At 39.4% G+C, this 227,882-nt stretch overlaps 7 protein-coding genes across 17 annotated transcripts; 1 reads left to right on the plus strand and 6 right to left on the minus strand.

The window, feature by feature from the left end:
- Positions 1-40,021: 40,021 nt before the first annotated feature.
- Positions 40,022-72,505, minus strand: TC2N (tandem C2 domains, nuclear). Of its 6 annotated transcripts, XM_041401216.1 has the most exons (13): positions 72,145-72,505; positions 70,447-70,636; positions 58,752-58,878; positions 57,846-58,079; positions 54,377-54,541; positions 52,430-52,521; positions 51,748-51,823; positions 50,512-50,612; positions 49,694-49,810; positions 48,661-48,852; positions 46,716-46,830; positions 46,043-46,242; positions 40,022-43,748 (listed from the first exon to the last, which is right to left on the minus strand). In XM_041401216.1, exons 3-13 carry the CDS (start codon positions 58,816-58,818, stop codon positions 43,638-43,640), a joined length of 1,470 nt encoding a protein of 489 aa, XP_041257150.1. In that variant the 5' UTR covers positions 58,819-58,878; positions 70,447-70,636; positions 72,145-72,505; the 3' UTR covers positions 40,022-43,637. The 6 variants fall into 6 exon arrangements, with proteins under 6 accessions (XP_041257150.1, XP_041257166.1, XP_041257183.1 ...); XM_041401232.1 differs by lacking the exon at positions 70,447-70,636 and having other exon boundaries at positions 72,201-72,505; XM_041401249.1 differs by lacking the exon at positions 70,447-70,636 and having other exon boundaries at positions 57,846-58,076.
- Positions 72,506-83,565: 11,060 nt separating this feature from the next.
- On the minus strand, positions 83,566-135,017 carry FBLN5 (fibulin 5). 2 transcript variants are annotated; one of them, XM_041398887.1, is made up of 11 exons: positions 134,530-135,017; positions 132,380-132,434; positions 129,912-129,960; positions 128,505-128,747; positions 102,411-102,533; positions 99,521-99,637; positions 98,470-98,589; positions 95,596-95,718; positions 94,899-95,025; positions 91,817-92,012; positions 83,566-89,966 (listed from the first exon to the last, which is right to left on the minus strand). In XM_041398887.1, the coding sequence occupies exons 1-11, from the start codon at positions 134,619-134,621 to the stop codon at positions 89,805-89,807; spliced, it is 1,407 nt and encodes a 468-aa protein (XP_041254821.1). In that variant the 5' UTR covers positions 134,622-135,017; the 3' UTR covers positions 83,566-89,804. The 2 variants fall into 2 exon arrangements, with proteins under 2 accessions (XP_041254821.1, XP_041254830.1); XM_041398896.1 differs by having other exon boundaries at positions 129,912-129,963; positions 134,530-135,016.
- Positions 135,018-146,612: 11,595 nt separating this feature from the next.
- On the minus strand, positions 146,613-174,940 carry TRIP11 (thyroid hormone receptor interactor 11). The gene is made up of 20 exons (XM_041398746.1): positions 174,167-174,940; positions 171,662-171,738; positions 170,589-170,699; positions 169,239-169,514; positions 168,348-168,416; positions 167,492-167,657; positions 165,266-165,628; positions 164,536-164,576; positions 163,455-163,658; positions 159,425-162,454; positions 159,074-159,214; positions 158,665-158,858; positions 157,592-157,755; positions 157,160-157,263; positions 156,826-156,925; positions 153,099-153,180; positions 152,190-152,304; positions 151,490-151,612; positions 150,071-150,218; positions 146,613-148,708 (listed from the first exon to the last, which is right to left on the minus strand). Exons 1-20 carry the CDS (start codon positions 174,303-174,305, stop codon positions 148,500-148,502), a joined length of 5,856 nt encoding a protein of 1,951 aa, XP_041254680.1. The 5' UTR covers positions 174,306-174,940; the 3' UTR covers positions 146,613-148,499.
- A 2,414-nt stretch (positions 174,941-177,354) lies between these two features.
- Positions 177,355-193,334, minus strand: ATXN3 (ataxin 3). Of its 4 annotated transcripts, XM_041398762.1 has the most exons (11): positions 193,217-193,334; positions 190,250-190,414; positions 189,694-189,738; positions 188,320-188,405; positions 187,841-187,907; positions 185,258-185,345; positions 184,885-185,017; positions 183,651-183,826; positions 183,122-183,245; positions 182,249-182,337; positions 177,355-181,693 (listed from the first exon to the last, which is right to left on the minus strand). In XM_041398762.1, the coding sequence occupies exons 1-11, from the start codon at positions 193,238-193,240 to the stop codon at positions 181,599-181,601; spliced, it is 1,092 nt and encodes a 363-aa protein (XP_041254696.1). In that variant the 5' UTR covers positions 193,241-193,334; the 3' UTR covers positions 177,355-181,598. The 4 variants fall into 4 exon arrangements, with proteins under 4 accessions (XP_041254696.1, XP_041254703.1, XP_041254719.1 ...); XM_041398769.1 differs by lacking the exon at positions 187,841-187,907 and having other exon boundaries at positions 188,320-188,421; XM_041398785.1 differs by lacking the exon at positions 193,217-193,334 and having other exon boundaries at positions 188,320-188,421; positions 190,250-190,387.
- Positions 193,335-193,657: 323 nt separating this feature from the next.
- On the minus strand, positions 193,658-196,678 carry NDUFB1 (NADH:ubiquinone oxidoreductase subunit B1). 2 transcript variants are annotated; one of them, XM_041396250.1, is made up of 3 exons: positions 196,525-196,678; positions 195,148-195,292; positions 193,658-193,974 (listed from the first exon to the last, which is right to left on the minus strand). In XM_041396250.1, the coding sequence occupies exons 2-3, from the start codon at positions 195,285-195,287 to the stop codon at positions 193,938-193,940; spliced, it is 177 nt and encodes a 58-aa protein (XP_041252184.1). In that variant the 5' UTR covers positions 195,288-195,292; positions 196,525-196,678; the 3' UTR covers positions 193,658-193,937. The 2 variants fall into 2 exon arrangements, with proteins under 2 accessions (XP_041252184.1, XP_041252192.1); XM_041396258.1 differs by having other exon boundaries at positions 195,148-195,289; positions 196,525-196,651.
- Positions 195,303-196,611, minus strand: LOC121331632 (translation initiation factor IF-2-like). Its single transcript, XM_041396237.1, has 2 exons — positions 196,501-196,611; positions 195,303-196,464 (listed from the first exon to the last, which is right to left on the minus strand). Exons 1-2 carry the CDS (start codon positions 196,519-196,521, stop codon positions 196,153-196,155), a joined length of 333 nt encoding a protein of 110 aa, XP_041252171.1. The 5' UTR covers positions 196,522-196,611; the 3' UTR covers positions 195,303-196,152.
- On the plus strand, positions 196,674-209,576 carry CPSF2 (cleavage and polyadenylation specific factor 2). Its single transcript, XM_041396226.1, has 15 exons — positions 196,674-196,748; positions 197,265-197,450; positions 198,891-199,050; positions 199,135-199,240; positions 200,716-200,845; positions 201,174-201,289; positions 201,858-202,045; positions 202,456-202,746; positions 203,791-203,891; positions 204,228-204,428; positions 205,000-205,152; positions 205,699-205,924; positions 207,605-207,904; positions 208,830-208,964; positions 209,112-209,576. The coding sequence occupies exons 2-15, from the start codon at positions 197,302-197,304 to the stop codon at positions 209,202-209,204; spliced, it is 2,349 nt and encodes a 782-aa protein (XP_041252160.1). The 5' UTR covers positions 196,674-196,748; positions 197,265-197,301; the 3' UTR covers positions 209,205-209,576.
- The last annotated feature ends 18,306 nt before the right edge of the window (positions 209,577-227,882 follow it).

Here is a 227,882-nt window from a genome sequence, read left to right on the forward strand (position 1 = left end):
TGTTTTTTTTTTTTTTTTTTTTTTTTTTCTTTTTTTTTTTTTCTCTTCCTGTCACACCTTGCCGAGTGATCCCAAAGTTAAACAGCTTTTGGTTGGATATCTGTTGGATCTCCGCAGTTATAGATGGGATCAAAGAATTCCCATATCAGAAGCTGTGTGCTTCTGCCGCTGCTGCCAATGGCTGAGCATAGGTTTGACAGATTTCCCTAAAACACGTGAAAACACTGGGGCGTTTGGGACCCCGGCAGCACCACTGCAGAAGAGAGTCCATTTCACAGTACATTCTAGATACACAGTGTACACGGGAGCTCACTGCAATATGCACTCTTATTTTATGCTTTCGAACAAGTCCCGGTACTCGTTTATCAAAGTGAATTGTATTGAGGGTGGTTTGAGCCAGCAGCTTTCACCAGGATTAATTAATATCACAAGGAAGCCTCTAGTCAAGCCCTGTTTTCCTTTGTCCATCTTCTATTTTGTTTGCCCTGTGGAAAGCCAGTGGTTGCAGGATTGATCCGCAGCTTCCTGAAGAAGCTCCCAGGGTCACAGCAGCAGCCTGCCAGAGTTCAGGAGGTGTCAGGACAATGCTCTCAGGCACATGCTGTGCCTCTAGAGGAGTCCTGTGCGGGGCCAGGAGTTCGATTCCATGATCCTGATGGGTCCTTTCCAAATCAGAATATTCTGGTGTTCCTGATCTGCCCAGACAAAGCCATTTGGCCTTTGCTCTGATGCCCAAGGGCTGGTTAAGAACACAAGAGCCTTTGGTAGTGTTGTTTGGGCGCCTAGGACACAGCTGAGAGCTTGTTGTGCTTGTTGTTCTCAGCGCGGTGCTCTTGGCTAAAGCGGAGAGCCGTTGGAAGAGATTCCGATGTCGGGAGCTGTGGATGCGGGCCTGGCTGGAGGGGAGCCGCCACACAGCACCCGCACAGAAGGTGCTCCTTACCTTCACTTGGTGGCCTGGGCAGCTCTCGAGGGGCTGTTCCTCTGCCAAAACTTCCCTCAGGCCAGCCCGGAGATGACTTCAGAAAAGATTGATGTCAATTAGAGAAAACTCTGTAAGACCGTATATTCACGTACCATTTACAAATTGTACCCTCTTGTGGCCATCAGATTAAGTAGACCACACCGCTCACTGCAGTTTGGTTTTTTTGGGTGGGTTTGTTTGTTTGTTTGTTTGTTTGTTTTGGTTCATTGGTTGGTTTTGTTTTTGTGAATTAAAAACAAGAACTTGATCAGATTTCAGTTTGCATAATTTGCTTTATGAAAATTTTCAGCTCCGCTTCTTTTAATGGACCTTGTGTTATTTTGAACAAACCTCAATCCAACAGCAGTGCCCACTTGTCAGTTTTAACCCAATTCTCATGTTTGGCAAGGGGATTTTATTTTTTCAAACACTTCTACTGCAGTCATTCCAGAAAAAAAGGTTGGGCATTGAGAGCAAATTCCCATGCTAGAAAGTAGTTGGGAAAGAAAGAAACATTCTGTTTATTTTTCTTGGAGTAATGAGTTAGACAGCAAGTCTGTCAGGTCACACCTCAATTCCTTCTCTCCATTTCTACCAGTCTGAGAGTTTGTGTCCAGAAGGAAATATTTTCAGGCATCAGAAGAGGTTGTTGTTATTAACTGAGTTAAAAGGTTTAGACCCCATTAGTTCCTGTAAATTATAAAGGACCGAGCCCTGACAGAAACTTTTGCTCACCAGGAATTGAGTAATAAATGATGAGATAGAGTGTTGAATACAGTTTTAAACTTTCATATTCCTAAGAAAGTAACTACACATAGATCAATGCAATAGGAATAAGCCTAAACTGGGTTTACCATAGAGAACTACTTTCTTGCACAGCAGTCAAGATTAAAGAACAAGATAAGTTTTTCTTTCAGTGCCTAATAATAATTTTGGGAAAGAAAATTGCATTGTTATTGTGAAGAACTTCAGGTCACACATATAAATTTGGTTCCGTGTACTAAGGCATTATTAGAGCTCATAAAACTCCTAGCTATTTCTGAACAAAAAAAAAAAAAAAAACATATAAATTTGGTTCCGTGTACTAAGGCATTATTAGAGCTCCTAAAACTCCTAGCTATTTCTGAACAACAAAAAAAAAAGTTAGGGAAACTAACAACTTCAGACTTTATCGTGGTGAAGATTATTGCTGGAATTAAAGTCTGTGCTTGCCTGAGTATATAGATATGGCTACACTCAGTATGTGCAAACCAGGTTTCAATCCATACTACACACACATGGACACTCTCTATGTCTTCCTGTTCCCAAGGCATGTATTCTGACTTGCACCCCAAAAACCTGTGGAAAATGAATGACTGAGTGCAAAGAAAATATTAAATAGAAAAATTATCATAATGGGGGAGACTATAAAGAAGATGTCTGTAAAGGAGTCAGAATATTGTGATCAAGAAGAGGGGGGATTCAGAAAAAAGTATGAAGTATTCTAGTGTAGTGGGGAAGCAAACACAGCAGTATGAAATAAATACATACGGTAGACAAAAAACAAACCTAGCAATCATTACAAGTTATGAAGCACAGAAAAAATGGATAAGGATGTCAAGAAATGTGCATGGTTGGTAGTTTTAGGAACAGCTCATGTTTCCTAAATATTAACATTATTATAAGCCTTTTACATCAAAATTTTTTAAAAAATAGTGATAGTGATAGTGATAGTGATACAAAAAAAATACATTACATCAAAAATTTAAAAAAAATAGTGATAGTGATAGTGATACAAAAAAAAATATAATTGTTTAATAAACAAATTTGTTTTATACTTGAAAGATCATATGATGATGACTAAGTGCTTTCCTGGTCACTATTTAGAAGAATACTAAACAAATTTTCTTAGAGAGAAAGATATTCAAGTATGCAGGTCCTAAAAATCGTGAATTTGAGAGTCCCAAAGAGGCTTGCATGTGTGATCCCAGGCAGCATGAAACCTTATTAACTTTTAATAAAGCTTAAATTATTGCAGAAATTCTGGAAGACATGAAAACTGACTATAAGTATTCAAATTGGACAAGTGAGAACCCAGATAACAGTAGACTGGTTTATCTGACATCAGACAGAGACAATAAATGCTCACACAGAATGCAATAAAGAATTACAAGATGGCCTTATAGCAGTAGCAGCCGATGTGGCTTTAGGAAGAAAAATGTTTAATTTATTGTTAAATTACAAAGTTGTTCATAAGGGTAATGGTGCAGATATACATGGATAGTTCTCAGGTATTTGTCTGGAAAGTTAAAATTTTATTCTGTGAAGAAAGCTCACATTGCATGGGTCAAATTTGAGGTGACTGGTATTATTAGGAATTATTGATCTGTGGAGGTGATCCTAGATGATTGTGAGAAATCAAGAGTAGGACTGATGCTGTTTAGGATTTTTTGTAATGTTTAGAAAGTTAATGTAAAATCTCTGTGCATAAAAGCTGTGTAGGACTCAGAGAGCCTGGAAGAATGACAAGAAATGGATAAGGCCATAAGGGTCAGAAACAGAAAGGTTCACTTCCTGAAGGTGCTGATGTAGAAAGAATGGCTTAGCCTGGGGCAGCTGGGAAGGTTACTGGCAGCTGCTTCTGGCTTATTCCAGCTTCACAAATGTCTGTGAGCTCATTAGTGCTTACCAGTAATTTAAGGCAAGCAATGACACTTTCACTTAAAATTTTGAGCTGTAAACAGTATTTTTTCAAGACCTGATGGATGAGCAGCTCAGGCAGGTTGTGGCCTGACTGTGCTCTAACCTACACCTTCTAACAGGACCCTTCAGATACAGCCAAATATAGGGTCACATCTGTGGGAATAAATAGTAAGGCAGCTCTGAAAGAAGCAAGGCTGCATAGTAAACAAGCAACCCAACACAAACTTCTGATACTGCTCTGTGTCTGTAAGAGCCTATAATATGCCTTTTGGACAGATTGTAAACTAGCACACTCTGGAAAATGTAACATCAGGAATAAAAGTAGCTTTAATACCACATTCTATAATTCTCATGTCCTCATGGTTAACAAATTTTAAGAAATTGAAACAGATCTGAAAGGACTGCTCTGAAGAGCTTTATTTTTTTTGCAGATCCATTTGTCACACTCCAAAATCTGATTCCTGCAGCGTGCACTTTTTTGCAGCCACACCCTCTGAATCACGTCTCAGATGCTGCCACTCAACTTTCACATCCTGCCACAGATCCCTGAGAAGCAGTAGCTCAGTTCTTGTACCTGAACCACAAACATGAACCTGTGAAGGTCAGCAGTTAAGATTCTGGGACTCTTCCTCCTACATAATGTGCATATGAATTCTCTCAACAGAAATGTCATCTCTTTTCTTTCAGCCCCTATTGTCATCTTAATTTTCACAGTACTGAAGAGACCCTTGTCTTCCAAGCAGAGCTGCCTTTTAAGAGTTCTCTGCAACTGCACAGTCATGCAAAGTCAGTATTTGTTTTGAATCCCTGTATGCCTCTCTGGAAATGCTACTCTTTATCTAAATATGTAGACCTCATTATCAACAGACTGAAGAATTTCAAAGCACTGCAGATGAAGAGAACATGCCTGCATCATTTATTAATCCAGCAGTGAAAATTCCCCTCCTTCTGCGAGGGGAACTCCAAGACATCTGTATTGTGCTGGCTGTCCCTATGCAGTACATATTTATGTTTTTACTTGTATTATTTTGTCTGTTGACTGTATTTGTAAAGTTTTAGTAAGCTTTATTGAGTCCTTTTTTCCTTTTTCTGTGGTAGACTTCCTTTTCCTAATTTTTGCTCCCATGTATTTTTTTTAAATACAGTTTCCAGTGCTTCATTCGTAGCTCAGACTACAACAGGCTTCTCTTAAACCCATACATTTGATGGTCTTTTGAGAAAGCAATGGGCAGAGAGGCAGGAAGTATGAGATCCACATCATAACTTTGCTTCCAGGAAGTTTTGAAAGTCCATCAGGAACTCATAAGAGTAAAAATGACCTCCATTTTTCTATTATATCTCTACCTAATCACCTAAAAAATTACTACCATAAGAGTAAAAACTACCTCCTTTTTTTCTATTATATCTCTACCTAATCACCTAAAAAATTACTATATGCTGCAATACTCTCATTCAAATAAATTCCTCATCACCTTAGGCACATGCTGAGGTGAGTGTGGGAACTGAAGGTGTTTCCAGTTTGTAAAAATAAGAACTATATAGGTGGATTTAGAGTAAAAAGAGAGAAAGGCCAAAAGGGATGGAGAAGGGACATTGTCAGAGCCAGAAGAAGACAGCAGCACATGGACACAGGTAGGTGGACACTCATCCTTACACACACACAAAGTCTCAGCAGCTTGGTATTTCAATTGGAGCAGTCATCTGTTTTGACTGGACTAGACCTATGTAAATTTAGGATCAGGTTTCTGGACAAAAGCTAGTGAAAAGTGACAATATGTCTGTATGTAATAAAGTGTAATAAATGAAAAAATAGGTCAGAAACCTGAAAAAATGTCCTGAAAAAAAAAAAGGATGCAGGTAAGTGTTTTTAAGAAAGCAATTTAGAATCAGCCATTGTACTGTCAGCAATTCAAATATAAGTTTGGTTTTTCCAATTTTAAAATATATGAGTCACTTCAATGTTTGTGACAATGATGGTCTTAGAGATGCAAATAATTCAAGACTTGCACAGAACAGGAATGATTGTGATGCAAGTTGCAACTAAGTAATATAAATAGATTGAGAGCACATCCAACAACTCGAGAGATTACTTTACTAATTACCTTAGCTGGTTCTGGTGTCTTCCATTTTGCATATGAAGCCAACAAAGCAGAGGTGAGAACCTGACACCAGGCTCTGTGGATGAGCTCTGCAGTAACAGACGCCAAGCATTTAGGGAGGGAAATGTGCACTGTCCTCACTTTCCACCCCTGCTCTATCTAAAAGCACAGCTAAGTAGACCAAATAGAAAACTAGAACTTTTGCTATTATTTTTACCTAGAAAAATAACCTAAATTGTTATGGAATGGGTTTGCCTCAGTAGCAACACAGAAGTTCCTCTGATCCTACATTCTCAGCCTAGCCTCCTCTTTTCCTGTATAAGTTACCTCTCTTCTGGTTGACACCAGAGATAGGATTTGGGCTCAAGCTAAGTAGACCAAATATAAAACTAGAATTTTGCTATTATTTTTACCTAGAAAAACAACCTAAATTGTTATGGAATGGGTTTGCCTCAGTAGCAACACAGAAGTTCCTCTGATCCTACATTCTCAGCCTAGCCTCCTCTTTTCCTGTATAAGTTACCTCTCTTCTGGTTGACACCAGAGATAGGATTTGGGCTCACACCCGAGACAGGATTTGGCAAATATCTGTAAGATCTTGAAAAGCATGAAGAAAGTTAGCAAGGGTCAGTTGTTTAATGTCCCCTCCAATATGAGAACTGAGCAGCAAGAAGTCCAGCAAGTAGGTGGGATGGTTAAAACAAGAATAATTTTTATTTTTTCACAGCTCATTGAAGAAAGTGACAGAAGGCTCTGCTGCAAGGAAACTGATGCTGAAGTCAAACTTAGTAGCCCAATGTACTAATCTACTAGGAGTGTCTCTTGCAGAGCACGGGTGGCCTTGAAGCAGAGCTCTCAAGTCAGACACTTCTGACTAATGGGCAAAGGCATTAGAGGCATGTGGGGATTATCAGCGGATGTGCAGGAGGAAGGAGGTTGGGAATGGCGTGTGTGCCAGGAGGGGCTGGAGCAGTGAAGTGCAAAGGGGGTCTGGCAGTTTCACACCCCAGGGTGTTGAAGTGTGGGGTGATGGCCGTGACATGGCTCTGCTGTGCACTGGCTGGTGCAGGACCGTGGGGCTAAATCCACAGGGAGAATGAATAGTCCTAAATAAATACAACTAGGACCACACTTGGACATTACTACCAAAGGCAGTGTAAGTGCATACCATTTCATTAATCATCATTGCAGTCACTATATAGAAATTAGTCACTATATGTCACAATATGTCACTATATAGAAATTAGTTAATATATTATATTATTAGAATTGTAGATATTAAATATTCACTAACAATTGTCTAAACTAATTAACATGCAGGATTTATTTGTGATGTTTATGGCTTTCATTAGTGACAGAACCTGAGAAAATAATAATGAGAGAACATATAATCTGTAAGAATACAGATTTATGTGTTTATTTGTGTTTAATACTGACTAAAAGAGTATGGTGAGAATTCTTTAAATTGTCTGAAATCTTCTGCATAAAAAAATCTTGTAAACACCTATTCTCTGGTAGGTAGGTGTTTGAGGTTCCCTGATGTCAAGACATTCCCTACAATTTCATATATATGGTATAATATAGCCATTCAATTTAATGTACTTGTATGGGGACAACAGGGTTGCCAGCTGGCATTTGCTGAGGTCCCCTGAAACAGCCACCCTAGAGCCTTGATCACCTAAAGATCTTACAGTGCTTTGCAGCCATGAGAGTATTCTGGGCAACTAGAGATAAAGGAAAACAAGACTAATTCCAGTCAGTAAAGCTGAAACCTTGATCCCTTCCTGCTTTCCTCTGTGCTTCTCACTTCTTATAATCCCAAATCATAGGGATTATGATTGATACTTTCCTGTTACCTTTTATATATGACATGGACCAGCCCTAAATCCCCTCCCTGACCTTCTCACCGAGGAAACCATAGATCCAGTCAAGCTCATCTCCCTCCTTTACTCATATAGCTGCCCTCTTTATGTCTCTACTGTGTTCCTGCCAATTCCTTTCAGCACACCCAAATGAGTTGTGCTTAGGTTGTGTTCTCACCTGCCGTCCTGCTCATAGCTATCACTTGTTTGAAATCTCTGCTGTACCATGTTCCCTGCTGTAGGACTAATCTCTGTGCTGGCAAGGTCCTGCACAACTTGGTTCCCCCTCAAGTCAAAGACATTTTCAGAGGTTTTTTCCTATTCTTCTCCTTCCTGTTTTATGCTTGCCTTGAAAGCCTTCCCCTATCAATTGGCATGTATCAGTCTCTGGTTTATCCCATGTATGGTGCTTTTCTTCTTCACATTACAAATATTGTTCTCAGTTTTCCCAGGAACTTTCCCAATCACATTTTGGTGATTCCAGCACACAAGCTTGTCATTTAGTTCAGTATAGCTTCTTTGTAGGCATGAGGAGTGGCAAGTGGGAAAGAAGATCCCTGACAATATTGCAAAATAATTGTATAGAGAATCCCCTGTAGCCACAAACTATGATGATGGCATAAGGATCGGAAAAGTAACAGTATGGGGTAAAATCAGAAATTTGAGTTTAATAGGAGATACAAGTTTTGTTAACCAATTCCATTTTAAGCACAGCATAAATTATGCAATTTTATAGAAGTTTTAACTAAAATCCATGCATTTCACAAAATGAAACAAAAAACTTGTTAGTAAACCAAGACTTCAGCCATTTAAAGAGGAGATGTTTTTGGAATGGCAATGAAATGGCACTTTTCTAATAGTAGTACACTGAATGGTATCAGAATTGGGAATTATGCTGTTTCTTGCCTCCAGCTATCTCAGTTCAGATCTTTCATAGCAGAAGAACTTAGAGATCCTGAGGGATTTTTTTTTTCCCCTCTAAAACACTGTACTGAAAATAACCCCCTAGGAGGTCATAGGGTTACTTGGAAAATAGTAGTTTAATTTATTCATCCTAAATAGCAAAAGGCATATTTTAGCATGTATTAAAAATAGACTAATTTTATGCACTTTTTCAGTCTAGTGTCTGATTTTGCTGTTGATTTATTTCTGCACAGTGCATTCTCCTTGAAGACATTTGTAGGCTGTTGTTGACAATTTCTTCAGATAAACGTGCACAGAAGAATAGACAGGCTCATGGTTTTTTTGGAAAAATGAATGTGCAAGGAAGTGCTTCTCTTTCTGCATCAATCCCTAGGCACCACCTAATGGTATTTTAGCTTTTTTAACCGCATTTCTTTGAGGAGAGGAAAACCATTTTCATCTTCTGTATCTTTCTGTAGCCACAGTTCAGCAGTCAGTGGAACTGGAGGAATACAATTAATTGATTTCCTACATATGCTGCCACTCTTCTGTGTTATAATATATGCTACCATATCCCAAATATACAAGGTTTTTGGGATAATCACAATTGTTATAAATTTACCCAATAGATAGCTGTGTTGTGAAAATAAATTAGTAACTTCCAAAACAAAGATAGTAATTTAAAAGAATGCAATAAATACCATGATTGCACTGACAGATACATCTGCATTACAAAATTTGCTCCTCCTGGCTATTAATCTAGTGCAAAGGTATAAAGGGACTTGTTTGAATTTATCTCGGAACCACTCATTTCAGTACTGGCTTTTTCCTTCTGTAATGCTCCTACAGTAATGATCACAAGACCATTTCATTGATTCCTCTGTCTTTGAAGAGTTCATAGTTCTACATTTAATGTGAAAAGTTTGTTTTCAGTGTATGTGGCAAGGCCATACTTTTACCAGTGTACTTGGGAGGAGCAGTTGCCAATTATGAATTGGTAAAAGTGGTAACAGAAATGACGTGGACAAGTATGATACAGGCAGATCACAGCCACATGATAGGCGCTGATGTTATTTATGTGCTTGCATATTTTTAGCTATTGGCAATGCCTGTCACAGTAGAGAGGGGTGGTGGATACAAATGGAAAGAATACTTTGAAAAGGATGTTATTTTTATACTGAGCTTCTCATATTGCTCAACTGATGTTGCCTCAACACGACACTGAACACAGTCAGAGAAAAAGTGTCAGTCACGAGACAGTAAGACCTGCCACACTGGTCAGATCAAAGGTCCATCTGTCTCAGCATTCTGTACAACTAAGTGATGTTTAAAAGAAAGTGTTTCCTTTTGTTTGATTTCAATTACTACACAGCTTTTCTGCTTCTAAGAAACAATGAATCAGTTATAGGACTGATTTTATGTTCCCTCCACCTTTAATCATCTTTTTTCCATGAAGAAATGTGCTATTTGGTTTCCCTTGTATACAACCTATTCCTTATTTCTGATCCATACTGCTTAACTTACCTGTATCTTATCTAGTGCTACTATACTGGTCTTGGAGATCAATAAGCAGAAGTGTGTATTTGAGATTCAAGATTGGTACAACAGCATCATAATGTTTTCTGGTTCGTTCTCTATTATTTTCATAAGGAAATAATTGCAATGCTCAGTTTGTCTTTTCTTGCCACAGGGCATGGTGTTGCTTATTCAATCCCCTTTCATGAATAGCTACAGCTAAGAGGTCTCTGTTTTGTATTTTTCTTTCAAGTGCCTGTGTTTGAATTTGATAAGCATACATTACATGAGAGGTTTTACTGTCTTGTTGCTCGGCATTGGTTAAAATTTTCTTCAACTCCTTGCTGTCTGCTTTAGTTGTGACTTTGATCCACAACCTGTTATCTTTGCAAACTTCCCTGCTTCAGTATTCAGCTCCATGTTGTCATTTGTGAATAGCTTGTACAGCAGGATCTGGACAGCTGTAGATCCAGTGGAACCCTATTTTCTTTGTTATTTGTGAATTTTTTTGGATCTCCCATCCAGTTGTTTGCCCATGGATTATCTTTGCTCCCATTCTATGAGAAGTTAATTTCTTCGACAGTTCTTAGTGAGGTGTCTTTCTTAAAGAAGCATTTTACAAATCCAAATACATAAAAATCACCAGCTCAGCCTCATGATTATATCTGCTATAAAAATTCCATTCTCAAACACCATATTGATTGTTCCTTCATATTTTAATTTACTCAAATTTCTACTTGTTCTATTTTACAATAATTTCAATTAATTTGCCACCCACGAAAGTCAGACTTGGATATTGTTGTTCCTCAGACAACCCCTGAGATTAGTAGTTTTTAAAAACTGTGATATGTCTATCATCTTCTGTTGTCATGGTTGATTGAAATGTTGGGTTAAACACCACAGTTTTCAAGTGGGGAATTTCATGGTTGAAATTCTTGAATGACCTTTCCATGCTCTGGCAGTAACTTACTATTTCTTTAACTGATTAAACTGACAATCTTTCCTTATGATGAATCAGCATAAGAGAGTTCTCAGATTACTTTTCAGTTCTTGAAATGTCCCACTACCCATCTAAGATTTCCCTTTTGTATCAAAGTAGTTCCATTCCATCAGAAGGCATACTTAAAAAGACTGATCTCACTCAATGCCTACAGTTTGATTTCCTTCAGTCCTTCTGAACTACATCTCATTAGATGTTTGTAATTAAATGCATGTCTCCATGGAATCAAACAGAAAGACCAGAAAGAAATGGACTATTTGGAGGATGATATGAAGGATTTTAAGAAATCAGGAGGATGATATGAAGGAATATAAGAAATAATAACAAAGTAACAAGATTGAACCAAAACGAGAAGAGGGACATTTCCTTTACCTGAAGTTTCATAAAGAATAACATTTTTGGAACAATTTTCATTATGCAGAGGAATGCTTTGTTGACATATATTAATATACTATCCAAGGACTGAGAAAAGATGACCGGGGAATTTCAGTAAAATTTTATATAACTATCTTTTACACTACATAAAATAAATAATTACTTTTTTTGACTCAGTCTAAACTAACTCTCCCATTTCCCAAAACTATTCATAATAAAATTTGTATTTGAACAACCATTCAGAATAAAAAAATGTGGAAGCAAAGCTATTGATCAGAATTAATTTTTTTCTCGGTTAACGGCTTATAATGGATGCATTTTGTATATGTAATGACTTTGCTACAAACAGAGAATTCCAGTATGTAGCTATCCATTTAATCCCAGTCCTCTTTTGCATTCACTTCCAGTAGTAATTGATTGCCAACAACAAGGTTTATTAAACACACTTGAAGCATTAGATAAGCTGTGAAATTGAGCAAGAAAGCAAAGATATGTATTTAGTACTCTGTAGTTTAAGCAAATCCCAAGGAAAGAAAAAAAAATAATTCACACTTTAGAACTTCTATTCAAAGCTATGTGAATGGAATATGGAAAATTTCTTCATCATAACTGTGCCTTCTCCTTCCACAACACCAGTTATTGATTCTTTGCCAGTTTGGCTGACTGACTAACTAGGAACTGTAGCCAAGGAAATGAAAGTAACTGTGGAAGGATATTTAACTATTTTTTTTTGTCTGTAGCCCTTCCATCTCCACTTATTTCACGCTTTAAAATCTGTTCAAAGTGTAGATTTGAAAGTTTCCTTTCTGACTTGAATTGCTCTGAGCTTTCCAGCCCTTGGGTTTTATTCTTTCTTACAAAGCAGCTCCCTCCCTCTTTTTGTTGTTTCTTTTTTAACACACACATACACACACACACCCATCCACCCACACACCCATCCACCCCCACACCACACGCATTTCTTTTTAAGTTTAACCATGTTAATACATGAAAGAAAATACATGCAAGTGTAAAGGAAATTCTCACAGCTGGTTTTTTTGCTTTGATCTCAGTGACGATTTGGGTACTAAAAATAGGATTTATCTGAGTTTCAAGAACAGAAAGCTGGGTCTAGGGTCAGAGTTTGCCTTTCTGTTTGGCCTTCAAATTCTCAGTGTTCTCAGTAACACAGAATAATTGAAGTTGGAAGGGACTTCTGGAGACTGCCTGGTCTAAATCCCCTGCACAAAACAGAATCCACTAGAAAGGGCTGCTCTGGATCTTGTCCAGTTAGCTCCAAGGATGGAGAGTCCCCAAGTGGTATTTAAGCATCCTCAGAGTGAAGTAGTTTCTTCTTATGTTTAAATGGAATTTCCTGTGCTTCCTTTTGTGACCATTTCCTTTGCCATTGTGTTTTTTCAACCCTTGTCTGAGCATTACCAAGCCTGCTGTGGCCTATACAAGGAACCTCCCAGCTCCCACAGAAGTTAAGAAGGCTCTAAATGTAAGTGAAGTGGCACATCAATTTCCTAAGGAGATCTGTTTTGTTGGCACATGGAGTTAGGTAAAAGGAATCCTAGGTGCCCCACTTCAGTTTTAAAATGTGTGTGCAGCTATTTTAGTTTTCCAAAACCAGCTGTTGCTGGGTATGCTGGTTGTTGGCAGTACAACTGTACTAGTCAGAGCACTCACCCAGAAAGTTCAAGCCCTATGTTCAACTTTCTTCACAGCCTGAGTCCAAACCCTTTTCTCAAGAGACAATCCTGACTGTTAGCTTATAAAGCTGAGTGAAGATGTTACTGTCTCCATCTTTCCTAGTGCAAAAATACTTCCTCATGGGCATTTACACAGGGAAATGAAGCCAGAAATAGAGCGTGTGAGGAAACTTGGTGGTTCAACCTGTAACACTGCAGCAGGAAGAGTGTCCTAAGTTCCTCGCTGATGGCTGGAACTGGTTTTGATTTCCTACTCCAGTGACTAATAACAATAGTCTCAAGACCAGTTCAATGATTAGGCTGCAAAGTCACTGCAAAGTGCAGTCAGTGATAATCCAGAATGAAGGGCTCATACACAGAGGATGGACTCATCCTCTATGGATGGGAGGTAACAATTTCAGCCAGAATTCCAGCCAAAGCAAACAATGCAAGACAATCAGTATATTTGTGGAGTAGACAAGCATCAGTGGCAACAGCACAATTGTTTGTTTTTCCTTTAAGAGGCAGAAAGGTCAGACAGGTATTACTGAAACTAAAACTTGAGCCTGAAACTAACAAACTGACTATCAAGATTTTGGCATTCTTGAAAGGTATGCGTGCTATATAAACATCTTGATAGTTCACCTACTCCCATCATGATCAGCTGTAAATCCTGGTGTTACTGTGATCAGCAGCAGGGTGCTTTCTCAGCATAGGATAAAGGACTGCTGTGTCAAGAACACCTTGAATTCCTTCCTGCCTCCCGCAATGGGTTAAGTGTAGCTCACATCACATCAGATGCATGGGACAAGAGGATTTTGTCTCTGAGAGCTGGGATTTTCAAAGGTGTTCTTTGGGATCTAAGTGCATAAATTTTGCAAATTTCCTAAAGGGACCTGCATTCATAAGTGCTGTAATCTTTAAGAAATATGTCTTTGAAGTATTTTTTCCTCCTGATTTAGAATGTTAAGTTCTAGCATCAAGACACTGGTTTCCGTAGTGATTTGAACACTGCTAATACCATGTGCTTTGTCTTTTAACAAATGGTCAGTCAGGGTAAACTCCAACTTTAACTAGTGAAGACCAATTACTGCAAAATTACCCTTCTCTAGTCTGGGTGAGAGATGTTTATCTTAGTAACTAAGACAATCTCCTCCTAAGCAATTTATTGTGCAAACTTTTACCAACAGAAATAACTTTCTTTACAATACATACCCCACCAAAATCCACATATTTTTTTTTCACACAATAAATATCAAACCATACACATTTTTTTCTTAGAGTAAGATTCTATTTATGTACTGACCTCTGTTATTTACATTCACTTGGCTTCCATTCTATTAATTTGACCTATTCAGTGATCTGCTAAGCACACATACCCCACCAAAATCCACATTTTTTTTCCCCACACAATAAATATCAAACCATACACAATTTTTTTCTTAGAGTAAGATTCTATTTATGTACTGACCTCTGTTATTTACATTCACTTGGCTTCCATTCTATTAATTTGACCTATTCAGTGATCTGCTAAGCACCCGCTACTTAAGAAGTTGTGTACTTGAGTGAGGGGCAGTAACTGTGTCCACGTGGAATAGGAACTGTTGCCTTGCTGGAAAGGGTTGTTTACAACAAGGTTCTCTTAAACTTCACCAGGACTATGAGTTGACAGAAGATAAAAATGTTACAAATTTACTAGACTTGTAGTATTGGTAGGTATGGAAATCACCGGTCAGTAAGAGCAATATAAAAAGAGTCAGCTTCTTTCTGAAAGAGACAAAATCTGAGGGGCCTCTGCCTTAAACAAAGTTGTGGGGAAAAGCGGAGTACAAGCTATGCCAGAAGAGTAGAAACTGGCTGAAAGGGAGTGTTGCCTCAGGGAAAGTGAACTAAAAGGAATAAGCAAAAACTCAGAGAAAAAGGAGCAACTAGCCAAGAATTAGCAGAATAAGCACTAAAGAAAATGAGGTATTGAAATGCCAAGCCTACTCATCACTTGAATGCCTCTGGTGTTGGTGACTCTGTCATCTCCCTGGGCAGTAAATTGTGACTTGTGAGCTCACAGAAGATTTTAAAGTGCTAATAATCCTCTTGTAGTTGGCAACATGTTAATATATTATAGAATCACAGAATTTTCAAGGTTGGAAGAAACCTCTGAGATCATGAAGTTCAATTGTAAACCCAGCACTATCCCTAAACCACTAAACCATATCACCCAGCACCAGATCCACATGCCTCTGTAGTGACCACTAATTACTATAGTGATTTCTCAAATGATTATACAACAATGTTAAAAGCATATCACAAATAAGAGAAAAAGAAACAGTTTAGGGCCTATTTGTTTATAGACAGCTATAACCACATTTATAGGCATGCTTGAAATAAATGGGAAATGCTTATACATTTAAATTGAAATTGTCACGAGTTTAAAAGCTTAGGTTACAAGCTCAGCAGAAATGTGAGGCAGGAGCTGCTGCTCACAGAGCAGTAGCTGCTGATATCCCTTCATATTCCCAACAAGATCAGGCTGCTTGTGGCATCCTGAGCCATGTGGTGGCATGATTCAGCAAGGACTTCTGTTAGTCTGTTACTGTTGCTCAAGGAAGCAAAGCCATGCATGATACCAACACGCACTGACTGCTGGACTCAGTAGGGGTTTTGGCAGTTCAGCTGTGCAACCAACCCACACATGCCTGCAATGGAGGAGAGGTCAAAGAAGGGCAAACCCCAGTGAGGTCAGGGAATAATGTAATATAAAGGAAGCTGAACTTACTTTGGTATCAGGTAAACTGGATGGTAACCTTGCTTTTAGTTACAGATAGTTGCATCAGTGAATGATCAAGTTCCAAAACCATTAATAAAGAGCAATGCCTTTGTGAGCCAGCCAGACCCACACTGGGAGATGGGGGTGGGGGTGGTGGGGCAGTGCACAGGTAGCTTGGCACAACATAAAGCATAAAAATTGGACAAATGATACATTTTGAAGAGAGCAACAAGCTTGATCTGGCTTTCATCCATTTATTCTTTCCAGGTCACTGGGGATGCCCAAAGTCATGACAGTGAGCATAGAGGGACTGGTAATGACAATCACACTACAACAGAGATTTAACTACAGCTGAATATCACAACTGCTAATTATGCTGGTGCTGTGATTTCAACTGATTTCTGTATCACTCTGCTAAATTGAACTGCCATGTAATGCCAACTATACCAAATGTAACTTTTCAAATACAATATTGTCTGCCTATGCAGCAACACTAATGTGTTCCAAGGGTGAGGTGAACACCCAAAGCCCTCTGCATCAGGCAAGGGTAACCTGGCCACGCAGGCTGGATGAAGCAGCCTTTTCAGGCACACTCAGTTTGGAGGGGACTGAAGAGGGGCTCTAAATACAAAGGTCAAATCATTGTCTTTGTGGTAGAATGGGGACTGGCACCCAGTCCTTCATAACTATGAAAGGATTCATAGTTATCTCTTAGCTGAATTTTACTCTGACTGCATTACTGTTGTCACACACTCCAGCTTATACATTTAAAATTTACATACATTGCTCTATATATGCAATGGCCTGGCATTTCTTCATACAATACGGATTTTGAATCAATAATTGAAAACAATAATTTTGAATCAATTCCTTGAAGAAATCAAATCTTCTTGAAGTTGTGTACAATGACAAGCAAACTGCTCCTTGCAGATTTAAAGGATATTTTACAACACTTACTTGAATTTTTTTGGCAGCTGACCTCCACTGATTTAAAAACATTTACCTTATTTCCAGCCTATCAGATTTTGACTTACTTAACATAGTTAGATGCAAAGCTCCCAAATGATCGCAGTACAAATTGACAACACTTGCTGTTAGTCTCAGATCTGGCAAATGTTTCCAAACATACAAAACTGAAATACAGGCAACAAATTAGAAATAAATAATCACACGAAGAGAAGCAAAAGTTGTTCTGCTTAATATGATACAGAGTAGAATTGAGGTTCAGTACTTCAATCACATTCTTGCTTTGGCATACACCTAAAGAAACAATTTCAGAGCAAATTGGCAAGGGGAAGTAAAGAATCTTTTCAGAGCAAATAGAGAAGTTAACAAAGTAGAATTTTTTTGCTAACATACTTGAAAAGACACCACGTACATTATCATGCAGTGGTGACTGGAGTGGATACTTACATGTAATAAATTCAAGAAGGTTCTACAAGAATAAAGGGCTTTGGATCTGTATACTTATCTATAGGCTGGAAAACACAGGGCTCAACTCAAAGCACAGCAAAAATAATGGCAAAATTCCCATTGATTTCAATAATCTTTTATACACAATTTCCTTCTTCCTAAAGCATCAGTACACACCTCCCTCAGTGAAATTTATGTATGTACATTGAACTTGATAGGTTTCTTAGTATAGCAGAGGAGCAGTGGATTTTGTTCTTACAGAACTTCCACCACACAAAAATAATGACACATTTTATTCTCCTTCATGGTAAAATATAGTACAAAACCAGTCAATTAAAATCAGCTCTTGGATTGGTGAATCACTGTGCTGTCACAGAAAGTGACTTCTAAAGCATTCTCTCCTTACACAGGCTATTTTTCGTGAAGTGAAGAGATTAAAATACAGCTGAATTAAATCTATATTTTCCTGATGTCATCTATATAAGCCAATGTTATGCTAATATATTATACTTAGCACACTACAACAAGTGGAAGGGGAAAAGGGACAGTCTCTCTGTCAAGATTCAATTCATACAGTGACAATACATGAGTTATTTAATTACAGCCATCTGCATTATGTAGCAGATGAACAAGGAATATATGGTATATGACTGATGAGCTTGCTATGTCTTTGATGACCTCTCAGCAAGTAATGAAGCATGACTGCTCATGTTAGCACAGTCAGAGACTGCACTTTCCTTGTTTGTGTATTGGTATCACTGTAACATTTTGGAGCCTACTGCTCTTCAACTAGGTGAAGGATTGTGCTTGATTCTGCCAGCTACACAACTAATTAAGAACATTACTACTGCTTTCTACAAATCTTGTCTCTTCATCAAGTATTCTAACCTGGAACTTCATTCAGAAGTTACTAACAGGAAGAATTAATGTTTCTGCAGAGAACACGTTTATGGTAAAACAGTATTAACAAAATATGTGTAAAGACTGCCTAATGCAGGAGCTTTTTTGTGTAGCTGTCATGCCACACTTCATACAAAAGTAGGTTTAAATTCTGCACCTGCATTAGGGAAAAAAAAGGCTTCCCTTATCGCTCGTGAAGGTGACTGTACACACGTATTTGCTTTTACAATTTTTTCATCTTCAAGATTTAATAATTGAAAATAATTGCCTATATCACTAGATAGTCACACCTGTTTAATAAATAGCACTCTGAATTATGACATATACTTAGAGGCAGAGCCACTGCAGAGACTGCTTTTTAGTTACTTAATATTTTCTGGAAAGAGTACCTGTCTACTTCATCAAGTGTAAAAGTGCCATTTATTTTCATAATTGTCTGTAAACTAATGTGCATAAACTAAACTGACTGAACACAGAACCTAATTTATAAAGAAATCTCTCCCTGTTGAGATTTCTTTGTAACAAAAACTGATTTACAGACAGCTTCTTCAATAGTCTCTACAAGAGCCTAAAATGAAGGATTTCCACACTAAAGATCAATTTCCACTGATGGTACTGATGATGAATAATTAATACTTTAGGAAGTTTCACAATTTAAATGAGACCACTGATAGAAATAGTACAAACCCTGCAAAATAGTGAAAATGCATTAAATTAATAATTTTGAGCTTGTTTCCTCTGTAAGTTCCTCTGAAACTTTGCCAAAACAGTTATAACAGCAGATTTGATCCACTTGCATCTTCACTACTAAGGGGAAAAAAAGGGAAAAAGCTTACGTTACACTTAAAGTTACTTTCTTTGTCTATATACTTCATTTCCATAAACAGAGAGAAATTACTATGTGAAAAAGCAATCCATGTGGTAAAAATCTGGTGTTTGTTTGGAAATACAAACCTTGGAAATGTGGAGTTCCAGTTTGTGGCCTCCTATATTGCAAACAGCAACATGGGCCTGTGCTGAAAAAAAAGCCCCACATTAAGCATCAATAGGTAGTAGCATAATGGCCCCGTAGATGTTATACAGACTACCAAGAAAGTAAGAGTAGACTATACTTAAGCTAGGAATGAATTTGAAGCCAGAAAAAGGCAAATACTACACATGTGTTGGAGAAGGAAAGCTGGAAATAAAAAAGCTTCTTTTTCTCAAGGTGTCAGTAAGGTTGTTTGAGCTGTCTGGGAAAGGCTCCTCATCCCTCCCGGCCGTGCCGAGTGTCGCAGCTGTCCCTGGATGCAGCAGCAGCTCTGTGCACTAGGCGGCGCTGCACAGCCGAACGCTCGTTCTCTGAAAAATAAAAAGACATCAGTAGTGATAGAACCTCTTTGACATAAAAATAAATCTATAAATCAAGCTAACTTTCAGGAAAATTAATACTAGGAAAAACGAACGGTTAATTGTATTTGGGTATAGCTACATCACTTAAAAGCTTCCCAAGGCAAAAAAAGATGGAATCTGGTCAGCATTCTGAAAAACATCCAAGGGAATAGCACATGAATTATTCTCCTAGTCAGGAAACTGAAATGTCTGAACATAAACAAACAGCAGCACCACCCCCCGCTGGAGATCTAATTATTCTGATTATACAGAAGATCAAAGCTTTGTTCATTCTGTTTAAAAACATCCCTTTGCATTCTTAGAATATTCAGTGGTAACATCCTAGTCAAATTCAAGTAGCTGCAATAAGCTCCAGAGTTACAATTCAAAGTTGTTTGGCCTACCCTAAAATGTGCACTCATCCTTTTCTGGGCCACCCATGTTCAGGATATCCATGTGTCTGGAAATTTCAGCTTCTAGCTTCCCATTCCCTACTTTTTCTATTCTGCAACTCACCTCTTTGAAACAAACAGGTGCCACCTGCCACTATTCACCTCACCTTCAGTTAGCTATCATCAAGATGCTTAGCACTGAACTTCAAAATACTGTATCAAGAATGAAGGCATGGGAGTGAATGAAGCCTTATTTAAATATGTAAATTCTCTTATAATGGTCTCTAATTTTGAGAGACTTGCAAAGAGGCCAGTCAGACAAGACAAAGAATAAATGATAAGTAGGGTATCTAAATAGTCCCACAAGACCTGTGGTAACACAGAGAATTAGTGACACCAGTGTGTCAGCACTGTCATTAAAACTAATTTCTATTTCATGCAAATCACATATGCACTGGGAAAAACGGGGTGTCACCTGTCCTGTGTCGTTTTCAAATGGAAGATGCAAGAATGGCTGTTGCTCACGATCTCTTTGTTGGGAACAAGCCCTCCAGAGTTATACATCAGTAAAAGCTTCTTTCTCATTTCCATATTATTCTCCTCATTTATATAAGTAATAGCTGGTTTTCTTAGAAAAATACATGTTTTACCTTGAGAAGTCTTCGACTATTCTTTCTTTGCAATTAAATTGGTCAAATACTTCACAGACTTCACAGATTACTAACTGATTGAATTGGTTAAATTCAATTTTTTCCTTGAAAGCAGATGTACTGTAGGGACCAGCGAGGCCATTATCCTGGTGAAAACAACCTCATATACATCATTACCTTCAGTCTGAAGTTACATATGCAAGTTATGTGTTTTATGCAAAAAGACAAATTTATGAGTGGAGAATATAGAGGACCAAATTGAAAGTCATAGGTTGCATTTAATCAAAGGTGACAAGTATGTATTTTCAAGGTGGAAATTTAAGTTTCATAACCAATATCAGACTGCAAGACTGATAGCTGCTGAGCTTGCTGCTGTGATGTAGTCAGTGCCATGGCAGGCTGAACTCACACTCGAAATACACACAAAGACTTCTGACTACAGAATCACAGAATGGCTGGAGTTGGAAGAGACTGCTGAAGGGCATCTGGTCCAACACCCCTGTTCAAGCAGGACCACCTTGAGTTTATTGCCCAGGACCATGCTGGGATGCCAAGTCCAACAGCAAGTGCATGTTTCCAGTTATATTTTTCATAGAAAAACTGTGTGACAAGTATATGAGTGAGCATAAATTTTTAGATCACTCACTACCAGTCACATGTAATTCAGTAATTCTGCTCAGTTCACTGAATCGCATGCTTCAGTTCAAAAATTTTGTAAATCACATACCACAAACTGGTTTGTGTGATAACTTCTCTCAATAGACTAAACAGATATTTAATAATACTATTACTTCAATAAAGAATGGGCGTATAAAAGAAAATCCATTATTCTATGCCTAAGAAAATCTACTTTTTAAATGACATGTGGTCATCACCAAAACCAAAACAATAGTTTGTCTCTCAAATGTGCATTTATGTACATTAAGGTAACTAGCACAGAAAAAAATACACTACATTTTAAATTTGCTACTGGTAATGATTTCCTGATATCCAGATCCCCCTGAGAGTAAAGGCCATGGACTCTGTCTCCTTTCACCCCTTGGACTAGCAGTTTGCCTCAATGGCTTCAATCTCTACAGAGCTGGAATTCACCTGCATTTCGCTTCTGACCCTGTGAAGACCAGCAGCAGCAGTTTAAAAATGTTGACAACCAGAGCTGCCTGCTGCCAATCTCTCCTCCTGGAGAGTTAACACATCTCATTTCACCTTGGAAACAATAATATGTGTGCTCACAGCCAGCTGAATGGAGGGGTCAGCAGCATCTGAAGCAGCCCTCACACATCTGCTTGCAATCATCTGCTCATACTGTTAATTGGTATGAGGTACGTTATTCCCTCTGAAGGACTTATGGCAGGTTTTGTACACTCCAGGCCAGATGCAGAAAAGAACAAAATCAAAAGAAAATAACTAACAGCCCTATTTTTTTAAAGATGTAATTTCTTTTAGAAGTATCCATATTTATCCTTCTATAGACGGTGAGTAAAGATCACAGCATCAGTCAGCTCTGAATGCTCAGCATTTTCTCCTTCTTACAGAACAGGGAGCCAATTGTGGACAAGCAGGTGCCTGTACCATGAACAGCTGTGTAGCAATGCACTGCTGACATGACTGCAGCTCTACCAGCTGGCCAAACACAAACTCACAGGAAAGCCTTATCCACGGGTTTGCAAAGGAAACAGCTTCAAATACAGGGTAATAAAACCAGGAAATAATTGGTCATCTGTTGCAAATATCCTGGAACAAAGTGCAAAACGAGGAAGTTCAACAGGTGGAAGCAGAAACTGAAGGAATACAACCAGCAGTGACACTACTGCCCTGCACAGGCAATATATGTGCTGTACATATTAATGCATATGTACACATACATACAAAACCAGATGTTTACAAAACATCAGAACAGCCCCTTAAGCCAAGAGAACTGTGAAAGTCACAACAGCAGTAAGTCTTCCACAGTTCCCACAACACACACTTTAGAACACCTTAACATCTCCATATTACAATGCTCAGCTCATAGAGTTATTAGAGTAGTAATTGCAAGTCACACTTGCAAATATGTTAAAGTATTTTAAAAATGTCAGTAAGCTGATTTCCAATGTGCCTGAGAACCAGACAGGTTCAGTGTGATGGTGAAAATGAGATAATATGGCGAAAACTATTGTCTCTAATTTACCAAAAATGTCTCTGACATAGCCAGGAAAAGACTTTTAATCTCAGAATTTCAATTTCTGACATCAAACACTGGCGCAAAGCACAATGGTAGTCTTTTATGTATCACAGAGCGTGTTGACTCACTCTCTCAAAAATAAGATCATGTTGTCATCATGACAGTGGTATATTATCAGTGTAGGAGAACAATGCTTGCCAAACATAGTGTTGCAAAAGCAATTATAAGCCAGTAAAACATGACAACTAAAACAAGCAGTGGTAAGTTGTACTTAGTAAGGAAAATTGCCACTTAAAACAGCAGAAAAGAATATTTGAAGAGGAAAAATAGAAATAAAGGAAACTTTTATATTAAAGAGAATCCTAACTCAAGTGAAAGCAGTCAGTGGGAAGTATAAAGAAGGTCACAGCACAGTCCATATTGCCAAACCAATTTCTCAGTCTCAAGGAAGCTGAGAGAGCTTTCCAAGTACTTCCTGTAAATAGCACACTCCTTCCCTGTCACAGAAATCTAAAGGTCAGTGGTGTCCACTGCTCTAATCTCCATAAGTTTTCATAAAATAGTTCTGGCTGACTTCTTATTTTCTAAATTTCTTGCCATTACTGGGTGTTCTCTTTGCATCCTGAGGCCTGAACTGCTTAGCAGCCGCAGAAGCGCAGCTTCAGAACAATACAGGCTTCTCTCCCAAACCTAATCTAAAGGATCTGATGCTGAAAGAAAAAAGGGTTTGTATAAGTTGATATTTGTGATAATGAGTTCTTATATTACTGCAGGTTTTTAAGAAGTGCAGATTTGTTCACTGTGAAATGGGTCATGGCCAGCAAGCATGCTTCATAGAATCAAATACAAACTGGTAATTGGTAATTCTCACTGTTCTGTGCTTCTTTAGGACCAGGGGTCTCACAGTGAAAGGTTGACCACTCATGGTCAATCCATCAGCATCCATATTTGCTAAACATGGATGACATCTGGAAAATTTAAGACATCTGTGTTTTAAGAAGAATTTGGCTTTCTTTCTACATTTGCATCATACTTGACCCTGCAGTAAAACTGTAGCAGCAAAGCTCACTTTGCAAACATGGAACACAGGATCACTGTGGGCTCAGCCAAATGAGAAAACAAAGGTTAAGGAGATGCATTTCTCTTCAAATACACTTAGCTCCAGAATTAGCAAAGGCAGCACGGGAAGTGCTTGGCTGAGTGCATCCATTTAAAAAGGAATATTTTTAAAGTTCATCCTAGTGCTAATAAGTGTTTCTCAGCTAATGCTGGAATCATCACTAAATGCGGGAGAGAATGTCCTAGGTGAACTTCATCAGCCCAGTAATGTTCCAACCATTCTATAATTCTGTGTTAAATGGCAGTAATTTTTTTTTTTTGCAGTGAAGTCTTTGAAATTTATGAACCCTCAAATTGTTTGTTGGGAACATTGGGAAATGACAGATTACTGTTACCGCTTATCTTAGATTCTAAGCTCTCTGGGAGAGGTATTGCCTCTTTATTGTGTGTCTTTAGCTGAAATTGGCAGAACAGAGGCCTGCTTCCTGCCTGGCCCTCATATGTGACCACTGGTCAGTCAAAGGAAAATGTGCCAATGGTAATAAATGAGACTCCTCAGTAATACAGAATATGATCTTTAGGGAGTAATATCTGAAAAGAGGGTCTCAACAGTTCTAAGTGTTTATTTCAAGGATAAAAATGACTGAAAGTGTTTCTCTTGTCAATCTGGACACTAGAAAGAAGGAGAAGTCAACCAAGAAACCATCTGTTTTGCACATGTGTATTTGAATTGTTGGAAGCACAGGGCCATCAGTCTTCCTTTTCAAGTAGCATGGAAACTCATTTTTTTCAGCAAATGAAATGGCATTACTAAGCCATATTTTTAAACTGTACTTTTCTTGGACATATAAATTAAAATTAATACCATCCCGACTGTACACTTTGTGACCTTAAATGGAGAGAATTCGTTTTCAAGGAAGAGCAGGAATGCATTCTGCCAAGTAGTATTAGAAATGCAATGGAAGGCAAGACACTGGCTTAAAAGCCTTCCTGAACAATGGGGTAAATTTGAACTAGCCTAATGTAGTCTCTCCGTTTATCTTCTTTAGGTAAGAGAAGGTGGGCTGGTAAAGAGAAATATTTCCCAATTGATGGCTCTTGTGAGGTAGGTCAATATAGTGATTAAGTTTGGGTGTTTCCAGCTCATCACACAAATGCATCAGATGGCTCCTTACCAAAGACTCTGTGGGCACCATAAATCCACTTCTGTGAATTACAGATCAAAAGAGACTCCTCCTTCATACCCTCTGCAACAAGGGAAGCAGCGGGTTCCCTCACATGACTGACATATGCTGAAATTGCCAAACCAATTTGAGAAGGCTTAATTGCCTTTGAATCATCTATAAGAGGATATAGGGCTATTTACTTACCTATAGGAATTGCTTTTCTTGGTCGACGACTCCCTGATAGCCGTTGTTTCTGCTTTCAAATGTGGCAGTCCCTAGAGCGGGGTCGGTGCCATGCAACGCCATTTCTCATTTAGGACTGGAGCTCACAAGCACTGCTAAGGCCGCAAGCCCAGTGCTGCTCAGCGCACCGCGAGGCGGGCGCACGGCCCCTGAGGGAGCGGAGGTGGGCTTGGCAGCCCTGATGTGCGCGGTGTCCTTGGCAGCCCTGATGTGTGCGCGTTGCCCTTGGCAGCCCTGATGTGTGCGGGGTCCTTGGCAGCCCTGATGTGCGCGGTGCCCTTGGCAGCCCTGATGTGAGCGGTGTCCTTGGCAGCCCTGATGTGCGCGGTGCCCTTGGCAGCCCTGATATGCGCGGTGCCCTGGGGGCCACCCCGGTCCCGCCGCCTCAGACAGCACCAGCCGCTCCTGGCTTCCACTGCGGCTCCAGCCCCGTGCTCAGTTTAACAGATAGTAACGGTGTTGGAATAAATCAAACTCATCACTCTTAGTGCTTATCTCCTCCCGAAAAGAAAAGAACAGCCGAGGAGCTTGGGAACAACCTGTGAGCTGGCTCCGCACTGTGTCAGCCTGCGAGCCTGGATGGAGATGGGGCTGAGAAAGTGGGGGGGGTGAGGGGTGAGTTTGTACTTCGAACTAACCACAACAGGGCGGGAAACTTAATCGGCCCTCCAACCTTCCGATTTATCCGAGGCCTGACACACGGTCTTCCGACAGTTCTCCACAGCAGCCACTGCGTGGCAGGAGAGATCAAGAGGATGGTTTATATTGTGTGGCAGGCGGCCCGGCAGCAGCGCGGAACGCGGCCGCCGGCGTGGGACGGGCGCCATCTTGTCTCCCTGCGGGCGGGGCGTGGGGACTCGCGGGTCGGGCACCGGCACCTGCGGGGAGCGAGGCACGGCCCGGGGCCCGGCTGTGCCGCTGGCTGCTGGTGGTTAGCATTAGCGGGGGAAGGACCCGGGAGCAGGCAGCTGGTAGGGTTCGGGCAGGGGCAGAGGCTGGCATTGCCCAGGGCGGTGGCCCCGCATCGCTGCCCGCCCTGGTGACGGGGCAGTCGCGGCCGGGGCAGCTCCGCTGTGGCCGCTGCGGGTCCGGGCGAAGCTGGTGCTGAGCAGGAGCTGCCGGGATGCGCCGGACGGCTGAATATAAAATTAATCCCCTCATCAGAAGAAAATGAATAAAACTCCAGGGAGTTCCTCTTTGGCACAGGGAGAAAAATTAAATGGCTTTCCCCTTCTTACAATCTAGCAGACTGGGGAGCTGTATTCGTAGCAAGTAGTAGATTTCCTTAAAAACATACTCACAGAACATAGTAATTATTAACAAAGTCATTTGCCACTTCATAAGAAATGCTTTCTGGATACCTGAAAACAATATGGAAAAGGACTGTGCATGTTGTTGCTGCAAAACTGGGAAAAACTATAGTTGTGAAGCAACATTTCCATTTAAAAGTTGATTTTTTCAGGTGATGCATAAAAAGAAATAAAAAGAAACTCTTTTGTTTTGGGTTGACTAAAATGTTTTCCGTTCTACCCAAACCAGAACTATTTTCCATTTGTTTAGTTTGGCCACTGAAATGAGAAGCTAGTATGTCATTATCCCCACACAACAGCAGGAAAGACATCTGAAGGATAGACAGGGTTTCAATTAGCTGCACTTCAGTATTTAAGATTGATGCTGAAAGGTATTACAGTTACAATATATATGTCCTGGCTAGGCATTAAATAAAAAATCTTTTTTTTTTCATGTTAATTTTGAATTAGATGCTAAAAGCTTCAGGAGTGAGTCAGTGCCTCTTTGAATTAATGACATACATATAGAGAAAAGATGGCACCGGCTCAGTGTGCTTGTAGACAACAGATGTAAACATAGAGTTGGGTAATAAAACATAAAAGAGAAATATGATTGTTTATGATGTAGTGTAATAAGCTACAGTCTCAGCCATTTGCTTAAGCATTGACATACTAAAAGACAAAACCATACCAAAACAATCCAAACCTACATCACTTAAAAGAAGTCATTGTGCCAAAACACACTTGAGGCGATACCAGACTGTGTTTAGACAACGGTGTTGAACATTACCATGGGAACAATTGATGTTGAAATCCAAGACTACAAAAAAGCAAAAGCACAAAAACACCCATATGGATTTGCAAAAGTTTCAAGAAACATGATCCAAATTTTAAGCAATTGTTTTTTTTTATATAAACCCATGGAAATTAAAAAAATTAAGGAATTCAAATACAATTATTCACTCCTTATTTGCTTGTGTGGGAAATGTTTAGTAATTCTGTAATGGATCTGTGCCTTATACCTCGTTTGAGAGGAACTATGTCTTGCAAACCAGTGCAACATTTCAATGGCCGAAATGTTTGTTTCCCCCCATTTCTCCTGGCAGAGAACTACCAGAACTATGATACTAGTTTTGAAAGGCAATATGCAGATAGCCTGGCTTTTATAAAACATGTAGAATGTACGTCCATGAACGTGGGCATTAATCTCAGTGGGGACGTTTCCTAAAAACTTTGATTGAGCTGGCCTGCATAAGACTCTTAAGTCCCTCACTTCTACAAGCAACACCTTTGCACTTTGCACAGGCTAAACAGGTTTGCAACGGAACAGGAAAGAACTGTGAGAAAGTTTAATGTTGTTCAACTGAAGACACTGTTGCTGCAAGAAATTACTATGACAAGACTGATCCTACTTCTTGGACACATGACTCCCTGGCTAAACTTGAAGTGTACATGGAATGAGGAAGCAAAATCCATGTCAGAAATGGCCAAATGGAACAAACAGAAGATATACGGGAAAAAAATCAAATTTACTGAATTCACAAGGAGCTATTCATTCATTATACGTAGGCCTCTTAGATTGGTACTCTTTTGAGACTGGTTTTCATTGTGCACTGCAAAGTGAAAAGCAGAGAAGCACTTAATACACAGGCCTCAGTCTGTATCCAATTTCCACTTGACTATTCAGCTACAGGCTGATTTTGAAACTGTAGAATTTGACAGTGAATCTAGATTTTTCCAGGTACCCTGCCTTCCCAAGCTTATGTGGCAGTTTGTCAGCCTAAAGCATGATACCAGCTTGGTATACTTTTGTCAAGAAGTTGAAGGAGAAACTGTTCATTCCATCATATCTGGATGCCCAAATGTCTCCAATATTGGCTGGTAAAGCTTTGATTTGGGGACACAGAAGAAAAAGCCTTTCAGTGCTTGTATGGTCCGATGATAAAAAAACGTGCAAGAATGACAATTACCTGGAGAATTGTTTCTTTCCCAAGAGGCTGGAACCCCCCCAAATGTAATTTCTTTGGCATATCCCTTCAGAAGCAGCATTTATATCGTGACCTCATTCACCTGAGGGTGTTACAAAATGTATCTTAGTGTTATTGTAGTAATTATGTATTTATTAGATATTGTATCATATTATGCTATATTATCTTATAGTTATTATATTATATTTACTATATTTATTATAGTATATTTATTATATTTAGTATATCTTTATTTTATTATATTATCTTAGTGTTATCATATTTAATAAAGTGATAAGATTCATGAAAATCTTGGTTAGGGTTTGGCTCTTTCATTTGCCAAATGATCCAGGACTTGCTATCCAGGGACATAGGTTTGCATCCAACAGCAGAGGTGGGCTGATGATTTCTGCCAGACTTGGAATCCTGTACCCCTTTGGGAAGGGATGCCTGGTTTTCTAGTCCCATCATCTCCTGCCTTGCCTCTGTTTCATCTTCAGAATCTGTCTTTGCCAGCTGCTCTGTGTGAGCAGAACCTGGAAATTTCTGGCTCCAGGCACTACTGGTGACTTCTTTGTATGTTTTTCTGATGAGCGCAAGTTTGCATTTTAAACAGGATGATTGACTTAGTCATAAACCTCCCACGTCAGCGTGTTGATAGAACCTTAATCCTTTTCCATGTTTACAGGTCATGGCAGTACATCATCAGGCATACTCCAAGCCCTACATGTGCTCAGTCTTCATACCACTCTAAATATGACTTACCTGAGCACTTTTCTGGGAGCATTTCTTTGCAGACTCTTGTCTATCAGAAAAAAGAACTGAGCATAGACCTATACTAGCCTTGTTATTTCAAAGAAATCTATGGTTTATCTCTTTTGGGAGCTGTGTAGATACATCCATAATTACCACAGAGAAATAGTCTCACCACAGCGACCTATTTCACTGCCTAGGCAAAAGGCACTGATGGTTCAAGTGGAAACTGCATGTGTTCTGGTGATGTCACAAAAAGAAGAAAGTCACAAGGAACCTCAGAAACCTCAAGGATTTTTGTCACCTCTGCGCCTCATCTGGCCTCCAAGCAAAATGTTTCATACAGGCTGGCCCAAGTCTTCATCTGGGTCAGTAGGTTTTCAGGAACCTTGCAGCACCCAGTGTAGGACCTAGTGATTCCACTACATTTGCACTGTGAAATGTAAATTCCACTATTCAGAACTTTTGATGTGCCACATTACAAGAGCAGCAAGCCCAGGGCCATTGAGGTAGAGTTAATATTCCATTTGTCTTTAAGTGCAAAGGATCTTGAGGTTAGCATCTCTGTTAAGTATTCAAACACCAAGCATGTACGTGTAAAATAAATGAGAAACTAAAATTGTTGGAGAGATGGGCAAGAACCATAATTTCTTTTCCTATATACAGTACTCAGTGCCTAAACATACAGCAAAAGTTAATACTTTAGAAAGCAATTAAACATTGACTAGGCATGGGAAATCTTCCTCAAACAGATGTTGTGTTACAAATTACAGCATTTATCAGCCTACTGATGATACCATTTATTGTAAGTCTGCTCTTTCAAAGTGAAACCATATGTGGAATGGAAAAGAGTGGAAGCCTAAGGTAAGATAAGACTGTTTATTAGACTGTGCTGATGGATGAACTTTCTTTAGAATATAGTTTAGGGTTATATAAATTCTAATTGGCATATGCAAACAAATGTGCAGACACCAGGTATAACATGATTTAAGTTAGCTGTCAGATGACACTTCTGGAAGATAGTGGGACCAGTACTGCTGGTGCCGAACTCCCACAATATCAAAACCCTGTGTAGTTCCCGTGTTCCAGTGTGGGAATAATGCTAGTTTCAAAGCAGCAAGGAGAAAGACAAGTTGATAGTAATTTTTATACCATTGCTCTTGGAAATTTTATGTTGCAGGAAAAGGTGTAGAACCTTGGAATACAAGAGGAAGCCACATTTCCAGCTATTCCCTAAGAGTTCCAAAAGCTAGAGTCTAGAAAACGTCACCCTGCTGGTTCCTTGGAGCTGTATGCGAGGTTTCAGGCTTGGCTTGTGGCTATGTCTGTCAGTCTCCTGTCATGCTGATTGCCTGCAGTGCTTCCTTGGAGTTGCAGACTCCTTACAGAGAGCAGCTCCTAACAGCGACAATGAATCATTTGAGCTACAGCTCCCATAGGAAGATATGGGAGTATTACCAAAGTGAGGCTTTTCAGTTTTTGGCTAAGAGACTATTTCTGAGTATTTAATTAGTTAATTTAAAAGAAAACAAGATTTTCCCCAGAAATCAGTCTTTTTGTTTAAAAATGTGTATCTAATTTTCCGCAAAAGCTGTTTCAACCAATGCTTGGAATTAGTCACTGACAAAACTACTTGAAAATGGATTTCATAATGTAGAGTAAAATCCAGACAATTTTTTCCAGATGACTTTAGAGAGATGTCATTATTACTCCTAAACTAAAAATGATAAACCAAGAAAATGTGTAATTAAGGTTAATGAAAAAGTAGCATATTAAAGATACAAAAAATACATCATTTGAGCATGAAAAATTACTTCAATCTCTGCTTTCTCATGCTTTAACTTGATAGCTATGAAAAAAAGGTTCATTTGGTTTGATTTACTCTGGAGCATTTTAAAGCAGCCAGAGCACACTGAATAATTAAATAGTCTTCAGAAACAGTTGGTATTGCCAGAGTTAGTAAAGTGTCTAGACAAGCTCAGCTCTACTGCTCGTGTGTCAGCTGCCTGCTACCTTTTGGGCTTCTCTGTTCTTCTGGGGGCCTTCATCTGCACACATCTATCTTGTGGTCCTTCTGCCAGTTTCTCCTACAGTTCCTTCTGCAGGTTCCTCTGTAGATAGACACAAACCAGATGCATGAATTCACACAGAGAAGCTCACATAATTTTTCTACTACCCTGTAGTCATTTGGGCATGGCTTGTTCTTAAGTCTTCTGCTTCTTTCTTATTCCATCTTTGTGGAATATTCCTGAGGCAATGAAGAGTCTAACAAGAAAATGAATAAAATTTATGGTGATTCTGTCATTTCTTATTAACAGACATACTCTTCTTAGGAAAAGAACAGCATTAGAAATCACTTTTCAAAAGTAACTCCATTGGTTTCTAAGGGTGTATGACCTTTCCTTGAGACCTAAACTTTTTACAAAAAATTAGCAGCTAAATAATAATATTTTGAGCTAAATTTAAGCTGTTAGCTTAATTAGAGCTAAATAATAATAATAATATTTTGTTTTGACTGTTCCACAAGAAAACATCTTATTACGAGAACATGACAATAAGTACTCAGTTAAGTCACTTATGTCTGCTCCATTTTTCATGCAGAGCTTTGCATACAAATCTTGGAACCATTTATGGCCACTGTTTTTTAATTTAAATTAATACTCATTCCAAGGAAGAAGGTCTAAGTAATTAGAAAATAAGATAAATCATCTGCATATTCATTTTCATCTGTAAAAATATCTCTTAATGATTTCTGTTGTGATGTTTTTATTGCTATAATACAAGATATGCATTTTAAAAGCTTTCTGTGCCCAGAGGAAAACTCACAAAATCAGCTGAGCAGAGGTTGTATCACAGGTGTTATAAGAGCACCTAGCAACACTGCATAACAAATGGAAATGGGAAATTGATAACCACATTAAACAGCTTTGAAAATTAATTTGACACTTACTAAGGCCCAGTATGGTTATCATAGTTGGCCTTTGTCCAGAGCATATATTTATAGTAGTTAGGTATTTGGTATGAGCTAAAATTTGTTTATGAACAAGAACAAAAGTTTTACTTAAGCTGGAAACTAAAGACAGAAAGGATTTTATAGCAGAATTCTTACTGAAATTGATTTAAAAAGATTCTATTCTACTTTCTATCTCTGAGAGTATCTGGGGTTGTGCTTGAGGCAGGTACTCAAATGATGTCACAAGTAATGCTTAGCATCATTTTCTCATAGAACCAAATCCTTTCACACCCTTTTTAAACAAAAACTTGGCATTAGACCACACGATACTGCAAAAGGAGTCAAGACTATATGCTGTTCACACAGTGGCATGTTGCCAACAGGAAGCTCTGTAGAAAAAAAAAAAAAGAAATGGTTTCAATGCATAAATGAAGTGTAATAAAGTATCATAATCAGAAAATCAACATGAGACATGGTAGGCACAGTCCTGTTATACCTGAACTTGTTCGGGAATCAGCAAAGCTGCTTGTGCGTCAAACTCTTAACAAATATGACTGGAAATTCAGGATGTGCTTATTCAACTCAATTCAATTTCATCTGGATTATGATACAGCCTATACTATAAATGTGGATAGGTTGGGACTGAAATGCAAATAAATTAATTTTAAAAGTCTCTGGTGGTGCTGCTCAGGTTTCCAACTGTGCATTACAGATATGTAAGCAAAAGCTACCCACTTGAACTTTTCCTTATGCACATGTCCCATTAATAGAGAATGTGGGAGTTTTTAAATTACCTTTTACTTGTTACCAAGTTAAAACATATTCAAGTTCAAAGCTGCCAACAGTTCACCAAGTTAAGGCAAATTCAGCTTAGAACCAAGAACAGACTATATTTTCTTGCTGCCACTGTTCTGTTCCAAACTATTAGCATAGGTGTTCTCTCTAATGAAATCCTTGCCATCCCCACGGACAGAAACATTGTATTCCAGATTCTAAGTGAAAAAGAAACTGATGGTACCATGGGATGACACTTACAAAGAAAAAAAACCTCAAATTTAAAGCGTTTTTACTGATTTCAATATAGTCCCATTTGTTTCAGGAGTGGTAACTGGAACAAATTCCACGCTGGTCATATACCATCGTGATTTGATTACATCTTGTTTCATTTAAAGTCACTGTTAGTAACTACACTGATTAAAGTGGGCTTGGGAAGTGAAAATCACTAGAAGAGCTTCCAAAACAAGATCAGGAAACAACACTTATAGCACTTTTTCAATAGTACTTTATAAACTCATATTTCTGGCTGATGGCCTGACAAGGAACCCCCTGTGTACTTGACACACCCCTTGCAATGAAAGGTGCCCATGGAAGGTGTGATGAGGCCCCTGGCTGAGGAAGTCAATGAACCTTTGTTCTAGCTTTTTGTTCATACCTGATGTAATGGAAAGCTTTTACAGAACAATGTTTGTGGGACAGAAGAGACAGTAGGAAATTAGTGGATTGAACAAAAGTGGAGAAGCTGTGTTTGCTGAAAGTTGTCCTTTATGATAATACTACCATTATATTTACCATGTGGACCATTACTGTATCAGAAATAAATACCTACCCAGTGTGTGAATTGCATAAAGTTATTTCCTCATCAGCGGTGACATGAGTGCATCACACTCCCTTTGCAAAATTAAATTTTGGTCAGTCTTATTTCTGAATACTGCCAAACTGCCATGAAAGGATTAAAAAGCCAGTCAAAAAGAGATTTAATTTTGATGTCACTAAAACTTCTCATATATAATTTTTGAACTGCTGGTAAGAACTGTTTTTAAAAGTCCATTCTGCAGGACAGCAGACTAAAGAAGTAAAGAAAACTACCTTCTCATTCATGTTAAGTAATAATCAAACTTTTAAGTATCTGAGAACATTCTTTTTGCTTCAGTATTTTATAGAGATGGTAAAATATTGGTGGGCCACTTAAAAAATCAAAGCAGATATTTTCTAGCTGAAACTTCTTAGTAATCTGTGATGACATGAGTATTCAGTTCATCCCTAGTGACTTGGAGAACAGTCAATCTTTGTCTTCCTTTTCCACAAATGTGCATATTAGAATATTAGAATTTTATATACTTTCTCTTTTCCATCTTCAACTACCCAGTACCTTACTCCTTATTCACAGGTCAGATTTTCTTGTTCTTGATATCATGATTTCCTTTAAACTTGCTCTGTTTTGTTCTATATCTGTCTTGAAAGAGGATGACTACAGCTCAACACTGTTTTGCAGCTGGGGTTTTCCCAGTAGAATGCATAACTGTGTCATCTGTGCAGAACTCTTTACTATGGTCTCAGGATGGTACTTTTTTTTTTTTTAACATTAATATATTGCCAGTTCAAGAATCTTCATTCTGAAGCACAAAATACCAGTTTCACCCTCTGAAAATGTGTGCTGTGCACATTTGTGCTTTCAGTATCAACCTCCAGAAATTACTGTGCTGTAGTTTTGTCCTTACCGTCTCCTTGTAAATTACAACAGCAGGCTGATTTATTACAGCTGTCAGGAGATGTTTCAATATTTTAGGGTTGTATGTAATTTGGGAGATCTGCAATCAGCTTGGATAAACACAAATTAAGCAATTAACCTCAGCACACTGGAATGTTATCCCTGCCATGACTGCACACTCAAAATTGAATAGACTACAAACAATCAGTGTGGTCATATCGTACCCCAATGGCTGTGTGGTACCAAAATGTGCCTTTCTTTCTGTCTGATGGTTGGCTGAATCTGTAGTGTCTCCATACAAATGTAATATTGTGCTCCCTTTGCACTTCAGATTGTTTTGCACCTCCTGCCTACACTTACAAAAAGGCCTGCTGTCAAAGTGCTAAACAGCCTTTTCCTGTGGAAATTCTCAGCATAGGCTTGTGAGGACTGTATGTCTGGGAGTAAATGACTGCCTGCTGTAGAGAAGGATGCCAACTTCACTGGGGGAGATCATAGAAATTCTTTCTCCCTAAGCAAAATGTGCTCTTTGGCGGTGTGGCATTTGAAGAAAGTTGGATTTTTTTTTTTTTTTTTGGCTGGTTTACTTCTATTCACAGTAACAAACTCACTTGACAGCAGGACCACCTCCAGTGAGGCTTCTGCCTAAACCATTTGTACCTCAGTCTATCTATGGGTGTGTGCATATGTGTGTGTGTGTGTTGACAGGCCCCAGAACTCCAGAATATCAGTATTTTTTTCTATGTCATCTCTGGCTCTATCTGACACCAAGGCAGTTGGATGCCAGTTTCCAACATAAACACAGTCCCATTAGTTTCTTAGCTTTCACTCTGTGACCCTGTCTAATAGCAGTCAGTAGCTTGTGTGCTTTCATGAGTACTGTGTATTTTACCTGTCACAATATGGTCCCCTGACCCTTCCACCATGAAGAATTCCTTTGGTGTAGCAGTGCCACTGCTTCATCTGTGCCCAGGTTACTGGCATGAGCAATCTCCTGAGTGGCTGTCCAGTCTGCTGCAGGTTTTGTGTCTTTATCAAAATGCTCAACATTGTCTTAGGTTGTGCCATTTGATGCAGCATGGAGAAGCAGTGTGGGCTTTTCTCCTGTAGCCTCTTCATTAGCGTTACCTGCCTTTGTTCTGCCGTTGTCCTTTAACCTTCTTCTAATATTTTGGTTCACCTATGTAATCATAGCCATAGTAAACCTATAGGAGCTGGATGCCACTGCTGTGCACAGTCCAGTGGGATTTTCACAAATTTATTTTATGGTTTCCAGTGTCACAGTCTCTTATCTCATTTTCCAGGTGTGTTCTGGTCTCCTCTTGGGGCCTCAATGAACTTCTCCAAATTCAAAGATTATAACACACTTCACTCTGTCTTTCTAAAAATGTGAATGTAGTAATTTTCTTGTTTTCATGTAATGCAGTCCGTGTATTTCTGTAAGACACTTTCATACATGGTCTAAGTTAGTCTCACTAACTAGAAAATAGATCTCTGCTCAGAAGTGATAAAAGTCTCACCACCACATTGTCAGGTGTGCTCTCAGGAGACCAGACTCAAATGTCAAATTCCCCCCTTTCCTATTTTTCTAGGCATGCCTTGAAATTACTGAGATCTTTATTTGTTGTAGGTTCAGAACATTTCAGATTCTTGTTAGGGAAATATTTTTTAATGTCCCCAGTTCTCTAATTTTATCCTTAGAACTAAGATTTGTTGCATAGCTCTACTTGGCTGTGGCCTGTAAGACATTAGTTACCTGTAAGACTGAGCACCATGGAACTCAGACCCTAGGGTGAGGATTGCTGGGCTCGTGGTTTAGCAGAGGCATTCTCCAGCGTGTGTGTTGGCTCCTCTGTAAAAGACTGAGTCACAGAAATGAGAAAACTGTGCACAAGCACTTCACTGGAACATTTCTGGTCTTTCCTGTTTTGTAACAGCTGCAGACACCTTCTGAGAGGAGATATCCTTGGAGTGAAAGCATTGCATTATTTTGCAGGCTGTTGAACAGAATCAAACACTACTTCCAGGGATAATCAGCTAGAGTCTTATTTGCACTTGGTGGAATTGTAAGTTAGTAGTCAGTTCTGCATCCCTCATGACCTACCCTTCCTGTAGATGCTTTGCCATGCTTGCTTCCAACAATCTACATAATTTTCATTTCACATACTGCATACTGATAAAAAGGTAATGTAATTTAAAAATTAAACCAAAATTCTGATTTTAGATCCAATTAATTAAAACAAGTTATTAAATATTCTCTACAGATAGACAGTTATTGAATGAGTATTGCATGAGAGAAGTTCAGTCTCACTCAGAGATAATATGGCAAATTTATTTGCATTGCTCAAAGTCAGAAATGCAGGAGTTCAAATGAAGAAAAAGCAAATGTCTGAAAAAAAGAATTGCTGGTTTAACTGAGTTATTTAATAACATAGATATGAATATATAATACTATATTTTAATGAATAAGCAAAATATTTGATATTGCTATATTATAATTAATAAACACTGCATTTTATGTAATTATTGATTTAAGTCTCTTCTGTAAGGCAAGAAAGAATTGTCTTTGTTGCATCACATGAAGAAACAGATTTGGTGCCAGTGCCAAAGAATTAGTTTGTTGGTTTTGTGGGGTTTTTTTTTTCAGTATCTTAATATTTTCTGTTAAAGTGGCTTCCCACTTGCAGCTCAGAAAACTAGTGCAGAGAAATATTCAAACAGATTATAGGAGTTCTCCACCTTCTTCTTCCCTGCCATATCAAGAAATTCTGTTTAGTAAGACGGATACAAATGGACAAGCTTCATGTTGATCATGAAGCTGTATTTCAATCAGGAAGCACTAAAACTGAGAATGTAAATCATGGCTCTCTAGAGTAACTCTGCATCAGCCCAGACTATAGGTGAGGGTTCTTTTTTCCATTTTCCTGTGAACTGCTGAAAACATACTTCCAGCCCTGAACACTTACTTCTACTACTACTTGATACACCCTACAGAAGCTTTCCAAGAGACGAACAGAACACTCACAATCTTCTTACTTTTTCAGCAGAAGACTGTAGTTTCTGTGGCTGGCATGTCCAGACCCCCAGATAAGATGAGCTGGCTTGGATCTACCAATGCACAGTCCAGTTCACATTGCACCACCTGAGGATCTACACCTGAATACTGGACTCATGGCTTGTACTGCCCAAATTCATGCTGAAATGTTGATGCAGCTGGCATGGCTCATATGCTTTGATCTGTTCATACACAGGGACACGCTTCAAGAAAATGTTCATGCTTTAAGAAATGTACCTTCAGAGAAACTTCTTGAGCTGCCTTGAGAATTAGTATTGCTGGAATCATGATCAGCACTGATCAGAAAAGCTTCTCTGGCCTGTGGCAGAACAGAGGAAAACACAGCTGAGCCCTAGGGTCCTGAAGCAGCAGAGCTTGCTTTCACTCATTTCTCTTCTAAGGTCCACAATAATTTTTGAGCTCATTATTTATGACAGCCAAATTTGACTGATGGCAGGGATATCACAGGTAATTCTGTCTTCAAAGGATTTAAGAAAACACAAGAACACTCAGGAAGAAAAGGGACAGCCAGTTCCCAGTTTCCCAGGTGAAAGAATAACTGCCATAGGCTCACCTCTTATTAGAAATGAGAGAATCCATCAGTGACAGAAGTTCTGTAATTATGTGATGTGTAGCAAAAAGATGGCAGAAGTCTACACACATCTTTTGACACACCAAAGTCAATCAACCACGAGAGACGGATTCATAGGAAATCAGGCATAATTAGGTCTAGAGCTCAAAGGTCAGTGAACACAGCAGAATGAAGCCTTAAATAAATAGAGAGGATGAACCCAGTCTCATGCCAGGAAGTATTGGTAGAACCTAAGCAAATACTTAAATGCGTAAGCATCTATCTTCAGCTATGTCAAATAAAAGCTTTGTCAATAGTTACAGGCATGCTACATTGCTTTGAAAAGCAATGTTTTCAAAACAAAAGCACTGCTTTTATTTTACCTCCTTCACTACCTCTCTTTCAACAATTCCCAACCCAACTTGCCCTTACTGCAGGAGACAGCTAAGCATATTTAGTTCCACCTCCGTGTTGAAAGGACTAATGATACCAACGCAGAGGAAAGCCAGCCCTGTTTTGGGGTGTATGCGGCCTTTTCTTCTGCTGTGTTTCACAAAGTAAGAATCCACTCCTCTCCTACGACAAGTGACAAAGCTTGGCTATATTAAAACTAATAAGGACATTCCTATGACTGTTTTTTAAAAGACCTCCAAGATCTTTTAGTCAGTTCTCTGCTTCACAGAAATATGTGAACCATATCATTCCTCCTATGGAAAATGTCTTTATTTAGCCACTCCATAGGTCCAGAAAGTTTTGCAAGACAAGGGTAAAAAATACAATATGCATCTGACAAGGGATTCCAGTCCCCAGGCTAATGAGGGTTTCCCAGATCATGCATGAAGGGGGTACAGGCTTCCCTCCACCTGGAGGTGCAGGTTTTTATGACTCTTCCTTGAGCCTTCCTCTGTCTCAAAGCACTGCTAAGGCAGTCAACACTACTGTCCTCAAAGGCTGGAAGCACAAACAGTTTGCTCCTTCTCATCACACAAAATTATTTCCTAAGGTAATTTTTGGAGAAGGAAAAAGGCAAATGAAGATACCCAGGTACACATGAAAAATTACAATTAATTTGTTGCATTGTTGTATTCAATGGAGGTAGACAACACAGAAATTTGGGAAGCACCAAAAGAACCATAACATTGAAGCTGTGAACAAAGGTAGCTCAGACATGAAGAGCATCAGACAGAAGCCATGCCCTAGGATGAAAGCCTTCTGCTTATAGCTAGTTCTTTAAACAGCAAATTACACATGTATAATGCTGGTCCCCATACTAGGTAAAGAAGGGGGGAGCATTACTAGAAATGCAGAAAGTTAATTGCAAAAAGCAGACTTGTTTGTGCTGAGGGAGAAGAGCAGCCTACAGTCAAATGAAAGGAAGTAAAAAACTGCACACTCAAATATGGGGGAAGAATAAGCACAGAGGATTTATTTTAAAGACTCTGAAATCTATGGGAAGAATTGCTTTATATTAAGATATGCAGATCCACTTTCATGAAATTAGTTTTCTACAGAAACATCAGTGTGAAGAGATTTTCATTGATTTTAAAAAGATTTTTAAAAAAGCTGTGCGTAACCTTTTGTTAGATAAATCATACCATCACTAAAGTAGCTTTGAAGACTGGTTGCTTCTGCTGAGCACAGCAGGAGTGCTGCCATGGACTGAGAGCCAAGGGCCTGTTCCTCAGTGCAAGCTGGAGAAAAGAACGTACATGTGCTGGAGCAGTGCTTGTGAAACATGGTGCTGATTTTAGTGATGGCTTTTTCCATGCACCAAGCATGAGATCATGTACAGGGCTGTATTTACATGGTGATGTAATTTTGCAGCAGAAGCTGGAAAAACAAGGAGGGTATATTCCACAACTATGCAGCCATGTCATATATATGTTGGCAAGAGGAAAATAAGATGTGGGACAACCCTGCCCCAAACTTCTAGACAAGCTTATGTTTTGGCTGCAAAATCAACTCATAACTCTAAAGGGAACTTTCATCAGGCAAACAATTTTGGAGTCAAACGGCATATGTACTTAATTGAATGCTTACAAAATCACCTTTATTTTTATTCAGATGTTCTGCCAACAAAAGGAAAAACCATGGATGCCTAATGGATTTAACAACATGGCTCTATTTATGTTGTAATCACATAAGATCAGATGCTCAAATAAAATTATTTTTCACATAATATTGTATGATAATGTGGTTTACAAACTGTTACACCCACTCATCTTCTGAGATAGAATCTCACATTTTTTTCCTTAAAAAGGATGCCACGGTGTGTCACTGAGACATAAAAACTTGAAAAATAAACCTTTGTTAACCTTGTTTACAAACAGAATGCTATTAGTTATAAATAAATAAAAAGCATTTTTTGCTTAACCAGTGAAATTATACACACACTTTTTGGAAAATCTGATCAAGCTTAGTCTGTGGTTGGTTTTTAACTATGCAGGCACAGACCTCTGTATGAATATTTAATATAAGACCATAACTGTTCTTCCAGTTCATCCACATCCATTTTGGAGCTGAGCAAAATAAAACTGGTGCATCTCTGAACCTCTGCTGCTTTAATAAGAATTGCTTTAGGTTAGGAAACTGGGTGAGTCACTGACTAGAAGCAAGAGCAAATCCCACTATAAACCATGTGTGCCTTTTATCTACAAATAAAGTGAACTGGCAAAATAGCTTTAACAGTATTTTCAATGACAGTAAACTTGGATGTAACAATCAAAATTCTGGCTGAGGATGCTTTAGAGGGACAACATACAGCTGTGACCAATAGAAGAGAGTCCCAGGACACCTCTTTTTTCCTTCTTCTTGCATGTCAGTTGTTAATTCATTGAATCCTTAGATGAACACACACAAATGCAGAACATGCCAAAGGTTGGGAATGAGCACAGGATGAGGCAGTGCCTCAGAGCAGCTCTTCAGGGTGCTGCAGTACCTGTGTGCACCTTGCATGGAGAACCTTTAGGGATCTCCTCCATGTGTCAGCAGTGAACTCCCCTGCAGACAGCGCTACACAGAACAGTGTTTGTTAGCTGGAATTTTCTCAGAGAAAAAAGTAGGAATTGAACTTCGAGATGCTGCTAAACATTAGTATAAACAATTAAACAATTGGGGGAAAAGGAATAATTGCTGTTCATAGATTTTATTATAAACATATAGATTACATATTAACATAGAAAAAAAAAATGAAAAAAAAAAAAAAAAAAGAAGAGACTAGTTAGGCCTTTAGAAGGGCAAGTGTCCCAAAAATCCATTTTATGCAGCATCCACTGAGTTGGCAAACGCTGTAGAACCACTGCTGTGGTAATTGAAATCTACAAAACACTGGGATATTCCTTGTTCTCTCTTTTAAACAGAACAGCATTCAGCATCAGGAAACCGTTAGTTTGCACTTTTGTTTATTGCCACAATGAATAAAATGTTCAGCCACAATGAATGAAAAAGATCCCTGTATTCAAATAAAGATACTCCAAAAATATCAGTTCAGCCCACTTCCTTTTTTTTATTTTTCCCAGCCAGCCAGGCTCCTCCCGACTGATTTAACTGGCTGAAATTATCAGTGTCAGTCAAGATTCTCTGGGCCTACTGGGAGGTTTGCAAAGAGTAAGAGCTAGAACCAATGTTTGTTCTCCAAGTAACATGCATAATCTTTTTTCAGTTCTTTCATAATGACTGGTTGAAAAGCAGAGTATGTACAAGTCTGTAAAAATCCTTCTGCTTTCAAAATATTAAATTTCAACAACAACAAACTGGATGGTTGAAGTTTCGAAAGCTGCAATTATCAATTGATGGAAAAAAAAAAAATTCTATGCGATTCCATTTTTCCTGACACTCAAAGACAAAAAACTTGAAGTAAAGATGCTCTGAGCTGTATGCTTGAAGAGGATGTGCTTTCCTGGTACAGCATTTTCTCTGCTCCCCATGTTCCTTTGCCTTCCAGCAGTGAGTGCTCTCACTGCCACTCTAGTTCCTGTCAGTTGGTGGAATCAGATCCAAGTTATGAAGAAAGGTAGATTTTTTCAGCATCTATACCAACATACATATTTGTACAGTCCAGACAGCTAGTAGTACACATGTAAGCAGCCGAGTTATATGAAATATGTATGTATTTTTTAATCAGGTAGTTGAAGTAGTGCTAAGAGGTCTGTGCTTTTAGATTTATACATTATCAATTATATACTTGGTGTCTTCCCCCCTTAAAAATAACTGTGAATAAACACCTGAAAATATGGCAACAAATAGAAAATATGATCTTAGCATTTTGTTGGAAAAATACAGTTTGCAATAAAAAATGTTAATTTCTTCTTACTAGAAACAAGTAATAAAAATATACTCCCACATATAATTTTTTAGCATCCTAGAGATGTAACAAATACTTCTGCAGTAGCAGCCCGTCCTTTAAAAAAGTCTGAATCCCTTACAGTGCTGCATTTTAATTATCAAAAAATTAATTAGTCAAAAAGCACATAAGTCAGTAAATCTTTGCTTACTCCTTTGTACATGTTACCCTGTGTTTTGGCAATGTAAGAAAATGCTAGAGCGTGTTGACTAGATAGGAAGTGGTTTACATATAAGTATTCTATATAAGAAAGCAATCTACAAACACTGGCTCTGATCCTAGGCAGGGTCATTGCCTCTTTGTACTGTTCCATTGATTCCAGCCAGAATTTACCCAAACAGAGGAAGTCTGGAGGGCCCCTCTTGTAAAGATCACAAAGTCAAAGGAACTTTTATCTTTCCATCTCTCTGTTTTGAGAAAAGGATGGGGGCAAGCTCAAGCTACAGCCTTCTGAACAACCATTCATCCAAAATGGAGATTAGAAAAGCCTACAGGTACTGCCTTATTGTCTACTTCCCTTTATGCCTTCCCCTGCCTGCCACAGCTTCCCCACTTGCTCAGGCACATGTTATCCTGATCAAATGGTGTCAACAATCCCAGATGCTCACAGGTACCCAGAACCAAGCCACTGACACAACCCATTCCCTGGACTTTGGAGACTGCCAAAGACACAACAGAAGAGCATGATGCCAGTGGCTAGTGAAACAGAGTTGATTCAAGCTGCTTCTCTCCAAAATCGAATTTCTGTGCTTTTATGAAATCCAAGAGGGGCAAACATCTTTTTTTCAAGACGGGTTTTGTGAAATCAAATGAGCACTTTTTCCAGTTTCCAAGTCTTCTTTTTAGTAGTATTGAGCCAGTATTTCTCTTGGTGAAACTGAATTTTCCGTTTCCACAGAGGCATGATGCAGTGGGGAACTTCTGAAGAACTTGCACAGACAATATCTTTATTTTTAATTTATACTATTTTAGATAGCATATGAATTTCTGTAGAAAAATCAGTTCTGAATTTCATCTCCAGTCTTCAAGATGGACCAATGCTGTACCATTTAACAACAACTTTTTCAGGATTTGCAATGGTATCTTTCCACTGCTCTACTGCTTCACTGTTGCTGCTATCAGAACTTAACCAGATCTGCATTAAAGGAAAAAAAATAAATTAGTTTACCTGATATGATTACAAAACCCAGCACTTACTAGTTCCAAATAAATACCAAGGAAGTGTAGAACAAGATACAATGTGTAGACTGTGACCAAAGGATAACAGCAACAAATACAGTTCTGCTAGTGCTAACATTTTGGCTTTCAGCTGGAGTCTGTGTTTAAATTTAACCTCTAAAATAGTTTAGAGAACCCAGTACATAATAATGTTTCAGTACTTAATAAGATGTTTTAAGTGAAGCATTCCTTGCTGTATTCAAATGCACAAGCTGGGGTCAGGGGCTCCCCAGGCCAGTGGCGGCTCTCAATCGGATGTTCGGATGCAACTGGCTCCAAGCCATGCAGCATCCGGCACGAGCTGTCCAGCACTTTCATGAGCATTTAAAATTGCACACTCCCACAGCCAGGGCCAAACCTGCATTCCACAGAGGTTACTAACATGCCCATACCACACATAGTCACGTAGTAAGAGCCCGTTCCTTCTCAATATTCAGTTAGTGGAGAGTGGCCATTAAATGAGGAAATGAAGTACAAGTAGGAAAATTTCCCCCTTAACATTATCACCAGCCTCGACTGCCAAAAGAATTCTGCTTATGTAAGTAGGTAGCGTTATTTACAGGACTCTATTTCCTCAAGTCTTCCAAGAATGAGTCCTTTTAAGACTTCTCAGAAACCTTGACCATGAAGTACATTTAGCCTATACTGCTGGGGCATGAGTCCTCAAGAAGTGAGAATAATATCTTCCAGAATACCATAAACAGCTGATGTTTCATCCACAGAGATTCAATGTACATCTTGCTTATGATTAAAGACATGCCTGTAAAAGCAGGCTAATCTAAGTATTGTCTGCTTAGAACAGCATCCAATTAAACACCGTTCTCTGAAGAACAAAGTTAATAGATCCAGCTATATTCATTTTTTTCCAGCTACCCAGCCAATTGCTCAAAGTACATTTTTCCCTGAGCCATATTTTATGTCTTCATGTGTTATGTGGCAATGTCTGCCTTCATGAGCTGAAACAACCTTTTCCAATAAACCTCTGAGGAGCACAAGTTTTCCTCCCCCTAAAAATAAGATACACAATAAAATGTAACTAATCAGATTGAGATTACCTCACATATTGCTAGATGACTGCAAAATCATACTCAGTTATTTCCCCCCCTGCCCAAGGCAGTACAGCTAAGAAGAAAAGTTTTTTTTCTTTTCCTATTTCAAATCTGATTCCACCAACAGGAAGATGGGACATGTGCAACATGAGGCTACAAAAAATGGAGGAACTTCACATAACTCTTGCTGGCACATAATTTCTACATCTTCTAGCACATGAGCATCTCCTGTAGCTGCATGTCTTCAGCAGGCACAAAAAACATCACCCGAATAGGACAGTACCATTTTTTGTACCTAATGACAGCACAGTCTTCCATCTGACATGGGATGTTACAGTTGGGGTCTCAAAATCTAGTCTACATTATTAATTTATGCATTTATTAAAATTCTGCTACTGCATTTAACTGGGTCAGGAAAAGCACAGAGCATTAAGAACAGCTATGGCTCACTATATCAAGAAGAAGAGAGACAGAAAGGACAGATGATGGTAAATTAGAACAAGCAGGGGAGAAGAATGGAGAGAATAATGAGACCCGACTACTAAGTTTTATGGTGGTTAAATAAATATGATCACACAAATGCTTTCAAAGAGATACTACTGAAATCGTGTCTGTTAACTAAAAAGCAAGCTAAAAATATTTTGGGTTTGGACACCTGTACTATTACTTGATTATACATAGAGTATTGTATGGCTTTCAGCATTGTTTTACCCTGGAAAGGAGTCTCATTGTAGCTGTTGATAGGTCCTTTTACACACCTCTGTTGTGAGAATATTGGTACAGTAAACCAACACCCCCTTGCTGTACAGGACCTTGTAGGTGATGGAGCTCCTGTGGGTGCTATGGTTTTTTTTTAGAAAGCTAAAGGCAACCAGGAAATCCTGTATCTCTTGTAAGGAATCTGTCATATAGTAATATTCCACACAAAACTGACTTTAGGATTTCTTTTTGAAAGAAAAATCAAGTGTCAACTTCCATTTTCATGCTAGTGCATGTTTAAGAGCCCAGTACCATTTTTGCTTGGATTACATACAGAAGAGTTTACTAGAATTTACTATTTTGTTATATGTCACCTCATTTAAAGTATTTTAAAATTCATACCAAGAAACCTGTGGAACTGGATTTTAAGTAAAGGGTATCATGCTGTTTAGCAGAAACCAACCTGTCCTAGGAAGTGTTTTCTTCTCACTGAGCTTTTGCTGTAGAGCTTGATGAGAAAGCTAATTCCTTGTTCTGCTTGGCTAACTGGAAAAACCATCATTTCTCCCCACTTCACTTGGCCATTAGTGGACTTCAGAAGGCGAGTCTTCTTTTTATAGATGATCCCTTCTGTACTAAACATTCCAACTTTCACAAAGAAATCTAGCAGAAATGGGAAGGAAAAAGACATAGCACACAAAGGGTTACTCACAACACGCCCAAAAAGGAACCAACAAGATCCATATGTATGCTTCAAATTGCATCAATTTCTCAAAAGTCTGGCCAAAATAACTCTACAATGGCTTTCCTGACCAGTCGCATAAACAGAACATGTTCGGTAATATTGGACTGATTAACACAGTATCCAAACAGCAAGTGCAAGCTAATGCTCTTGTATGTCAGGATTAATACTGGGATAAAAATCTTCCAAAATACATAAACACACATCTTCAAACCAAACAGAATGTAAACAAGTAAGACATCTGGGGAAACAAGCCTTGGCAATGGAAATCTACCACACAATGTGCTAGTCTGAGGTTCGTAAAGAATGTTATGGATTGCCAACCCATTTGAGCAGCAATTTACCTGTTACAAGTGCTTTCAGAGAGGAGGCATGAAACAGCTGACTGACTTACTTGAAGACAGTGGTGTAGATGAAACAGGAAGGTTTTGTGCTTCAAGAATCTGTAACTGTATCCTCCTGTTTATTGCTTGAAAACAAGTCCCTATTTGAAGTTCTGCACGGCACACCTACAAGCAGAAGAATGTTGCCATAACATCTGGATTAAGTTGCTTATAAGCTCAGGAAACACAGGAATTTTGTCATATGTTGGGCTCCCACATTTCTATCTGGGATTTCCTGGACAGAAATATAAGAATGTGCTGTACACAGAACTTGCAGATGCACAGTAAGTGCATCTTGCACTTGTCATAGCTGCAGTACCTGTGCTCCACTACGAGCTGCCCATGTGTGGTGCACACATAGCCCTCGTGGGCTGCAGCCAGGGATACTGGCCAAATCACCTAGTCCTCAGTTTTTACCTGGTACAGATTCTGCAGTGGTAAGAGCAGACACATACAGAGGAAACCAGACGTGCCACTGCAACTTTACTAAATCTGGATGTGGAAGTAAGAGAGCAGTAAGCTCCACTGACACAAAAACCTTCAGAGTTGCCCTCCCACACTTTTGAGTTTTGCCATATGGAGATATAAGCAATGGTTTCCATTGATACAAGGCCCTGTCACTCAATGTCATGAGTGCTTAGGGTGACTGTGTAGTTTCCCGTGTTGTGAAGGTACTCGTGTTTTACATGCCCACACATATACAGCACTGCCACACACACAGTGTATGCATCAAGATCTCCAGTCTGAATCTTGGGGCCCTTTTTAGAATTTGTGCCAGTGGCAAAGTTGCACTGAGTCATCCTCTTTGCTCTCCTGTCACACACTAATGTCCTCAGAACATCATGAGAGCAGCAGGAAGAGGCCAGTGGAGACCCACATTTCCTGACAGCCTTCACTTAAATGGACTCTGCTAGTCTTTGTTCCCTTCAAGTTTTAACATACTTCAATGAACCAAAATGCAGTAAGCAAGAGAGCAACAGGTTAGATAAAGAAAAGTCAGGCCCCAGTTCATCAAAGCAACCCAAATTCTCTTTGCAGCTCAGCCACAAAATTGCTGTGTAACCCTGTGAGGAAGCCACTTTGTCGACTCTGAGCTTTGGCTTTCCATTGGCAGAGAGGTTAAGGTTTGCGGTCTCAGAGGTTATTACAGGGATGAATCCCAGAGTGTCTGGAGGGCTATTGGATACCAGCTTCCTCTGTCACTTTATCTTACTGCTTTTGAAGCAATATGGGTATTTATGTTAGAACTAAAAAATGTCAAGTGTAACTTATGTTAGAAATCAAGAGTATCATTCATATTACTCAGACACACTTAAATAAAATTTGCTTTTGAATTGCTAATTCAAGTTTAATTTGTTGAAAATTCAAATGTCTAGACACAATCTATAAAAGAAACAAACAAAGTGAGGGTAGGGGGAAAGGAAATCCCACTGTGAAAACCACCTGCTTCTTATTACACTAATGGAAATGAACTGTCTGAATTATTACTTCACAGCATGCAATCTGAACATTAAATATATGGCTGTCTGTGCAGTTTCAGGCCACTGAAGATCTTAGCAATTTTCTTCCATAACAAAAGCAGATTCCATTTTCTCTGAGCTCTTGCTGTGAATCCTAAGGATCTTCTGATGCTTTTTTGGTCAGAAAAGACAATTACCCGGTGTTCTCTGCTGAACATTTCCCCAGAATGTCCCTCCCTCAAGCTGTGAGCCATGGTGTGGAAGAGCTTGCTCTAGCTCTTTTCCTAGAAACATCTGCAGTTTATGACCAGAACAGCTATGTGCAGAGTTCAAAAGTCTGCATTTTTTCTCCATCAAAATGCCTTTCTCCAAGGAAGTAGGGTAAAGGGGAAAAAAGAGAACCCCTCTAGTTTTTACTACTGAATTATTTTTCTTTCATTTCCAGCAACCCCTTCTAGGAGAGATAAGAACATACTTTCACAGTATTGGCACTTACAGGTGCTTTGGAAGGAGGAGATATATCCAGCCAATGATTCGACTCCTGTGAGCTCAGCTCCCGCAGTGCCAAGGAACATTCTCCAATAGTTTTTTTCCTGGGAGTCTGTGTCTGGATTTTAAATACCAATCTGACAGCCTGCAGGCTTTGCAGTTTAATGGCAAAAACAAAAGTTTCCATAAATTCAATGTCCTAGAAAGAAAAACAGATGAGTAACATTATCATTTTAAGAGAATCCCACTGAGCCCAAAACCTCGAAACCAAGGCATCCTGGCTCTATAGCCACTGCTCCCAACTACCACTTTAGGTTGCCATGAAAAAGTGTGCTTCTACAGTGCAAAGTCCACACACACTCACCCTGTGTTGTCACACCCTGGCAGGGCTGAAGTTTGTAATTATTTTTCACTACCATAACAAGTTGTGGCATCTCTTCTGGAGCTTTACAACAGCACACACACATTGTGATAACAGATTCTCAAACCTTTTGTTACAGTCTCTCCAGCTAATTTTATTTTCTTTCACCTTTGGCTCACATTATGGGAGATTTATGTTGCTTTACTTTCCACTCCCTTAATATTCCTTTACTGCCACTATCAGGAATCTTGTCCCATGTGACCAATTTTTACTATTTTCTGTAGAGACAAAGTATGAAAATTGTCTCCTGCCAAATGAGAGGCAGTACCTCAGCTACCTTCCCTGGGATGATGTGCACCTACAGGTATGCCCAGCTCTGGCCCCCCACCACAGCCACAGCCTGCAGCTCACGGTTCAGTCCCTATGAGCATATCTGTCTTGCCAGCTTGTGAGAGAAGGAGGGCAGGAGTACAATGCAAGGCAGGATATAGGGGGAGGAAGTGGAAAGGCTTTTAACAGGATTTTGAGAAGTTGGGAGAAGTAAAACACACCTGGGCAGTTACCACAGCAAATATGGCACCACAGTGGATGTTCGGTCTATTTTAAAAATCCATTTATCTGTCACATTTATTTTTTGTGGGGAAAAATATTTCTTGGTATTTTGCATGCCTCTACTTACATTGCAGCCCTCCTTGGCAGAAGATTTGAAATGCACTGGTTTGGGCAGTGTCAGAATTCCCTTGACACAGATACGAGGATTTTCCCCACAGCTAGAAGGCCAGCTCAGGTCTTTGCACTGCAACATTGAAAAAAGTCGGTTTAGACAATGCAACACTTACCATTTGACGTGCTTACAAGTTTTCTGTCTACTCAAAGTTCCCTTGTCTGAAAATTATTCACAGTTCTGGAAGGATATAAAACCACCAAAACAGTACCACATTTACTGACCAAAAACCCTCAAGAAGTGACGTGTCCTCAAAGTTCTGTTAGGGTTCTGCCCTGAAGGAACTGTTAGATTTAAAATCAAAGAATCACAGAAGTCACTTAAATGGTGCCTCCACAGCTGCTCCCATTTACTGCCTTCACATTTCCACAGGAAAATGTCCACAGCAGGACCAGCCTGTGACCAGCCTGGCTTTCTAATATCTGTTGAGTAGTTCCTCACTTCACAACTTGAACCTATGTTAACATATGTGTAGTAACATAAGGAGATATATACTCATTCTTATTAAATTCTTCTTAATCTCAGCAGAAAAGAGATTGCAAACGAAAAAAATTAAAGGGGAGGAAGACGCTTTGAAGCCTAGTATTACATTTTTTATTACATATAGACTTTGTTTATATTAACACTTATAAATAATTGTTTTCCTAAAAGTATTTATTGAAGTAACATAGAGACAAATTTTATGACGATTACCACTAAGTATAGTAGAAGAGTCATTGGCTATTGAATAGTCATTATTTGAATAAATAACTGACCTATTAATATTTGCTTACATGTAAAACTGTGATCCAAATCTGTTCTACAGAAGAAACGTAACACAACTTCACATTCAGTCTTCCAAAGTCTCGTTCATCACCTGATAATGTGATAGTATCTATGGAAGAAAGCCAATTAATATTTTTACAAGTAAAGCAGGATCTTAAAAGTTCACTCCAGAAATAAGGGACCTCATTAGTAAGTGAACTGCTTATCTTCGCCAACCTCTCTCAAAATAAGTTTGAAATATTTTAACACCTACATTTCAAGGACAAAATATCCACCAAGTCCAGTGACCTGACCTTCTGCATGGCTAAAAGAATAATGTAATCATAGAATATCCTGAGTTGGAAGGGACCTTTAAGGATCACAGAAGTCCAACTTGTGGCCCTGCACAAGAGACCACACCAAGAATCACACCACGTGCCTGGGTTATCTCTACTGAATTGAATAACTTGTGTTATACTCAAACAACTTCAAGAAAGAAAAAAAAGCATGTTCCTGAGATACCCAGAACACATTTATATCCTTTCACTTCCCCTAATCTCTTTCACTGTTAAGTTTATAAATTGGTCTCTTTCTCAGATTTCAATTCCAGTCTAGTAAACATTTTACTATTATGCTGTCTCCAAGTCAGAAGAGCCATTTAATACCCAGCGTTTCTCTGTCATGACTGGAACCAGGTCATGGCTTCAGTCTTCTTTTAGAAGGAGACTGGATCAAACTTTGACTTATAGCAGGGTGACTTTTGTGAGGACTTGATTAATTTTTGTGGGTTTATTTTGCCATATATCCACATCTTCAGCTTTCTTTCATAATTAAGGATACTGGGTTTCCATGCAATATCCTTGCCTAATTACCAGCGTAATATGGGTATTGGATTTCAGGCACCTCACACAGAAAAATACTGATACATGAAAAAGGACTAGATCTGGGACCTAGTGCTGCATTCTATCCTAACAATGTATCTGTAATTTCTTAGTTCACTTGGGCAGTAAATCCAAGAAAAAATTTCTCAGAAGCATGAGAACTGTTCAAAGTCTCATCTGCTAATCTCCAAACAACAGGACAGTGCAAGTCCAAAACTCTTCATTTCAAATGGCCAAGTCACCTCCAGCTGACCTGCTAGTCAGATTCATCTCAAAAAAAACCCCCCAAACCAAACAAAAACATCAACAGCAGAGTAGAAACAGTTTAATGTTTCGTGTGCAAAGGGAAATATTTCATTACAAGGTAAACAAACAATACATTACCCAGACTCCTGTTACTGCCTTGTGAATCCTTCCTGGAAGAAGAACTGCTAGGTACACTGGAGACTGAATCGTATCTCTGGGGACAGGAAAAAAGGAATCAATTCAGAGCAACACATGCAAAACCCAGAGATTATACCATCAGACACGACATGATGAAAACCAAATGCTCCATTTCAAATAATTGCCTCATTCCTTACTAGTTTCTTGATCCAGCAGCATGCAATTACTATTTTGATGCAATGAGCTAATAGAGGACCCTTTGATCAGCAGACTTTTTTTTTTTTTTTTGCTCATGAATATACACACAAGTCCACTGCTATGTAAGACATGATTACTATAGAAGAAATAAACATAGTTTTGTGTCAGTGGAAACTTCCACTGTTCCACTGCTCAGCTGACGGGAGAAACCACCAGATGATGAACCATGACATGCTGTCTGTCCTGTCCTGCCTAACAGCCTACTTGGGTTTCTCAACAGCCCCGCTGGGCCAGAGCAGCAAATGTCAGAGAGACACCAGGAAAAAGCCTCTTGAAGCTGGTCAAGATGTTGAAATTTTCCCTCCAGTCCTCCCAGTGTACAGTGCAATGCCCTCCAGTGTTTACTTTGGAAACAATGCAGCGGGGACAGATACACTGGGTAAGCTGAGTTTTCAGGGCACCCTTGGCTCCAAGGGGAACTCACCTTCATGAATCGGTGAGGTGGGCTCCTGAGATCAAACATGGAACGACTTACATCGAGGGATCCAGGCAAAGCACTGGGTCTTAAATCACTAACTAATAAGACAAAGAGAATAAAAAAATTCACATTATCACCTTTTTTAGGAAAAAAACCTAACTGAGAATAACTTTCACAAGATGCTGGAAATTATCTGTTCAATCCTATAGATTACAAATGACCAAAATGGTTTAAAGACAGTATGAGCTGCTGTTATCTAGTAATGTTTTCCAGGAACATGGGGATGGGGCAGGGGTAAAGAGATGGTGTCTTTCAAAAAATTAAAATTTTAATGAAAAAAAGGTTAATTTTTATATAGAAAACTCTCTATAAAATATAAAAAAGCAGAAACATTTTAATCATAAAAATATGTTGTTTACCGATAATAACTAGAATTTCAGAAAATCATTACTGAATTTACTTTTCAGTTTGTTTGTGTGGAGTTTTTTTTTTTTTTTTCTTTTAAGATGAAGAGAAGGGGCTTCACATTATAATTCAAGAATTTAATTTTGTAACTTCCAAATAAACATATTCTGTAGTTCTAAACCCAAACACATGAAAAATATCACAGCAGTCACTGCAACAAACTAGGTTTAGAGTTTTGTTTTAATAGTTTACAGGTGTATCAAGCTCTGAGTTCTGAAACACTGCACAAAAAAAATCACAGTCACTGCAACAAACAAACTAGGTTTAGAGTTTTGTTTTAATAGTTTACAGGCGTATGAAGCTCTAATTTCTGAAACAACTGTCAAAAAGCTCTGGAGGAAAAATTTTAGAACTGTACTCTAGACACACTAGAATAACCTTTCTTGTGTTTAAACTTACTAAGACAAAACTAGTAAAGTGCTCACTTTGCTTGAGGAAAGATGGAAAAAGAGATTATGAACTGAAGGGAAGATGTTCAAGACAGTTTAATAAAACCCATTTGGCTCCCACCACAGGTGCTTACAAAGCCTGGTAAAACCATATGTGTTAAAAGTTGCTAAAATTCTACATGTGTTCTGTTCTCTTAAAAAAAATGTATGGAATAGTCTTTTCATGTAGTCTCTATGGTGATTCAGAATTCTTTTAAAACAGAACACAGACTGAGACATCTTCCCCCAGCTGAAAATAAGAATGCTATACCATTCTAAATAAAACATCTTTAAAAATGTGAGCTGTTGCCAGCTTCTGATTTCATGGAGAGCATGTACCTTTCCTGGAGTGTTGGAGGTTTCTGAATGCATTTGCCTTGGCAATCACAAACCAGCTAGTCATTTACTTCAGTCTGAACAGCATTCACTACAGGACACATACACCAATGAACAGCACAGAAGACAATTTTTACCTAGGCAGTCAAACACTTTCTATCTAAACTTTCACCATCTCGCAGATCTCCCTCATTCTTACACACTGAGAAGTGGGACACTGCTGTAGCTTCAAAAGCAAATGACAACAATGTTGGCATATAGTATCATGCCCCACTTTGCACCTGTCCTTATCATCTGCTCCTGAATGTTTTTTGGTGCTTGCTCCTCTCCCCATATATGCACTCTTCCTACTCAACATACTGCCTGGCTTCCTTTTTCCAGCCCCCTCACTCCTCTTACTGGTAGCTGAAATCCCCAGTACTGCATCCTGGTCTGGATCAGAGGGAACTGTGGTATCTTACTTTGCTAATTTCTCTACCTTTGTGTGATGCATGCAAGCCTTGTTAAGCCCCTAAAAGACAAAAAGTAAAAGTGAAGCTGAAAATTAAGCAGAGCTGGCTCTGCAGATTGATTCACCAGCCAAGGAATGTGTGTAGCACACCGACCAGGTTGAGAACTGCTGTAACCAAACAAGTCTTCTGTAGACTAATGGCTTTTATTCCTCTTACCTATAACCCCTGAAAAGGGGAGGAAGACAGAGAAGCAAAGGTGTGGTCCTTCTCACCTGATCCGTACAATTTCCTGCTATCTGCTTTTGTCTGGAAGCGCCTGATGAGATCTGGGGAAACGCGATGCTCCAGATAGAAGGGGTTGTACACGTCACAGCCGGGCCACTGGTGCACGCCGTGCAGCTCTGCCTTCCGCTCACCGAACGAGGCTCTGGCTGACTCTGTGGAGCAAACATCAAATGCAAGAGTTCCAGACATAACACATGCTGCCTGGCTTCATAAGGCAGGCAGAGTGCCTTCAGGGGAAAGGACAAAATATTTCAGTATTATCTACCCTGGGTAAAGGGAAAAAAAAATTAAAACACACACTCACATTATGTCAGGTTTCCACAGTGTGTGAGCAAACATTGGAATTAAATTGGCCATAAAAAACTATGCATACCCTCTCTTGGGGTTTTGCAGTAAATGCCTAAGTAGTTAAATACAGAAGGTTCCAAAGACAGACAGCAAGACAGAAGTTAACAGGAAAAGTAGCACTCTGTGTATAGAAAACCTCCAAATTATTTAGTTACCTACCCCCAGCATATTCTTACTGAATGAACAGACCCCCAGACCTTCAGGAAGATCTTGTATGCAAAGATAATGCAGCTTGTGACTGCAGTCTCCTTATCTACTTTCCATAGCAAGTCTGTCCATGGTAAAATCGCTGGTCCAAAATTACTTGAATTGTGGGTTGTAAGTAGACATATCTGAGACTGCTTGAATCCCACCCCTTTATTCAGCTCATAACAATTTCAGAAAAAACATGTATGCCTCGGTCAGCAGAACAGTGAAGAACACTGCTGTAGTGTTCTTTACTGTCTGGACTGAAAAGAAGCCACATGTAACAGCACATTAGCGAATGGGATGACCTGGATTCTGCCAAACTCTGATATTTGCTTCCTTCTCTTCACCTCCCTGGACTTCAACCTATCTCTTAAAAAGTTCTTTACCCCACAATAAAGTGCCTTCAGTTCTGCAGGTGTCTTGCACCATAAGAGGAAAACTACCACTGCTCAAGAGTCCTCTCCTGCATGTGTTAGCAAAGTAAAAAACTTAAACACTGAGATGGAACATGGGCAGTGATAAAGCAAGAACTCAAGCAAAATGGGCTTGATCATGACATAAATCAGGATGAGCACTAAAGTGAGGCCACAAAGAATTGCTACACAACAGATGATGGAAAATCCAGTGTTCCAGACCAGGAGCACTCCTTCCTGCTAGCTTACTTCTGTGAGAGCATGGGACACACTGCAGTGAGCGCTGAAGAGAAAGGCTGCCAGAACTTAATTGCTTTCAGAAGAGTTGCCAAGAGCTAACACTGAGCATGTCCTGTTTCACTAAAGGAAAATGGTCAGACATGCACAGAAAATGGTGAGGAACTGAGAGCAGGACTTGGACTTCTATGGTTATTTAACAACGATCTAAGAAAAAAGTACTCTGAATACATTTTTTGAGTATGCTGGTGCTTTGGCTAATGTGAAAAAAGAACAACAGCACACTTCACTCTATTTAGTAAATCTCCCTAAAAAGTAAACACTGCATTTTTAAGCACAACTTTATGCAGCATAAAGCTGTACTTAAAAAAAATAGTATTTATATTTGGAAAGAGAAATGAAAGTTGCCTACTTGACGTAAGAGTCACTTTTCAAATATTTGTTCAAAAATTTAAAATATTTGCTCAAGAGACTCAATTATGAAGAGTCAGGTCATCCTGCCAGAAGATCTAACAGCTTGCAGCCTAAAGGACCACTCTGCACATCATGTCCCTCTGAAATTATCAGGAAGCAGAATTCTCAATGTAGACAAGTCACTGACTGTTAAGAATGTGTAAGAACAGCATGAACAAGGAAAACATTCAGCTAAAGGCTGTTAGACATCTTCCTTCTCGCTGGAGAACATCCATGCCTCAGAGTCCTTGATGAACTTCTCTGTACTGTATCTTGAGGATGAGATTAGACTAAACAAGGCAGAGACTAAACCTAGACCCGGTAAGACAGGGGATAATCAGGAGCATGTCCTGCTTTTCCACAGCATATCCAACTATGGACTTACAAGAACTAGCTACTGAAACAGCAGGCAACTGGGGAGATCAGGCTCAGAGATGAGAGGGCCTCACATGTTCTACCTCCAGCTCTCCAGCTGCCTGTTAATGGCTGCTGGCATGCCAAAGGAAGCCCACTAGCAGATGGGGCACAGAATGGCCAGTCCATATTGAACAGCTCTGCTGGGCTGCTTAGCTTGGCCATGTGCCAGTGGCACATGCAGCAGTGGGTCGGAAGAAGTTTGGTAATAGATCTGCAGGAGCAGGAAGGAAGCAGCAGCAGGGACCTAGGGAAAAGAAGAGGGAAGGATGGGAATAAAACCCCACAAACACAAAACAGTTAAGTAGTACTGCACTAGTTGTAATGCAATGCATGATTGTTTTCTTTCAGTTATTAGGCTTTTCACCTTCAGAAAGGAAATAAAGTCACATGGGACTAAGAACATACTACCAGCTTATCATGTCCTTGAGGCAAAGCAATCCTAGAGAAAACAACTGTTCAGGTATGTCTCTGTGCCAAAATTTTCCCTTACCTAATTCTATGCATCATCTGGCAGAACTAAAAGCCTAACAGTAGCATATGCTCTGTAACTCACATTAGTGGGACAGAATCCTATTCTTTTTAAATGCCACTGTGTCTAAATTGCACGTACCTCATTTTGGCAGTTTGAGTATGGGAGTAACAGAGGATGAAACACAAGATTGTTGTGAAGCAGAAAAGAAACAGTATCACATGGAACCTTGTAACAGGGGATCTCTGCCCCCTGGCCTCACAAAAAACAGCAAAAGGATCGGGAAATAATAGGGACGAAAATTCTGCCAGATACTAGCACCTACCATCTATTGGCAAAATTTGAAAAGGAAGCTGTGTTAATATGTTAAAACATACCAGAATATTAACCATGAAAATGATCTCTCCTTTTACTTGAGAGATACGGATACTGGATATGTTAGGTGTTTCCTTGTCTCCACTAAATTCAATAAATCTTTCTAAAGATTCCACTTCCTTTAAGCATCTCCCATTACTTTTGAATACGAGCACTGGTGTGCAATCGTCCCATTCAGTTTTATTCATACAACGTCACAGAGATTCATAGCTGGATGACATACTTCCCAAAACCTCTCTGGGTGTCCAGAGAGAAAAGAAACAAGTTTCCCATTCTCCCCAGGGACGTGGTCCCAGCAGCAGCCTGACAGAGTTCAGGTGTTCGGACAATGCTCTCAGGCACCTGGCATGACTCACGGGGTGCCCTGTGCAGGGCCACGAGCTGGACTTGATGATCCTTGTGTGCCCTTTCCAATTCAGCACAATCTATGATTCTTTGAAACAAGACCAGGCTTCTAGCAAAGTTCTGCAAACGTGTTTTCAGTAGGAATATTGACAATATTCAAGGTGCAGCAGAAGCTAAACAACAATTTCAGCAGTACTGTCTGTATTTTACCTTTAATCCCTCCAGCATGTGAGACACTGGGAAGGTTCTTTGGCTGTACATAAGCCAGTTTGAATGGAGGGACCACAAATGGCACCTCCTGACCGTCCAGGGGCAGTTTAGAAAGCAAATAATCCTCAGAACAGCCAACTTGACGCTTCACTGACACAGAAGACAATGGAGGCTGCTCTACAATAGTTGGCTTGCTTGCAGCTACTGCTTCAGATTCCTGCACCATGGAAACTGCTAAAAATAAAGAGCAAGACAGACAGTACACATGAGCATTAATTTTTGAACAATGCTATGAACAGATCTCTTTTATTTAATAGTATCTCTGCTTGATACTTTACTTAACAGCTGCTAGTATTCAGTTTTACAGCATTCAGGAGCAGCACCAGGAAAAGATATTAATCCTCCTGACACCTGTATGGATCCAAACTATTTGTTGCCCAAGCTTCTATATTTATAGTTACCTTCTTCTCAAGTGAATTTGCACAAGAGCTACACTTGTGTCATAGACAAGTTCTTCAAACAAATAAGACACCAAAGAAAATCCTAACAGAGTTAAAAATACCAGAGTTTAAAAAAAAAGAAAAAAAAAAAAAAAAAAGCAGCAGCATTCAAATTCTTAGAGTTTGAAAGATATAAGACCTTTAAAAAACCTTGGGTAAAAAAGCCAGCTTTTTTGGACAGTGTTCCAGACTGCAAAGAGCAGACTTCAGACAACTGTTATTTCTCAGTTCCAATTCATAATACTAACAAGCAGGGGTTCAATCTCTAAGCGGGGGTATGGCAAGAATTTTGGATGTTGTAAGAGAAATCAAGTTTATCAGGGATAACACAGTCATTCTATTAATGGGAAATCTCATCACTAATGCAGCAAAACTTTTATTAAACCCTCATTATGTCAGAACTCACAATCACTTTTTTCCTTGTCCATGCAGAAACACAATTTACAGCAGGTTTTTATACATTCTGTTGCCATTGTTTTCAGTGTTGTAATTTAGAGGGGACCTCAATCAGCGATCCAGTGCAGCTATCAGACCTGAAAAACACAATAAAACAAACCATAGTAGATGAGAGAAAGTATCATCAGAATGCAGTATTATCAGCTATTTAATATGCAGTTGCTTTCTGTACACAGTCCCAGGATCAATCAGAAAGTTACTTCAGCCATAAAAGGATCAGAGCCATCAGATTTCTCTCACTGAGAAAAAACACTTTTATATAAAAGCACAAGGAAAGAGCTAGTTTTAACAAATGGCATTCAAATACTTTCAGTGATCCACCCAGACAGGTCCCTGTCTTTTGGGAACACTAAAATTCTCCTCATATTTGTGTGTGCCACTGGGCTTTGGAGTTTACTCAGCTTTACAACTGTTTTGACATGGTATTGTCAAGCCATTTGCAAGATGTGTTTTTAATTCTGTTTCCCTTGTTCATGTTTCCCCTATCCTCTTTCACTCCCCTACTATTTTCACATACATCTATACATGTTTACATTTTTCACTTGACATACTCCATACTTTTAACTTGAAAACAGGCTTTATGAATGATGCCAAAATTGCCTTCTTTGAGAAGCTACTGCTTTCTCATAATTGTACACACATGAAACTGAAGACCTGGTTTATTATATAATTGTTTGCTGTGCACACAGAAACAAAGCACGCTGACTTTCAGCAAAATAAGAGGCATGTAATCTACAAAAGAATGAGAACAAGTCTCTAACAGCTGGTTAACATTATAAGAACTTTATGACAATGCTAACTGGCCTCATTTAAATGTCTTTATTCATATCCTTATGTTCTCTTTTCAGAGAGACACAGACAGCTGTGCTGCCTCCTGTCCAAAACTTCAGCTAAGTCTAGTCCTTTCACATCCACCTAATGTACGCAAGGTTCTTAGGAGAACATACCCAAGACACAACTCTAACTCAATGAAGATTAGAAGACACCAAACAGAACATGAACATAGGCTGAAGGGATGAGGAAGACAATGAGTAAGATAGAGGGGGAAAGCATGGAGAAAATATGCAGTTTTACCAAAAAATGAGAAATGGACATGTTTGCTTAGTTATTTCAATTGCAAGAAATTTCTGAAAGCATCTGTGCACCAACACAGAAACCGTTCATTCCCACTGCAGCTTCAACAATGCCATAATATTCTTTGTATAGTCAAAGACAGCTAGAGAATCACACAAAGCCTATGGAAACAACTGTAATATCCCCCCAAATTTTTCTTGCATTAAAAGCCCCTCGAATTCTGTACATGTCAGGTGGACGCAGTAAGCTATGGACCCTTCCTCTAACTCAAAGACCATTACTTTGCACAGAATCCCTCTCTCTGTACTTGCTTTCATCTTAAAATTGCCCACGAGTGTGAGTACAGCAAGAGACCTGCATCAAAAATCTTCAGAGGCAATGCCACCAGCTCCAGAACCTGCTCTGTGTCTTTACAGAAGCATGAAAGGAGGCATGAGAATTTCTCATTAAACTCTCCATGGTTCTAATGATCAGACTTTCACTGCTGCTCCTCCCTTGGAGGCATACTCATGGTGGCCAAGGCTGCTAATTTACTTTGGGTTCCCCTGCAGTGATTTTCCTTCCCAGCTGTTATCAGTATACAGCTGGAGTTAATATGCTTCGCTCTTGTTCACCGTGTTTAAACTGGACTGAAACAGCTGCTCTGTTTGCTCTAAGCTTTGCAACAATGCTATCTAAGCCTCAATGGCAGTTTGCATAGGCAAAACAGACTTTTATCTCAAAATGTCCAGATAGAATTTATTCGCTACTGCTAGTGAAGAAACCAAAATGTTAGTACTGCCCTACTTTCTAGCTACATAAAATAGAAAAATTCATTTTTCTGCAACAGAGAAAATTCAGTTCATGGTAGGGAATTGTTTAGCTGGAACAGTTAATGTGAGCAAATAAACAAATGGAAATCATCAGTCACAAGCAGCTGCCTTTCCTTCACAGTGCCTTACCTAGAAAGAAAGGGCTTCCTATGGGTATTGAGGATTTAACAGTGATAATGCAGTTCTACACCTCCTGTTCTTCTATCATTAAAAAAGACCATGTTTTTCACAGTAATGCCAACTCAGCTGTGATAGTGTTTAACTATTACATTTTTATCAATATGCAAACTTTCATACATTTTTCTTCTATCTAAAGACAAATATAAAGCAATTCATTACTGCCTACTGCAAAGAAGAGCTAGGATTACAGATTGCTCTTTAGCAGTAGGCAAGGCAATATCAATAGTGAATGCCAAAGTATATAGACACACATCTTAAAGCCTCCATTTCAGTTTTAGCTTAACTGAGAAGAAAGTTCCATGACTAAGAGACTAGAACACTGTTTACACTTCTTTAAGCTTACAAATGTAATGGTTTCAGTGACAAACCTTGCACTTGGGTCTCTAGACTTACACCACAGCCACATTACAAAAAGAGACTGCATTTGCTGAGGGACAGGCCATTTAGACACAGCACTCCCTCATTCTGCTTAGAGCACTTAATGGAATCAATAACATGCATGGTCTCAATTACTTTAAAAAGTTTTAATTCACTTAATTAAACTACTATGATAAATATTGTTGGGTGGTTTTTTTTTTGTTTTATTTTGTTTGAGCAATCCTGGCAGTAAATTAGATGGCTTGGCTCCCACTTAATATATTTTCTTGTATCTGTATTTTCCAAGCTGCCTACAGTTATTTATACAACTTTCACTGCTTGCAAAAGTTTTCTCTTAACCATGTGGGAGAGAAAGAAATTTAGCAGGTTCTGTTGTATATTTTATTAACTGAAAAGAAACAAAAACATTATAGAAGACTAAGGAAGTATTTAATGATCTTGACAGAAGTTGACATTTCTATCAAAGGTTAAACTTATCCCATATGCCAGATCCTTTTGCTGGTGTTTGCTACCCAAAAATCATCACTATATAATTTAACAGTTGTTAAAAGGTTGTACTAACATGAATTTATCTGGGAATATATTTATGAAATACACCAGAACTGTAGAGACATTTGTTAGGTGCACCACCAAATCCCAAAGAATTACTGACTTCCCAGCAATGTCATCCATTTTAACAAGAAGACTCCGTGACACTATCTCTACTTTTTGGGGTCAGTTTTTGTTAGGCAATATGCATATAACAAGGACATCCTCAATTTTTCGGATTCTAGACTGACAAAAGGATGGAGAAAAAGAGAATTTGCCCTCATTTTCAGAAAAATAGAAAGCAGTTGGCAGAAGAGGGAACTGAACCCACATCTTGTCACTTGTGTGTCAAATTTTCTCATTCTTGGTGTTCTTCACCAAATTCAGTAACGCTTTTCATTTCTCTCTTCCCAGTATCAAGCCAAAGTCAGATAAGCAAATGAAACTCAACAAGAGTACTTCCACACTAAGGCAAAAAGAGAGCCAACCTTATTAGAACATCCTGGAAACAGCAGTTTAAAACCTAACCACACACATACACTGAGCCTAGAGAATTATAATAACTATTATTTTAATGGGTTTAGATGGAAAACATAAATTATCTTAATGATTTCCAGATTCCTCTGATAGAAATTTTGACTGAGCTAAAATCAGATAAACAGAGTATCAAAGACTTTAGTTCCAAATGCCTCCAGAACGATTACAAGACAGAGATGTTTGGAGAAGAAAGTAAATATTTTCAACAACTCATTAAATAAAAAGAACATGATAGAAAACGGATGATCACAATATTAAATACTAAAAGCTGAAAGCAGTCTGAAAAGAAATGTCAAGTCTTTACTGCCTTACGAGGAAAGGGTGTTTTGCAGCTAGACTGCAGGTTGCCAATGGATTTTACTGCATTTAGTCACAGCTCTGCTCCACAGGAGTTGAACAGGTAACACATTTACAACTACACAATAGAAACAGAGGTGAAATAGCTGTTCTCAAATAGGGAAAGCTGGCAAAGCCAGTGGTTTCAAACGTTTTGAGATTTATTGCCAGTCATAAATATATATAATGCATTCTCAGATCTGCATTTTAGAAACATGCCACAGCAAAATTCTAGTAGCAGTACACTCTCACACAGCAGGATGTGTAAAACAAAATACCCGGAAAAAAGGGATTATCAGTTGTTAGAAAGCATTTGGGACAGATCTTCGAATGATGTAAGTGTCTACAGCTCCAGGAACCCCAGAAGAGCCAGGACACTGCAACAGGAGGATCTGCCCTCTGGAGAAAGTGAGCTCAAGCCTGCTAGTTCACACCTCAGCCAAACACCTCATTTCTGATACCTCTTGTGCTACCTGTTCATGCTGCCCTATGACTTTCTGCCTTTTGGATCCAGAAGATGCAGTCAGTCCCAGTCATATAAACCCTTCAGAGAGCATAAGAGCACCAGCTCAGGTCTCCAGATGTTTTACAGAAGCACAGCACAGCAGAAGCTGCTTCTGACGCAGGTCAGATGGATTATCTTTTGATGGTGCAGATGCTGCTCAAGGCTTAACTTCCACAGCCAGCTGTTTTGTGGTTTTGCTTCTGGTAGAGAGTGTCTGGGAGCTGTGCACCCCTCTCAGCACAGCTCTTCAACTGAAGAGGGGTGGCTGGTGGCCACCACGTCTCAAAACCAGCCAACCCTAGTAAAACAGCCTCAATGGTTTTGAGATATTTGCCTCCAGGTACTTTGCTACTACAGCAGCAAGGGCAGCACATGTGCTCACACACATTTACCAAAAACATAAAGCCCACAGTTTAAAAAAAAAAAAAAAAAAACAACAAAAAACAACAACTGTTTTTTTGGGGACTCTAGGCAGGTCTGACTTGTACTGCCCACACAGGAGAGACAGGTACTTCAAGTGGACCTGAGCATGTGAAAAGAGAGGATACAGCTTTCATTCCTATTCATTATAAACCTCAGCAGCAGGAGGATGGCTGCAGGAATTACAAAAAAAGGAAACAAAAAATGTCATGCCAACACACACCTACCAGGTGCATGATAAGGAGCTCCTTTCTATACCTATTTCTGGAAGAAGCCCCCAACAGTGATATATGCAGTAATTAGTGGGTTGGTGTGTGCATACATACACCCTCCTTCTCTGCTTGCAGCCACAACTCTTGGAAAAGCATGACAACTCTGGAAATTTGGATGCAGGGATTATTCTGCTTCTTCTGCCTTCCAATGAAATTAAGATAATGGGAGGCTTTCTCTTTTTTTTGTGACTGGAAGAAAAGGGATTTCACCCTGAAAGCAGTGGATCACAAAGAAGATGCTGAAGTAACACAACAGAAAAATAGAAGTGATGAGGCTTTTGAAGGACACAACCAGAAAGACATCCTTGTGAGAGACATGTTACAAACAGCTCAAAAGAAACATAATGAAGAGATGCAAAACTCTCCCAGTCCAGCAAATGAAAAAAAGAATGCAATTACATATTTAAAACTGAAGAGAAGGCCATGCATCATTAACCTAGTTTAGTTGATGGAGATTTTATGGCAGACCATTGCACAGCCTGCCTTGGGCAAAGAGGTTCCCAGTGTTGTTTAAGCAGTTATGCAGTTGAATCAGGTAACAGAAATAGATGGTAAAGTCACACTCCATGATGCAAACAAACCACCAACTGCCTGAGCTCAGGAAGCATCGTCCCACACTGGTAAATGATGACACAGCAGCACATCAGGGGAAGTTTTAAATGTTCCTCTCAGTGATCACAAAAACAGGAAACTGAACGGAACAGATCATGGGCCTGAACCGTCACAGTCCTGTGCTGCAACCTCCTCTCATTCACTTACAGTTTGCTAAAGCAGAATTTTTCTTTTGAAGACAAGAAGGCCCATTATGAGCCCATGTCCCACTCCCCTCAGCTTCTGACACCAGTGAATTTCAACAAGTTATGCCTGCACGACACTCAGCAACTTTAGCAGAAAGACATGTTTTTATTTCAGAAAATATTACAATAACTAATTTCCTTCACTACTAATATTTTACCTATCTCCAGGAACTATCCACCTCAGCCTCAACAACATCACAAGATAATCTAAGGTGAGAAAATATTTCATTTAATAACACTTGTAAAGACAAGCTTGCTCTCACTCTCATAGCACTGTATTGACATTCCAAACTGTTAATTACCAGTCCATTATTGGCTCTGCATCCTTCTGACTGTATTTTGAGCAAGTGAAAAAGATGAGGAAGGTGCAGACAGCACCTCCACACTCCCTTTGGTGACTGCCAGAGCATTCAGGTAGGATACTGTTTGCTGGGCTCTCCTACAGCTAACAGTTGCAGGCAAAGTTTAAAACTCTTGTAATCAGCAGGAGTGCTTAGTATGTCACTGCTATCAGTCAGGATGTGACAACTGTACAAAAATATTTAACTTCAGCAAGCTTCTTTTGAGGGAAAGCAATATCAGATATCAGTTGTTAGATTAGGTGCTGTTGTAGCAGTAAAAGCAGAACTCACTGTGAGCCCATGAGCTGCTCTGCATCTCCTCCTGCCAAGGAGGTCTAGTTCTAATTGTGCCAGGGCAGAAACTTCTCTGGAGCAGCCACATCTTCCCACATGCGTTTTGAGGGAACATACCGTGTCCCACTCCAGCTTTGCCTTCTCTTTCCAGCTTCTCTGCCCAGACAAAGATGATCTAATGTATGTCTCTCTTTGTGCGGGCCCTGAGCTGAACCCTAAAGATCACTTGTGCAATCTAGCTGTGGTCTCACTGAGCTCAGCAGCTGCTTCTTCCCAGGGCTCCAGCCTGGAGGAGGCCAAATGGCTTTCAGCACATCTGCACAGGCAGCACAGGCACAGAGCACCAGAGTACCTCACAAAGAACTAATTGCTGCTGCTTACTTCCCCGAAGAAAAATAAAGCTGAGCAGGTGTGTGTGCTCGAGCTATTGTGCTACAGGAACAACGGCTTCTGCTTTTCAGGCACCCCTTGGAGAAGGGGAACAAACCCTGGCACCAGTACAGGATCCAAAGTTGTCCTTCTGACAGGGGCCCCAGGGACACCCTGCCTCTGGTTTAGCACTACAGCCTTGCACCTGCAGCCCTTAAATGTAGACCTAATCCAATCCTACCCCAGCATGCAAAATATTAATAATATAATTTACAAGTGCCAAAAGAAAAATTTCCGTAAATCTGAACCAGTTTTTCTTGTGTGAGATTTATATTTGAATTAAGAAAGAAACATTATAAATCTATCCCCTGACAAAGTTTAAAACTTGGGATTTTAATATGCTGAATCCCTTGTGCTCTGGGCTGTAAAAGTTGATATAATGTTTCTTCCTAATGTTGCATTAGGCAAGTAACCAATTCATCCAATTACTAATCTGACAACACTGTTCCTGTGAACTGAAGATAAATTCACTAACTTGGACAAGAATGTACAATATTGTATGTATTGGGGCAGTAAACAAAAGAATAAATCCATTCTGTTGGACTGCAGACCGTTCTGGATTCAGATGGAAAACGGCAAAGCAAGAGTTGAAGTCAGGACACCAGAAAAGAAAGCTGAAGAGACTAAAATATCTGTAAAAAAAGAACTTGGCTTTTGATGAGAACATGGAAAGAATTCAACATAAGATAAGTCCTTTGCTCTAAGCAGATTAGGAACAAATCACAACAATCACCAATTGTTACTTTATAATCTAACTTAAGACTTTCTTTAGGTATTCTGTGTCAGGTTTTAATCAAATTTTTTCTCTTTCTGCCGTTAATGCCAAGAAACCATGAAAATAGAACTGTCAGCAGTCCTTGTATAGCTCTGATACCAAACAAAACTGGAAACATCTGGATTTATTTTTCAACAAGACAGCCAAGAAGAAGGTATTTTAGGCAAGAGCATCTGCCTGTGGAGTTCCCTAACATGGCTAAATGTGTCTAGTTTTGAAAAGATGGCCCTTGGAAACCAACTCAATGCAACACTAAAAAAGAGCATTAAATGGCATTCAGGATTCCTCAGCTGCTGCCATGACCACAGAGCCATACAGAAAACACATGGATACACATATACCATCCAGCTAAAGCAAACAGCTCTGCTGTATATTTGGGGAAAAAAAAGAAAAAAAAAAAGAAAAGAAAGAAGGAAACCCAAGCAATTCTGCATGGAAAAATAGTTTCATTACCATTAAAACAAGAATGAAGATGGATAATTTCTTTACATATACTTGGGCACACACTGCTTTGTTTTAGGTGGATCAGTTTTTTAATAGTTATTTTGCACATAATTGTTATCCCGTTTCATGATGAAAACAGAAAACCCATCAGTTATGGAGTTTCCAATAGGTGAGGACTCCCAGTTCAGCAGTTCTGCCCCATACTGTCATTGTAGAACCAGTTACACAGTGGTGAGAGGAAGCAAACATCTAGGTTGTAGAGATGAAAGCTGAAAGACTATGTCTGAGATTAGGAAGGAAAGGTGACTCAAGTACATTTCATATATGAAAACAGGTTAGATGAATGAATCAAGAACAGGAAATGGGAACTGATCTTAAATAATTCAAATCCAAACCAGACGGGGAGTATGGCTCTGCAGGGCATGTGTACTGAGCTCAGGAAGCTGCCTAAACACACACTGAAATAAAAGTCCAGAAGGATACTGTCCTTATAAAGTACAACTATTTATTACATTTTGAATGAAATCTACCCAGTCCAGGAACCCAGAACCACTATAACAGCCCCAGCAGTGCCTCTCAGAGAGCTGCACTGGCTGGAGTTGTTGGCAGCCACCCAGCCAGATGAGTGGTAAGCAGGCATTGTGTAACAGGCATTTTTCAAGGAGTTTGCACAGACACAGGGAGCAACAGCAGAAATCAAAACTGTCTCATTTTAATGGCAGTATCTAAGATCCCAAACATTATTGGCCAAATGCTGCTACAGCTCTGGGACATGGTGGTGGGGCTCTGCTCCCTTCTGAGAAGGCAGAGGTCATGAGAGCAGAAGTTGGCAGCATGAAGCTACCATTCCCTGTTTTCCCTTAGGACAGACCTGTTTAACAGCACAGTGAACAATTGCTACACCATAAATGTATGGGTTTTTCTTTTAAAAAATCTTATTGAGTTTAAATTAACACTCTTCCTAAGAGATTTTGGACCCATGATTTCACACACTGGTGAAAAACTACATCTGGAAGTACATATACCACTGAACAGAATGAAAACCAGACTAATTTAGGCAGATGTTCTGTGTTTTATTAAGACTTCATGGAAGAATTTTTTTTGCAGCTCTGGTCACTGCTGAGAAGATGGAGAACCTGAATGGGAAAGTCAGAGAAAGCTCCCAATCTAGAGGCCAACAACTCCCTTTTGCAAAAGTAAATCATGGAGAAAGAAAACTCAACAAAACCAATGCAGAATTAAAAGTTTTAGAATTTCCCCCTACTGCAAAATTCAACTGGTCTTGAGAACTTTTTGTTGTCACTTAGGAGTGCTAAACAAGAGAATTTCTCTCAGAAACAAGATACAACTTGCTTTTGTATCAATTCACCACAAACCACAACGGCACTGCTCAAGTGACTTTTAAACCTTATCTTGACTAACCCACCTCTCTGCATGGCAGGCACTTTCCTTATTGGAAGATGTACAAACACAGTGGACTGACTGCAGGCCTGAACTTTATGAGGGAATTCTGCCACAGCCTCGCATTACTCTGCCCTCTCCAGCCCCTGCCAAGCCCTGGTCAAGGGCTGGGCCATCCCTGGCCACATGGAGCACCTGAGGCAGCTTCAACCAGCAGGATGGGCAAAGCCAGCTCCAGCCCCCTCTGCCCAGAGGCATGAGAACTCTGTGGGACAGAGGGGCTGCATTCCTTCAGGGAGAAGGAAACCAGCTCTGATGATGAGGCTGTCCCAAAAGCCAGGCAGCCTCAGGCTCTCCGTGCTGCAGCCAGAGCTGAGGCACCAGCGGTGTGCATCCCAGCAGCCCAGCACGCTCTGCTGACGAGCCACAGGCACTGGGGCCAGAGCCAGGCACCCTGCCCAGGCTGCAGCACCCTGCCCAGAGCCAGGCTCCAGCCTCCAAAGTACAGGTGCTAGATTAATGGAGTCCCATGGAGGTTTCAAAGGCATTGGGGCACGGCCCTTCTAGACTGCTTTTTTTTAAAGCTGGTTTAATTGCCAAAGGAGTATCTCCAGAACTCGCTCTTCAGGCCATTGCAGTGACCACGAGGACCCCCCAAACATCAACACCCTACATTTGGGACCTAATTATCTGTTCTCTCCAGTTTGTCTGGCTATTAGATCACTGAAAAACAAAGATTCCAAACAAAATCACCAGGGTACAATTTACAGGAAAGATAAGCACCAGATTGACGACATAATTTATTTTTGGCACTGAATTAGTGCAAACTTCAACTGCAATGACAGGCAAACAAGTACTCATACTAAGCTTAAGACTAGTATCCTCACCAATTCTGCATGGTTTGATGCACTCAGATTATAAAAAAAATATAACGGAACGCAAAGAAGCTCAAGCAAACCCAGGTTCTGAACCTCTTCCCACATGAGGCTTCTCAGTTTAGATGTGAAGATCCATCCTGGCTGCAAAAGGCTATCAGCCTAACTTCCCTGTGCACAAGCAATCCTTCTGATGGAGCCTGAGCAGCATTACTAAATAGAATGACAACATGGCTTAACTCAGAGACTGCTCTGCCTCAAGTCAGAGCTTGCTCTGCCTTTCACTTTAAAGAGATGAGATCTTAAGTTCTCTGCTGACAGAGATTGGGTGTTGTCCTACTTAGATTAGAGAGAATATTTACCAGATTTAAGGTATCTGGGGAGATAGCAATTCAGAGTAAACAAAGCCATTGTCCTATAAAATTAAATAAGAGTCCAAAGAGGGGAGAAAGAGGTCAGGATATGCATCACATAAAATTCACTAAATTAAGTAAATAGCACCTTAATCAAGCAAAAAAGTTCAATAAATGTTTTACCAAAGTGGCATAAGCCACAGCAGACAGGAGAGACACAAAGACAGGAGGCCTAAGCCAGCCAAAGTCTGGCTTCCCAGCTGAGGCTGTCCTGGCAAGGCAGGTCCTCTGGCTCTGCCCACCCCACATGGGGGCTGCACCTGCCTGTCCCAAACTTGCTGAAAGGGCTGCTGCTGCTGGGGGGGCTGTTCAGCTCTGCCTTGCCAACAGCCACTCCTGCAGGACCCAGTAAACATGCAGCTGCACAGTGAGCTGGCCCAGCTCACTGATTAGATTCAAAATCAAATGACCAAAATAAACAACTTTTTTTTTTTTTTTTTTCCTTTTAGAAAATAAGTAGTTTTTCAACTCTCCCTGTGGCTGACTGCACAAGGTGGGGTCATGCAGTGGGGAAAATGGGGGGCCAGAGCAGGACTGCCTGTTTCACAGCCAAGCCACAGCCCTGGGGAGTGCATTTAGAGTAACTTACAACTGGAACAAAACCACCCACCAGTAGGATGAATGGAGGCTGAGTGAAAAGCAAACCAGCAGATACCAAACAAGTGACAGAACAAACAAGGTAAACAACTAAGCCTGAGGTTTAGGACAAAGAAAAAGAGACTAGTGCCTAAACTTTTTCTCCAGCATTGTAAATTAACAGCCTACACATATGACTGAACAATATCGCCCACATTCATTCTTTCCACAGCATAGGAAGAAAGAGGAATTATTCACCTGGGGATCCACCATCTAAATTAAATGCAGGGGAGGGCAGTGGAATTCATGTGACATCTGTGAAGTCCAACATATCCTCTGGGTGCAACGTTTTTGGTAGGTGTCATTTTTATAAGTATTGGCAAGAATCAAGGGACACTTCAGTAATAAATGTATTCTCTTGAAATTAAGTATTGCTCAACCACGTGTTCTGCAAATATATATTTTAATATTTAGCATACAGCTGGAAAAAGGATGAAAAATTAAACTTCCCCACTCCTGGATTTATGCCCCAGCCAGAGTTGTAAGATCACAGCTCACCTAATGAATATTTGTGTACTGAAAGCAAGGTGAAACAGTTTCATAAGTAAGAAGCCAGAGACCACCAGCCCAGAACAGCACAAAGGTTTATGGGTCTAGCACTCTCTTGAGAAATGAAAGATGCAAAATCAGAACTTGATTCTTCACATGTGTCCAACAGCTATAGAAACAACCAGGAAGGAACAGGAAGGGGGAGAAAAAAGGCATGACAGTGTATTCCCTTGCATGGTTTTTAAGTAGTCCTGATTCCCTGATAGGGACTTGGACTCTCGAAGAAGAACTCGTCAAGGTACACCTGACTTCTGAATGCCGGACAGCTTGGACACCCAGCTAATGACCACTGTAAAAACTAAAGGCACATAGAACAGCAAACCTCAATGCATTCAGCAAGTGTCACCGGGAAAAACCTGAGCCTGCACAGATCAGAGACTGAGGGTCAGGACTGCAAGGGTCCAGCTCCAAGGTGCGGGTGCTCACAGGATCTTTTAGATGGGAAGGCACTCGACAGCTGTGGCCCCGTGAACATCCTGGGATCTTGTTATTTTCCTGCACAATTCCAGCAGGATCACTGGAAGTGCGCATTGTAGGAACAGTCACAATATCGACCTTGTCATTCTTATCTAGAGAAATCAAATCCACATCTAAGGAGAGTTACAAGACCAGCTTAATTAATGATGGTATTTATTTCAGATTGCTGTTTAACAACCAGAGTGATCCAAACCACCCAGGAATCCAGCTTCATGGTATGGACTCAACAACTTTGAAGAGGACAACTTGAAACACCTTACAATTATACCTGCTGCTTTAGCAGTGCTCTTGGATACAGCAGGACATAACTTCAGTAAATATGTGTTTTCTGATGCTAATTTCATCCCACGCAGAGGGAAACTGTCTAGATATATTCACAACTTCCTTTGGAGTTTTGGCTAAACCACATCTCGAATTACTTGAAGCGTAGATGAAGATGATCTAATTAGCTATTGCTGGCCTGTGACAACACTTAGCTACTAATTCACACAGAATATTTGAATTTTAGAAGGCCATTTTCATACAGCAATACCGCATCGAAACTGTTCGAAGTACAACTGAACCTCGGACCTAATTTGTATGAAGACTCAATTCCCCAGTACTTCAAAATAGTTACTCCTTTCCTACCTGCCTACCTCTCCCAAAGTCGATAGGAATCACAGAGACTCGGCCGCCTCCGCCGGGGCAGCTCCTGCTGCCCGCACCTCTGTGCCCGCACCTGCCCTTCCCGCGGCCCCCGGGCGGGGATCCTGCCCTGGCCCCGCTGCCCGGCCCGGTACCTGCTGGGATGGCGCTGCCGGCCCCGCTGGCCGCCCGCGCTCCGCAGCCGGGCCCCGCCGCCGCCAGGTGCGCCCCGCAGCGCTTACTCACCGATCGCTATCGCGGAGGGGGAGTTTCCCCGGCACCTCGGGACTCTCCCGCCTCACCTGAGCTGCTCGCTGGGGCAAACTTGCCTCCAAATGGCTGCCCGTGACTCTTCTTTGGCTCTTGCTGGACCGTGACACCTGCAAAGTCGGTCCAGAGCTGCCCCTCGCTTTGCTAGAAGCACAACCACGCTTCTGTTTGAGAGAGAAAAAGCGATTTTTTCATGTTTTACAATGTTCTTAGAAAACGGCGTGTCCAGTCGGAATACGGATCCGTGTTAGGCTTCACATGGACACAGAATGAGCGTGAGAAAGCCCCTGCCACTAGAGTGCATAGTTCGCAGGGTAATTTAGGGACTGCACGCAGCTGATTGGTTTAGAATTTTCAGCAGGAAGTTCTGGTTTGGAAATTTCTTTGCAGGAAACAGAAAGTTCTGTAAGTCTCAAGGTGGTTTCTCCTTTACTCTAGCTGGAAGTGCTACAATACCCCAAGAGGCAAATATGAGGAAAAGGTGGGACTGGATTAGAAGAGGAAAGTGTTTACTTCCCCCAAAAAATGCTGTTTACACTCTGAGAGCATTTAAATTTCCAGTCATTGAAGTTTTACACAGTTGTCCTCATAGGTCTTGATTTGCAGTCTTTAGCGGCTTCCCCATTCACCAAGACTGTATTTTTTCCTGTTACAATATTTTTCATTTTAAATTTAATAACACCACAGATCTGCTGCTAACTAGGAATTTCATGCCTGTCATCATGCAGTGTAACACAGCTACTTCAAGCTCCAGAGACGTTGTAAGGGGAGAGAGACCCTCTGCCAACAGCACAGATGTATAAATTTTGAGCTGACAAAGCATCTCTGTTCATCTCTGCACAGAGCCAGTTGCAAGTACTGGTATCACATAGCAGAGAGGCTCTGCCTCCTGTTAATGGAACTCATGAGATTATGCATGGTCACTGTTTTAAAGAAATACCAGTAACCTGGTATTCTTCCAGAATTATCTGAGTCCTCCTGAGGTGCACATTAATCACACATTTCAAGGCATCTCACTGGATTAATTTACAGGACCAAACAGCTTTCTTTTCACTGTTCACAGAAGTGTGTTGTTTAACTGCTGATAAGGCCCCTGTGTGCAGCTTGCTGCTATCAAGTTACCTCGGCATTGTCATGCTCCAGGGTTTTTCTGCCTCTCAAGGACTTCCAGTCCTGCCTGAACGGCTCTCCAGGGGCTGGAGTTGCAGTGCAACAGCAGTCGTCCATTGGGATTGCAGGTGGCCTCTCTGATGAAGGAAAAGTCATTAAAACCAGTGTTCTTGACAAGGCAGTTAAAGGACAAAAACAGTTTGCAATATGACCTTCCTTCTTCATCCAGGCAAGACTGTGCCCTGTAATTTGAGAGGGGCTATTAACACATCTCTGTGGCTCTTCTGATGGCTTGGGACAACTTTCAGTCTTTTCAGCTGCTTGAAAATTGGGACGTTTGTTTCAATAAGCACACAATTCAGCTGTGCATGGTAAGAGATGTGGACAACCTGATCTTATGTGCATGGGGAGAGCATTACTGTCCTGTGATGTTTTTAGCTGGGATGGGAGACAAACCTCCCTCCTTCCTTGAAAGAGTTTTGTTCCAAACAAATCTAGTCTGAAGATCAGCAGTGAAACCAATTTACCTCTTTTCTTGTCAGCTGCAAATATGATCTTCCTTCTCTGCCAGCCTCCTGGTAGCGCCCAGAGTGCTCCATGCTCTGCTGTGTCTTTCTGTAACTAAACCTTCAGAAAGCTGGTGATGTTGCCCTGCCTTACTGACTCCTGCTGTTGGCTACCCTCTCCTCTGGTGACCATTCCATTCCAGGCTGTCATTGCAGCCACCAATCCTCACTCATTCCCGGTTCCCTGCAGCTGCTCTTGCTCCTCCACTCCAGGCACCCCCAGTACTAAGAGCAAGCTAATAAACTGGGCTGCTTTTGGCTGGCTCTGCCAAACCACAGCACTCTCAGCTCCAGAAATGCAGGGCTGAAATACTTGAGCAGACCCATGCAGGGCCAATAGAAGAGAATTTATTAGTCTGGGCTATGCTTCACCTCTCATATTCCCCAGCGAGGCCTGTCTCATCTGTTTTGAACCTCTGCACCACAGACTTTTTCACTTGCTGCTGAGCCTGTTTATGCTATTGGATTACAACTTCCCAGTGTTTTTCTTGTTGAAAGAGAAGTAGCCAGAAGACTATAGAAAGTAGCTACAAGCAGGAGTCCATATTATCATCTCTGGGCCTCAAACCTTGAGAAACTGGACCTGAAATAATAAAAACCCCATGTATAAATACTGACACAAATCTTGAGTAATTATTTACATCTGCAAACACTTTCAAACAGATTAAGACCCTTTTTCTTCACTCTCTGCAAATGCCCCAGTGAACAAAGTTTTCAGCAGGAATGCTCATTGAGGCTGCAGCTTTGAATAAATTTGGCCTGAATTCTCCCACGTGATCCTTTGCATCAGAAACCTGATCCCAACACCTGTGCACACTTACTGACATGCCAACTTCCATGTTAAAAATCAAGAAGTTCAGAGGTTGAATCAATGTTTGCACAGAGCACACTGAAGTCTTTTAAGCACAAAAGTGGAAGACATAATTGCTTATAAGTTCTTGCCTAGATTATGAAGAATTACATGAAATTAAGCAGCTGATGATTCCAAATAGCTTTCCCAGCTCTCTCCCAGCTGAGAATCCTTCAGAGCAAGGAAGCATTTAACACTACTACTTATGAAATATTTTAGTTGCAGAAACTAACATCAAGTGATGTACTTATGGTCAGAGTTAAATTCCAGTGTATATTGCAGTAGCCAAGTGATGAGCTCAGCCATCAGGACCTAAAAGCAGGGCGTTATCAGAACAAGTCCAGCACACAGCCTACAACATCTCATAGCCAAACTCCATGTGTAGCCACTAAAGTAGGTTTCCTGAGGCAGAGACTTTTTGAGAGAAAAAAAATGATTTCGCAACTCAGATTTCAGTGAAATGGCAGAGTAGTTTTCAGCTAAGGTCTGAAAGAAGTTAATACACCTTTGTTACAAACAACTTCTGCAGCCAGAGGATTTTACTACCTTTAAAGTTTTTGCAGCAGTAATCTTTGTCCCCTGAGGGTTTTTTGGGAGCAACATGGAACTGTTTCCTCATCCTCCTTGTCCTGCTCTCAGCTGGAGCCTGGTTTCTTTCCATTTCCATCATAACCTTTGGGTTTAGCTGACACCTTCCCTCCTCTGCCACAGATGCTGGGTGTGGTCCACACACTTCATTAGAGAAAGCTGCTATAATTCAGTCCATAACTATTATTTTTTATTTTCTCCTTTTATCAAATGTATGTTTAACATCATACTTTCTTGACATTACCTGTTGTAATTCTGTCCACAATCTGAGATTGCAGCCAGTTGCCTTATCTCACAGAGCTGCAGAAGGACAGCTTTATTGCACAATGACCAGTACCATTCGAAATTGTTGCTACAGTGCCTAGACAAGCAATTACATGGAGATACTCTGCTCTTCAAATTAGACACTCTCTTTATCTCATTCAGATTTGATGTACTGTGAATTTGAAAATAGATTTTCTGGCTTGTTATGTTTTACCTTATGCTGTAAGGCAGATTTTCTTTGCACACACACATCATTAATACATTCTGATAAGAAATCCAAGGAGGGGCTCATCCTTTGTGCACCAGAACACTTTGGTCCTGCCTCTCCACAGCCAGTCCCACATCTGTGTGAGCTGCAGCAGTTGTTCTGCACTCCACAGTGGCCTTTAACACTGTCAGTGGCTGCCAGCCCCAAACTGTCCGCAGGTGAGGAAAGGTTCCAGGGTGGATAATCACTGAGGCACAGGGTGCTGCTCTGGACAGGCCATCAGCTTCAGCCCAGAGTGATGAACAGGAGTAACTGTGGGTGCAGGAGCAAACAGTTCTGTTTCCTCCTCAGAAGAGGAGTTGCTAGCTGTTGCTGCTGCCTAGTGTCTAGGGATACAAGATGATAAATCAAATAAACTCAGGAGGCATTATACACCTTTATATGAAAAGGATGTAACAAGAGCCAAGGCATGCTCTTTGCAGTGTTTTCTAATTTTATCCTTTTCTTGCCTGACTTCATTAAGATGCTCTTAATCTGGCACAGGTTTGGGAGGACATTGTTATGTCTACTGAAAATAGACAAGACTGAATGATATCAACGTATTGACACCTTCAGATATTTTCTGTAGGTCTTATATCTGGAAGATTGCGGGTAGGTGGTTCTAGACCAGCTTTAAAATGAGCTTACTACATCAAAAATCAGTTGGCATATCAAATGTATCATTTAGATCCAAACAATTCCAGTAGTTTCCTCTTTGATTTGATGCTTTAAGACAATATACAGTCTGCAGTTTAAAAATTAAATTTTTCAGGGTTCAAGATAAAAGAGAAAGTTAGAACCTTATCTGCTGCTGATATCAGGAAAGATATGAAAGATGAATTATCTGAAAAGTTCCTGTCTACCTTTCAGTGCAGTAGCTGGACTTGGTTCAATAACAGGGTTTCAAAATGTTTTCAAACCTTCATTGTTGGGGGAAGAAAACCCCTACAACAAAACAGGAAAGACCTGTTTCAGGAAAGGCTGTTGTATCACTGAAAAAGGGCCCATGGAACACCTGACTCTGAAATATGCTTATTTATTATAAACAATTTCCATGGCGTCACATTAACAAACATAAAAGGTCACGAACTCCTGTATTTGAAGAAAATGTGTTTGACATCTGGGATCTGGCAGAAGTGCCTCCTGTGGGATAGATTGTTTGCGCAGAGCTTTATTGAAGAATAATATTAAGAATGAATTACGAAATATTAGTGTAACCTAGTAAGAAATTATTGTGTTTTACAAGCCAGAGACATAAGAGATCTTACAGAACTATTTCGGTTCATCTGATGTAAAAGCACATCAAGGAATGCTAGCTGTGACCAGTTAGCAGTGAAGATCTGTGGGGCTTAAATGCTGCAGTTAGAAATGGACTGAAGGGAGAAGCCCAAATGCAGGCAATGGCTCAAATGTTTGTCTGTGTTTTCAGACGCCCCTGCTCTATGGAGTGGGGAGGGAATTGGCAGGGGAGTCTGGGGAAGCAGAGGGCTGAGTGGGAAGCCAGGCCACCCCTGTGCACCCCCAGGCAGCGAGCTGGGCAGCATCCCCAGCCCAAGGCATCAGACACCTTCCTGGGGCTGGAGGGACATATGGCCGTGGGGAACTGGAGACTGTCACTCCTGCACTTTATCCTCTCTCCCCTCTCTTACCCATGCCCGTGAAAATCACAGGCACAGCCCTTTCCCTGCCTGGGGAGTGCTCCCTGGGCTGTTTGTGAATCCCAAGAACATGCTCTCCCACTAGGGGAGAGAGAGGCTGGGGTCATGCCATCTCGTGGGGTACTTCTGGGATGTCTTCCCCATCACTGTTACAGTCCCACCTGTTTGTGGTACTGCCAGAAATGCCTCTTGCAATGTGGAAGAGGGGACAGGGGCAGCTCACCCTGTCCCAGCCTGCTCAGGGCCTGCGTCCTGCCTGTCCAAGCAAAGGGCAAGCACCTGCCTGGGCCCTTTCCTCCCCTCTCTCTTTTTGAGACCTCGGGGCCAGGTGCTGCTGCCCTGCCCTGTATTTTCACACCACCATCTCTCCAGAGCCTGCTCAGAGCCTCAGGGCTGGCCTGTCTCCCAAAAGCAGACACAGGGCTGCCCGAGGAGGAGCAGATGTTCCTATCCCCAGGAAGAAGAGGCCAGCCAGGTGTCACCCGCGCACAGAGCAAGGGCAGCACACAAAAGATCCTTTCTGAAAGGGACTGAGTCAAGAAAAAGGCCCAAAAGCACAAAAATAATTCAGTGTTTCCAGTTGTAAAAAACTTCTTTTGTCTCCTATTTTCAGGTGAAAGCTAACCTCATTTCTCTTTCTGAGAGGGGGTGATGACAAAAAGCCATTACAGAAATCACTGCAGTTTAAAGCCTCCTGGCCCCATTGAAGTGAGAAAGCTCAGAAGAAGATCCATGGAGGCCAGTTGCTCACAGAAGCTGAAATGCTGTCCTTCCATCAAAAATTGCTTGGTTCAAAAGGAGAACACACACTGACCTCCAAACTGGGAGCTTTGGGCACATCCCCTTGGGAAAGGCAAGGTACTTAAAGCCATTCAAGAAATGACATAACTAGAAACAGAAGTTACCAGCCCACTCTACCCTAATTTTAATACTTTAACCCAGCTGCAGGTTGTTCTGCTCCATTCCCAGGCAAACACACCAGAATAGAGCACTCTTAAGGTACAGGAAATAAGGAGAACACACCTGCTGCCCACGTTCCCAGCCTTCCCTGTGCTGCTCCTCAGCCTTGCACCCAGAATCACTGGGAGGTAAATGTGCCACAACCCTTGTTGATATCACTAGGGGCTGTAGGGCAGGAGCAAGGATGAACTCTCACTGCAAAGGCCAGGATTTGCATGTTTAACCTCTGTTTGGTTATATGCAAAAATATTCAGAGAGGTTAGAACATACAGTTCTTGAGAGACTGCTCTGCCAAACAGGCTGAAATGGGTCACACCTTGGTGCAACTCTATGATACATCTGCGTGGAGGGGTGCAGGTGTCACAAACCAATGTTTTACCAGGAAGTTTAACAGCTGAAAACTGCAGGTTATATATTATTGGCAGTTTTTTCTTCAGCGATTATTTTCAAGAATCCTGAGTCAGCACCAATAACTGTAGGTACAAATATTTGTTGGTGGGATACAGTATCTTTGCTATGCTATTTACCTGTACTCCCCCAGCCCAAAAGTTTATATATGTATGACTAAGGCTGGCTTTCCATGGTGACCAAATACCCACTTGCCTCAAGTATTTTCAGTTGTCATTATTGTTTTAACTCTTAGCTCAATAAAAATTAGATTGTATGGTAGCAAGGAATTCAAGGGCAAAAGGCTAATTATTTCACTGCAGCTCAAGGATTTAACTTCACGTTAAAACCATTTATATGGTTTGCATCCAAGTGACAATGAAAAGCGTGGTAGAAGATGGAAGGTGCAGTCATACAAGCAAGCAAGAGGTATTAAATTAGTTCTTCAAGATCTTAGAAAACATGACCAAACACTTCTCAGCCAAAGCTGTGGCTGTTCCTTTGCTTAAGCTGACATGGTGATCCCATGAGTGACAAGGATTTTCATTAGCAGGCAGACGGAGGATGTATTTCAGTACTGGATTTTGGGAGGCCTTGATGATGATTTTGGGATGGTGTGCTGACTGAACCTTGCCAGAGCACAAAAAAAGGAGGAATAAAACAGGCTAGAAAGAGAAAAATGGGAGTGCAGAAGTGCTGTTAAAGATCAGCAGCCAGCTGCCATTCAGAACAGTCCTTACAAACAGCGGCACAGACTATAAACATCATTGTGAAAGAGCTGAGATCACACTTGCTGTCCTAATGAGTTACTGGCGTGAGAAAGTGTTCACCTGTATGAGCCAGGGAGCTGCTGTCTGACTTCCTGGAAAAAACCACGTAGGCTCATTTTTTCCATCACTGATTTGGTTATGTGCAGGCTGACACCAAGGACAGGTTAACAACATTCAGCAGTACTTGCAGGCCTGAGGAGGAACTGGTGCCACCAAAAACAGAGAGGGAGGAGAAAGCAGGAGTTCTGGTACACAGACTACAGCCCATGGGATTTCTCAAGGAAGTACAGTTCAGAGTTTACCCTTAAGGAAGTGCAGCAAGAGGTTAAAGCCCTGCAGGGTGTCAGTTTTATAGTCCAGCAAAACCCCATCTCTCCAGCAGTGCAGTGTCCTTTACCAGCTGTCTGGATAGCACTGACAGAAGATTAAGTACAACCTGTTTCAGGTTTGTCCACATTTGTGAGTCAGCTTTGGAGAGACAATTTCCTTATCCACAGAGCTCTACCCCCTTAGCTGGGAGGACTGTCAGGACAGATTGGTCTTGCATAGTGAAAAGAGCAACAAAGGGGAGGGGATCACACTATTCAGTCCTGTGTGCAATCCCATGTCAGACAGACATGGTGACAAGTGTAATAACAACCTAAAATACAAATTCTAAACAACTAGAGAAAGAAGGATAAAGTGACTCAGGTGTGGAAAACCCGTATTGGGCTACTTCAGCTGTATGTCAGCAGCAAAGTCAGAGCAGCTGTGTTTTGTGAAGTGTCCATTCTCTACCACATTCAGTGGAAAACCAGCCCCTTGTTACCTTCACTCATCAGGCCACTTCAACCAGAGTGGACTGTAGAACCGTAAGTCTTTGATCAAGGGTCACGCCTGCTTTCTCATTTTCTTCAAGTAGTTCTAGAGAGGAGTTGTTTTCTTCTCTTGAAGAGAAATTTTGTAGCTCAGCATTCCTGCACTTGGCCTCTCCTCTTTCAGTTTGCATGTGTGCTCATTTCAGTGTAATTTCTCTGGAGCATGTGATTCAGAATGGATGTGTTTGCAGTGTAGTGGAGGGAAATGACGCGTTCTCGTGATACTGGGAATGAGCGGCGGCGCTTCCTTTGAGTGCATACCAGCTTTCGGAGTGCTTGTAAATCATCACAAGGCCAGTCAATGGCGTATTACCTACCTCACTTTGCAGCGACTTATTTGAGTGATAAGAATGTGAGAGAGCAACTGTGTGACATAAATTCCTTCACTTTCCACAAAGCAAACCAGAGCCAGTTTTGGCTCTCCTTGCAAATTGCTGAAATAAGAGCATTCCACCTGCAAAACACCAACCTAACCAACAAACTCAAACCTCATTAGGCATGGGTCATTGAGTGTCATGTGGCTGGAAAAGCCTTTGTTGTACTGAAGTCATAAGAAACGTAGTGTAGGTGGGAGTGAGATCTAGCCACTGGTTAATGATTTATATATGAGGAAACCAGTTCAGTCTAAGTTATATTGTATTAACACTACTTGTTATGGAGATGAGTTTATTCTGCCAGTTGGAAGCCAAATTCTGGCCATAGCTTCATGGTCACTGTACAAACCCCTGCCTTCATTGCCTCCAAAGACCCAGGACAACTGGGAGAGGGGTAGGGCACCATGTCAGCCTGGGAGGAGAGCTCATCTCCTGGGGTTCTCTGGGAATACTTCCAAGGCATGCAGCCTTTACACCCTCCTGTGCACTCTCCAAATGTGGTGGATAAAACATGGCTGGTGCTTGAGGGGGAACTGGGCAAGGGAGCCATCCTCACCCTCAGAAGCAGTGACCTTCTCCATCCTTCAGTGAACTTGCAGGGGAAAGAAATGCCTCACATACATCAAGCTCCTAGTACAGATAAAGTAGTATTACACAAAATGTTAATTTGAGCTTTGTCACACATAAACCCATCAGGAAATGAAGGTAAAATACACACAGGTACCTCCAAGTGTAAGCAACTGTACAACATAAAAACTGTGAAAGAAAATTAGCTTCTGGAAAATTAATTGTATTTTGCTTTGAAGTTTTCTCTGCTATTGCCCATATGTTACTAGTGTTTATGACCAGTACTAGTTACTAGTGTTACTGGTGTTTATGACCAGTAGGTGTACCAGTACCACTGATCCTCATTCACCTTGCTTTCCAAACAGTTTACATAATTATGTCATGCATGCTTGCAGTGATCTTGTATGAACACCATTAAACCAGTTAATGATCAAAATAAACTAGAATTCAATTATAATTTTTGTTAACAACATATTTATTTTTTAAAAAACCCATTAAAATAGTCCCTACTGTTGTATTCAATGCAAATTATTAATGAGCTGTAGAACAACGCAAGCCTTAAAACCTCATTTTCTGCTAGAAATGAAGTAATGGTTATAGGCTAAAGGGACAGGATGAGGGATATTGAAACTATCTTTTTAAAATTACAGTACAAAATTATTCTTAAAAAAAAAAAAAAAAAAAAAAAAAAAAAAAAAAAAGACTTCAAAATATAACATGTTTATTAATCCAAGCTGCAAGTAAGAGTTAGGGAAATTACTGTTTCAGCAGCAACACTAAGGAGCATCCTTTGAGCTGGGCAGTGAGTCCTCCTCTTTCCGCTTCTACTGGCTGCAGGATAAATGTGGGTGTAAGGTGATACTAAATGTGCTATACCCAAAATTGTACTTGGATGTTTCTGGTGTCCAGTGCTTCTCATTAGGTGACAGATGATGGCCAGGGCATCACCTTTTTAATCAACTGATTCTGCATTCAAACACATGAATGCTGCCATCCTCCCCCACGCCCTGCCACCCCTTTTTATTGAAGTGATTGTTCGTATTTCCCAAGCAGAGCTAAAGTGCTTCATACAGCAAGTGAGATCTGTCTCAGAGATCCTGCACACTGAGAGCATTCTTTAGGACTTTTACATTATCTTAGTGTGTCTCCCCCTTGCCTCTGGCCATGCCTGCCTCTTTCTTGGCTCGACCATCAAACAGCCATTGTGTCTGTATCCTGATATGGATCAACTGTGCTTGATCCTGCTGTGGGAGACAAGGATGCTAGAGGTCAGGGAGTGAATTCTTCCTTTTACAGATGTTGTCTGGGATGTCTTAATGTCAGTGCTATTTATAGGCTACAGGGTACTTATGTTTCTAAGGAGATAATCCCCTTTTTAATATTTTGTGTTTCTGGTTTAATATTTTTGTCCATGTCAATGACATCATAACCAAAGCACTGAAGGTTAACTAATCAGCAAGCTCTTTTTTATTAACTTTCTGGTTCAATTGTAATTGTGCCCCTCTGTAATTCTCTTGCATCCATGGGTATGACTGCACTGCTGTGAACCAAATGCTGTCACTTACACCATTGTTAACCAAATCAGGCTGGGTAATTCCAAGTGAGCACAACCCTGAGGAAAGGCAGAGGGATACACTAAAGCTTTCTGCATGTATTTTGTGTATGTAGGTAACAGCTTGGTCCTTTTAATTTTGGTAATTTTAAATTTTGCATTTATACAGATATATAAATGCAGTGAGAAATTTTATAGATATTATGATGTAAATCTGCCCTTGATATCATTCAGAAGTCAGTGAAATTACCTCTCCTTCAGTTCTATGTCTCTATGAGCTTTGTTTGTTCCTCACTGACCTGGTGTGTAGACTTGGGCTTGCAGGTGTTTCTGGTCACTGTAGGAGCCCAGGGATCTCTGTTGAGCAGCTGCTGTTGTTTTGGAAGCAGTCAGTTTTTCTGTCCCCCTGTTCTACTTGAATGGCATCAGATGTCAGGGTCCAAAGGAATATTTTTAAATGATAAATTATATTCCACTATTCTTGGGGATACGTATTTGAATAACAAATCTGTGTAATCTTGGCAGGCCTTCTTCCTCTTTGTTTGCATTTCACATAATCTACAAAGCAAGTTTACTGACCAAAATGTTTCTGAAAAACGGGAATTTCTCATGAAGACTGGGGAACTCTGGTCCTGGATTTTGGAATTGTGTTTGCATTATGTGTAGGCAGCCAAGAAACACCATGCTTTGAAGATTTTTGTTGAAAACTAACCTTTGGAGCTATGGTTTCACATGTTGGTTGGAGAACACGTGCAGAAAGTTGCTGATGAGCAATCTCCAGACTAAGGTCCCAGTCTGGACAAACACATGCATACAGAACTGCAGAGTCTCAAGGAAGTCAACATAATCAGTCATAGGTTACAGAGACAAACAATTCCTGTCAATAATGTGACTATGCAGAGGCTTGGGTGTAGCTTCATGTTTTAACAAAACAGAATCTAGTGCCTGGGCTGGCCTTTGAAGAGCAGGAGTGAGGAATCATTCATGGAAATGCATCAATGAATGTCTTGAAATGCCAGAAGAAAATTTGAAATGTTGAAGGTTATCTCAGGAAATGGCAAAGAACCCAAAGATAGCACCCACAAAGAAAGAGATACTGCAATCATGCTGCTATTTATTCAAAAGAAAGAAGCTTTCAGCTCTATTCTAAAAATAATACATATCTGCTTACCTTTATACAACTGAGATTTGAGACTTAAAATAAAACTGGGCTAAATCCAGACCTGAGGTGAGGTGTTTAGTGATCACAGACTTCAGTGCAGTGTTGATCACATTGAACTCTCTCTGACTTGGGCCACACACTCTGTCTGCAAATTGGAAAAACCTCATCCAAGGTTTGTAAAGCCCAAGGCTATATTGCATAAGCATGTCCTTATCAGACTTCTTAAAATGCCTTGAGACTATCAAGCCAACACAATAACAGATGCAATTTCCAGAGAAAATCTGTACTTAGCATCTTTCACCTTCAAAACTGAGGAGTTGAGGGGTTTTAAAAATCCTGTTCATAAAACCAGGCTCTACCAGCGGGCTGGGCAATCCCTTCAGCCATTCCCAGCTAACACTTTGCTGTAAGAGTGCTTAGAACATGGCAGTGTCTGCATCTCCAGTGAAACACATGAAAAGCTTGAACAGGTGGTGGCTACAGAATAACGTGGTGGGAAAATAATGGATCTTCCCTGGGTATGAGAAGAGCAATTGGGGTCAGTCAGGCCCTAGAAAACACAAATAGCCTACAACTGATCTCCAAAAAGCAATGTTAAGCACCAGAGAAGAAGTGGAGTTTGCTCAGCATGTGCTTGCAGTGCATGAGCATGATGAAATCATTTGTCCAGGACAAACCTGAAAGGGAAAATGAGTAACCTCAGGGGTATGGGAAAGGGAATTGGAAGAGACTGAATATTTCAGGAATTAGTAATGGCTGTAGTGTTTCCTACAGATCCCTTCACTTCTTGATTCTTACAATGAGGTTACTGCATCATTATTTACTTCCTGGTGTAAAAGCTGTACCCAAATTCTCCCTGTATGGCTTCAACAGTGTTTATTGAGTTAGCCAGAAGGGTCAGTTTGCAAACCACTAGAGGGATCTCAGAAGTTTGAGCTAAGAATGGGAATAGGTGAGATTTCCACAGCTGATGTGCACAGTTAAAAACTTCAGACTGACACAGGTGAGGGAAGGGGCAGGTGCAGAGAGCAGTCAGCTATCACTGACATCCCCACACAAATGCTTCTGGACCATTGCACTCCCTGCGGCACTGACCCTTTGACACACGTCACCTTTCTGAGGCAGGCTTTCTGCAGAGTCTCCAAAAGTCTGGTTATGGCCATTGTACTCAGTCTTCATGCATGGCACCTGCTTTGGGGTTGAGCTATTCAAAATTGGTTCAAAGACTTACAACAACAAAATGTAACAGGTGTAAAATGCTTGTCTGGACTTGCGTCAGATGAGGAAACAGAATTTGCTTGCGTCATGTTGCCTTACAGCTCTTTGCCTTCCAAATGCAGAGCCACACCACCACTTCTGTAGCTTCTGTAAATTCTCCTGTATACAGATACTTGTGCAGTGCTTTACACAAACATAGAAGATTCTAAGGACACTTGTTATCTTTTCATTGAAAAGCGTCAGTCATGCAGATTAACACCGCCTGAGGGGTTTGTCCATAGAGGATAGAGATTTATTTTCATAATAATGCCTGTCAGGATTGAATAACATTAGGACATAGTTTTATTCCTTTTTTTTTTTTTTAAACATCTTTATGTTATGATATTTTCCTTGTGCTCTAATACAGCTACATACTGTGGAAGACATTCAGTAGCATATTCTGTGAATAAGCCAGACTGGAGAGCTTGCATGACCACAAATTGTGCTGATTGTATTGTTCTGCCAGCTCTAGACAGAGAAAAATTATTATACAAGTTCTGCTGATGCTGATACCATGTTTATGAGACAATAAAAGTTGGCTCTTCTGAAGGCTAAGTCAAAAAAAAAAAAAGGTACATATGAATACAGGACTCCAGCTGAAGAGGAGAGAGCTCGTATGAATGGCCCTGGACACTACACTCAGTGATGGTGGGTGACCAGGTTCTCAAAAGAAGTTGAGTTTTTTTAACAAGTTATTGTAGTCAGTGAAAATCACTAGTTGAAAATTGATTGTGTGGGATCAGGAAACTCTTGGGTGAAATAACATTCTGTTGTCTGTGTCAAAAAGGTCAATTCCCTAAAAATATCTCAGAGTCAAATAAGCCACATGGTAGGATTCGTTCTACTCCCTCTGGCACCTAACCTAACTAGCACAAACCAATTTTTTCATTTATGAAAACAGCTTCTCCTTCCCAATTATTGTGATCTGTATCAAAGATTACTGCCATGTCTGCTTTCTTTTACCTTTATTCCAGTTATTGCATTGGCAATAGGTGCTGTACAAACACACAGTGGAGGGCAGTTTTTCTGCTGAGAACCTGTGTTCAAACAGACATGACAGCTGACAGGCAGGAGAGGCAAAGAGCTGTCCCTTCCCTGCTTGGCAAGGGAACAGCTCTGCCAGCCTGAGCAAGCAGAGCCAAAAGGAAGCCCCACACACTCAGGGTCTGTGCTCTCCCTTGGTGCTGGTCACAATACTGGCCATTAACCACATGGCAAAACTCTTCACGTTAGAAAATCGTCAGCAGTGGATTAGAATAAAGATTCATTTTCTGAGCAGACCTGGAATTCTGTCTGATTTTGAGGAGTCCTGGCCTCAAAGGAGGACATGAATATATGAAACAGTTGCATGTTTACATTTTTAGCTTTCATGCTGGTAAAAACCTGACATGCGTAGTCTGCTTTTTTTATTTGGTGAGAATTGCTGTAATATCTGAGTCTGCAATGGTCTATTGAAAACAGACCTCTGACTAGGAAATAGAGAGTTTAGATGTTATAAACTGCTAGTAATTTATTATTTTGAGATTGGCATATATTTTGGCAAAGTTTAAGTTGGCTGGAGTGATAGTGAGTGATGAAAGATGTTATGGCGGTTGAAAAGTGGCTGAATTCCTTTGTTTCCAGACTTTTCACTTTTTTTTTAAGGCGCAGAATGTTTATATAGAAAGTGTAATATTGTTTTATGAGTATTTGCTGGACCCTGCTAAAACCAAGCACTCAAGCTTTACTCTTTTAACAAAGTGTTTTGTTATGGAATTCCTCTGGGTTTTGATGTTTCTAAATTAGGGTTAAATCAGGTTGGTATGTGGGGGCCATGGGAGAACAGGCCAGAAGTGACAAACTGTCTGATGTCTAGCAGGGTGTGCTTCCACTCCAGGACGTGATGTGGTGGCAGGAAGAGAAGACTCCTCAACTGGGCATGAAGGAACCATAACACAAGGGCACAAAAAGTGGGGAAGAAGGGATTTTAAGCACTGGGAAAGCTGGCAGCATTTTAAGAGGTGGACATTTTCAGCGCAAGACCCTGCCTGCCCCACGGCTGCTCTCTGGTCCACCACAGCCTGCATGCTTCCCATTTTTTATTTCCATCATCTGGAGCAGGAGCACTTTTAGTCCCATGGTTATAAATTATCATTCTTCCTTCCCAATCATCTCTATTTTTCCCTCCAAGACTGTGATACTTGGTGAGCCACGATATACTCAGGAAACAAATTCTTGTTTCTGATATTTCTCTGCCCATTTCCTCTGCATTTATCTCCTCCAAGTCGGCTGCTCATAAAACTCATTGGCTTTCTGCCTTCAGCTTGGCTCACTAAACCCTGGAGTCAGTTTCCAGCCTTTTTGTTTTTACAAAAAAGGACAGAGCTCTGAGCCACAGCATCCTGGGATGTTGTAGCAGCAGAGAGAAAGCCTTTAAACCATTAAGAAACGGAAGCTGCTAAACTCAGTGTTTCATTGATGAGAGCATCAGGGCTTCCTTCAAGCTGAGTACAAGGAAAAAGAGCAGAATTTCTACTAATTCACAAATCTTACTAGGAACAAGAGGCAGTTTTCTGATTGTATCATGCAGTCTATATTGTAATAACTTTCCAAGTCTGTATTCTCCCATTTAATACTCCGCTTTAATGACCTCACATTGCTACTCTGCTCCTACTTGCTCACATCATAGTCTTTGCAAACCTCTCCCAAGTAGCACTCAAAAGTTCTCAAAAGACAAGCAAAGGTTATCCTTCCTGTCCTAGCAATGCTAGAGACCCAAAAAGCCAGTAAGGAAAAACAAAGTAAAAGAGCTTGTTTCAAACAGATTTAAGAACAAGGCATGTAAATCCTCATCCCTATTAAAATAAAGACCAAAGTGCCAGTGGCTTTAACACGCATTATACCTTCCAACTATACAATTTTAAAATTTTTTTTCAAACTATTAAACATATGTATAGATTTAGCTTAGCACTGAGAGGCCTCAGCTGGAATACTTTTCACAGTTTTGGGCACTGTGCTTCAAAAAAGATGTGAACCAACTGGAGAGAATCCAGATGAGAGCAACAAGAATGATCAAAGGTCCAGAAAATGTGATGTATGAGGAAAGACCAAAAGAATTGGGTTTGTTTAGACTAGAGAAGAACAGTCTGAGGGGAGACATGACAACAGTCTTCAGACACGTTAGACTGCTGCAAAGGGGAAGAAAAACTGTTCTCAATTTCTACTGGAAGTAGGCTAAAAAGCAACAGATTACAATGGAGATTCAGATTAGACTTTAGAAGAAACTCTTTTTTTGGTTACAGCAGTTATACCTGAGAAGACAATGCCCATGAAAACTGTGGGATCCCACTACTTGAGATTGGGGTGCTGATATAGGCTGGACTGCTTTGTGGTAGAAGCATGAATAAGACTGCTCCTAGTCCTTTTCAGCTATTTCCCTCCATGTTAGAAGTGTAGGAGAGAGATTGCAAGTGAAAAAAAAAAAAACAAACCAAAAAAAAAACCAACTAAAAACCAATTAATATTTTCTGAAGGAATTTGGACAGATCGGACCTCAGTGGTCTTTGAACAGGAGATTAATTGCAGCCATACCTGCAGAGTTAGTATTACTACCTTGTAGCCATTAGAAACTGTTTGCAACTATCACACTGAGGAAAACAGGGAAAAATAGAATTCTGATTCTTATCTGCTCTAAAGTCCTTACTTATGATGGACAATATTCTGGCAGTGGAGGCCTGTCAAAAATCTTGAGTGTAAATAAGCATAAAATCCTCAATGTTGTAAAACACACCATCCAGTGATAGATTTCTATGAACTCTGTTATATAGAAAGATTTAATACAGAAAGGAACCCAAATATGTGACACTTTGTCAGAAAGCAAAAGATTACATAGTACAACACATTTTTTTGGAATAAATTTACAATGAATTTTAACTATAAAATAGAGTGAAAAAAACCAGGTGAAACTAAAACAAATGCAGGGTGAATTGAAACAAAGTGCCTGACTGATAATTCCAGAGACAATTGGGAATGCAAATTAGGACTCCTGAGGTCCCTTGTTTCAATAGGTGCGTTTTTTGTTTCTGTTTCTGCTTGTTTGTCTGCTTTTCATTTATAATGAAAAAAAAAGTTAAAAAAGGCAAGATTGCAAAAGCCAGCTTTTTCCTCAGTTTTTTTGGTGCTTTCTGCTAAGCAGCCTTGGAGCTACAAAGGTTCACAGTCTTTCACATAGACTCATGCCCTAGAAGTGCTTACAGTGAGAAGAAGAATCCTTAAAATACATGACCACACAGACAATCATATGGGATCTTCAGATGTTTGCATCCTGGTCGGGACTGTGCATGAAGAGGCCTCTAGACAGGCATAGGTCACCGGCTCTGTGGAAAGAGCGGTCTGGAGCTGCTATGGGTACTGGCTTTTGAGGAGAGAGTTCTGCAGAGGAGGAACTGTCTCTTTTGGCTGAATGTTTCCAGGGCACAAACTGGAGGTTTAGAAGGAGTACTGTGATACAAATATCCTCAGCCGGATGACGGAGCTTCCTCTGAAGTTGATGACGGTGTTAACAGTGATCATTTCCAAGTCCAACTCGACAGTGCGGGGCCCCTTCACGGGCCGGGTCATCACCAGGGTAGCACTGATGGGTCCCGTTTGCTGTGCAAGAAACAAGAGAAAGCAAGTGAGATTGCCAAATTAGTTCTTCAAAACTACTGTCTCACTAGTCTTCAAGCAGCCAAAATAGGTGTTTTCTGTTTCATTCTTTGAAACCACTGCAACTGATAGGACAGAGTTTCATTTCAGCTTTCGGCTTCTTTTCAGTGTGAACTGTCACCTTCTACAGTTTGTAAAGCCTTTGGGAGCCCTGCACATTAAAGTACCTATTGAATATAGATACTTGCTATTGCCCAAAGAAAAAAAAAGGTGAAAACATGGATTTAGGGTATAAACAAGTAATGATAGATTTTTGTTTGTTTGTTTGTTTATTTGAAGTACTCTTTAGTTTGATGTAAAGTTATTGTGAAGAAGCAGACACCCAGAAGGCCTTGTGTTAAAGAACCTGGAGAACAGGTGTTCCATGTGAATGGGGTCTGGGTTTGTGGTACATTGTGTATGTTAACGGTACAAACCTTACACTCCAAATAGAACTTTGAATATGCAGTGGCACTTCAGAAAACCAGTCCTTTATTAAATGGAAGCAGACCTTTGCAATATCTGACCAGAACAGTGGATTACGTGCATTTAAAAATCAGAGCTGCTGATGTTAAAACCAACTGCAATTTGTTTTCTGTTAGGAGCTTACATAGCCACAGTGGGTCCTGTTTTACCTGTCCAGTTCTACCTCAAAATGGGTGTTTGTTACCTTTGATCAGGGAAGGCTGACAGAGCCATGAGGAGGTGCTAGGCACGTTGCCTGGTCCATGCTAGGCCGGGCCCCAGCGCCTCAGCAAGGGCACAGTGTCCCTCCCTGCTGGCCATGCCCAGGGAACGGCTGCATGGTGAGCCCCTGGAACAGCAGGCTCGGGCATGGGGGTGGGGGCTGGGGCCTCAGACTGCTAGATCGGCCCAGATGGGGGGAAAAGGTCAGTGGGATCAGTGATGGCTTTGCAGCAGGAAAGCTCTTGTGAGATGTTAATGATTGTAACAAGTCCGCTTGTCGGTTCAGGATTTTGGAACATTTTTCTTTTCTTACAGTGGGAATCTGAGGTTCTTGTGAGAAATATATCCTGGAATCTATCCCACTACCCATGTCTGTGATGGATGGGAGCCTTCAGCAGGCACAGAACAGGACTCAATGTGAATGTCAGAGCCAGGTTTTGCCTGGGGCTGAAAATCAACCTCCCGAGAGTCACTGACCCTTGTGGATGTGCCCCATTCTCTGCAGACACCCCTGTAATCTCTGCATTGTGGTGTTGTGGCAAAGATGACTGGGGAACACAGAGATCTTCTGAGGAAAACAAATTTAAAACCTCAGGTAATTACATTTTCTCTAACAGTGTCTACAAAAAAAATGTGTGTTCTCAGTGGAAAAAAAATCATAACAAATGAAAGCAAAGAACCCAGAAAGTAAATTGTTGGCATAAAGGAGTAGGTTTTTTTTCTTACTTTTTTGCTTTTCACATTTTTCAATTTCCAATGAAAAGGTTTAATAAAACAGATAAGAAACACTGAGTCTTTTGGTGACAGTTGTTGATTGCCCATCAAATAAAAACCAGTTTGGCACAATGGTTTCTCTTGAGCTTGGGAAACCTGAGCTATTCTTAGACATGGGTACAGCTCTGGGCTTTCCTAAACCTACTGTCTCATAGGAGAGGCATGTTTGCTTTGGGTAGGTTTCTCTCCTGAGAGATCCAGCAATTCCTGCAGATCAGCACACTGCTCTGCGCGTCTGTGTGTAAAAAAAAAAGCCTCATACTGAAGGTTCAAGTGATAGACACGAGAAGGTCAGTTGTGCCATCAGGACATACAAGATACTTCATGTTTTCTCCAGAGAGTACTGGACTTACCCGCATGTAGAATTCCCTGCCCTCGTTCCCTGATTTGATTTGGAAGATGTAATAGGCTCCAGGGTAGCGAGTTGTAGCTTGCATCTGGAAAATATCCGAAGGCACGGATCTCCCAGACACCATATCCATCACTCTGTACAGGATGGTGAACGGCTGATCTCTGCACCCAGGGTTTTCAGCGGGACACATGCAGCGGCTGGTTGTCAGAGATAGGATTGTCAGAGATAGAATTGTCAGCAGGGGTTACAAACTGCTGTAATATTTGATTCTTTATATGCTAATAGAGGTGCATAAATAAATAAACAAATAATGTTGTTGACCAGCTAAAAGAATCAATGAAACTTGTAATGCATTTTCTGACTTTTAGCATTTTCTGTGTTGCTGTTCTGGCCTATATCCTGCCTCCTTTTTCTTGTCTTCTCAGCCAAAATACCTTGGCATTCTCCTTAGATCACTCAAAAATGTGAACTTTCTTTGAAGCAGCCCTGCAGGTGTAGACTACTCGGTACATGTTTGTTCTGATAGTAATTTAAACTGAACTGTCCCCAGAATATTATTAGATCATTTCACTGATAGTACTACATAAACAGTAGTGATTTTTTACTATATTTTGTACTTTACATGAAAACATACAGTAGACATCCTGGATCACACCAAAGCTCTAACATCAAAAGCAGAGCCTTAAGGAAGAAGAGGATATGACAAGCACATGACACTTCCACCAACAGTCTCCAATTGTTTGTGACTCAGGGAATCCTTGAAACAAAATTTTCTTATTTCTATTCGTCAGCTATTAATGCATTTCTTATCCATCAGCTTTTCCAGCTTCCCACTTGAATGTTTGGCATCCACAGCCCCCTGTGGCCAGGAGCCCCACAGCCCCTTTTCATCTCTCTTTGCATGGCCTCTTTCTGACTTTGTCTGGTGCTCCCAGCTGTTCTACTGAAAGGAGAGCAGCCAGTCAATCCCTGCCCATCCTAGTCACCCATCTCAGGGCTTCATACTTGACCCTGTTCATGGCTTAAGTGCTCTAATTTGGCTTTTATTCACAAGGAAGCTATTCCGTACTTTTGATCTTCCTCATTGCTTCTTATGAACCTTTATCCAATTGTATTTCTTTTGACAGGAGGGGAAGGAACTGCACAGTCTTAAAGATGTGGTACACAATACCATGTGCTCCAAGGATATTCTCTACCTATTAACAATTGAAATTCAGATTGCTTTTCTGACCTCTAGTGAGTACTGCAGATCATGGAACTAGAACACTCAAATCTAAGTTTGCATGGATTATGATCAGATCATATTTAATTTGTGAATTTGGAATTTTCTTTTTACTTTAAATTCATCTACACTGAATTTCATCTGCCATTTTTATTGCACAGTCATTGAGGCTTATTCTGTAATATTTTTCTACCCACTCTTTTATCTGTCTTCAGATATTTTTGCAGACTTTACCCATCCCATTTATTGTTTGTCCATCCCAGGTTGTTTGTGATGGACCAAGTAGGTCCAGCTCAGACCTCTGCAGAAATTCAGCATGAAAGTTGGCAATTTAATACTATCCTCTGTTTAATTTTTATATTTCAGCTTCTTATTCTTGTGTTCCAGGGACTTTTCTCTGTTACTTATGACTGCTTAATTTCCATAATAACTATGTGAGGGGCTTTTCAGAAGCCTTTGGAAATGCAAACAGACTGCATCAGTCCATGTGCCCTAGCCACATGCGCTGATTTCTTCAGAGAACTCTAAGGAAGTTGTAAAGCAGGATATCCCTTTATAAAAGCCATGTTGGGGGAATTTACTGGGCAAGGGTCTTTTTGACTATTTTTTCTATAACCTCCACCGCTGACATCAATTTCAGACAGTCCATCTGGCATGTCCCCCATCAAGAGACTCCTGGCATTATGAACACCCAATTTCTTCCACAGAAAACACAGATGCAAGGAATTCACTTGGCTTTTATACTGACCACTTCTAGACATATGTCGCTAATTAAGTGCAGTCCCATCTAGACATGAGCCAAAGCCACCAAACACAAAGCTCAGAGATCATGTTCTGATGCAAGCTGCTCTGCAAGGACTCTGTAGCTGGTCTCTGGGGAATTTAGATGCAGAGGATTCAGTTATGTCAAATTCCAGTTTAAGACTCTGTCAACAGGTAGGAAAACCCAGAACTAGACAGAAAATATGTGTCCACTCTTCAGCTGCCCTAATTCAGAAAACAATGTAAATATACTAACAAATTCTAAAGGAAAGAAGCGAATTACTAATCTCTTGACTTTCTGTAAAATATATTAGGCTACTAAGCAATTCCAGGTTATTGGGTTTAGTACAAACACTGTGGATGAAATAATGTGGGCTGCAGTATATTGAGATCTGTCTGGAACTGAAATATTTTGAGCCCCAGAAAATGCATACAAATGTAAAAGAAGCAGGCTATTTTTAGAAATGTAGTGTTTATTGTTTGCCTGCTCAAATGATTCCCAGTTGAGACAGTAACAGTACTAACAGCTCCATCCAGACATACCCAATGTCTGGGCAAGGTGGATCAGTCTGTGAACTATTCAGAACTTTTAACCTTTAAGCAATAAGAAACAATTTACATCCTGCTCTAACTAATATTTTAAAGTACTTTTCAGGCATAAACTAGTTACCATTTGCAGGAAATAGTCCTACTAATAAACAGGTTGCATTTGAGCATATATGAAGTCAGTAATGTGTCTCTTATTACATCACAAGCCTTGCTGTTTTGTCAACTGATAGCTGTTTTTCCAGTCTGATACAGTAATTTTCCAGTATGATACATATATCATATCATATCATATCACGTCATATCATATATCATATACCTGGTGACCTGATAAACAATTGCATTTTCTTATCTTTATAAAGCTTACCAGTGGTAAATTTAGCAATGTATGTAAATTTAGCAGTGATGTAGCAATGTAGTAAGTTTAGTATGTATGTATAGCTGTTTAGACAGACTTCATGGTTGTAGTGTAAAATTGCAGCTTCTTTGGTTTACCTTAGATACAACTTTCACAGAGAGAATTTGCTTTTGTGGCTGTGGGTATGCTACTCACTTCTCATTAATCTGGAGATAAGGCTCCTCACATCGTACTGGGTCTAAACATTTATATTCTCCTGGGATATTGAAACATGTTTGCTGTGAAGTGCAGGTGAAATTTCTGATTTCACATTCATTGATATCTAAAACACAAGGAATGAGAGAATGGCTGAAGCAGGGAAATATGTACAAAATACCACTCCTACAAACTGGTTTCTGTCTTAAAGAATTACCCCAAAATTCATAAAACTCTTGCACTGTGAGACGTGGCCGTTTTATAACTGTTCCCTCTTTTAAGATCAGTTTTTACTCCATTCACTTCTGCTAATTAGAGTGCTCCCACATGCTAAACACTGGGGAAAATAAAAAAAAAGGGAAAGGAATTGGCTGCTCAAACCCTCTGACCTTAGAGAATAGGAAAAGTAGAGATGTACAGCAGAGGAGAGAGCATTTGAGGTCTTTCCTGTGTAGCTGTTTTCTAGCCAATAAAGTCTTACTTAAAACAACACACCAATTCACCTCAGCAGGAATATTCATGTGCTGACATTCTTACGTGCCTACATTGCTGCAATTCTTAGAATTGCATAATTGGCCCCTACGAGTATTTCACTGTGCAATGCCAAGACCAAGCATCTCAATTCTTGAAAACCTCTTTCTAGACACAGGATCTACTTTCTGGTCCCCATGGGTTTAAATCAGTGCAGAAATGTTACCTTGGCAGCTTCTACTGTCGTCAAGCAAGTTATAGCCCGAAGGACAGGTACAGTAGTAAGAGCCAGGCCCGTTCACACATTCGTGCTGGCAGAGGAACTCTGAGAAGCTGCATTCATCCATGTCTGCAGGGGTAAAACAAAAACCAAAGTTTAGTGCCTTTGGCTTTACTGTCAAAAGAGCAGGCAGGCGGCCACCCAGACTAGCTGCCCATTACCTCCGCTGGAGGCTGGCTCTCTCCAGCTCCCTAGAGCTCTGCAGTAACCTGACAAAATGCTATACAACAAGTTCTTCATTAAACACTTTTTTCCTAAGGAAACCAAAGCTGCTGCTGAACACAATGTATGGCTTTTAATTATTTATTTTTCTTTTCTAATACCTGTCACCAGTTGGCCATGTTTTCATTCCTGTTTTACGTCAGAGATAGAGATACTCTGACAACAAAGCTGCAACTGTAATTTAAAAGGAAAGACTTGGCAGCAGTTTTATTTTCTTTTTTCCCCCCTCTTTTGGAGAGCAAGCTTCATGTTCCCAGGGCCACATGGGCTCCAGCAGAACTCCTGCAGCCAGCCCTGTCTGTTTCACGTTTTTTAGCCTCTAGTCAGTTACTTCCAAGTCATTCCAGCAAGACTACAAGATCACATCCCAGCCTGGGTCAGACGCACTGGAAGGCCCAGCCCTCTCCCAGATACCCGGGGAGCCAGGCAGTCTGTCAAATACCTGACTGAAAGGAGAAACTGTGCTCTTTCCCCCTTGCTCTCATGAATTGTCCAGTCTTTGTGTTCTGCAGAGCTGTGCTCAAGTGAGAAAGACGAACTTGAGAGCTGCACATGGAGGCATGGCTGACTGAGGGGAAAACACATGCAAAGGCACTAGGCCGAGGGAGGCTGCCACTAATCATTTCCTTATTTCCACGTTCAGAGGAAGAAAGAAACAAAGGCCAGAGCCCCAGCCAGGAACTCCCAAGTTCTTATTCCCAGCTCTGACATGTTGACTCTCCCAGGCAAATCACTTTTACTCTTCAGACTGAATTTCCCTTTCTTCTAAATTGGGCTCAGTCCATTTATTCACTTCTGGTGTTTTGTGCAAATGGATTGGAAAATATTTGAAGTCCAAATATATCCAAGTGGCTTTAGGGCTGAAATCAGATTCTCAAAAGGGAGATGAAAGGAACTCTACACCTACATAGTCCTGTTACCGTGTGAGCTTCCCCCATGAGTTCACTGAAACAAACACCTTCCTGAAGCTACACGGACTGAGGGCTGACTCCATAAAGTGGCTGAGATATCAGCCACCCTGTGGCATCCTAGCACAGACCTCCAGCATATTGGACTCGTGTAACTGATGCTTGCTGCTGTCAGGTGCTGAGGGACTTAGAGCCCTGAGGGCCCTACATTCCTGCTGTTGGGCCCACAGTGTTCCTAAACACTCCTGACATTCTCCTGGCTGACTGTGTGCAGACAACAGGGTGGCTGTCATTTCAGAGCACATCTAATGCATTTGGAAGACCTCTGTGATTAGAAAATAATGATGATGTTGGGAAGGCCAGGTTGAAATCTCTGCCTCTCTCCTTGAACTGGGGCAAGAATGCCTCCCAGTTTCAAGGTAAGTTGGCTGCTAGGCCATGGACTAACTCCGCTCCTATTGAAATAAATCTGAATCCTGGGTGTCTCTTAAGAGTGTCCTCCTAACCAGGCATTCCCTTTGTGAGCCTCAGGTGTCCAGTGATTGCTGTGGAGTGGAAGAAGATCATGCAGAGAAACTTGATCTGCTTTGTCAAACATCTCTTGCACAAGATTGTCAGGAAGAGATTTTCTGCTCTGTGTCTGGCTGGTGGAAAAACCTTTTGGCTGGCTGAGCTCTCAGACATGGATGCGGCTCAAGCACCCTTATTGGGCATTGCAATTGAACTTATCTGGTTCAGACCCCCAGCTAGCTCAGGAGGTGAACACATAAAAAACATTCAGGAGTCTAATTTAGAAGAAGAAAATCCATCAGGATGCAGAACATTAGGTGTTTAATTGTTAAGACCCTTTAGCTATTTAATATTAGTTCTTCCCCTTATAACAAGGAGATTTGCAGGGAAAATATCTTGGGAAACACTAATCATGTACACTGAATCTCACGTCTTCTCTCTCAGAAACAGCATATTACATCTGTTTACTGTAAATGAAAACTCAAGTATTTTCCAGTGCATTTTTTCTTCCAGGACATATTGGCTGAATTTTCTAATTGTATCAGGCTGATTGTACAATAAGCAAAGAAATAAGTTTTGCTTTCAACTAAAATAAAATAATAAAATAAAAACAAAAACCAGAAAGGAAAAGTTACAGTGACATAAGCATAATTTATTCTGCTGTGTGCTGAACAGGTCAGCAATAACTATACTAAGAAATCATATATCGTTTCTAAAGTGAAGCCAGAGCCAAACAGGAGAAACTGGGGAAAGTTTCACTGGGAAAGAAGTGAGCAGTCATGAAAAGCAAGGGAAATATATGCATTCAACAGACAAATGGAAAAGTGCTTTTTATAAACTATTTCTTTAATCATGGAAGAATGTCCTCAGACTATCTCTACTTGCTCTAATAAAGCTTCCTGTTCGGCATTACAAAGTGCTTTCTTATGTTTTGCTGTTACCTTGGAGATTTTGAATATTTAGGTTATTTCTTTAAAACCATTTGTGGCCCTCCTCCATGGAGCTTTCCTGGGTATTTGCTGAGTGCTTTAGCTGGAAAGAAGATCATATGAGTTGCAGCTATCCTGATGCTACTATGGACCAAGGCGAAAAACTTTTTAGAAAGTATGTAAAACCAATATCTTTGAAAAAGTACACGTAATAGAATTAAAGAAACCAAAACAGTAAATAAGACAGTTACCACTGCAGTTAACTCCATCAGCTTCCAGTTCATAGCCAGGTTCACAGCGGCAGAGAAAAGAGCCATAGGTGTTGACACAAGTCTGAGTGCAAGGGTTTTCACTTGTACATTCATTCACATCTATGGGAAACCAATGCCAAATTAATCAGTGACTTCTCCCCAAACTCCATTTTTATTTTTTTTTTCTGCAGAGCATTTCAAAGAGATTAACTGTACAGTCAGAATGATTTGTTCTGAAAAATATAACCAAGTCAGCCCTGTTTATTTGGATTCAGGTTGATGCCTGGGAATAGTATGTTGGAAACACAACATGTATGGAAGTGAAGCATTTTGGGAAAGACTTCAATTAAAAAAATAACGTGGAAGATGGGGATGAAATTTTTATTACAAATGTTTCATTCCTTTTCCTGCAATTTGAAAACCATTGAAACAATATTATCATAACAGATCTGAGAAAAAATGCAGCAGGATTTTCCTGAGAAAGATGATGTAATGATGAGGGGTCCTTATGGAAACCTCGGGCTAAGGCAAAAGCAATATTTTTTTCCTTGTAGGACATTAACAACTTCTGGGCATCATGAGCACAGACCTTCTCCTGCAGCATGTGGAAAGATATTCTGCTTTGCTAGGGGAAGGGGTTGTGCTTACTTTGAGCTAGCACATCACAGCAAAAGATGGTCTAATGCTTAGGACTCCAGTCTGGATCTTGGGAGACTCTGATTTACTGATCTGACAAAGTTTTCCTGTCTCAGTTGGGTCACACAACCTCAGATTTTAATAATAAATTCAGTGCCTGAACAATTGGTAATTCCACTGAATTGAGTGAATTGAGGTTTGGGCCTCTGTGCATATCGCTCCTGATACACCAGTCCTGTTGCACCTGAAGCCCTTCGAGGTACTGTGGCACTCCAGAGAGATCTGTCTGACAAACCTGTGAACATTTTCAAAAGCAGTGCTGGGAAGGTTAATTGTGTTCTAAAAACCAAGCAAGTTTTAAGGGTGTGGCTGAGGGGGGACCAAAGATTTCAGGCGTGGTTCCCCATACTCATACCTTGGCAGGATCTCCCATCGTCATTGAGGGTGAAGCCCGGGTTGCAGGTGCAGGAGTAGGAGCCGGGCACGTTGGCACACAGCTGCTGGCAGTAGCCGTAGCGGCATTCGTCTATGTCTGCGGGTGGGAAGGATGGAAAGTGGAGTGGTCTGCATTTTCTCACGGGATACAAAGCAGCCAGCACACTGAGCCAACAGTACTGATAACACAGAAGTACCCCAGCACACTGGTCATGGATGTCACAGCCAAACTTCCAGGCATTCAGACATGGAGTTAGTTAAAATATACCTCTCCCCAGTAGAATGTGGTAATGTGGTTTTATCCACATCTGGCATCTACCAGTGTGTCTGATTAATTGATTGGCAGTGCTGTAACCTTCAGTTTAAATCAGGCAGCCCAGTTTGTTCCTTTAAGCAGCTCCCTCAAAGGATACCTGACAGCTGGCACAGGCTGCCAGCACAACCACAGCCAACATTGCAGCAAAATTTTGGCAGAATCAAAATAGAAACCTTCTTTGCCTCCATATATACCTAAGCCTCTCACTGCAACAGCAGTGCTTGTTACTACAGGCTTCTTTTTTGAGTGAGGATATTTTTGAAAGATTTTTTTCCAAGTAGTCACATTCTTTTTTTAATAGGAATTTTTAACTGACAAATTACAGACTGTATAAACAGTTTATTTAATGCCAAAATAGCAGTTTGGGCTAAATTGCAGCATTGGCAATGCATGCAACTGAGTGCTATAAGCACAAGAAAATGCTCTAAGATATGTAAGATAGTAAGTACTAGAAGATTTTTGCCTCAGAACTAAAAATTAAACTGAAGCACCTGGAATAGCTGTCTTTTCAAAGCCTTAACATTTTCTTGTTATCAGTCAGCTTTTGATTTATGGACATTTTTAAAAATGTCTGTGTTAATGCTTTGAAGCTAAATTTATGCAATAGAAAACCCAGTATACTATATGCAGTCAGCCAGATAACCTAAAGGTCAGGTCAGTGGTTATGCATACACCAGCAGCAGGCTTCACCAAATCCTGCAAAAATAACACGGGTTTTAAGTAAATTAATACCTCATTTACTGACACAGTGCATTACATTAAGTACATGCTTTGTCTTTTTGGGACTGTTATCTGAAGAGTGCTACATTTTGAGGATAAGGACCTCTACAGGGCTGCTTCTTGTGGGTGGGCCATGTGGATACTGCTGCACTGGCTTCTCTGTGTAAACTTTATAGGATTACTGCAACAGATAGAAGTGTAGATTTTTGTAATGGTGATTTACTAACAGTAATTGGTACTTCCACTGAATTCCACTGCACTATTAACAGTGCACCGAAAAAAATTGTCTCTAAACCCCAACTTGGCCTTCTGATTAAAGTATTACTTTACTGCTTTATGGCAGCAAAAATCACATCTCCAAAGCCAGTATAAAGTATGGAAAACTGAGACTTCTTTGAAATTTAGGGGAAAATATAGCAATTCCAACCACAATATGCTTTTTCTTTTTCACATAATCCACCCCATGATTACTTAAATAGGGCATTACTAGGATGTTATTCCCTATTTTAGATAGCATAAGCAGGTACTCAAATCAATTCATCAATGCAGCCATTTCAGTTCTCTGCTATAACCATCAAGCAGGAGAGTATTTTAGATCTGTGTTCAAATCCTGAATGCTGGATACAACCTTTTCAATTGGCCTATAACTGGGAGAAGGAAATGGGTAACAGAACAGGTGATGCAGAGCAGAATCTGCCTTCCTTCTCTGCTTCATCCCCGCCCTATCACATATTCCTGTACATTCTCCAGCACAAGCTTTGAGAAGTTGTTTTATCATAGATTAATGAGCAGGGGCCTTGGAGACTTCTTATCCCAGGGGAACTGCAAGACAGTGACTCCCTGAAGTGGCTATGACTGCACAGGCCCCAGATTGGACAGGGCTCAGCCTGGTGCCTGCCAGGTGAATTACACAGCAGCTGTCAGCAGCAGTTAGGAAAGCAGCCATGAATTCACGGAATTGGTACTTGGGAGGAGAAAGCTGGAAAATAACTGGAGATGCTACAGGGACAAATGGGCAGGGAAAGCCCATTCTCCTTCTACGGGAGATGTGACAGGATGGTCCAGCTCTGCAGAGCTGGCACCAAACAGCCTGCATTGCAGGGAAAAAACTAATAATGGGCAAATTTTCTTAAAAAAAAGTTGTATGCTGATTCCTAGGTCCTACCTGTGTACCTAAAATTAATATCTACATCGTCATCCCATGAGCACGTCAAGTGAAGGGAAAGGTCTGGAGGAAAGAAGAGATGGAAGGTTTGTTTTCCTGTGCTGTTTGTTGAGCAATGTTTTTTTAACAAGACTGAGCTAAAAGGATGAACAGGACATTGCTGCAAGGAAAATAATAAAATTGAAATAAAACTGCAGGGAAGATAGTGAAATGGCACCCAGTTCAGAGGTATTTTTTTTCCTCACCCCCAAACAAAAGAATTGTTTGACCTAGGATTTACTGTTAGTCCCATTTCTTGGTATCAAATACAGATTCCTTCAGGTCCACACTGTCACAGTAACGAAAGCACAAGTCTGTTTGGGCAAAAATCTTTATGCACACATGCTTGCAATTGATCTTACATGAAAGGGAATCCTTCAGACTGGCAATATGAAAAGCCCAGTTATTACACTATTATGATGCTAGTCATATGGGATTTACAGCTTACAATTTTCTGTGAGGGAATCTCTCTGCCAAACACCTCATTGGCACTTCCAGAGACAAAAGACAGTTTTCACATAGCTGAAGGTTTAACCGTGTCCTTGGCAAAAGTGCTTGGTGACTTTGATTCAGGGAGTCGCAGGTACACATACACAGACACTCAGATACTGTAGCAATTGAGGATTTTACCTAAACACTGGCCTTCTAACAGCCAGTAGCCTTCAGTGCAGGAACAGGTATAGCCCCCCTCAGTATTTATGCAGATCTGGGTGGGGTTACACTGGTGAGAATCTGAAGCACATTCATCCACATCTGCAACACAGAAATACAGAAAGAAAATGTTAGAAATAGCAACATCAAAAGATTTTTCATATTGTACAGTGTGTACACTGCCTCTGTGCAAGGAATCAGAATTTGCAGCAGTAGAGAGAATGACCATAACCTGAAGGAAAATCACAATAATAAATGTTTGAGGGCAGTGGCAACTGAGGATGCACATCAAATCTCAGTTTTGCAGGTGACCCAGTGTTTCAGTTTTTCTCCTCTAGGAAAGTCTCTCATTGTCTCGAACTTTTTGTAACTTCCACATTTGCTATGTCACTGAGCTGGGATTTCCATGCTATAGAGCAGTGTTCAGTCCTAGGGAGCGGCTGCTGAAAGGGTTGTGCTACCCCACTGAAAAGTAAGAGATGGAGGGGAGTTTGAGAGATGCACAAACACAACTCAGAGACATAAAAAAAAAACTTCCTACCCCCACCAATGCAGACCATCTCACTGTGATTTTTCAGACAGAAAGTTCAACCAAAAATCAATCTTTACCTGACCAAAAAAATGTATACTTCCCTGGAATCAATTTCCTGACAATAATAGTATTTTCTTTTAATTTCCACACCCCCCCCCCCCCCCCCTTTTTTTTTTAATTTCCCCCCCCCCCCCCCCCTTGTCATCTTTACTGGGTTTAATGTATTTGGGTTTTTATTGCAATCCCTTAGGGTGTTTTTGTTGTGGGCTTTTTTTTTCCCTTCTTTTTTTTTTTTTTTTTTTTTTTTTTTTTTTTTTTTTTTTTTTAGAGGGGGGAAAATATTTTTTTTTTTTTTTTTTTTTTTTTTTGCAAAGGAGGTGAATAGCATTCTTACATTTATATAAGCCAGGACTCTGGAACCTAACTGATTAAAAATGCCTTTGCCTTTCAGAGTCAGAAATTCATTTTGAATCACGCCTTGCTCAATATCTTTCCTGATGTTTCAGGTGTCAGGTTTGCCTCTAGATGTCAGAAATGGAAATGCCAAAAGATAAATTGTGTCATTTTCCTAGCCAACCTAAATTTTTATGTTTTACTTATTGATACCTAGACTATTTTTCATTCCAGCATACTGTGCACTGGCCTTTGCTGAAGCACTATGTCATCCTAGCAATGCTACTCCCTTGATCCTCCCCTGGTTCTTATTAACCCAGACTTTGTCAGGTCATGACTGAAACTATCTCACCAATGCCCTGGGCTGGAGCAGGCAGCAGAGGGCAGGAATTCCTCTCTGTATCTGCCCCCAGGCAGCCAGCACAGCCAGTCAGCTGTACAGTCCTAGCAGTCGTGAAATAACTGATCCAGTCTACCACAGCAGCATATCTAACATGTTCAGATACATAAATAAATACATACATATTATACATATGGAGGGAGTCTAGGGTTCTTATCTTGCCAGCATCTGTACCGGATAAATTTATGGTGAGTCAAAGCTGGTAAGATAACAAGTGGGGCACAATTAGAGGTAATTAACTCTGTCAGAATTCGGTTCCCATGTATTTATTGGCCAGATGAAGACTGGCGAAATGGGAAGTGGGAAACGGGTAAGATAACAAGTCTAGACTATATAGGTCCACAAATATGTTGTTCTGTTCAGCTAGTGCTTCTGCGATTGAGCTAAAAAATTTGGATCCTCCCTTCATAGCATATCACACATAATTGGTAGTATCTGAACAGAGATTTTATCTGACCATAAATTTAATAAAAATGACATTAATGTTTTCTAAATGAAAAAGCTTTCTATTTGTCATGCTTGCTTATTGTTTTAGGAGTGGTACCTTGGGATCTGGCCAATTCTGCTTTTTCTAGTCTGCACTCAGCTTAAAAAGGAGATTTTCATTTTCCATGTTCCCTGCTTCCAGTAATATTAATAGGTGAAGCAAAGTGAAAACAAAATGAGGGTCATAGTCTCACCACAAATGGTAGCAAGACAGTTTGAAGACATCAGATCCTCTACTCTTTTGAGGGGCATTTTTCTTGCAGGGGTTACAACCTCTTTCACTTAAAGCAACAGGTGGCTATGGGGTTGGTTTTGTTCCTAAATCATCCTTTTGGCAGCTGCTTGAGCTCCACTCTAGAGACATAAAACATTGATCCTCTTCCATTTGCTTTATAACAAGCATATTTATTTGCTTACCCCCAGTGTTCACCTTTTGTGGTGGTATTTGGAAGCATATTTCCATTTGAATGCAACATTTTTTTACGATGGAGGCCTCCTGTGGAGTTTCTGCCACAAACTCTGGCAGAATCTGATCTGATCTGATCTTCTATGCAGAAGTTGAAGCCAAGTACCTTGGCTCCTCACATTTTGCACTGAACAGCACCTTAGTGATGTCACTAAAGAAGTTTTATGCAATTAACAGTTGTAAATAGCTTTACTGGTAGCAGCAAATCTTTTTGATTGGGCCTGAGCATGCACACCCAGTTCTGTATTTCGTGTCTGGCGTTCTCTAAGATTGTCCCTACCATGAGGTGCCATTAAATTCTTACTGACATAGCCAATACAATCAAATAAAGTATATTTGGCAATCAGCCTTCACAGTTGAAATAGGTAGTATAATCCCAGGCTGTCTGCCCTGTATTATCCACATTATATGGGCTCACTAAGCAGGAGCAGATATTTGTGCACTGAAAAAACTATTGGTGCACCAATTGGCCAGACATTAGGTATCTTCTTCAAGGATATCAGACCTGGGAGACATAGGGTATCTTACCCAGCCCATTTGCACGGTGAAGCCTACAGTAAGAGCAGATGTGGTTGGTAAAGTCAAAACTAGACATTTGGCAGGGAAAACAAAAAAAACCAAACCAAACAATCCCAGATTATTTCCACTGGATAGAAAACTAGCCATAGAACTTCAAGAGATTATCTATAATGGATAGACATAGAAGTTATATTAAAATACTTCCAGGGCATTTTTGTTTGAATGGAAAATTGCAAGAGATTGCAAGTGGAACATGACAATCCATCAATAAGGCATGAATAATTTCTTTGTCTGGTTGCACAGCTTATTCTGTCCCATTCAAGCATAAATCTTAGGTGTCTTCATGCTGTGGGAGTTCAAAGCCCATTTGTACTACCTCTGCCTCTGTGATGGGTCATAAACAATAACTCGGCAAGCTAATTGCATATGATAAAAGATTTTCAATAGTTTTGTAGGTTCAAAGCAGATAAGACAAATTCAGAGAATAAAAAACTGTAAGCCCTACTCAATGCAAGGAAAGCACATGTGGCTCAGAAATCCCTGAGGAGTATTTTCCTGAAGTTTGGAAGAGTGTGTCTGACACAGCACAATTTATGTCACAGTCTTCACCATGGACAGAAATATTGCAATGAGTTGTTATCTGGGCCCCAAAGTAAAGTCTAATCAGTTGGAGAGCAGAAGAGTTATTAAAGGGGGGCATGAAACCCGAGAAACCCCACTGCCCTCCATTCAAGATGTTAACAAATTGTGATATTTGATGATCCCAGAAACAATGCCATGAAAGCATCAAATGCTGTCACCCATCACTGATAATCCAATGATGGTTTTTATTATACCAAGCATGCTTTTAGTATCTTTCATCACCAAGATCCTTAGAAAATCTTATCTGCATCCAAACAACAAGTCTAGTCTTTCATTATAGCTACTGTTAAGGGATACCTCATGTGATTTTGGCTAGATGACTCAGTATGTGGCAACAAAGAAGAATTGCCTTGAGGTGGACTGGGAAGGAAATACAAATTAGATTGTCCTCAGTGAAGATAGACTAAAGTAGCTGGTGGTTACTGTGCAGGACAAGGAGCCAACACAGGTACACTGACCACACTGTAGCTCATGGGCTGAGAATTTATCTTTTGGGAACTCTTCCTTGCTTTTCATCTTCCATCACCCGGCTTCCTATTTGAAAAGCAGGGATTACAAAATGCATAAAAATCCATTATCCCTGCCATAGTCCAGTCTCCCTCGCTGTTTAGTACTTAAAACTCTTCAGGATAGGGCTTGCCCTCTTATGTACAAAACCTGTTCACAGTGAGTCTGTTTGTATTTGATGCCTTCCAAAACTAATACAAATCAAAGTGGACTACAAAACCCTGCAATATCCCACTTGGTGATAAACACCAGTGCACAGGGATTTTAACGAGGAAATTCAAGATTAAGGAATTAAAGGACAAGCCTGTGTCCATTTAACAAAACAGAAACAGGAGCAGGTGACAGACCTTTCTGCCTTGTAGTCTCTCATGTACAACCTGCCCCTGTTATATGAACAATTCAAGATACCACTTTTTCAGAAATTTTATGCAGACTCTACATTGGCTAGTGAGACCTAAAATAAAATATTAACCATCATTCTGAAAGCATTATGTTCTACTATAGGACCTCAGAAGCATCAAAGTTTCTTTCAGTTAAATTCTACGGTACTCAGAATGTTGTTGTTCTACCCTAATGTTGCATGGAACCTCAAAAATTCCAGTAGTTACTGAAGCAGGAAGAGAATTATTGATGTAGTCTATGGCAAGTTAAAAGGGTTATCTGCCTTTCATACCTCTTCTTACCCTGACAGACAGGACTGTGAGTGTTGCTGTGAAATTACATATGAAAAAAGTGAGGATGTCAAAGGTTGTCATACCTAATAATTTCAAACAAATTCAGATTTTTCTAAATGACTAGTGACTCTGGGTGACTCCTTTGAGAGAGCAGTTGTTCAGCACTTTGTAAGCACATTAGAGAACCAAGGCAGGATAGATGGATCACTGTTCAAAACTTCTCTTGCTTGGCCAAAGGTGGTCCTAGTTGTTTCAGCTCTTGAGTATCCTGCTGTGTGCTATTAAATTAGTGGTCATCTATATTCTCTCACCCATCCTTCTAGTTGCTGTATTCACTTCTCTTATCCATCTTTCCAGTTGCTGTATTCTCATTACTGCTCTCACAGCTAATTCCAAAGGCAGAAGTTCAGGCAGGATTCCAGACAAATTAAAATCTGACTTGAAGTGGGAACAATTTACTTTGTTACTTCCCAGATGAATACAGAGAACAACCACATGGCCGGTCCAGAACATTGCTCTCTGCCTGCTAAGAAATACCACCTACAATGAACAGAGCCTCATGGCTCCGAGCCATGAGATTTAAACATCTCTGGGCTACTGGCAGAAAGAGAGAATAGGTAGATGGCATCTCCATATCCCTTTGTAAGGAAACATGGGCTGAAAGAGCTGAAGCCTGAACACTTCAAAATTAACCACATCTCCCTCTCTTTAGATCAGTATGTCTGCCTTAAAAAATTATGGCTGTGGTGGTTTGGTTTAGCAGCTCTGGGGTGAGATGTTTTCTTTACTTGACATTTTGACAAGAGGTGAGGTGGCTGGGGCAATGGGATTTCATCTGGGGATTGCAAGGGTGGAGAAAGTTTTTTTAAATTTCTGGCTGGCTGCCTGCCTTTTGTAGGATGTGATGTGCTGATGCTTTGTTTTTATTGGTACAAATTGTATTTTTAATGGATGGCAGAATGCCTGGTGACTGGATAGATATCATTTACAATGTCAAAATAAACATGTGAACTAATAGTGTTTAGCATGCAAATTACTGCCTTAATGTTTTATTATCTGTAAAAGCTAATATTAATAGATATTAGTAGATTCTTCAGAATTTAGCCACATCATAGAACAATGAATGAAATTTTTAAATCACGGCTCATAAATTAAAGAAAAAAGAAATAATTTAAAAGCCATGCATGCGCAAAAAATGGAGCAACATACTAATATAGAAAGGAAAACTAGATGTGAAACTGCAGCACAACACTGCATCTCACCAGGGAGGAAATTCTTATCAGGAGGTCTTTTTATGGTACTGACTCATGTTCACCAGAAATGCAGGACTGAGACCACTCTTATTTGTATTAATAATACTGCAAGAAATCACAGCATAAAAAGAAAACCAACACTCTAACCCTTTGAATTAAGACCAGATATATTCAGTACTTTTTAAACCAAAGAGACTAGGAGTTCAATAATCTCAAGAGAGAATCATAAATGGAGAGTACTGAGGATCTGGTTTTGCCCCACTGTTTTCCACATTTGTGGTAAAATGCAGAGGATCACAAACTGGTTCAGTAAAGAACTACAATGTGAAATGAATTCTTATATGAAAGTATTTCGCTAGGTATGGTGGGCACATTTGGAAGTGCTTTTCAAGACAGACAAATGCAAGATCATGTATCAACAGTAAAAAATGTAGGTCAAAAAAATAACTCTGGGGTTGTTACAGGTAGTCACTTGAGCATGAACTATTCCTGACATCATGTTTCTGAAAAGACAAGCATTACTATGAGAACACTGAGTAGACACAGGAAATTGTTCTTACCACTGTACATTGCATTAGTGCAATAATTACTGAAATACATTTCTGGTGTCAACACTTCAAAAAATGGTATTGCAAAGAGATACTAAAAGATTTCAAAGAGTTGTTCCAAGCCACAAAAATTTATCTTAGAGCAAGATAATGCTCCATTTAGTAATCTATTTAAGCAAAGGTTCAAGATATATTTGCCTGTAAGCACCTTCATGGAAACTATGTTCTCATCTGGAGATGGTCACTAAAGCAAAAGACAAAGAGATATAATTCAGTGTTTAGAAGACAAATTCAAAATAAAAATAAGACACATGCTTTAGTGCTTCTGATTAAGCATCTGAAAAATAAAACACATGCTAGATGGTGCATGGAACCTCAAATTTTCCAGTAGTTACTGAAACAGAAAGAGAATTATTGATGCAGTCACTAGCAAATTGAAATAATTATCTGGCTTTCACACCTCTTCTTACCCTTACAGATGGGACTGTGAGTATTGCTATGAAATTACATATGAAAAAAACTAGAATGCTAAAGATTGTTCCTGTCCTGTAGGGTCTTATACCTCAACGGTATTTATTCTTTCAAACAAGCTGTAGCAAAAAACTGTGTCTTCAAAACACCATTTGATGGGTAAGGTTCTGTGTCCTGGGTCACAAAAAAGAGAGATTATGTGGTCAAAGTGGTGTCTTAAAGTATTCACTGAATAATTTAACACCTTTCAATTTTTAGTTATTTTTGTCTGTATCCATAACCATCATACCTGAGATTTTCTGTTTGCCTTACCTCATTTTCCATTTCCTCATTTCCTAGGCCATTAGAAAATCTAACTGGGCCAGTGAAAGTACTGAAAATGAGAATAGGAATTTGAAAAGTTCTTCCAAATGATTTTTCCATTGCAAATATTTAAATGTATGCATACGCTTAAAATTTTTTTTTTTATTTGTAGTTTAATCAATAAAAATGATTTTTAGTGAGATAAATTGTACCTCTAATACTTTTAGGAACTTCAGAAATATGTGGAAAACATAGAAATGTTAATAACATTTTTTGTGGTAGAAGATGTTAAATCATCAGCCTAAATAGGTTGGGCATGCCAACCACCTTCCTTTCAGTACACACAGAGTGATTGCTCCAGGTTATTACCACAGACAATTCATCGAATCAAAGAGCCTCAAGAGGACTAAACCGCAGGTTAGAGGATGTGCTCTTGCAGGAAGTAGTAGATTTTTCAGCAATCTAAGTAACTTTATGAGGTGGACAACAGAAGAAGGAGCAGAGGTATTTAGGAACTGGGAGCACCTGCTCTCTGGAAGGTGTGGTTCAAACACTGTAAGCAAAGACACTTCCTTTCTTCTGCTCAGAGAAAAAGAGGATTGTGCATAAACAGGAGTTCATGCACTAAAGAATACAGAAGGAAACAAAGTCCTTAAGATCAAGTCATCAGTTCAGAGACCTTTCAGAGCTCTTCAGGCAGGAAAATATTTTCTTGACAAAAAGCTACTTTTAAAGGACAAAAAAAACCTTGGTACTTTATGGGCATGTGGTTAAATATCGCACGACAGAATAAATGCAGAGTGGAAAGTTTACCACGGGAGCTCCATCCCAAGGAGATGATTTGCTCCTGCCCCAACAGGAACAAGGGAGGCTATTGTCCTTCAGTCCATCCAGTGGTGTTGAGTGGTGGGACCTGTGCTCATCCGTCCACAGGCATGGTCTGTGCTTGGGGCACTGTGACCATCCACTCCCTCACGGCAGCTCCTCTCCCAGCAGGCTGACAGTGGAATAACACCATTAGCAGAGAGCTGTCACGGAAGGATGTGGGCTTATCCTCTCTGAGATAGGACCACGCTCTTGGACACTATGACAATTAGAAGTGAAACTTTGCTTGGACTCTGTGATGAAGGGGGAAGCCAACGTGGACAGCAGATTTCCAAGACAATATGCTTTTGGCAATGTGTGCTGTTTCACAGATGGACTGTTACATTTTGTTCTCTTTGGAACATATTTAGCATGCATGACTTCCTTTCTTAAGTAATGAATTCTGATAATCATGCTATGAATTTCTGTGGGTCACAGTAGTAGCTAAGGCTGCTTTTCCTTCTTTTGGTCAGCCATTGACAAAAGTGGATATGCTTTTGCCATCATGATTATTTGAGAGCCGCTAGCATCATGGGGTTCAACACAGTAATACTGGAGATTAATTTGACAGTTGTGAGAGCACAGGTCTTGCAGACTGGAAAACATTTACCATGGAAAATCTTCTTGCCCCTTTTGCAAGGAGGTGTGGGTGATTTTGGGGCCCTATGTCTTTATTTTATTCTGTCTGTCTTCTAGTCCCACTGTTTTACTGTCACAACCCCAGGAGCTAACCCAGCTCTTAAGATGCAATGATCTGGAAGAGAGGCTCAAAGCTGACAGCTCGTTCCAGAATCTCTGTCTGCTCAAACACTAAAGCTCATTCAGTCATTTATAACCCTCAGGGCTCCATTTTAAAATAATACAAAGATTGGATGTCTGTTTTTTATAGGCATAATTGCAGGCCAGGACTAAACATCCGAGCTCAGTAACATGGGTATCAGGTCCAAGATTACTTGGAACAGAGTGCTTTCCCCAAACTTCTCCCCCACTCCTTATTTGGACACTGAAAAATAATTTCCTCAGTAGTAGATTTTTACTCAGTGAAATCACATGTTTTCTCAATACTTTTTTTTTTTCTCAAGATAATTACATTTGATAAGAAAAGGGAAGAAATAACAATGCCACATTCCTAAAGTGCAGACTGAAGCCAAATTCAAACTGCTGCTGTGTGGGGTCAGTGTTTTTTCCAAGGACAACTGACCCCGCTGAGCTTGGACACAATCCAAGATCAACTCCCTAAACACCTGTTTAATTGCATATTTCACTGTCTGAGGACTGGCCATTGATTGCTGAATTAATTTTCTATCTGCATCCCATATGCATTAGGTTATTGGCGGATGGCTAAACAAGGATTAAAGTGAGTTTTTTCACACAGAGGGTCAGTCTGGAAATGATACTAAATAAGTGTGAGGCATGAATCTGTAATTCTGCTCCCTCTGCCTGGTATGAAAATTGCACAACATGTGTCACAGGTTCTAGGTCTCCTGCCAGCTATCTGAGCCTTTCCTTAGCAAGCGCACTTTTCACATTACTCAAAGATGATAAACAACAGCTAAACTGTGAAAGACTTTGCTCTTTGAACACTGTTCTAGTCCTGCTTTTGTGGCTGAGATTTACAGGACAGCCATGCAAAGAAGTGCATAGCAAGGGGACTAAAAGGCCAGCAGCCTCTCCCCTCTCTGCTCAGAGCAGACCTGTGCGTGGTTCATACACTTGGCATCACCTGCATGACCACAGATCCTCACTCCCACCAAATCCCAGGGCTCTCTCTTGATACAAGATCACAGCCACTTGTGTGGACTATTTCTGGTGTCCCATGAGAGCTTCTGCACAAATGCACTGTCAGTCAAATGCTGACTCTGGGATCAAAAAAAAAAAAAAAAAAAGCTACTAATTTCAACCAAGAGCTTTGCTTAAAGATGGAAACTCCATGGGCTGGAACATAACCGTATTCTCTTGATTCATGATTTCCTGCTGCAGATTCTGCACATGCATGATCAGTGCATGTGATTTGGGAATCTCACTTATTCTCTGTTAAATAGCTGCAGTATAGCAGAACAAGAGTGACCCAAGTACCCTGCAGAAGTGACACAGACACATTGCCATTCCACTGATGACACTGAACCTGCTGAATTAGGAGGCACAAAGGAGTTTTGCTCAATATGGTTTTATCTTCATCATCAGGAAATATATTTTTCAGCTGAATAAATGAAGTGTTATTGTGGTTTCTCAAAAGTACTTATTTTGTATGACCATGTGCTACACTGTGATCTGCTGGTAGAGTGGTAAGAGGAGCCAGTGAGCTTTTATTAAGAATGCTCCCAGCTGCTGGGAGGTTATCTAAGTAGCACTTTCTATTGCAATGGAAACAAAAAATGTGCAGTCAGAGCCAGGAAATGCACACTCAGAAATAATAAAAAAGATCCTTACAATCATCAGTTTGTTGCATGATGTGAAGTAGTCTCATGCAAGAATCTCTAAAAAAGGCTTATAAAATTTTGCAGAAGAAGTGTAGAACTATTAATAGTGAAGAAATGAGTTTTCTATAGCTGAATTGTATATTTTCTCTGCATTACTATGGGTTAGTTAAAAAAGACCCTGAAAGAAAGACTATATTAAAAATATAGGTGTTTAAAGCATTATTTATAAAGCTTTTAAACACGTCGGTCAAATGCTATTGGCTTCTCCTCCAACAAATTTTTTCAAAGACTTTTCTGTTAGGGTACAGAACATGAGAGAACTAAAAGCAGAGAACTGCTATTCCCACTTTTGTTCCCTGGGGAGCTTTGAGAAATCTCAAGCACAAATAGTCCAGCCAGCTGGTTTAGCCAATTGGTGGTCAGTTTACATTTCCTCTAATAAGTGAACTTCTTGACCGTACATTTTAACTGAGTCATTAAGAGCTCCTTTTCCAAGTGTTTTGGCAGGCTAGAGAGGTCTGGGACTGTGAATAAACCATAATAACTAGTAAAGAAGAGAACAGTCTGACTTTTAATATGGCAGAAGAAATTGATCCAAATAGATCCAGAAATTAAAGCCACAATGAAAACAATGGGATGCAAATATCCACCTGCAGGTTATAACAGAAACTTTTATTGGAAGGGCTGCTTCTTCCACTAAAATGCAGCCACTTTGGATGTGCAACATCAAGCGTGGTGTGCAAACAACTCAAAAAACAAGTGAGATTCTAGGTGAGCAATATGTACATATATGAAAAGAAGACAACAAGGGATCTCTGTCATGGGATGTTATGATAGAGATCCCTTGTATGGGATTTGTCACTAACTGATCTCTCACAAAAGCTACAGCAATAATCACCAGCATCTCATTCAGCAAAGGACTGGATTCAAAACTGCTTGGCTTGAGCACACAAGGAGTTACCAACTGGATGTGGCATGGCTGTAGATAGCCTCATGTCACATGAAGCTGCGTGAGTCAAACACACATATAATGGGCACTTTGACTTTCTCCAAGAGGGTAACACCTTACTCCCTTAACATAGCCATTAAACCGGGGAAAAGAGCCTGGCTTGCAGAATGTGTGTCTCAAAGTTCCTATAGTGAAGTAGAAACAGTTAGCAGAAATGTAGGATTTTTTTTTTTTCTCAGTTTTTCAGTGAAATTAATCTTCAGTCTCATGGAGAGAAAATTCAGTCAAGACCATCCAGATCAAGACTTCTGTTTTATGACAGGATCAATACAGAGGAAGAAGATCTGCCCTTATCTCAATTGATTTATTGATTGTCATGTGGGGGACAGGACTCCTGCAAATGTTAGGTAACTTTTATTAGAAATTTTCTTTGATGCAGTTTCAGCCTTACATCTTGTCCTGCTTGGGAGTTTTGCAACCATCTAGAACCTGGTCATGGTCCTGCTCAAAACTGGCAGTTCTTGGGGCTAAACAAAACACAATTTTCTGCCTCTAAAGGCTCAGCACATCCCCTTTGAGATCTTGCTATATCAGAATTTCCCAAACCTAGAAATTTTCTGTCTTAATTTAAGCTCTACAAGTAACTGAAAGGGGCTACTGAGAGAGAGAGAGAGAGAGAGAGAGAGAGAGAGAGAGAGTGAAAAAGCCCTCTGAGATGAAACACCTCTTTTTCCAGGGAGCCATGAACTCAGAGTAAGGAGAGCAGGAAAACTGCCAGTAGACATTCACATCACACACTAATTGGAACAAAGTAAACCTCCCATATCCACACAGTTTTCATTTATCCAGGACAGTTTGCAACTCAGTTGGCTGGCGGCAATTTTTGGAACATTGCAAGAAAATGTGGTTCAAGCATTATAAAGCAATGAATGCCAAATCTGAGTTAAAGCCAGTTATTTGAGCAGGGCTTATAGGCATTTTCCAATGATCACCACCACTGAAATAAATAAATAGATGGCTTGCTATGTATACACTCAGGGGGGAATGTTGCCCAACATTCATAGCTCTTTGCTATTAAGAGTAATGAGGACACAGCTGTCTGAGTCTGGAAGCCAGTATTTGCAGAGATTTTTCTTCTCCACTGGCTTTATTCCACTACCCATTCTTTGCTTATAAAAGAACCCAAAAGGTCCTAACATTTATACAAGAATTACCTTAGCTTTGTGGCACTTTTGAGATTGTTATAAAACATGCTGACACATGGACAGATTTGAAGCTCAGATGAAATATGAAAAACAATTTTCTCCCCTGATAAGGTCCCCAATGCCCTTAGTGCCAAGTCTAACACTCTCTTTAGTCAATCATGACAGCTTCTGGAGCAGTCAGCAGGAGCTGCTGCCGTGGGCAGATCTGAAGGTCTCCCTTCTTAAAAAGGACCTCTAATTCTCACTGCAGACCCTGGGGTTGTGATGTGAGTTTTGAGTCACTTAACTGGTCAGCTCTACAGAGCCTCCAAAGCAAATATAAAAGCACCCCACTCCCTTCAAAGATCTTACAGCACTTTAAAATCAGTGCTAAAACTCATAATCCATATGACAGAGAGACTATCACTTTCATTTTATGGAAGCCTTCAAGATATTACAGGCTTGAACCAGTATCAGACACAGGCTACTGCACCTCAGGCACTGCAGTTTCAGAGCCATGGAACAAGGCATGTTGAAGTTGGCTTCTGTAAGTCATCTGGTCTCAGCCCCTACTCAAAGCAGGGACAATTCAGTCAAGCTGCTCAGGACCTTTTCCAGTTGAGGTTTGAGTTTCTCCAAGGGTCCAACCTTTAGCTGCAAAGTTTTTGAACCCCTGTTCCAGTGTTTGACCACCTTCACTGTGATAACATTTCTCCTGATAGCTAATAAGGATTTCCCATGTTGCAAGTTTTGCCCATTCCTGTCCATATCATCTCTGAGATAGATCTGGCTTCATCTTCTCTACACACTCACATTAGACAGTGGAAGGCAGCAAGCAGTACAATTCCATCATAAGCCTCATGTCCTTAAGGCAGGTTAAGTCCAGTTCTCTCAGCCTCTTCTTGTATGACATGTGCTGCCACCCTCTAACCACCACAGAGGTCTTTTGCTCCCTATCTTCAGTGTGCCCAGATCTTTTTTATGCCAGGAAATCAGAATGATTGGGAGAACTGGGTGCCTGTGAAGGCAACAGAAATTGACCGCACTTTGAATTCTCCCCTGGAGGTAGTTAAGAGAAAATAACTAAAATGTGAATCTCTGCTTAATTTAGTAGCAACTGTTGAGGTTGGTGAACCATTTCATTGGATGCTGAACAAACACAGAAGCAGACTGCACTACTCACACATACAGACCTGCACACATTTGTCCCCAGATCTCCAAGGTAAGCCTACCTTCCTTATACCAGAACTCAGAAATTCCTGACTAGTGCTACAAGCTGACCAGACTGGCCACATGAGCAGTGTCACAGGCAGACCCACCAGCTCTCACATTATCCCTGAAAGCTCAGAAAGACACATGTTCACACTGAACATTCCCAAGCCAAACAGTTCATTTTCAAGTGGCCTGGCCTGAAAAAAACCCTCTATGTTCTCTTTGGGTAATTAAAAAAATGAAAAGTAAATAAATAAACAAAGAGAAGAGACAATGTTCCCAACCAGCAGGAACATTTAATCTCTGTGATTATTCCTGGAGCAAAACTCCTGCTTTTACTCTCTAGAAGGTACATCCCAGTGAATTTTCCATCATGTGGGCCTGCTGTAGTGGAAAGTTAATTTACATTTTTTTTTTTTATAGTACATTCTTTTATTAACCCTTATTGCCACAAGGTCTCAGGTCATACTGAGTCATGCAAGGGAGCAGTTCCGTTTCAGAACGCACAGTCTGCAGGATAGAAGAGGGCCTAGCAAATTCTTAGCATGATTAGCATTCTACAATTCGTAGTCTTTCAAATCATCTCCAATCAGATACTGAAGACAGTGCTCAGTTTAGCATTTCATGTCCCTCCCCAGGTCAAAGGGAATGGATCATGTATTTTTGAAACAGTTTCATGTCCCAAGCTTCTAGATGTCAGCTTGTGATTTTGTGGAGCAGAATATGATAGTATTTTGCATTTTTAGATGATGAGCATCACTTACCAGCTCCAGAATGCATGTGACTTGCTGGGCCTTTAATGGATACACTGCAAATTGTCAGCCACTCATTATCTTTAGAGGCATTCTCTAGTCTGTGTAGGGCACACCTACGCCATAGTTCTCTGGACTCAAGTCTATATCTGGACTTATTGCCTGAGAAACATGGAGATAAACGTTTTATTTCTTTCCATTTCTTTCCATTTATTTCTTTCCATTCATGAGCAGTGTTTGAAGTCTTATGTGCAACCCTGTAAAATTCTCTATATGCAACCCTGTAAAGTTCTCTTATACCACTTTTTATCTATGACTAGTTAAACCTCTTGAAAATGTTAATGAGAAAAAATTTTGTCCCAAAATGCAATGTACCACCTGAAAAACACAATACAGGTTTTACAGAACTGTATCTTCAAACAGTACTGATTTCAGAAAGGAGGGCAAAAGCACCTCCTTTCTGAAGTTGGCATGCTACAGTCTTTTCAGATGAGTGCATGAAATCAACTGATAGCTGTCAATGCACAGGTCTGGGCTATTCCATCACAAAGTCAGTCCTGCTTTTAATTAAAATAATTTCAATCTGCTTCTGAAATAAAGCTCCAGATGCAGTGCTTAGTGAATTGCTGGCAATGAGTGTTGTATATATTGCTGCAGTCTACCTCTGAAGAACAGGAGCCTGATCCAAGGCTGTTCCAGCCTATGCTGGGTTTGGGATTCCCCACAGGGTTTGCAATAGCAGGAAATTAGCAGCATGCTATGGCTTTCAGATCACATCTCCTCTCCCTGGCCTGGTTCCTGCTCCAGGATTAAGGAGTGGCAGTCTGGCAAACAGACTCTGCACTGCTCCAAGATTCCTCCTTTGGAAAGGGGATGTCAGGCTACCCGTTCAAGCTATCGCAGCTCTGCGTTGCTCAGCCGCAGTGACAATAAACGTTGTTTAATGGGTGGAGGCACTTACCCATGCTATGAGCTTTTCTCTGCAGAGTTAGATGAAGCATACTGGGGGGTTTTTTGTGCCTCTGTGCACACTGGAACCAGGAAATATATCAAAAGACTCAAAAGTACAGCAAACAGCACCTGACAATATCTATTTCACCTCCAACTTGTGTGACTCTTTCTTGCTAAAAATTGTTCCAGGCAGCTTTTAAATGATTCTACTGTTACATTTTGTACTATTCCTCCACTATAACATACCTTGTGTGTTCTTGTATAACCTGATACATTGCAGTGCCATAAAAGGTTTTATTATGTTCAGTCTAAAAGTAATTTTCCTTCCTTTCAGCAAATTTTACCCTATTCAGCAATAATCATTCTTTTGTACCACCCATCATACAAACTTCTACTTCTGTCATTTACAGTTCCAATTACTGTCATCTTACCCTAAGTTTTATAACACACTTTACTAATTTAATCAAAGTCAGCCTCAGTAATGGCCCCAACTTGCTGCTGCTCTATACTGAGATTTCCATAAATTTGTCTACATTTATCTGGTAGTAAAGTACTTGCACCTAATGTGAGTAGGTTGGAGCCATTCTCAACAGAGCATTCTGAAGTACTATTTGCTCTCTGTTCTGGAATGAGAAGTCTTAGTAACACTGCCAGAAACTGCCTAATGCTACACTGCTCTTGATATCAATGCTTTCTATTGATCATCTTCCACCAGATGACATGTGTTAGGTTATCCTTTCACCTACTGCTGTGTTCCAGTCCCTTAATTTCCTGATCATAATTGTAGCTTTCCTAGACTTTTGTGTATTACTATTTATACAATCTTCTCAATCAGTGTTACCTACAGATATGCTGGTTGTGCTACAAAGCCAATCAATGCCTTTAATCCAACCATCAATTTACTGACTCACAAGTTAATGCTTCATTTACGTAGGGGGCAGAATGGAAAATAAGAATTTTACTTAAAATAAATTAGAAAAAAAAATCAAGCTCAAAATATTATAGAAAAGCAGAAGTTAAAGTTATTTTGTGGAAAAAACCAAAAGGAAACCAAAAACAAGCAACACAGTTTCAGACCAAGCAGTAGATTATGGATTCTTTCAGACCCTGCAAGTTTATAGTGCATTCCTCTCCCTCTCCTCCTAGACTCTCCCTGTTTAGCTGATCACTTCTTTTATTTTCAGTATCTGAATGCTTCATGAATATAAACAGATTTATTCTCACTGTAGCAGCATGTTACTGACATAGAGCTAATATATAGAAAAACAAGAAAATTTTCCAGACGGACTTATGAGTTTGTATGTTCAAACTTGCAGATGCCCAAAAGACACCGTTCACACCCCAACTTTCAGTAAATGCTAAAGGTCTCTTCCTGAAAATCCAGACCCCTCAAAGGTTTCCAGATTATTGCTTGGATATTGAGATTCCTCAGAGAAGTAGTGAGTTCTGGAAGCAATACTGAGCGAAGAGGTCTGAGGTTGTACTGTCAGCCCATGACAAAGGCTGCAGACCAGACCAATGGGCATTTATACACTAAACTCCCATGGAGGGTGTAGGTCAGTGACAGCAGGGGACTTAACCAAGCTTTGGGGACCTGGGCCTGCATTTCAGCTGTCCTGACACCTATACTACTGCCTGTCCTCTGCACCTTCCTTCTCCTCACACTGCAGTGTGGTCTTATACCACAGAGCACCTGCAACCATGAGTTACAGTTGAAAGAAGAGAAGGTTTTGCTGGTGTTAAAAAAGAAGAAGATGGATTTCAGTACATCTTGTCATCCCCAAGGGGCAGAACATCCCAGAAATGAGGCAGAATGCTGAAAAAACGGCCATGAACTGGGCTGGTTGTAACTCACATTTATCTTCTAGCAGCTTTATTTTCTTTGAAAAATTCTCTCATGTCATTGAAGTAGTAAAATGGGAAGGCAGAGAACTGGCAGATTAAGGGGTCAGAGCATGTTAAACTCCATGCAACATCTTACTCCAGGCAGCTCTTCTATTTCTGTGTGGCAGCTCTGTCATGGGTCTGGTGTTTTAGGGACAGGACAAAGGAACAGTGCCAGCACATTATCACTTTCTATAGAGTCTGGCAAAACATATGGTCCATTTGGCTGATTTATACTGGCAAAGAAAAGAATTCATATTTTCTATATATTTTGGCTTAACATCTATATTGTGACATATAACCATGGCCAATTTCAGGCTGGAACCAAATGAAAAGAAGCAAGACTGACCCAAAACATATAAGGGAGAGGCCAAGAAAAATAGTGACTTTTAAGTCATTGAGAACACTGCCATCTCTAGGCATTGTGGGTGATGCAAATATATGCAAAAATTGACATAGGCCTGAGTAGAGTGCTGGTGCTATGAAGGGCACTGAAACAAATCAGTCTTCCAGGTGAGGAGAGACTATCACGTACTGAGCTCTGCACATTATGCCACAGGAAGGTAGAGAAAGTGTCATTCATAGGAAAATGAGAGAAAAACAGGCCAAAGAGCTGACAGACTGGGGCAGGGTACTCATGACATCTGTCAGTTTCCCAGCACTGTTAAGTGACCTGATTTTCTTTTAAGCCCTGAATGGTCTAGTTGGTGGGACTGTCTTGCATGACAGCTATTTCATAAAGGAAAGCTCATGAAATCTACCCCAGAGCAGACAGAGCTAATCGGTACATTGTGGCCTTAACTGATTTGGCACTGTTGAAATCCCTGGAAGTAAGACATAATAAAGGCAAGGCGGCAACAGAGCCCCATGTATCAAACCACTGCTGGCAGTGAGTCTAAGGAATCACTCTGAGATTAATGGCAGGGGTGCGAGCCCTGCCCTGGCCAGCACATGCCAGAGGATATGGCAGGCTGGGCATGATTACTGCTCCTCTGAATTGAGTCAGATGTAACCTCCTGCCAAGCAGCTCTGGGTGACAGCTGAAGTCTGTGTATTGTTTGGCTCAGAGCCCAGTGACCAATAACCCCCAATTCAGAGACCAAGCATAATGGAGGCCATTAAAACAGAGTATCTGTTGAACTTCTTTTCCTTGCATACCCTTTCCCTCTGTAGTCTACAGATGTCAAGGGAGATGAGATTCCTGGGTTCTTGCCACTTTGTATACCAAAGTATCATACAGTTCCAAGAAAGAGGGAAAATTGAAACACATCATGAGAGAGAGGTCACAGTCTAGACAAATTTCAGCTTTCCTGTGTCTGCACTGTAGCCTGCACATCTAACAAGACATGGACACTGTCCCTTCTGTACTTATGCCTCTTCTCTGCACACAAACCCATTATGTTATAACATGACCCATTCTCATTCAGCTGTTCCCCTCAGTATGGTACTGTGCTTCCCTCCTGGCTCACAGCTCAGTAAAAAAGAAACTAGAAAACTTTCAATCACTCCCAAATAGCAGATGAACACTTCCACAGACAGATTCAGTTTAGTTCAAGGTAAAGTTGAAACCAAATTCAAACACTCCTGCTGGTCCCAATTTTTAATCATGAGATGATGTTCTGACCGCCTGTCTATCCTACCTCAAAATGTCAAGGAATGCCACAAATCCTTATTGTAGTATCAGTATTTTAGAAGGAGAAAAATATGGTACCTGACTGCCTGACCATAAGATACTTAAGCTTACGTTCAAGACAGCTTAACTTCACTGCAAGAACTTCTGCTTTAAGAGTTTCACCAAAGTCAGTAGGGACTATAATCATAGGTCTAAGTGATTTTGTCTCCAGCTGTTGTCCAGCTACCTACCCAGTATGACTGTAGTTCATTCAAGTTCAGTTGTGTCTATACTGTAGTTGTATTTATTCTGTTTTCACTTTTCACATCATCACATATAAATACAGTCAGAGTGGTGCTTGAAAGGCACTGACATGCAGAATAATGGGTTTGCTCCTACTGTTACACTTTGGATACTCAGGAGCCTGCTAGTTTTCATTCCAGTGAAGAGTGCCCGTTTCCTTAATAACATGCCAGCATTATTGGCTTGCATGTTATATTTCTTGGTTCAATTCTACTCATTTCTTTGTTAGTAGTAGAAGTTAAAGTGAAGCACTTGCCTGTGCTTTAACCACCAGACTGTGTTCCTCCCACACTGCACTTAAGGAGGAATGAAAGCAGGAACAAGCCAAGCCACAGAAGGTTTAGTTTACCATGCTACAGATTGATACGTACAGCAGCTTTTTCTGTCAAGCTCACTTCTCTACAAATGGATTAACTTCCATGAAAAACAGCATTTTGACCCTCATTTCCCATGCTAAGCTGGACAGGACACTTTACTGATGGTCATATTTCTGAAGGAATGACTCTGTATATCATTCTGTAGGAATGATATAGAGTCATTCTGAAGTGGCTGGATGAGTCTTGCCTTTCCTCAGGCCCTGCCCATTCTCTGTGCTGGTGCAATGGTTTCCTGACAGAGGAAGGAGCTCTGACTGTTTTCAGATGTACCTTTCAACCCATGATTATTTTACAGTTAACTTGTAATTACCTTTAAGAAGATTGTTGGGATTGTGAATAGATCAGGCCATCAGATCAGAAGCACAGAACCTGGATCTAAAAGATTTATAGTTATGTTTGTCTGGAGCTGTATAATGTGGGTTTATCCAATGGGACAGGATTATGTTAACTATGTCTGTACTCCAGGATGTGAATGATCCTTCTTTCATTACTGTCCTGACATATGATCTTGAACCTTAATGTACACAGTTTGTATTTTCCACGTGTTTATTTTACCTGGCTTGTCTAGTCTCATTACATTAAATAATCAAGGGGAAACCATCTTGAGTTGTGCTAAAACATGAAACAAATACAGCATAAGTAGAAGATGACTGAAAAACTCCAGGATCAAATAGCTGCTGAAAGCTTTTGTAGCTCAGCTATTCCTTGAAGCAAATTTGAGATACAGGTAAAGGGCTTAGACTTCCCCTCTTCTCTGATCTATGCAGAAACATAGACAAAAGTGGCCACTGAATTCCAGCCAGGTAAGTGCACTGCTGTAGTGGCTTAGGAATGGTACTTTCCAATTTAGTACTGCCACTAAAAAAACCACAAGCTGCTCTCCCTCCCCATCTCCTACTAGAGGCACAAAAGGCATCACAGGTTGAGATAAGAACAATTTCCTGAAAACAGCAAGGAGATAAGAAAATGAACAATAATAGCAATAATATTAATAAAAAAGTGTACAGAAGAGAGTGATTCACACGCAAAAATGCTCATTGCAGCCTGGACAATAAACAGCCCTAGATGAATTTTCTCAGCTGGAAGGAACCCCTTCTTCCTGGAAGACACAGTCCCTTTGCCTGCTCCTGGCAATGACATGAAGGGGTACAGAATAACCTCCGGGTCCTGGCCATGTCCCCTCCCAGCTACTGCAAAAAATGAACCCTGTCCTGGCTGGAACCAGGACAGCTGGGGAAGCAACTGAGTGCCACATGTCTCACCTTGAGCTTCACTGCTGTAGAATTATTAAACTGGACCTTTTTCCCCTGTCTGTGTATCTTTACATGATACTTGCCTGGAAGTCACCTCCACACCTATCATCCCCTTGTGAAATTAATCTTGGTATCATCCTGAAAATGAATATTATTTCATTTTAGCCCCAAAATATCAAGCACAGAATCACAGAATCAGTCAGACCGAAAAGGATCTCCGAGACCATTGAGTCCAACCTTTGACTGCGTTGTCCCCTAGACCACGGTACTGAGTGCCATGTGCAGGTGTTTCTTGATCACTTCCAGGGATGGTGACTGCAGGAATGGCATGCTTTATGGCAAAGCTGGGAACTGAACACAAACTCCTCCAACCCAAGCCTTAGCCACCAGCTATAAACTCTTGAGATGCTTGAGAGGAAACTTTCCCATTGCTATGGCAGCATGAGGTCTCAATTCATGTTTCCTCATACATCAGGAAAACCATACTACAAGTAAAAGCTACATATCATGGCCCTTAATTTAATCAGGAGCTGTCAACAATTACCTATACTTTCAGAAGTCTGAGCTCAGCCTCTCACAGAATCTGTTGTCATGTAATCTTTCCCTTTTTTTTCTGGTTAATTTGAACATGATGGCAGTCATTCCCTACCAGGGATCATGCATGACCTTCAGGAACTGGCCCTCTGGAGCAGCAAAAGAGATTGTCTCACAGACCAAGAGGAAAAGGGAAAGACACAGAGCTGAACCAAATAGGGTTAAAAAAGGAAACGGCGGGAGTGGATTCCATTTTGATTCCATTCCATTTTATTCCATTTATACAAACCCTTGTAACGCATAATCTCCTTGCTGCATTTCCCTGCTTTTCTTCCTCCTGTTTCTATATGCACAGAGAGGTCACTAGGAAAGTCATTAGGAGGAGGCAGCCTGGCTTGATGGCTAAGCCATGGGATAAGGAACTCTGGGCTCTATCCCAGCACAGCCATGAGCCTGATGCAAGACCTGGGCACCTCCTTTCAGTTCTCTGTCTCTTAATTTCCCTCCCCTTTCCCCACACAGGAACATCTGGTTCCTTCATTTTGCTTGAAAACTCATCTAGACATAGGCTGCTCTTAATGAGGTTGGGCACAAGGCAGGGCAGTGCAATTGCAGGCTTGGATGTGGGGTTTAGGTGTGCTTGCAGTATAAATTATAATGATCTAAAACCCATCTGTGCAAAGGTAATCTTTTGAAGGAAGGAGTTTCACTCCACAAACGCAGAACTGGGGACCCATTGGTGGGGAATGTAGGAGGTCCTGCCGATCTCTGAGAAATAAGGAAAGCTGAAGCAATGACTACTGCACAAATGGGGCACGAAAACCAATTCTCTCTTGCACTTGGAGACAGCATCCTTCCATTTCCTTCTTCCTTTTACCTTTTGCTTTAAAAATTAAAGCAAAAAAAATATTATGTTTTGTTGTTTTGTTTTGTTTTGTTTTGTTTTTTGTTTTTTGTTTTTTTTTTTTTTTTAAATTAGCTCCTCTGCCCTCCTCCCTTCCCTCTCTATCTAGGTCATACTTATCGGACCTTATGCTCGTACTTTTCCTGACATTTGCCGCTCTGTCTTTGACGTCTGCTTTCTCTGAGCTCTCTGTTCAACCTCTCCAACCCCACCATGTCCTCACATTGTGAGTTTGCATTAATTGGAGAGAAAGCAATAATAAGAGCCCACCCAGTACAGTTCTTTCTACAATGCCCAGAAGGATCTGTGTTTGAGGCATGTTTTGAAGATCATTGTAAATCAGGAAACAGCAAGGTGGAGTGAAAGGAAACTGGAAAGAGCTCTCAGCTTACGAATGTATAATGCAAGAACACAGGCCCTCACTCCAGTAATCTGAAGCCAACAGTTACTAGACAAAGTTCCTTGTGCAAAAAGTCATTATTATGACTAACTCATTCTGTATTTATAGAGAAGTAATGTTAGAAGACAAACAGTTCAAACAGTGCTCTTGCACTAGATGTTCTTTGCTTTTTTCTGTATGTGGTCTTTTATTCCAACATTAATTGTGGTTATAAATCATTCCCAACCTGCTTTGGAATGATTTACAAAAACTCTGTGCTGTTGAAAACACAGACCACTTACATATACAAAATATAAAGCACTCAGCAACTCCAAAGGTCAAAAATACCACATATTAGGAATCAAACCCACAGAAGAGTTTAGAAGTAATTATCATTAAAACATTTCTCTGTCTGCTACCACAAATGGCTACAGGTACTTCTGCAGCGCACAGAGGACACTGGAATGAGCAAAGCCATCACAGACAGGTGTCTTTGAGAGGGACTTGAGCCAGGAAAAGTTTTGTTTTCATAAAGGACAAGATCTGGAGATGAAAGAATCTTGGCAAGACTGAGTGGTGACCAGGATAGGGAAGGATTGTGGACACTTAACCACTGTCTAAGACCATCCAGGCCAGAAAGGATGAGGCCAAAAAGCTCGAAAGGGAGAAGAATGGATAATATATCTTCTTTCGCTGCATGGAAACAGATCAGCTCCACGAGGGGGAATGTTATGTGAACAGCAAGGGGTGCACATTCCCTTGAGAGCCAAGGAATGTGGGGTCATGGCAGGCAGGCCAGGTGCCAGACTGGGACAGAGTAACCTTCTTACAGCCTCCCTACATTTTGTGGAGTGGTAGGAAAAAAAAAAAAGAAAGAGCTTGTTAAAACTCACAAAACTTTCAGATCAAATTTTTGTCCTGTTTCACTTTGGAAGTATCTTGAACAACCTCAGTGCTTCAAAGCTGAGGCTGCAAATCTCCCAACTCCCAGAAAATGCTCCTGTATTCAATAAGCTGTTTTGACTGACATTCAAAGTGAAAGTAAAGATTTCTGTTGTTCTAGTAGTAGATCTGTAACCCCATATCTGACCAGACAAAAATGTGTACTCTGTTAAAATCTGCAGATTGCTCAGACACATTGGCACAAGAATAACTCTAGTTCCCCTGCAGTCAGTAGCAAAAAATCTCATTATCTCTAGTGGAAATACCTTTGACTAATTTTATTTGGAAAGAAGGTGCTAGAACACCAACATAACAAACCTGTTACACAGTGACCCAGCTACTGGGCAAAATTACTTCTAGTTCGTTCTTTTCAACCATTCCACCACAAAATTAGCCATTGGAGTGCTTTGTATCCTAAGAACATGCTGAATATGGACAAGGAGGTAACACAGAGCAACTGAAATACCATTAACATGAGTGATGCTTATAATTGGCTTATGGATGCCATGATCCTGTGGGTCAGACTTTCTTGAATGACCTGGGTAAAATTTTGGTTGCTCCTGAGGACCCTGTCAAGGTTCCCTGATATTTTGCCTCCAAGGATCAAGTGACTTGAAGCATGGCACTGCACATAACCCTGTTAACTGCTCCAGGAATCCTGGAAACAGGGGATCAGGCCTTTCTACCATCACCACAGTGAGACATGGACCAAATCACTCCCTTTGGTGACCACACTTTCCATCCTGGGGCACATAGGTACAAAACACACACAGATACAACAATAAATACTGCATCAAGATAGTGAATGTTTCAAGAGAATCTAACTAAATAAAAAAATCTAACCCAGCAGAGACCCCTGACAGGTCTTATTTTCTTTTAGTTTTGTTTTTCTTCCTTTAGCACATCATCTACCCAAATTCAAATCTGATGTAGACTTACAAAAACTGCTCCCAGCTTGCTGTGGTGCTCAAATGGCAGCCTGTCCTTTCCCATGCATTTTCATTAATGTCTCTCATCACTAAACTTTCTTTACAATTAAATCCCAAATATTTGAAAGTTAAAATGACAGAAGTGAACAGCCCTGACTGAAAGAAGTATTAGTCCTCCCATTTCTGCCAGCATAGATAGGAACATGTGTGCTCTTTGGAGGCAGTAAAGTTCACTGTAAAAGTTTCCTAAATCTTCCTGTTTTGATTATTCTGGTTTGCATGGAGCAGACCAGACAGTATAATTCAGAGGTTTCATTTCCACTTTCATTTCAGCACTTCTTTTCTACTAACTAGCCTACTTCCTGAATCATCTAAGGCAAAGTGAGCAAAATGAAAACACTCCTGGAAATCTACAAATCAGTAGATAAAATAACAGGTTGATCAATTTGCTAAGATGAAATGGACTATAGCTCATTTTCAAAGAATCAGATAGTAAAAATGCTTATTTTTACAGTAAACTCTTCAGTGATCCTAGGATTTAAACAGTCCTCAAAAAAAAAAAAAAACAAAAACAAAAACAAAAAAAAAAAAAACCCAAACCAAAACAAAACAAAACAAAAAAAACCAAAAAACCAAAAAAAAAACACAAAAAAACCCCAAAAAAACCCAGGGTTTAGGATTTTAGTTTTCTTCTTTGTTGATTAGAAAATATGTTTTTCCCACCTTGGAAAGGACAAATACAAAAAATGTGTCCCTAATGTTAGCTGAATTTAACTCTAGACTTCCAAAGCTCCTGTGAAGCTCTTGTGGTCTCCTCAGCAGGGCAACAAAGACAGTGCACCATTTGCAACCAAGTCCTGCCAGAAATTTCAGACAACAGGGCAGAATAAGCCCAAAAGACAAGTCAGTTTTAGCTCTTGTGTTTTTCTGCAGCAGTTTTGAAGAAAGTGCTGTTCCTTACTCTAAAGAGAGGTAAAATTCTCTGTTGAAAGCTCATGGCTTCTCAGGTTTAGGCTTTTTTTTCTTGTCAAAGACCAGTTCACATACAGCCAAGAGATGAATGGAGTTTTCCCAGGCCCCATCTAACACTTCAAATGAAGGCCACCTTCTCTCTCATGGACAGAATCATAAGCATAAAAGGCATGCTTTTGATGCACTGACAAATCACCTGCCTTCAGATGGCTGTTTATTTCATAAAAACATTACTTCTTTCATGAAAATAGCTTTCCTGCTTAAATAATAGGACTGAGTCATATCTTAGTTTGCACTGAATACTGATGATATGAAACATACAGCTTGTATCCTTAAAAAATTTCGACTTCAAAATACTGGGCTTGATACTTCAAAATAGTGCTGCATTAACTGAAGGACAACTGCAGGACAAGCTTTAATGTAAATGAAAATCTAGAAGAACGATTTCTGCTACTCACCAGCACACTGATTGTTTTCATCCAGCTGGAAGCCGAAGCGGCAGATGAGAGGTCGGGTGGCAGTGGGGTAGTTGGGGCCGGGGCCGGGGGCGGGGGGCGGGGGATACACGTTGGAGTAAGGACTCAGGTAGGGCGAGCGGTACACCGGGTTTGTTCGGGGCACGCATAGGTAGCCGCCGTTCTGGTTGACACACACCATGTCTCCTCTGCAGGCCTCAGGAATAGTCCGACATTCATCAATATCTGGAATGAAATTGCAAAGGTTGAAAGAGAGATTGCTCCTTAATGGCACCTATCAAAGAGTAGTTAAATTTTTTTTTTTTTTTAAAACTTTGCAAAAAAAGAAATATGTTCTCCATCAAGTGGCTAATCCTTCCTTGTGGTGTCTCACTTTGAAGTTAGATTGTACTAAAACAGGAAACTTCCCTTATATGCAACATATCCTGTGATCTGCCTGTTTTACTCCACTATTAGAGGATAGAGGGAGAGGACAAGACCTGCTTTGCTATTCCATAGAAGCTTGGTTTAAACTCTGGTTTACACATGGCTGCAGCATGCTACTGCCTGTTCCTGCTGGAGGATCTGTCCAAACCACAACATACAGATCAGGATTTCAGAAACTGATGGTTTGGTCTGCCCAGCTGTGAAATTTGGATCCTGCTTTGGAAGTCTCGAGTTCCTTCCCTCCAAATTAGGGATGCTCAGATCTGGGGACACAGTTCAGGCGTCTTTCTTGCTTTCACTGAGATTGTGGCTGAATTAAATTTAGAAAGATACAACTGGTTTAGCCAAATTGAGCATTCCCCTGGCTCTTGGGCCACAGAAACAGTAGGCTATGGCAGGACAATCTGCTGCAGGTGTTTCCCTTTGTGTTTGGGGGACTCTATGGATGCAGAAAATGCTGCCCTGGAGACTGATTGCCAATGACAAAAAGATGCTACTGGGCAAAATGCAGATTTCCTTACACTACCTCAACTCAGTTTACTTGGAGTTTCAGTTTCTGAGAATGGAAGACTTTATTTGAACCTGCAGGTGGAGACAGGCAACATAGACAATAAATCCTGAATTTGAAGGAGAAATAGAAGGAGGGTGAACAGCCCTTGTCCTTTGGCAGCCACATTGAGCTCCTACCAAAATGCATCACTGTTGTTTTAGTAGCCCTGACATCCTGTCAGTATCACAACAATGTCAAAGATCAGTGCTATGTAAAGGCGCACACACACACACACACACACACACATTTATATATACTCATATTTTTTGTATATACATGTATACAAACACACATATCTGTCACAAAGTAAGAACTTTTCATCTAAAACATAGTAAGAGCAACACAATGTTAACTCAATAAATTCAGGATTTCTGAACCCAAATGTAAATGTATTGATTTAATTAAAGTCCTACCTAAGCATTGCCCAGAGGCACGGTCCAGGTCAAACCCATTAGTGCATTGCTGCTAAAATGAGAGAAAAAAGGACACTCAGTGATGGTGAAATAAGAGGTTTGCAGAGTCAAATGTTCATCTGGATTGTTACGATTAGTACAACTGTTCAGCATGATACAGTACATGAAAATAAAGCTCCTTCCCCAGGGGACAGTCAGCAAGCCATGAACCTGAGGCCTCAGCACAGGTTCCAGCCCCTTAGCTCAGGAGTGGCACCCTCAGGTGATGGCAGTGTCAGGCTGCTCCTCTGCCCAGGGGTCACCAATGTGTTATGAGTACAGGGGTACAATGTGTTATGAGTTGTTAGCACAGAATTACCGTCTTCTAGTTTAGGGTCTTGGTTTTGCCAGAACAGGGGGGTTCATCTCGAAGGTCCTTGTTAAATCTCCCACAGGCTCTAAATCTCCCCAGACAGCCCATTCAGCACACAACACGTCAGACATTGACTCATCCAGAGCCGCAGTTGAAACATAACAAGCTTAAAAAATAAGGCTTTTCCTGTCCACCAAACCTTGTGATTTTTAGAGAAGAAATCTTTATAGAACACATTATAGGTATTCAAGGTTACTGGAAGCCTTGTTTCTTCCTGCTCTGCTGGTCATCATCAGGGCTGCAGCCTTGAGTCTTCAGTACCTCCTCAGTGACCTCAGCATCTCTAAATTGGTGAAAGTCCTAGTTTCACCAGGTTTGAAAGCCTTCTAAAATTATTCCCTGCTCTTCCTAATTTTTGACTGGGCCTCCAGCTATTTAGCAAGGGGCCAAGCAATTGACATAAGCACAGGATCTTCCAGTAAATAGGTTGTATTAGGCAATGTAAGCAAGAGATATCCAGGAAACAGGAACCACTGAAGCAACCAGTGGACAGAGGGATGGAGTGTGTTCAAGATTCTTCCTTTTTTGTTGTTTCTTAATGATAAAGACACTTATTTTTGGACTTTATGGAAGAAATGAGTGGAAGAGTAAAGGACTTAATTGATGTTAGGAAAAGTAGTAAGTTGTAGATGGAAGACAAAGGGTTAGAGGGGTGGGTCATTGCAGGAACCAGGGACAGGACATGAGGTGAAACACTGTTTGGACTGCACCTGACACTGACACATATGAATACACAAAACCACTGCTAGAAGTGTCAGACAAGTATGGAGGAATTCTGCCTTCATTTGCTTTGGCATTCCAAGATGTTTTAGTATCACGTTGTGGAAAGCCAAGATATTCTAATGGGAGAATGTATAATCACCCTCATGTTTTAAAGAATATATGTACTCCACCTTTTGTTCTCCTTTTTGAGTACATATCCTATACCTAGGTTAGCTGGAAAAGCTCAAATAGTTGTTAACAAAATTATTTTGTTTTGGTCAAAAAATGATGATTCAAAACCCCTGAAACTACTGTAGAACTGGTTTCCACAACTTTCTAGAACTTTAGTCTAGAAAAGATTCCAATATTGTCAAAATTACCAGTTTCAGTATCTTCAGAAAGAACTCATTGCTGTCATTTCAGCTTCAAGTTTCTTTTTCAAAGCAACTTCAAAAATCAATTGATGTCACAAGATGTTTTTATAAAAAATGCAATGTAAACAATATTTTTTAAATTATAAAAACAAACCCTTAAAGACATCTCAAAAATTCTCCAGAGGCATGAAGAGAATTTCCCGTACAGATCCAATGATCACAAAAATATCAATAAGCATGTCCTGTGCAGGAAATTTTCAATGTAATAGAAGAAAAACAACTACATTTCAGAGACTTTTGGCAAAGGTATTTAGAAACACAGCTCTGGATACCAAATATATCTGGACTATCAGCTAGAGATCCAAGCAACATGCCTGTAGGAACACTTTTTCCTGATTTAAAATTACTTGGAGGCTGAGCACACAAAGAACTAATGATTCTGCTGTTTCAAGAACTGGACTGCTTTTCTTCTATCCACCCTCTTGAACGGAAATGGGTTTGGGCATAAGTGAAAATGAAAACTGGGATACAGTCATTCAGGATCACAGTCCAAAATTTAACAGTCTTAAGACTTGATCCTGCTGTACACAGAAAATATGTATTTCTATGAATGAATTTTCCAAATATGGATGTTTCTCACAATAGAACTGAGCAGTCTCTGGTTTCATAGCACGGTTTTTCTTATTTCCTGTTCCAGAAGTGTTCAGTTTAGAGGCAGAATCAGATTTTCAGTGAGGTCCAGGTTTCTACAGGGATATTTTGCTGAGCTGGCAAGGATGAGTCAATAAGCTCAATCCATGTTCAGCTCCAGAATCCTGCTGGCTCCAAGTTCTCCCTTCTAAACCCTTAGACCACACAACTTCCTTTCCATGTAAACCCCAGACCACAGAGCTTCCTATCCACCTGCTAGCCAGTTAAGTTTCATGCCATATAGCACTTCAGTACAAACCAGTACACACATCTCTGCATGCACCTCTCACCTGTGCTTTTCCAGGGCTTGAAAGGCAGACAGCCAGTGTGAAAGCAGTCAGTATCCTGTAATGCGCATAGAAAATAGGCTGAAAACCTTCTGATATCCAGGCTTATTACATAGAATTACATACACATGGACAAATTAATTTCTAGTGACACTCCAGTGTGTTCCACAGTTTTGCTAACACGAATTTGGCCCTTGTAGAAGGAGTAATATAACTGTGGGCTAGATTCAGGTCTCAGAGCCAGTGACTCAGATGGTCCTATGGTTTTACGCAACTGGGATTGAAACCAGACTGTACATGTCTATGGACTAATCTGATTTTTATGACACCCCATGCAGCAGCAGTTAAATGAACAAGTGTGCAATATTCAATAAAGCGGTTTTTCCCCTCTCTGACACCTTTCTTTTGCAAAAATGAAAGCTTTTCTTGCACACTGTGCATGTTTTACAGATGGGTAAACCCAAGCAAGGCCCTGCCTAAGCTCACAGCGTAAAGTGTTGGCAGGGCTGCAGACATGTCACGCAGGAGGTCCTGAATCCAAGCCAGCTGCTCCAACCGCTAAACCGCATTTCATCCCCAGGAGGCTCTATCTGAGATGAATCCATTTTCTTGGGCCAGATTCTGTCCCTTTACTCAGTCTTGAGAAGACACACTGTGCCAGGTCACCAGCTACCAGAAGCTGTTATCGTCAATGGAGCCTTCCCCAGGTATACCATCTTCACATCTAGTGCTCCCTACTGGGTCTCTCTCTACTGCAACTGAAAGACGAGGCTCCCTCACTAAAAGAGCCCTACCCCTACTTTTGGAGCTCCTTACCTGGAGCATAAAAATTATGGGCAAGTAAACTTCCACCTCCAAATATTTACTAATGGATAGAAAACCATGAAAGCACAGTCAGCAACTACTTTTTTCTAGGTCCTGTGGATTTCAGTGTTTTGCTGCTGATTTATATAAAACTTCCTAGTATCATTAGACCCACACCTTGCTTATCTTGGATTGTAATTCTAAATGACAACTGGATACAATACATTCCCACAAAACCAGTACAGGAAACGGGATATTTTAGGTAGCCTTAGTTCTGCTACCCATGTGAGCTGCCAACTTTCTCTCTTAGAGCTGTCCCTGATTTCCAGAGTGCAAACTGAGCTGCTGAGCAAGACCTACAAATGCATCAGACAAAACCACACACAATGACCGACACATTACAACAAATTGGACAAGCTCTTGAAAAGTAAACATAAACCCTAAAACGGTTGTTCATAGTGCTGTGGAGACAGATTTTGCTCATTAGCAAATTTTGTGTGACAAGAAAAGGCAAATTTTGCACAGAGTTTTCCTTGGAGTCCAATGTAAAGCATTTAAACTACAATTTTGTCCATTTAGGCTTGCACTTAATTTATTGATTCCTCAGATATTTTGAAGAGATTTTAAAGTGTGCAGTTCTATAAAGACTGCATACTGACTTTGCATAGAGTGAGAAAAGCATTGGGAGGGAGTACAACAGGTTACAGCAGAATACTGACATATGCAGCAACTGGGCTTTGCTGCACATTGCTGCAGGACAGTGCACGATAACAAAATCCCCCCTAAAACAGTAAGACAAAACTCAAACATTTTTAGACAGTCTTTAGTTTCCTTTGCTATAAGATGATATATTCTTTCCTCTTGGTGGGGGAGTGACCTTACTGCCTCATGCATGTTCTGTCTGCACCCATGATCTCAATTTGCTCATTACTTTAGATCTAAAATCCCCTTAAGAATTATTAACAGACATGCAGCACAACCTATCAACACTACATGCAGCTGGCCACAGTAGCTTGCCCAGCAGGCAAAATATTTTAAACTAGTAATTAACTTCTGCAATAGTAACTAATTTACTTCAATCAATCACTGCAGCCAGTGGGATTGTTGCTGCTGCAGTTCAGCGCTCCCGCAGATGCGCAGAGTATAAGCACAGATCAAGAAGGAACTCATCAGAGACAGCACAGCTTTAATAACAGGCAGATTGTCTTTCCCCACCTCTGACCATTGAGATCCCAGCTCTTTTCAAATGGCTTTTGCAAGTGGATTGGCATAACATGCCCCTGCCACAGCTATTTTCCACAAGTAGGTTTCCCGTCAGTAAGCAAAGAAGTTTCATGCATACCACTTACCTTCTTAATCCTTGCATGTCCAAAACCGTTGGGGAAAGGTGGAAAAAACCCAGAGTCTGTGCTGATGAATAACTAGAAAGTTTTCCAAACATTACCCTCTGCTAGCGCTTCAGTTCCTCTGTCATTTATAGTCCAAAGAATGAAATGGCAAGTAATGGAGAAGATCGGGAGCCGTCTGTACCTCCTCAGACACTGGAGAGAATACAGAGAAAGCACCTGGTTTTGCTTAGTTCTCTTCTGTAATTCAGCATTAAACCAATTGGAGGAGGAATGTTAAAAATGAACACTTCATTTTCTAAGTATGTTAAACAATGCAAATGGGGGCCTCAGCCTGGGACAGCTGGTTTAGATTACAAAGCTCACCAACTGGCTAGACTCCTCACAACAACCTCGAGGAGCCTGCCAGGATAAAACACTAACAGCTTGAAGGAAAGCCTCTCCCGCTGCAAACTTCACAGTTAAATGTGCCTCAGAGCAGAGAGCACCGTTATTGGACAGAAACCCTTATCAAGGGACTGGAGAAGGGAAGGGATTGTTTTCCTTGCTCTGAGAACAAAAAAAGTCAGGCTTTTTTGGAGGCCCTCTAGCTGGTGTCCTGGACAATGAATATGCAACACTCGCTGCTCTGTGCCAATGGCATACTGATGAAAGGTCTGACCCCCTGGGAGGTGAATAACTCAAATTCATGATGATCGCAGCTACAGGAACTATATTGCTTGGGGATTATTTAAAAACAGGAATAAACAAATTAGACATTCAAAGGAAAACAAATGGTTTGTCTGCAAACACTGGCTCTTTTTAAAGTGACCCCATGCTTAAGGGAGCAGTTTATGATATGAAATATTTCTTCAGGAAAAGCATAACTTGCAGATCTCCAGTTATGACTGAAGAGGAAGGAAATAAAGTACTTTTTCAGGTGTTTTGCAACTTTGCCACAGGCAGAGCTTTAGTAGGTCAAGAAGAACATTTATGGGATGTGAAGGTAAGCAATAAGATGCAGCAAAGATTATAGTGGATCCAAAGATGAACACTGAAATTAAAGACAGACATGGACATTAAACAACTACTTTGAATTTCTGTTGAGTGTCCCATTTGAGAAAACCCTTTATTTCTAAGGAACCTGAAATTATTATCATACATCTCTGTGTAACAGATTGAGAAATAGAAGTACAATTGATATAACAGATAATATAAAATTTGCCTCTAAGCATCAATATCCAGCTTGAGATACAAGGACTGCTTTAGAGGCACTGAGCCCCCACAAGTTGTATTGGAGCCAAAGGGAAGCTCGAGACCTCTGTATCTTGTTAACTGGCTGTAATTACCTTTCAAAAATGACAGCACCAGAGGCTCCAGGCCGTTTCTGACAGTTTGACTTGTTTGCATCACTTGCACTGCATGGAAAATTAAACACTCACCTGGAATCATTCAGTCTATAGATTGGCAGATAAACAAGAACCAATTTACTTACTTTTAATAAAGTTCCCAAAAACCTAACAAAAACTTGCACAAGGGATTTCTGAAGAACCTGCTGGGCATGTTGTGAAGTTTTGTTGTGGGTCAGAAAACAGGCAAGAGAGGATAGAAAGCAAAGACCAGGAAAATTTTAATTATGGCAAATATTTAACAGTGAGTATTCTCACTGCTCCATACCATCAGAGTTTCTCAGTACACTCAATAACCTGGACAGCTAACAGATATAAGAGTAGCAGTGCTTACTGTATGTTAGAAGTGTGAAAAATCTATTGAAACAATGAGAAACAGCTTTACAGGAAAGCAAATGCTCTGTGCATCCAGCTGTATGGATGAAGAGCTTGCTTCATCTGATAATACTTCACTTGCTAATCCACTGAATTTTTCTACAATCACATGGTAAAATCATTGCATGCATGCCAGAATCACTGTATGAGTGCAGCACCAGTCTACTCCCAAATAGTTGCCTCAGAGTTCTGATCCATCAGCCAACTGGCAGAGGTGCTCCAGCCCTGGAGACAGGAGGTGAATCCAGATCTCACCACCTAAGGGGCTCCCTTAAGAAGAAATACTGTACAAATGTTTTGATTTTTCCTGTCTCCATCTGACAGCTGGAGTGGATAAAAACCAGAGTATAAAAAGTGTACCAAACCACAACCTGGGCTAGTTTACAGCTTGGTGACTGTTTTTTTTCCAAAATAAAAGGATTTGATGTTGTGGCTAAGTGGAATTTCTGCAGTACCTTTCTATAACTACCATCAGTCACAAAACAATGAGATGAAACCACAGCCTTTTCACAACTCTGTTTGGTATGAAGGGTTGTATAAAGGAAGGATTTTGTGGTGTATAAGCCCCCTTTTGTTCACCCTATAGAAATGAACAATTTGATGCATCTTTCAACACTCTGTGCTAACACCTTCAGCATTTATGCTTAAGATGGTGGCTAAACTTCATGTGTAGTGGTGCTCTCACTTCAGTGGTCTCAAATATCCCTCCAAATGATAAAATCCATTACTTTATTTAGATTACCTTGACATTGCCTTTGTCTTCATGAGGAGATGCAGAACTGTCCCAGTATAAAATAGGGCTCTGATAAATAACTATGTGCTCAAAGTTTGCTTCGTGCATAGCTAGGGTTGAAACCATATCTCCAATTAAGACTGGATTTTGAAAATTGTGTAATATACAATAAGGGCGACATAAAATGTGCTGTATAACTTTACCCTCTTTGGATGAGACAGCTGCACATGGGAATTGAGCCATGCTCCTGCAGATAAAGCACTGGATGAACAGGAGCCCTCAACACTGGAGAACATAATCTGACAGATTCTGAATGCTAAGACAAAAGCAGTAAATAGGTCAGGGAACTTAAGAATAGTTAATTATACTTATCATCCTGAACAGAAAATCTTCCTTGCAGAAACAAGTAATCCTCTAAATTTCACAACATTTCATCTCCTTTTTTAACACCTGATTTTGTTCTTACATTTTGCCAGAATCACATCTCTCAAACACCCTTCTTGGATGTTCTTGTCACTTTTTAGAATTCCCCCACTCTGAACATTTTCAAGAAAATTTTAAAACTGTGAGAAGAGTGAAAGCATACAACTCTGTATGGTGGTAGGTCTGTGAGCCCAAAGTCATTCTACGTGCCAAGTCATAGACATCTTTTACCCAGCCCCACAGACGTAAATTCATTAAAGGAATTTTCCAGTAACTGACACTTTCGGCCCTACATGTCCAAGCTTTTGATGCTAAAAACATTAATTTTGCTCCTACCAAATCTTATGGAACCAAACGTTTTTACCAGCAAAAATGGTAAAACAGCAAAACTGCTGGGCACTTGCAGAAACAACAGTGTTTTGCTAGCATCTAAGCTCTGTGAGATTCACAAGTTGAGCTTTTGCCTAACATGGAGATTGAACTAAATGTTCCTGGAGACTGCCAAGTAAGCAAGCTTTTGATATTGTCACATGTTGATGTTAAAACACAGGCAGTGATTTGACATACACACATCTCACCCTAATGCCCCTTGTATAGCACCACGCTGGAAACAGGGTCTCAAACCCTAATTCTGCCTGAGAAAGAGTAGCACTCATTTCTTCCACCTCTCAGGAAAGAATCTCAGCTGCAAACTCCAGGTGTGTGGGGAGGGTTGCCTATAATTTTTCAAAGACTACCTTAGATTATCAGCTGAGGTCTGCTTCGCTCACTGTCTGAATTATAATTGCCATCTCATAACATGACTGATGAAATAACCTGCTCCAGATGGCTCAGGCCAGAAGCTCAAAAGCACAGTGCTACACATATTTTCCTTTCCTAGCCAAACATAACACAAGCTAAAATTAACAGTGAAAATTATCATAGTATGTAATCGTAAAGACATCAGTAGTGCTAATTAAAATGTACTGGGAATGTAGGGTCCCTGAGGTGTTGTGGTGTGTTGATCTGCAGCTCACAGTACAATTTTTAGGAAGGAGAAAACGTAACAGTTCCTGTTGTGATGTCATCTTTTGGGGCTCAGCTGCCTCAACAGTTCCCACCTGCATGAGATATCCATGCAAAGCGGAGCCAATACAGCACCCTTTCCTTTCTCCTGTGCAGGGATGTCACCTGTCTGTCTGAGGCACGTGTTCCTTTGGCCAGAGCATACTGCTGATCTCATTGCTTCCAAAGAGCAGCGTGCTGAGCCCACTGCAGTGTTGTACCAGGTGGTCTCACAGTGCCCAAGCACATGGAATAAACCCTTAAGATCCTTGGTTTATTCTAACTCTGCATATTTGTCTTGGTTTCAGCTGGGGTTAAACCACACCACCCCATAGCTGTACTTTCTTTGCAGGTCTGTGGTCACTCCGATACCAGTTTCTAACAGCCAACTCCTTTCAGGATAGAAATCACCAGTGGAAAGCACAGGCATCACTGTACCCATTCTGAAATGCAACTACTCTAAACATGGACCAATACCTGACTCCAATTTACTGCTTTGAAAACATTACTTGCCCCTTTGGATAAGGAGTATTAGGATCTAGCAGGTACATACCAAAACTCCATCAGTTTAAAACAGCCCACTGAACTGCATCTACTGTAAAACAGAACCATTTCAGGACTATTCCCTCTAGTGAGATCAGGTTTGTGGTTCATGATCACCTGTTTAGCTGTAGTACTTTCTAGGACAGTCTAAGAAGATGCCTGAGGCAAAAAAGAGTAATATTCTTGGAAGAATTCTTCAGTATTGTCCAGGGTTTTTTAATCCAATAAAAGTAAGGTAAAAAAGCAAACTAAATAATTACCATAACTTTCTCAGGAAAAAAAATAGAGCCTTTCACAGCATTTTATGTGACAACTCTCAGCAGAGAGTAATAATTATTCATGGCAGTAGTTTGGAACAGCCTGCAACATTCTTGAGTTTTCAATCCTTAGATGACTGACATTTGTACTTTTAAAATATTTTCCTGTAAAAAGTGTATAGAACATCATCCTTTGCCTAAAGACAAAAGATATATTTGAGAACATCCATCTCCTCCTTGGTTGCTCTAAGTATCCAAGAACAAGGTGCCCCAGACCACTGTTCATATTTTACTTCTTTTTCTGTTGAATCTCAGCATAGCTCTGGTAACTGCAGTTCACATTTTGCCTGAAACTAGACAGATATTTTAGTTTGTTTTTGTTTATTTTATAAGATTGACATGTACATAAACTGGGCTGTAGCCTTCTCTGCATTTTTTGTCAAATGGTCTAGACAATGTGGTTGAAAACAATGCTCTTTAATCTTGTGACAAAATGTTTACCAGCCCCTTTTAACAGCAAGCGTAAATACTTTATGGCCTGTTTCAGCTAATAATGACCTTCCATAAATAAAGACCTAAAACTCTTAATACTTCTGGACCAAGACTAAAGTCTGTTTCACTATTGGAGCAAGCCAACATTCAGTCTTCACAAGTGCCTGGAATACATAAACCATTGGGCTCCAATTACGACCAGACAGTTAGAAGTATGTACTAAAACCCTCCTTAGAAATATTCAGGACTGATTTATTTTATGCTGAAATGCCTCAAGACTGCTGTGTTTTTCACAGTTTCCCAAGCCCTTTACTAACACAAGCACCACACTGGGCATGTCTGGCAGCATCGGGTGGCACCTTAGAGCAGCTGACTGGAGCACTGCTTCACCTTTACTGGTTAACCTGGCAGCTTTCCCTGGCTGCTGGGCATCAGTGCCAGTAAAACATCAGCTTCATCTGTGCTTCCTCAGCTCCCAGGTACTTTAATTCCAGCACATGGAACTTATACTTTAGGTGGGTTTTGTGTTTGGGGTTGGTTGTTTTTTTTTTTTTTTTTTTCCTCAGATTCAGTTGGGCATCCTTTCTCCTTTTTATTCTGCTTTGGCAATTCACTTTGTTTTTATCCAGAGCAAAAGATCCAGCCACTGTAACATTGAGCATATTCTGTGTTTTCCATTAAAACACTTCAGGTTCTGAATAAACCCAAACAAGTCTGTGGAAATGCCATCTCTCAACAGGGGTGTATGAACGTTCACAAGTATGTGCACTATTTTTGTAAGGGCACCTGCCAGAACCCTGGTGATGAATCCAGAGTAGAAAATATTCGACATCAACCCTCTCTTCCAGAGCTTCTCTTCTTCCAAGTGGTGGAAAACATTGCCTTTTTAAACATGCTTCACTCTCATAGGTGAATGAATACAATATAAGCAAAGACTCCTGGCTTCTTTCTCCAATAAGACAGCACATTTTTGGGTCTTTTCCTTATCTTAGGATTTTTGGCGTTATATGTTAGTCAAATACAGGAGTGGCAGAAAGTTTCCCTATAAGGAGAGAAATAATTTTGACTGTTTTGTGCTTTCTCAACTGCTTTCCTAACCCCAGAAGACATTTATAAACTTTCCTTCAATTTAAGAACTACTACACTTAATTTACTTACTCCCAGAGCAGGGATGACACCATTTCACAAATTACCCGTTTACTTTCGTGACCTACCCATGCCATTCATAAGAATTGCCTGAGAAACTGGGTGGTAAACATGATCTGTGTTGTCTGTTGGTTTTCAGACCTTTTATTCACTGCTCTGCAGCAACAAGTGCTGCTGTAAGGCAGCAATTGAGCATGCTGAACATAGAAATCCCACTGAACAGGGATGTACTCCCATTTCTTAGTTGTGCTGTAGAGCTTACAAAGTCTTGAAACTGGAGGCAGTTTCTAACACAGTCTTATTTTTTGTGTGTGTGTGTTTTTTTTTTTTTTTTTTTTTTTTTTTTTTTTTTTTTTTTTTTTTTTTTTTTTTTGTTTGTTTGTTTTTTTAAATTTTATTTTCTGGCCTTTGCCTTGAGGTGCACTGCTTGCCACAGCAGAAGGAGATGAGCAGTAGCAGGAGTTCCCCGTTCAGAAGCAGCCTGGCCATGCCCAGGGCTCCCATGCATTCAGGAATTGTGAGGTACCAGAACCTCAAGCAGCCATGTGAAAAAGTCAGTGGAGCTAGACCCATCTTCCAACACAGGCACTTGTACTGCATGTGGAGTCCATTGCCAGAGCCTGATAAATCAATCAGTCCCCATTTTGTCTACAGTTCCATAACAAAATTCAAGAAGTTGAAGTTGTGCCAGATAAAGAAAATAGAAAGGAACAAAAACTCTGACAGGTTAAATGTGAAAAACAGAAAGTCAGGCCAAGAAGGTTTGAGAAACAAATCATAAGAAGCATAAAAGCTAATAATAAATTCTTTCTCAGACACACCAAGAGCAGGAAAACTGCCAAATAGTCTGCAAAGCCAACAGATGAACAAGGTATACAAATAGTGCTTAAAAAAGATAAAATCACTGTAGAAAGTGAAATGTTTCTTCTTCATCTGCATTTGCTAGAGAAACTTCAAGAGATTACCATAGTGGAATAAAAGGAAACAAAAACAAAAAAAAAAAAAGGAAAAAAAGAAAAAAAAGAAAAGAAAAAAAAGAAAAAAGCAAAACCAAATCTGGTTTGGGAAGATATGTCTGAATTGAAATGCCAGCAGGAAACCTTGTAGAACAAATCAAGAAAGTTAAGAAAAACCATTCATCAGAAGTCACTTGACATTTAGAAATTAAGTATCATTAACTGAATTAAATATGACCATTTGCAACAGCTGAATTGTTTATCTGAATTGCAATCTCACACAAAAGTGCCTTGGTGCTAGAAGTAGTGAAAGTACCGAATACAATCCTGTATTTCATTGGTTTATGTAAAATGGTTAATAAAGTACAGAACAGTAAACCCAAAATATCTGGAAATCAGTAGCACAGCACAGGAGACAGGAAGAATGCCATAACGGAAAGGGTTATTAAGCATTGGAATGGACTGCCCAGAGAAATGGTGGAGTCACCATGCCTGGAGGTGTTCAAGAAATGACTGGATGTGTCACTTAATGCTACGGTCTAGTTGATGTGGTGATGATCCATCAAAGGTTGGACTCAATAGTCTTAAGAGTCTTTTCCAGCATTAATGATTTGGTGATCTTTTAGGCATAGATTTTATTGGAGATTGTCCTTAAGAACTACATATCTCAGAAAAACAGCTCTGCTCCATACAGAAGTATAGAGGTTTATTTTTGCATTTACTCTAGCTCTGTGCATTTGAAAATGGCTCTAGCCAACTCCGTTTAGAGCGTCTACTGAAATCTTTCCTTTCATGAACTAGATTGCCTAGTCCCATTTGGCCAGGGCAGTGAAGGCTTCAGGATGCCAGCAAAGCATCAGGTTATTTAATTATCTGTACAAGGCAGTTGAAACCACTGATTCAGTTCAGGAGACGAACATCAGAGTGCAGCGGGCTCCCGGAATCTCCAGCCCTGCCTACTTGGCAGGTTCTGGGAAGCACACTCTGTTCAGAGTCCGTAAGGACAGAGGTACCACCTGCAGCCCCTCTGCCTGCAGTGGTGCTCTGCAGGTCCTTCATCCAGAGCACTCTGCAGACAATGTGCTATTCAGTCGGCAGTTTGGTCCAGACACATCTGGCAATCCTAGTTATGACTCATTAATTTTCTTTAGAATCCTGTACTCCTCAAATTTTTTTAGTTTCATAATAAGCCTTCTCTAAGTTAGCTGAAAACTGTTACATCTGTTACTGCTCCTATTGTCAAAAAATAAGGCAGTGTTCTGTTTGCCTTCATTTTTATTGGCACCCACTACTTAAGCGTAGAGCGAAGTGCAGTCTAAGTATTTTCCAAATCTATTTCCAGAAAAAGTTTCAGTTTTAATTACTATTTTTCAGTGCTCCAGTCTACCATTCAAACCACTTTCCTTACTATAGCTTTACTCCTGCTACAATTTAGCATTGCATCCATGATATGGCATGTAAACCAAAACACACAAATGAACCAGAATCAACTCAGTAATTTGCTTGTAGTTCTGAAAATACCCTTTTATTACAAACAAAAACATCACTCAAATACTTTAATACCTTATAACAATAAGGAAAAGTACTGCAGGAGATAAGGAAACAGTTTTACATAAAGGTTAATTTTACAATCTGTGGTTGGCTTTCTCCATGACTAGCTGAAACCTGAATCCCTTATTTCCCTTTCCCTATGCAGCTTTTTGGACACCTGCCCCCAAACAGTGTCTGGAATCACTCTCATGATCTCTATTCTCCTGAGAAAGTGATCTTAGCACTCTCTACAACTACCTGAAAGGAGGATGTAGCCAGGTGGGAGTGGGCATCTCTTCTTCCAGGCAACCAGATGAGAGGACAACAGCCTCAAGCTGCCCCAGGGAAGGTTCAGCTTGGACATCAGGAGGAATTCCTTCACAGAATAAGTTGTTCAGCAATGACTCTGTGCCACGGTCTAGTTGACAAGGTATGTTTGGTCAAAGCTTGGACTCTGTGATCTCAGAAGTCTTTTCCAACCTAATGGATTCTGTGAAATAATGTTTGCAGCTTGCATCTCTTACATTTGTTCCCATTTAGGAACTAATATTCTTATCCAACTTCTTATCCCTGATTTACTCAAAACTGCTACTACCTCTAACTGTTGCTCTACTTACATCCAGTTGCCACTTTGTTGTTTAGGCTAAATATATTTTTTTGGTCACACTACACTAACTGTTCAGGAAACTAATGGATCCAGGCTACCTAAGTTGTACAAATGAGGGTAGATTTAGTTCTAAAAATCTAGCTGACTCCACCAAACTTAATGTGGGCTTCTGTCTTTCTCTGCAGCCTTGAAAAAGTAAAAATCATTTTCAAAACCTTAGAACAGCCTTAGCTCCCTATTCCCTAATTTACTTAGATTTGAACTGTTATAACTCTTGAGCATTCTGTTCTCAGAGGGTTGTTTAACAGTGCTTCTCATTCTAGGGAGTCAGGAGATTTTACTACCTCAAAATCAACCATCTGACTTTGCTCACCTTGTATGAGAGCCTTAGCAGAAAGGTGCCAAATGACAAAATATGCACCACTTGCAGCATGTTACACACTTCTTTTTTCTAATCCCTTGGTCTATTCTATAAAAAAAAATAGATACTAAGTGGCTGTACTATAGTGCTGGCTGATAGCTACTATTTCATAAGAGACATGAAATAAATAATTCCTAGCTGCCTCAAATCCGTAAAACCCCCTTGGTCTGTACTTCTATACCTGATCATGCTGCAATTCAATCCACCTTGCAGGCAGCATCTGATGTCAAAAATGAAAACCTTGGGGTTCACCACACAGTACTGGCCATATTCCCTTTACCTTTGTGATACTGGTTGATATTCAAACAGTATCCAGCAGCTCTCTGAAGAGTTAGATGTCCTTTACACTAAGGGATATTCAAACAGTATCCAGGCAGCTCTCTGAAGAGTTAGATGTCCTTTACATTAAGGGAGATAGAACATTTCAGGTTGTTGGTACAAGGGTCAGCTCACTGATTTTGTTAACAAACACAAAACATGGGTATAAATAACTTGTTTCTCTGATACCATTGGTCTGTGGCCTGTCAGTGCTTGTTGCAATGCCACATGTCACAGGGCTTCTAAACTCTCTTCTATCATAAACTGGCAAAACCCTCTAATAGTAGTTGACCATAATTCAAATATCATACTTTTTCACTTTTCCCACAGACTACAGATAGGGTAGGATTTGATTAGATACTAAAAATAAATTCTTCCCTGTGGGGGGGGTGAGATGTTGGAACAGGTTATTCAGAGAAGCTTTGGATTCCCCCCACTGAAGTGTTCAAGGGCAGGTTGGATGGGGCTTTGAAAAACGTGGTCTAGTGAAAGGTGTCCTGCCTATGACAGGGGAGTTGGAACTGGACAATCTTGACGGTCCCTCCCAAACCAGGCCATGTCATGATTCTATGAAAATACCAAAAACCCAGCAATATATCAACACAAGCAATAAGAAGACATCAGTTAACTGCAAAGTCTTCATGAGGTATGTGATAATGCGAAATACTTACGAGGCAAGCATCTTCCATTCTGTCTCTCTTGCTTTAGCCACCAGTCACTCCAATACACAGTCCAGACCACCTGCCTTGTTGGTAACTACTTGTGTAAAACGGTCAAGAATGACAAAAAGAAACAACAATAAAATGCAAGGGATTGGCACTTGGTAAAAAAACTGAGTTATTTCTACACTGGTCACTATAATGTATGAAATTATATTGCTGTGACTAGCTGGTGTAATGCAGGGAAGTTTAAAAACTCCCAAACCTCACACCGTGCATTCCTTTACAGTGGCAATTAGAAAGATGAAGCAGTTACTTCCTTCTCTGTGCATGGAATGCAGGATAAGCAAAGAACAGCAAAAAAATTAGAATGTCTAAAGAGAAGAATGGAAAACCCTAACCTTCATTTTCCCCCCTTACATCAAGCTTGCAAAATGTATCTGCTACTAGAATTCTGTTACCTTACAACTAAAGATAACTGACAGCTTGTTAGACCAAAGTAGGAGAATCAGACACCTTCTTCTCCTTGCAAAAGCCACAGAAAAGAATTACATTAAATGAAAGAACGAAAAATTTCAGCTGCTGCACTAGTTCATAAAATCCAGAGACTTTTTTCCCTCATGCTGCTGTGTGAAAAACCCACACAATCAACAGGACAGACTACATGAGTCACGTATGTACATGTGGGAAACTGGTAAGGCAACTATATATGGAACAGTTATCAAGAACAAAGTAAACACAGAAGAAAAATTAGAGGAAAAAATATATCTGCTAATCATTCAATGAAAACAAAGCGTTAATGTTTGTAATAGTCTGTGAAACATTCAAAGAAGGAAGAAAGAAACAAAGTAATGATGTTGTTCTATATTTTTCTGCACAAAAGTACTGCCTGGAACACAGAGGCCAGATGATTTCTAACACAGCATCAAACCACACCAATGTACCTGTGGAATAAGCCTTAGAAAAGCAACCTCTAAGCCATGAGGATTTTCTCCATAGTTCAACAGAGCTTACCTTCGAGGACTTAAGGACTGAAGCCTTTTGTCTCTCTGCTGGAAAAGATTTTCATCTCCATCAAGGAGCTTAATGAGAACTCAAGTTTTTCAGTACCTCTGCTTGGTATTAGACTTCCCTCTTCAAACTCATAGCTTAGTGTATAAACAGAACTGATTTACAGCATGCAGAAATAAATAGTCTTACTATGTATTCTTTATTGGAATTTAGAAAGCTTCCTGAAAGAGAAATGTACATACTAAGTTCTCTGCAGTTAAAGTAGAAAAAAGTGCATTTAAAAAGTTAAGAACTGCTCAGTTAGTATCTTCAGAGAATTGTGAGCAGCATGACTCCATTTGTAAATTACAACACGTAAGTCACATAATTTTTTAAAACTAACAATTTCCTTCTGCTTTGGCTCCTCAAAAGGCAATTTTATTGCAAAGCAGCTATATATCATTAAACAGACATGACTACAAGACCAAGAGAGATTGCACAGAAGCCATCTGATTTCACTTTTCTTTATAACTGCTATATAGAAAAAAAAAAAAGTAGCTGTTCCAGTCCAGTTTAAATGAAGATGTACATTTGAATTATCTGACTGCAATATTCCCAGCTGAGGTAATTTGAGATTCTCATTATATTTATTACATAACATAAATTTTACTTTGGTAAATATGCGGCTGCTATCTTTTCAGAAATCGAACTGCCAAACTGTCCATAATTGGGTAAAAAATTTAAAATCAAAATCCAATATGGTAGGTCAATCCAGTTACAAATTTGCTAAGTCTTCCATGAAACATTACTATACTGGAGAAAAGGGTTTCAAATAGCTCTTAAAGTACAGCAAATAAAAAAACCTTTGCTAGGTTTCAAGGCAATAAACGAAATTCACTATATGACCTCTATATAAATAAATGCAAAGATTTCTTGCATTATTTTGGTTGATTCTGTACAAGTTCACTAATTAATTTTATTTAAATATAACTCTTACAACAGTTTTATCCAGAACCTTAATGAAAATGAAGAAGGTTGACAGTTCTAATATAGAACTTGCACAACAGTTATCTTAACACTGACTTAACAAGGAGTAAAAAGACGTAGAAATTACACATTTTAAACTGAAGATGTTTTATCTCAGATTCACTATGAGGATGACTCTTATTCTTTAGTATGCAACTTCATTCTTTACCTGTTAAACAAAGTGTACAAGTTATCACAGCAAAATTTACAGAATAATTGGCTTTGGCCTTGGTTGTACAAAGACCTATTTACACATTTGAGATAAGCAAGCACCTTCCTCCCTTTTAACTCTACACATGTGTTCAAGCTTTAAGTCTGTATTTGGATCTACAAAATCTTGCAAGATAAAAAGTCTTATATATACACCTTGGACCATTAGAGCACAGTGTCTATATATGTGAATGTTTCATCTGCTAAATTACCCATTCTTCATATGGATGTGGAGCCTCACTTCCACAGTTAACTCCTTGGTGCTGATGGGTTTGACTGCTGAAAGCAGCTGTTAGTCTGGGGGGGGTACACCTAATCACTGTGCAAAAAGATTAATGTGCCTCAAATTGCCCCCAAATGCAATAAAACTTGTAAGTAGGAGATACATGTCCAAAAGTACATTAAATAAACACCGTTAATTGGGTGCTTAATTTATTTTTTTCTAGTTCTGCTTCTTGAACATAGATGGCAGATCATTTTAATGGAAAAACAAATCTCAACACCAAAGAGTTAATGCTATCTATGCATATCCAAAATAACCCAGTATACCTAAGGTTTTAAAATCCTTTAATTTGTCTTGTGACAATCTAGGAACAAGACAGATTTTTTTCTCAGTTAAATATTTAACCCACACCCTGCTAAAATGAATGCCTGCTATACAGAAGGCAATTATTCATTCCACCATTAGAATTTCTGAAGCACTGATAAGTTTGTAAGTACAAGAAAAGCAAGGTACAATTGCAATCAAATACATGACTTTTTACAGAAGGCCTCATTGTGGTAAACTATATACAACATAGTGTTCTCATTTTCCTTAAAGTGCTATCATCTGTACTTGTACTGATACAAGATCATCTATTGTTTTAGGAGATCTTTTAATACAGCACCAGCACTGGCATCAGGGGACACTGGCAGTGGTGTAAAAGTAGGCAATGCATCAGAAATAGGTTTCATAAGCAGATGTCCAGAACTACTAGCTGGTGTTATGAGAGGCACTGCTGCAGATCGAGGTGCTAAAAATGGATTTGCATCTGGTCTTCTACCCATTCCCGAGACTGGAGAATCTGGAATACAGAAAAACCCAAACCAACAATGAAAACACTTTGTTAAAAAGCATTCCTAAATCTATCAAATTTTCCAGCATTTGTTCAGAGACTTATTCTGAAACTGCCTATTACAGGTTGCAGAAGTAAGTCCTTGAAAATCTCCTTGCCATGGACTGTAGACACCTTCAAAGACTTTTATTGTCTCTGAATACTCTCATAGAATCATAGAATCCTTTAGGTTGGAAAAGACTCTTAAAATCAAGTCCAACTGTTAATCCAGCAATGCCAAGTCCACCACCAATACTCTGTAACAGCTCAAGCTACCCAAGAAAACGTGCACATCTGGCAGGCAACATGAACACCCTTTGCAGTTCAGTTCACCTTTGCAATGCCAGACAGGAAGTATCTGTGACACTGACTCCAGCACTGTGCAGAGGTGTAAGGGCACATGACTACAGTGCAGAGCACAGGAAGGTTTCCCAACACATGGCACAGCTTCCCAGGGTCAGCCCCAAAAAAAACCCCATAAATAAACAGCACTTTGTAACATCCAACTACTTCAGGTGAATTTAAAGAGGGTTTTTTAGCATCTCTCTCTATCTCTGTACATATATATAATATGTAGGGGTTTGGTGTTCAGGGCTTTTTGTTTTAATTGTCTTTTGAGTTTACAGCTAAGTTTCAAACAAAACAAGCTTCTGCAAACCAGCAGGTCTATAATAAGGTGAAGTCTTAAACACATGTAAAAAAATTAAGAACAAACTGAACCAGCTAATTTAAGATTTGAATTTTAAATTATTTAAGACAAAATTACATTAATTTGACACACATAATATAAGCCAAAATGTTCTCTGTCTTAGAAAAAGTCAACACTCAAAGTCAACACTTCTGCACAGCTTACAGAGATTTTTATACCAGGCCATACACTTAACTGATTTTATTTTGGTCCTCTCTGTGCAACCAGGTTCTACACGCCAGAGAAACACTGCAAAGTTGTATTATTTGCATTCTTCACTCACTTCAACACAAGCTGATAAACAGGGATGCTGAAAATCAGGACTGGGCTTACTGCTACACCATATGAAGTTGCCTACACAGCAACTGTTTGGCTCGAACAGGTGTTGTTAAATCCTTCCTATATCAAAGAGAATTTGGTCCCTCTAGTCTTCTGTATTGAGAGTTTAGAAAGTGAGGTATAGATGCAGTGGGAAGGAGAGACAGGAGAAGACTTATAAAAAAAAAAAAAGACAAAAGTAGGACATGGTTGGGGAGAAGAAATCAAGTTCATAATTTACAAGTGAGGAAGCACAGAAGCATTAAAATCCTCTTGAAAATTCTACCCTTAGTTATTTATGTCCTCTGTAAAGATTAGAATATTACCTTGCATTTGATTGTTGGGTGGAGTACTGCTAGTTTTACCAGTTCCTGCTGCTCCTAAAGGCTTCAAGTGATGAACAGACAGCTTGGGTGGGGGAAGGCTTGGGCAAGATTCAGTTTCAAGGAATTTCACGAACAGTTCTGAAAAAGACTATAAGAAGCTACTAGTTATTATATTTCACTGATGCTCTGGTGAAAACCACTAAATCAAAAATACATATATTCATAAAATAAAAAGCTGTCAACAGCCTGCAATCAATGTTTTACTTGTACTTAGTACTAATCAGTCCTCAGTGAGTGACAATGCAATTTATTTTCAAAATACACTCTTTGTTGTTGTCTCACTAAGAGGCATTTATATAAAATTGATAAACTCTAAAGATAACACACATACTTCTACCATGGTTCCATTATTGATTTAAGCCAGTTATTTCAAGAATTCTACACTATTACTGACATTACAGTATTTCCTTAGTCCTGGCTCAACCAATCTCTCCTCCAGAAACACATGAAACCCAATCTCTTCTCTTAAAGCCCCTGTATGTTTTATTTCATAAAGAATCTCATATAAAGGAAACATGGAATGATTAAGGTGTCAGTAGCATGACAAGATAAAATGTGGCTTAGTAAAGTCTGTACTATTCACACAAAAGCATTAATTTTTCTCTTTTACTTTTACATTTTATCAGACCACAGTTCATTAGTGGCCTATGTGCCTGCACTATTTTAGGGAGAAAAAACCCCAATCCCAACACTTCAAGATTATTTACAGGGATCCATTTTCTAGCTCAACTGAGATAAAAACCAGTCAATCAAAGAACCCCAATCCCTCAGTGCTTGGTCCTTGAGTACATTATTTACTGGCCTGTAAAATAGAAAGTTCCACAGATAAACTGCTCCTATGGATCATGCTATGAGATCTGTTGCTTTACACTATTTGAAAACTTAAAATTATCAGTTTTATATGCGGTACATAAGAGGCACTAGCTGCAGCACCTGAAAAAGCTTTTCCATTTAAATTTAAAGGACATTGGGAACACAGTCATTAAAATACAACGTCATGGTATTCTATACTGTTTAGAATTGTGTAATTCCATACTCTCACATACATTTAACTTCCAGCATTTGTAGTCTGCAAGATGAAGTCCATACCATACGAAGAGTGATGCCAGGAATGAGTGGAACAGTAATTGTCTTCTGTATTAGAAGACAAGATTTATCACTGTGTAATTTTCAATGTCTAAATATTTCCTTAGTGCAGGAAAAAAATCTTTTGCCAAAGCAGTTGCACAAAACAATTAAGGCAAGATACAGCAGCACCAGCAAATGCAGCTCAATACACCGATGAACCAAACATGGGCATTAATATGCAGCTTCCCCGTTTTTCCACTCAAACCAAGAGAATGAATGTAAAATTCTTACACTATTAAAAATGTTCTGATGAGTTGGTCTCAAAGGTGTACTAGGAACACTCTTTGACCCAGCTCCTCCACCAAGCCAGCCAGTCACCCATCTCGTAACTCCTCTTTGTTCTTCAGATAGTAGCTAGAGAAGCATTTCAAGAAAACAGGGTTAGGAAACAACAAAAATAAAGCAGCACATGAAAGAAAGTGAATAAATCCAAGCTGCAATGCCACATAATGTGTCACTCATACAGACAAATACAAATTTTTATTATTGTCAAAACCATATTCCATATTCTCCACCTCCCAAAGAGGTGGCAGTCTAAAAACTTGCCTCTTTATTTAAAAACATAAGCCTCACATTTTTCACAATAACTACTGTACATATATAACAGGCTTACTTTTCTGTAACTATTACAGCTACTCTACACAACAGCATAAATTCCTTTCCTTTCTGCATCAGCATTCCTCAGCAAAATGAAATTTACCCTATTAAAAAAACATTATCAAAAGATTAGGATCATCATATAAACAACATTAAAAAGTCCCACATAAAAAAAAAAGGTGAGACGAAAGAAGAAAAACCGCACTTTCCCCAAAAGATGTGCAGGGACATTTAGTTCAGCAGCAAGTCATTCTATTTTCAGGTAAGGATACTGAAGGAAAAGGAAAAGGAACAGGAACAGGAAAAGGGTGCCTTGTTTACTGCAAAGTATTACCTGATCAAGTTCCTCCTTTTTCAGTCCCAAGATACTTCCCATTAACCTTAACACTTCAAGACGTTTATTTTTTGGAGTATGAAAATGCCCAATAAAGAGATTTCTCATCAACAGTCTGCAGAATAAAAGAAGGTAGTTATACAAGCTGCTCTTGTGTAACAGCTGATATCATAATACTGATGCATTTATTCCTTATACTCTTGCCTAATTTACAGTAATACAAATAAACACAACAAATACAAATAACTAAAGGGTACCTCACCAATTTCCTCTAAGTTATTACATTTCTTACACAGTGTGGATTTGGACAGTATTAGCAATATTGTATGCAATGAGGTGAAACTGAATGGTAACATGAGCAAATTTGGATGTACATGCTACAGTCAGGGAAAATGCTTGTTCTAAGATCCTGATTCAGCAGTGCATTTAAAAAGAAAGCTCTGTATAGTCCCAAACCAAGACATAATGAAGGGGGCAGGGGAGCCCATCTGCCTATCCCTGTTTCAGTTCTACTGGGTAGAAAAGAAAAAGAAAAGGACCAAGAAAGAGATTTACATGACATCCAGGTGATGCAGACACATGAAAAGGCCTGCTGTTCACACCCAGAACATTATAAAATAGTTTCATTAAGAACTCTTATCTCCATTTGCAGAGCTCATGCTACAGAAGTGCACTTCTCCTTTAGAAACACATCAGTGAGCCAAAGACACATATCTCTTGGTTTTAAAAATCAAAACGACTATTTACAACCACAAAGCAATTGAAAAATGTCAAAATAATAGAAGTGTAATTACAAGGTAACATACAGAAGTACAGTCCTCTACTACACCTGCAACTGTGAGTGCCACATCTGTACATTGAGAGGAATAAACCCAAAAACTTAGATCAAGTCATTCATTAAAGACTTACTTGTCCACTTTCCCTTCTGTGCTGTTCATAAGGTTCATTAATTTATTTTGTACATCTTCTAACATTTCTCTTCTGATCTCACCTATAAATGTAATGTCACAGCAAAAGAAACAAAAACTTTGAAACGCTGCAATAACTGATCAGTAATACATACCTTCATAAATATTGCTATGGCACTTTTAAATAAAAAACCAAAACCATAAAATTGATGTGATTTTTTAAAAAAGGTGTCAACTTAGGAAGTCATTGCTATTTGAAACCACAAGCTGAAATTTCAGGAATGATACTCAAAGCTGAAGTACAGGGCCACACATTAAATAAATCCATTGCAGAAGGTCTAATAACTACTCTTTTCTATCTAAATAATACAGAACTAGAAAGGAACTCTTCAGCAAGGCCTGTAGTCCTGTGGTGGTAATCTTTTTCATAATGACTACACTCCATGCTGGCATCAGGTCTTTTTAATCTCTGCCCATAACCTCCAATATTATCCAAGCCCAGGTATTCCGCATACCCTACTATCAAGTTGCTCCTTTGAAGCACCAAGGAGTTCTTAAATTTCCCAGATGAATTACTGGCTAGCAGAGTAACATCTAGCTAGGAGCTTGAAGCTAGGAGCTTGTTGAGAGTCTGTTCTGTTTGGACCCTTCCCACTCCTGTGACTGATGCAAGCCCTGGAAACAGCATGCTGGGACACACTAATGCATGGTAGAAACAGTGTTGTGCTTTGTGATTGAGTATACTAGCAAGAGAGGCAGACACATGCAAGATTACCCCTACTTTGGGAACAAAAACATGAATGGAAAAGATGAAATGCTACCATGAACCAAAAACAAGACTGAGAGCAAAATGGCAAACACTTCAATCAGGCATCATGGCCTGAAAACTGAATAAATAGGCAGAAATATAAGTCAATGAATGTGAGGTGGCCTGAGACCAGAAAGGCCAAAAAAGCGTAATTTCTCACCAAACTGGGGTTCTGCAACATACTACCTCTGAAGCCTAATAAAAGTACAATTAAGCCTTATTCACACACAAAAACTTGACAAATATACTATAACATGGACTGTTCATGTGAAGACCATCTCTACCTTACAGACGTAAGCAGACGGGATGAACTTTTTCTCCTCTCTCCCTAAGAGGCGTAATGCTTACCTCCAAATCCTCTGCAAGAACTGCTGATCAACTTAGTTTTTAACAGTTTTTGGGTTCATGTTAAAAATGCTTCATTAGAAGCCACAAAAGATACACTTTGGTTTTATCTATCTCATAGTTAATTTCTAAAAAGCCTGAACATCTTTGTAACAAAAATTACTTCTAAGAATTTTTACAACCTTCAAATAATCTGTGGTGCAAGGAAAGGATTCTACTCATTTCCACAACTTTCAATATTTAATAAGTGCATGCCACAACTATGTTGACAAAACACGGTTCTCAATTAACACTAATTAATTAACTCCACGAGAATTCACACAGAGATTTCATACATACACACATCAAAGAGCCAGTCTGTGAAATGGATGCAACCTAATATGCCCTGTTCAAATACTACACATCTTTATACAAACTTTTTACTTCACAAATATGAATTTTAAGGAGTACAGAATAGAACAAACTAATGTCATGATGGGAAAGTTCTTATTCAAAGAACACACAGAGTAAGCTCCTCATTCAAAGCAAGTTAAAAATGAAAGGAAAACATGTATTATGCAACAATTTAGCTTGTAACAACTACATCCATATGCATCAAAATCCATTCTAATAGTGTGACTGCTCTTCAGCACTTCTCTCTCAATGAACCAGGGTGAGGCAAAGGAGAATTAAGCCATGGTTTCAAGGTTTACATTTATTTAAAATTGTGCTGCTTTATAAATATGGTTAAATAGGACACCAATACTTAAAGAAAAACATAGGCAATATGATTATAGAATGATACAGCTGCAGGAACATGCATAGGTGAGTTGTTATTTGCATGTCCACAGAACAGAAGGGAATAAAGAGTGTTATACTATCAACACAAAAAGATAAACAAGCAGCATGTGAAAACAAATTTCAATTAAATTTTACACTGCTGTTATTTCTCTACAAAGCAAGACAATTGTGACTTGCTTTTTCAATTTTTATTCATTTCAGTTATTCCTTTATTATGGATCTTAAAACAAAAGTATTAATAATTTAAACAAAATAAAAAGCACTAACAATTTAAATGAAAAGAAATCTTATATCAAAGAGAATCAACTTTTCAGGACCACTACACAGCTATATTCCATCCACAGTGATTATGCAATTTTATCATTAAAAATATTTTTTAAATGGAACATTTCCCTCTAAAATAGAATCCTACAGCTGAAAAGGACTTAAACATGTACTGCGGGTGTATGAAAAGACTAAGTAACAAAAAGGTTCTGAGCCAAAATTCAGCATGGACTGCTGTAAACCAGACATTTACAGTCTCCAATAATTTGTTAACCATTTATGGCAATCCAAAAAACTGCATCTGGTACATCTTATATTTTTCCATTAAAATCACTTCTTCTGCCAAAAAATCCATGCAGAAATCCTTCAAAAGATCTGGCTAAGAAAACTGTGTCTGGGAATGTATTTGGCCAATTTGCAATAAGACATTTTATGTTTTCTTGTATAAATAGAGAATACAAAGTGTTATTTTTTTTCTATAAAAGTCATTATTTACAACAACATAAAAGTGCTGTTTCCTTTATGCAGCAATTCCATTTCAATTTTTTTTTATCAAGTAAATTGCTTGCCTATACAACACTGCTTGATACTCAGTTTTCTCTCCAAGTTTAAACCCCTCCTGCTTTCTTATGCAAGGGTTTGACAACAAAATAAATAGTAATGAAGAACTTCCCATTTAAAAGCAGTATTTGCCTATGCCAAAGTTAATTTTAATCCAGGGCTTGTGAACTTTTGCTGTGAATGTCTGTAGTGAGACAGATATACAGATCAGTCAATTCAATAACAGATTAGTAGTTATACATTATGTAGCAGTTTGAAATTTAATTTAGCTTATAAAGTTCATATGTCAACTCAGGGAGCACTTAGAGAGAATTAAATTTAGGTAAGTACACATTCAAATATGTAGCAGAAAAACAATAGACTGTTTTTTGTAGAGTTCTTGCTGGAATCTTGAAGACTTTCAAATGAGATCCCATACCACCTATCTGTCATAAGCAAGAATGCTTCAAGAAAACATCACTTATTACAAGAGTAAGACTTATTATCATTTTAAAAAGTGTAGCAATAATTAGTTGTATATGTTCAAAGCATGAGTTACCACTGCATCCAGCAGAGATGGAAGTCCCATCTATGCACGAGCTGCTGCCTCTACATCTCTTACCAACTGCACACCTTTAGCTCACTGTACTCCTCTATCTATGCCAAATATGGTAGCTACTTTGGAAAATCTGACAACATTTGGCATTTCACCAAGTTTTAAAAAAGACACTTACAGAGCTAAATCAAGTGTCCTGGTATTTACAAGGAAAAACCCCAAAACACTTCTACAGGGCTTTCTTTTGAGAAAGGTCTTAACAGAAGGCAAATATACTTTTTCATATTTGCTTTATAAGCAAGGAAGTCCTCAGAATGTGTCACAGAATTAGTCCCTCATAGGATATGAATTCTGGTCAGTTTCTAGGAATACTACATTATCTCCTCAGCTGCTTGAAATATTTTAAGCAGAAATGAAAAAAAAAAAAGTAGTTACCTTCTTTCTTAAGTTCTTCAATCTGCTCCTCTTTGATGTCAAGCTGCTCAGTAAGCCTGGATGCTGCATCCAGAGCAGCATTTGCCTCTTCTAAACTCACCTAAATAGAGGGTAGGAAAGGGACAAAAAGAGAAGCAGGGAGATCACTATCACAACTACCCTAATATCCCACACATCAGACATCAATGAAGAGACTGCAATTACTTGTTCTTTCAAATAACTGGATTGTAAACACCCTCAGAAAACAGAGGGTCAGCAGAAAAATGCTACTTTGCTTGCTCACTGAGGAACTACATTTTAGTTTCACAAGGTTCAATTTCATTATTCAGCCCACCTGCAGTGATACAACTTTTTCTTCTAGGTTTTCTGCTTTCTTCTTCCACTCTGCACTCTGTTTTTGGTGTCTCTCCAGCTCTGCTGAATACATAGCTTTTTCTTCTAAAGAATTAAAAATAAGAGACAAAACAAAACTATCTTAATTTACAACAAGTAACTCTTCTTGGGATATGCAATTGCAAAACCTCAGCATTATCATATCTGGTCTTCACGAGGTAAGAGGTGGAATTCAAATTCCATTAATGTGATACTGATCAACAGTTTTCACAGAATTGGTTTTTTTCAAGTTTTTTAATAGACAACAGATTCTAAAACTCAGGCTATCAAAAAGAAAACAAGGAAATTAATACTTCAAAAGCACCAAAATATGGTAACTATTCCTGTTGCAAAATACTTGTTGCAATCTCTGCTACTTCTTGACAAACCTTACCCTGTTGGAACTGCTCTAGTACCATCTGCAGGTTGGCCAGAGACAGTGCATACTGCTTCACTTGGTCCTGGGAGATGGTCAGCTGCAGCATGCTTTCATCTCTCTGCTTGGAAACTAGGTTTAACTGCTCTTGCAAAGATTCAACTTGCAGACTAGCCTGATGGCTTAATGAAAACAAAATACATTACTTAATTTATCACAGTAAAAATTAAATCCCACCAAAAAACAGCTTACCAAAATTTTTGAGCTCAATTTACAAAAATTTTGGCATTTTCTCCCCAATTCCTCTTTAAAAACAAACAAACAAAACCAACCTAAAAAGAGATTTAAAAGAAGTCTGGCAACAAAATTTTGGCCATCAAAGAAAAAACCCCAATCAACTTCTTCCGTCTGAAATGCATTAGAAAAAATCCTAGCTTTTGTTCATTATTATAACATCATCTTTAAAAAAAACCCTGTATCTTCCTAGTTTTCTGCTTCAATTACTATGAACCAATAGGTCTACCAGTTTTTACTTTTAATCCCAGTCTCCAAGAATTCAGTATATCTTGCTACTTACTAATGATTAAATGCTCCATTTAATTTCCCATTGTGCAAAAATATTTTAGCCTCCCAGATTCTGCTACCCATGAGAAATTTAGTGCATCTTGCTCTATAGAAGGAAGTTCTCAGCAGTGTAAACTTTCCATGGTATCAGGTATAAAGTAGAAGTGTGTGTCTCAAAAGCAATTCACACGGCATGACAGTCACAGACAATGCACATCTGTGCATTGAAGTGTATAAAATAAGACTCTTTCAAACTTTTTTAAGACACAACTAAATTGAAGGGTTAAGGATTTTTTTTTCTAGTTCTAAGCACCGTTGATGATGTAAGGTTTCAATAGTTGCTACTGAAAGGAGAAATACATTAAATTCTCGACAGTAGCCAAGTATATTCCAAATCACCCTCTTGATTCTGAGTACCAAAAGTTCCCATAATTTTGTTTTTTCAAGTACTTAGTTTGTTACAGAATAGCAGCTCAGTATAATAGAGGCATCAGTTCAGTTTAGCTGACAGTGATACTTAACATTACCTGGCATTCTCCACTGCAGTAGATGAGGATGCAAGTTTTTCTTCCAAAATCAAAACCTTTTTTCTTAGCTTGACCTCTCTGTCTTCTGCAGCTAAAGCTTCTCTGGTGTATGAGTCTTCCATTTCTAAAAGGTGATTCCGCAGCCTCTCCAGTTCCTGATTTAGGCGTTGCTCCTTTTCATGCAAATGCTGTACCTGTGTAGAACATACCTTAAGTTGCTTGGACTGCCACTTCATATAAAAAAAATTAAGCAAATATAACACATATCCACTGAAGCACACTGCAAGGGTATTAATTTTAAGTGTTTTTAACGAGTGATTGATATTAAACTAATCCAAAAAATATTACAGATGCAATTTCTTATTCTTTTTTCATTTATTTCTTGCAACTATAAATTATTTGGTGGTACCTCACTCTGCAGGGCACTGCTCTCCATTTGCTTCTGTTTGAGTGCTACCATGACTTGGTCTCTCTCTTGCTGAAAAGTAACAGCCTTTTCCTGCATTGATTTAACTTCATTTAACAGCTGATTCAATTCTCCTGTCTTGCCCTGTTGAAGACATAAACAAGTATTGCAAACACTGCCAACAATTTTACCAGAGGCATAGTCTTTGCCAGGAAGAGTGTAAAGATACAACTGATCTAACAAGGAAGAGGGCAGGACATATATGGCCCTGCAACACAGAAAAATATCCAGGAAGCATATTATTTTGAACTTGTCTAGTTTGAAGAGACAGTCATAAAGTATGAAGGTACATACCTGTTCTTTGTCTTTCAACAGCTTCTCAAAAGCAAGAGCTTTTTCCTTCATGGAGTGAGACTCAAACTCTTTCTCTTTCAGCATCATTGAAAATTGCATATTAGTCTCCTGAAGTGCACGGAATTCTGTTTCTTTTTCCCTGCACCTTGCAACTATTTTTTCATTTTCTTCTTTCAGTTTTCGAATATCCATTTCTAAAATTAAATTTCTTTCTTTTAGATTAGTTACAGCTTGCTTCAAAAGCTCATTTTCATTTTCTTTGTTGCTAAGATTTTCACTCACAGAAAGTAACTGATCACTTTTAGATTTAATCAATATATCTTTTTCTCTTAGTGACTTCTGTAACACATCATGTTTTTCTTTTATCTGCCTCATTTCTGATTCAGTCCCTTCTTGACTCTTTCTTTCAATCTCTGATGCTGTAGCAACAGAATCAGATAATCGCTGATTGTTTTCCTGAAGAATCCTGATAGTTGAATCTTTTTCTTGTAACTTTTTTTTCAGTTGTTCCAACTCATTTTGAAGGAGTTTGCACTCCTCACTGAGTGCTTCAGGAGGACTGCACTGAACACCTGAAAGCTGTGAAACAGTGGCAGCTGTTGCCACAGATGGTGTTACCAAATCCAGTTTGCTCAGGAGAAGATCCTTAGTGTTATAAAGCTGTCCTATGCTGTGTTGAACTTGTGCTAATTCCTGACTAAAACTTTTCAATTTTTTCTCATTCTGTTCATAACTCTGAATCAAGCCATTATAATCTACCTGCAGCCTTGAAGTACTATCGCTTTCAACTGAAATTTGTGCTTGCAGCCTGTGCAACTCTTCTTGGAGGTGAGCTGACTCATGCTGCATGTTCTGGACTGTAGTTATTACTTGTTGTTTCCACTCTTCCATTTTCTTTACTTGCTGTTTCAGTTTATCACGTTCTTGCAGAAGTTCCTCAAACTGGTTACTGTTCACACCACCTGCCCCATTATCAGCACCTGTACTGGATGTCTGCAAGACAGTCAATAAGGTTTGGCATTTTTGACTTAGGGCATCTATTTCAATGTCTTTTTCTCGAATGATACGGGATAGATTCTGAATAGTTTCTCTAGACATGTCTTGACTGCTGTTTTCGGATCTATTGGATAACCTTCGGTTCTCCTCTTGCAACCTCACCAAAGCTGCTTCTTTAGCAGCCACCATGTCCATGATATTACGATACTCTGTTTTTAACTGACTGTTTTCCCTTGTCTTTTCACTTAGAACTGCTAGTACTTGTTCTCTTTCCAGAACATAAGCTTGCAGCTGCTGCTGAAGGGAAAGAACATCCTGCCTGTAGGAACCTGAGGAAACTCTAGCATTAAGAGCTTGTATTTCTAAATCTTTCTCTTGAATGATCCGAGTAAGTTTACCAACTTCATCCTTAGACAACTGATCAATTTGTTGACTTAGAGAAACATTCTTTTCATTTAACAGCTTAATCTCCATCTCCCTTTCCTTGATACCTTTGACCAGTCTTTCAATTTCAGCTTTAGATAAGTCATGTTTTTCACTTCCATTTTCTCCATTAAGAGTCTGAACCTTGGTTTCCCGAAAAAGATCAGAAGCATCAGTCTGAATAATCTGTCTCTCTTTGTGCAACTGAGTTTTAATTTGTTCAATTGTTTTCTGCAAATTTTTGATTTCCTCATCTTTTTCTAAAAAGAGTCTTTCATGTGTGACATTCATTTGCTGACACTGCAATTTGGATTCATCTATTTCCTTTCGCTGCTCCTGCAATGACTGCTGAAGTTTCACTGTTGCTTGATTCTGATCTTCTATTGTTTTTTTGTGAACTTTTATTTCTTCTTCAAGATTATTCTTTATCACTTTTAACTGTGTTACCTCACTTTCAAGTTCAATAATAATATCTAAAGTTTTAGGCTCAACCACAGGCGTAGATCTACTCTGCTGATCCTTAAGCCGTTCAATTTCTTCTTTCAAATGATTATTTTCTTCTTTCATGACTGCAAGACTTCTGTCTTTTTCCTCCAAGTTCTGTTTTAAGACATCCTGCTTTTCTGAAACTTTCATATACTCCTCAAGTTCCTGCTTTGCCTGTAAGGCTTGATTTTTGTATTTTTCAATGAATACCTCTTTCTCTTTTATTAGATCTGTCAACTGCTTTTGTCCTCCTAAGCTAGTAGTCAACATCTCTTTTGTTTCTTGATGGTCAATTTCCATCTGCTCAATGGTCTTTTTAAGCTCAGAAAGCTTCAAGTCTTTCTCTTGATGAAGCTTAACCAGGCGCTCGTGTTCGAGCTGCAGTGCAGTGGTACCCATACTACGCGCGCTCGATAACTCCTCAATAGTTTGCTTATAATTACGTGCCTGTTCCAAAAGCCTCTTCTCTGCCTCGTTTAATTCACTCTCTAACTGCCTTTTTTCCATTTTCAAAGCCTCCACAAGAGTGTCTTTTTCCAAATGAACTTTCTTTTTCTCAGAAATGGCATCACTTAACTCCTGTTTTAGTTCTTCAACGGCTGCTATCAGCTTTCCATTTTCTATTCTGAGATTAGACAGAGATTTCTGTAGATCTTCATTTATCTGTTTATTTTCTGAAACCTCCTTCTGTAGTTTTGCAATTTCTGCTCCTCTTTCTTTCAGAATCAGATCTTGACAAGTGTAGTTAGATTCCTCATTGCTTTTTTCTGTTAACTTGCTCAAGGATACATGAAGTTCCTCCTCTCTTTCTTTCAGTCTCTGCTGCAAATCTCCAATTTCTTTTTTACTATGTGAATTACACTCCTGGGCTTTCCTTAATTGTTCCTGAAGATCTTTAATATTGTCTTGTAGCTGCTGCTTAGTTATATGCAAATCATTAAGTGCATATGAACAGTGGCTTAGTTTTTCTTTCTGACTATCTAACTCTTTAATAGTTTTCATCTTCTCATTTTCTAATTCTGATACTTTCTTTCTTTCACAATCTATGTCAAGTTTCAGCTGTTTAATGAGACTATCAGTTTCTGTGTGTTGCTTCGACATCTGCTCTTTCAGTGTAATCATATGCTGGAAATGAACACAAAACAGAATTCAATAGGGCAGCAAAACCAGTTGAACTATGCATTTCATTCACTTCTATCCTCTAAACAATAAAAAAAATGGAGAGGAAAAAAATGTTAGTTGCCAACATAAGTTGGCAAGTAGGATCAATTAGTCAATGCTAAATTAATTTAAACCAAATATCAAATAAGGACAGACTACATTTCACTACAAAAAAAGAAAAGAACACCACCCCTACAAGAACCTTAACTACCTAAATGAAGAAAAATAAAAAGACCTACATAAAAAAACCTGTCAGAAATTGCCGTAACATTTGGAATTCAGCAAACATCCATTGCTTAAAAGAGGGTGGCACTACATTTAAATTATCTGTACATTCTATTTTCAAATTTTGTTTTAACTTTGGATTAATTTCATAGGTGATTCATTGGTAAATCAATAAAATTGAAAACACATGGCTTGCAACTCAAATTTACAGGTCAAATATACTGGTATTCTGACATAAAGGTATAATTTAATTCTGACTATATATAATTGGTGACTTTTTTACTCCATGAATGCTCATATTATAAAGAACTTGCTATAAAGTAACTTAAATATTCAACATAATTAAAAATTATAGAAGAAAAAGTTTCAAGAATCATAGTAATGCATACTATCCTAAGACAGATCAGAATATTACCAGGATAAACTTCTTCAGAAATGCTGCAATGAAAAATCAGGGACTATTAACAGGACTTTAACAGTAAAGTAACATCTCTTATGGATAGCTGACACGCTGCATTACTTCTTTGTCTGTAACAAGTGGGTTTTACTTGCACTTCTGAATTTCACATTGAGATGGCAGATATAGAGAAATACTGGCCCCAAGTATTTGTTTTTAGGCCTCAAAAGATAACTTATATTTCCCTGCTATCTATGTTCAAAGATCAACTTAAAAGAAAAACACATACAGAATTCTAAACATTTATTCAGCAGTTCAGTAATTAGTTATTGTATTTATTACCTGAGTAGCTTCTTGATTCTGCTTGTCTAGTTCTTCCAACTCTGCTATTAATGTTTCTCTTTCAGCAATACTTTCATTTAATTCATGTTCTTTCCTTTCCAAATCTTGTCTTAACTGATTTATTTCTGAATTCTGATCCTCTGTATTCGAAGAAAGAATATTCTCATGTTTATGTTGTGCACTCGTCAGTTCCTTCTCAAGTCCCTCAAAATAAAAAAAAAATTTTGTAAATATCAGACTGTTCTTGCTGAAATTACATTAGAATCTCTAAGCCTGCATAAATACCACCCCAGTTAAAAATTCTTTGCTGGGAAGTATCTCTCTCTACCACTCATACATATATATTTATTTATCACTTGGTTTAAGAGTGCATAAACTTCTGCACAAATAGAACTTCTTACCATGGTATGGTAAGAAGTTATATCTGCCTCTGAGGTATGGATTGACAGCTGGGATAAATTATTATAACTGCAAGAGCCACCCTAAACACAGCAGGCTGCATGGTGAGACATAAGTTTTAATCAAGAGCATCTAAATAACATCATTATGAACCATGCTATGGGAACTCTTGAATGCATACAAAACACAGAAAAACTCAGTTGAAAAATACTACTGGATACAAAGTAAAATAAACTAAATCTTTCAAGTCAGAGTTCATAAAAGATCAAGACAACAACACCAAAAACTAAAGGTGTGATATGTTCCACTGCTTCACTTCATCAGTAAGATGGAATGCAGTATTATTAAGAGTACTACACAGAAGAGAAATATTTCACAACTGGTAAGTGCCAAAACTGAAACACGCTAAAGCAGAAGTGAAAAATGACATATTTTACAGAATGTACCACTAGTACTTTTAAAATGTATATTACAGCTTTCTAGTCAATAATGGATGGGTGGAACTTGAATGATTTTCCTAATAGAATACACAGTGGAGTTTCACAAGCAAAAATGTATTGTTTCTGTAAATTCCACATATAATTACAGAATTAAACTACAATTATTTTCTTTTACATTACAATGTTATTTATGTAGAAATGCAAATGTTAAAAAACCCCCATCAATTCAGAAATTGCTTTACCTGATTTAAACTGCAAAGTCTTGCTATTTCATTTTCTGCTTCTATAAAGGAAAATGAAATCAAATAGATAATTTACTACTTTTCAAACAACAATAAAACAAATACGTTCTCTCACCTTGCCCAAATAGAACTTTGCTGCTCTGAAGAGAATAGTTTCACAGTCCTTTGTGATGACAAACATCAGTGCCGTAAAAGACTCAAACATACCATCAATCACCACCTCAAAGCAGAGTATTACTTTCACAACACATCCCACATTAGGGGCACTTTGGCACTAGAGTTTATCAGTTTTGAAATATTTTAATATTTTCTACCTACAGATATATTTGTTAAATAGGTATGTTAATGTTTCCTTAAGGAGAAGATATTAGCAACTGAGTACCTTTATACACACACACACACAAAAATCTACTTTTTGAATTTAAACAAACAACTTCTATTGAGGCTTACTTACTTTTAAAGAAAAAAACCCATACCAAACAGCTGGCAGACACGATTACTTCCCTAATCAGAAACCCCTATGACAACCACACTAGTCCTAACAGGATTCTCTTTTCTGCTTCATCTTATTTCAATGAACAATGCTTTTCTAAAACAGCAATACTTTGAAGATTCATATTCTCATATTCAGTTTTAAATTCATGAAATAAATTTTGAGTTTTAAAAGCGAAAGCATGTCAAAATATACTAAAAATAAAATAATAATAATAAAAGCTCATAGTCTTAGTACCTAACAATGCTTGCTGTAGGCTGACAACATCTTGTGGTACTGATGTCTTTGACTGGAGCTGCTTCTGTTCTTTCAGGAGAGCATCTTGCCCTGCCACAGACCTCTGAAGCGCATTAAAGTCAGATTTAAGCTTTTCATAATCTTGTGCTATTTGGATTTTTTCTAGCTTTGCAAATTCTTGCTCCTTCAGAAGATTTTTGTTTTCTGCCTTGGCAGAAGACAATTTGTGATTTAATTTTCTTATTTCATCCTCTAGGTCCTTTACAACCTGCAACTCTTCCACCTGTCCTCCATCTGGACTCTGAGCTTTTTTTTTCTGTTCAGTAAATTTAGGGTCATCCACGGCATCAGTGCTCACACCATCTAAAAGACAAAAGAGATTATTTGCAATATTAACCAAAACCATCACTCTAGATTTTTTACTTCTCTTCTTTCACCTCTTCTCCTGACAGAGGGAGATAGACTAAAACAAAGACATGGTTATCATCAACAGAAAGCTTGGTTAAATAAGGTTAACAACTGAAGCTGTGCTATACATATTACTAGCAGGACAAGTAGCTTTTTGAATACTTTCACATGCTTGGCTCAAAATAATTTTAAATGTAAGTGTTGCAAGACATATTTTGTTTCCAATTTAATTGGAATATACTTGATCCCCACCTCTCTTGGTGAGGAGATGACAATCTAATTTATCAGGATTTAGAACACCTCAATTTTCTAATAATAATTTTTCAAATCCCATCTAATTCAGATTGATGCAAAATCAATTTATAATTTAATTAATTACATTTCAAAAGTTTGCCAAATAGTTGTTACAGAGAAAAATTTGCTCCAAATAATTTTCTAAATGATGCACCAAGGTATTCAACTGAACAAAAACATTTTCCAGAATTTCCTTTTTACAAATCCATCATATACTATACTGACACTCATTTCTGTACAATCTTCTATAATTTCCAGGTAAGTTAGAGAGTACAAAAAGGCATCATCAGAAGAGTGCAGAAAAAAAAATTAAATGAAAGCACACTACTTGTGAATTCACTTCTGTGTCTGCTCGAACACTAGACCCTGCCCTAGCCCCTATTATATGTTGTCAGACAGAATGACCAAAATAAAAATGTAAAATATTCTAGTTCTTCAAAAGCCACTAGCAGTATTTATTTTGCAGAGAAGTGGTAATGTAAAAGATAAGGGACTTCTACCTTCAACTTCCTTAAATTAGTCCTGCTGGTGTATGTATGTGAAGTGAAAAAACCTATTACGTCTTAACAGGCATCTGATTTTAAGGAATAAATTCCTTATCAGTACTACCTTTGAAGTTAAGAGAATCTGTAAAAAAAACTTCCCTTCTTTCCAAGAAGGGAATAGATCTCTTGTTCCAAAAGGAGAGTATATACACTCCAGACGTTCAAGTTTTATCAGGTAAATATAGAGGTTTACAGGCAAAGCTTATGTATTTGTGCAAAGAAGCCTCTCGAGGAAACCTAACTGGCATGACTATATTTAGGGAGGATGAAATACTTACAAGGCAACAAAAAGTTATTTGTGGGAACTACTGAGCTTCTACATTGTAGTTATGCCACACACTAAGGCATGGTCCTTATGGCAATCATAGAATCACAGCATAGCTTGAGCTGGAAGGGCCTTTAGAACACCTAGTTTCAACACTTGCATCATCATGGGCAGGGATGCCACCCACTAGATCAGGTTGCTCAAGGTCCTATTCAATCTGGCCATGAACATTTCCAGAAATGGGGCACCCACAACTTCTCTAGGCAACTTGTTCCAGTGTCTCACTACCCAATCTTTGAGCTTTTGCCAAGTAACTCAATTGGCACATAGTACTTCTCAAAAAAAGTTGGTTTTTGTCCTGATACTTTTGTAATCCTCAATTCAGTATGTCTTATCCTCACTTATATTCAGTTTAAGTTAAAAAACCAACCCAGAAAGTGCAAAATTCAGAGCACAACAATTGGTATGTATGCAAAATGACCCTCCAGACTGACACATGCCACAGATGAAATGCTATCATTCCAGTGCTGAAGACAACCAGACTGAATAAAAGATACGGGACACGTGTCTTAAATAAGAAGCTGAACTGAAACTGAAATTTGAATTCTAAACATCATGTATTTGATATAAGCTATACTGCTACATGCATATTCAACATTTTAACCCAAATTCACTCTACATAAAATGAAACAGAAAGCATGTGGTAACAGAGACCTTGCTGTAACCGATTCTCAAGTTCTTCAATTCGCTCTTCATATTCACGCAGCTCTTCTCGGTGTCGACGACTTATCTCTACTAACCTCTGTCTGTGGGCATCCTGCAATACTGACAGCTCATGCTGATGTTCGTCTATTTCTTGACTTAAATTCTGTTTGAGCTCCTAAAAATATCATTAGAGAAACAAAATGGCAAAACACAGCACAGTGTCTTCTTATGTAAGAAATAATACAATACAAAAGAAAGAAGTTTTCTCCAGTCTAATTAAAGGATTTATTGATGGATTTCTCACAGAAGTCAAGTTTTCTGATATTTGTTGATTGGGATTTTTTTTTAAACATGTGGCAAGAAATTCCTTTAAAGAATATGTTCACACAAATAGTATGCTCTCCACAAGAGCAAATATTAAACCAATGTAAAGCAATTACAAGTCATATACAAAGTGGATACACTAGAATGCATTTTTAGTAACTTTCTAGGATGACACGTAAAATCCGTATTTTGCACCTTCAACAAAAAAAGGCAACGTGTTTCTGAGAAGGGAGAAATTATTCTGTCTATCTAAAATACAGTCTCATAACTCATCAACAGCTTCACAAAGTGACTTGCCCTTGTAAGTACTAATGTCACTGTTTCAAACTAAGATACTGTTATTATCAAATCATACAAACACCCTTTCTCAGAGTAATTGATTTTAAATATTGTACTGCTGACTGAAGGGTTGCTATGCTACTACATACCCCCATGCATTTTTAATAATGTTATAATAGTGTTAGTTAAAATATTTACAAGTATGTGACCACATGCAAAACCATGAAGAGTAAAGCACAAGAAGACTAGTTTGTCATCTTACCTTAACAACATTTTGTAGTTTGCATATTTCACTTTGTTCAGCATCATTTGTGCCTTGCAGTTTGGAAGACTAAAAAACCCAAACCACATATCCACATGAGAACTACGATAAATACATGCATTTTTTATCTAAATTGCTCTTCTACTGATACTCAAAAGTAGAAAACAACAAAGCTAACATGAAGCAAAATAAAAATCCAATGTTAATTTTGATTTTTCAAAAAAATACATTTTAATGGAAACATTTTAATTTTTCACGGATTTTTATAATTACACTGCTACATATAATAGGTAAAAATTTGAAGTGGGGGTGTTATGGTTCATAGTAAGACAACAGGGTTGCATACTTTTGAGTATTTTCACATGGGAAAAGTATACCTCCAAAATCAGGCTATACCTGAAAAATGGTAACTAGCATCAGCAGCAACTTGAAAGATTACATCCATTTTTGTGTCAACAGAGCATGAATTATAACTGACGTACCATGAGACTGGGAGAAGAGAAAGTATAAAAGAATGCAAGTATCCAACCATTACTTTGAACAGTACTGTGCTATCAATAACAATCCATAACATAGCCAAGAGGAAGGGAAGTATTTTTTTGAAAGGCTGAACAAAAATGAAACCCTGAAGTAGCATTCTAGGTGAATGTTCATGAAATCCTTTACCTAAATTGACAAATCATGCATAAAAGCATTGCAAAATAGCATTTGGAAGTTAGTCACTGAATGTATCCTTAGTGATGTGACAGCACAAAAGGTTTCAGCTTTTCCACCACAACATGTTGCTTCTAGAAATTTTTCAGCATAAACTTTCAAAGAATCCACCAAATGCAATGAGAACAATAATTTGGAGGGGAGAGGGAAGGACAGGATAGAAGAGAAACCACTCACCACTGCAATCTGCTTCCAGTGGTCAACCTCCGATTCGAGCCTGGAAACTTCATTGGACAATCTGTTTATTTCTTGTTGTGACCAGATTATATCTCCAAAATCCATGTCATCTCCTTCAAAACCTGAGGAATGTCTGACCTCTGGAACATAGGAGGCCGATGCAGTGGCTGCTGGCAAAACACCAGCTCCCAACTGAGCAGTCTGAGCAGCTGTCTGTACTTTCTGCAGTTGTTCCTGTAGTGCATTCTGTCTGGCTTTTAGATGGCTGATCTCCACCTGGATATACAAAATAAAATGCATTGTTTCAATAATAAGAATATCAAAATACACTCTACCCATTGGGTCCTTATGAAATGTGAAACAAACAACATCCCCAGCACAAATAATAGATCACTTTCACTAAAAAAAGAAAAAAACTCCAAACATTCTCATAATGGAGAAAAAGCCACCCTTCGCTCAAGTGTTCTAAAGTACCTCACAGAAACACACAGGGGTGTTTTTAGCAGCCAAGGTACACAAGCAGTACAGCAATATCCAGGCTAACCAGTTATACAAAAAAATTAAATATAAAAGAGGGTATTCAGATATGGAAGTTAAGCAATATATGATGCTTTTCCAGGTATTTTTATTACACTTGATTTCTTTTATGCTTAACAATTCAGTGTAGCGAGAATTTACTTATTTACTGTAAAGTGAAATTAGCTGCATGTAATTTTACTGTAACAACTCTGTTATTGTATTTAACAAGCAGATTTTCATACATCTCATAGTTCTACTTCCTCTACCTCCCACAAGAATTTGTGAACAAATCAACAAAGAAATAAAACTCCTCTTTGTGCAACTCTCAGCAGGCTGGCAACTTTCTTCATTTAGGTCTACAAAATCTCATACAATGGGCTATAAAGCTGATGCTTCCATCACAAAGGGACATTTCATAAATTTTGAAAGCTAGCTCTGTTCTCTTTAATTGTATATGTTAAAGATAAATAATGACACCTAAAACAAAATAATTGCTTCAAGTGGGAATTTGTTCTTGTTGCCTTCCTTTAAAGTAACTGAATCAGAAATACAAAGCAGCAGAGTGTCTGTTCTCACAGTATCCCAGAAACAACAGAAATTCTGACAGCTGCACGACATTCCCAGAGTGTTTTCTTTTAACTATCTCCTGGCAGCTTGGCTTACATTACATTATTTGATGAAATATGTCTTAGTCTACATTAACAAACCAAGAAGCCATAGCTGTGACCAGTATTTCCACTGGAAGAGAACACACTAAAACAAAGGCATTAAACAGAAAAACAGCTAAGTTTATTGCACCTACTTACTGAGAAATCTTACTCTGTGTCTTACCTCCTTCTGTTGAAGCTGATTGCGGTACTCGATAGACAACTGCTTGATTTGCAGCTCTGCTGCTTCATGCTTTTCTTCTAAGTCACTACAGACTTTTTTCAGTCTATCATTCTAGCAAAAAATGAGAAATGAATGTTGGTAAACTCAGCACAGTCCTTAAAGGATCAGAAAAGCACAAAGCTACTGGACAGCAAAGAAGTTAAATTGTATGGATTTCTCATGTTACTTCATTCAAAACATACAGTAACAGCAATGTGTGGGCCCCAAATCACGGTCATGTCCAAGCTTTCCATTTTTATATGGCATGGACTCCAGCTCACTTCCAGAAAAAAGGGCTGCAATGACCAGAGATAAATGCCAAGAATTAAAGAAGTCAGGGCTGAATCACCTCTTAGCAAGATCCATAGGTAGAATTTAAGAACAGCCACAAAGCACAAATTGGAGCTAACATCCAGTATTTTCCCTCTGACCTCAGCCAAGAGCAGATGGCAAGAAACTAGAAAGAGGACAAGCAGGAACAGTTATGTCCCCAAAATAGTATCTTAACTTCACAATGCTCTTGAGGCTTGAAGGCATACGTGAAAGTTGTTTATTTAGAGACAAAGTCAAAAGACCAAAAAGTCCTTTTTAAGCGGGGAGAAAGCCACTTTCCATGAAGATACATGAGATTTTTAAGTGGTTTTGGAGAGGCACGAGCAGCCTACGCCAGAATGACCAAACAGCAGGACAACAGAGAGAGAACAGAACCAGGGAAAATGCCCACACTTTTCAGAGCCAAGCCTACTGCTGCAGTCCAAGTCCACCTGACAGGGCAGGAACAGTCACAGTTAGCAAAAGATGAAAACTTGCAGCACATGCATACACCAATAAATATGTGTGTCCCTAAATAAAATTTGTGTTCCTAACTGTGATGGCAGTTTGGCACAAAATCAGAGTCACATTCTAACATCACTGTCACCCTTGTTTCTGGATTTACCCAGGGACAAACAACTTCAGTGCAACATTTCAACTTCATAAAAAACAAATTCTATGTACTTCTTTTAATTACAAAATAGTGATCTACAATTTCTTACTTCAAACTTTTGTGCTGCATTAATACTTTCTATTTCTCTGAGTCTAGAATTGGACACATGGAGTTCTGTCGCTGCATCTGAAAGAAAATGAAAATTTTCATTTTAATTACAATCCTTTCAATCTGTTAAGACCAGATATTAATACATATCTTACTTCAGACTACTTTAATGTTCATTCCTAGGTAAATATCAAAAGCTGTTTTTATCAGAACACTGTAAGAATTATTTCTCACAGTCTTTCTGCATCTAATTTAGTTCACTCATATTTAGGCTTTAAATCAAATCAAAACCCTAACAGATTAGTATGGATTTAAGCTTTAAAGTAAGGGAGATAAAAATGTTTTACTTGACTATTTTGTGTCCCTGAATATGTTTCTGATTTCAGACTTGTTCCTGACCTAAGATTCTGTTTCTCTGTAATACCACGCGAAGTTTCAAAACAAATATTAATTCCATTAAATACACATAACAGTGACTGAATTTTCAGAAAAAAAACCCAAACCACCCACACCAACAAAACATCAATCCCATAAGACTCATTGTCTCTAAAAAGGTGATACATCTACCATCCCAGTTTATCCAACAGAAAAAGCAGGTAATTCCAGACACATTTTAATGATCAATCCTCCTCAAACTGGCTATATTCACTTCTTCTATGTCCCACCTTTAATGGACAGAAACACCAGATTTCCTTTTAGCAATGAGAAATCATCCTGAATTGACTATAAAGCAACCTTGACAATACTTGAAAATTTGAAATTAGTACAATTTCCAAGTAAATACTATATTTCATAATTTCCCATGTGCTGTTTAAAACCAAGACAGCTCAATCACTGCAGAGGAAACAATCTACACATGAAAACTGCAAAATGGAAAATGTGCAAGTCCATAATCCACAAACAACTGATGGGAGTCAAAACACTGAATGCAAGGCATAACATCAAAACCTATCAAATTTTAACTAATTAGGAAATTAACCCAGACTGTAAGGAAGTAGTTCAAAAGTGTTGTTAAGGCCACATAGTACTTAAAGGTTTTTACAGAAGAGGATGGCACTAGATTTTTTACACCCTGGAGTCTAGTCACCCATATGAATGTACTACCCTGACATTTTCAGGAGACTGAAGTTGTTCCCAGCAGTATCCAGCAGTGAAGTACATCTGGAAGTAACTACTAAACATCAGTACATCTCTCTTGCACAAACTCATGCACCAATGCATGAGTTCACAATTTATCTTCCAAAAAAGCAAAATAAGCACTCTAAATGACTGCACAGCTCAGGAAAATAAAATAACATTCCAAACTAAACTACTACAGATTTTGAAATTTAAAACATTAAGTAAGCCTTTCAGAAAAGTGAAAAAAAAAAAATTCACAGTTGTCAGAATTTCTCTCTTCTGAGCATTTTACCTGTGCACCAAAAAGGCCATCCATATGAGACCCATTATATCAGCTTGCCAACAGGGTTTATACAACACATGTTTCTATAATATTCTTTCACAACACTTCAGAAATGAGAGATTGTAAACCAAGTAGAATTGCTTAATTTCACATTTAAAATGACTACTCAGAAGTCTTAGCTGTTCTTTGTAGTGTCTATTCTTAATACTGTTTTGAGGAAGCTAACTTTTAAAATAATTTCTAGTCACAAGATGGTAATACCAGAGATATAATAAGTATCTATTGATACTTATTACCACATCATGCAACAGCTTCACTAAAGTTTTTTTCAAAAATTTGTAACCAAAAGTCATTACTAAAAATATGAAGAAAATATTATATTCCAGAACAGACTTACTATTGGTTTATAGAATATCTTAATCTGACATCTCTGATTTTTGTGGGTTTTAAAATTTTTTTTATTCTAACTTTCTGTTTTAAACACAAATCGTTCTAGCCTCTAATCCTTATAAAGCAAGGGCCCTGTTCTCCTACTTGGCTGTAGGGGAATTGTAGAACCCGACAGGTTTCTCCGGGCACAACTGAAATATAAACAAAACAATGACAAACACTGAACCTTTGCCTCTGTGACACGTCAGACTTGGATCACACCAGTGGCAAAACAACCTCTGTACTACAACTCTGCAGTTTTATGGAACCGGTGTAAGAGCTGCTAATTAACTGAGAGTTTAGATAAACTAAGCAAACAGAATGGAAAAAAGTGTTGTTTGAGTGCTGTCATTCCGGAGCAACATAACACTTCACGGAATTCAGAAACCTCTGAATAATAAGCGTAAAACAGGCTCACATTTGCTATTAGAGCCTGGGACTATATTTGTGTATTCAGATCCTGAAATCACAAGAGCGGAATAAAAACAAAAACAAAGGCAGCAAAGCCGGCAGCATTCGCGAAATCACCAAGCCGCAACCGGCTCCCCCCGGGCCGGTGCGGGCAGCGCAGGCCCCGCCGCTGTGGGTGCGGAGGGGGCCGGGGGAAGAGGAGGAGGAGGAGGAAGAGGAGGAAGAGCTCCCTCGCGGAGCCAGGCCCGTCCCGAGCCCCCTTACCGCCCACTTCCTCCGCGCCTTCCAGAAGGATGTCCTTGGTGAAGCTGGAGATCTGCCCGGTGAGCGAGGACAGGCTGTCGCCCACCTGCCCCAGGGACTGGCCCAGCCCCGAGCCCAGCCCGCCCAGCCACGACGCCATCGCGGCTCGGAGGGCTCCGGGCCTCGCTCGGCCCTGCCGGGCAGCCCCTGCAGCCGGTTCCCGCGGGCCAAGGGGCCGCCTCCGCCCCCCTTCTCTTCGCTACAGCGGGTCGCCGCTCCTGCTCCGAGCTCAGCACACCGGGCTCGGCAACTCGTCCGTCAAAGCTGCGCGCATCCTCCCGGCTCCTCCGGCTCAGCTGTTCCTCCCGGCTTGTCTTGTCCCGTCCTGGCTCAGCGACTCCTCCCGGCGGCTGCTGCCGCTGCCACCTCAACGGCCGCCATGACACCCCTCCCAAACACCATCGAGAGCGGCGGCTCGGGCTAGAGCGCCGCCTCGCAGGCGGATATGGCGTGTGGGCGGAAGCAAAGGATGCCGGGATGGCGGCGTGGAGCCGTGTGACTTCCCCGCCCGGGTGGATCTGGGCCATTAGCCAACAGTGTGGTTTGTACGAGAGTAGACACGATTTGTGTTTGAATATGTGTTCTCACAACACACACAAGGTCCTGAAGCCCCGGCTGCTTCGGATGTACATGGAGTGGAATGGGAAGACCGAGGGCACCCGATCGACGTCTATCAGTCTCAGGGAGCGGTGCCAAGAGGCTGCGCCCGGGCTCTTCCCGCTGGAGCCCGGCTACAGGACAAGGTCTGCAGCGGGCAGGAACTGATGCACAGGAAGATCCACCTGAATATCAGGAAAAACTTGTTTATTGTGCAGTGACTGCTCACTGGAACAGATTGCCCAGAGAGGCTGTGGAGGCTCCCTCGCTGGAGGTACTCGGGAATCATCTGAATGCGGTGCCATGTGCTCCAGGGTGACCCTGCTTGGGCAGGGAGGTTGGACCAGATGACCCACTATGGTCCCTTCTAACCTGACCCGTTCTGTGATTCTTGGTTGTATTTCCAGCCAGAACCCCAAAACTGCTCCAATTCAGAGTTTTTGTTTTTTGATCAGGTGAGGTATTTAAACTTGGGACTACAAGGACTACTGCACTGTTACAGAAAAAGCAGTTTTGCGTCAGTCAGAATGATAGTTACAAAAAACGCTGATATAAATACAGGGAAATGTATTTATACATTTACATATGTATACATATACATAATGCTGGAAATAAAATACAGGGCAGCTGGATCATTGCCTGTTTCAAATTGATAACTACATAAAAAGATGTGTAATTAAAGCACCACATCAACGGCAAAATGAAGCTGAGAAGAGCATTTCACAGGTGAAATTGTTTTTAGAATTTTTGTGCCTGCTGAGAAAGCAGCAGGCACAAAACACAGGCTGTAGAGTTACAAGCTGGCAAACATTAGCAGACAGACATGGAAGAAGCTGCTTGTTGCTTCCCAAACGGGATCTTGCAGAGCGGGTGAAGGGTGCCTGCAGTACTCTAGTACCTTTTACTGGCCTCTGTCACTCACAGGCAATGCTAAGGCTGGGCATGGTATGTTGTCCAGGAGCTTAGAAGTTAAAAGTTCTCTAATAAAGATTGTTTTCCCTCTTCATGGAACAACTTTTCTATCAGGTTTATAACTGATTTCACCAGTATATTAATGGCATACTTGTCACCCTTATGATTATCCACAATAAAACCAATCATACAGCACTTCAAATCAGTTTCTGGCTTAAAAAAAAAAAAAAGGCATCAGAATTGTAGGAAGCACTAGTGCTGTGATGAAGCATGGAATGTAGACATGTACCTTTATCAGTTTTATTAATTTGCACTTTTGGGTTTAATGCCGATGAAACATTTCCAATACTCAAAAGACCCCTTGTCATTGGTTTAACAAAACCCATATGGGTCCTCATGACAGTAAAGATGTGTCATTTAGTATTTGGCTAAATAGTTTTTATGGGAAATTGTCTTAGCATTTTTTAAACTAAGATCACAGATTTCCTGCAGACATTTAAAATGTTTAGGGATGATAAAAACATCTTCTATGGTGGTAACTGTTATAATGCCAAATAAGGCGTGTAGTCAATAAAGTAGCACAGAAGACTTTTTGTAATGCTCTTTTTAATTACTACTCTTGTAAAATAGAAACTATTTAGCATTTTAAGTAATTTTTTTAGCTGACCGACTTAATTCACTGTTAGTAAGGGCACACAGAAATCATCTAGTATACTCTGCTTTGACTAAGCCACAAGAGCAATGCATTGTGTCACAAAAAGAATGAGTATTCTGGCAACAAAGCAGGAAACTGTAGCTTTAAAAATTAAAAAGCATACAATTTTTAAAGATGTAACATAACTGTAATTGGCACCAACTTCCTTCCTTAACAGGAGTGTCTTTACACAACTTTTGGAGTATCAACAGAGGCAAAGACTCAGAGATGATGAGATGTCAGCAACAGAAAACTATCCCAGTGCTCTGTCCAACACCTCTGGTGCAAAGCCCACTGATACCAGAGATGAGATTTCAATGTTTGATGATTCTGTGCCCAATCCACACGTAAGGGAAAGCACATATGCAAATACTTAAGAGAGAAACATTAGAAGCTATAATCATATTTATTAAAAAAAGTGATATCAAATACAACCATATATATTCATGCCTATTTGGAGAGCATTTTCAAAATATCGAACAGTGCTGCCATTTTCCAGTCAAAACAATGACAAAGCATTTCAGCTTTCCCTTTTTAAATCTTTTCAGTATTCTATGCTTTATATACACAAAATAGGCAAAAATTATACAGGAATCCAGAGCCAAAGATGTGATATGAAAACAGTCTTGACAAAAAAATCTTACTGAAAATGATTTCTAAAATATACAACTATTAGGTAAGAGATGAAAAATTATTCCCTTGCAAAATCCTAACTCTACAGTGATTTGTACACAAGGGGTTTCATGTAGAAAAAAAAAATCAAAGCTTACATGCTTTAAAGACAAGATTAAGGTTTTTATTTTCTTGGGGGTTTCATGTAGAAAAAAAAAAAAAATCAAAGCTTACATGCTTTAAAGACAAGATCAAGGTTTTTATTTTCTTTTTTTTTTTTCCCATTTTGATTTTGCACGGTGGCATTTAAGTATTACATCCCTTTTTTCCCTCCGATTTTGCACAGTGGCATTTAAGTATTACATCCCTTTTTTCCCTCCTGAAGTTCCTTCCTGAATTCACACAGTGCCTGTACTGAGGATGGAGGGAGATTAAAAGAAAAGTGTAGTTATAATTATTTTTCTTAACAAAGAAAATAATATATAAGTATTTTGATTTGATGAAAGCAGTTGAAAAGTCACATGTACTAACTGTCTGAAGAACTGTAACTGAGGAAAAAGGTGACTATGGCAGGTTACATACTCCAGCATTCCCTCCATCTCTGAAATGCAAATAAGGCAAAATGTGTGTATGAGGATTAAAAAATTATTGCAGAATTAATACTAGAAAATTTCACATTTTAGAACTGTAACATGTTAATTTTTAAGCCAGTCAGATTTGTAATAAGACAAAACAGCTTGCAAATGATAATATTTGTCTACTAGACACCTGCAGAAGCCATTTTAACCCCCCCCCCCACCATTCTGTAAGTTTGTAATAGAAGCAATAGTCCAACATGAAAACACATCATAGATTTAGATTTGTACTGGTTATTTTCAAGTAGTCTGCAGAGTAATAAAAGTATGACAAGTCAGAAGAGTACCTCAGCTGAAAACTACACTTAATTTTGCTTCAGTTCTTTGAAAGGCACAGGAAGCCCAAATCTTAAAGTAAGCCAGTATGGTATCATATTTGTTTCAGGTCTAGAAAGATGTAAGCATTTAAACAGCTCATATTTGTACTTGCTGTGCCTAACAAGAATTGCATGCAAGCATGACTGCATTACAACTCTTGTTCCTCCTGCCTTCACTGTAAGACCATGAAAGCAGTTTGCAGAATTATACTTAGAGAAGTAATTATGGAAGATATTTATTGTATCACTCACTCCCCCTGCCCCTTTTATTTCTACTGGCACAAAACCACAATTTATGTCACATGGACCATTCACTGGAAAACAGTAAAATGTGTTGAATGAATGAAGGCTGAAATTCCATCAAATATAATTCTGTAATTAAAAAAACCCAAAACCCACCAATAAAACCCAATGTCTGCTCCCTTACAATGGACTTTGGCCTAAAGCTGTTACATGGGAAAAAACCCAACCCTTCAGCCTGACAGGGCAGGTAACACCGGAAGTACACTCTAAATTAGTAAATCAGAAGCATAGTTAAGTCACACTGATAACTGTTTATAATTGAAAGAATGAACACCAAAAAATGACAGCAGTGTTTTATTGACAGCTTCTTGTCAGGTCCAGACATTTTGAACTTGAGACCTGGCTTATAAAATATGTACTGTCAGCAATCAGTATGAGTTTTTTTCTTGGGTACAGTTCAAATAGAGACCCTGTCACTCCCTACAAGTCCTGAAAGGAGGTTGTAGCATGGTGGGTGTCAGCCGCATCTCCCAGACAACAAGTGAGAAGATGAGAGGAAACGGCCTCAGTTTGTACCAGGGGAGGTTCAGTTTGGGCATCAGGAAGTATTTATTCCCTGAAAAAGTTGTCCACCATTGGAACAGGTTGCCCAGGCAAGTGGTTGAGCCCCCTTCCTGAAGCTATTTAAAGGAGGTGTAGCTGTGGTGCTTAGGAACATTACAATCAGTGGTGGACTGGGCTGGATTAATGGATGGTTTCTAGCAGCCCTTTTTCAGTGACAGGATTACGTGAATGAAGAGATGTAGCTTAAATTGCCCTCTCGTAACTGCTTGTCTAGATAGATACGCCTACATCATTCAACTTGACATTTCTCTAAAAATCAAACTGCTATTTGTGGAGTGACAGCATTTCTCCATAGAAAGGGAAATAGCTGGCCCTGTGATCACTGACTCAGCTGCACCTTTCAGGCACTGACATTTTATATTTCTTCCATATTAAAATACTGGGGTGATGAAGTGACTTATGATGTGACATGAAAGTTCAAAGGCAAACCTCCATGTTTTAGTGATTATAAAACCAGGTAGTTGGCTTGGGTTACAGTCAGTGAGATTTAAGGGGCTGATTTTTTTTTTTTTTTAATATAGGGCTGCTAGAGCTAGAAATAATATTTTTATTATATTCTTGTAAGAGAGGATAAAAGGTCTGAGTTCCAGGTACTGGCATCAGCTTGCCAGTCTACACCTATTCATAAAAATGAGTCTTATTTCAGAATTAGTTTATGGCACAACCAAGAAAGGAAAGCTAAGCTGTGGTTAATTGACAGATGAGAAAAAAAAAAAAAAATCAGTGCTTTAGACACCTTTCTTGCTTTCAGTTGCACAGAAATTTCAAACTGAAAGCAGAAAATCACACCCTGAAAAATACAGCATTTCAAAATGGAATATGCATATATGGACTTTTAAAGTAATTGTTTAGCTATATTAATTTGAGACATTGCAAATAATTATAACGTGGATTACAAGATTATTTTAAAAACACAAAAATCAGTTTTTAAAAAGCAGTGCTGTCTCATGTCAAAATCCATATTGTGTAACACATACTAGTGGTTCTGGTGACATAGGTGAAAATGCAGCTCATAGATAAGAAAAACAGAATTTAGCCCGATTATGTATACTATAACAATATCCCAAGCTATCAGGAAACCATGGCTGTAAACAAATCTTTACTGAGAGGTAAGAGCCCTTTCATGTACAGTACTACTTGATGCTGAATGTGTATTTCCATCTAGCTACCATTCATTTCTTACTAATTTTAATTAAATGTTACTATTGTGCAAAGATGTAACTTTAGAATATTTTGATAAAGAAATTTGGGGTTATCTTTGAAAGATTCTTAGAATGCCTGTGCTAACTGTTAATGCTTTAACTGGACTACAGCTTATATACTCTATCTACAACATATTTCCATATAATTTATATGTAAACAGAATTTGTATTTCAAGCACCATTTAAGAAAATGAAACATCTCTCTTTTGTTGCACTGAAGTTCAAGGTCAGGTTTGGTCACCCTGTTACACATTCATCCTGGATATCAAAGCAAATGTCTTACAACCAATAGCATAAGCTATCTCACATACTTTGCTTCCCAATTTTTCTCAGGATCAGAAACAACGTAATAAAAAATTGTAAGGTGCGTGAATAAAGGCCATTCCTGAAAAAACTGCAACATTCTGACAGACACTCATAGAAAGCATTTCAGAAAGAACATCCACACAGGCATAAATATTCATTCTTAAAAGAGCTACTTGCACAGGGGTCATTTCAGATTGCAGGAGTGCATCTTATGTGTGTGGCACTGACTTTATGGCACCTAAAATGGCACCTAAATCCCCTCCTACTTTCTCCTAGACTCAGTTACAGCTCTTTCATACTTTGAAAGGCCAGAATAAAGGGTCGAGCTTGAAGAGAAAAATTCTCTGGAAGAGGTAGAAAAGAAAACCTGTTCAACCCAATTGAGTTTATGCTGCTTTTGTAGTAAAAAGGAAATGGCTTTAACGAGAGAGAAAATAAGAAAACAATAATTAAAACCAAACAAGAACAACAAAACCCCAAGTCAAATAAGGCAAGTTATCTGCTAAGAGACAGTATGTTAAACATGGATCTAAAATTTTACAACTGGAATTGAAAGTAAAACCAAAAATTGTTAAGAAAGTCAGAAATCACTGAAAGACTCAGGAGTAACATTATAGTCAACAATAAAATTTTGTCTTCAATTGAAAAGCATGAAATTTACAGGTTCTTGTTTCTCCTGCAGAATGGATCATTTCAAAAGTGGACAGCAGGATCAAAAAGTTGACATTAAATAATTCATAATAAACAATCAAAAATAAATTATTTAAGATTAATGGAATTTAATTACTCTCCCCACTTTAGAGTGTTCTATTAAAAATAATTTATGAGCATAACTGATTACTTGTATCTGTTTTTCCCATCAGTACTGAAGAAAATCATTTGATGGTGTTTTCAGCACTATTTGTATCTTCTATAGAATTCTTCAGAACAGTTGAAACTTGCTTTTTTAATGCAAGCTTTAAAAGCTTTACTTTTTAAAGTTACAGCTGTTACCCTTGTCTAACTTTGCATCAATGATTCCAGTAATTTTAACACCACTACTCTTGCGAGCAGATGTTTTGTAGGAGTGCTACAGTTCTCTAAACTAGTGCAATCTTTTTTGTATTTGCAGATCCTCTCTAAACTGACCTCCAGCAGCCCCCCTTTCATTCCTGCTTCCACAGCTCTGAAATGAACCCTGCTTGTGCAACATCCACACAGTAGAATTTTAATTGAGACTTAGCGTTTTGACAATAGACGGAAAAAAAGATGTTATTTCTCCTCTTCTGAATTCAAGTGGTTTCTGACAGACTCCAGAGACATATTCATGGCTGCTTGAAGCATATCTTCTTCACTCATATCACCTCCTAAAGACAATACATGCACACAAGCTGTAATAAATTCACAGTTCTTAACTATAGTTAAATGCATTTGTTGTTCCTTTCATCCACAGCCACCTTTTCCTACCCCACTGACAAACTGGTTTTGTTTTTAAAAATCACTAAACATTTTGCAAATAGTTTTTCACCAACAACAGTCAGTTTGCAACAATATACACCAGTTTTGGATCACCAATACCTGACACTGGTAAGGTCTACACATGGTCTTCTAAAAACTGATTCCAGTAACTTTGTCAGATGCTATTCCAAGTTGTCAATCAACTTTAAAAGTAATTTAGAAAACGAACAGTTGGGGTAGGTAATAGCAATGCTCTTCACTTTGAAATAGGATATTGACATTCAAAGGGAAACAGGCTTTTCAGGAAAGTCATCATTTCCTTCACTGCCAATACAGTAATGGCTGTAATACACCATTGGAATGGCTGCTGAAGTGACAAAATAGGCAGACAAGGAAAATTAATAAACAACACAAAGATGAAAAAGATACATTGCAGTGCTGAATGTAAGATTAAAAAACAATACCTGCACCAGGTTCTGCAGTGCTTGAACTAAGAGGTGCTTTGTCCTTTACGTTTGGAGTCTGATCTTGCTGCTGTAGCTGTTGTTGCTGTCTGCAAGTGTCATAAATTTGTAAGAGAATAAGATTAACATCAGTATGAGATGTGAATCAAGTTCATTTCATTGTAAGGAAGGCCAGGAGTCAAAAGTAGAAGCTGTTTAGTACAATAACACCCCTGTGCCCAAAATCTCTTTTATCATTTCACCCTGCTAACCTTCACATAGGTATCTTCCCAGTATTATATTCCAAGCCACAAGACTATTTTCCCAGGATTTGGAAGCTCTGCATTCTTATCCTACCATGTGAAGTCTAACTCCTCCCATCCATAGCATTTCTCCCTGGTCTTTATTTCCTTTATTACTGTAAGACACAGATAAGGAAAAGCTACAATAGCTCAGCTATCTATTAAGAAGGTACACCAGAACAGCACCATAAAATGTGTACAATGCTTTTATGTGATGCACATGAGAAGCATGTACTTACCCAAAAGCAAAGTCTTAGAGAAATAATACTTTTTGTTGGGAAGGTAGTTGCAGAAATTTACAGGATTTCATTAAAAGTACTTTTATAATAAATGTTTTCTTTTCTTTCTTCACAAGACTTGCAGTAGTAGCAAGACTATTTTGTAGTAGTAGCAAGACTTATTAACAAACACCCTCCCTCTTACTAGAGGTTTCTGTGTAGGAACCACCAGAGAATAGTAAAATTCAGGTACTGTTAGGAAATCATATTAGACAGAAGAGTTGAGCTGGACCTCAGTAAGAAACCCATCCACACCCCAAAAGCACTGAAAAATACATGTACTTCCACATGCAGTTTTCTATCAACTACTTTACTTTTCAAAATAGGCTTGTCTTCTCCTTCGCAGTTCTTCTGAAGAAAGGGAGTCTGTCTGACTGCTGTGAGATGACTGAGGCACATTCTGTGGTAATGAGCCTGAGAGCTCACTTCGACGGCTACCTAAAAGCAGAACATGCCATATCCTACTAATTATAGTAAAATGAAGTTAGCAAATAAAATATAACTTAAAAAATATCCTCAAACTTGAGAAGTAAGACTTTTTGGCAATCTAAGCACCTAGAAGAACTTCGCTTGATAATTTCTCTTCTCCTCACCTTACGACTGTTTCCCTTTCCTCCTGCTACCCTTTGCAAATTTGTTCTTCTTTCCTAATAATCAACAACAACATGCAAGTTACAACTTTTCAAAAAGCAGGAGGGAGATAGTTATGTGCAATCCTGGATTGTCCTTCCATGCCTCAAACCAGTCTTTCCAGAGATATTGACACATGCTGGAAAAATTGCCTGACAAACTGATTCCAGGAGCTGCTTAAAGCACTGCAAGAAATTCAGATAAGCACTGCACCTTGCATGCTGAGCTGAATGGCTCTGCGAAGATCAGCTTCTTCATCCTCCATATCAATTTCCTGCCTACTTAGAGCCAGGGCTCTCTGAAAATTCTCTTCATCTTCATCTAACATGCCTGTTCCGTCAAAGGGATGGTTAACTTCTATTGCTTGGTCCACGTCACTTCTGGGTAGCCTGTGAAATTCATACATCCATAACAAAATTCAGACAGAAATTACATTAGATTTTATCAGGAGGTTTAAAATAGTATGTTCTGTCAATTTAACTCTAGGTTTAACTTTGGGAAAAACATTTTTCTTGTGAAAGCCTGTTACATAAACAAGTATTTTCCTGAAAAATGAAAAAGCACAAAAGGGCTGCAAGCAACTGCAGAGCAACCTTAACATATATTTGCCACACAGTGACCTCTAAACCAATGCATACGTTGACAAGCTATTAGTTAGTAAATCATCAAAAATGATAAGCCCACAAAAAGCCGTGATACATGTTATTCAAACCTACTGCTATTTAAACAGTTACACCAACAGAAAAAAGTGCAAACAGTCTCCTTCTCAAGGAGGCCTTGAAGGCCACACTAAAGCAACAGAACCATACAAACTGTACACACTTCCCATGTTACTGCTAATTATTCCATCAATTTACAACATCAGTTTAACTCTACCAAGCGGAAAAAAGTAATGAATTCCTCTGAGAAGCCTAAAGCCTTTTTATCAGTATGCAATTTGTTCACTTTGAAAATTCAGTGAAATCATTGCAGAAGTGCATAAAGTACTAACTTTATATGCTTTCAAGGATGTTTTATATTAGCAGAATCCATCAAAAATGAGCAGCACCACAACGTTATAGCAAAATTATTCTAAGACAGAATGCTGTATGATTTATATGATATGGAATTCAAAGATCAGTTTCTCGTTCTTTTCTACTTATGACAAAATACACAAACCAGTCTTAATTATAAAATAATTACTATTAACCATAGTTTATGAGATTTTCTAAACTATTTTCCTCCCTGAGTCAAAAATCTGCACTATAATATGCTTATGCACATGGAAAGACTCAATTCTTCTCAAGCCAGCTTTTGCCCACTTAAAAATACACCATTTGTTGTCCATCAACTTGCTTTTACTGTGTGCAACAGCCATAAACATTGATCTAAAGGTACTTCTTATTACTTCCAAGTTATAAACCAATCATACTGAACATCATCAAAATAAAATCTTTATTTACCTTACCTCTGATCTCTTGACTGTGCTGCCTCTTCGCCAATCAATTTTGGTCGCTGCATTTGCTGTACCCGAATCATCTGCAGCAGCTGATCAGCCTCACAGTCTGGCAGGTCACCTTTTACTACAAATATGGAATAACCTGAAAAAAGAAATTGTAAGTCTACAGCATTAAAGTGCAGACACAAACACTCTAAAATGCATACTATATGGAATACAATAATGTGCAATTTAAGATGTAAGACTCTACCTTTTATAATAAGGACTTGGGTTATTTGAATCATAAAACTAAGGGTAGTTAACTGAATATGTAAGTTCTAAGAAATAATGATTATTACCTACTTTTAATTAATGAGATTTAACATCTGCAAGTTACTATTACCTTCCTGTTGTAATTGAGCCAAGAAAAGTGCAAGATATGTATCTGATATTAGTTCTGGACCCATCAAGAGAGAGTTCAAGTTAAACCACTGTAATTAAGAAAAAAAAAAGGTTGAGAGAACAAATTAGCATGAAGATTACTTGGTAATCCATTGTGGTAATGTTTTATCATGGAATATCCAAATAAATCTAGTAAAATAAATTATCAAATAGAAGTTTTTTGAAGCATAATACCTATACTGCTAAACATTATTCTTCAAATAGTCTAACAGGACATCTGAAGTGTGGAAATTACTGCATGCTCTTTCCCATTACTGAATACTGGTACCAGGGAAACACATTAAAACAGATAATCTTTAACCACTGTATTTTGATTTATTTCGGACATCATTCTAAAATTCTGCTTAATCCTAGTTTTAAACCTGAGGCTAATGTAGTAAGAAACCCTTCATCAGTTAATGCTATGTGTTAAGAAATTAATAGTTACAGAAAACAGATTATTTGCATTATCAATTATTTGCTTTAAATACTTTCATGGAACATTCCACCTTTAATAACTGGTGATGCTGCAAACAAGTGTTCACTCTTCTCTCAGATAATTTTTAAACTTAAAAATTAGAAAGAAATTTACTCAAATTTAGTATGCTAAGAGTACAGCACTATATTACAACAGGAGACACTTAACATAAATATATACAACTCACTTCTAGTTACCCAAGACCATAACTAGTAATTTATAATACTTCTAAACAGAAGCAGTATTATACTTACATAAAACTTCTAGAGAGAAAATATACTCAACGTGAAACAAAATAGTCTACCTTTAAACTCCCATATATATTCCAATGAAGCTAAAGAACTTTTTTTTAGACCTACTCATTCAGTATGATGCAGTTTTAACCAGAAAGCACCATTTGACTTTGTGGAAGGAGAATTTTATCTCCATTCTCACAGAAATGCACCAGAGATCTACCCAAACTTCCATATATGCACCCACAGACTTGCAACCAGGCCCATACAACAATGTAAGTAACTATCTCCCACCCATCATGCAATCACTTCATTTGCCAAAAACACTCCTTGCCACTAGGAAAGGGTAAAAAGACCAACAGTGAAGAAGAGTGGGAGAATAAAAAGTTCTGTAAAAAAATTGATGGACAAACTACAGCAAACTTTAAAAGACACTATGGAGGAGAAAATCTTGTTAAACTACTTTTGCTTTAACTGTAACAGAGGAGAAGCAACCTATTTTGTCAAATCTTCTCATTACCCTCTAGACACCTAGTACTGTCCTCATGAGGTTACAAGCACAGGTAAAAGAGGAAAAAGGCATCCCCCCTCCAGCTTAGGATGTCTTGGGTTAGAAAGGTTAGAAAGCTCTCTCCACCCAACATGGTTGCATTGCATAATAAACATAATGTTAAGACAACATCCAGCCTTTTTGATATCAGATATAAACAAAAAATGCCTGTAAACACACTTTTAAACTAAAGCAGAACAGTAGAGTTTAGTTCTCACTCGCAAGTGATTTTTATTTTTTTAAATCTGGATAACAACGTAAGTAGCCAGAACTTGCAAAAAGGAGCCAAGTGGGCAAACAGATTCCTTTCCCACTATTACAGACTCTAAAAGCTGTTTTCCATGAATGTTTTCTATGAAAAAAGCCCTGAAAAAACCAAACACTAAATCAGCTCATGTTGCATAAAAGCTCGTAAGCCTTTATACAACATGTGCTGCAAGTACACAAGCATGATCCAGAAAAATGATTGGCTGCTGAAATAAAACACTGAATTGGTGTTGTAAGGGACATGGATATGAACTGAGCTGGTACATATGTAACATATACTAATATGGCCATCTCTTGCCTTTAATAACTATTTCCTGCTTAGAATACAATTGTTTCGAAGTTTTCTATAACAGTATAAAGCTGAGATTCTACTTCCCCAAATTGATACTCTTTTGAGCATCCATTATTATACATCCAAAACTTCTCATATCTACTGGCCATTTAAATAAACAAAATTATTTTACAATGAAGTTTTCTATAACAGTACAAAGTTGAGATTCTACTTCCCCAAACCACATTCTAATTGATACTCTTTTGAGTATCCATTATTATACATCCAAAACTTCTCATATCTACTGGCCATTTAAATAAACAAAATTATTTTACAATGCCAATATCTTACTGGATTAAAATCAGCTTGAATTCTGTAGGGATCCTAATCTTTGTTCAGGATTCCCTACTCCCTCTGACCCCCCCAGCATAACTTTTCTTCAATATTTCACGCAGACAAAGAAAAGAAAATAACTTAAGAAGTCACATAAGACCCTACCAGAGGTGTAGCTCCTGAGAAGACAGATTCACTAGGGAATTGATCCTAGTCTTTTCCCAGGCTAACACTTACAATGACCTGCCTGGTATTTTTGTGATAAAACAAACATTTACCTTTTTTTTTTTAATATGGGATAGTATTAAACCAAACTGCAGCAAAAGCTTGCAAAAGGGAAGCACAATCTACATGCAACCACTTTTCCACACCCATTTCTGAAGTCAATTTTAAAATAAAAAAGACAGTGTCACCTGTTTTCCTAACTTTCGAACTGTAAACCAGTGTTCCTTATAATTACAAATAAATGATTTTTCATTTCTGTAAAAAGAAAAACAAAAGATATAAATAAAATTAAATACTCTAAAATCAGAGTACATAATAATGTTTTTGCTATCACTAATGCGAAATTAAATATAATAAAGTTTCAGTAATACAACCATTGATGTTACATTACAGAATACTCATACTGCTTTTATAACATTCAGGAAGTTGTCAATATCACTGAAATCTCCATGTATCTGATGTCACAGATACTGAAATATCATGAAGGCACAGAGGACAGATGTTCTCATGCACCCCCAAAAAGAAAAAAAAAAACAACAAAGCCAGGGGGCAATGCAAACATCAAAATGCAACAGAGCATAAAACACCAATTTAAAAGAAAGATTTAAAACATAGATTAAGAGCATTTTTACAGTAAAATAAAACCAAGGTGTTAAAAGAGTCTTACATAGGATCGATCCCAAGTCTCTGGTACTCTGGACTGTTGAAGAGGATTAGTTCTAAACCCCACACTTTCAAGGCATTGCTTATAACCTGACAAAAAAGAACACTTTTCATGAGTCAGACTATTTCAAAACTAAATTCAAGCAACGCAACCACCTTAGCTGTGCTAAACAATTATATTGTTTTCATAAAACCTAATTTCAAAACATTGCCAGGAAACCTGGGAACCACATTACTCAAAATGCAGCTGTCATGAATCCACATGCAAGCATAACACTCATATCTTAGCTAAGGAGAAGTAACAAAACTAGGATTTAACTCAACTTTGTTAATGAGCATACTCCTCCAAACAAAGCTGTCATTTCACCTTCCACAAAGACTTTGCAAGCTGCCTTCTCTCTACTCGCAATGCACTGCTCTGCCCTTACTTCCCCCTTTCCCCCAATACAATCTCAATCTTTCTTCACAGTAACTGTTGGAAATTTTGTACCACTGGATTATCACAGGATCAGTCAGTCAGTGATCTGAGCAACAACTCTTTTACAATAACTCTTTAAAGCCACACAAAATAAGGCTGTAAGAACTTTTAAGTTACCAATTCAAATTCCTTTCAGCAAGCCAACTGTGCCTCAAATGACAAAGCACTGACAGGACAAAAAAGTAGAACAAGGAAGCATTTTTTTCAGCTACTGAAGCAGCCCAAAGACAGCAGGAAAGCCAAACCGTTAATGGTTTCTTGCTAAAAAAAAAAAACCAAACCAGCCCCTTTGGCCACAAGGAAGCAAGGCTCTTGAGGGAGTGTGGAGCATTGACAAGTACCACTGAAAGCTTCAGAGACAGCTAAAGATGCCTAGAGCTCTAATCTAGACAAAAGCCCCAATTTGGTATTCAAAAATTTTTTTTGTTGTTGGTCTGGTTTAAGTATCCAGTATTAATTACTTTTCCCCTATGGCCTTAAAAAAAATCAAAAACACCCAAGAAAAATCTGCAGATCACTGTGATAACCCTGTAACCATTGCCAAGGGCTTTCCAGTCTATAATTTGAGAAAGCAATCTGAATTCTGCTTTTTCACGTGGGAGCCAAGGTCTACACCTGAAGTGCCCACAAGAAACAGCTTAGAACTCAAGCTTATTGCCAGCAGGTGTCATTTCACAGTTCCTGAATCTGTGTTTCTCCTAGGTATTTGAAGGCCCATGAACTGAAGAACTGCAAGTCACTGTTCTTAAAGGAAAACACTCTGAACATTTGCAAGGCCAGCACTTAATCCCATTAAACCCATAAATTGGTAACTAGATGGAAATGCTCAATGCCATTTAAATTACATAAAAGAACATATATTGCATAAATAGAAAATGGTCAGAAGAGAGCTGTGCTTACTTGAATTGAGAAGAATCCACTATCATCCATATTTACAGAAGGCTGCTGCTCAATGTGAAGTTGGAAGGGAGAAAAGGGAAAAATGGTATAAGCATAAAAGGTCAAAAATAAATGAGTTGTGAAAATGAAAATAAATGTAACTGCAGATCCTAAAGCCTTATGTCCTTGTCTGTAAGTCTAATTACAATGCCCCAAACAGGCATTTTAATTTAAAACTCAAACCTTTAGAGATGCTCAGGGCTTAAAGGGCAGACAGACATGGGAATTTCTGGTCCTATCTGACACCAGCTTACAAAATCACTGATCCTCCTCATCATGCCTGATCTTTCTACTTATAAGATTAGGGTAATGTAGCTTTTTGTAGAATTATTGTAAAGCTGTACTAGTAACATTTGAAAATGACACATCTAAGATGCATGAATAAAAAGGCCTATACATTTAAAATCTTTAGCACTAGAAAATTAACCTTGTCTAGCTATGCAAGAATAGCAGGCCTGTGCCAGACAATATTGCATTTCAGGCAATATCAAGCAATCTCAAATGAACATAATTTTACCTGTAAAAATGTTCTGTATTCTTCACTAGATACTCCTCCCTCTGCCATTCTCATCCTTTCTTCCTCATCCAGTTGCTGTGCAATAGAGGATAGCTCAACAGGACTGAAGTATTCACCTTGCAGCAAATTATTCAGACAGTGCTGAGCACACAATGAGCCTTCTTGCTAATAATGAAAGAGAGAGAAAAAAATAGAAAAAGAAAAAAAATCACCCCAGATTAATGCAAACTATGTCAAATGACTCAAATGTTTCATTCTGGCAAACTTCCTGCCCTCCCCACTCATGCAGAATACCATATATTCTTTCAATGTATTACACTGCAAGCTACAGACTACAATCCTCCCATCAACTTGATGGGACAAAACCCAACATGCATACTACCTTATCTCCTTAAGGGAAATAAATTTAATGTAAAAATTGTTTTTGAAAACACCATAACTATTGCTAATGACCCAACAAATCACACAGAGACTCTGCAACCATTAGAACAATGCATTCTATCCTCTTCCAAAACATCAATACCTGAAAATCAAAGAGTTTAGATCTCTACTTCATTTGTACATTCTACAAATGTTTCTACTCTACAAACATTTTCTATAACAGACACTCTCGTTATTTTTTAAATTTTCTTTTTTTCTAGGTATGGCTATTGACAATCTGCTCTCCACGTTATTGCTGAGAAAGTGATTAGGAGCTGGAGGAACAATAAAGCTCCTTTTCCACATGAAATTTACATATAGGAAGTAGATAAAATAAAGTCATACCACTAGTTTCAAAATCTTGAAAACAATGATGGGGAAACAAGAAAAAAAAATGAAATTCAGTATATTAAAGAAGGAAAATATTTTTAATTGATAGATGATTCAAATAAAAACCAGTTCAGATACTTTGTTACATGTCCAGCACATTACATGTAATAGAATTATAATATAAGACTTCTAAAACGTCAGCACAAATTTTAAAACAGCTAATTAACAATGTCAGTCATGCTTTTGTAGCACAAATTTAAAAATCTCAGATCTGAATGAATGCATGACAGGCTCATTTTCATATCTGAGATAAAATACTGCCCCATAAAAAAAAAAAAAAAAAACAAAACACAAGGTAAATCAACAAGCATCTTCCCATGAAAAGCAACCCTTTTCCACGAATAACTGTAACTCCATGTGCAAGACAAGTAACATCAGTTGAAAAAACTGCTTTTCTCTTTTGTTTTAATCAGTCTTCATTTTTATTTACATTAAGAACTCTCCTACACATGCTCTTCATTAAAAACAAAACCCCTCAAAACAAAACAGAACACCCCTCCCTCAAGCCAGACCCACAGAAACTAAGAATACAAGAACATGCGTTTGAGGAATATTCTTTAAAATTCCATAAAAGCATCATACAAATCATATGTAGAACTCTCCCATGATCTCCCTTACAGCTGAAACCTCGAAAGTTCCCTTTTCTCCAGAATCTTCCTATGGCTTCATCACTCAGTTGAGCAATGAGTTACTAAAGCTCCACTGTCCGTACAGCCAGGCTTCAGTGGAATCCGGGAGCCGCCTCCAGCTCGTGCCCTTCCTGCAGCAAGGAGCTCAAGACTAAACACCAGCTTCTCTCCCTCTGGGACCACATCCCTACTGCTGGTCATACGACGAAACTGCAACAGAAGAACCTGCTCAACAATCACAGGCTTCCCCATGAGAATAACATGAAACTGATTTAGAAACGGAGAGACAGTAAAATACCACTGAAAATTAATTACATACTAATTTCACTAAAAGGAAACTTTGTAGTAATAAAAAGTTAATTCAACATGCTAATTTCACTAAAAGGAAACTTTGTAGTAATAAAAAGTTAATTCATGCTGTGATAAGCTAGGCCACGTAAGAAAAGAATACATTTTGTTAAACTGTTTTCAAAGCCAGACTGAAGGTCACTGAAGCAGAGGCCATCACGGCTGAAATCCAACACTCACCCTCTGAACAGCAGCTACTTAACACCACAACACTTGCCAAATTTTGAAACCCAAACCTACTCCCCCAGTTTTTATGGATTTCAGAACAGGAATTTTTTAAAGGAAGGCACACAGCTATTTTACTTGACTTCTTAAGGAAACCAATCCTACATAACAAAACAAAGTAACAGAACTAGTATTAAGATGAACACAATAAAGTGGAAGAGACACTGGCAAAGTGCAAGAAAAAATTCAATTACAATTTGAACAGCATTAAAACAGAAATTGGTCATATTTGCGAAGCTGGATAAATCCCAGCATTTCACAGCAGCACTTGTCCTCCAGAACAGGAAACACTGTTCGGCACACAGCAGCACACTGCATGAACTGCGATGTCTCTAGCGGCTGTCCCACTCCATGCTCATTCACAAGCACAGCCAAGCCAGGCTCGGTGACGGATGGCTGTGCGAGCACAGGGACAGCCCCGCCTGCCGCTGCCCATCCTCGTACTCATTTCTCTGCCATGCGAGCTCTCTCTCAAGAAACACAAGTGGCTGCAGCCTACACCTCCCCGCACTTGGGGACTGCATCGGCAGTCCCCAGAACACAGTCCCTGTGCTAAAGCGGACGCCGAGGCTCAGCCCTGGCTCTCCTTTCCCTGCAGGGCTGGCAGCGTCCAGCTGGGACGGGCCATAGGCACAGGCACCGTCGCGCGGGGGCCCCGGCTCTCCCCCGAGGCAGAGAACAAACCACTGCCAAAGGCTGGAGAGATGCCAGGGAGGGACAGCGCGGCCAGGCCCTACACAGGCCGAGCGCACCCCGGGGGCTCCGGGGGCTGCCCCGCGCTCAGCGCGGGGACGGGAGGCCCAGGCACCGCCCCAGCAGCTCCTCAGAGACAGCTCGCGAACCTCCCCCGTCTCGGCGGCCCAGACGGCCACAACCGACAGCGCTACATCCAAGGCGGGCGGGCAGCGAGACCCGCCCGCTACTCCCGCACTCTGCAACTCGCTCCCTCACTCACCCGCTCGTGGAAGATCGACTCCATGTTTACTGTGGCGGCCGCAACCCCCGCCCCACGTGACCCGCCTGGCCAATCGCAGCGCCCGCCGCCCCCCGGCCGCGCAGGGCCGGCCCCGCTGGCTGCGCTCGCCGGCCCGGCACCGCTCCTCCCCGCACCGGCCCGGCACCGCTCCTCCCGGTACCGAGCGGAGCAGCGCCCGGCCCCGCCCGCTCCTGCCTTGTGCTCACCAGCCCCCAGACCCTCCTGGTCCGCTCACAAAGCCGCAGTAACTGCTTAACCACTGCCCCAAACAAGCCTACAGAGGAAACCCAGAAAGAAACTTAACCCGGTCCAGTTTCTGGGTAACATTCTGGGTTTGTGGAAGTATTCCTTTAAAGGCTAGTTCATGAAATAGCTATAAACACGTGGATTCCACACCACACACAACAATAACATCATAAATGATTTTTGCATAGTTTATTCTATAGTTCTTCCTCTCCTTTCCACATTAGGGAAGAAATTTTTCTCAACGCTTATGGACTAATGGAATTCCTGAACACATATTAATCGTGTAATTAAATCAACTTCAAAAAGTAACACCAGAAATTAAACTAGCACTGATGAATTGCAGATGTCCTTTACTGTAGTATCCTCTCAGGGTAAAAACCATATTCCTGTTCTTTCAATATGTAAGGTAAGATGATGAATCAAACAAAAATGTCTTCCTTTTCATCATCAGCTTTTATCTCCATGTTGCTTCTTCACCAGGCTTCAACTCCCTGTGCAAAAAAAAAAAACCAAAACAAACAAAAACCAAGAGGGAAGAGACTAAAATTAGTATCTTTCTTTCTAGAATAATTATTAATAAATGTACTTATTTGTGTTAGTTTATATTCAACAATACCTTCATTGTGAGATTCATGTAAAATTTTAACTTTCCTTGCAATTGCTGTCAGTTAAAAATCTTTCCATACTGATAAACTTCCTCCTTTCTTTCAAAAGCTTCAATGGATTGAGTCCTCTGAATTTCCATTCATTTAAATGGAAGCACAGAACAGCTGAATTCTAAGGAGTTAACAGACTTTTAATTGGATCCTAAATGAAAAATTCTACTTCTTTTAAATATAATAATTCATTGCTTTAGTGGAAAGAGAGGTGTGAAAGAAGAAGGGATTTTTACTAGATGCTGACATTGCAGCCCAACTTCACTAACAAATACATTAAGAAAAGTGCTAATGTACCAATGGGGTAGATTATGTCAAAAGCTTTCTTTCTTACTCAAAATTAATTTAGGTGAGGCCAGAGTTGGAAGAAAAATCCACTGGCAAACTGATAGCACTCCTACTATCAGTGTTTATGCAACATGACTTTTTCCCCTCTTCATTTGTTAACCTGATGATCTAATACAGAATTAGAACTGACACAGATGAGTCAATGTCTGCAGTTCTCTGATGTAAATACTCCCTGAGGAGTCAAGAGCCAGAAAACCCAAACTGATCAGTGCATACAATGACATAATTCAGTGAAGATATAGCAGCATGTATGTTAATTTTCAAGAACTTGGTAATTATTTTTAAGTACCAGACATTTATAAGAAGTATTTGGTTAAAAAGCACTGTGATAATTTTAAATTTAAGAGCGAAAATTATAACTCCAGCACCATGTTTCCTGCTGAAGTTATAGAGTCAAAATAATAGTTTCCATATTTCATGACCAAGAACTTGACATTTCATGACCAAGAACATGACAGTAGCTAATGATCCTTTCTTTCATGAAGATAGCTCCTAAAGATTCCATTTTCAGAGGGTATTACTGACCTAAAACACTTCATGAATGCTTGATATTTTTAGGCCTTTCTTCCCCTTTTTTGGTTACATTCATAACTAAAAAAGAACTGAGAAGCACTTTGAAAAATAACTATATATGTATATAAGAGGCATCATAAAGCAGACCTTTTATACAATAAGCTCTTGTTTCTGAAGGCAGACAATCTTTCATCATTCCATCTGTCCAAATAGCATCCAATCACAAATCCTAAGGGAACAAGGATGTGAACCCAGTGTTCACGCACAGCTTGGGCGAAATTCACCATGACTGCTAGAAAGAAAAGCATAACAGGTAAGAGGTACTAATAAATCCACACTTGCAAACTGTTGCATGCTTGGCACCTTTACTCTCACTTATTAGGATTCTACAATGACATAATACACGTGAGGGCTATCAAACACTCCCTAGGAGACACATGCTGTTCTCAAACCCATACCTGGGTTTCTTAGAAATAATCCTAACTGTTCACCATGGGAAAAAGAATTTCATCCTAAAACAGGACAGAAATAGACACATCTCTTTAATTTACTCATTAAAGCAACTCTACAGAAGTTTGCTGCTCTGTAAAACCTTAGGAACACTTTCATAGCCTAAACTCCTGTAGGACATTTTATTATCTGTGTCAAGTATCAAAGACAAGTTGTATATTTAGTGGGGAGCTGACAGATAAGAAAGGACAGTTCTGAAATAAGGAAGAACATTTCTAAAATCACAGAATGACAGAATTATGACAGCTGGGATGGACTTCTTGAGATCATCCAGTCAAACCTCCCTGCCAAGGCAGGATCACCTGCAGCAGATGACACAGGAACACATCCAGGTGGTTTTTTAATGTCTCCAGAGAGGGAGACTCCATGACCAGCTGTGCAGTGCTCTGTCACCCTCAGTTTATAGAAGTCCTTCCTCATCTTGAGGCAGAACGTCTTGTGTTTTAGTTTATGGGCACTGCTCCTTGCCCCGTTGCTGGGCACCAATGAAAGAGTCTGGCACCCACCTTTGAGGTATTGACAGGCATTAACGAGATCCCCTCGCATTCTTCTCTTCTCCAGACTAACGAGCCCCAGCAAACCTTTCCAACCCAACCAAAGCCTTCCCGACTGGGGGCTTACACGCGATACCGGTGAAGTCTGTCACACACAGCCAAGGGCTCGGAGCCCGGCCGGGTCCCGAGGGCGAGCCCCGCTCCCGCCGCGGCCGCTGTGGGGCGGCCCCGCAGCACCCCCCGCGGGACCCCCGGGCCCGGCCGCGGGCTCGGGACACGGCCCCACCACCTCCCGGCTGAGCCGCCCCGGCCTGCCCGGGACGCCGACCGCCCCTCCAGCAGCAATAGCGCCATAAAGCCCCAGGGCTGAGGGGCGCTCCCGCCCGCCGCCGTGCCCCGGCCGAAGGGGTAGGGGACAGGGCGAGGCGCTCCCAGGGAGGTCCGACCGATCCCGATCCCGATCCCGATCCCGATCCCGATCCCGATCCCGATCCCGCCCCACGCGCGACCCCGCCATTACCGCTGCTCGCGCCAGCGCCGGGACCCGCAGCGGCCGCGCCAAGGGCACCGGGAACGGGCGGGCCGGGCGAGACCACGGGCGGCGCAGCGGCGGGGGAGGAGCGCCCTCCCCCCGGCGGGCTCGCGGTGGTGCCGCCCGCTACCCTTCCGCCGGCTGTCCCTCCTCCCCGCCTCCCGCAAGATGGCGGCGAGCGCGGCGCGGGCTGGGGGTGGTTGAGGGCGCAGGTATCGGCTTTTTCACATCATCCTCCTCTTCCCCTTGTTCTCGTCTCGGACTGGAGTGGGCGCAGGGCTCGCCCCCGTGACCCCTTGCCCGCCCGGCGAGAGGCCAGGCCCGGGCCCGGTGCGGCGCTGGAGCCCCGGAGCCCCGCGCGGAGCCCCCGGCCCGCCCGCGCTGTGTCCCTGGTCGGGCAGGCCCTGGGTTTGAGGGGTCGCCTCTCTGGATGTGCCATCTCTGGGTGCCCCCATCCAGCTCCGTGGAGCTGCTGTTAACTGCGCTGCTCCTAGGGATTCTTAAAAAAATTATTCTTAATGTATATTGTAGAAAATTAACCGCACCTCTTTGTAATAAGACCTGCAAGAGTAGAATGTTAATATCCGAGACTTAATTGGAATCGAGCAGCTGTACTGAACAGTATTAACACCGTTAGCCTGCATATTTTCAGGAATATGTGAAGCTAGATTTCAGTAAATTGAATTTTTCTTTGTGTCAGTCAACGAAACATTTTGTCCCCCATTCAGATTAGTTCTTTTGGAGATTAAACACTTGGAGAGGAAAATGACATCGATTATCAAGTTGACTACGCTCTCGGGGGTGCAGGAGGAATCTGCCCTCTGCTATCTTTTGCAAGTAGATGAGTTTCGTTTTCTTTTGGACTGTGGCTGGGATGAAAACTTTTCTATGGATATTATTGATTCTCTGAGGAAGTAAGTAGTTCAGCTCATACACCTACTTTTAAAATAGGGCTTGGTCTATCTAGAAAGTTTTCAAAGTTTCATGCAGTGGTATAATGTGTGCTAAATGCAGAATTGTTCATTTGTTTTGTTTTGGGTATATTTCACGTGAAGGGAATCACACTGCTGAAACATTTCCCGCAAAAACTTGGGATTCTTGTCAGTCCAGTGAGTTGTGTCTCAACTGTAATTCTCAAACTGTTCAGTTTTTGTTTTGGTTTGGATGATTTGTTTTATTGTCATAAATGTGACACAGTTTAGGGGAGACTGACCTTGACTCTCAGCTAATTTGGAATTGTTAACTAAGTTTTTAATAGGAAAGGAAGCCTTCCAGCAAGCGGGCTGAAGACAAAGCATTTCAACTCATGGGTCTTGTTTCAAGTTAAATAGACTGTTAGGAAAACACCTTCTGTCAGGACACCAGCCCTGCAAAGGGAAAAAGCCCCTCCAAAATCTATCTAGACTTCAATACTGAACTTCTTCAGGTGTACAGCAAGGAGCTGTGCTGATTGCGTTAGGACTGAAACATGGAAATTTGGGAGAGAAACTGTGCTTTTTGTTATGGTTTTGTAGCATTGAAACGCAGTGTTTGAAATCTTTTAAGTGAGGATTGTTAGGTACTGAGGATAGTTTATAAAATTTTTCAAGTGTCTTATCTAAGAAGCAATTAGATAAAATTCCCTTTTTCATAACAGCCATCAAGAAGAATGGCTGTGTGCCCCACTTACTATGCAAGGGAACAAAAAGCTGTCAGTTCTGCTTGTATTTTCATTTGTTACATGTGTTTTATGCCCTCAAGTTTTTTAGTTATGATATGTAGAAAGGTTTTAGTCTGAGTTCTAATTTTATGCAACACTTTGCAAGGAAAAAAAAAGTTTGTAAGAGTAATAAAATCCCCCAAAGTGATGTGCTACTTTTCTTAAATGATATGTTTGATATTTTCTATATTTAAAGAAATATATTTTGATTTGATCTTTATCAGTTTAAGGATTGCTGTGTCTTTGGTCCTGTTACTTGGTCACTCTCATCAGAAGAAAAGTTGTGTCTGTTTTGGGGTGCATAAGCAATTTGTAGCACATCTGTACTCATAATATTCTTGGTCCCTCAGTTAATTTACTTTCTGCTGTCCACTTATATACTAAGGTCTTTCTCATCTGGAGTTTGATGTGAAAGTTTCTTCTTCAGATCTTCAAAGTTATGCTTTCTGAAGTTACTTGTGTTTTTAAGTACTTGAACATTAGGAAAGACCTGTACGCTTTAATTATGATTTTGAAAACTGCCAGTTCCTGAAGGGTTTAAGTTTTGTAGTTTGGTGTTCAGACTGTGTATGTATTCTCAAAACAGCCCTAGCAGGAGATAGACAAAACCATACAGAGCTCCTTTCAGTGGCTTTTGTTGACCCTCTTTTTATAGGCATGTACACCAGGTTGATGCTGTTCTTCTTTCCCACCCTGATCCTCTACACCTTGGTGCACTTCCATATGCAGTTGGAAAAATGGGACTGAATTGTGCCATTTATGCAACTATTCCTGTATATAAAATGGGACAGATGTTTATGTATGATCTCTACCAGGTATGTTTAAGTTGGTGCTTTCATCCACAACACCTTTGATATGGTGGAGTGTTTGAATGCTCTGTACCTCTTTGTTTGTTTTAGTCCCGCCATAATACTGAAGATTTCACCCTCTTTACATTGGATGATGTAGATGCAGCCTTTGATAAGATACAACAGCTGAAGTTTTCTCAGATTGTGAACTTAAAAGGTAAAGTTGTCACCAAAGCCTCAAGACATTATTATTAGTGAAAGGCAACAGAGCAGTTAAGAGTTAAAGAAACTTCACTAAAGGGACTGAGTTTTGAAATACTGTGTGTTTTGCAGTGCTGATTCATTAGCCTCATGTCAGTCTGTATCACTTGCAATTGTATCTAGAAATTGATAGAATTTTCACTTAATGAGGAGGAGGTCATGCCAAACAATGTTTAGATGTTTGTTTCTCTTTTGTGTTTTTGTAACTTCTCTTGGAATTTACTGATGTCTGTTAAAAGTGTTTACTTACCTCTGGCTGCAGATACCTCAGAACTCTCCATAGCAATAACACAAGGGAAAGCTTTGTAGAGCAGGTTGCAGAGATGAAGTTACAGCACGTGCATGATTTAATGTGGAGATCTTCAGTGACTCAGATCATAATCAGTGTAGGGTATTGCTGACACCTGTGACAATCAGCAGCTTTCCACTCGTGTTGAATGTAAAGATCAGAAAAAAATAAAAACTCCTCTTGAACAGAGACACGTGCAGGCTGACCACCAGCAGTTTGTCTCTGAAGTGCAGTTTTACAGGTTCATGAATAGTGCTGCCAAAATACCTGCCTTCTTATTTGGAAAATAAGAAGAAGATGTTGTCCTTGAAAAACTGTTGGCCCCTTTTTGATGTAGTTGTAGCAAGGCTATGTCTGGCAATTTTTACATCTAAAGAGCAGTGTTATCATACAACTGTTTTAAAACAACCAACTTCTTTTATATTTAATGGAGGTGATTTGGAAAGACTTGATGGAGGCTTTTAAGACGATAATATATGTTTAATTATTAATTATTACCATGCATTTAATGCAGCAGAGTCAGTGAGTAATGGTTGTGGTGGTCTTGTTTTAATCTGACAAACATACAAGCTGGTATCAATGACAAGGGAGCAACAGTGCATTTGAAAAATGTATCAGGTGCTGAAAAGTTCTCTCATCCCTGACTGCAATACCTTTTCTGAACACCTTTTCTGCTATGATTTAACTTGCATTTGTCATTCTGGAAAGCTTCCAGATTGTATAATTTATATAAGTTTTCCTAGGTAACCTCAAAAGTGAATGATACAGTAAGCATTTAGTATTGCCCCAGAGAAGATCCTGGCTTTCATCATTATGCTTGCTTTCTTGTGATATGTTTTTTATATAACTTACTGTTGTTTATGTCTGTAGTTACAGCGTCTCTGAGTATCAGTGGGAGGTGGAGGGAAGAAGTGATCTTTGCTTTAGTTTCTTTATTCTGGAGGAAATATAAAAGTGAATTGCAAAATATATTGACATTACTGCTTAGATGGGAAGGACAGATATGACTAGTTTTTCATACTTAATTTGATATTTTTCTCAGTAGTAATTTGGGTATTCAGTTGTTTAAAGTTACTATGTCTTGTTCAGAATAATGGATTTTAATATGTGTAATCTACCTAAAATACTGAAAACCTTTGTAGGCAAAGGACATGGTTTGTCAATCACACCACTGCCAGCTGGTCACATGATAGGAGGCACAATTTGGAAGATTGTCAAGGATGGGGAGGAAGAAATTGTTTATGCCGTTGATTTCAACCACAAGAGGGAGATGTAAGTTCAACATAGTGGTGTATAGTTCTTAGCTGTGTTAGCTGTGTGTCATTTAGTGGGTGATAAAGAGGTGTGGAAGCAGAAATGCATTTCCAGTTCTAATAAGACCACTAATTTCATTTGCATCCAGATTAATCAGTTTGAAGCAAGCATTAGCTCTGGGTTTCTTTATTCTATTCGGTTTTATTTATTTGTAAATTTGAAGCAGGAAGCATTCAGCAGCTGAGTAGTTTGGTTTCTGTACATGCAAATATCTGGAATCTAGCTGCCTTATTTTTTCTTGTAAAATAGAAATGCAAAAAAGTGAGATTTTTCCTTTTTTCCACAGCCATCTGAATGGATGTTCCTTGGAAATGTTGAGCAGGCCTTCATTGCTTATTACAGATTCATTTAATGCTACTTATGTACAACCCAGGAGGAAGCAAAGGGATGAACAGCTGCTGAGTATGTATTGTTTGGGCTTCAAAAATATCAGTAATGTGATTTATTAGACACTACAAATTATTTTTCTATGAGAAATTCATTAGCATTTAAACTTAAGAACCCTCATTAAAATGTAACAAGTTTTGAATTACTCTTTTCTGATAATACTGATCCTGTTAGTTAAATGTTTTCCTAACAACAATGAACTATATTTGAAAACAGTGTATTTTACCCAGTATCCTTAAATCTCTTCAGGGATTTTTAAATTACCTTCCTCAGCACTTTCTTTTTTTTAAACTCCATTTTCTGTTGGTTTTTAATAAAAAAACCCAAAAACAAACAAACAAAAGAAAGAAATACCAAGGCAGAGAGATCTTCAGAGCTACTGAGGAAACTCCAGCTCCCTTTAATTTTTGGTGGGAGTGTGGATTTGGATCTCTTTTGAAGTTTCATTTGTTTCTGTGTTCAGTATACTTTTGAACATGATTGCTAGTGTGATATAACAAAAAAAAATCCAAGCCACAGCACGAACCTTCTAACTTTGGTTCAAGTATAAATAGGCTTTTGTTTTGTTTTTAATTCTTCCTAGCTAATGTTTTGGAGACATTACGAGGTGATGGAAATGTATTAATAGCCGTGGATACAGCAGGCAGAGTTCTGGAGCTTGCTCAGCTTCTTGATCAGATCTGGAGAACAAAAGATGCAGGATTAGGAGTCTACTCTCTTGCACTTTTGAATAATGTCAGCTACAATGTAGTGGAATTCTCTAAATCACAGGTTTGTTTTGATTTTAAAATCCAGTTATGAAGAGTAAAGGAACATTTCTGCAAAAGCTTTTCTTTTTAATGGTAAAAAATGGCAAAATACTGGGGGAATGTCCTTCTGTAGTACATGTTTGTGTCTCAGCTCTTTTGATCAAGTAATACACTGTCCACTTTGTGACAGTGGGCATGTTTCTTGATACTGATTTCTGTCTTTACAATAAGACTTGTTAGCATAGTTTATAGTTGTTGAAAAAGAGAACTTAAAGTACTTGTTTCAGTGTTGGTTATGCTCAACATTATTTCTTCACCTGCTAAGAAATACTGAAGTAATCATGGGCATATTGCATCCTGTACTTCATATGAAGCTTGTACTGTTGAACAACTTGTATTTGTGTAGATAACTTTCTCTAATACATATTTTAGGTTGAATGGATGAGTGACAAGTTGATGAGGTGCTTTGAAGACAAGAGAAACAACCCTTTTCAGTTCCGCCATCTCTCCTTATGTCACAGTCTGTCTGATCTGGCTCGAGTGCCTAGTCCAAAAGTTGTTCTTGCGAGTCAGCCTGACTTGGAGTGTGGGTTTTCTAGAGATCTTTTCATTCAGTGGTGCCAGGATTCCAAAAACTCCATAATTTTAACTTACCGCACTACACCTGGAACATTAGCGCGATTCCTGATTGATAATCCTTCTGAAAAAGTTATAGATATTGAGGTAAGAGTTGTTTCTATAACTCCAGGTTTTTATCTGGAGTCCTGTGGGCAAAACTGAACATAATTTCCCTTTGATCTTCTGGAAATGCTTCTAGTGGTGGTGAGAAACCTGAAATCAGTATGTTGCATATTTATCAGATTGTGGATAAATTTACATGAAAATAGGTCTCCTACTGAGAACCGCAAAATGCTTTTTCACGGCGTGGCAAAATTAATAGAGCTGAGCATGAAGTTCCTTTTAAATATTTATTCTTAGACAACTTGTTCCTTTGTGTTTCTATTATAATAGAAAAAAGTCTGCTTGCAGCTGACGTACAAATTACCACATGTGATGGGTTAGTCTTGCTGGAAAATTCTCCCGGTTTGGGTGAGAGGAGAATCAAGTCAAATTAATATAATATATCCCAACAGGATTAGAAGGATAAGCAAATGCTGGAAATTAGGAGATAATTAATTGCTATTCATGCTTTCAAATTGTTTTTAATAATCTGTACACCTGTGTCTACTTCTTTCTGGTGGACATTGTTAATTTATGGAAGTCCCCTGTGATTGCAGTGAAAATTTCAATACTGATGATGCAGCTTTATTTTGGTTTTAGATTGGATTGAAATTAATTGAATTATAGTATTAGATTATTGCTAGAATTCAGTTTATTTAAAGTGAGCTGTACTCAGAAAACAAGAAAAAAAATCTACCGTTGTTTTGCCAGCTAGTATGACCTTTCGGGGTTCTTCTGGTTTGATGTTAATGATAGAAAACTAAAAAATACACTGCTTATCTAAGAGTATTTGCCTTCACTTATTTTTGGAAAGCTTAATTGATTTTAATATTTTAGAAATGCTTTCATTTAAAGTAGACTGTACAAATTGGCACTATCATGATGTCAAGGTACCACATTTTTGCCATAGTCTTGTTTTGTGTGCGATATACAATTTATACTTGCCCTTGGTGCCCAAGGACAAATATTCTTGTCAGCAGCATATAGTAGAAGTATTAAAGTTGTGTCAGCTACTCACAATAACATTAACTTTAATTCCATCTCCAGTTGAGAAAACGTGTCAAGTTGGAAGGAAAAGAACTTGAAGAATACCTAGAAAAGGAAAAACTAAAGAAAGAGGCAGCTAAGAAGTTAGAGCAGTCTAAAGAGTAAGTATGTTTGCTCATTCTGCTGTTACGGTCAGAGTTGAGATTTCTGTGTGATTATTCTTCTCCTTCAACTCTTTTCAGGCCTAAATGAGAATTAGAGTTTCAGTAGCCTTGTCTGAGGGCCCTGAGGAATCAGGAGTGGTTGTCTTTAATCTGTTGTCCCAATAGACCCAGTTTCATCTGCAGTTGGACTGTGAGCTCTTTCTCAGATACATAAACTGTCCTTGGCCTTGGTTAGTGTTATGTCAACTGTTATTTTCTAGTCAGCATGTTTATGTAATATGAAACCTGAAGAAAAAAAAAGAAGTGCTAGGTGTTTTTGGAATGTCATTTCAGGGCAGATATTGATTCCAGTGATGAGAGTGATGCTGAAGAGGATATTGATCAGCCAACTTTACATAAGACCAAACATGATTTGATGATGAAAGGTGAAGGTAGCCGGAAAGGAAGCTTCTTCAAACAGGCAAAAAAATCTTACCCAATGTTTCCAGCTCCTGAAGAAAGAATTAAATGGGATGAATATGGTGAAATTATCAAGTATGTGGTGGTAATGTATACTAACATAGTAGCTATGAAATAAACAAAAACTAGAAGGAATTAAATTCACCATTCTGTCTCTTTTGCAGCATTGCTATATGCTCTTCAAACTGTTAAGTCTTAGACAAAGCTTATGATAAGGATTGAAGCTGCAGAGTGCTTATCCTTGACCTTTTCACTCCAGGCTCTTTTTAAAAATCTTTTGAGATAGAAGATTTTAAATTCTTTTAACCTGACTTTTTTCTGCTTTAAATTTCACTTAAATTTGTGAGGTGAGAAAACACTGTCCATCCTAACAAAATACACTGAATTTGTCAGCTTTGCATAAGGAATACTTGCTAGAAATCCTCAATTTGCTAGTATTTCCTAAGTTATTCAAGTTCTTTAAGATGGGAAGGTCATCTTTTCCAAATCAGCTCTGTTCAAGTATGGAAATATTTGGCAGGTGTAGTAAAATTGCTGGCAATAACAGTTACAAAAAATATTAGTAGTAATAATCAGCACTGTTTGTTTTTATATTAGGTAGTGCTTTGGTTTTACTCTAAAAAGCAAAATACCTTTCATTCTTTAGACCTGAGGATTTTCTAGTTCCAGAGCTTCAAGCAACAGAAGAAGAAAAAAGCAAATTAGAGTCTGGTTTGACAAATGGAGAGGAGCCTACGGACCAGGATTTATCAGATGTTCCTACCAAATGTATTTCTGCAACAGAATCCATGGAAATTAAGTGAGTGACTTTGTTCTTCTCAATTCTAGAGCACTGGCATGGGTACAGTGCAAATTGGGTAAAAGGCTAGCTTGGATATAAGAAAGTGGAAAAGGACTTGATTTTTGTTTATTTTTTTCCTCAACCTAAGCTGTATTTTACTAGTCTTCCTGGGAGCACAGAAGAGTCTTATGGCTCCCAACTCTTAAAAAAATTGGTGTACTTCCTGTCTTATGGAGACACTGGAAGAGATAGAAGAAATTATGTAATAGTACATTAGCATAGATACTTAAGTATGTTTTGTTGAAAGGATAACATATTCAAATATGCTTATTTCATGGATAATTTTTTTTGATAAATATGTAAGTGAATTTTGTGAATGTAGTGTTAAATACACACATGCTAATATTTGACAACTGTATTTTACAGATCCATAATATACCTTGTGCTGTCAGCTTTTGTTGATGTACAATAATTAAAAAATACCTTAACAAAGTATTTTGGAGCACTCAAAGGTTTAATCCTTTACACTAAACATATTATTGCTGGGTTTTTTATTGAAACTAGAGCCAGAGTTACATACATTGACTATGAAGGACGTTCAGATGGGGACTCAATTAAAAAAATTATTAACCAAATGAAACCAAGACAACTGGTGATTGTCCATGGACCACCTGAGGCCAGTCAGGACCTTGCAGAATGTTGCAGAGCTTTTGGTGGAAAAGATATTAAAGTTTACATGCCCAAGCTTCATGAAACTGTAGATGCTACAAGTGAAACTCACATTTACCAGGTAAGGTAGTGGAATTTTTAGTTGTGTAACTACTATGGACTGTAGTAGAGCTGTATGAGCAGAATGTAATTTGTCCTCTGTTCTTTGGGAGAGGAGAGGTGGTACCACCTGTGAGTTCAATTAGCTTTGTGTGATCAAGGCATTAGTTGTGTTTTTCTGCCTTTTAGATAAGCATTCTCCTGAGGCTTATTGTTCATAAGTGTTTGAAAGCTTGAATGTGATGTCAGTGTGTTTTTACCTGAAGTGCAAAAGACAACATTTGTGGCCACAGGGGCATCAGTTTGCTTTATTGAAGTATGTACAAATTTATAATGCCTATATTTAGAATACCATTGTATACCAGCTGCAGTTGAGGATTCTCTTTAGAGTCTCAAATGGAGCCTTAAGGAGCTAGAATAAAAAAATGCTTCATACTTAAATAGTACCTAAGAGTGAACATGTAAAATTAGGAACAAGTTAATGATAAAAACAAGTAAGATACCCATTCCCCCAAAAAACTTAATATGATGATTATTGGAAAGTAAGGTTATGATAATGTATTGCTGTGTGTTAGCCATGAAAATTAAATGCAATATATTAAGTTTTGAATAAGAAAGCTGCAATAGCTTGTGTGAATTATGTGAAAATTGTGTATGTTCGTAATTTAATTTTTGAAGTTGTTTAGAGGGAAGTCTCTCACAAACATTTTTTTGCAGCTGTCCTTTATTCCTTTGTTCTTTTAAAGTTAATAGAAAAACATTGGTAGAATTGTTGAAAGAGGTACTTCTGTTTCTTTCCAGAGAAGAATCTGTTATCCTCTAGAAAGTAGAAAATTCCAGTTATTATAAATCATCTAGTTATGGCAGCCTTAAAGCAGTTTGTTTTCTGCTTGTGGTTTGTTTGTTGTTGGGATTTTTTGTTTCTTTTTTAAGGCTATGAGAGTTGCTAGTGTGTAAGAAATGACCCAGGAGAAGTGCAGTGGCAAAGTTGACTTTGAAAATAATAGGTGTGAGTGAAGTGTCAGTGTCACAGTGTCGTTTGAGTGGGCTGTGCTGCGCATGGGTGGGTAGCTGGTGGTTCTTTCACATGGTTGCAGCCTTGATTGCACTATGGGAACCATGGACCTTCTAATGTGGATAACAATCTCTAAGAGTTAGCTTTATTTAAAGGATTAAAGTCCCAGTGTCCACCAGAGGAATCAGGGTAAAGGCATTTAAAAGTCTCGTATTTACAACATCCTTTCTTACAATAAAATAGTAATTATAATTTTTTCGGAGGATTGAAATTTGAACTATTCATCAGCAACCTAAATGTATCTATAGAAACATCCTCTGAATTTGCTAGGACCAACTGGGGAACAACTTGGCTGTAAAAAAGATTTCTGGTTTTAAAAATAAATGATTGTTCTTACTGTAAATTTAAGTCAAGTTTGCAGTTCTATAGGTTCTTTTTTAATTTTAGCCAAGATGAGAAAGGTGTTGATCTCTGCTGCTTTTTAAGTTGTGATATGAGTGTTACATATATTAAATTTTAAAGTATCTTGCCTTGGTGATACCAGTTCCATCCTTTCTCTCCACAAGAGTGCATGAATCAAACCAACTGAAAAGATGGTGAAGAGAAACTTGCTAATCTTTAAAACTTGAAGTAAGACCTCTGTATTTTCCATGAAACTAGCAGTACTTTTATTTTTGTGCAACCCAGGTCAGGTTGAAAGATTCTCTTGTCAGCTCTCTTCAGTTCTGTAAAGCCAAGGATGCCGAGTTGGCTTGGATAGATGGTGTTCTGGACATGAGGGTTTCAAAAGTGGATACTGGAGTTATTTTGGAAGAGGGAGAGTTGAGGGAAGATGAAGACTTAGAAATGCAAGTGGATGTGCCTTCTTCAGACTCGAGTGTGATTGCACAACAAAAGGCAATGAAAAGCCTCTTTGGTGATGATGACAAGGAGATGTGTGAGGAGAGCGAAATCATTCCGACTTTGGAACCTCTGCCACCTCATGAGGTACAGAAATGATGCTGCTCTTTTATGAAGACCTTTGTATTCATTTGTGTTTTTCTAGTGCTTAGAGGTTGATACTGTGATCTTACTCAAATGAAAGCCTAACTGAAACTGGGTTTTTGGGCTTTGTTAAACCTGGTGCTGTTCTTTGTTCAGCTTTTACGCTTTTCAGTGAGGATGATCTTTTGCATCCATTAACCATATATTTATGAAATAAGATTTTAATTAGTGTGTGTCATATCTGTAATTAGTACATGCAGATAGAGAAAGTCAGTTGGTGTTAGTAATTTCAGGATTTTTATTACATTTTGTTGATGCTATGGAAGATACTTCATATACTTGAGATACAGATCTTTGACATTCATACATCTGCTTCTATAGTAGTGATTTGAGAGTTTATTAAATTTATCTTTTCTATAAATTTACCATAGCTCTTAAACTACTTAAACTTAGGAGATAACTATTTTATCTTTCTGTTGAATTATTCCAGTACCTTTTAATCCTGGAGATGCTTTTTAAGATTCTCTGTTTCACAGTCCTAAATGTAGTCTGTTCTGGGAGCTAGAGAATTGTGGAGACAGCTCTAAAGTCTGTTCAGACTCATGGCAGCCCTCATAGCACCCTGTACTCATCAGCAGTACAGCTCACCAGAGCTTGGTCCCTGGCATAGCATGGTTTGGAAGAGGGATCTTCATTGTAGCTTTCTATTTGTCTTCAATATGTGAGCAAAGAAAAACCTTTTGCTTTTTGTGATGGGTAACTTCTAAGGCCTTTCTGTCCTCAAGATGTATTGCTGCAGGTGAACAGAAATAGAAGCAGTTTAGAGTTCTGTAGTCTTGGCCACAGTGCTGCCAACACAATAATGAGATCTTTGGGAAAATGGAAGGTGTCAAATAGAAGCAGTAAAATTGTGTGTGTTGTTTTAAAGGTTCTTGGGCATCAATCTGTGTTTATGAATGAGCCAAGACTGTCTGACTTCAAGCAGGTTCTCTTGCGGGAAGGCATACAAGCTGAATTTGTTGGAGGAGTGCTTGTGTGCAACAACCTGGTGGCTGTCCGCAGGGTAGGTGTTCTGTGTTTTCATCTCTTTGAGAAATAATATTATAAAATGATACATATTATTTTAGTAATAAATAAATATTATTTTAGTAATAAAAGAAGTTTGTCTTTAATGTAAAGATAATAAATTGAAACATGTCTTTTGTTTCAGACTGAAACAGGGCGTATTGGATTGGAAGGCTGCCTCTGCCAGGACTTCTATAGGATAAGAGACCTTTTATATGAGCAATATGCTATTGTCTAAGAAAAATGCTGCAAAGGTGTTTTCACTTGAACTTTTACAGACAATGGAGGTTTCTTCCATTTCTGACTTTTTGTAGTTTTCTAATTTATATGGGAAACCTAATTCATAAAGAACAGTTAGCTGCCATGAACATGTGAGTAACTGCTACTGTTGTTCATAAATCTGTTGGTGCATTCCATGTAGTTGACTCTTCAACTGTTACAACTTGGCATCTCCCACATAACACATTATAAATGAGTTTATGATTATGAATGCTTCTCAGTAGGGGTTCAATTTGTCAGGGTATGTTTTGGTTTCACAGATTCTCTGTCAGAGAGTACAAAACATGTAAAAATCGTTCTTTTGTTCTAAAATAAGATTGGAAAAAGAGCTTTGGTTTCTTTGGTTTTGTTTGTTTTGGTTTCTGTGTGGTTGTTTCTGGTTTTGGTTGCTTGGGAGTTTTTAAGTAAGTTTGATTTCGGGAACAGTCTCAAGTATCTCCCTCTTTTGTTTTTAAATTGAGGTTAGTTGAAGTACATTATTAACAGCCTACTTAAAGCTAGACTGCTTAAAGTTTCCCCAGTGTTAATCTGGCTGCATGTGCTGTATCTGTTCCGTCTTACTGATTTGTTCTGAAACAGCATTTCATATTCTAATCTGCAGGATAAAAAAATTACTTGGGCAATTACTCCAAGAAGATTGGAATATATTTTCAGGTAGTTGAAAATACAGTAATTATGCTTGAGAGTAACTTCTGTGCAAACTTACAGAATTTGTAACTCCTAGCTCTTGCAAAATTATGCCAATTATAAAAACTTAGAAAAGTTCTGATTTTAATACTTTTCAAAGTCTAAAGCATTTATCCATGCACTGATGTTTGTTCAGAGTGCCACGAGCCATGTTCAGGCAGATCTTTTCTCTTGAAATCTGGGTTCATGTAATGTGTTTAATGATTTTGTACCATGTTCTGTTCTAGATGACAGTAGCTGCTGATGCTAGGAATTTACCTTACCTTTTAGGTAAGGATAAACACAGTTTTGAGTTCATTAATTTCTCAGAAATTAACTTATGAAAACAAATAGCCTCTCGAGTTTATTTAATCCTTTTCTCCCCATCCATGTGTGAAACACCAGCTTTGGCAGTGGAGAGTTGTTTGCTTTTTACATAAAACAATGTAATATATGCTTTTTGTGTGTATGCTTAAATAAAACCTTTTGAAAAAGTGGCAAAAAATAGCCCTGTGGGCTATCAATGGAAAGATAATTTACTTTGCAATTCATTCTCAACAAAAATTTTCTGTCTGATCTACAGACTATTCTGTTTAAAATAGTAGCTTAAAAGTGAAGACTATTAAACATTTGATAGAACTGTATACTAGAAATGTAAAAAACTTGAAAAGACAATACTGAGTGAGAATGTATTTTCTTACACAAAATCTAGGGATAACTAGATAGCTCAGTGTTGTGGGTTTTTTCTTAACAGCCTAGAAAAATGTGTATTTCTTTATATTGACATCCAGAACTTCATAGGAATGCTCTGGTTTTGTAGCAATGCTATGTAAATTTATATGATGATGAATACTTGTTGCTGAATACTATTGTATTACTACTGTTGCTGATACCAGTGAACTTTTATAAAGTGAATTACTTTGTACATAATCATATTGGCCGTAGGACTTTAACCTTGAGGACTTAGGATGGGAAGGGATCACATACGTCTGCATGAAAAACAATAATAAAGAAAAAAACCCTTAGGAAGTCAAAATAGTGCTGTTTTTAAAAAATGGATAAAGACAGCACAATGTGATCATAAACCTTTCTATCAGTTTTGTTTGTTTTTCTGACCTACTGATACAAATTCAGCTAAGATCACAAAATTTTAGTGTTATCAATCCATAAATTCTAGTGTGTGAATCCCAAATTATTGCTATCACTGAGGAAGAGGCTCAAGTATAAGCAAAACAGCTTCTTATTTTAGTCTATTCAGCATGAGTGTGACTGAAGTGTGAAATCAGACCTCAAAGCTGACATGCAAGGTGCAAGTAGTCAGCTGAGTGCTGGGACTGGAGTTCTGGACATCTGTAGAGAATGTATCACAGGCTGCACTGGTGCTGTGGGGCAGGTGTGCTCCTCAGCTGGGCATTCAGTGCATGTAAAGCAGTGTGCCCCTGAAGCCAGTGCTCATTAATTTTGCCTATTCTGCTGTCAGTTCCCTGATAAGTTCTTAACTATGATTTGCTTTAGACAGTAATTGAACTTCTGTGTGTGATTTTCAGAGTTACTAGTCTGGTTCTAGTTTTTATCTGAACTAAAAGATTGATTTCCCCTTACCTTCACAAAATGTCAGTACTGCCGTGATCTGTAAGTTGTGTTTTCGGATTTACATTTTCTTCATCAGCACTAAAAGTGTGCCATTTCTTACTCTGTACTCTGTTGTTCCTGAAGGTAAGAACATTAACTTCAAACCTAGTTTCAGTGTTCACCAATTAAAAATATTTCCTTCCAGTGCTCCTGGCTAGTTCAGATTCCTCACCTAAGAAGCACCAAGGGTATGTGGAGACAAGAAAGGTCTCTAATGAAAAGAAATAATTTTAGCGTTAGTTATTTTGCTGTTCCTATTATCAAAGCATAGCTTTACCCTGAGTTAGATAACATTGTTTGTGACAGTTTGATTTTTAATCATTTTGCTTTGACCATATGGGCTGGAGGTGAAGGTGACAATCATCTCCATTCAACAATATTTAGATATAACCAGATCCATTTCTCAAAATACGCTGTTAATGAAAAGGTAGGATGCCCAGCGTTCTGTCAGAGTAACAGTCTTGGGAGAGCATTTGAGATCTACTTGCTGCTACAACTTGCTTGAAAATGTAGGGATTTTCCCATATCTCTACCAGTTTTTAATTGGAGTCAAATGCTATTCATTAGGAATTAGCAAGCAGAGACATGCTCCCTCCCCACCCTCCAATCTAAATAATTGTTACAGATGGTTGTACCCTAAGACACTTGTTTTGTATAGAATCAAGATTTCTTTGATAAGGCATGACATGTATTACTACTTCAGGTAGTAAAGGAGAGTGTGTTGCCTTAAACCTGGCTCTGGCCGGGACAGGGTTGATTTTGTAGCAGCCAGGAGAGGCATGGCCAAGACCCAGAGGTTATTCCATGCCACCTCAGGTCATTTTCCAAGAATGGGTAAGGGGGTCCCTTCCTGGCAGTGGTAAGCTATTGTTGGGCTCCCTTTGACGCAGGGGTAAGCACTTGCATGGGAATTGCTCACTTCCCTTGTACGCTTCTGTTATTAATGTTGTTGCTGTTGCTGTTCATTTTCTTATTTCACTGCTGTTTCTGGTAAATTGGTCTTATCTCAACCCATGATCTTCAATTTTTGTCACTCCAATTCTTCTCTTCAGCCCCAAGAGGAGAAGGGAGGAGTGAGCAAGTGGCACATGTTTTGGAGGAAACACTAAATGGGAGAATACCATTCCTAAACTGTGAAAACTGCTAAAATGTTTTGAGTCTTTGTCAAAAGTAGTCTTACTTTAAGGATTGGAATGTTGCATGATATTCTGTTTCATGGCTTTTAGAGATGTTTTCATAGTTTTGAAAAGGAAGTGCTGGGGAAGCTGATCTCACAGCCAAGTCTGATAAAGAAATGTATCTAGTAACCACAATTGTAGTTCTTGGTCTGAAAATGGTGTAAGTCATCAGTGGTAGTTCAAAATGGGATAATGAAACTAGATCGAAAGAATCTATAAAATTGCCTGTTGGCACTTATTTTTAAAAATACTTTAAAAAGTATTAAGTTTTGCCTTCTCCTGAGACTTGTTCTGATTGGGTAAGAGATATAATACAAAGATGAAAATATCATAGAATCATAGAATGGTTTGGTTTGGAAGGGGCCTTAAAGAACATCTTGTTTCAGTGCTCTGCCATGGGCAGGGACACCTTTCACTAGACCAGGCTGTTCAAAGCCCCATCCAATCTGGTCTTGAACACTTCCAGAGATGAGCCATCCACAGCTTCTCTGGGCAGCTTGTGCCAGTATGTCACCCCCACTCATAGTGAAGAATTTCTTCCTAGTACCTAATCTAAACATACTCTTGTTCAGTTTAAAGCCGTTTCCCCTCATCCTAGCACTACATGCCCTTATAAAAAGTCTCTCCAGCTCTCCTGTAGGACCTCTTTAAGCACTGGAAAGTGCTGTAATGTTTCCCCAGAGCTTTCTCTTTTCCAGGCTAGACCACCCCAATTCTCTCAGCCTGCCTTCATGGGAGAGGTGCTCCAGCCCCCTGATCATCTTCATGGCATCCTCTGCTGTTCCAACAGGTCCAAGTCCTTCCTGTGCTGAGGACCCCAGAGCTGGATGCAGCACTGCAGGTGGGATCTCACCAGAGTGGAGTTGAGGGCAGATCCCCTCCTTTACTCTGCTGCCCACACTGCTTTGTATTGTATCCTGCAGTCCAGGATACAATTGGCTCTCTGGGATGCAGGAGCACATTGCCAGATCATGTCCATCCTGCACCACCAGCATTTATTTTGGGGGTCTTGTTATGTGGCTTGTTTCCTGCAAGTACAGAACAGTTGCAGGTCAGTGGTAAGTGAACTGATTCTTCCTTTCAGCTCTAACACTTCCTCACAGTGGTAGAAGTGGAATATAGTTACAATATAGTAACTATAGTTAGGAATATAGTATTTAGGAGAACAAGATTGTTTCATACAGTGAACTACAAGTTTTACTGGCTTTGACTGGTTGTGTATTACCACTGTGATAAGAAGTGAAAAATCAAAAAATACCAACCCCACTCCTGCATTATTTAGTAGAACTTCCAGTAAGCCCTGTAACTGTTTTCCTGGAAGAGAAGGATCCATACAAACTCTTAAGGTCAGAAGAAACAAGTTTGCTGTGTGAGCTTTAAGCAGTAAAAACCTGCCTGTTGTTGTATAATTGTCTTGGGTGATGCAAGCTGGATCTGTGATTCAACAGCTGAATGATAACAAGCTAAGCATCTGCCAAAAAGTATAGTTTGTAACTGCAATCTGGCAGTCACCGATTTTGGTAATGAACAAATACATTACTTCAGTTCTGCAGGCTTTTCTTAAATATTTTTAATTTTCAGTGCAGCTTTTTCGAGGTGATAAAATCTTCTCTAAAAGCTAGTTTTGACAAATGATTCTAAAGAAATTTGCAGTGGTGGTCATTTAAATTAAAAAATAATACAAGCCAAACCACAGGCTTTTTCTTGAACTTGGCCCAAGGTTGATACCAGTTTTTGTAAAACCAGATCTGGAAAATTACATGGGAAGCCGATGGAGAGTGTTCATCATGTTGTGCAGTACTGGCTACCAATGCCCTTGCTGGTACTTGAGATGTAGAAAATAGAGCATAACATTTAATGTCAATAGCAATGTCAGAACTTTTGCAAGTAAATAAAAATTCTATCTTCAAAATATTGAAGGTTTTTATTTTTACGTGCAGCCAAAATTATTTTTTCTTTTGTTTGTGGCTTATTTATGGGAATATATAGGTGTGAAGAATGAACTCTTAGAAACAGAGTTGTTAAGCAACAGCTCTTGGAATGATTGATTTCTCAAGTGGTGGTTTCACTGATACCTTCTTAAAGTTGTCACTTCACTCAGTTGCCTTGTCTGCAAGAAGTCTTATTTAGTTTTCTCACCAGTTCTGAACCATGTTGTGATACACAGCACAGTCATTTACTCAAGTGCTTCACGGCTCTGTAAGTAAGAACAAGAACTCTGATTGCTTTGCTGAGTTCTAGCACAGAAAGGAGATCATTAATAGCTTAGAGGTTTGAAGATTACCTTTTATTGGAATTTAAGGTTATAGTTTTATGTTAAAACCATTGCAGTTAATCTAATCCAGAGAACTGCTTCCTCTCCAGCTGTTAATATTTTTGTCGAAAGAGCAAAAAGTGACTGACAGGTATTGTAGCTTATTTTCCAGTATACTTTATTTTACAATATTTTTCTCCATCGTAGTTGCTTCAAACTGTGGGGTTTTTAGTGTTTTAAGTCCATCTGTGTAAGTTTTATAGTGTGCTCATCTCAGCTGTTATTACCAAGCTTTCCTAGAAATAATCCTGAGGCAGGTAGGTAGTGTGTCTTTATCAACGGTAACACTCAAATTGTGTAGTAAGGTTGTACAAGAGGATTTTGAAAGATTCTTGAAAGGAAAAAATGGGATATAGTTAACTTAATCATCACTGAAACTTAGTAGGACTGTCAGCCATTTAATTTCTGTATCTACCTAGGATGCAGTGAGGGGAACAGGCATCTCAGGAATTCTTTCTGATGCCACTGCAGTGAACTGTTAAATAAAAAAAAAAAAAAGGATCAGCAAAAAAAAAGAAGGTTACCCACATTTACCTAACTAACCTGTTGCATATGCTTCAATACATGAACTTGAAAATGTTTTCATGGTGTGGATTACAAACCAAAAAATTGTGATATTACATGTGATAACATTGCCACTCATTTTGTAATTTTTCTACATATCCGGGGCAACAGGTATAGCATATCCAAGTAATTATTTCTGTTAGGGCAATATTGTATCTTTGGTTATTTTCAGAGGACTTGTTTAACTTTCATGGAGAAAAAAACCCTGAGCATAATGTAATCAATACTTCCTAAATTATTGGCAGGTGCTCTGCAAGACACAGTAATGAACTTCTCTGGAAAATCATCAGGGAATTACTTTTTCTGCCGTGTTGCAGCTCCTGAAGGAGTTGCACAGCTGGTGGAGCATATTGCCCGTCACCGTGCCAGACTTGGCATTTGGAAGGCTGCCAGATTGCTTTGTGCTGTTGTGCGAGTCATGGATCAGCAGTTTGCAACAGTATCAGGATAGTAAGCATTTTATTCTTTGCCCTCTGTAGGACCACACCAGTTAATACTGCCTTTATAAAGAGTCCAACCTATTTTCTGAACCTACCAGGTACTTGGGTTGTATTACCTGATTAGATTGATCTCCATGCTGCAGGAATCTGTAGAGAAGTTATGTTTTTGACATATTCTAGTAAAATTTGTCTTAATATCAATGTTTGGAGTCACTCTGCATAGCCTGCTTTTCATGTTTTATGTAATTTTATTATGCTTTAGTATTTCTTTCATAATCTCCCTGATTTTACTAATGCACAATATTGCAAAAGCAGTATAAAACTAGTCAACAGACTTTAAATCATTCGTGTATCTTTAAACCTCTTATGCTGATTAAAAGTGTTAAGGCTATTAGTATTTTTTATGTAACTAGGTCTAAATTTAGTTTCTGTTGCAGTCAAAAAACACTCTGATATTGCAAACCATGATCCTAATCTGCTTCCTTTTTGGAGTTGATGGTTACAGTTTTTCAGCACAGCTTTTGTGTTTCTGTGCACTAATGACTAGAATAGTTAACACTGTATTTATTGTAGAAATTCAGTGTGACTTTTCATTTTCTGATTTCTTTTCCAGGAGTGTCAAAATACTACTTTTGTTGTGTGGAATATGATTCTATTTACTTCTGGGCATTGTTTTTGTTGTTTTTTTTTGGTTTTTTTTTTTATTCTTGAATTTTTAAAAAGTGACTTTGAGTACCCCATAGGTTACTGCTCCATTGGTTGGAAGGACAGAACTTAATTAAGAAGTTAATATTTTTCCTTATGTAAAATTCTTCTAGCTCTGGTATGGAGAGGCAAAAAGAAAAATAAATGTTGAACTGGAAGAAGTTGGATAGCATGTATATAGTCCATACCTTCCAAGCTGAATAGCTGTAAAATGCCTGCATGACAGTCTCATCCTATAAAACTGCACATAATGTCCATTCTGTGTAGTCTGGTCTAACTGTTTGAATAACTTAACTATTAGGAAAAAGTAATGAAGTTGTGCCATCATATATTACTGATTTTATTTCCTGCAATATTGTAGACTGCCTTTGGCCAGTTACAATGTGTGGTCTTCATTTCACATGCACGAGTTTTATGTCATAGCTGACAACTTGATGCTAAAAGCCATCTCAAAAAAAAAGGAAGACTACTGGTGTGGAGGTTTTAGAATATCCAGTGCAGGAAATCATAGCTCTGTTCAAGGAGCCATTGGAAAGACTGAACAATTTGAAATAGCCTTGCTGCTATTTACAATTGAATATAATATTATATATTTACATATAAAAATGAGTGCCTTTAAGCTTGTGTATGGAAATAGGTAATTGACATTATTTAAACACAAAATTGAAGATTTTATTTCTAATGCATGTGTGCATGATCTCAAAACCAGCTAGAGACTGCATTGTGTGAGCCATACATACAGGTCATAAGAGTACAGCACTTGGGTGCTTCTGGTAATTTTACTCCTGCAGGACTGTTCCACTGATTGTTTTCTAAGAAGCAAATAGTTTCCAAATGATATAGTTATTTTTTTAATCTGTGAATGGAATTTTCCTTTGCTTACATGGGCTCTAACAGTGCTGAAGTGCTTCTGAAATAACTCATCTAGTCAGGGGGCAGTATGTTTTCTGCAAAGTTGAGGACTTCTTTGAGACTGGGAAAGGATATATCTGCCTTGGTATTCTTGGTTTGGAAATAAAGTACGGATGGTGTGAAGAAAGAAATTTAGGCAATGTGGAAGGAAGGAAGGAGAAATAAGCAAAACTGTGATGACTTTTCTAGGGAGATGGTGTTCTGTTTTGCTTGAGAGAGTTACAGATGTCTTGTCAATTATTCCCCACAGAATTAAGCATGAGTTTAAGCTTTGGAAAGTTTTAGTGGCTAATTTTTCAGCTTCTGCAAGCCTGTCACATCAGAAGATATAATGGTGTATGTTTTTTTCCAGAATGAGATTACATTAGGATTGTGCACAGCATCATAAAGAATTAAATTCATTGATCACACAGCAGAGTCTGCAGGTCTAGGTTTGATGGCTGCAAGCTGCTTATGAAGCAACTCAAAGTCCTGTGCTGGATGATTTATTTGATTCATACTTCAGGTTATGGCTAAGGGCAGGATTAGGGGCACCAGGTTACAAATGGAATTTTTGTGCAGTCTCATGGGGAGAAAAGCAGAAATGAGGCTTAGTATAAATGCATAAGAGCACTAAAGGCAAATCATGGGTATTCTTGGAAACTTCCACCTTATCAACTGATACTGGGTTGACACCAACAACAAGAAGTTACAAGACTTTATTTCTTGTCTTTTCATAAAGTTTTAATAAATGCAGCACTCCACTGTCACTGGTCAAAGTGTTGGTCTGCATGGCTTTAAATACACAGCTTTGTGTAACTTGTTGGACTAACTGATAGTTACTTCTGCTTTTTATTTCATTATATTGATTATACCACTTAATTATTCATTAGATAGTTCAATCATATGCAATGTAAGCGTATGAAATCAGACCTAGAGGGAGTTCTTATAGTCAGGCTGCTCAATACTGAAAAATCTTCATCGTGCTAAATGACTTCTCATTGTGATGTTGCCTTTTTTAAATTCCATGAGCTTTCTGAGTGTTTCAAACGGTGCTAATTTCCTAAGCATATACTGCTGTAAGCCTTGATTTCTGATTGCAAGTGCTCTGCCACGTCTTCTGTGTGTTGTGGCTCTAGATACAGGGAAGATGCAGGGAAATCTCTGAATAGGGTACTACACTTTGAAAGTCTACTGCCTGCTGATGTATGTACAAGTGTAAAATCTCCCTCCTAGCAGTGCCACAGTCTGCTTATTGTACAGAACCTTGGCTTCTTTTGTGTGATTGATGAAAACTGCTGAAATACAGCATCATTTACGTTATTTTGAAAATTGTCAAGTCAGCTGCTTTGTTTTGACTCCAAGGTTTCTTTTTCCGATTGTCTAGCAAATTTGTAGGCCTGGAGTTGGTAAGTAGCTTGTGTCTCTATGCAAGCAGCTGAAATTTAGTAGCAAGGCACCTCTAATATCTAGTCTGATTGGGCATCTATCTATGCTGATAAAATGGTGTGCTTTAGGGAAGACACAGGGAAAAGATGGAAGTGGGGAAAACAGGCAGATTCCTACTTGGCTGTCTAATTATATTCCCATGGCAAATACTTAAGAGTTACTTTCTGGATCATCAGCTTCAGCCTATTTGTGATGTTTAATACTCTGCTTTAGCATAACTGCCTCCTCTGGGCTTTTTTCTTTTAGTTGGATGGGTGGGAATGTTCTACTCCATGATCTGCTGTGGTGTGTGGATAGAAGAGCACTTACTCTTACACTAACACCAGGTATGTGATGTAGGTGAATAGAAGCCTAGAGCTCCCTTGCTGCTTATGGAAAGTGGAGGATGTGATCCGGAACATGAGAAGCTAAGACCTTCCCTTGGTATCATCTGGGCTTCTGCACCACGGCTCCAGTGGTCTCTGTGCATTTCTTCCTCTTAGGAGTCTCTGTTTATCCATGGATACAGTGGATGGATGGTTGTCTGAAATGCCCTTTGTTGTTTTATTTTTTAATTAGGGAGACTAAGCTCAAGAGAAGAGTACATTAAAGCAGCATCCTTGAATTTCTTGCTCTAGTTTACAGTTTCATACATTCTGAATCTTTCAGACACCTCATTGGTTCACTTGGGACACTCAGCAGCTGTGCTTTTTGTTTTTTTCTGTGAACTCTTTTAAGAAACAAACTCAATGCTTTGTTGTTTCTGCTTTTCTAGTCTTTTCAGCTTGTGCCAGTGGCAGTTCTGATATCAAGCCAAAATTAGCACGTAGAGACTTAGTAGCTCAGAAAGCTTGGGGGTTATCTTGTAACTCTTGTGGAGTACTGGCTGTTCATTGAGGGAGGACTTGCTGTTCTTTGGGGATGCATGGATGCCTGTATGAGGCAAGGCTGTCCTTAGTTTGTCCTTAGTTTGAAGTCAATAAATGGGATATTAGATAGGATAGAATAGAAATTGTCTGCCCCTGCATTGCTGTTTGTTCTTTAACTTTACTGTCTGATTAAGCTAATGCAGTTCATGGAATAACAATCTCCGTAATACAGTCACAAAATGTATAGAAGTTACAAAGACTGTCAGGCACTGTTTGAAGCATGAAGTTTTTTCCTTGGTTCTATTCTTCTGGGAATAAAAAACATGTCTAATTTTCCATGACTTTAGTGACATTTGATGGGCAGAACAGTATTTTCAGAATATAGTATTCCTGAAGATAATAATGCTGTTTTGAATTAAAATATGAAGGTGGTTCTAGATATTTTTGAGTGCTTTTCATCATATCCAGAAGCTGTAGAAATAACTAATTTTAGAATCCTCTTGGCTGGTTACTACTAGCTACATCATTAAAAGAACATGGTAGAACACATTGCAGTTCAGAGATGAAAAGTACATTTTCCTGCAATGGTCAGATGAAAGTAAGCAAAGAATTTTAGTGCAAACATTTTCTTTATGCCTGTCATGTGTTTGAAAATAATTATCATTATAAATGCAACTGCAAGTCGTTTTGATGGTTGAAAAACCACACCAAAAAAAAAAAGGCAAAGTTTGTGATACAAGCTGGCCAGAAATCAAAACTGGTATGGCTGGTATTAGTGAAACCAATCCTTTGTCTAGAGACCCAGCTCATGTGTCTAGGTCCTGTGTTTGTGTGATGTCTTGCTGCCACGTTCACCTGCCCAGTTCCAGGTTCTGTGCTTTAGAGCATGCAGCACCATCACGACCCAAAGTCTGCATTTGTGGCTGCAGGGCACATCTTGTGTCTCAGGGTGCTCTGAGGCTGGAGCTTTGAAGGCCAAAGGACATTGATGATGCAGTTCACTGTGGGCATTAAGGAAGCTTCTTTGGAAAAGCAGGATGTTTGTGTGTCTCTGGTCCAAATAAAGTCCCTTTTCAGGAAAGTACATTATTGGAAACAAGGAAACTTCCTTGTGAAATGGCATTGTGTTTGAAATTGCATTCTGTGTCTGAGAACAAGCTCATCCGTTTTAACCTTCAAGTAATTTAAAAAGTCTCGCTTCTGATATCCCACTTAAAAGGATAATTGATTTTTTTTCCTTTTTATCTCCCCTTTGTACAGTTATTTGAAACCTCCTGCAGAAAATGTTAATTTGTTTTCAGTATGTATATTTTTAAAACACGAGCTCCTTAGCAAGTTATGCAAGCCTTTGAAACAAAAGCTACTGTGAAAAGAAATCTGAATGAAAGAATTTGCATAGCAATAGCAGCTCAGTGTTGGTATATATGCTGAAACAAATGGAAATCTGCAGGGGGAAAAATACCCCAAATCTAGAACAGATAAACAAATCCAAAGTAAATCATGAGAGGATTTTCCACAATTTCATGTCAAAGACTGCTGAAGTATTAGTGCTGTTCTACTTTAATATTATTTCAATATTTTGAATTTTCTGGTGCTGTAAGAGCAAGGGTAGACTGAGATTGCTTTTCTTTTTTTTTTTTTTTTCCCCTAATAGTTTGTCTCTACCCTTCAAGCTGTGTGATGCAGAGCAGCTGGCGCTGCACAGCCGTGTGTGACTGTGGGCAGTGGGGCTGCCCTGCCTGGCACGGGGCCATCGCCTGCCCTGTACTGCTGCCAGCCACAATGGGCAGCCCCCGGCATGGGCAGCCCGTGGCCAGCAGTACTGATGCCTTTGAGCAGGAATGGCAGCTGTGAGGGGCCAGAGGCACCACGCTGAGAGGGGCCTGCTCTTGGAAGGTGACCCACACCAAAGGAGGGATCCTTTGAGGGATGGGGGCTGTGGGTGCCTCACATCAGGGTGGGGACCCATCTAAGTGGGCACAATGAGCTGGAAACATAAAGGCATGGAGTGGCAATGGGAAAACAGTAAGAAGGAAAGAGCAGGGCAGTGCCTCAGCAGGGCAGTGGGACAGGCTGACTGTAACTGGGCTGTGACCCATGAGAAGCTGAGATTAGAAAGGGGCAGGAGAGCTGTTCATGGGGTGTTCGTGCTTTCCCACCCACGCCCCAGCACTCAGATGGACAATCAGAAGTTGGTGTTAACTGGCAGTAAATTACACTAGGACAAAAATACCCAAGTTCCTGGGGTGTTCTGCCTGTGGGAGGCCTGTGACTGCCCACCCTGAGAGTGTCTCTGTGGGCCCGCTGATCCGGTGAGTGGATCCAGGCTGTGGAAACACCCAGTGCGGTCAGCCACTGGTGCTTTAGAGCAGTGTTACAGACTTCAGGAGCCATCCCATTTGCTATGACTGCCTTTGAAAGGGTTTCGCCAGTGTATGATTTTTCACCAGATAAGTGAATTACATGGAATGTGGAATTTCTTGGAACCAAAATGCTGTTGGGTTAGTCGTGGTGCTTGCAATATGGTTAGGCAGGCGGGAGCCAGCTAACGTCAAAGCAGCAGATAAACCTGTCATTTAGGAACAGGCACTAATGAAGTGTGAGCTGCAACCATATGTGGAACAAACATCTTCGTGGTGTCAGTCGTGACTTTCTTGTTGCTCTTGTTGAGCTGAGCACTGTGAGGCACTGTCTGCTCTGGAGGAGGCACATGGGGAGGGCCTGGCTGCATAAGCTGTTACAGCAAAGCACCGAAAGTCAGGGGTTAATGCTGAAGTTTGGGGCAACATGGGATTTCTGCTAGCATTGCAAGAGAATGATCTTTTTTTGTTTCAGCTGGTACTTACAGCCTCACACAAAGGAGTCCACTTGCATTTCTGTGTCACTAAGTTTTTATTACAGTGTGCCTTAACTGACTATTTACAGTGGTACTGCCTACCATGTTGTTAAATTTTGGAATATATTTATCTACAATCACTTGCATCTTTCAGCATACTGACGTTTCTTTTTGGTATTGTTGTACCCTTTGCAGCTGTGCCGCTTTTAAATGTGGTGGACAAGAGCCTAATAGTTTCCTGGGGTGGTGGATGAGGGAATATAGAGGTTAATGTGGGTTAGGAGATATTAATCTGGCTGCTGGACAGCCAGAGCCTGCCCCAGGGAGACTGCAAGGTGAGATGGTGCTGGCTCTTAGTGTCTCCCACACATCCATGGTCTGAACAGAATTTCTTCTTTGCCTTTTTTCAGATCAGAGCAGTCACATCAGTTCTAGCTGCCTGCTGAAGAAAGGGAATACTCCCTTCTGATCAGGGAAAGAAAAGAGGAGTAAAACTCACTGTCAGCCTATTGGCTTCTGCCTATGTTAGCATCTTAGCTAGGGGAGATAGAGCCAGCCTTTGTGGGCAAGGTAATACAGAAATTTAGATCATGTGATATGGTCACAATTCAGTGGTTTGGAATCCTGTGCTTAGGCTTGAGGTATTGTAAGTCTAGCAGAGTGTTGCTTATTATTTGTGAGCTACATGCTCTGATGAATTGCTTCATGAGAATCTGCAAATTATTTTTCTCTTGCTGCAGCTGATGTTCTAAACTAACCAGCCTGGGAGGCTGGATCCTCTGGCCAAATATTTACCCAGCTTTTTGGATGCATTTTTCCAGCATCTACTGGGATTTATGTTCTGTATTAAAATCCTGACTTGGGTTCCAGGTAACTACTTTTAAAACTCGTTGGCTGCTGTGATGGTCCACACTCTGTGAATACTGAAGTGGTCAGCTCTCAGTCACTGAGTGTGTCCCACCATGATGTTAAAGCTGAGTATGGTCAAGGTCTGAGTGAATGTTAGCCCCTGTGTTAAGCAACCTGGACAGCCAGGCTGCTGGCATGTGGTGGGTTGAATAAATAGAATTGGGTTGTATTGGCAGAAAGAGCCTGCTTGCTGCTGCATTTTATGTCAGCAGGATGGGGATGAAATGCATGTAAAATGGTTAATCTTGCTCTCATGGTCTGGAGATGTGTGTTTTTATCTTGGGATATAATCTTTTTGTAATGGCCTTGGGTTCATGGACACCTAAAGGTGGCTTTGAGTGCCAGATGGGCCAAGAAACATAGCTTGAACTGAGAAAAGAGCAGCATTAACTCTTTGGTAGGTTTTATCTACTCTGGTTATTTTCATTTTAATAAATGTACACAGACATGCTGGCAGCGCCAGAGTTCCCTTTAGGATATATACTAAATTCATTTGGATAAGAATGGGAGGAAGTAAGAGTTGGTGGTAGATTTGCATGTGCGCTTCACTGACTGACTTTCACTTAAGTAAAACATGAATAAGAAATGCTGTTATACAATATATGATTTTTAGGTACTCTTTATATCTTCCCAGCATATCAGGAGTTCAGGAATCTTCTGACCTACACCATTCTTATATTCACCTGACCTTGACTCAAGTGGTAAGTGAGGTAGAGGCACTCAGATGTTAGTGTAGGGGTATAGGAAAAAACTGGAAACATGAGCCTTTTCTCCAATAAATGGTTGTGTCAGGACTCACGTGGTAATAGTGATGTCACTTCAGTTATGTGTTGATGTGTGATATGTGAACCTTTTTTTCAGATGATCCTGAATTTTATCCTCAAGTGTAGGAGGTACTTGGAGAGAGCAAAAGAAGTCAGCTGGCCAGATTTTGCTCAGTTTTGCAATCAGAAGCTTTAGAAATAGAGGCAATAGAGGGGCATTGATATCAGAGCATTTTCTCAGTTGAAAGCAAACACTTGTCCTTTCACCCCTAAGGGGGTAAGGGGAATTGTTAAGGACAAAGAAATAATGAAAAATTGAAAAACAAGGCCACATGGTGTGCAGGGAGTGGACTTAATTTGCTGCACTGGGAAATCATCAAGAAAAGTCCCTTCTTTTGATTTGACTCACTCCAGACTGTCTTTCTCAAGTTGTCACTTGCCTCTGTGTGGTGGATTAAATGGTATCTGTTTCATGTTGCTGTAGAGGTATGCCTGAACATAGGAAGCAAAAGTTTTGGTTGATCACATTCTTTTCTTAGTACAAGGTTTCCAGGGGATCATCCAATAAAGACTGGAAAGTACTACTATTAGAAATAAATGCAGAGCCCTTGAAATCAAATAAAGCTCACATGTAATTATAAAACCCACACAGATGGAAAACCAAAGCCAATTAGCAAATGGTATCGTTTGCCTCTCTGGGATTTTTGCTTACTGTCTCCACTTTTATTAGTACCAACGATGACTGTAGGTTTGATTGTCAGTAATGCTACACTATTTTGCCTTAAGGAATAACATGCTGGATGTTCCCACGTGCCTGTTGTGGAGACACAAGTTTTACAAATCCTGGTGTGGGTTGACCAGCAGTTAAGCACCCACACAGCTGCTTGTTCACACCTCCTGCAGTGGGATGGGGGACAAAACAGGAAGAATAAAAGCAAGAAAATGCCTGGGTCAAGGTAAAGACAGTTCAGAAGTGAAGGAAGGAGGGGAAAGTGCTGCTCTGGCCATCTTTCATGATCAGAGCGATGTCCAGCCAGACTCTGAGCAATGGTTATGCTGGAAGATGTTCCATCCCCTACCCCAAGATTTTTATCTCTGAGCATGAAGATGCACAGTATGGAATATCCCTTCAGCTGGTTTGTGTCAGCTGTCCCGCCTCTGTTCCCTCCCAAATCCTTGCCCACCCCTGGAGTGACAAACAAGAAAGCTTTGATGTTGTGCAAGCGCTGCTCAGCAGTAGCCAAAACCACTGGGGTTTTAAGTAACACTGTTCTAGTCACAAACTCAGAACACAGCAGGGCATGGTCCCCTGTGAAGACAGTGAACTCCATTTCAGCCAGTGGCTGTATACCACATTTGGATACAGCCTTTCAAAATGAACAAGTCCTTTCTTAGTGAGATGAATGAGGTGCTGCAGGTCTGATGACTGATGAGGATATTTCTGGCTATCTGAAGCAAGGTAAAATAAGGATAAGTCTGCAAATGTGTGAAGTACCGAAATAAGAATCAAAGTTACGTAAACCTTTACCTAAACTTAGGTTAAAAAATTTCACTGATTTTTTTTTTTTTTTTTTTGTCTCCCTCAAATGTTTAACAATTTTGTGGAAATATCTTACAAATGGGCTTTAATCAAGTATCATGACAATTAATAGACCTGATATGTTTCCAGGAATAAACTCCAAAGAGAAGAGGGAAGAACTCTTTCTCTATTGCTTAAAAATTAGAGTTGAGTGGGAGAAGAAAGGAAAAAAGGAGGTGAGAGAAGGAAAAAACAACTTTCTGATTAAATCTTACTTAACTTTCTGAAAGCACGACAAAGTATCTAAGCAAATAGCAGAACAGAAAATCAGCTTGACTGAGGGATCTAATATGAGTTTTCATCCAAAGGTGGCACTAGCCTTTTGCTGTTGGAATTTTTGTTGTGAGCTGGGAAATGCAAATACCAAGAAGCCCTCAACTAATCCAACGCTTACCATTAATCCCAAACAAACCATCATTAGTATCTGGATTTATCCTGCTTAGTCCTTGCTGGATAGTGAATTATGTAACCTTTGTTTTATTAACATTTAATGGAAGCTTATTATCAGGTAGGTTACCTCTGGGATAAAAGGAAGGCAAAGAAATGTAAATTTTCTGCTATTCTTTTACTTGTTTTTTTGTTTGATGGATTTTTAAGGATTTCTTTAAGTAGTGAGTGGATACTTCATAAAGTCCATAAGTTCCATAAATAAACTAAGTCAAAACTCACCAAATGCATTGCTTGGCAAAAAAAAACCAGCTGTTAGAAAAATTACATTGCCCTATTCTACTTAACTATCAGATAATGTTGATAACATAATTTAGCTAGTCTTGGTATGAAAGAATTTGATGTGATGTTTCAACAAATGCCTATTGTGTCCTCATACCTTGTTGCAGACCAGTTTTAGTAGGTGTGGTATGAATAAGATGACAGAATTTCCACAGTGATGAAGCTCATAATGCTCAAGATCTTGGCCTACTTAGGAATTGGTGCTGGAGTTGTAAACAAAAGTTGATAGGTGAGCACTGCAGGGAGGGGGAAGGATTTTGAGGTTAAAAAAATATGAAGGCATCCAGTGCCATAGGATGTTAGGATTTTTACATGCTCATGATGCAGTATTGCAGTGGCTGGTAAGCAAGTGATTTTGGAGCCATTATCAGAGTTGCATCAGACTAAAGGCTGATATAAAAGGAGAGAAAAGTTTTGTAAGCCATGATGTAAATGTGTATGCTGAGCAGCAGACCTGCAGCAGATACTCTGTGATTTGAGCATGTCTAATGTGTGATGAGAGAATATGTTTAATTCTATTTACCAGATGTTTGCTTTCGATTTCTCTCTTATTTTTCCCAAATGATAATGGTTCATTATCAAATTGTAAACATTTTCTCAGTATTGATAAGACTCCAGAGATGGGAGTAGTCCCAGCAGTCAGTCTGAAGCATTATTTCGTGCCCAGTCTGAGATAGAAGCAGTAGTGGAGGCTCCGTGTTGGTACAGTGCTCTCACGAAAACCATCAGGACAGTCCTGATTGATGTCAAACCTCAGGAAGCTCACTGAATTTTCAAGTGCATTTTCAGCTGAGTCTGTGTCCTTCGAGCTTACACAGCAGTTCAGCTCCTGCAAAAGGCTGAAGGCTTTAATTGTTGGGACAAACTCCAGAAAGATGTTTTGCTGTGCATGTGAAGTGTTGCATCAAAGTTGTGCCTGCACTTGATTGCCACATCTGAGATTATCACTTGACACACTTTGATAATGAGTAAATGCCTTTCCAGAAGTGAGAGACAAATCAAAAGGAAATTTATTTTTTAAAACTCTTGAGAATATTTCTGTTTGGTTTTTTTGGGTTTTTTTGGTGGGTTTTTTTGTTTGCTTGTTTTTTGAGTGGGTTTTTTGGCTGTTTTATTTTTTTAATAAAACAAGC

The sequence above is a fragment of the Onychostruthus taczanowskii genome, unplaced genomic scaffold (assembly GCF_017590055.1).
Source record: "Onychostruthus taczanowskii isolate IOZ18803 unplaced genomic scaffold, ASM1759005v1 scaffold1, whole genome shotgun sequence".
NCBI classification, from domain to species: Eukaryota; Metazoa; Chordata; class Aves; order Passeriformes; family Passeridae; genus Onychostruthus; species Onychostruthus taczanowskii.

Excerpts from the sequence above, each read along its gene's own strand:
- ATXN3 (XM_041398762.1), bottom strand. The coding sequence starts at position 193,240 with ATGGAGTCGATCTTCCACGAGCGG. Across the intron at positions 183,827-184,884 it reads GCACAGTCAAGAGATCAGAG|GCTACCCAGAAGTGACGTGG; the intron begins GTAAGGTAAATA and ends TGAATTTCACAG. Across the intron at positions 182,338-183,121 it reads AGACAAGCCTATTTTGAAAA|ACAGCAACAACAGCTACAGC; the intron begins GTAAAGTAGTTG and ends TGACACTTGCAG.
- TRIP11 (XM_041398746.1), bottom strand. The coding sequence starts at position 174,305 with ATGGCGTCGTGGCTGGGCGGGCTGGGCTCGGGGCTGGGCCAGTCCCTG. Across the intron at positions 159,215-159,424 it reads TGTTGAAAGACAAAGAACAG|GGCAAGACAGGAGAATTGAA; the intron begins GTATGTACCTTC and ends TGTCTTCAACAG. Across the intron at positions 157,264-157,591 it reads ACTAGAGCAGTTCCAACAGG|AAGAAAAAGCTATGTATTCA; the intron begins GTAAGGTTTGTC and ends TTAATTCTTTAG.
- CPSF2 (XM_041396226.1), top strand. The coding sequence starts at position 197,302 with ATGACATCGATTATCAAGTTGACTACGCTCTCGGGGGTGCAGGAGGAA. Across the intron at positions 199,241-200,715 it reads TCAGATTGTGAACTTAAAAG|GCAAAGGACATGGTTTGTCA; the intron begins GTAAAGTTGTCA and ends AAACCTTTGTAG. Across the intron at positions 205,153-205,698 it reads ACAGAATCCATGGAAATTAA|AGCCAGAGTTACATACATTG; the intron begins GTGAGTGACTTT and ends TATTGAAACTAG.
- NDUFB1 (XM_041396250.1), bottom strand. The coding sequence starts at position 195,287 with ATGGTGAATTTCGCCCAAGCTGTGCGTGAACACTGGGTTCACATCCTT. Across the intron at positions 193,975-195,147 it reads AAGAGCTTATTGTATAAAAG|GGAGTTGAAGCCTGGTGAAG; the intron begins GTCTGCTTTATG and ends TTTTTTGCACAG.
- TC2N (XM_041401232.1), bottom strand. The coding sequence starts at position 58,818 with ATGGCAACAGAATGTATAAAAACCTGCTGTAAATTGTGTTTCTGCATG. Across the intron at positions 54,542-57,845 it reads ACATGCTGGAGGGATTAAAG|AGTCAGCCAGAGCCTCGTTC; the intron begins GTAAAATACAGA and ends TTTGCTCCACAG. Across the intron at positions 49,811-50,511 it reads TTTGGATCACAGTTTTACAT|TGCAAAGACCTGAGCTGGCC; the intron begins GTAAGCAAATAT and ends TCAATGTTGCAG.
- LOC121331632 (XM_041396237.1), bottom strand. The coding sequence starts at position 196,521 with ATGGCGGGGTCGCGCGTGGGG. Across the intron at positions 196,465-196,500 it reads TGGCGGGGTCGCGCGTGGGG|CGGGATCGGGATCGGTCGGA; the intron begins CGGGATCGGGAT and ends CGGGATCGGGAT.
- FBLN5 (XM_041398896.1), bottom strand. The coding sequence starts at position 134,621 with ATGTTTGGAAAACTTTCTAGTTATTCATCAGCACAGACTCTGGGTTTT. Across the intron at positions 99,638-102,410 it reads GTTAGAAGGCCAGTGTTTAG|ACATAGACGAATGCCGCTAC; the intron begins GTAAAATCCTCA and ends TCCCACCCGCAG. Across the intron at positions 95,026-95,595 it reads CGACAGTAGAAGCTGCCAAG|ATATCAATGAATGTGAAATC; the intron begins GTAACATTTCTG and ends CTTGTGTTTTAG.